The 256206-nt window shown below is 36.3% G+C and overlaps 1 protein-coding gene and 2 long non-coding RNA genes across 5 annotated transcripts; 1 reads left to right on the plus strand and 2 right to left on the minus strand.

The window, feature by feature from the left end:
- Nucleotides 1-22314: 22314 nt before the first annotated feature.
- On the minus strand, nucleotides 22315-223295 carry LOC128984083 (spermine oxidase-like). 2 transcript variants are annotated; one of them, XM_054403372.1, is made up of 18 exons: nucleotides 223142-223295; nucleotides 214349-214494; nucleotides 204635-204890; nucleotides 201682-201898; nucleotides 200047-200262; nucleotides 183693-183812; nucleotides 183069-183265; nucleotides 163741-163861; nucleotides 142798-142910; nucleotides 110988-111100; nucleotides 105106-105270; nucleotides 92866-93094; nucleotides 83668-83884; nucleotides 67959-68081; nucleotides 49013-49144; nucleotides 41770-41960; nucleotides 31079-31217; nucleotides 22315-26666 (listed from the first exon to the last, which is right to left on the minus strand). In XM_054403372.1, exons 2-18 carry the CDS (start codon nucleotides 214491-214493, stop codon nucleotides 26535-26537), a joined length of 2826 nt encoding a protein of 941 aa, XP_054259347.1. In that variant the 5' UTR covers nucleotide 214494; nucleotides 223142-223295; the 3' UTR covers nucleotides 22315-26534. The 2 variants fall into 2 exon arrangements, with proteins under 2 accessions (XP_054259347.1, XP_054259343.1); XM_054403368.1 differs by lacking the exon at nucleotides 223142-223295 and adding an exon at nucleotides 217944-218148.
- On the plus strand, nucleotides 52753-56094 carry LOC128984095 (uncharacterized). The gene is made up of 3 exons (XR_008489978.1): nucleotides 52753-53321; nucleotides 54240-54350; nucleotides 56005-56094. It is a non-coding gene; the product is annotated as an uncharacterized LOC128984095 (long non-coding RNA).
- An 8322-nt stretch (nucleotides 223296-231617) lies between the features above and the next one.
- Nucleotides 231618-236014, minus strand: LOC128983353 (uncharacterized). 2 transcript variants are annotated; one of them, XR_008489833.1, is made up of 3 exons: nucleotides 235925-236014; nucleotides 233171-233315; nucleotides 231618-231767 (listed from the first exon to the last, which is right to left on the minus strand). It is a non-coding gene; the product is annotated as an uncharacterized LOC128983353 (long non-coding RNA). The 2 variants fall into 2 exon arrangements; XR_008489832.1 differs by lacking the exon at nucleotides 235925-236014 and adding an exon at nucleotides 235845-235883.
- Nucleotides 236015-256206: the final 20192 nt, after the last annotated feature.

Raw genomic sequence — 256206 nt, forward strand, 5'->3', positions numbered from 1 at the left:
CAATAATAAGTATGACGATTGTGTTCCCTAAAAAACGTGATTTTTGAATTCGTTTAACACAATATTTCCTACCTTTTTATCGGCTTTAGGTTGCCCAAAAGGTTTTTTAGGAGTCTTATAATTGTTTGTTCATGAGTTGTTTCATGTCAAAGCCACTTTCACTATATGGGAGAAGGAGTTCATATAATTCTATAAGTCTATCATGTTACGGAAAGAGTCAATATTACTAACAACTAATTCCATCTGCTTTAGGAAAATCATTCAGATTGTATCCGGATTTATAAGTGAATCTTCATCTTTGGTCATAGAAATACAGAATTTTATCAGCATATTAAATTATTTTTGTTTTTGTATTTGATAAAAATATCTGATTCTCCAGAAAGCAGTAACATTCTTACTTCGATCTAAGCAATTTTAATTCCTTCTCTTGCCACATCGACCCATGTATTCAATCATCCTGTTCTTACTTGATAATTCGTTAACTTATGAAGTAGTTTTGCCTTGGCCATATCGATCACATAAAGCTGTGCATGTATTTCGTGGATGGAATGAACCATAATTGTAGGAAATTTGATCACAAACCTTGAACATTTGCGAAACCTATTCTAGCCTTAGTAACAAATTATGCAAATGCGATGAGATGTGATGACTCTGTTTGTGTTTCCGAATGTTTTGTATGTAGTGAGGTTTAGATGCGTTGTTCGACCTAGCTACATGTGTACATCAAAGTAAAAACCCTGTACACATTTTTTTAAATACCTGAATTGACATTAGTTCAACTACTTCACCAAAACCATAGATGAAACATACTCCGTGGTTAGTCTATTCCAAAACTTGAACAAAGCTCTCATACTCAACGTACTCATCTATGACACAATTTTCAACCCGATTATCGAAAACTTTTATACCAATAAATGAATTTCTGGTGTTCTTTCTTGAATTAAAAAATAAATGGTGATTGAAAGTAGGCAAAAAAGGCAATTGCCAACCTTACAATATATATAAGCAAACCCGATAAGGAATAATTATATATTCCTTCGAAATTGATTAAAAATTTCTAAGATCAATAAAGCATAGATTTTTGAACAAAACATTTAAAACGTATAATAAATTCATCATTTTGTTGAAACTATAAAAAATTTGCCATGCAGTGGAGAAACAAATTAAAATCATAAATAATAATGTAAACATTTAATTTTGACAGTTTCAGTAGACCTGAAAAAATAAGAAACAACGATGATATTATTTTATATTCTGCTTATCATGCTCCACGGTACAAGTTTTCAAAAACGTACATTGAAAACCTCTTTTCAGATAATACTCTTACTATTTTACTAGGCGATCTAAACTGTAAGCATGAAGCTTGGGGATGCCTGAAGACAAATCCAAATGGAAGACTACTCTTAGCCGCTGCTACTGCCTACGGAGTATCAATTGTTGCCCCAAATGAACCTACTCATTACTCATTTAACCACAATGTCAGGCCAGACATTTTAGACATTGGATTGTTTAGAAATATGCCTCGCCCAACACACATGACACCACTAATTGACCTTGATTCCGATCATCTACCAGTCATTCTTTCATTTCACAAACCACCTGAAATAGAACTTCCAAACGAAAAACTTATTAAAGGAGTAATCGACTGGAAAAAGTTTAAAGAATGCTTTCATGAAAATTTTCTCCTTCCTCGCCAACTAAAAGATAAAACCCAAATTGATGAGGCTATCGATTTGTTTGTCACTTCCATTTGTCTCTCAGTAGAACAAGCAACGGTTCGTCAGTTTAAACCTAACAAATTGTTTTCCTCGATTCCTCGATACATCCTGTCCCTTATTAATTTGAAGAATAGACATAGAAGGCAACGCTACAGAACTCCTTCTTTTCGCAGAAGATATAATCAGCTCATTAGACGAGTCAAATGGAAATTAGACCGATTCAGATACGAATCTTATAACAAATGTGTATCAAATCTGTCCTCTGATGACAACAACTCCTTATGGCTCACAACTAAACGAATATTGAAAGAACGCACCCCAATACCCAGTTTAATAAACAATGGTCAGGTATATGAAAGCAAAACGGACAAAGTTAATGTTTTAGCCGATTACTATCAGTGTTCATTTCGTCCGAATGATGAATTTCAAGACCCTGAATTTTCAGCTCATGTTGCCACAGTTAATTCCTGCCCACTTATCACGGTGGAACAGCCAATTAAATATACTTCTCCATCTGAAACCTCTAACTTCATCAAGTCGCTAAGAATCAAGAAAACTCCTGGACACATCGGAATACCTAACATTATTTTACATAATCTACCACGAAAAGGACTTGCTTTCTTTGCTTCTCTGTTCAATGCCTGTCTCACAAAATCATACTTCCCGCGAATGTGGAAACATTCTCTAATAATTGTCATCCATAAGCCTGGAAAACCTGCATCGCAAGTAAATAGTTATCGTCCGATTAGCCTCCTCCCCACATTGTCTAAATTGTTTGAAAAAATCATTAAACAACGCCTAGACTCCTACCTAGATAGTGCTTCCTTAATACCTCCACATCAGTTTGGTTTTCGCTCCCACCATTCCACGACACATCAACTTTTAAGAGTTTCTGAAGACATCATTAAAGGATTTGAAAGAAAATGTCATACTGCTGCAGTTTTTCTTTGTGTAAGTTCCTTTGACCGTGTTTGGCACGATGGTTTGTTGTTTAAACTAAGAAAGTTCGGAGTCCCCTCCTACCTACAGAGAATTATTGAAAGCTTCCTTGAAGATAGAACGTTTTCAGTTAATATTGATGGCTCCCTATCGACTGCCAGACCAATTCAAGCCGGAGTCCCACAGGGCGCAATTCTTTCACCTCTATTATATATAACATTTACACTTCTGATTTGCCATTGTCAAACCATGTCCAAACAGCCGTGTTTGCTGATGACACCCTACTCTACTCTACACACCATGACATCAATGTTGTGGCCAATAACATTCAAGTTTCCTTAAACGATTTGATGGAATGGTTCACAAAATGGAGAATAGCCATAAATCCAATGAAGAGTGAAGCGAAGATTTTTACCCTCCGAAAACCGTTAGATCCTCCAAATTTAGAAATTCTAGGTGAACAGATTGCATGGAACCCTCCTGACCAAGCAATAAAATATTTAGGTGTATACTTCGACCGAAAGTTAAATTGGAAATTTCATATTAATAAAAAATTAAATTTGGGTTATGGCAGATTATCAAAATTGTTTCCTTTAATCAACAAAAATTCATGTATGTCTACTAAGAAGGAACCCTTCTATACAAAACACTTCTACGTCCACTATTGTTATACGCCTGCCCAGTATGGGAAACTGCTTCATCAAGCTCGATTCGTAAACTGCAAACATTTCAAAATAAAGTTTTAAGGATAATTCTAAAATGTCCCTGGTATGTTTGAACCCGTCAAATACATTTAGAACTGGGAATGGAGTATGTTTTATCTATGATAAAACCTAAAGAAGATTTCATCAAGAAAATTACATCAAAATTATTTACAAAACTTCCATTAACCAGCAGCATTGGATTTTATAACACAGGCCAACCTTCTGAAATTCAGAGACTCCGACTAAAACCCAGATTGCCTCAGAAGGGTTGAAACCTGTCCAAACTAATCATATATATTAAAACGTAAATGGGTTTTTGTTTCGCGATTCTGAATCAACCAGTCAACGGATTTTCATGATCCGCAAAACCAACTGTTAACTAACAGCTGGTTAAATGTAATATTATTCTATAGAACTACTAGCTGACCCGGCGAACTTCGTATCGCCTAAGTTATAGGTTTCCCCTAAGACATACCGATGGAAAGAAAGTACCGTTACGTTTAATTTTCAAGATGATCTCGTTCGCATCGCTCAATCACGTCCTGGTTGAAGTTCGTTCGCTACGCTCACTCACCTTTGGCTCACCATTAGTGCATGTTTTGCTCGAATTCTAGTTACTGCAAACAGGTGTTACTTCAAAACGAATAACTTTAATAAATGCCGATGACTTTAAAAGAGTCCACTCAAAGTTAATGTAACTAATGGAAATACTCACGAGGTACATAACAGTTCGACATAAGCAACGTTTCTTGCAAATTGTTTGTTATTGTTGTTCTACAAATGTTTCCGGACTTAGCCTACTCGTAACCGTTTAAGGTTGGGGACGATGTCGAAGTTGGACAACGTTAAACGTGGACTACGTTGAAAGCAGACACCGCCTCAATCAGACAACGATAAAAGCAGACAACGACGAACATGGACACATTCAAATGTGTCCAAGCTTAACGTTGCACGCAAATGACGAACCTGGACACATTTACAAGTTGTCCAGGGGTGGCGTTGCACGACACGACGAATCTGGACACATTCAAATGTGTCCAAGTTTAACGTTGCATGCAAACGACGAACCTGGACAAGTTTTTAAGTTGTCCAGGGGTGGCGTTGCACGACACGACGAAACTGGACACATTCAAATGTGTCCAAGTTTAACATTGCATGCAAACGACGAACCTGGACAAGTTTTTAAGTTGTCCAGGGGTGGCGTTGCACGACACGACGAAACTGGACACATTCAAAAGTGTCCAAGGGTATCGTTGCACGCAAACGACGAACCTGGACACTCTTAGTTTTTGAACAGACTGTACACCCGGCTCATCAAATTCTCAGTCCCGCTCGGTTGGTAAACTCTGAATGAGCTTCCTAAAACAGAAATGCCGTGAATACGCCTTATTGTTACAAGGCTTCTTTCTAACACACTGTTACTAATACACTGTGTTGTAGTGACTCATAGTCCACGAAACACATTGTACATTATAAATTCGGAAATTTAATTGCATGTTTATTAGGTCGTTGTAAATGTTTGCTGGATATTAATAAAAAATTAAAACCTATGGGACCTGGATACACCGTGTCCCAAATGGATGGTTCAAATCTACAGCTTTTGTTCAATATACGTATTACTAAGTGTCGTATAAAAGTTAATTAAGGCTCATTTTAAAACTGCCATATTTAAGTGATTTTTAGTACCCTTCAATAGTAATTAGCTGTCCATTGTTTTTGGCACATTTGAATCTTCAAAACATACACATTTGCAATATGGAGCTGCGGCTGAAATAAAAATTTGTTAATGGTTTACAGAAACGAAATATGTGGAGTGTTTTTGTCTGGGGGTTTGTCCTTGGTTTTTCAATGAATGGACGTATCAGTCGTCAACCTCTAACATGGATAAACTAACAAAATGAAGCAAACAGATGCCTTAGATTTTAACGTTTTCGTGACGAAACAACTGCAATAGAGCAGTCAAATGTTAATGGATTATTTAATTACGGTATGTGTAAATGGATCCTGCCACAGAAAACGTACTAGTAGTACGTTTTCTGTGATCCTGCTCGACTAAACCTGTTTCACAATGTGCAGTCTATCGTATCCTACGATCACATATCGTACCTACATAGGTTGAAATAATAAAACTCATTCGTGTGAGGATTATTTGAACAAAGCAGCAAAATAGCGGTGATACACAATGACAACATATCAGGCGTGTATTTGAGATCGTTAGTGAATCCACTACGGGTAATACTTTGCAAAACCGTTACGTAACTATAACTACCCCCGCCACAACGAACCTGCAGACTAAAAGCTACTTTACTTTAGGCTGACTGTGTTGTCAATAAAATATCTCCTTAAAAATGAAATATTTATTCCCTATTACTATAACATTAGTTTAACGGGTTTTTTTGTATGCTGCTACAGGGAAGGCTGTAAGGTGTTTTTATAGTTCAATGTTGACAGTATAGTATAAATAAATACATTTTCCAAATTTGATCAAATTTTGTTTATAAACAAGCAAACAACAACAGTTCACTTATTCTCCATAAGAGTACTCTCCTAGGGCTCTGCCCTGCCTGCCTTTAACGTTTCTACGTTATTCTTATGAATACGCTTAGTATTGGAATTTTCAAATGTATAACGTAATTTATTTCATTATATCGTATAAATTTATACGAAAAGTAATTTGAAAAGGATCAGGCTGCTGATCTATCGAAATTGTGTTTATTTATTCATTGTTTCTTTTCATCCAGTATATCTATGGAACATAATAATTATTCTCTCTCGTTGCGAACCACGGATTGTGTATTCATTGCCACGGATATAGCACGGACGTAGGGGGTGGTGAAGGAAGTAATAAAGGTGAGCAGTGTTGAGTGTGGGAATTGATTAATGTATCTGCAATGCTAAAATGCTATGGGAAGAGACTGTAGACTGTAGGTTAAGATGGTTACGAAGCACGAATCGATACATATTTTTGATGTATACAATTGTTTACAATAGAAATTTACAACTGAGTTGACGTAAATCTCATCTAAATGTACCAGTACAATCGGTAGATATCTAACTCATGTCACAGACTCGCGGGTAAAAATAACTCGTTAAGGGTCAAAGAATCCGAATCAGAGTGCATTATTAGTCAGTCAGTCTTAACAATGTAATATATTTTGATGATTCTGGTCAATAAACAATAACCTGATAATCTATATAAAGTGAACCGATAATATTAGGATGAAATTATTATTTTGTATACCGGTACAGGATCATGTAAACCAGAGGTTTACTAGTTCGATTCTAATAACTGAGCGGAGCGAAGCAAAGCTCTTTGGGATCGGCTTCAATGTAAAACTTTGTAACACTATCACACTCAATAACGGCTAAACATATTTTTGCCAAACTTACCAAGCTTTTCCGTCAAATGTTTGGAAAGTTTTGAACGAAACAATCTCAATTACTAATAATGTCTATATAATGTAAAAGTAACTCAAAGTTTTTAAATTGTAACATTGACCTTGTGGGTAGCCATGATGGTTACAAAATGACGTAAAAGTAAATAAAACTATTAATCATACCATACCTTTACAATCGAGCCAATATCTATATAAATAAAATTAGAGTTTTGTCTGTACATTGCTCAGAATCATACATTTTTAGGTTATTTTTACGTTTTATACATTAAAGAAGCCGAAACAAGTCTCATCTAAATTTCTGTCTGTCTGTCTGTCTGACACACTCAAGATGGCATTTTACGCAATCTTCTCCAGGAAAACGAGAGTACCCAAGTCATTTTAATGTATTCACTGGATTGGCGAGAGTGTCTTTAGCCATTAAAATATGGTCTCACTACTTTGTAATTAAAATTACGGCCGTTCAAAAATGCAGTTTTGTGCGATTTTTGTCAAGTTTTCTTCCAATTTGTATCACATAATCATCTATGAAACAACGAACAGCTGTTCGGATCAAGATTATTTTTTCTAGCTGTCACTGAAATGTTTACAAATGTTGTTTACAAACACCACAACCATTTCCGATCACGTTTTGAAGGCAAATCCCATCCAAGTGAGATTAAAAAAGTTTTTATTACATAAAGGATTTGATTAATCGCAAGTGGAATAATATAGTGTAACCGTAAATTAAATAACTAGGCATCATCCAGGTCAGGAACCAGAAATATGTGTATAAAATTGTTTTGGAGTTTTGATAACCAGAAAGAAGACATTGAATCAAGATTGAATCAGTGTTGTATACGGCTGGGAAACTTAAATTTACTAACGACCGTCGCCAATAGCTTAGAAACAATGTTCCACTCATTGACGGCTCTTCAATGGCGGTTGTGTAAAGTGTAAAGCAAAAAATTACAACTGCAGTGGGTGATTGTAACAGAGGTTTACGGATGATGCTGAACTCGATTTTCCAATGTGTCACTTTCTGTTCCTACCATTGACTATATAAAGTCAATAGTTCCTACTCACCGTGTGATGCAATCGCTGGACCATACAGCCAATAGGCCCATAGCCCTTCTCTTGGGTACGTGTGGTACGTATGCTTACCCAATTATTTATAACAACCCTTTCGACAACGATCCTTGATACCGGTACTTTTCCATAGAATACACGGCCTACCTAGGTACTTAAGAAATAAAATTATAAACGTCCAAAAACCCAACGTTGTGTGATTTTTGTCACATTTCCTTATAATGTTAATAGGCCTATACTGTATATACCAGCAACCATTGTTTAGAGAATACGTAATCTATTAAATAACAGAAAGTTATGTTGTATAAGGTTTTTTTTCAAACTGACACCGATAAGTTTACATTAAGAGTTGTGTACAAATAAAGCAATTAATGGGAAATAACTTTTCCTACAGTCACCCGACAAAGTTGGCTTCCTTGTACTGTTTATAGTACAGAAAGCTGCTAATTGCTGCATATTTATACTTTGCCGTACGGTTTATACTTTGCCGTACGGTTTATACTTTGCCGCACATCAGGATTCCAACGAAACAACACAAAACAGCGTGGTTCTATTATGCACGTAATCCGTGTATGCTCGGAAATAGGTTGGCAACACTTAAAGATAATAATACTATGAGCAGCTGATTGACTATTATAACTACGATTTAACCTGTCATTTCGTGTTTATAGTTTCGGTATTTCTGAACTTCCTGGACTTTTCTTTTAAACGTTTTTAAAACATTCCTACGATCTTAATAAACAAAAAAATACATTTAAAGCATTTTTTTAGGCGCGGAAACCACTTTAAATTACAAAAACATACGGAACTATATTCTTAAAACGCGGAGCACATTTCTTGCCGAGGAAAAATAGCGGAGTGATACGGACCGCGGGTACTACTTTCTCTAAGGGCACCATTTGTGTTGCCAGCTGAATCTAAAAACGTGTTGTATAGTGTTTGAAAGACTAATTGTTTAAATGATTTATAGTGACTGTAGGTAAAATATAATGTGTAACACGAGTGAAAAAGGCCTTTGCTGCACTCGAGATCATTCCGCACGAGCCGCAGGCGAGTGCGCAAACATTGCTCTCGTGTGCAGCAAAGTGCCACTTTCACCACTAGTTACACAAATAACTATTGATTGCCGATAACTTTTTACTAGAAAATCCAAAACCAAGAGATCAATAACCTTGATTAACGCATATAATTGGTCGGCTGTACTACAGTTCTTAACTGTAAACGTTGGTTTTTGGTACGGTACTGGTTCTTTTCCTTTTAACCTTTAGTAGCAGCAAGAATCATTTTTACGTACCAACACATCACAGTAATTTACAAATTAGTTATCGGTGTTGCACCTTATTTATTACAGGCGTAGGCTTATTCAATTTAATTGATGTCTTAACTGTATAATTTTTGCTTTTTCTGTCTGGATTCCAAAATGTTATGCTAAGAAAACTATAACGCATTTTAGTAAAACATTTATTCAGCAAACCACCATGAATTGTTCAAACACTTTGAACGTTGTTTATGTATCAATAGTTCGTGGCCTATTTTGGTAATTTTTATTACAAATTACCAATCTAAATCGTCTATAGTAGGCCTACTGTACTTCATTTCATATAGCAAACCGATTCAGATAGCATTTCGACAGAATTTTGAGTCATCTCCGGTCCAAGCAAATATAAATTGTTATGATCAAATTTTATGGCATTAACAAAGATTTCAAGTACTAATTTATATGTACCTTTTTATGCTTAAAGCGTAGCAGATTCCCTAATTAAGTTCGGTATTTTTGTGTGTATGTATGATGGTAACGCATTAATGTCCTTGTTTCTCAATGTTTCACGGAAAGGACAAGAGCGCCTTGATAATGAAAATGTCAACCCGAATAAAGTATTAAATTAAGAGGTTGAGGTAGTACCTTAAATACTTTTAACCATTATGTTATAGTCCTTTAAATTCTGAACAAAATTGTACAAATCCCATTTCCGTATATTTACTCTCACCGCTTACACATGATAAAGGTTGTTGACAAACTTATGGGAGAAAGTATGTGTCAGAATGCTGATACCGTTTATTTAGTTTAATCATTGGATATAACATATGGACCAACAAGATCCGGGTGACATTTAATTGCGAAGCATTAGTTTTGGCTTGAAACTGTCAGTGATACTGTATTTGCGAAGGAATGGTTTTGTCAGCATATCTGATGCAAACCAACTGCTGTGCTTTATATAAGAAGGTTTTAACTGACTATGATAAGATCCCCGTGCGTAGAACGGGCACACAGCTAGTACTAAATAAACATAGTAGAGAGGACAGACATTCGTCTGATGATCACAGATCAAATAATACTGACAACTATATAAATAAAATTAGGTATAGTTTTCTCTGAATTATATATTTTTTTGGTTACTTTTACGTGTTATACATTAATGTAGCCGAAACAAGTCTTATCTCAATTTTTGTCTGTCTGTCACGGCCCAGAAGGCATTTTACGCGGCCATCTCCGGAAAAACTAGAGTACATAAAATCAAGATTCAAATCATTTTAATGTATTCACAGGATTGGCGTGAGTGTCTTTAACCACTAAAATATAGCCTCACTACTTTGTAAATATAGCTGTCACTGATATGTTTACATTATGTTATTTACGTTCCTGATTTTTGATAACCGGGAAAAACCTTGAATCAGTGTTGTTTAGGGCTGGGAAACTTACATTTTTTTAAATCATTGTCGTCACTAGCTTACACAAATTAGGCTACACACATTGACGGCGCTTACTGATTTTATATGTACTTTGCTATGGTTAAACCGTAGAAAATTCCCTAACTAATTAAATTCTGCATTTTCGTGTGTATGTCTGTTTGTGACGCATTAATGTCTTTATTACTCAGTGTTTCACGAAAAAGTCAAGAGCACTTTTGCTAATGAAAATGTCAAATTGGATAAAGTGTTCAATGTCAATGGTGAGGACTACACTATCGCCGTGCGTAGAACGGGTACTTAGCTAGTTTTAAATAAACTTGATTTACACGTAAAACAAGGTATATGTTTTATAGGTTAACTAGAGTTCCAGATTAATAGTTTAGTTTACCTTAAACATGATTGTTTTATTTTCGTTAGACATATTTTTAATGAGATTCAGTAAGAAAACTAACCTCTTAACACTTGTATAAATATGCTCCAGACTCAGGTCCGTGAAGTTGGCGTACCCATATTAGCGTATCCACTTTTGATCATACCAATCGTTAGTTCATCGATCGTTGCATTGTCAGCAAACGTGAAAAGCCTTGGAAAATCATTTACCATGGTTTTACACGGGTATACTTCCATATCTGTTGGCACAAACAACCGAATGAGTAAGTTAATATTGATTAATTGATTGTTCAATTCGATATAACAGGTCCGTGAAGTTGGCGTACCCATATTAGCGTATCCACTTTTGATCATACCAATCGTTAGTTCATCGTTAGTTCCCAAATTTTTTCGTTAGTTCTCAAAAAATAAAAAAGTTATAGCCGATTATAAGTGGGTACGCTAACTTCACACTTCCGGGTTCTAGCACGGGCCGTATTCTGAGGAGAAATGTTTACATCTATATACCAATCGTTAGTTCTTCGTTAGTCCTCAATAGTTCCCAAATTTTTTCGTTAGTTCTCAAAAAATAAAAAAGTTATGAGGCATACAAAGTGGGTACGCTAACTTCACAATTGTACAATTTCCAGCGGGAACAGTTTTTTTACTATAAATGCCTATATCTATATACCAATCGTTAGTTCTTCGTTAGTTCTCGATAGTTCTCAAAAATAAAAAAGTTACGAGGCATACAAAGTGCGTACGCTAACTTCACAACTATACAATTTCCAGCGGGCACCGTTTTCTGACTATAAATGCTTATATCTATACACCAATCGTTAGTTCTTCGTTAGTTCTCGATAGTTCTCCAATATTTACGTTAGTTCTCAAAAAAACAAAAAGTTACGAGGCATACAAAGTGGGAACGCTAACTTCACAATTATACAATTTCCAGCGGGCACCGTTTTCTGACTATAAATGCCTATATCTATATACCAATCGTTAGTTCTTCGTTAGTTCTCGATAGTTCTCAAATATTTACGTTAGTTCTCAAAAAATAAAAAAGCTACGAGGCATACAAAGTGGGTACGCTAACTTCACAACTATACAATTTCCAGCGGGCACCGTTTTATGAATATAAATGCTTATATCTATATACCAATCGTTAGTTCTTCGTTAGTTCTCGATAGTTCTCCAATATTTGCGTTAGTTCTCAAAAAATAAAAAAGTTACGAAGCATAAAAAGTGGGTACGCCAACTTCACAATCATAGAATTTCCAGCGGGCACATTTTTCTAAATAAAAATGCTTATATTTATATACCAATCGTTAGTTCTTTGTTAGTTCTCGATATTTCTCAAATATTTACGTTAGTTCTCAAAAAATAAAAAAGTTACGAGGCATACAAAGTGGGTACGCTAACTTCACAATTATACAATTTCCAGCGGGCACCGTTTTCTGACTATAAATGCCTATATCTATATACCAATCGTTAGTTCTTCGTTAGTTCTCGATAGTTTTCCAATATTTACGTTAGTTCTCAAAAAATAAACAAGCTACGAGGCATACAAAGTGGGTACGCTAACTTCACAACTAAACAATTTCCAGCGGGCACCGTTTTCTGATTATAAATGCTTATACCTATATACCAATCGTTAGTTCTTCGTTAGTTCTCGATAGTTCTCCAATATTTGCGTTAGTTCTCAAAAAATGAAAAAGTTACGAAGCATAAAAAGTGGGTACGCCAACTTCACAATCATAGAATTACCAGCGGGCACAGTTTTCTAAATAAAAATGCTTATATTTATATACCAATCGTTAGTTCTTCGTTAGTTCTCGATAGTTCTCAAATATTTACGTTAGTTCTCAAAAAATAAAAAAGTTACGAGGCATACAAAGTGGGTACGCTAACTTCACAACTATACAATTTCCAGCGGGCACCGTTTTATGAATATAAATGCTTATATCTATATACCAATCGTTAGTTCTTCGTTAGTTCTCGATAGTTCTCCAATATTTGCGTTAGTTCTCAAAAAATGAAAAAGTTACGAAGCATAAAAAGTGGGTACGTCAACTTCACAATTATAGAATTTCCAGCGGGCACATTTTTCTAAATAAAAATGCTTATATTTATATACCAATCGTTAGTTCTTCGTTACTTATCGATAGTTCTCAAATATTTACGTTAGTTGTAAAAAAAAAAATACGAGGCATACACGATAAAATTATCGTGGGTTTGCTAACTTCACGATTATACAATTTCCATCGGGCACCGATTTCTGACTATAAAATGATTATATCTATATACCAATCGTTAGTTCTTTGTTAGTTCTCGTTAGTTCTCCAATATTTACGTTAGTTCTAAAAAAAATATTAAAAAGTTACGAGGCATACAAAGTGAGTACGCTGACTTCAAAATTATAAAATTTCCAGCGGGCACCGTTTTCCGACTAAAAACGCTTATATCTATAAACCAATTTTTAGTTCCATGCACTGTAATTTGATTCATCTTCATACAATGAAAATCAAAGTAACACTGACATTAGAATAACTATCACATTATGATTCTCTCGAAGAGAAAGGATTGCTTATCAGTTCCAGGATAGCGCTTATCTGTGATCCGCAATAGTAGTTGCAGGTGTCACTCGGTTAGATTATTTTTTAGGAGTGATAATTATTTTGATTACGGTATCAAAATGATTAACAGTTGAATATGTTCAGTTAATTAGAACATCCAAACAAGACAACGCTTCCAAAAATTGGTTTTAGATAAGCAATGAAATCATATTTATACCTACTTAGTTGTGTGAAAAAGTGCATTTTATAAAAAGTCCATCATGGAAACAAGATAAACTATCCATCAAAATGAAAACCAGAGTCTGCTAAGTAAAATTGTATAAAGTAATTTATAAGCAGTGATTATTTGAATTGGACTAAGCAGATAAAATATGTACGATCAAAGAACTTCTGTTTGGTTAATTGAACTAATCGTTTGTATTGTTTGTATTTGTTTGTGTTCGGTATTAGTATTATAAAATTACATCATTAAACGTAACACGTAACGAGTGACAGTTGCACGGATCAAAACTGGAAGGTCATACGGACTTGAACAAACTGGAGACTGGAGTGGTGGATGGAATAAATGTGTACAACACATTACTAGCATGGCGTATTGGGTATGGCGGGGTCGAGACAATATTTATTTAGTTGAATAGTAGTATACTGTAAGCATTTTTCGTTGAATGAAGGTGCGCGCTGGAAATCAGAAGTATTAAATAAGTTTATCTATTCATTACTGGCTATACGTCTATTTATTTTTTTTTTTTTAGAACTAACAAAAAGTCGGTGAGCTATCAAGATCTTACGATTAATATTAGGATATAGGCACTTTTAGTCAGACAAGGGTGCACGCTAGGAATGATTTGGGTGTGAGGTTGGCATTATTTTTTAAGAACTAGTAATAATATTGGGGAACTAACAAGTAATAACGAAAAACTAAAAATTGGCAAATAGATATAAGCGTTTTTAGTCAGAAAACGGTGCCCGCTGGAAATTTTATAATTTTGAAGTCAGCGTACTCACTTTGTACGCCTCGTAACTTTTTTTATTGTTTTGAGAACTAAAGTAAATATTACAGAACTATCGAGAACTAATGAAGAACTAACGATTGGTATATAGATATAAGCATTTATAGTCAGAAAACTGTGCCCACTGGAAATTCTACAATTGAGAAGTTGGCGTACCCACTTTTTTATGCTTCGTAACTTTTTTATTTTTTGAGAACTAACGCAAATATTGGAGAACTATCGAGAACTAACGAAGAACTAACAATTGGTGTATAGATATAAGCATTTATAGTCAGAAAACGGTGCCCGAAAGAAATCGTATAGTTGTGAAGTTAGCGTACCCACTTTGTATGCCTCGTAACTTTTTTATTTTTTGAGAACTAACGTAAATATTGGAGAACTATCGAGAACTAACGAAGAACTAACGATTGGTATATAGATATAGGTATTTATAGTAAAAAAACTGTGCCCGCTGGAAATTCTATAATTGTGAAGTTAGCGTACCCACTTTGTATGCCTCATAACTTTTTTATTTTTTGAGAACTAACGTAAATATTGGGGAACTGTCGAGAACTAACGAAGAACTAACGATTGGTATATAGATATAGGCATTAATAGTCAGAAAACGGTGCCCGCTGGAAATCGTATAGTTGTGAAGTTAGCGTACCCACTTTGTATGCCTCGTAACTTTTTTATTTTTTGAGAACTAACGTAAATATTGGAGAACTATCGAGAACTAACGAAGAACTAACGATTGGTATATAGATATAGGTATTTATACTAAAAAAACTGTGCCCGCTGGAAATTCTATAATTGTGAAGTTGGCGTACCCACTTTATTTGCCTCTTATCTTTTTTATTTTTTGAGAACTAACGTAAATATTGGAGAACTATCGAGAACTAACGAAGAACTAACGATTGGTATATAGATATAGGCATTTATAGTAAAAAAACTGTTCCCGCTGGAAATTGTTTAATTGTGAAGTTAGCGTACCCACTTTGTATGTCTCATAACTTTTTTATTTTTTGAGAACTAACGAAAAAATTTGGGAACTATTGAGGACTAACGAAGAACTAACGATTGGTATATAGATGTAAACATTTCTCCTCAGAATACGGCCCGTGCTAGAACCCGGAGGTGTGAAGTTAGCGTACCCACTTATAATCGGCTATAACCTTTTTTTTTTTTTGAGCACTAACGAAAAAATTTGGGAACTATCGAGAACTAACGATGAACTAACGATTGGTATGATCAAAAGTGGATACGCTAATATGGGTACGCCAACTTCACGGACCTTCCAGACTCAAGAGCATAAAGTAAAGACCATGAAATTTTTTTGCAAGTCCTTAAAATCAGCATTAGAAAATACATTATACAGCAGAAAATCACATCTTAGAGTCTTCGGAGTGTTTATTTGCAGTTTTATGTATACAAAAATACTTATTTCTTACAGTAGATCTATTATCAGTGAGTGGAATTCATTAGTTTTGAATGAACGTAACCTTTTTTGGCCTAACACAAAACTATGATGCGTCTAATTGGTAGAGGAAATCCGATGTTAAATATAGGCCAATAAACTATATAATATGTGATTAACCGTTATAACATCTAGTCTTAGGCCTATAATATGGTGCAGAAAAAATGATAATACTGTAATGATACCATTTTTAAATGCAGAATTTTTATGTTGGTAATTTTTACTGTGTCAATAACGCGAATTTATTTAGGCCTACAATGGTTTTCAATTACTTGAAATGAACGAAATACGATGAATGACTCGTTTTTATGCAGTCACACAAAATGTGTGAAAATGTGCAAATAGCACCAATACTTTTTAAATAAACCTGAACTACTATTTATTTTTTATTAAGTCACGTTTGAAGATAGAAGCTACGTTTCATATTAGTTATGTATGGACAACATGTACAATATTTACATGCTAATAAATAGAACGTCTGGTCTTAATACACACATTCCAATCAAAAATAATTTTATGTGAAATGAAGAGGCTTGAAAACCAAACAGATATTTTGAAATAGTCGCCCGAAACTATATTACGATTGGCAACGTTAGACGTATATGTAATCTTATTAATACTGCCATGATTATTTCATTCATATTTAATCCATAATATCCGGAAAATTAAAAATAATACTAAGCTATGAAAACAGAAAAAGTATAGTTCAACTGATCTGAAAGATTGGCGACGAACATGGACAACACAAAACAAAAGCCTGAGGGATGCATTTTCTTTATCCTAAAGGCGGTTCCAGAAATGCGCCAGTCACCAAGCACGAAATATTAACGTTCAGCGATTTAGTTGTCTTGCTATTCACCGATTAAAAAGTAGACTTATACTACACACATGTGTTGTTTTCCGAGCAAATGTTAGTTTTTCCGTCCGTAGGGAATAGAAAATATTCGTTTACTTTTATGTATGCAAAAATACCGACTATGTGCAACACTACGTCACAGTGGTTGATAGTTGTACGAAAATGTAACCGTAAAATCTGAAAACAGCCAGCTTTATTACCTAAAACATATGGGATATTGCAGTGAATCTATCCACTAGTGTGACGTCATGAACCTTCAGCATGGCGTGTTTTTCTAGTGGGGCCTTGGTCGAAATCCCAAACAATGGACTTTGACAGGTAGAAAGTACAGTCAGGTCCCAAAACAAGAGACTTAAGAAGAATGTCTATATTCGTCGTTGCACGACACGACGAGACTGGACACATTCAAATGTGTCCAAGCTTAACGTTGCACGCAAACGACGAACCTGGACACATTTATAAGTTGTCCAGGGGTGGCGTTGCACGACACGACGAATATGGACACATTAAAATGTGTCCAAGTTTAACGTTGCATGCAAACGACGAACCTGGACAGGTTTTTAAGTTGTCCAGGGGTGGCGCTGCACGACACGACAAAACTGGACACATTCAAATGTGTCCAAGTTTAATGTTGCATGCAAACAACGAACATGGACAAGTTTTTAAGTTGTCCAGGGGTGGCGTTGCACGACACGACGAATCTGGACACATTCAAAAGTGTCCAAGGGTAACGTTGCACGCAAACGACAACCCTGGAAACTTAATCTGTCCAACTTTAACGTTGTCCGCGTGTGTCGTTGTCCAAGTTCGGCGCGGTCCCTTAAGGTTGTCCATGTTTGTCATTGATAATGTAGCCATGGTACACCCGTTGTCACGAGTATGTTTATAAATGTTCTTTCTATTGTTAAATAGCGGTAAAATTTGTTAACATTACTGTTAAGAACCACATGATTTCGTGCATGCTTCGGCTAACATCCTCGTTCGTCGTTCGTAGGTAACTTTCTACTGTCGGTGTTCTTCATTATACAGGGCAATCAACTCATCGGGGCTTGTTGAAAAATTCAACTAAAATGAATTGGGAATGAAAAAAAGTACGCTTTATTTAAATTGGACATTCAATTACCAATGTATCATTTACTTAACAATGTGTTATCATATTAATTCTATTTTGAATCCATGATTCGAATTTAAGAATCTTTTCATTCGTATTATTGTTAAGAACAAACAGAACAGCGCTTGAGCGGGTCTAAATTTCCTGCTAGGCTGTGCCCGAAACAAGTCGAAGAGAAAATTATGCGCCTCTTACACCTTCTTTTTCTGACGCCGGTTAGTTGAACCCCTTTGCACTATGAATCATAGCTTTGGCACGTACGCTCAAACTTGGCCAATGGCCATTGTCATTGTCCAGTAGTGCCAGCCAGTGTCCTACCGTCAATGGATTTTTGCTGTGCGAAAGCTTGTGGGAGCGTTTTATGAAGTAGTGTAGTAATGTTCATGGCTAAGCAAGTAATTTTAGAACTTCAGTAAGTCGAATGGTTAGGGCCTTGTGAATCACTCGGCACATGGCAGTAGAATGATTAGTTATTGTCATTCCTTTATTAGTTGTATGTACAGTATAACCATTAGTAAATGCTCAGTTCTACTCATAAACCTGTATTATTATACAGGTTTATGAGTACCTGTAGGTTATGAGAACATAGCTGAGATCTAACTACAGTTATAAGTGATAATTAGTGGCACGCCATGGTACCTCGAAGTGGAAAACTATATAAATATTAAATACATTTATAAAAAACCATAATGGCCACCATTTTTAAATTTTTAGTTGAATCAAGATGATTTTTTTTCTAACACTGAACTTGTTTACCTTAACCTACGTACCAAATTTCTTAAAGATCGGTTGGAAAAGTCTAAGGATAAATATTTGTATATAAAAAATACAAAATGGCGGATATCTGGTTAACAAAGCAATTTTGGAAAAAATGTTATTCTTGATTTTCTGTTTATTTTGACCCAAGGAATCACTCGGTAAAATATGTCCCCATCTTTTTTGAACACCCTGTATATGATGTATTCTTATTAATTTAAGTGAAAAATTTAAGCTGGTAATACAGGAAGATGTTTTATAAATTCTGTAATATGAATGTACTGGTGATTTGTATATTCATCTTTTTCTTGTCCTTAGAACTGTAAAGTATAAGTCCACTCAGCAGGCGCATCGTACGATATAGTTTCTTTCCATGCATTGCGATATGCTAAATTTTCCTTCCTCTTCAACCCAAGTTATCTATTGAACCACTGATTGTAAAAAATAAAAAAAGAATATTTTACGTATCACACTTTTGGCTACAACTTTGCCACAGACAAAACCTCTCTAACCAAAAAATAAAAAAATTCTCGTATGCTAACTTTTTCATATTACAAATCACGATTTAAAACAATTTCAATATACACATCAATTTTTATTAATTAGATCGGTAAATAGTTTTAAGTTCCAACAAAAGAGTCATCAAGTAGGATTAACCAAAAAGCTCTGTGCCAATTTTCAAAATTTTAGCACAATTTTAAGTACACCAAAATACAAAATTATTGAAGTTATGCGTCGAGAGGACTATCATTGTTTTTAACAGAATATACTTTTGACCTTCCGGCACTGTTGACTCAGCGAAACAGAACTTGTGTATTTGATCGTATTTTGTTATATTAAAACTGCTGTTGCATTATGTCAAATTCCCAATGACTCAATCGCTTTATTTGCCTTCAGGTTAGCTCGTTCGCTACGCTAACTCGCCTTCAGGTTGAAGTTACAGACACTGCAAACATTGTAGTTTTTGACTTATCGGTACAAGTATAAATTATTTGACCTTCCGGCACTGTTGACTTTCTGCAACGCGTCCCTTATTCCCAGGGGAAATTCGCTAAAAAAAGACCTATGTTAGGCAAATGAGGATTAACTCTAGGCCTACTGCATTGTTTTGCCATCGATATGGGGTTTTCAACCGTGCTACAACTGCGATTAGCCTCTAGTGTTTTGCACGATGTTGGAAAAGTCACTAGGCCGAATACAAAGAACATCGAAACATAAACTTAATTTGTGTGAATTCTTCTCACGGTATTCAAAGTTTTTACTTAGATCCTTACAAAACTTTACATAGACGATGTTTACCAAAAACCTGTGCCTCTCTGCGATTATATTAAGAATAAACATTATGTTAATGTATTAATTAAAATAATAATTTCCCTTCAAGTATGTAAATTACAATTGTACATTATTTTAAATAAAAGCGTTTCAGTTCAAATAATGCCATACAAAGTACGGTGTTTTCTAAATACATTTATAATTATTGATAGCTAGAAAATAAAATGAGAAACTGTGCCCAAATTGATAAATTTATGTATCAGACAAAGTCAAAATGTAAATCACGTGACATAAATAAACACCTACATAATTATTAGGCGTTAAATAAAGGTACAAACCCCTAAAACAACAGTTAGCTATGGCTTAAAAGTAAATAGTCTAAGTAACAAATCTAGGGGGACAAGAGTGAGAAAATGCTTTATACAGGCGTAAAATGATTCAAACCCCTGAGCATTTAAAAATAAGTAAACACACTACAATAACTAATAAAATTGTAAATATACAACACAACCATTGAAGGTTACATTAACATTGGTTATAAAACTCGGGTAGAATATTCCAAGGTCACAGTCGATTATTTAACCTTTACCACGGTCCGTGAACAAATACTTCACTTGCTCCAAATGTAATGACACACTCGCCATCGCCTTATTTAACAATTATCTTACTTGCAAATTGTCAGAAAAGTGACTATGCCAACATCATGTAAAACAATTGGGGCTATTGCAGTTGTAGCACGATCGGAACGGTCGCTAACCAAAACAGTATAGTTAAGGTTCATCCTCATTTGCTTACCATAGTTCTTTTTTTTAAGTTTAGGTAAAGATCCTTGGTTGCTGTCACTAGAATCGTAAATTTAGTTTGTCAGCACAGAGATACATTATCATCTCCATCCTGTAGTTCAATTTTGGAATCTTAAAAAACTTCGGAATCACATGGCATCGCTCGGGTCACTGACCCAAAAGTGCCACGCTAAAGTGAATTTGTATTGCTATGCGCGACCAAAAGATCAATTCTGACTTCATCTGTTGTTTTTGTTAGGTTACTATCTGAATGTGTACAAACAGATTTTCGGTATTACATTTTGATATTGATTGTTATATTTTAAAGAAAACTATTAGAAAATTACGTTTTTTCTAGATTTTTAGCAATATTTGCAGCCGATGCGCGATTGGAAGATATTAACATACAATACTATTATTTAAATATCAATTTCTTATTGTCTTGTAGATGGTATTTGAAACCATTACATGTAAAAATTCTAAAATTTTAAAAATTTCTGAAAAATATGAGTTTTTCATTTTTTGTTCAAACTTTAGAGCACATGCGCGACTGGAAGATAACAACCAATATTTATTTATTATATTTTTACACTGTTTTGGTATTACAGTTTAGCAACTTTTCCAAGGTATTACAACTCGAAAAAAAATTATTAATTTTTTTCGACCCACCCTAATATATACATATATAAAAATTTGAACGAATGATGTTTTTGGCCTCTGGGGGCATAAAAATGAAAAAGTAAATCAGTCCCAGGCCTAGGTCTTACCGTGCCACGGTAATAGCTACTTCCCTATAGGGAAATTCGCTAGAACACCGCCTTATACAATATAAGCGTTACCTTATATAAATAAGGTAATGAAATTATCTGTCAATGTAAATATAATTAAAAATAACATTTTTACATCCTTCAATTGGACTGGTATAAGAAAATTTTGTGTTGCAATTAAACTAAAGTGTGCAATTTACAATGGTATATAAATTTATGTTCACGACCATAACACACTACAATTGATTAGGCTATTTTGGTCGTGAAAAAACCTGTGATGGTCGTGATACCCTGGTCGTGAAATCACATATTATTTGGCTCCGTTCTGGTGGAAGCCTTACCCCTCAAGTTTGAGGAGGCAAAGTGGATTTCTAGGTTAACGTAGCAGGGTTTTTTATTTGCAACTTGCAACGATTCAAGTATGTAAAAGCACAGTCAATAGACCAAAAGTCAATAAATGTCAACCTTGACCTATTCGGTACAGAATTTTTTCTAGATCTGGCGCTGGTTGATTATCGACTAAGACGACATGGGTCGGGATTCTCTATCATTAAAATATGAAAACAAATTTAAGAGAAACCACAGTATTGCATTAATTTATTTGTGTTTGTTTTTAATAGTAAAGAAAATTGCTTGCTGCTATTGGGCTTCCAAGTCCCCACAAGTGTATTAAACTTAAGTAGCAGTAATGATGGATACTGTAATAATCAACCACCCGTAGAGCGGCGATGATTTATTTTTAGTAGGCCTACTGTTTACAGGTATGGCAATGTGATAATTTCCATAGTGATAGGTAAAGATATTTAATCTACACTAAAAGGTAAGGTAAAATAAACAATAAACATTACACTGTGATTGACATAAAACTGTATTAAATCAGCAAGCATCATTACAGTAAGTAGATAAACAATTTCAAGGCCTACATGATTTGGTAAAAACAGTATACATACAGTATTACCTAAGATTAAAATTACAATTTGATTTATTCTTTAAAGAATTAATTATTCGTCTTATTTACACAACCTTAAACATCACAGATTTTTGGAGGTTTTTGCTTAGGTCAGTGCAGAGTGATAGATCATAATTAATTATAGTTTTACAAAAAATGTATCTAAAAATGAGAAAACTCACTAAAATTCCCTAACATTACTCTCTTAATTATGGTATGAAACTTGAATCTTATTCTTTTTAAATTTGCTTGCATTAAACCTAATTATAGTAAACTGGAAAATAGTATTTTCACAAGTCAATACTGTGAATAACCATTATTTTGATCTAAGTCAAGTCAATATAGTTTTAAGTTTTGTAAATAAACGGTTTCGGCAATCTGACACATACTTTCTCCCATTAGCTTGTCAACAACCTTTAGCATAGGTAAGCGGTGGGAGTAACTAACTATGATATTAACACGTTTTATTAGCTCGCTTACTTGTCTGTTAGGCACAAATTTTGCAGATTTTAAACTAACTTCCCGATGAGCTAGAGACTTAAAACATAACAAAATTTGTTCATATGGGGTTGCAAGACACCCTGTATATGATTTGGTTAGTTTTATGTCTTAACCATTTAGAGAAGATAACTGTACACCTTTGATAGTTTTGACGTTCTTCTTTTCATTGTTTAGTTGGAATATTTTAACCATCTAACTTGCATTGTTTTAAATAGTTCTCTTTGAATCAGAGCTATACTCAATTCCATGTTCACCGTGCAGTACAGGTCTTATGGAAGATAGCCTTGCTACTACAATTACTGTAAACTTCGTGTTTTCTGTCATGCGGGATGCGCCAACAGTCCTCGCGACGCTCGAGAAGGCGCTCAAGTTCATTTTTCTAATTTCTGTGTTTTTATGGTATTTATCAACATAGGTTGGTAATTTGACTTGGAATATTAAAAATATATGGTTTTCGTTTAAAAATAAAGGTTTATTTCAGTTGAATGTTTAACCACATTCAGTATCGTACATTGGATTTAAGTTTTGAACTCTATTAAAATATACAATTTGAGCATTGACTGTGAATTAATTGGAATACGTTACCGATTTAGTTCATAACGTATTTAAAATAGTTATTGGGTTAAATTAGTAGTAAGGTAAATTCAAGTAGAACTATTTTCTTTCAATAATTAGTCTCCGTCCAAAAAAATACAAAATTTTACATGTTTCAAAAATATAGAATTATGTTATGGATAAATAAGTGTAGTTTTTATTAAAATGTCTTGTCTAAAAAAAAATGTATATGTCATTGTGCAACGCCTCAGTTAACAGGCTACGTACATCCGTTGATGATTCCAGTGACAATTACTTACTTTTTATGACCAATAAAACGCTTGCCCTATATCAATAAAATAATACATCTGCTAATTTTATATAGGTACTTAAAGCTGGATAAAATCAGTTTGATGGAAGAAGTGTGTCTATTTGGGCGTGTAGTTCTGTTGCAATGAATCACAGAAGGCAATTAAGGTGAGTTAATTTGACCAAAAAAGAATAATAAATCCAATCATCAAAATAAATATAAAGTATGGTATTGTGTAAATACTCCCACCGCAGCAAACCTGCAGACTAAGCGAATTTCCATTTGCCTGATTGGACTTACACTAAAATGTTGTTGTTAAAATATTAAATTTATTCCCTATTAAAATATAATTATTTTAACGAGTACTTAGGTTTGCTGCAACAGGGAGAGTAAAAAAGTTTTTTTTGTCAGATGTTAATAGTTTAGTAAGAAAAGAATGCATTTTCCGAATTTGATCAAAATATGTTCATAAACAAACTACAACAGTTTACTTATCTTATCTTACTTCTTACTATAATCTTACTAATATTCTTATCTCAAAAATCCTTTCGAGCTCCGCCCCAGTGGCTCTGGAGTTTCCCATGTTAACCTTATGAGTACTCATATTGAAATGGAATTAAAAAGAATTTAGCCAGCTGTTTCAACTAAAAAGGTCGTTTCTATGATATGCAAAAGCATTAAAAGTTATACCAACTGCAGCACTATTATTTTTTGTTCATTTATGAAAACAGCTAATTTGAACTAAGCAGCAACAAAAAACTGTGATACGCGGTGAGAAATGTCTGTTTACAGTTATGTTTATGTTTTTAATTTCACGAATAATTTGTGATATTTTGTGAATCTTTAATAATTTATTTTTTCTTTTGTTTGGGTGAGGCAGTAGAACATTATGGCTGTGGTAGATGTGTAATACTATAGTATACCGTAAATTTGAAGAAGCAAATTTTATTATACCGTGTCCTCCCCCATTGCAAACGCAAAGCTTGAGTATAACTGTACTAAGCATTTTATACTTATATGCCAATCCCGTACGAAGGACGGGTACTTTCACATTTATAACATTGTTCATTGTTCTCTAGCTAGTAATATTATAAATGTGAAAGTTTGTGTGTTTGTTTGTTTGTTTGATGTTCAATCATGCATTAACTACTGGACGGATTGGGCTGAAACTTGGCATGATGATAGCTCACATTCACGATTAACATATAGGCATATTATTATCTCAAAAATCCTTTAGGGCTCCACCCCAGTGGCTCTGTGGTTCCTCATGTTAACCTTATGAGTATTCATATTTGAAGGGAATAAAAGAATTTAGTCAGCTGTTTCAACTTAAAAAGTTGGTTGGAGAACTGTCAAAGTAGGATTGTTTACAGTTACTTTTATGTTTTTAATTTCATTAATCATTTGTGATATTTTGCGAATCTTTAACAATTTTTTTTTTTATTGATTAGGTGAAGTGGTAGAATATTATGGCTATGGTAGATGAGTCATACTATAGTATACCGTAAATTTAAAGAAGCACATTTTATCAAATGGTGTCCTCCCCCATTGCAAACGCAAAGCTTGAGTATAACTGGAATAAGCATTTTATACGTATATGCCAAACCCGTACGAAGGACGGGTACTCTGCTAGTTCTCCATAAGAATAACATGAGAATTTTAAATTTACAATTTTTTTTTTATTTTCTCCGTAAACATTAGGCGCATAATGCTTCAATATACTAAATTATTTGTTTTTTAAGCTCTACAAAATGGTTTAAGCTCTGAACGGATGGTGCTTTGGCCTCTAGGGACCTCAAAACAAAAAAGTAAATCTGTCCCGGGTCCAGGTCTTACCATGAGGACTTCGATAATAGCTCCCTTGTATGGAAAATTCGCTAAAATAATCAAAATATAATGGTAGTAGTATGAATTTTTTTCAAAAATGTTTTCTAAGATGTTTTGATTAGTGTATAAATTATTATAGTCATTTTTTAGTTATAAGAAAATGGTTCTTTAAATTTCATTGTTAAATATTTTTAGTTAAATGAGTAGATAGGTATTTAAGTGATAAATAACTCAATTCTCACTCAAATAAAATCCTTAACGAAATTAAAAGGGTTTATGCATTGGTAGGAAGTAGCGCAGTAGAGGTTCTTGGGTGTTGATGTTGTGAGGACGGCTAGTAGCGCGGAAACTCCCATTTGAAATACATGGCATACGGGCGCTCCGTACTGCACGGTGAACGTGGAATTGAGTATAGTTTAGGTTTTTATGGTGGGTTTTAATGTGCTAGCAGGTACAAACAAGAAGTTTTTTTAACAAGAATTTCAAATTTAAAGCCTCAAAAATTTTGAGTTGATCTCAAATTTCTTTTTGATGTGATACTGGATACCCTGACAAAAATTCTCAAGGCATCAGGCTCGTGGTCTATTTGTGTCAGTCGTGGCTATTTTTTGGACATTGTTAGTTTGGACAAAGAGACACTCTAATAGTCTTGGGAGTTATGTATGAGATTTGATTTAAAAACAAATTATTTAATTTGGGTCTAAGATACAAAGGACAATAAGACTTCTGATATAAATTTTTTACATTGCTAGAGAAGTTATGGTCTAGAGTTTATGAAGTAAAGCTATTTCATCACCAGAGCATTAAGTGACTCTTTCCAACACAAGCTTAAGTTTAAGCACCCAATGTCAAAAAGACCAAATAGTACAACTTATGACACTGATTCCATGGTACGTTTCAATTACAAATAAATTTGTACAAGGAAAAGATTATTGTAAAAAAATTATACTAATCTATCTTTAGTGGCATAATCAATAATCACTTGGGCCTGTTGAGCCCCTGACAAGTAAGCTCCATGAGTTGTAGAGAAATACTTGCAATGCAATGCTTCCCCTGCTATCAGTAATACAGGATGCTGGAACATCAGAGATCACAAACTGTAAAGTACAAGTGATGTAATCAAATTAGGGCTGTTGAGCCCATGACACATAAGCTCCACGAGTTGTAGAGAAATAATTGAAATGCAGTGCTTCCCCTGCTATCAGTAATACAGGATGCTGGAACATCAGAGATCGCAAACTGTAAAGTACAAGTGATGTAATCAAATTAGGGCTGTTGAGCCCATGACACGTAAGCTCCACGAGTTGTAGAGAAATAATTGAAATGCAGTGCTTCCCCTGCTATCAGTAATACAGGATGCTGGAACATCAGAGATCACAAACTGTAAAGTACAAGTGATGTAATCAAATTAGGGCTGTTGAGCCCATGACACATAAGCTCCACGAGTTGTAGAGAAATAATTGAAATGCAGTGCTTCCCCTGCCATCAGTAATACAGGATGCTGGAACATCAGAGATCACAAACTGTAAAGTACAAGTGATGTAATCAAATTAGGGCTGTTGAGCCCATGACACGTAAGCTCCACGAGTTGTAGAGAAATAATTGAAATGCAGTGCTTCCCCTGCCATCAGTAATACAGGATGCTGGAACATCAGAGATCACAAACTGTAAAGTACAAGTGATGTAATCAAATTAGGGCTGTTGAGCCCATGACACGTAAGCTCCACGAGTTGTAGAGAAATAATTGAAATGCAGTGCTTCCCCTGCTATCAGTAATACAGGATGCTGGAACATCAGAGATCACAAACTGTAAAGTACAAGTGATGTAATCAAATTAGGGCTGTTGAGCCCATGACACATAAGCTCCACGAGTTGTAGAGAAATAATTGAAATGCAGTGCTTCCCCTGCCATCAGTAATACAGGATGCTGGAACATCAGAGATCACAAACTGTAAAGTACAAGTGATGTAATCAAATTAGGGCTGTTGAGCCCATGACACGTAAGCTCCACGAGTTGTAGAGAAATAATTGAAATGCAGTGCTTCCCCTGCCATCAGTAATACAGGATGCTGGAACATCAGAGATCACAAACTGTAAAGTACAAGTGATGTAATCAAATTAGGGCTGTTGAGCCCATGACACATAAGCTCCACGAGTTGTAGAGAAATAATTGAAATGCAGTGCTTCCCCTGCCATCAGTAATACAGGATGCTGGAACATCAGAGATCACAAACTGTAAAGTACAAGTGATGTAATCAAATTAGGGCTGTTGAGCCCATGACACATAAGCTCCACGAGTTGTAGAGAAATAATTGAAATGCAGTGCTTCCCCTGCCATCAGTAATACAGGATGCTGGAACATCAGAGATCACAAACTGTAAAGTACAAGTGATGTAATCAAATTAGGGCTGTTGAGCCCATGACACGTAAGCTCCACGAGTTGTAGAGAAATAATTGAAATGCAGTGCTTCCCCTGCTATCAGTAATACAGGATGCTGGAACATCAGAGATCACAAACTGTAAAGTACAAGTGATGTAATCAAATTAGGGCTGTTGAGCCCATGACACATAAGCTCCACGAGTTGTAGAGAAATAATTGAAATGCAGTGCTTCCCCTGCTATCAGTAATACAGGATGCTGGAACATCAGAGGTCACAAACTGTAAAGTACAAGTGATGTAATCAAATTAGGGCTGTTGAGCACATGACACATAAGCTCCACGAGTTGTAGAGAAATAATTGAAATGCAGTGCTTCCCCTGCCATCAGTAATACAGGATGCTGGAACATCAGAGATCACAAACTGTAAAGTACAAGTGATGTAATCAAATTAGGGCTGTTGAGCCCATGACACATAAGCTCCACGAGTTGTAGAGAAATAATTGAAATGCAGTGCTTCCCCTGCCATCAGTAATACAGGATGCTGGAACATCAGAGATCACAAACTGTAAAGTACAAGTGATGTAATCAAATTAGGGCTGTTGAGCCCATGACACATAAGCTCCATGAGTTGTAGAGAAATAATTGAAATGCAGTGCTTCCCCTGCTATCAGTAATACAGGATGCTGGAACATCAGAGATCACAAACTGTAAAGTACAAGTGATGTAATCAAATTAGGGCTGTTGAGCCCATGACACATAAGCTCCACGAGTTGTAGAGAAATAATTGAAATGCAGTGCTTCCCCTGCTATCAGTAATACAGGATGCTGGAACATCAGAGATCACAAACTGTAAAGTACAAGTGATGTAATCAAATTAGGGCTGTTGAGCCCATGACACATAAGCTCCATGAGTTGTAGAGAAATAATTGAAATGCAGTGCATCCGCTGCCATCAGTACCTCACAATGCTGGAACATCAAACAGAGATCATAAACTGTAGAGTACAGGTATAACTAATGTACTCAACTTGGGCCTGTTTATCCCCTGACAAGTAGGCTCTATGAGTTGTAGAGAAATACTTGCAATACAGTGCTTCCCCTGCCATCAGTACTACACAATGCTGGAACATCAATCAGAGATCATAAACTGTAGAGTACAGGTATAACTAATGTACTCAACTTGGGCCTGTTTATCCCCTGACAAGTAGGCTCTATGAGTTGTAGAGAAATACTTGCAATACAGTGCTTCCCCTGCCATCAGTACTACACAATGCTGGAACATCAATCAGAGATCATAAACTGTAGAGTACAGGTATAACTAATGTACTCAACTTGGGCCTGTTTATCCCCTGACAAGTAGGCTCTATGAGTTGTAGAAAAATACTTGCAATACAGTACTTCCCCTGCTATCAGCACTACTTGCTGTAACATCAGTGATTACAAACTCTACAGTACAACTAATGTAATCAATAACCATTTGGGCTAGTTGAGCCCCTGACAAGTAGGCTCCATGAGTGGTAGAGATATACAGGGTGAGTCAGTAAAACATATGATTTTATGATATCTTAGGTGAGAGGTTGGGAGGGGGAGGGGGGGACCCTATGTTCTCCACTTCCGGAACAAACCACAGTGTGGTCACAGTCAATGCATTTAATACAATTATATACAGCTAAATGTAATAAATGTGTAATAAAAACAGCAATAGTTTTGTGCGTAAACTGCGGGCCTCCCGCATTAATTTCGTTCTGCCCCCTTGTGAGGAGTTCTATTGAGACATGTGATTCCCACCTGGATAAAGAACTTGGAAGAAACGGGACAAACCATGAAAAGAAGAGGCGTGAATACCTACCAGAACTGTGCGGACAGACCCTGTGTTAAAACATTGAAGCAGTGAGAGAAGAGAAGGGATTGGCAGAATTCCCTGTCGATCTGCCTGACAGCATAGCATGGCACTTGGACTTTCTACGCCAACAGTGAGAATAATTTGAGATAAAAAACTGAATCGATACAAAATTCAGGTTGTGCATGCCTTGAATCAGATTGTTTTTCGTTTTCAGTCTCTTTTTTGAGAGCAGATTACTTACGGAAGATAACCCTGAGCTAATTCACAACTTGTGGATGAGCTACGAAGCTCATTTCCACTTATCAGGATATGTAAATAAGTAAAATTCTGTAAATAAGCCAAATTTTAGGTATTTGCTGGCCAAGAGCCCACAAACACTTCACGGCCGCACTTCACTTTAACAAAGTGACAGTAAGGGGTGCCGTATCTTCCTGTGGCATATTAAAGGCCCCTACTTCTTTGAAAACAAAACTGAAAATGCTGTCACAGTCAATGCTCAACGCTACATACCCATGTTAGAAAACTTTTTACTGCCTCAATTTCAACGTTTTCAAGTGAATGCTGACTCTTATTTCCAACAAGATGTAGCAACAGATCACACTACTGCAAGAGTGTCCACCTGTCCATAAATTTTCTCTCAACGATCTTCCCGAATCACCTCATCTCAAGAAATGGGGACATTGCCTGGCCCCCTTGATCCCCCCGATCACCTCCTGTGACTTTTTTGTGGGGGTATTTATAGGTACTTAAAAGTTTTTGGAACACCTCTTGCTACTATTGAAACACTACAACAACAAATTCAAGCAATCCCACTTGCAACATTACGAGTAGTTTCTGAGGATTTCCGGTCCAGACTCCAGCAATGCATCCAGGTTGAAGGCCGCATTCTTTCCAATGTTATTTTTAAGACTTGACGCTTTTTTTCTTGTTTTTACAGAAACTTCCACTCATTTTATCTGTATTTTAATCAATAAATTTATGTTATAATGTTTGAGCTTTCTTTTGTACCTTCTGAAAAACTGTTCTTTTTACTGACTCACCCTACTTGCAATGCAGTGCTTTCCATGCCATCAATACAGGATGCTGGAACATCATAGATCACAAATGATTGAGTACAAATAATGTAATAAAAAATGACTTGGGCCTGTTGAGGCCCTGACAAGTAGGCTTCTGGGTTGTACATAAGAAGTATTTACATGTTTAAAAGTTTTCTCAACATTTACATCATTTAACAAAATACACTAAAGTAATTTATAGCTAAGTTACCTTTGCGTTTTCATCTGAATTATATTTTTTCACATATACTGGCTTGGCTAGTTCCCCAGGACTTATGTTATTCTTGTCAAATTTATTTGTAGTGTGGCTGTATCCTCCTCGTATGAACCTATTGCTGTGCCATTTAGATCTGAAAGGAAAAACAAAACAAAAGTGGTGTTTTGAGTACAAATATTTTGGTTGATAGAAATGTTAAATATTGGATGCACTTCTATTATAAGCGTTCAGTATTTTTTCTTTTAGCGAATTTCCTATATAGGGAATATAACCGTTGGTCTTGTAACATGTCTATTTTGAGGTGGGGGGGGGGGGGGGGGGTAAACCAGCCTTTTGATTTGTCTGGTGTAACCATAGGTATAGCCTACAAGGCCTAACTAAGGTTATTATAACTTCACTAGTTATGGCATAATACACTGTTGTGTTTGATAATAAACAAATGTAGAACGAGAGTTATCAATTCTGTATTAGCGTTCCTAGTATGATTCTGTGAAACCTTATTCAGCATTTTATAGCTTACCAACATTTCTTGGGAACCTACCCTTGGAATGAATGGACATCTGGAAAAATTTGACAAAATCCAAAACCAATTAACAATATACGGTAAGCCTATTAATGAAGACGATTTGTGTGCTCGACTCCTTCAAACTCTACCAAAGGAATATGATCACATATATGTGACTTGGCACGACTCACCAAGGGAGGTGAAGACATGGGACATTCTACAGAAGAAATGTCTCAACTTTGAGTTGCGTCTAAAGGACAGAGACAAGATGGATGTAGCAGTAGTCGTGGTATCCAAAATAAAAGTAAGTTCTAAACAGTCAAAATATGGGAGCCAAAAATGCCAAAAAAGGGAGACTTACAAAAATTAGGAGCGATAAAATGTTTTTTATGTGGCAAAAATGGTCATCTATCTAAAAACTGTCGAACAGGTGTAATTTGTTTTAAGTGTCACACAAAAGGACATAAATCAAATGAATGTACCCATGAAATACAAAATGCTGCAATGATGACTCGATCAAATCTAGAGGTAGGCCTAATTGATAAGTCATTTTTCAGTGAATGTGACAACTGGCTTGTTGACAGTGGTGCTTCTCACCATGTGACACACCGCAGGGAGTGGTTTGCCACTTACACACCATTTGATACTCCTAAAAAGATGGACAGTGCTCGCCAAGGTGTTCATATTCAGGCCCTGGGGTCAGGAAAAATAGACGTTATGGTTTTTGATGGTAGACAGTGGACTTACAGGTATTTTGATGATGTTTGGTACTGTCCTGAAGTTGCCTGTAACTTATTCTCTGTGAGGAAAGCAGGCGAAAAAGGCATTCACCAGACTGTGAAAAACAATGGTAAGTCATGGGTGTTTTCTCAAAACGGAGCAACCATTGCTTTGGCTATATCTAATACAGCTAATCAACTGTATAATATGGTTGTTAAGGTCATTCCGCAAAAGAATCATGTTTTATTTTGAAGAAAATAAATAATAACGCTGATAAACAATATTTTAACATTGAAGAGAGTAGCAGTGATATCGAGAATGATCCCCTTGACAATAGGCAATCAATTCAAAATAATGAGACCAGAAATCAGTGTTTTGACAGTAATCAGGACAATATATTCCACGAAGATGAGCAAGATATTGTGTATATGATGTAATTTACAAATTATTTGCCTTCTATTTTGATCAGGCTTTTCCAAAATTACTGGTTACTAAAAGAAAGAAGAAATGTACCTGGATATCTAAAGAGCTGAAGGATAAACAAAAGCAGATAATAGAAACAACTAAGGAGTATCGGAGTAAAAAGAGTAGGGGTTTAAAATGTTATCTAGACAAAGAAAACAAATTATATAAAACCGAACTAAATCAAGCAAAACATAATTATTTTCAGAAAAAGATTAAAAATTCCACTAATATTCAAAGAACAGTTTGGTCTATAATTAACTCTGAAGTTGGTCAAAATGAGAGACAATCACAAAATATAACTTTAAAGCAAGATTCTGGTATTGTGTCTGATCCAAATATAATTGCAAACATGTTCAATGAGCATTTCAGTAATATTGTAACTGATCTGACTGGTAATAATAATTCTGTGAATTGTCATGTACCCACATATAGTTTTAGCGACGACTTGTACATTAAGCAAAAATTTGAACTTAAACCAATAAGTGAGAGGGATGTGGAAGGAATCATAAATTCGTTAAATACCCCCGCCGCAGCAAACCTGCAGACTAAGCGAATTTCCATTTGACTGATTTGATTTACACTGGAATGTCTACATACAAATATAACATTTATTCCCGATTTAAATAGAATTAGTTTAACAAGTACTTAGGTTTGCTGCATCAGGGAGGGTAAAACTGTTTTTTTTTTTTAATGTTAATAGTTAGTAAGAAATAAAAACATTTTCCAAATTTGATCAAAATATGTTCATAAACAAGCAAACTACAACAGTTTACTTATTCTCCATAAGAATAACATGGGAATTTTAAATTAACAATTTTTTCAATTTTCTCTGTAACCATTAGGCACATAATAACGCTTCAATATACTAAATTATTTGTTTTTTAAGCTCTACAAAATGGTTTGGAAAGAAATTGCTAAATTTTATGTTTTTTGGGTCAAAAATGGGAAAAACCTATTTTTACCCCATAAAACCCCCCGTAAACCCACGTTCTCATGGTCCGATCATGCTGGATCGCGAACTCGTTCGAATAAACGTAGGTTTACACGTTTGTACCAAATTTCATCAAAATCTGATCATCTTTGCTCGAGTTATCGTGCTAACGGACACACATATATATATATAAATATATATATATGAATTTGAATGGATGGTGTTTTTGGCCTATAGGGACCTCAAAACGAAATAAAAAATCGGTCCCGCGTCCAGGTCTTACCATGAGTACTACGGTAATAGCTTATTCCCTATATGGGAAATTCGCTAAAAACAAGTATTCTTGTGGCCATGACGAAATCCCAGTCACAGTGATTAAGGGTGTTAAAAATAACATTAATAAAATTCTGTGCCATTTGATAAATTCTTCATTTGTATCAGGAATATTCCCAGAAAAATTAAAGCAAGCAAAATTAATTCCATTACATAAAAAGAACGACACATCAAATGTATCAAATTATCGACCGTTATCTATACTTCCGTCCATTTCAAAAATATATGAAAAAGCTGTGTATCTACAATTTTATGAATATTTGGAGAGTTTTAGAATGCTGGATGAAAATCAACATGGCTTCCGAAGGGGGAGATCTGTTGTCAGTGCAGCTGTATCTTTGGTTGAAACCGTGATCAACTCAGTTGACCACGGTAAGTTTACAACAGGTATATTCATGGACCTTTCAAAAGCTTTTGATAGTGTCAAACACTCTAAACTTCTAGAAAAGCTTAAAATTCTGGGAGTATCAAGAAGATCTCTTGATTGGTTCACTTCATATTTAACAAATAGGTCTCAATATGTAGAAATATCTCATCTAACGGATAAAAATAAAGGAATTAAATCAAACTCAGCTTATAGACCAGCCAAATTTGGGGTGCCTCAAGGTTCTATTCTTGGGCCTTTGCTCTTTTTGTGTTACTTGAGGGGCATGGAAAATATGATAATTCATAAACAAAATTCAAAATTATGTCTCTACGCTGATGACTCAAATTTAATTTTATCAGCTGACTCATTGGAGGAGATACAAATTTTTTCTTCTAATGAACTTAATAACATTGGAGACTACTTACATGATCATAACCTTATTTTAAATTCTGAAAAAACTAAGTTCATAACGTTTAAAACACAACAAAACCGAAAATCTTCAGATCCAACACTAGAATATAAATCACGAAACATCAACAGGGAAAGTAGTATAAATTTTCTAGGCTTAACGATAGATGAGCACCTAAATTGGGATGAGCATGTTAAAAAGATCCTGCTAAAGATTAATTCTGGAGTTTATGCTCTATCAAAAATGTCTTTTTATTGCAATATAAACACTTTAAAGAATATATATTTTGCTCATGTACATTCCCATATCCAATTCGGCATAGCATTATACGGTTCAACAAAACAAAGAAATATGGACTCTATTTTAAAACAGCAAAAAAAAGCTATCAGGATAATGCTCAAGCTTAAGGGGGATGATTCATGCAAACAACACTTTACACATCTAAAAATTTTACAGTTTATGAACAATATATATATGAAGTTATTCTTATTGCTAGAAAACAAGATTTGAGTGAAAAACCGATTACAAGCCACAACTATAAGCTTAGGGAAAAAAGTGGGGTTGTTGAACCTCATAGGCTCAAGTTTTATGAAAAAAACCGTCCAATGCAGGCCAAAGATTTTTAAAATTTATCCCCAAAAATATAAAAAAAGAAACAGATTTTAATAAGTTTAAAAAATTACTCAAAGATTATATATTAAATTTAGCTATTTATCTATGGAAGAGTTCTCCACCTCCCTGGCATAGGTAGCATTAAGTTATTTTAATTTTGTATTTCATTCTTGACTAGCTACAGACTTGTTATTATTTTACTTGTTAATATTTACTAATATCATTGTAATTGTATTTATTTTTATTGACGCTATTCATTGTACCACCTTTGTACAAAAAATATGAATAAAGAATATGAATATGAAAAAAATATATATCCAGGTACCAATGATACTGATGAGCAAGACATTTTGTTCCCTAGTGAAGATAACGCTATTCCAAGTGATGTATTACAAGAGGAGATTTATAACCTGAGAAAACGTGATGGAATAAAAATACTTATGAGATACAGAGATGATTCTGTCATGTGTGTCAATGACAGAGATAATAATGAGCTTATAGCTTCTGCATAGGGATGGTCAAGTCTCGAAATTTCGGGAAATTTTCGGGAAATTTTAAATCTCGTTACACGAGACGAGATTTCTTTTTGGCCGAGATTTTTATCGAGACGAGAATAAAAAAAAAGATTAAAAACGCCTGCAGAAAGTCAATGCAATACCCGCAATACAGGAGCGTGTTGTAGTTGCGTTTCCTTTGCGAAGGCGTTCTTATTTAATTAATTCTTTAAATGTAAATATTACTTTAATTATTTTAATAATATTACTTTAATAACATTTGAGAAGTTTTGTTAAGTGTAAGCAGTGTGAGGAATGTTTTATTACTATAAAAAGTCAAAACAAGTACCTAACTATTTTATAAAAATTAATATTGCTTTTATGATTTATTTTATTTTAGGATAAGTTGAACTCTATCCTAACTGATATCACTATGTTTCCTAATCGTAGGCATTTTTAATAAGTTAGGCGTGATTAATAAAAAAATGTTATGCTGATTTTTTAAAATAAAATATTGTAAATATTCTTGCCTATTATCATTATTTTTGTATTTAAACAGTCATCTAACAATGTTACAAAATCAGTTAAAAATTTTGAACGTGCATTTCCCGTTGTGTATGAGAAGGGAAATCCCGTCTCGATCTCGTCTCGAAATTTTATGAGAAATAAAAAATCTCGTCACTGAAATTTGCACTGAAAACAAATCCAGAGAACGAGATCATTTGTAACAAGGCGCGTTTGGTCACAAAAGGATTTACTCAGCATCCTGGTATTGATTTTGGTGACACTTTCAGCCCTGTAGCTCGGTTTGAGACGATGCGAACTTTGTTAGGCTATTCAGTTCAGTACAATCTTACTATCAAGCAGTTTGATGTTAAAACAGCATTTTTGAATGGCAATCTTGAAGAGACTATTTGGAAGAGTAAGATTCAATGGTGTGTTTCCCAATCTTCAATGGAAGCAGAATATGCTGCCGCTAGTGAGACCTGTAAATCCCTTGTATGGTTAGATTGTCTTGTGAAAGAGGTTGGCGCAATTGAAGAAAAGTCTATTCCTATACTACATGTGGACAATCAAAGTGCGATTAAACTTATGACCAATCCAATGTTCCACGATCGCTCTAAACATATTGAGACGAGATACCATTATGTTCGACAGTTGGTCTCTGGGAAACAGATCACTGTCAGATACATTCCAACAGAAGAACAAACCGCTGATATTTTAACAAAGGGCTTATCATCATTGAAACTTGTTAAAATGAAAACTTTCATTATGATGGTGACCTCTTAACTAAAACTTACTTTTCTAAAATGTGTTATGGACATTACGGGGGTGTGTTAAAGATATTCATATTATGATGTCCATAATAGTTATGTTAGAAAAGAACATATGATGTTTCCTTGGTAACAGAGTTTAGTTGTTTGTTATATTTTGATGAAGTAAGATGTATACACAAATCTAAGTTTTTCATTCTATCTGTTTAACTATTAAATTAACTTAATTTTTGATCCACAAGACGAGTTGTTATTTTAGACGATATTTCCAACATTGCCGATGCGGTAAACCTCAGCCAAGGCAACGGCACGGTTGAGTGTTGTTGAGATAAAAAATTATTTACTCAGTCCTGTAACAGCTGTATATGGAATTCTTATTATTGTAATGTTTGTTTGTTTAAGTTGTTATGAAAACAAATTATTAGTCTATTAAATGGTTCTCTAACAGTTCTTACATTTCTTTTATCCTACTAATAAAATCAGTTTATTACAACAGGTTATGGTGGCCCAGACTCGCAAATAACTGTGTTTATGGATTTGTTAGTAGGATATATGTGAAAGAACCTGTGATTGGTTGTTGTTTGTCTTTTTGAAAAATCTTGTTCAGTTGTCTTCAAGTGTTTTGTCTACCATGGAAATTTCTAAAGTTTATGTAGTTGATAAACTGGAGGGTCAATCCAATTGGATAGATTGGAAATTTCAAGTAGTCATACAGTTTCGAGTTCATGGTATAATGGAAGCTGTTGAAGGAAAGCTTGTATACCCTGTGAAACCAGGTGAAGATGAAGATGCTTCAAAGATGGACAAATATCAGAAACAGGTTGCTGTACTTGAAAAGAAAGAATTTTCGGCACAGAATATCATTGTTTCATCTGTTAGCAGTCAAGTAAGACAGCTTATAAATATGTGTTCAACTGCACAGGAAATGTGGGGGAAACTTTTGAGTATTTTTGAACAGAGAACTGAACAGAGACAAGACCGTCTGTTTAATGAATTCTTTGGAATTAAGGAAAAGGACTCACATGACAGTGTAGCAAAACACATAGCAAAGCTGGAAAAACTTTGGGTTGAGCTACAGGACGAAACTTGGAAAGAAGATAAAGTTAAGCTTCCTGATTCATTATTCCTAAATAGGGTGTTGAATACGTTGCCCTGTGAATATAGTGAATTCATTAACGCTTGGGAGTCTGTACCGAAGGATCAGAGGACACTGTCATTATTGAGAGAGAGACTGTGTACGGTTGAAATGAGGATGAAGTAGCGAGAAGGTGGAAGTGTAAAGGAGTCTAATGCTGCATTTTATACTGGTTCAAAACATAAAACTTTCTCACAACCTAACTCTAACCGTGTGAAATCAACATCAAGCATAATTACCGTCAGTGATGTTGGAGCTGAAAATAAGAAAAAGAAATGGAGACCTAAATGCTTTTCATGTAACCAGCTTGGTCACATGAAGAGGGATTGTCCTAATGTCAAACAGTCACTAAAACCTGGAAGTGCTTTTGTTGGACATTGTGGTCGCTCACAAGTATGTACCGAAGAATGTAATTGGATTGTAGATTCTGGAGCTACGAAGCACATGACAATGAACAGATCATGGTTTGTGACGTACGAGGCATTTTCAACAGTTAAGCATGTTGGAGTTGGAAATGGTCAAACCATGGAAGCACTCGGCAAGGGAAACATAATTGTAGAGATGATTGTGGGAGGAAAATGCCAGAGAAATCATTTGGAAGATGTTTGGTATGTTCCTGAAGTAGGCAAGAACTTATTTTCAATTTCCTCTACGTTGGACAAAGGTATATTTTCTACTTTCAGCAAGGACAAATGTAATTTTTTCAAGAATGGTGTTTTGGTTGCTCAATCACATAGAAAGAATGGATTTTTCATTATGAATATGAAAGTTATTCCTATTAAAGATGCTGAAGCTCAAGTTGCTTTGAGAGATGATTTACAACTGTGGCATGAGAGATTAGGGCATCAAAATAAGCGTTATGTTTTGACCAACCTAAAGAAAAATGGTATTGAATTCTCAAATTCAGGTACTAAGTCTGAGATATGTGATGCTTGTATTGTTGGCAAAATGCATCGGTTGAGTTTTGGTACTCGCAAAGAACTTGTTAATCAACCTGGTGATCGCATAAATGCTGATGTTTGTGGCTCAATGCCTGTGTTATCAGTTGGTGGCAATCGATATTTTGTTGACTTCAGGGAGCCTGTGGAACAAAACAACAAGTTTTCTACAACTGAAACCAACTCTTCAACAACTGCAAGTTTACCAGACGAAGAAGGACAGAGGTACAGTTTCAGAGACAGATCAAAATTGAAGCCTCCTGTGAAACTTGCTGATTGTGCCCTTCTGACATGTGTTGCAGAACCTACTAAGTGCAAGGAAGCGGTGACATGCAAGGATTCTCATCATTGGGTCAAGGAGATGGATGAGGAAATAAAGGTGCTTAGTCCAGTGTTCTGACACCAGAAATGTAAACATCAGAAATGTGTAGCTTTGTCAACTACAGAATTTGAGTTGATTGCTGCAGATTGCTGCAAGTTTGGCTGTACTGTAGGGGAAGCAGTGTGGCTCAAGAGAATACTTCAAGATGTAAGGATACATGAGCAGCAGTTTTCTTGTCTGAGTAAAGTGTCATTTTTTAGGGGAAGTGTTGAGATAAAAAATTATTTACTCAGTCCTGTAACAGCTGTATATGGAATTCTTATTATTGTAATGTTTGTTTGTTTAAGTTGTTATGAAAACAAACTATTAGTCTATTAAATGGTTCTCTAACAGTTCTTACATTTCTTTTATCTTACTAATAAAATCAGTTTATTACAACAAGTGTGAATTGAAAATCTATTCACGAACCCTTGAAGGCCAACCCAAATCTCTGAACTGAGGCCTATCTGGAAACTAAGTGCTGTATAGTGTGTGGTACTTGAACCTTGCATATTAAACTGGTGTTTTATGTTACAGTGTGGAAAAGTATGTCACAGTCTTATGGTAAGACCTGGACCCCTGGCCGATATGTGTTAGGCCAGGGCAAACGCACATACACTCGATAATCCCTTGGAATCATAAACGTTACTTAATTGGTTTTTTCTTTTTCAGTTAAGACTATTCGTTCGTATTGAGTATTAAGATACGGGGTGGAACAACCCTGGGAGTAGGATTCCATGATTAAATTTAATGCTAGACCTTAGTCCAGGGCGGAATAGCCTTTGGACCCAAAAAATTATAAATTTGGTTCTTTCAGTAAAGACCATTTTGTTTTGAGTGTTTTATGCAGGGTGAATCTAGTCCGATCTGCCGATCTAGTCCGTTTAAATCGATGTGGTGATAAAAATTGTCCGGTTAAAGAGATGTCATTTCCCCCGAGTGTAGTCCGGTTAACCCTCCGAGCGTCACTCGTCGAAAAATCGACTCACGACACACTTTGTGTAGTGTCACGTGTCGATTTTTCGACACACGAACATCGTTTACGGCGAAGGCTCTATGACTGACTGAATCAGATTGAACTGGATCGAGTTAGGTATCGTTCTTTTCGTTATATTCTAAGCTTTCTCCAGAGGTCTGTCTCTAAGCGCTTTATGTTCTCCGAGCCGATCGTAATTGTAGCAGACAGCTGACGTGCGTATTTGTAAACAGCTAGGTTACCCTCGGACCGATGACTGATGTGTTTTATTACGTTTATCATTGTTTTAGTGTTAAAAATCAAAAGTAGTGATATACGTTGTGCATTATAAGAAGATTTAAGTGATTTTGAAGGGCTGGTTGATGATCCTGAAGAAGTAGGTAGTGATATTGATGTAAATTATCAGCCAGATTCCTAGCTATGGTTAGGCTATGCATTCTTAGCTAAACGCTATGTACTGAAATCTGTTTTTTGCCCATAACTTATTTATTTGCAAATCTACTTCCTTATATTATTATATATTTGTAATCCTCATAAAATTTAGAACAAAGTGGCTATTTTCAAATATTTATAGGCCTATAATTTATACAATTTTATTGAGCGCGAACTTATTTTTTTTTTGAAAATTTTCCAAAATATTTTTTTTACCTAAAAATTTTTTTGAAACAAATGTTCCTTATGTTTTATGTATAATATTGAAGCCCATGATTTTCCAAACAAAATGGTATATAGAACAGTAGAATTAACATTGTTTTAAGCTTCTCAGATCCGTTTGAATAAAACCTTGCAAATGCGCCAAAAATAGGCGGACATTAAGGCCTAAACTATGGACACTCGGAGGGTTAAACCGATGTCCGGTTAAAAAGTGTCCAGCTAAGAGGGAGTCTACTGTAGGTTTTTGTTGGACACACATATTGAGGATGATTAAAAACACAGCAACTTAATGCCAGGCAAGAGATACAACTCTCAAGGAATTCACCCGAACCACTCCCCTTGTGTTTGCGTTTTCTATTCCCTATGTTTTACTTTTGTGGATGACATTAGAAGGTAAAGAAAACAAATTTATTAAAAAGAGCAGTGAGGGGATGCAGTTTCTTCACAAAGAACTTCTATCAATCCCAACAAAAACCAAATTATATTATGGAATAAATGCATTTAAATACACCTAAATATGTGAGCAGGAGCAGGAATGTCTTGTTGGTTCATGAACTTTCTGATGACTGATGTGCAGAGTTGGGCAATGTCTTGATCTGATTGAGTCTCCATCTGCATTGCGGCCTCTCCGCCAACCCAACCCAACAACACACCTTGTAGAGTGGTAACCACGTCAAACCCAGATACATGTCTCAACCAAGACTGAAACACACAGGTCACATTGTCCTATAAACCAGCTTAGTAAGTAACTAACAGTGATGATAACTAAGTATAGAAACAAATTATAATGTCTTGTGCCAAGAAAGGTTTGATACAAGATACAAGATTCTTTATTTCGTCAGTTGAACAATAATACAGTTATAGACCATGTCAGATTGTTAAGTTAAGTTAGGCTACATGACTACATTGAACTACATTGAGTTTTTACAGATATTTGTGTCTTTGTTGTATTTTTTTGTTATTAACACGTTGGGTGCTGATGACGGGAATTCCCGCCATTGCTTAACATTGAAATAAATGCAATTTTCATGTTCAAACATGTCAACGGCACTTTAAGTGTTAATCACTCAAGAGACAATTAAGGACTCTTAAAACTGCATGCTATTTAAACTGACAAAACTGTATGGAACAATTATAATAAGAAACAATATTTTTAGTGCAGACAAACCATTTGTGGTTTTTGTACTTTTGTAATCTATGTATTGGTAATTATTGTGTAAATAAATTTCTTGATTGATTTCGATTGATGAAATATTGCATACAGTAAGAGGTACATAGTAAATAGACATTTTTGGTTTACTAGATTTAAGTAGAAACATTTAAGCTGCAAATACTATACACATTATACCCCCGCCATAGCAAACCTGCTGACTAAGAGAATTTCTATTTGTCTGAATTAATTTAAAAAAAATATTTTAATTATTTATTATTAATTTTTTTAATCTATTAAAAAAAAAATAGGTTTAATGAGTACCTAGGTTTGCTGCTACAAAGCAACTAATTAGGTGTATTTTTTTTTATATTAATAACATAATATAAACAAGCAAACTACAACATTTTACAATATTCTCCATAAAAATAACATGGGAATTTGAAATTTACAATTTTTTGAACTTTCTCCGTTACCAATAACCGTACAAAACCACTTTGATATACTAAATTATTGGTTTTTTAAGCTCTTTAAAAAGGTTTAGAGAGAAATTAGGAAATTTTGTGTTTTGAGGGTCAACAATTAGAAAAACAATTTTTTACCCCCTAAAACCCCCAAAAACCCTGTTCCCATGGTACGATCATGCTAGTTCGCAAACTCATTTAAGTTTATTCCGCCTTACACCTGTAAACCAAATTTCATCAAAATAAAAAACAAAATACTGAAGTTATTGCGTTCACGGACGTGTATATATATATAAACTATATATACTTATACAAGGTGTTAGCCCGTCCTACGTACGGGAATTCAGTAGTCAGTTAAAACCGTGTACAATTCAGATCAGCTAGTTTACACATAGCCTATAAAGACAAAGTTTCTTGCAGTTTTAATGTGAAAAATCATCTTGTAAACAAATGTTGTGTGACCAAATATGTTTTTATTCCATCATAGGCCTATAAGATATGCATTTTAAATCCGATAATTTTACAATAAAACAGCAATTCTGCAATTTTTACGATGTGAAAAGCGTTGAAGTGAGATTTGCAGCCGATTCGCACAGACGCACACTGATTATAAGTAGCCTACAGTAGATAGAGTAATAGTCAATTGAGAAGTGTATAGACCTAGTCAACGATACCACCTTCTATAGCATACCTGCCTCTTCCATGATTATTATCACCACAATACAACTACTATACACAATTTCCAGTAGGTCTGAATAGAAACGACCTAAAATAAAACGATAATATCCAATAAAATTCACAGGACACATAATTTAACTTTTGTGTCCTAACATCAAAACTAATTGTCACACCTATGTTTATATCAATTTCACTGCATTAATTGCTAAATAAATAAGTGTAAACAAAGAAAAGTAAAAACAATAACAGTTTGTTTTGAAACAGCTGTTTGGTTCAAATAACATTCATTTGAAAAAAAGAACTGGTCACATATGGCAGGAATATAAAAAGTAAACACGCTAGTAAAGCTGTTTTGTCGTAATTGTCAATGTTTATTATCCATACCGTTATCAGTTTTATCCTTGATAATTACCCACCCTCATTGAATAAATGTACATCGTAATTTCCCATATTAGTTAATTTAAACTACAATATATTCATAGTTGAAATTAAAGTGATATTTTCACGTTTGGGGGCGCTGATATAGGTACCCCCAAATGTAACCACAACTGAAAACGATATCATAAAAGGATGGTTTGTCTAATTGCAGTATCCTAGGTCAATGTTGACGTTGTGTTCAATCTATGTCATCCATCTGCTTATCTTTGTATAAAACCCGGCTGAGGTTGTGGTGGTAATTTAAAATCGTGATTCCTGATTATTCTTGATCTTCTTTTTATGACATCAATATTTCCGGGCCTAATCCAAACAAAGTTAAAGCAGACAAACTTTAATTGTAAACAAAAAGCTACCATGAAGAATTAAAACATGTACACATTGTTATTTTTCTATTCTTTCCTTGAAAGGTGGAGAAGTAAAATAATTTGCATTTATCCTTTTTTATTAAGATTCGTGTACAGAGCCTCAATTTGTACTGTGGTTTAATTAATTTTGGTCTAAACTACGGTATTTTAAACTGTGGTCTAACTATCTCTACTAATCTTACTTATTTGCTATAATCAATGACAAAATAAGAGTAAATAAAATAACCTCATAGTTCCATAGTTTATATTTAACCAGCTGTTAGTTAAAACAAATTATATTGCTCTAAAACAAATCGAAGTTTACAAAGATTGCTTTAAAAAAATAATTTGAACATCCTAGTATTTTACTATGTATATTTAATTAATCTGTCATCCTCTTACAGAAGAATTGAACGTATCAATGATTAGCATTACACATAGTATAAATAAGTCAGCCCTAAGTATGTCTTTACATTTTTATTCAAATGCTGAATTTGTGACACAAAAGCTGAATGTTTACAGCTGTTATGTTAAGCAAATTATTTTATGCGAAAAGCTAGTTTAGAATCTTAGCGTCGGCTGCTAGACTTAAAAAAAATTCAAACTTAATTTCTAAAAAACTGGGGCCCTAAACTAAAATTATGGCTTTGACATTCCCTAGTTCTCAAAATTATCTTTCTTTCAACACAAAAATCATGAAAATCCGTCGAGTGGTTGATTCAGAATCGTGAAATAAAAAAACACTGTTTCGTTTTAATATTATAGATAAAAATTTGAACGAATGGTGTTTTTGGCCTCTGGGGACAGCAAAATGAAAAAGTAAATCGATCCCGGGTCTAGGTCTTACCTTGCCACCTACGGTAATAAACTACTTCCCTATAGGGAAATTCGCTAAAGACACGAACGATAAACATGTGAAAAGCTATAGCCTATAGTATTTTAACAGAAAACAGTTTTTAGTTAAGATGAAATGAAATATGAAAGAGTTAAACTTAGTGTCAGATTTGGCCACCGTTTATCCTTGGGTAACATCCATATAAACATGAGACCGACGTATTAAAACACATGGAATGGGTGAAGCTCTTGTAAGACGACAGTTGGGTTTGTTTAAAGATCTCATATCAGAATGCGGCCTTAAGGTGAGGATGGATCTCGTTACATCGCAATTTAACAAAGCAGATCGCCTGAAAAGAGTTCCTAAAAAGGGGTTTGCAAGAGAGGAGGAAAAGACCAGTATTGCAATGATGGGTGAAGAAGAGAATGGAGATAAACAAAAGTTGGTCTAAAGAATCCATGGTCTGCATCGCTTTGGTGTTAATCAGACTCTTTTCACAGTCAGACATTGTTACCCGGACGTTGAGTTTAGCAAACAGGACGTTGACTGCGTAGTGAAATCATACAAGGAATGTTTATCTGTTGATCCTTCCCCCCTCAAATGGAAGCTGGGGCACTTGGAATGCGACAAGAATTGGCACAGGCTTGTGATTGATGTGACTCACTATGGGTCATATAGATTTCTTACAATCATAGATTGAGGTCCGAGTCTTTTTTATTTATTTATTTTTTTTTTTAACAGAGGGCCAGGCTTACAATTGACCATGGGTTTGCATCGCAGCTAAAACAGCTTATTGTACACCCTCATTCACAGGTCCTCATTCTCCGTCAAATCCCAGGTCCTTAGTGACCCGTTAGAACCTTTTGACTATGGTAACCTGTTCTTCCCTTTGATCTCCCGTCAATAGGCCAAGGGATCTCATACGCAGACCTTGTAGGGCTGGGTACATAAATATACCTTCACAGGTTTCACAAGGTCTCTGGCTGGGGCAAGCTGTAGCGAGATTTTCCTGAAAGGACTCAGCTCCTGAACTTGCTTGACCAGCCAACCCTTTGTGGTTGCGTTAGCACAACCAACTACCAAGGCTCAGCCTTCAAGATGGCAGCTGCTTATCCTGACGTCTTTGCCACGAATGACCCACTGGACAGCTCCCCCTTGATTTTATTGGCTTTAGCCTCCGTCCGTTTCCTGTCCGGGTGTACAGATTTGGCGATAGCCATCTTCTCCACAGACAGTGTCTCCGAATAGGTGGGTTCTGGTGCTCTCTGTGAAACACCCGAGCCCTCTCCCTCTTCCGTCCTCGTCTTCTTTTTCTCGCCCCAGACATCCTCATGTGTCAGGTACGCTCGCCCCCTCTTTCCACCTTTCTTCCTGGAGGCTTCATTAGAGTTAGCTTTGGGGGTGCCGCACTTGCCCTGCTTTTTTTCCCAGCCTCCTGGTTCCCAGAGGAACTGGCTTGGCAGGGAGCAGATTTAGGGTGCTTGGCAGCCCACACCAGCCTCCTCTCACTTCTGGATGGCACCTTTTGGCCTTTGGCTAAAGCATCCGCTATCGTCCGTCTTCGCAATTCGCCCCTGGAAAGTTGTTTTTTTTTTCTCGTTCCTTTCCGGTTTCTGCGAGCTTGTCGTCATCGTCAGATTTCAGTAGACCTTCCTCCTCCATTGGGGTCAGATCGTCTATGTTGTTCCCACGAATTCCGGGTATCTAAGGTCCAGCCTCCCCAGTGACCCGATTAGAGAGGTAAGGGGTGCATACGACTAGGTTCCCCCTGGTTCCCAGAAGGCTCCGTTAAGACACTGAATATTAGGCCCCAAGTGCCACTAGACTCTTGGCACGGATCGCATTACACCTTAGTCTAGGGCCCCTCTCACTTGGTTCTGTAGGTGGACCAACACCCAGTGGCAGAAGGTAGCTCTCTGTAGCTAACAAGTGAGAGTTGGGGTTTAGGTGTGGCCAATCTGCCGAACCAACCCCGCATGCAGGGTTTGGCTGGAACGGCGCGAAAGTTTCTCCCACTCACTAAACCCCCATACCTTCCTAGTTTGAGTCGGTTTTGCATTTGGCGACGGATCCCAAGTTAGACTAAAGAACTGGTAGTAAGAGTCTTACTTTAGTTGTTTTGAGAACGAGGTCCACCCCAAGACTATTAATGGACAATAGCGCAACATTCAGATGTGAACAGTGTGAGGAATGGAGGGTTATCCGTCGTTTTAGGTGTGTGAACCATCCGACCGGCAATGGAATCGTTGAAAGAAACCAAGAAACCGACACCAAAAGAAGATATGTATGAAGAGTCGGCACCAAGCTTAAATTGTTCTGCTACTGGTGGAGGTGTAAGGGCGAACCTGTAAATTGTGATAAGCAACTAAGGACTGAGTTTTCACCTGATGAATCTCTGTTTGTCAAGCCTAAAAACTCTCTCTGTACCACGAGATGGAAGCCTGGTGTGGTCTCACGGCAGCTCTCACAAACAAGCGTAGCCTACTTACTTACTTTCCGTGTCCGGAAATCATACTTCGCTTCTCCAAAAATTAGCTACCGATATGGCTTTGTCATTCGCTTGTAAAAGATCATCTAATGTGCAAGACTGGTCTAGGCGTGGGCAGATCAGCAGATGGCCAGGATCCTGAACAGCACCACACGCGCACAAGATGTTTTCTTCGTCTGGTAAGAGACCCCATTTCTGCATGTTTGACTTGCATTTTGGTACCTCAACCCTGATTCGATTTAGGGTCTTCCACACCGTGTAATGAAGGCCTCCACCAGGAGCCAGTTCCTCCCTGGCTAGTATGGGAGGGTTAATCAACGTGGCCTCCCACTTTGCCACCCGACTGCTTGAGAGTGATCCATCCAGGACTCGTGTCTGTGATAAAAAGCTCTTTCTGGACCGAAGCCGTCGCTCTGCAGGTTGGTGGCCGTGTAATGGGTGACGAGGGTCGGTCTCTTGCTTAGTCCTTTCTGCTTCGGCAGCGACATCACGTCGGATTGATGGAGGGGCAATCCCTGTGATAGGATAGAGTTTGTGTACTGGTGTTGGTTTCAAACACCCAGTTACAATCCGAGCCATGTCATTGACTGCAATGTCAACCTTTTTTGCATGAAACAAGCGTAGAGGTTGATGGTATGCCACACCATATTGCTGATGTCCGTCATGCTGGTGTTGACACCACGGGGGTGTGTGCTTGTAATATAAATTAGTTATCACCTGTTTGAAATTTTAAACATTTTTATTTGTTTAAATTTGGATGATTTGTATTGATTCTTGTTGTCATGGAGAGAATAATATTTACTAGATTTTTATTTGTTCTGATGTGAAGGAATGTTACTGTGTTAGGGCATTAAACATCTTTTATTATTTCGTCTTCAATTTGCAGGTTGAACTAATTACAGGTACCTCACAAAATTCTTTCATTTTATAAAATGGCCTAGATAGCCTACTAAAAACCTGTAAAGAGTGCTTTTTATGCTAAAACACATTTGTCGAGCATTTTCTGGTAGCCTATTAAACATTTTTACACTTATATTGTCTAGTCTAACCAACAATGTATTGGTCTAACCAACAATGGGTCAAGCTTAGCCTATTAAAGGATTTTTTAAATGAAAAATTACCTCAGACATTAAAACATGAAAATAAAAATATTTTTATAACCAATAGAAACAAGATAGGCTAACGAATGATTGGTTCACTATACATTTCTGAATTACAGTAGCAATAGAAAATAATGTATATTAAATACATAAGCAATAATAATCTATATTGGACTCATCTAACAAACCATAGAGGATACGGGCACTGACAATGTAATTAGTTATTTATACCTAAGAACTGTAGGTTAGTTTTTTACCTGATATCCTTGATCTTCTTTCTCTTCACTGTCCCAAATCAACTGTATCCCTTTAAAGTGGCTTGGCCACCATTGTGTGTCATACACAAGGAATATTTTGTTTATTGTATCATACCCCATATCTTGTATAACCTAAAACATGGTTAGAATTCATGTTGTAATTATGAATGTAGGGAATTAAATATGATTAATCACATATTATTTATTTTTGTATTACTGCTATCTTTATTTATTTTTTTTATTATCCTACTGTTATCACTGTATGTTGTGGTAGAAAAGTCCTGGAACGGCTTAATGTATTTTTACCAATATAGATACAGTAATGAGACTTGGTATATCAATAAAAGCTATAAATGTCTACTCTTTTAAGCTATTATCACTTTTTTAACGGTTAAAGGGGACGGCCCACAAACAAGGAGTCAGACAAAATTCTTAAATAGCGGAATAGGTCGAGTTTGCCATCACATTAAAGGTCTTAGTTAGTAGAACACATGCCGCAAAAGGACAACTGAGTCTATTGAGGTACGTACCTGGATCAACTAAATGATTTAAATCTAAAAAGAGTTTCATGTTAACGACAACACTTAATCTTAAATATATACAATCATTAAGTGCAAGTGCCATTAAAAATGGCAAACAAGAATTACAAACTAAATAAACAATTTATCACATGTTTGAAACTGATTTCAGAGTTTGACTTTATGTTTGATACTTTTTGAGTGAGCCAGGATCAGAGCATTTTCCTACACAACCATCACTAGTCAAATGCCCTGGCATCTGGCACTACTATCAATGACTAGACTACTAAAACCTATAAGACGTGACATGGGGTAGGGAAATAGTCTTTGCTCTTCAGGCGCACCAAATATCCAGTTCGCATGTAGTTTGGCGAACGTCCGCAAGAAAGCACAATGTTAGCGGAGCTTTAAGGTTTTTTCTTTTCCTCAGCAAATTTTACTGAAAACTTCACATTTTTTTCAAAAATCAGTTCAGGTCTACAAAACAATCATTTTGGTGTTCAAATTGTGATTCTATGTCCAGCCGTTCCAGAGATATTTTAAGTGCTAAATACCGTACGTTGTGCAATGTTATCCTTAGGGATGGTCAAGTCTCGAAATTTCGGGAAATTTTAAATCTCGTTACACAAGACGAGATTTCTTTTTGGCCAAGATTTTTATTGAGACGAGAATAAAAAAAAAAATAATAAAAAATAAAACGCCTGCAGAAAGTCAATGCAATAGCCACAATACAGGAGCGTGTTGTAGTTGCGTTTCCTTTGCGAAGGCGTTCTTATTTAATTAATTCTTCAAATGTAAATATTACTTTAATTATTTTAATAACATTTGAGAAGTTTTGTTAAGTGTTAGCAGTGTGAGGAATGTTTTACAGTTGAACCTCTATAAGACGAATTTCAAGGTGTACGGGAAAAATTTGTACTATAGAGGTATTCTTAATAAAGAGGTTCGTTTTATCGAGGTTTAATGCTGCTGTTATTCTTTTTATAGAGGTTTCTCCTCGCTCCAAGGTTTCTCCAAACAATGACTGAGGAAGGAGGAGGGATGGGTGGGGGTTTAATGTTGAGACAAGCTTCTGTTTGTTTTGAAAACTACGTACTATGGAGGATACCCACATAGCACAGAATATTTATTTGATATCAAATAAACGTTCAATATATCAAACTATGTCAAATCAAAAATTTGATATTTATTTGATATTCATTTAATGTTCAAAATGTCAAAGTCAAACAATGTCAAACTTTGAATATTTATTGTGTCTTCAAAATATCAAAGTCAAATAACATCAAATTTAGAATATTATCTAAATATTCTTAATGTTAAAAATTTGATTTTCTCTTTGAAAATTTCCAAATATACTAGTTTAAAAAAATTTAAGATTTAACTTTTTAAATTTTTTAGAGTAAAGAATTAGTCTCCAGCCTACAGGGGCCCATTTCATAATAAACTACAAGTTACAAGTTACAACTTGTAACTTGTTATTTCCATTAGATTTGCATTGGGCAATCAGCTGATTTACTAATAATATTAGTTTGTACTTTATTATAAAATGGGCCCCAGTTTGTAACATGGAGGTCGGAGGTCAATTATCTCAAAATAATTAATAATAGGAAGGAACACTGAACACTGTAATTTTTAATTAATTGATGATGGATTTTGACTTTTCGCGGGGGGGGGGAGTTGTCGGAACATCTGATATTTTTCTGAATCTAGGCTTACTACACATTTCAAGAAGAGTGAATAGGAAACACAGCTTTTTTAAATGTTTTGTTTATTAATAAAAAAGTCAAACTCTTAACGATTGGCCTTATCATTTTATTTTTACTAGTAAATTAAACCAAACGTAAATTTAAATTTTTTTAAGTGTAATACAACTCTAAAAATATGTTAAGTATCTAGTTTGAGCTTGACTTGGCCCATTCGTATGAAAGGAAGAGAGGAAGACTGAAGACAAAACACCAACTGACCAACTTAATTCTAACCTAACTCAGCAAACAAAACAAAACATTACAATACAAAACAAATTACAAAATCCGTCACGCGACCAGTGGTGGCCAGTTTACTCACGGTGTGGATTTATTTATTTATTAACCAACAAATTGCCCATTTTGAGGGAAAGTACACGATTTATGTAAAATGTACCTATGACAACTAACTTGTTGAGTAGGCTACACAAGTAGTGAAAATAAACTATGGAAGCAACAAGAGTATCAAGATTCAAGAACAAGACATAACCTCAAATCAGTTAACTTAAGTGTGCTGATATTTTGTTTAGTGTGTGTCACTGTTAGTTTAGAGTTGTTATTTTTGTGACTGGGTATTGTCATAACCTACACCGAACATCTTTTCACGTTTTGATCCTTGGAGTATGTAAGTATAAGTCACTATACCTAGTAACATAGACGTATTTTAGGCCTTGGCCTTACCTAGACCTAAGTTAAGCTACTGTACAAATTAAATTGGCCAACTTATCATTCCTAATGCCTTAACTTAAGTATAAATAGATAAATCTGAAACCTCAAAATAGGCAATCTGTTTTAGAGGAAGTATTTTTCTGCATACTAATTAGGCCTAGGCGTAAGCAATTAAGTTAGGCGGCTTGCTTAGTTCTTACTGAACCAGTAGTTTATTTAGCTTCAAAGGGCAACTTCTGGATGAAAATAGTGTTCAATATATAGGCTAGTAAGTAGGGCTGCACTTTACTTAACGTCCTACACTCATTCGATTGGTTTTTTCGATTCGATATTTCATTCGATTCTTTCATTCGATATATCGTTTGGTTAGTTAGGTTAGGTTAACCTTACCTAACTAACCAAACGATATATCGAATGAAGCAATCGATTAATCGATATATCGATCGATATTTTCATTCGAATGAGTGTAGGACGTCAAGTAAAGTGCAGCCGTAAGTAGGACTAACTTACTGGTTTACAAGGCAAATGGAATACCATACTGTGTTGTAATACCTTGTTAGGCTAATTTTGAAATATTACTAAGTTATGTGGGTTATATTTTACGTCAGTCACTAAAGCTGGGTTTTCCTAGACGCGGAGTCGGCCAGCGGAGAGCGGACAACGGAGAGCGGAATTGAAATTAACATGGCATTCCGCTCCGCTGCTAGGAAAACAGTAACATTAAATTACCTAAGACAAGCTGAGTCCGCTCTCCGTTGTCCGCTCTCCGCTGGCCGACTCCGCGTCTAGGAAAACCCAGCTTAACTTAAGTTTATGTAAATTCACCATCAAGAATAAGTTAACTTAATTTAGGCTAGCCTAGGCCTAACATATTCTACCTCAACCAGGTTACAATTTACCGGTATTATAAAAGAAATAGCCTAGCCTATTTGAAATCCATTTTCCTTTTAAACTGAATTGGGGTACACTTCCGTATCTGTTGTCAAAAACAACTGAATGAACATAGGCTATAACGATCGATATTTTCATTCGGTTGTTTTTGACAACAGATACGAAAGTCTACCCCTGTATTGTCTCTTAGTCTTTTGTATTTTAGTTGTTGTCTGCTTCCTTTACCAACCAATGATTAGGCCTAACTAATCTTGATACATATTTAGGCCAGAGAAAGGTATGCATGAATTTAACTAAAAGTAGTTTTCTCTCCATTGTTTCAGTTGATAACTCTGCAGCTTTGGTGGAAGTTATTATTTGGTAGCAGTGAATAATTTGCCTATGGTACCAATTCTCCCGAGTGACAAAGTGGCTGTCTAGCAGCCTGTAGGCTGGGAAGGAGGAATAAATTTTTCTTTTGCAATCTGCATCTGAAGCCAGCTATCTTGCGTAAGTTTTTCTTTTTATTTACAATCAGACATTAATAATAGGTAGACATACATATATTTCAATTAGGTTTTCTCAAAGTTAAAATAAGTTAAAATAAAGTTTCAATCTTAGGTGTTTTTATTTCTTCAATTTTTCTGTTTGATTCGCCATGACTGTGTATGTCTTTTTTGCCATAACGGGTACAGTTCCGCAGAGAACCTGCGATATATTATCGGATAAATAACATTATATATCAATAATTATCCGATTCAATACATCGTTCCCTATGTTTTTTCACTATGTAAACATCAAATTGAGTTATGATTTGCAGATTTGGTGAATTGGTTTTGCAATATTAATATCAAATCAGATATATATACCGTCCGATAATATATCGCAGGTTCTCTTAGGAACTGTAGATAAGTTAGGCTCTACCACCAAAACACAAACTAATTCATGATAGGTACCTATTGGGTAATAACGTAGCCTAAGGTTCATCACACAGTTAAGAGAGTTTCTCTTTTTTGTGACCCACTTATATAGGAAGTCTTTGATTTACACTATATAAATATTCCGGCAGTGCTAACTTGTGTAAAAGAAAACTGTATTAGTTGATTTTTTTTAAACGCACACATAGGCCTATACACACACCAAACTACATCCGACCGTTGCACTCATTTCAGTCAGTGCTCACCCCAATATTTGTCCGTTCAAGTGACTGAGGATTACTTTTACCACTACCTAGGTCAAAATTTTCAATTTTCAGATTTAGATTTAGCTTTAACAAGGCTACTCAAAAGAAGCAAATGCCATCAAAATATAAAATAGATTTCACTAACAATTTAATATGTGTACCTAGTTGTAGGCTATCCTGGGTGTTGATCAGGAAAATTAAAATATATACAAATTCTAGTGCTAATACTAATCTCTTTTATACAGAGGCAGAACCGGTACGCAAGAACACTAGGATCGTGGTGTAATGGAAATATATGTTGTTGCTACTATAATCAAGAATTGGCTTCGCCCAGCAAAGTTTAGGATTGATGCAAGGTAAATTTATTGTGTTATTTATAATTTAGGTTAAAGAAAAGATTGCTTATCTAATTACCTAATAGGCTATAGAACTTAAATTTTATTATAATTAACAGATTAGGCCGACATCTAACTACTGTGATGTTTTCTTTTCAAATTGTGAATTTTCAGTGACAGGCTATGCAAATGAGCAAAACTTAATCTGCGGTTTTATCCATCTCTTTTTTTCTTTATTGTCAAGAACTCAATGCCTTATCGACAAATTTAATTATAAAGTACAGGTATAGTAAAAAAATAGGTCTTAAAAATGCCTAACGAAGGGGTCTCCAACCTACAGCCTGTGGGCTACATCCGGCCCTCGTGCAGTTTTATTCCAGCCAGCAGAAAGCCAGCATACGTTTTTGAAAATTATTATTTTTTATAGCAAACACCAATTATATTCTCCCACGATTGCGTAAACACGTGTGGTCAGGTGGTCTCAGCTATATCGTGATCATCTCCCGTGATCTCGCCAAGACTCACGAGCATATTATACTGCAGTCTTGACGGTGCCGTGATTGTCTTTTGCAATCCCAGCAACACCCTTCATTGTTGACCGTGATTTCCTTGAGGTGTAAAAAGAGAACTTTGTCAATGAATGCAGGCTCAGCCATGGGATATTTATTTACCTCGCGGCTCATACCATAATTAAGAGCAATTAACTGTCTCTTCCCCATTCAACAAAATTTGTGTACAATACCCTGTCTCCAAGTTGGCAGGTTAACGTATTTAAATAGGAACATAGTAAATGTCTCTCACTTGCTAATTTTTTCTCAATAGGCCTAGGGGAATATTAGTAGTAGTCAAGTAGCGGCAGATTAATTTAAATATATATATTTTTAATTGATCCTAATTGGCAGAACTACAAATTGAAATCTTAAACTAGCTGACATTTTAAGTGTCAAATTTTATAGCCTATTCTCACTAAAAAATCATTGAACTTTTTGTCAAAGATTTAGCTTAGAATGTGATTACTTCTTAATTGCACATCTTTCGTTAGAATTAGAGGCATTTATAATTTTATTTTATGAACAGAACTATATTTTAGATTATTAAAAAAGGAAACTATGTAGTTTATTTGTTTATGGATAGATTTTGATAAAATTTGGCAAACTTATTTACTTTATCCTATACTATTGACGTATGCTCAAAAAAACTTTTTACCTTCTCCATGGCTGCAAACCTAACCTTGTTAAATCTAATCTTCATTCAATTTTTATCTTGTATATTTTTTTATATTATCAGCAAGTTAGGTTAGCTTATGACAGTTTAATTTTATAATAGAATGCTCTCATTTTGTCCGTAGTAAACCTTAATTCAATTTTTTCACAATCAGCAAGTTTGGTTAATTTGGTTAGGTTACGACATTTTAATTTTATAATAGAATGCTCTCATTTCGTCCGTATCACAAAAAGCCTTTACCTTGTGACAAACGACAACTACAATCCCATTGATAGTAGATGATGTTGTGATTCGATAGAGTAGCGAACAATTAACGTTAGTCGCTAAATCGGTGGCGTTTTTAGACAAAAAAGTGCTCACCGAGGAAAAAGGGTTGGAGACCCCTTGTCTAACATATTATATTTTATCTATAGCTGTCTTAGAAAATAACTCTGTTGAACCTCTTTTACAGGAACAATAGAAAACTCAAGAAGGCCATGGGAGATGAAGAAGACCAGAATTATTTTTTTTTGTAAATTGTACATATCTTTTTTATATTTGAGTTTAAATAATTTTTAATTAAACTTATTTTATCATACAAACAAAGTTTTTTCTTTAAAATGTTTTCCTTGAATGCAATTTTGTTTTAAACAAATATGTTTTGTGATACTTTTGTTAATGTTTTGTCAAATAAGAAATATATATATATATTTACATTTTTGGGTCACCCAAGAACTTTAACAAACTACCTATAACTTCAGAATAATAAGTCAAATCAAGGTAAGAACAGTAAAGAAGTCTGAACTGATATTATTTTAATCGCCATGAAATTTGAAATGTGAAAAAAAGCAAACTTATTCTTCTAAACATATTTTACCAATAAATGTATGAGACATATATTTGATATTCAATTTAATATTTATTTAATGTCAAATTAAGTGAGGTTGAACCTAAATTGACCATTTATTTGATATCAAATGAATGTTCGCGAATATTAATTTAATATTCAAACGTCAAAAATGTTATATCAATATTTATCACCATCATATTTAAAATGTGAATGTAAATTCAATCATATTCTCTTTATTATATTTTACCAATAAATTTATGAATGTCAAATTTGATATAAATTTTATATTCAATTTGAATATTTATTTGATGTAAAATTGAGTGACGTTTGAACCTAAATTGAACGTTTATTTGATATCAAACAAATGTTCGTGAATATCAATTTGATATTCAAATGTCAAAAATTTGATAGCTATTTGATATCAAATAAATATTCGGTGCTATGTGGGTAAGATTATGATAAATTCGTCTTATAGAGGTCACGTTCGTCTTGTAGAGGTTTTGTGCTAAGAATATTCGTTGTATAGAGGTTAATCAGTCCTAGCCCATGTCACAAACAAATTCGTCTCATGGAGGTTTTTAACTTAATTACTACCTTGTATAGAGGTGTTTTTAGCATTGACCTATAAAGTGTCAAGGGGATTAAAAAAAAATTCGTCTTATTGAGGTATTCGTTTTATCGAGGTTCGTACAAACGAGGTTCAACTGTATTACTATAAAAAAAGTCAAAACAAGTAACTATTTTATAATTTATTTTATTTTAGGATAAGTTGAACTCTATCCTAACTGATCTCACTATGTTTCCTAATCGTAGGCATTTTTAATAAGTTAGGTGTGATGAAAAAAAAAATGTTATGCTGATGTTTTTTAATAATAGATTGTAAATATTTTTGCCTATTATCATTATTTTTGTATTTAAATAGTCATCTAACAATGTTACAAAATCAGGTAAAAATTCCGAACGTGCATTTTCCGTTGTGTATGAGAAGGGAAATCCCGTCTCGATCTTGTCTCGAAATTTTATGAGAAATAAAAAATCTTGTCTCGTCTCGTCTCAAACTAAAAATCCAATCTCGTCCATCCCTATTAGTACAGTAAAAATATGTTTTGACCCCAAAAAAATTTGCACAACCGGGGAATTTGGTACAGATGTTGGGTGTACCTTCCTTTTGAACCTACTAAAAGTCCCCTAAAATTGAAGCTGTGCTACGGCCGCCATATTGGAAAATGGCGGCATATTTCTGTATTTTTCGCTATAGTGACTTTATTATTAGAGATACAGGAAAAAAGTAAATATACAGAATGTAGGTCATCTAAAAATACACATTTTTTGTATTTACCATCTTTCTCTAAACCCAACGGTTTTTGAGTTATTTGTTATTAAGTATATTTAGTTTTTTCTATTTATCAAAAAATATGTGATACACATGGAAATTGACCGTTACTTTCAAGGATTATGATAATTTATCCTATTTACTTAAATAGTGTGATACTATAAAATCTAAAAATTTAAGCTTATTTTATGAGTAAAACAACTCTGCCACAGCAAACCTGCAGACTCAGCAAATTTCCATTTGATTGGATGTTTTATTAAAAAATGTATATAAATAAAATTAGGTTCAACAGGTACCTAGGTTTGCTGCTACAGGTAGGTTATTATAGTGTGTTTTTTTTTAAGTAAAATATCAATAACTTACTATAAAATAACTAATTTTCCAGGTTTGATCAAAATATATCTATAAACAAGCAAACTGCAACATTTACCGTAACTAATTCATATGAATAGCATGGGAGTTTTAAATTTACAATAAACGAATTTGAATATACAAATTTTGGTTGTGTTTACTAAAAAGATGGCGATTATTCGTCACGATTAGAATATTAACCAAATGGGTTTTCAAAAGGAGACGGAGCCTGTTATTTAAGAAATATTTATTCGTACCAAGCACCGAAAATAGTGTATGCAGTAAGGTAATCTACCATATTTTGTAAAGTATGCAACAGTCATATTAATATTTTATCTTCATTTTTTACCCATTTAATAGTTAACATTTTAGAACTTTGATGGCACCACCACACTAACTATACTTGACATCCCATTGTAAATTTGGAAGGGTGTTTTTCGTGTCTAGTTCATGTTGGTGACTAATTAAGTATGGTATAGTATAGTTAGTTTTATTTATCAAAAAACGGTGAAACCCATCGCAATCGACGGTTACTTTCAAGGTTTACGACAATTATTCATCCCACTTAGTTGATATCAGAGTGATAGTGGTAGTGCCATCAAAATATTAAATGTTAATTTATTAAATGGGTAAAAATGAGTATAAAATATTAATATGACTATTGCGTAGTTCACAAAATATGGTTGATTTCCTCACTGCATACAATATTTCCGATACTTGGTACGAGTAAATATTACAGTACTTAAATTACTTGCTTCATCTCCTTTTGAAAACCCCTTCAATTAGTATTCAAATCGTGACGAATAATCGCCAAATTTTTTGTAAACACAACCAAAATTTGTATATTTAAATTTGTAAATTGTAAATCTTAAGCTACCATGCTATCTATATATTAATACGCAAGCAGTTTTCTTTTCACAGTCATAACTCGATAACGGTTTGACGGATTTTAACGTTTGAGGTGTCAAATTAAAGGTTTTTGGTAGATGTGCAAATACGTCTCAGAATATTTAGAAAGGGCACCACTTAAGTACACTTAAGGGCTAAAGTTTGGAAGGCGGCGCTATCTGTTGACATTTGATCAAACTCATTCCCTTTGTTTACAAATAACATATGGACGTAGTTTGAAATAGTTTTTAAGGTTAACCACAGACTGCAGGACCTAAAACTAACTAAGTCTGGTTCATAATGAAGAGTTTCCTATCAATACTAGACGACAAAGTGTTTAAAAATAAATATTTAATAAATATTTAATTCTTTTTGTCTATGGTTAAATTGATTTACCTTACATCGTATTTTACTGATTATCATGTAGTTACAGTTCGAGTTCGATGTGATGAAGTGAATGTTTAAAAGGGATTATTCATAGGGCAGTTATCCGTTACATTACCATATTATCATGTAATTTACAATGTGTATCAAAATTCCAATTCCTTTATAGTGTTTTCTGTTGTTTTGTTAACTTTCTTATTTCATTTCAATTTAAAATCAAATGCCGCCAGTACGACGAAGAACTGTGAGTGGCTGGAGGGAACGCGAACATGACCGCTTGCATCAACCTCTCAATTGAACATTTGATGGGTACATAGTGGTAGTACCACCGTTGTGATAGTCCAATCTCAGACAAATGAACGTTAAATGTTTACATTGTAGTGGCTTACATATTTTTAAGCAAGAAAAGACTGGCCGAGACAGTTAAGTTTGTACTCTTTTTTGCCATAAATGAAAGGTTCGTTTACCTCATTTGTGCAATTCACTACAATAAACTTCGGGTTCTTATTGGAAACTCCCAATCTGAAAATAGGACTGTGAGAGACTTATATCCAGAAATTATTTGGATAAAGTTCGTCAAATCAGTTCTGCCTTTACCATGGTCAGCTCCAAAGCTCATTAAGATTAGAAAGTTCCACAGGGGATCTACAATTTTAAGATCCGTGACACGTTTTACCACCGAGTGGGTCCTCTAATTCAATTCCTCAAGAAGGTGATGATCCTGAATACGCACAGATATATAAGTAAGTACGACGATGTCACTAGAGCCCAAAGGAGAACTAAGCACAATTAAAAAAATGCAATGAAAAAATATGCGGGAAATAGGGTCACAATGCCAACCCATGTGCAAATCTTTGAAGACTGTGGCAGACATTATGTAGGGACGAGAGCTCCGAGGAGTCAAGTGAGATTCTTATGTACATAATAAGAGACAGAAGAAGTGTCTTCCCTAGCTAAAATGGCACTGTCTGTGTAGATTTCCCAGCAATTTTTAAAGCTGAAAACAAAGCACCACCTGGCCAAATAAATCGTATAGTTTTTCCAACACTAATAATGTTAAACGCGTATCCATTATAGATCTGTCGTTAGATCCAATTGCTTACCCTCTTATGTTCCCAACCGGAGACTTGGGTTGGGGCCCCTAATTTAAATACGCCTAAAACAGAACACATCAAAGAAATAATTTAACAATGCTAGAATAAGAGTAGCGATGTTTGGCGTCAAGAGAGGAATTGAGCTACATTAGGTCAAAAGCTCACTTTACAGTGTGTGGTTGACATCTACGTGCTCATAGAGTGCACCCGCCTACTATAAGAGATAACCAAAGCAGAGTGAATGTATGAGAGTGAATGTAAATTTAAATATGGTAGATTGCTTTTATATTTTTTTACATCATAATATTTTTATATTTCTATAATCAGTCATGTAAATTATTTTAAGAGTGATTCTTTGATTAAGGTCTTGCTGTTTATGTTTTATGTTTATTTTTTTATACAAGTTTCAGTTTTGCTCGATTTCGAGCAACAGGTTATCTAGTTATTATGAATTAGGTAACTGTTGCAGTTTGTTTGTTTATAGATTTATTATGATCAAACTTGGAAAATTAATTATTTTATACTAAGTTATTGATATTTTACTAAAAAAAACACACTATAATAACCTACCTGTAGCAGCAAACCTAGGTACCTGTTGAATCTAATTTTATTTAAATACAATTAATAAAACATCCAATCAAATGGAAATTTGCTGAGTCTGCAGGTTTGCTGTGGCAGAGTTTTTTTACTCATAAAATAAGCTTAAATTTTAAGATTTTATAGTATCACACTATTTAAGTAAATAGGATAAATTATCATAATCCTTGAAAGTAACGGTCAATTTCCATGTGTTACCTATTTTTCATAAATAGAAAAAACTAAATATACTTAATAACAAATAACTCAAAAACCGTTGGGTTTAGAGAAAGATGGTAAATACAAAAAATGTGTATTTTTAGATGACCTACATTCTGTATATTTACTTTTTTCCTGTATCTCTAATAATAAAGTCACTATAGCGAAAAATACAGAAATATGCCGCCATTTTCCAATATGGCGGCCGTAGCACAGTTTCAATTTTTGGGGACTTTTAGTATGTTCAAAAGGAAGGTACACCCAACATCTGTACCAAATTCTCCGGATGTGCTAATTTTTTTTAGGTTTATGGAATTTTTCTCTTATTTTTCTTGCACTATATATCCTTATAGAAAATAATTGAGATTTGATATCTTGATTAGGCTACTTAAGAAAGTACTAGTGTCGCTGTTTGCTTGAATTCGAGCAATTGCTAAGTATTACAGGCATTATTTAAAAACGAATAACAGTCATAATTTCTGATAACTTTAAAAGATTCGACTCAAAGATTATGAAATGAAATATTCATGATGTACATAACAGATCGATATAATCACAATTTCTTGTAAATATCTTATCATTTTTCAAAAGCTGATCATGTTTTTTAGTGTTTTCTACAAATAGCATTACTCATAGGCGCATTAGGCTGTCCATAATAATGATTATAAATAAAAATAAAAAAAACATTATTTCTATTTCTTCTCCTTGGTGGTGTTCTATGACTTTCCTATGTTTCCATAGTTTGCAAATTGGCTCTTCCAATGATTACTAAGAAATGCAGCACAGTGTTAATTCAGTTTTATTTTTAGTATATTAATTTATTTATCCAGACTCTCTCACTTTTTTTCATTGTAATATTTACGTCAACCCATATTCGAAAAGTAAATATTTTATTTCAACCTAAAAGCTGGGTTTTCCTAGGCGCGGAAGCGTAGAGCGGAGAGCGGAAAAGAGATTAACATGGTGTTCCGCTCCGCTCCGTTCCGCTCTAGGAAAACAGTAACATTAAATTCCCTAAGACAAGTGGAGTCCACTCTCCACGTTCCTCTCTCCGCTCTCCACTTCCGCGCCTAGGAAAACCCGGCTTAAGTCAGTAAATGTTTGTAGCAAACTGTTAAATTAACAAACTTATTGGTTGTTTACAATTAACATATGTTCTTCTTCTCACTTTTAATTTCTAACAGCTGGAGTTTCATAACAATTTTTGTTTTCCATGTTAATGTTATGGAGAAATACGGAAGTGTAAAGGGCCCTAGGGCCTCACTCTCTAATTATTTCCCTAAAAAGAAAGTTTCCTGCACAACTTCCGTAGCAGCAACCTGCATACTCCGCCACAACTGGTTTTTCTAGGAGGAGCACCCACCTGCACTCTGACGGGCGGTTGCTCAACTCACTCAAACAGCGTAGACACTTTTAACACTGCTATGTCGCGTCTTATAGGTTTTAGTAGTCTTTCCTAACATCACATAACAAGCTCTAGATGTGGGTGTGTGGCTGGGTCAATAGCCCAACTTATCTTACCACAGTCTGCAGGTCAGCTACATAAACTAAGGTGGCCTTCCAGGGACGTATTTAAGTATCTGCCGTCTATAGGCAACAAAGTTTAACGGGCAACCATGGGAAAGGGGTTTAACGTGGGGGGGGGGTGGTTTTATGGGGTAAAAATGGGGGTTTCTCATTTTTTACCCTTGACACACAAGATTTCTCAATTTTTCTCCGGACCTTTTTAAAGAGCTTAACCCTAGCAGTGGCCGATCGTCATCTGGTGACGATCTGACGTTGATGCTTAGAATGGCCAAAGTCGTCTGGTGACGATCTGGGCCGAAATTTTTTTTGCGGTAAAAAAAACACTTACAATCAACTCAGATGAGAATGATATATATACCATTCGAAAGATCACATTCTGAACTTTCATTTTATTACATAAACAAACCCTGTAGCAGGTATATAACAATGTCACGACGATTAGAAATCAAATGAATTTTTGGCGCGGCACGACTTTTGCAGCCGACACTTGGGAACTGGCAAAACACGTCTTGTTTGGCATTACCCTGCTCGGATAATTTTCGTCGTAGGATGTTGCAGGTGGTACCACTGGATAGCCATTGATTTTATCTTCATTGTGGTAGTAATATTTAGAACGAAATATTGATTGCACAACCGGTACGATTTTATGAAAACAGCTGTTTTTGAAATTTTTAACAAATGGCCAATGGTTGTCAGATGACGATGTGGAAAATACGAATTACATACAGTGTAATTTATTATTACTAGTCATATAGTATGTCATTTTGAAGAGGAAGAAATATAGATTCAGAGAGTGGCAGCCCTGCACTCAGGGTTATTTCTGTATGCTCGCATGAAGACGACAGAAGTGAGTCATTACTGCTACAGTCTGTCAGCTGTCTTGTATTCGCCATTGTTTGTTTGTGTTGTTGCCAGTAAGTGTTCGTTCTCGTGTTATCCGCGATTTATTACTAAATACGTTATTAGTTCGTAGTGTTAGTGTTAGTGAAGTTTGTGTGTGTGTATAACAGTAGTCTTCATGCATTTTATTATGCATAAATATTACTGAATTGTGTAAAATAGTGTTCATAAAAGGTTGTATTTTGTTAGCATCATGTCCAAAATTGACGGTTCTGACATTCAGAGATTGTTGTAGGCCTACGAGACGGACCTTAGTTCGCCGTACTATATATGCTATATAATGATATACCCAAGGTGTTATACATTTTTATAAAGGTAAATGAATGCACTACAGCATGTTTATATTGGTTTGGGGGTAAAAAATTTGGTAAAAAAGTTATATACTAAATACTGTACACTCCATTTTCTCAAAATGCGCAAAAAGTTCAAAACATTCTTAAATTGGCACATAATCATAGGTGAAGATAACTTTTTACCATTATACTTATGACTTTTTTGGATTCCTTACTTCATTAGCTTTAGAAATATGTACATATCATCATTAGTTTATACATATATTACATGATGTTTCACAACAAAAACAAACACTGTATAGTTTACACTGTTTTGCGGATTTGCGGTTATTGGATTATTATGTCCCTGTTACGCAAAAAAAAAAAAAATTCTAACATGTTATACATTTTTATGTAGGTAATTGAATACACTACAAGATTATTATGTTGGTTTGAAGTAAAAAAATTTGCTACAAAAGTTGTATACCAAATACTGTGAATTTTCTTTTCTCACGAAACCGCTAAAATATAAAAACATTATTTTATATACATATGTTTATAGATAAAAAAATATTTTTACCATAAACTTTATGACTTTTTTTGATTCCTTCTTACTTCATTAGCTTTACAAACATGTATATTTCATTATTAGTATACACATATATTATATAACTTTATACAACATAAACTAACACTATACAGTTTTCGCCCCAAAAACTTATAGGTAAACAAAAAAATATTTTCCTAACATGTTATATATTTCTATGTAGGAAATTAGATTGTCTACAAAATGTATATAATGAATTTCCCATATAAATCCGTAGGAAAAAAAATACCGAGGCCGCTTTTGAAATTTCACAAAAAAAAAAAAAAAATTTTATTTTTTTCACTTTACCAATAAAATACACTGTCTAAATCATTATGATATTACTATTTCTAGATTCTCCTGTTCTTTCCGAACAAAATGAATGCGAGATTGGTTAGGTTTACTTGTACGGTTGAATTTTTACGAATTTTCAAAAAAAGGTCTGCAAAATCGCCAAAATGGGTTGGCCATTCCCCACTTCTAACATTGGCCACTGCTATTGTAAAAAAAAAAAATAATTTAGTAAATCAAAGTGTTTTTGTACAATGATTGGTTACGGAGAAAATTTAAAAAATTGGTAATTTAAAATTCCCATGTTATTTTCATGGAGAATATTGTAAAATGTTGTAGTTGGCTTGTTTATGGATATTGTTATAAAATGTAATATTGTTGTTATATAATTCAATATTATCCTCTTTGTAAAGATATGATTTGTATTTCAGATATATAAACAGATGTTTAATTATGATAATTAAAAAGAAACATGAATGAAAACAGTGTGTTAAAAAAGAAATAGTAAATCTTTCCAACTAACTTGAGACTGATTTTATTTAACTTTATTAAGAGAATTGGTTCATATTTGAAGTTAGTTTACATTTTTGGCGACCCTGCCAGGATTATTAGGTGAATAAATAATTTTGAAGTATTAATTATTGTATAAAACCTGAAGGTCAATTAATAAAAAAATGGCAGATGACCTAATACGTTTAAACAGGAAGAGAAGACAGCTTTGGCGACAATTTTTGAAAGCACATAATAATTTTGAAAATGCTTTAAACGAAGATTTGCCAAAAGAAGAACTCCTGGTAGCCATTGAAACACAATATTTAAGTATGGAGGCGACATGTGACAATCTCTTCACTATGGATGAACAGATACAAGACGTGATGCTAGGCGAGAACACTTCTGACGCTGACCTGGACGCAGAGTACAACGCCACGTTAGAGTTTCGAGACAAGTGGTTCAACATGAAGGCCCAATACAAAAACCTGGTAAAAACCTCTCCCTGCAGCGATCGAGGTGAGTTGAACCCCTCTAAACATGAAACCAAAATTCGTTTACCAAAAATTGAACTAAAAAAATTTGACGGGCAGTTAAAAAATTGGATTGGATTTTGGTCACAGTTTTCGAAAATCCATAATGTTCAGAGTCTGCGTTATGAGGATAAATTTGAATATTTAATTCAATCAATGACACCAGGTTCCGCGGCTCTAAAACTGATCGAGGGTTTTCCTTTGTCTCAGGAAAACTATTATAAAGCAATCGAGCTCTTGAAATCTCGATTTGGCAAAGACGAATTACTAATCGAGTATTATGTAAGGGAGCTGTTGACCTTAGTGTTAAGTAAAAGTAGCCAGGTGTCCGTCACTAACCTCTATGATGGACTTGAAGTGCAGCTGCGGGCTCTTGAAACTTTGGGCGTCATTAAGGAAAAATATGCCGCTATGTTATTCCCTCTTGTTAAAACTTCAATACCAGAGAATATTTTTAAAGTTTGGGAAAGGTATCGAGTAGGCAAAAATGTGACCACAATGGAGCCTGGTAATTGCTTACGAGAGCTATAGTTGTTCCTAAAGACGGAATTCGAGGCAGAGGAGAGATTTAAGTTGAGAGAAGGATGTTGTGGGGTAGTTAGTAGTGAAAATAACAAGGTAAATGAAGATTCACAGAAACAACAACGAACTAGTAAGCCTAAGACACCTTCAGCAGCAGTTCTTGTATCGTCTGATGGGCATCAGGATCCTAAAATGAGCACAGGTATGTACCCTAATAAGAATCTTTGCGCATTTTGTGGAAAATCAACTCACAATTCATCTGATTGTTTTTCCATCTTTGATAAGACAACCTCAGAAAGAACCGAGATTGCAGAGAAAAAGGGGTTGTGTCTTAAATGTTTGAAGAAGGGACACTTAGCAAGTAAGTGCAGGATTCAGGTAAAATGTCTCATCTGTATAGGTAAACATCTGGCAATCTTATGTCAAAAGATCCCTACCACTAATGAATCCAAGCCGAGTGGTGAGGACAAGTCAAAACAAACTCCGGTTCAAAGTACTAGTTCATTTTCGACTTTGAACAACAAAAGTAAAACTACCTTACAAACTTTGTAAGCCTTTGTTAATGTAAATGGGGAAGCGAAAAGGGTTAGAATCTTATTTGACTCAGGTTCACAGAAAAGCTTCATTTCTAGTCTATGTGTATCTAAATTGAGTCTCCCAAGCAATGGCAAGGTTCTGATCCAGCAAGAAGTCTTTGGAGGTAAACAAACCGGTCCTAAACACCTATGAATTAAATTTGAGCTCAATAAATGAGAACTTTCGGACAAGTGTCAACGTTGTAGAACAACATGTTATCTGTAACCATGTTCCTAAGTTTTGTAATTACAGCTTGATCACTCGTTTAGATAAAGAAAACATATTTCTGACTGATGTTTCTTCTTGTGACAGGGACGACTTCACTGGTATTGATGTCTTATTAGGAGCTGACGTTTGGACACAGATCATCACTCCTGAGTTTCATAAGGTAAATGAGCAACTTGTAGCTGTAATAACTCGATTGGGCTGGACAACTGTTGGCACATCTGACGAGGAATCTTCTTTTGTCTCCTCCATGTTTGTGGCTTTCCAATCTTCACAAGATATTAGGCAATTTTGGGAACTAGAGACAATGGGTATATAATGGATCCGAGTGTCAAGCAACAGAAGGAGGAGAGAGATAGAGATGTTTTAGCGTTCTTCAAAGACACTGTCGATGTGGATGGACGCTACGAGGTAAAACTACCTTGGATTGAAGACCATCCCCCTCTGGATACGAACCGTGAAGTAGCCAAAAAACGTCTGTTGTCAACAGATATATGTGTATCAAACTTGGCGGATTTATTTATTTCATACTAAGCTATTGATATTTTAATAAAAAACACACTTTATTAGTTTCCCTGTAGCAGCTGACCTAGGTACTCGTTAAACATAAACGTTAATTTAATAGATTAATTGAAAATCAATCCAGGCAAATGGAAATTTGCTTAGTCGGCAGGTTTGCTGCAGCGGGGGTATTTTTATTTTTTAACCCTCAAAATTTTGCCGCCCCTAAAATTTGCCTAGTCCGCCTATTCGGAAATATGTCCCTATGGCATTCTGTTGTACAAATGCAATACGTGTGTTTACCATTACCTGTATCTTCTCTGGAGAAAGTGGAGGACAAAATAAAGAATGGACGTTCTCCTTGAGAAACCCCAGGGAGCTTGTGACAATCACATGGTCTGCCACATATTCTTCTCCGTTTTCACAAAATACCTAAAAATAAACCATTCAATTGAAAAGAATTTTTAAAAGTAACATTGATCTATATATTATAGGCCTGAAGCTAATAAGGATAACAAACTTTTGAGAAAACCGTAAGCAGCATATATATCAAACGTATACTTGAACGATAGGTGTCAATGAGAATTCAGTTTTAGTATCAGTTTTTTTTTTATAAACCCTCTCCTAAGGGCATAAATCTCAATTAAAGGGTTGTATTTATTCACATCTATAGATACGAGGGCTATCTATAAAGTAGCAGACGTTTTGAAATAAACCATATATACAAAATGAAAAAGCTAATTTTTACAATATACATTTTGTTTTGAAGCTTAACTTTCAGGCTATTTTTTGACATAACCTCCATTTAAATTAAGACATTTATCATAGCGTAATACAAGCTTTTCAATGCCCTCTTTAAAGAAAGAGCCTGTCAGTTCAAATACTGGTTTACACCAGCATGGAATTCAGCGCTAGTGTCAAAGCGTTGTGTAGCAAGCCACATCTTCATCGCTGGGAACAGATGATGGTCGCTCTGTGCCAAATCTGGGCTGTACGGCAGATGATTGAATACTTTCCATCCAAAACCATCCAATAGCTCTCGGGTACGATTGGCCGTGTGTGGACTGGCGTTGTCATGAAAAACAAAAGTTTTCGCCAAGTTTTCCACGACGCTAGTTTTTGATCCCATGTCTTAATTTTCTGAGTGTTTAGCATACCTCTCTGAGTTTATTGATTGGCCACGTTCAAGAAAGTTTACCAAAATCACTCCCAGAGTGTCCCAAAACACAGTAGCCATGATTTTTCTTGCCGATGGTGTCTGCCAACACTTTATCGGTTTCTTGGAGGAATGTGTGTGACCCCATTCCATTGACTGCCTTTTTGTTTGACAGAATGTTAAATTGGGCTAAAAATAAAGTTTTAAATAGCCCTCATAACTTTAGAACGAATCAAGATTTTTTGTAACAGTTTGTGGCATTGTAATCAGGGTAAAAATCTAGTTCAAAATAATGGGTCACAACCCCACCTTTACATTTGAAAAAAAATATTTTGCATCCAATATGGCGGATCCAAGATGGCGGCCAGAAATGACCACCTTGTCAAAATGGAGTACTTACTACCCAAGAATGTTTGGAAGTGGTCTGGGATTAATATTTGAAAAAATGTAGAAAAAGGTTGGGGGGGAGGGGACATTTAAAACTCGCCCTGTATGTTGTACTGGGATATCTATCCTGACACATAGATAATTTGATTCTGAGTTTGTTACAATAATTTCTTTTCCATTTGAGCTTTTTGGGGACTTATGTCCCTACAAGCCACTAGTCTATATATATATAAATATATAAAAATTTGAAAAAATGGTGTTTTTGGCCTCTGGGGACATCAAAATGAAAAAGTAAATCGGTCCCGGGCCTAGGTCTTACCATGCCACCTACGGTTATAAAAATTAAAAGAAATGTAACAGAAAATATTTATGATTCTATAGATTAGAAATTCTATCACTTTTGTAATTCAATTATTGGATTTTAATTGTATAGAAAAAAATCTAGAAGATAGGTTAGTTAAGCTTAGACAGGAAATGGCTGAATCGGGGAGCTTCACACCTGCGTCATCGGCTAGCACTGGCGAACTTCAGCAGGATAACGCCCTAGAAACGATCTCCAAGCCAGTGCCCACCATTACTGCCGTTGCCCCTCAGAACATCGTTCCTCACTTCGATGGTAAAACTCCCTGGGAGGACTACATGCACTACGGGGTGATGCGTTAGCTGTTCTGCATGCTATGCCAATGGCGGAGAGGAAGAATTTCACAGAATTAGTGAGAAGATTGGACATGCGGTTTGGGAATCGACATATGGACCAGCTCTACCGATCACAGTTGCGGAACCGGATCCAGAAGCCCAGTGAGTCACTCCAGGAGTTTGAAGCCGACATTGCTCGCCTGGTGAGAAACGCCTATCCATCGGTCACGGATGATGTCTACGAGAGTTTGGCGGTGGATAAATTCCTAGACGGTCTACGTGAACCTGAGACTCAACAGGCAGTGAAGCTCGCCAGACCAAAGACCCTGAGTGACGCACTGACACAGGCACTGGAGTTCGAGGCTGTACGACAGTCGGTGAGGGGCCAGGCTCGAGTCCTCGTGGCAGACGCAGAACCTACAACTCCACTGGACATCGAGGAGCTAGTAAAGAGAGTGCTGGAGGCACTAAAAACTCGTCGCCGGCAGATACGCTGTTGGAGCTGCGGACAGATGGGACATCCCCGGAGTAAATGTCCTTCGACCACATCAGAACTGAAGCAGGAAAACTAAGGAGGGTTGATGGAAAGGGGCAACCGTCAGCCCGCGATTGGAAAGCCCCGAGGAAAAGTGTTAAAGTTGCTTCACTGGGAAGTCAGTCGAGCATTTTCTACGTCGACGGAAAGGTGAACGGGCGTCTCCAAAGCTGTCTTCTGGACACTGGGGCGACTATGACCATCCTGAATCCAAACACTGTGTCGACGGAAGATATTTCACCAACATCATGGTCTCTACGTACAGCTACAGGTCAGCTGGCTCAGGTCTATGGACAGACGGTTGCTACCTTCCACATCGGCGGCTGCGTGTTTCAACACTGCGCACTTGTTGTCGACATAGACGAGGACGTGATTTTGGGAACCGATATAATGGTGAAGTACGGACTGAAGTTGGACATGTCAAGAGGACTAGTGACTCTCGGAGACGAAGATGTCATACTTCGGCGTGGAAAAGATATCTCTGCGCGCGTACTTCTACTGGAAGACACAACGCTACCAGCGCGCAGCCAGGTCATTGTTCAAGCCACAGTCGAAGGAGATTGGACTAGTGGGCAAAGTGTTCTGCTGGAGCCAGCAAGTGACAGTGAATCCCAGCTTGGACGTGGTGTCTTTGTCGCCAGATCCTTATTTAACTTAGGACATGAAAATCCGGTGCAACTGATGAACTTGAATGGTTTTCCTGTTACGATAAAAAGAGGAGTAATGATCGGAACGTGCGTGGCTGTTAATTCGGTGGTACGTCAACTAAAATAATGCCCGCCATCTCCAAATGGATTACCAAAGGAGCTAGAAGATTTCGTGGAGAGCACCTGTCAGGAGCTGACGCATCAACAAAGTGCAAAAATAAAGGACTTTATTACTAGATGGCAAGATGTCTTTGAGTACGGAAGTGGTCAGAATTTGTCCTTAAGCTGAGACAGAACATCCAGACATTATGCCAGGCAAGCAAACCAACAACTGTACCACTGACACTCTGCTCATCTCAATCGTCTTCGCAGCAACTACAACCACTATCTAGTTCTCCACAGCATCACTCACAACCAACTTCAACACAACTTCCTGCTGTTGGTCTTATCAGCCCCCGGTTGGTTCCAGGCGGTCTCAGCTATAACGAAGTTGTTAAATCAAAACCATCGAGTGTTGTGAAAAAGCAGAGCAAATGTGTGGTGTCAAGTGTTGAGGGTGATCCATCAGTGTTAGAGTTAGATTCCTGTTTAGATGATAGTTCTCCTTTAATTTTAAACTGATTCATTCTGACAATGACCTTGTACCTGCTAAATTAAGTAACTTAGATAATTCTTTGCACAAAACAAATTCACTGGCTCAAAATAACGAACTAAAAGGTTTATGTAATCAATCTTTTTATTCAACTAACTGTGATTTAATAATGCATTACAATTGTCAAGGTTTAAATTTAACAAAAATTTCAGCTCTCAATTTATTTTTATCTGAGGCCAATTTGAATATTAAAGCTATATCTTTTAATGAACATTGGTTAGATCATAATTCAGCCTCTCTGTTAAATACAATCAATAATTTTAAATTGGCTAGTTCTTATATAAGAGAAAGTGGCTGTAGGGGCGGATCTTGCATATTAGTGGATAAGAACTGTAAATATGTAACAATAACACAGTTTTCCAATTTAAATGAAGACTTTATTTTTGAATGTTCTGCTATTGAACTTGTGGATTTTAATTCAATTTTAATTTCTATTTATACAGTACCAAATTTCAACATAAGTAAACAGTTTTTAGATAGACTTGAAATTCTATTTTTGATAATACAGAAAAAATTTAAAAAAAATACTGTTTTTGTAACTGGAGATTTTAACATAGACATTTTAACGAATGACACATTCACAAGTAGATTTAAAGAAATTGTCGAATGTAATGGTTTTTGTTTTCAATTTGAGGAGCCAACTAGAATAACAAATACTTCATTTACTTGTTTGGATAATTTTATCACACCCAAAACGTTTAGTTGCCATTACAGGTTAAACACTGAGTTAGGTCTTTCTGATCACAATGCTATATTTATAAACCTCCCTAAGCTAGCCAAGTGTAAAACCATCAAGAATACTTCTAGTTCTTTTAAGAAAAGAATCATCTCTGATAGAAATACAGATGAATTTTGCAAATATCTACAGAGCACTAATAATAATTTTGTATTTAACCCCGCTTTAAACCCCAATGAAAATTACAATAGTTTTTTGAGAAGTTTTTTATTATCTTTCAATCATATATTTCCTGTTAAATCACTAAAAAAGAATGCTAAAACTAATAAATCTACTCTGAATTGGGTGACCCAAGGTATAAGAATTTCCAGTAAGAGGAAACGAGAATTGCACTTGGAAGCCAAGTTTAGTAGAAACCAAGAGTTTTTATCCTATGTAAAGCAATACAAAAAAATATTTAATAAAGTTGTAAAAAATTCAAAAATTCTCTCAAATAATAACCTAATTAGAAAATCTGAAAACAAGTCTAAGGCAGCTTGGCAAATTGTTAACAATGAACTGGGTTTAAACCGTACTCAAAGATACAAAATTATTTTAAAAGATGATACAAACCAAACCACTGTTGATAATCCTGATGATGTAGCTAAGCTTTTTAACAGTTTTTTCTGTAATACAGTTATTAATCTGAATGTAAAAAAGGCTTCTGTCAATGGTGTTCATTCGTCTGTAAAATCATACTGCAGTGATGGTGGGGTTACATTGTGCAATCTTAGCCCCACTAATAAAGATGAAATAAAAAAGATCATCCTTTCTCTAAAGAACAAAATTTCAGTAGGCTGGGACGAAATCCCAATTAAATTGATCAAATCTGCTGCTGACATTATCTCCGAACCCTTATCTCTTATTATAAATCAGTGTTTAAAGAATGGTATTTTTCCGGATCAACTCAAGTACTCCCAAATTTCTCCCGTTTTTAAGAAAGGTTCAAAATCAGATATTAATAACTACTATTCCAGTATCAGTATTAAGTAATTTTTCTAAAATATTTGAAAAAGTAATAAGCTATAGACTAGTTAATTATTTTGAAAGTAATAATTTATTTTACAATAAACAATTTGGTTTCCGAAAAAACTTAAGCACAGTTTCTGCTCTTACTCAGTTTGTTAATGAGATTGCAGAGGCCTTGGACAGGTCTCAGGCCACAGCAGGTGTTTTCTGTGACCTGTCTAAGGCTTTTGATTGTGTGGATCACTCACTCCTGTTGCTAAAACTTATTGATTATGGGATTGGGGGAAGTTGCTTTTCTTTAATACAATCTTACCTTTCTGAAAGAAAACAAAGAACTTTAATTTTAGAAGATAACAACAAACATTATTCACCATGGGAAATTATATCCACAGGTGTTCCCCAAGGCTCAGTATTGGGCCCACTTTTTTTTCTTATTTACATTAATGATCTTCCAAAAGCTATTAATAAAGAACTAATTCTTTTTGCCGATGACACTACTGCTTTGATCAAAAATAATAATACAGCTGAAATGTTTTCTTCTCTGCAAAGTGTGGTAAAGGACATGGAGCAATGGTTTTTAGAAAATGGGTTAAAACTTAATGTTGAAAAAACAAATATTATTAAATTTTCTACTAGACACAAAAATATGGAAAACTGTTCCTTTAATTTAGTTGAAGCTCATAAATTCCTAGGGGTTTACGTAGATGACGCAGTTAAATGGGATTCACATTTGAATTATTTACGTAACAAAATTAGGTCGATATCATCTTTATTCATACATTTAAGGGACTGTGTTTCTATTGAGACACTTAAAGTAGTTTATCATGCTTATGTGGAGTCAGTGTTAAGATATGGCATAATTTTATGGGGCCAAGCTACTGGTATTAAAACTTTATTCAGGTTACAAAAACGTATTATTCGTATTATTACCAACTCTCATCCACGCAGTTCTTGTAAGAAACATTTTCAAAATTTAAAAATTCATACATTAACGGGGTTGTATATTCTAGAATTATTAAATTACATACATTCAGTTAAAAATGAGCTACCAGAAACAATACATTTTAATCACAGGTATGAAACCCGAAATGAAAATATATTTAGACTCCCCAGACACCGTTTGACCCTATATGAAAAATCTCCATTGTACGCTGGGCTGAGATTGTACAATGTGCTTCCGCCATGCTATAAGTCATTAAGCAAAACCAAATTTAAAGATACAATAGATAATTTTCTTATTGACAAGGCTTTTTACTTAATTGAAGATTTTTACAGAACTACAACTTAGAATTTTTTTTTTTAGTGTTTAATTTTAAGTTAAAAGTTTTAATGTTAAATATTTTATGTATGGATTTAATTTTGACAATGCACCTATTCTAAATGTTATGACATGTATGGAATGTTTTGTGCAAATAAAGTCTATGTCTATGTCTATGTCTATGCCCTAGAGGAAGGACGAATATTGTACAACACAAGATAGACACCGGAGATGCAAAACCCATACGTCAGGCCCCTAGACGACTCCCACTGGCAAAACGTGACGAAGCCGAGAGAATCATAAAGGAGATGGAAGCGGATGGTGTCATCGAGCCTTCTAGCAGCCCTTGGGTGTCACCTGTGGTACTAGTGAAAAAGAAAGACGGCTCAACAAGATTTTGCGTAGACTACCGCCTTCTCAACAAAGTCACCAAGAAAGACAGCTACCCTCTACCCAGGATTGATGACACACTCGACACTCTGGGAGGATGTCAGATATTCTCAACCTTAGACCTCAGAAGTGGCTACTGGCAGGTCGGGCTCGCTCCTGAGGACAAGGAGAAGACAGCGTTCTCTATTGGGACAGGACTTTGGCAATTCACTGTGCTGCCTTTTGGACTTTGCAATGCCCCTGCTACTTTTGAAAGGCTCATGGAGAACGTCCTCAGGGAATTGTCATGGGAAACATGCCTGGTATACTTGGATGACATTATCGTCCTAGGCAAATCCTTCGAAGACCACATGAAGAACCTGGAGAATGTCTTCATGCGACTGCGGATGGCTAATCTCAAGTTGAACCCCAAGAAGTGCAACTTGTTCCGCAAACAGGTTAATTACCTCGGCCATGTTGTATCAGACAAAGGAGTATCTGTGGATCCGGAGAAGATCAGAGCTATCACTGATTGGCCAATACCTCAGGATAAACACCAAGTTAGGAGCTTCCTTGGGCTGTGCGCTTACTACAGAAGATTTGTGAAAGGATTTGCTAATACTGCCAAACCACTAACTAAATTGACCGAAGACAAGAGAACCTTTGTTTGGGACAACGACTGCGAGAAATCTTTTGAAGAGCTGAAGGCCAAATTATGCAGCGCACCCATATTGAGCTATCCACGACCAGATGGAAAATTCGTACTAGACACGGATGCCAGCAATACCGCCATTGGAGGAGTCCTTTCTCAACTTCAGGCTGGAGAAGAACATGTGATCGGATACTTCAGTAAGGTACTGTCAGCACCTGAGCGAAATTACTGTGTCACCAGGAGGGAGCTTCTGGCAGTGGTGAAGTCCATAGAACACTTTCACATTTGTATGGAAGAAGGTTTCTCTTGAGAACAGACCATGCCGCACTGATATGGCTTCTAAGATTTAAGTCTCCAGAAGGGCAGGTTGCTAGATGGTTGGAAAGGTTACAGGAGTATGACTTTGAATCAGTCCATCGTGCGGGACCGAGCCACAGGAATGCGGATGCACTTTCAAGAAGACCATGTGGAGACACCTGCATGCACTGCACACGCAAGGAAGACAAAAGTGCATCGGTTCATCGCGTGACCGCCATTGACGATGAATGGGACAAGAAGAAGCTGTCAGAGGACCAGAAGGAAGACCAAGAAAAGGAAGACCATCGTCGCAGGATGTTGCTCCATTGTCTAAGAACGTCAAGACCTACTGGGCGCAGTGGAACTCGATTTTAATGGAAGAAGGAGTCTTGAAGCGAGTCGTCGAATCAGAGGAAGGGGGGCACCGAAAACTCCAAATAATAATTCCAAGGAAGAGGGTTCCTGAAGTGCTAAGGGAAGTGCACGATGGAATTTCAGGAGGCCATCTAGGGGTACATCGTACACTGGTGAAAGTAAGGGAGCGCTTCTACTGGGCTAATCAGAAAGATGACGTCATAGACTGGTGCAGAAGATGTGTGACCTGCGCAGCATCAAATGGCCCTGTCAACAAACGAAATGCCCCAATGAGGAAATACAACGTAGGTGCCCCGTTCGAGCGCATTGCCATTGACGTTGCAGGACCGTTCCCCATGATAGATAGATAGATAGATAGATTTATTTTGGTTGCAATGGATTACTTCAGCAAATGGGTAGAGGCCTATGCATTGCCTAACCAGGAAGCGGTAACAGTTGCAGATATATTAATCAAAGAACTGGTTAGCCGATTTGGCGTCCCGCTCGAAATTCATTCTGACCAAGGAAGAAATTTTGAGTCAGCGGTATTCTCTAGAATGTGTGAAGTTCTTGGTATCCGGAAGACTCGAACAACACCTCTTCATCCACAGTCAGATGGCATGGTAGAACGCATGAACAGGACGATGGGAAGATATCTGTCAAAGGTTGTCTCCGAACATCAGCGGGACTGGGACCAATACCTGCACCTGTTCCTACTTGCTTATAGGAGTTCTGTCAACGAAACCACCGGCCAGACTCCAGCTAACGTAGTTTTCGGGCGAGAGCTACGTCTTCCATGCGATCTGCAGTATGGATTGAAGCCGGATGAATGTGTGGTTGGCGAGGACTACGTATCGGATCTGCGGAAGAGGATGGACGAGATACATGAGAAAGTTCGTCGCAACATTTCTGGAGCAAGTGACAGGATGAAGGAGAGGTACGACGTGAAGGCCGAGAAAGGAGGGTTCACACCTGGTGATCTCGTGTGGCTACATAATCCCCGAAGGCGTCGTGGTTATTCACCTAAACTTCAGAACTCATGGGAAGGACCCTATGAAGTTATTTCCCGTTTAAATGACGTCATCTACAGGATTAAGAAACAACCAAATGGCAAACCAAAAATAGTTCATTTTAACAGGCTTGCACCCTACAAAGGAGATCACGGCCAACAAGTTCGGAACCTCTCAACCAAGCCAAGAGACGTCGTGCCTGAGAGACATGGAAATGAGGGACTGAGGTTGTTATACAAGGACCTCTTCACCTTGCCAGTGGAATATGCCTTGGCACACTGCGTAGCAGAAGACCTGAGAGCGTCGCGAGATATAGCCACAGTCTTCAGGAAAAAGTTTGGAGGGACCGAAGATCTTGAGCGTCAGAGCCCCGCCATTGGCACAACCCTTCACCTGAAGCGCAATGGACAGCATCTGTTCTACCTCGTTACGAAGGAAACATCTAACAAGAAGCCGTCCTACGAATCTTTGAAGAAAAGCCTGCAAGACCTGCGAGACAAGCTCCTTCGGATTGGAATCAAAAAGCTGGCAATTCCAAGGCCCCTGGGATGTGGTTATGACGGATTGGAATGGAAGATTGTAAGAAATATTGTGCAGGAGCTTTTTAAGGACACTGGCATCGAAATTGTGGTCTGCGTATACAACCCATGGGGAACCGGAGACATTATTGTTCCAGAAGATCGCCAGCTTCGAGAGAAATCTGTTCTGGGGCAGAACAGTCTTAAGGAGGGGGTAGTGTTACAAGTCAGGAGCCCCGTGCAACAATAGCCAGGCGCCGTCTCAAAAGGGTTGTTTGTCTAACGGGATTCTCCGAACTCACCAGTGATAGACAATAGACCCATGTCAACGGACTACCTCAATAGGGGCCCTAGAACCTTCTACACTTCTACGCCGGTTTGTAAACAACGGATACTCGAACTCTCCACTCTAGAATGTTCTACGGCAAGCTTATATAAGGGACCGTCTTCCGGTACACGCCAGTTGAGTTGAGTTGAGCCTTCCGAGAATCCGCGCAGCAACCACCCGTCGGTGTTTGTGACCAGTGCTAGTGCTAGTGGCAGTGACAGAGTAGTGACTGTGTAGAGACAGTGTAGTGACAGTAGTGACAGTGTAGTGACAGTGCTGTAACAGAAGTAGTGATAAATCCTGTAGAGGCTAGCTGTAAGTAGAAACATTGTAAATTAGAATAGGCATTAGCTAGGTTTAGATAGGGTTAGTTAGGTGTTAGGTAATTCTAATATTTGTAAATAGATAATAATTAGTGTAAATAAATAGTTACTATAAAATCGCCAAGTTTTATTGTATGGAACCTGTTAAGCCCGCAACAATAATATATCAAATTTCAAAATGGCGGATCCAAGATGGCGGCCGAAAAAAATACATCAGTCATAACAAAGAGAAAATATGTTGACAATGACTGGTAGTGTATACAAATCTTTATCTAGCACTATTTTGAGATTATGGTCTTAGTTTGTAAATGCACAATGTTAAATGAAAATAAAGTTTTAAAAAGCCCTCATAACTTTTGAATGAATCAAGATTTTAAAAAACGGTTTATGGCATTGTAATCAGTGTAAAAAGCTAATTTGAAATAATGGGTCACAACCCCACCTTTACATTTGAAAAAAATAATTTTACATCCAATATGGCGGATCCAAGATGGCGGCCGGAAATGACCACCTTGTCAAAATGAAGTACTTACTACCCAACAATGTTTGGAAGTGGTCTGGGATCGATATTTTAAAAAATGTAGAAAGAAGTTGCGGGTGGGGACAATTAAAACTCACCCTGTATATCTTTTGTGTAAAAAAAGTCTTTGGTTGCTTTTGTAGATGTTATTTTCAATAAAGAATTTGAATGATTCCAGAGGTTTAACTGCTAAAGGCAGCAAACATGTTTATGAATAAATATTGGTTTATTAAGGTAGCTTTGGTTATTTGGTTAATGCTGATAAAAAGGCTTCCCCGATTGAAATACAGTGTTGGAAATTGTCTTCGTCAAATAAGAAAAGGCAAAAAATGGTGTGTTGAGATAAACTTAGTTCTTGGTCAAAACCGCTAAATTAGCATCCTTACCCTACCCAGCTATTATTTCTAAGTCTATGCTCATTTTGTAAAGGTTTAACAAAATTAGTCTTAACAAAATTAGTAAAGGCATCCCATTGACAGAACATAACCCAAAATTTGTTTCTGATCAACATTAAGAAACCCCTATTAGCCTAGTGTAAGTATATGTGGTGGTAATCCTCCTAAAGGCAGGGCCTCGCGTGGGTGGGGCGGCCAGGGCGACCGCCCTGGGCGCCGCGGTCAGGGGGGCGCCGCGGCAAAAGTAATGCAACAAATTTAAAAAAGTTAGATGCACATAACGTATTTTGGAAAGTTATGGATAACCACGAATACTAGTTCTATTATTCGTGTGTGTAACTGAATGTTAAATATTACGTTGTATGCCTTTATTGAACAAATACATATTATTTGATACCAATCACCCAATCACTTTATAATTTGCAATGTTTTCCAAATTAAATATCAATATGGTATTGAATTAAATTTAGTAATAATAGCCTAAACAATCAACTCCACTGTGGAGTTGAAAGCTCTGTCCCAACTTAATTATCTTAATATATTGCAATGTCTTAATTATCTTCATATTGCAAAGTCGCGGTGTTGCTCTGTACACGTAGCTGCCGTATTCTATTTTTAATACGCCCGACCGGCCGACGGTCGACCTTGGGAACCACCCCTACCCCGATCACTCCTTTCTCCTACGGCAGTCTCAGCTGAGCTGCCAGCTTAGTTTTATGAGAGTTATTTACACTTAATGTTTAGGATCTCATATCTAAATGTGATAACGTGGGTTTCTTTTATTCTGTATAAAAATTCTATTCAGAGTAGGTTTGGATTGAGGTTTTGCATCCATTGCATTAATTTCAATTTGCTCTGTATTAATTAATAACATATTCAGTATAGTACTTTTTATACATTTTAACATTTTCTCACATTAGTTGGGATTTGGTTAACATCAATTAAAACAGATTTTCATTCAAAATTTAAGTAATTTATCCCTAATAATCAATCCCAGATTCCTGACTCTAGTATTTTTGTTAGGTGATTCAATCCCTTTAGGTGTCTGTTTTTGGGGATTAAAAAAAATATAGCGACATCATCACTCATTCTGTGTTGGGGGGGGGGGGGGGCTGGCAACATCCCGCCCCGGGCGCCAAAAAACCATGCAACGGCCCTGCCTAAAGATGCGATTGATTTACAACGTCTAATTACTAACTATTAACTGGTTAATAGTTGGTGGTGACTGGTTAGGGTTCCATTACCCAGTTATCGAAACTAATCACGACATAAATATTTTTGGTTAGTTTTAAGAAACGGAAATTACCTCTATGTTCTACTGTTATAATAGGTGCTCCCTTTACTACTGTGCATGGTAGGCTATATTATTTTAACCTTTTTTGCTTGGAGCAACAAAGTACTTAATGAACAAATACCTGTACGAACCTACTTCATCTTTATTCCCAAATTTTTTTCTACTGTTGGAGAAAAAAGTTTAGACACTCGAGTTTGGAGCTCTACAGAAAAGTAACCAACTGACTTAGAAAAACACGTAGTATATATAAATTTTCGTTGTTTTATTCTACGTATCCCTGTGAAAACAAAAAGTTTTTAGCTTGTTTAGGAATTTTTTTATGACAGTCGGAAGGTAAAAACTGCCTGTTTTTAGAGTACCAAAAACCATCTTATGACTTATGAAAATTGGTTTAACCATCTTATGAAAATTCGCACAATGTAAACTAAACGGCAGAACTTTATCAAACTTTAATACAATATAGACACATATATAATGAATTAATTTGTGTAGTTTCAGAATTTTTACTCTACCCAAAAAGTTTTTGTTGTAACTTTTGTAAATCAACTTTTTCTCAAAAACGGCAAACGCTAGAAAAAAAATTAAAAGCTTCTTTCGAAGGTGATTGATTTTGTATTGAAATATTGATACTGCTCAACCAAATTGTTACGCATGTTATTTACATAAGTTAACAAAAAACTGGATGATCTCGCGCCTGCAAGGGGTGCAAACGCCATCGCCCGCTCAGGAATCCAGTGCAGTGTTGCCACGAGGGACCTTGACCGAGCGTAAGGTTATTGACGCAGTGTGTGTCACTGACTGACTCACAGGAAATATCATGTTTTGCATTCTTCCAAAGGGTCGAAAGTATTACCACCCCAAATATAGATGCTAAATCTAAATTTTCAGATTCGGAATATGCAATGATTGTCAGTGCTATATGCTTTTTTTAGAAGTGTGGGAGTGACGTTGGAGGTCCAAAGCCCTTATTAGAAAAGGTGATGGAAAATGGTTAATAAATAATAATAACTGCTGTTCAGTTTTGACTCAACAGTTCGCAGCCCATAGTTGCTCAATGTCCAGGTGTTCAATTTGGCAACACTGTACGGGGTATGCGCCCAGTTAGAGCCGGCGGCGGTCTGGAAGTGCCGTATTCGGCCTCTGCACTATCCAAATTAAATGTTAACTTATATAAATAATATGCGTAAAAATTTGGTTGAGCAGTATCAATATTTCAAATACAAAACCAATCACCTCCAAAAAAAGCTTTTACATTTTTTTCTAGTGTTTGCCGTTTTTGAGAAAAAGTTAATTTACAAAAGTTACAACAAAAACTTTTTGGGTAGAGTAAAAATTCTGAAACTACACAAATTAATTCATTATATATGTGTCTATATTGTATAAAAGTTTGATAAAGTTCTGACGTTTAGTTTACATTGTGCAAATTTTCAAAGTCATAAGATGGTTTTTGATACTCTAAAAACAGGGAGTTTTTACCTTCCGACTGTCATAAAAAATTCCCTAAAAAACGAGCTAAAAATTTTTTGTTTTCACAGGAATACGTAGAATAAAACAACAAAAATTTATATATACTACGTGTTTTTCTAAGTTAGTTTGGTCACTTTTCTGTAGAGCTCCAAACTCGAGTGTCTAAACTTTTCCCCCCGACAGTAAGAGTAACCGTTGAGGTTATTCCACTTCATACAAAATATTGATTAAACACTACCATAAATCTCAAATATAAATGTTAGTAAATTTACAAAAAAGTGTGGAATAAATCTTTAACATATGTTTTGAAATCAAAACAAAGAAGATCTTAATTTAATCTTGAATCGTTTCTTTAATCTTGAAAACAATTTATTTTAACTTTGACATAACTAAAAAGTCTTGATTATTATGGGTAACGTTATCCCTTTTTATAGTTGGTTTTATATAGTATACATTACATTGCAGAATTAACTGGTAAATGAGTAATCCAAATGTAATATTGCTTACTTGCTTAATGATAAATCACGATCAGCTGTATTGAAGTAAACAAAAATCAGCAGTAAAATGCCTTCTAATGCTATTCTTATGGAGAACATTTTACGTTATATCTAATTTTGTGTTAAGATTTTTGGAATTTCACTATTTTTCCCGCCGTCACTGGATCGAGACCTTTAATTTGAGCCCTCTCCCGTCATTCTACGACTTCCCAGTCACCCACAATTTTGACGCAAAAAATCGGCTTACGTAATTAATATATAGATTTATATATATATATATATATATATATATATATATATATATATGTCCGTGAACGCGATAACTTGAGTAATTTTAGTCCGATTTTGATGAAATTTGGTTTAATGGTGTAAAGCGGGATAAACTTGAATGAGTTCGCTGACCAGCATGATCGGACTATGGGAACGGGGGTTTATGGGGGGTTTTATGGGGTAAAAATAGGTTTTTCCAATTTTTGCCCCTAAAAATCCAAAATTTCACAGTTTATTTCCAAACCATTTTGTAGAGCTTAAAAAAAAAAATTTAGTATATTGAAGCGTTGTTATGCGCCTAATGAATACGGAGAAAATTAAAAAAAAATTTTATTTTAAAATTCCCATGTTATTCTTACGGAGAATAAGTCAACTGTTGTAGTTTGCTTGTTTATGAACATATTTTGATCAAATTTGTAAAATACATTAATTTCTTACCAAACTACAGTACCTATTAACATAAAAAGAAACTTTTTACCCTCCCTGTTGCAGCAAACCTAAGTACTCAAACTAATTCTATTTAAATACGGAATAAATGTGATATTTTTAAGGAGACATTTTAGTGTAAATCCAATCAAGCAAATGGAAATTCGCTAAGTCTGCAGGGTTGCTGCGGCGGGGGTATTATATTATTACAACATGTGGTATGATATTTGCTTGAAATGTAATGAAATATAATGATAACTGTTTAGGTACATACAATTTAATATAACAAGGGTCACAAATATATTTATCTACCGTACTCAATTTTCTTTTTTTAAATACTCACCGTAGCATATGGCACATCCGAGGAGTATTTAACAAGTTTAACAACACAGTTGGTTTTTATTGAGTGAGAAGGTAGATTATCAACCAAATGCTGCACTACAGATGAATAACCTTGTTTCAAATTATTGTAATCTGCTCCTCCACAAAACTCATATAACCCCCAGGCTTTGGCTGACAGTGTGTTGAGATGATTACAGGAATTATCTATCACCTGAAACCTATCATAAAATACTATGTATTGATGAAACGATAATAATCATACCGCTAATAATAATAGTAATCATTATCATTACATCAGTGTTTACAGTTAGTTTTTTTCAGATACAGTTAGTTGAGAAACAACTAAATTTCTATTCTAATATAACTACAAGACAGATACTTGTAAACTACAATGTAAAACAAGTAATAAATACACTTGAATCTGAAAATTTTTTGTCGTTTAGTTCGGTTGTTTAAGTAAATATACAACATATATACTTTCAAATCAACAAAACTCTGTGACCTAAGTATAATTCAGAAATCTTGTTAAGAGTATATGTAAAAAATAAAAAAAAATTTTGTTCACATTCACATAATTATATACAGTGTTTTTATACATTTATACACATATAAAGTACATGGTTTTCGTTACAAATGTTTTCACTAATTTATTATAAAACTATTTATACACTGCATGTATTGTATACACAGTGTGCCTGTTTTAATGATTGCTCTAGTCTTTGCACGATTTAAAAACCTATAGTATTTTATTTTTAAGATTACAGTGATACTTTGCATGTAGCAAAAAGTAACGTTCAAAACACGAGTGAAAGAGGGTCGATACACATTCTCCACCATCTCAAATATGTAATGGCTCACTTTCTACTCTTGTTATTAATATACTTTTAATATTTTAAATAAGTTACATATACTTATTCCCTATCTCCCAATTCTGAACTAAAAAGTTGTATGACAGCTGGTTGTTTATGTCGTCTCCTAACCTCAAAACTTCACTTAAAAACACCTAATCACTGCAGTGGCAGTAACATCATCACCATGTCAACAAAACAGTGGATACTGTACCTAATATTGCTCACATCAGTAACTTGCGAGAAAATGAGTCATCACGCCACTTCGCTGTCCGCTGACTCAAACGAGTCCATATGGCTGTTTTCGGTGATGTTAGTAGAGTTTACCCTCACTTCTTAGTACTTTATTTCAGCTAAATATATTTTTGAAATTTCAAACTAAAAAAAACATTCTTAAAAAAATCCAAAAAATCGCTGCCCTGAGCTGCAGCCCCTTTAGCCCACCCCCTCCCCCACTAAATCCGCCACTGAACAGGGTACAGCACTATTACTTTTTAGCGAATTTCCCTATAGGGAAGTAGCTATTACCGTAGGTCTCATGGTAAGACTTAGGCCCGGGACCGATTTACTTTTTCATTTTGATGTCCCCAGAGGCCAAAAACACCATTCGTTAAAATTTTTATATATGTTCAGATTCATATATATATATGTGTCCGTGAACACGATAACTTGAGTAATTTTTGTCTGATTTTGATGAAATTTGGTTTGAAGGTGTAAGGCGGGATAAACTTGAATGAGTTCGCGAACCAGCATGATCGGACCATGGGAACAGGGTTTTACGGGGGAATGGGGTAAAAATAGGTTTTTTCTAATTTTTTACCCTCTAAACACAAAATTTCTCAATTTCTCTCCGGACCTTTTTACAGAGCTTAAAAAAAGAAATAATTTAGTATATCAAAGTGTTTTTGTACAATTATTGGCTACGGAGAAAATTCAAAAAAATGTTATTTTAAAATTCCCAAGTTATTCTTATGGAGAATATTGTAAAATGTTGTAGTTTGCTTGTTTATGGATATATTTTGATCAAACTTGGTAAATTTATTTATTTTATACAAAGTTATTCATATTTTACTAAAAACACACTTTTTTACCCTCCCTGTAGCACCAAGCCTAGGTACTCATAAAACCTAATGTTAATTAAATACATTCAATTGAAAATCAATTCAGGCAAATGGAAATTCGCTTAGTCGGCAGGTTTGCTGCAGCGGGCAGGGGTGGGGGGTTTGATGTCGCAAAATGCGACATCAGAATTTTATTTGGGGGGGATTTTATGATTTTGGGGGGGATTCAAGCCAGTGGTTGGTTAAACGCACATAAAAGATTAATCAGATAATTTTTACGACCTCCTTAATTTATTACTGGGGTAATTATGCAATGAAAATCCCGTTTGACATTTTATCTTGATTAATAAATCATTTTATAATTGCTATAAAATATATAGATACTTTTATGTGGATTTCCACTTTCTGACTCGTATCATGTTTGACAGTGAGAACAACTCCATGTCAACTGCTGTCAAAGGATTATGGTTGCTTATTAAATTGTATCTGCAATTTGAGTTTGCAGATATCACCAGTATTATGATAATGATAATCATTTTGCTATTTTTACAACATGAACAACAACATGAAAGCTTGTGATAATATTTTGGCTCTCCCAAATAATTATGCCTGAGTCATTTATTCATTGGAAGAAATTGACATACAGTACTGTGACAATTTAATTAAGGTTTTTGATAGGCTATGTGTTTATGTTAACTTCAAGAACTGAAACACAAGATTCTGGATTAATTAAATTGAATTTTTTATTGTCTTTTCTTGAATCTAGAAAGAGCTTCAAACATATTTTACTAGTCTTAGAATAGATATATAGCCTACTGTAATTATTTTTTTACGCCACACTACACTATTTTGACGAACTTCCCATGCAAGGATTTAGTCCAGAAAACAGCTGTTTGTCCTTAATCAAATGGGGTTTCATACAGTACTACTGTACTGTAATGAGTTTTGCCGGACACCAATCAGCTGATTATACTGTATTTGGGTGGCAATGAGTGGTTATAACAAAAACATAACCTCTCTTAGAGGTTATGACTAGTGATTTTTAGTACTTTAGTTTGTGGTAATATAGGGATTTGAACGGATTTAGTAGTATGGCGTAAACTATCATACATCACTCGTCCAAAATGTGTTGGCCGGACTCGTATAAAAAAAACCACTACTCGACTTCGTCTCGCACGGGATTCAGGACTAGTAACGTAATATACTATTTTAACACACTATGATGTTTTTAACTGTTTTACATATAGGTACATTAATTGGTGGCTGAAAGTTACGTTTTGCAGGCCATGCCAGCTGTCATCGTCATTTGGGGATCGAGCAGGTTTTTACATCCCTAGGGCCGCAAAATCAGCTGCCCGTTTTAAATACACAATCAGTATCCATAGCATTGCAATAGAGTTGTTTTATTGTCACCGCTGCCTAGCAACTATTTATTATTATTTTTGCTGATTCCACAAATTATTTATCCACATGACCTTAAAGTTGTAGTTGTGATGAGGTGAATTAGTGGTAATAGGGTATAGTGTGGGGTGGTGAATAATAGCGTTCGTACCACGGACTGAAATGGTTTTGCAGTTCTCGATCGTTTTAAGTCCTCGACCTCGTATCGAACTTAAAAACTACCTCGAACCAGCAAAACCTCATTTTGGCCCTAGGCACGAAACCCTAGTATTATTTTTCAGACTGAATATTTTACACTTATTTCAAAAGGACCAAACTCAGAAGTGGATTAAAGGGCAATTTAGAAAATATCTCAAACTTTTTGACATAACTTCAAGTACTTTCTCCCCTACAATTTAATATGGTAAAAGAATTGTTTATGTAAAAACCCTGATCCCAAAAAAGTGGTTTTCGAAGTGATGTGTGTGTCTGTCTGTATGTGTGTATGTATGGTACAGAGCTACAGACCACGCCTGTGGTCCGAGTCCGATTTTGATGAAATTTGGTATTTTAAGTACCAATCCATGGTCTCTCCAGATGTTTTTTTTTTCATTTTGGATTTTTAATAGTGATATTCCATAAAACCCTATAAAATAATGGATGAATAACATTTTCTCAGAATTGGCCCGAGCGATTTTGATTAAAAATTAACATGTTATACTCTTTGACTATGACAAAAATTGTATAAACCCTCTATGCCGTAAAAATTATGGTTCAAAAGTTATTGCAAATTTTGTGATTTTTTCCTTTTAAAACCTATTAACTCATGGAAAATCGGATTTAAAAAAACTACATTGTGTGCATGTTAAAAATCCAACTCATTTAAATTAAAACTAAACTAACAAATAGTTTAACTAGAGTTTTAAAGGAAAATTGTCCATTTAAATTGGGTTAAAAGTTTGATTCAAACGCTTAAATTCCCATAAATTTAAAGAAGTATCGGGGGCACCCCTTCCCTCCCCGCATTATAAACATAACTATGGGTTATGTTTAGGCCTATGTGTTTAATTTAATGAATAATTTGTAATATTGTGCGAATGTTTGATAATTTATTTTTTTCTACTGTTTAGGTGCAGTGGTAGAGCCATTGGTAGATGTGTTATACTATAGCATATCGTAAATTAAAAGAACCACCCCTTACGAAGGACGGGTACTCTACTAGTTAGATATAAGTATTTATCATTAGTAAAAAAAAACTGCTTTTTATTATTAAATGCGGCTTCCACCATCTCCATAGCCACCCTACGTCTCCTTTTTATAAATACAAAACCAAAAAAACAACAAATTTTAAATACTTACAACTCTAAACAAAACCAAAATTTGTAATAAAAATTAAATAGAGACTGTAGATTTTTCAGAACTGGGTATAGTAATCCTAGCAGCAAGTATCTCATTCATTTCAACATAACTAATTCTAATCAAAAAAAAATTAACGTGATCTATTAAAATTTTTGGTAAATTTCATAGACTTAACATTACTTTTTTTAAACTTTCCCTGACCTTCCCTGACCCTATAAAAAAGATACCTTACTAAAATAATTGAAAAGAATAACTTAAATAATTTTTTTAAATAATTAATTTAGAACAGATTGTTTGTATTAATAATGTAGATACAGTTTTAAGTATCTTTATGTATATGTAGAAAATCATATTATTTATGCTTCTAGTAAGTATTAAGTAGGTATCTTTGTAACTATACAATTAATATTAAAGAGTAAGGTTGCATTTTTGGAAGTGATTGAACATGAAAAAGTATCAAGAACAAGTATTCAGTGCTCCAGTATACTTTAATATTTGAAAGAATTAGAAAACGTTATTCTTTAGTGCATAACGTGGTCAAGAAATGTTTGGTAAAGCATTTAGTTTTTATAAAAAATTAAATTTAGAAAATGTTTATAGATTAAAACAAATATTCAAAGTTAAACCATTGACTTAAACTTTACCTTCATATTTCTGTGGACAAATCACATGGTTTTCACTGCACCATTTTAACTATACTACTCACTTAATAAATAAGTACCTGGTGACAGAGTTTTGCTCTGGGAACTTCATCCCTATACTCTGAGAGTATTCTTTGGTCAATGAAAATCTATCCCAAAAATATTATTTTGTGGTCTATCTTTTCTTGACATCTATTTAACTTCTATTAAAATAATAATATCATAGTTTACTGAAATGGAGAGAATGAAGAGTTTTTAACAATTTGTTTGGTTTCCCCTAAACGGCCCAAACTATAGAAAATACCCAGTATTTTTCACACTGACTTCGAAAAAGGCTATCAGCAGTAAGAAAACCTTCTCACCTTCCTTCCTTTGAAGTATTAGTCACTGTAAGAACTTGGGCTCGCTCCGAAACTACAACCGGAACCTTTAATTTACCCTTAATTTTTAAAATGTAAAAAGTTAAAATATTTCGAAAACTCAGGACTCTTTCCGACTGAAAACGATTACATTTTTGATTTAGCAAGAAAAACTCAGTAAGGAGACACATTATAATCAAATTTTTATTAGGTTTGTTAATATTAAACTTTTTCTATAAACAACATTTAAAAGCAAATGTTGGTTAAGTTAGGTGTTGGCTATTTTAAGACCAAAATTAATCTCTTGAAATTTTATAAATCATCATCTAATGTAGGCCTACGTATGTACAATGCTGAAGTATATTGATGGATTAGCCTCTAAAGCAAGTGTAGGCATTGGCATTTGTTGGTTTGCAACATTTGTCGACAGGCGACTTGCTACGGACGCATGCTGATCCAACCTTTAACCAACTAACCTATCAAATGAATTTACCACACTTAGCTTATGGTGTATCTAAAGCATATATCATTGTACATAAGCTTGATAAAGCCATGAATAGGCTTAGTATGGTAAAAAAATAAGGTTTCTGTGTGAACCGCAGTTAAAATCTGCGAAATTCAAACCCAATGATAATATGTAAAAAAACTACTCTCTATTAAATAGTCAATGTATAAGCCTAAAAAAATAAATAATAATTTAAGCTTTAACCCTTAGAGTGCCAGACGAGAAATAAAAGTAACGCTCAAAATTGCCGATGATTTTTCCCGAAGGTCGCGCTAAAAATGCCGAGCGCGATCTGGCGATTTTTAGGTTAAAATTTTGTAAAAATCGAATTTTCGATATTTCGACCAACGAAAATCGATGTATCGCATCTAGTAACTTTCGACTCAATGTTAATATATGGGTTAAAAGAATCCGAGTATCCATTCGGTTGTTATGACAACTGTTCGATCATTACGAAACGTCCGGTAAGCCGGACGTTGGCACTTTTGGCTCGTTCTAAAAACGTCCGGTCGGCCGGACGTCGGCACTTTTGGCTCGTTTTAAAAACGTCCGGTTCCCCAGACGTTGGCACTCAAAGGGTTAATTTAAAATACCTTATGTTACACGCTTTCATAAAACAAATTTTCCTAATAACAACACTGTTATGGTGCATGGCATATTTAATGAAAATATTGATTGAAATCAAATCAAGAGTTAAGTATTTACTTTATTTATACAAAAGATACTTTAGGGTTGGATAATGAGTAGTTTTAATCTTGAAGAGTCTTTTGCGGCCCTTGATTGGGGTTTACATTTAAAACTATTACCTGTATATTTTGTTTTTGTTTTGACTTGGTTTAGTTGTATTACTTAACTAAAATGAAATTTTACCTTTGTCATCCAGCTCCTGATTTATTATCAACTTGTTACGGCCGTTTCAGCATCACTGTGCCATCGTCGGACTGTTCAGCCAAAAGGCGTCGTTAAAACACAAAAACATATACACGAAACACACACATATTTGTATTGTGTAGTTTCAGTTTTACATTTTTGTATTGTATGGCTAATGACGATGGCACAGTGATGCTGAAACGGCCGTAACAAGTTGATAATAAATCAGGAGCTGGATGACAAAGGTAAAATTTCATTTTAGTTATAGAACCAGCTCAGGGGCTAGAAAATATGGATTATAATTCATCGGCCAGTCAGGCCTCATTAGCCATACAATACAAAAATGTAAAACTGAAACTACACAATACAAATATGTGTGTGTTTCGTGTATATGTTTTTGTGTTTTAACGACGCCTTTTGGCTGAACAGTCCGACGATGGCACAGTGATGCTGAAACGGCCGTAACAAGTTGATAATAAATCAGGAGCTGGATGACAAAGGTAAAATTTCATTTTAGTTATAGAACCAGCTCAGGGGCTAGAAAATATGGATTATAATTGTATTACTTATTCACACAAAAATGTAGGTAGCCTAGCCTAGTTTAGGAGAAAAACCCTTGACACTTTTCAAAATCATCACACTCTTGTGTACGGATAATATAGGCTAAAATAATGCTTAAAGATAAGCTTTGACATACACCGTTTTGCGACATTTGTCGAATGGCGACACGCTGTAACACCAACATTGTAAGACTGTGCTGGTAAGTAGTTTAGGAGAAAAGCCCTTAGACAATTTTTTAAATCATCACGCTCCATTGTACGGATAATATAGGCTACTAGGTGAAACCCGTCGAAATCGACGGTTACTTTCAAGTCCTTTGTCACATCGGTCATCATAGCGTTTTACTGTGCCAATGAATAGCATAGTTTAAAAAAATAGGGGTTACTGTTAAAGCTGGAATTCCTAGACATTTGGTAGTCAGTTGTCTCAGCCTTATCAATTACATAAATTTGTCAATATAATCTGTCTATTCCTTTGTACAAGAAAGGTCAATGGCAATAAAACTCTTGATTCTTGATTGCAAATCATGGTACCACTTCACATTCGGGAGGTCTGGATATTCTGAGCCAAAACTGGGAATACTACAAAAATATTTATATTTCCATGTTCAAAACAATATTGCTGAAATTTTCCAATATATCCTTATTAGGAAAAATAAATTTACATTTGATCATATAAATAAAAATTGTTATTTTTCAAAGTAGATTTTTTTACGTTACCTATAACTAAAAGGACTATCCTTACAAAAATACATAGTTAAGTACATAGGTAAGTAAAATGTTCCCTGTTTAATGCTGATTCAGAATGTATGTACAGTATGTGATTTCAGAATGTGTTTAATGCTGACCTTTATGCATATTCCGTGTATAAAGGTATAGTTATTGGGAGTTTTATGAGGCCACTACAGAAGTTGGCTAAAACCTCTGCCATCTCACACGTAGCCAGCTAGCAGACGACGCCGTCAGATAGGGTTTAATGATTGAAACGCAATGCCAGGTTATAGTAAAAACAGTTGATTTTATCTTTATCATGCATATTATTTATATTTATCGACAGTTTACTATTAGCTAGTACAAAAAATTGTGTAACAATCCATTTGCTAGATCTAACCATGTCTGCCTCAACACTCGCAAATATAATTATCAATGTAGCAAGATTTCATAGTAGCAATGCCAAGGTAAATAATTTTGTTAACAATATTCTATTAATATAAAGCTGGTGCCAAAGTGCCATGTACAACTTTTACTGAACAGATAATTACACATTATTACATTTTATTTTATTACACATTGCCATGTTGTCTATTTTCAAACTGACCCAAGATTGTCATCTTGTAATGTAGGTACAGTAGACATCTCATCCGGACACCTTTTAACTGGACATCGGTTTAACCGGACTACACTTGGCGGAAATGACATCTCTTTAACCGGACAATTTTTAAGTCAAATACTGTATACAGTAGACATTTAAACGGTCCGTTTTAACGAGTTTTTGGGGACGTTAGTTTAACCGGAAAACCCGCAATCCGGACTGGCCTTGGTCCCGAGGGAGGGGTCCGGATAAGAGGGAGTCTACTGTATGTCATAAATAATAACACATAGAAAAATGTACTAACCTTATATGCCAGTCAAAAATGTCAAGTTTATCTTTTCGAATCTCAGGAGGATCATTACATGACTCAAGATGTTCATTAAACTTGGTTGTGAGAAAGTGTCCCAGGGATTCCGGGACATCCGGTTCATCTACAAACTGACAACAGTCCTCTAGGATGTTTCCTACAACACCTGCCACCTCCTGTACCACAGACAGTGGTACTTGCTCCCCGGTAGGCTTCAGGTACATACCTGAAAACAATCAGGTGTTAACATAAGACACAAACTGCAAGAAATGTTCTGATCAAAACCTAAGATTGCACTTAAATAACCAAGCATTATTATTTCATTTCCAAACTGGAAACAGCATTAGAAAAACAAAAATACTTAACATTTTGTCTGGGCAGATCCCAGAACACGATTATTTACTCTGGCAAGTTGAGCCAACTCCCTAAGGCTGCGACGACATTTTTAAACCCCATTTACAAATATCCCAGATCCCTTTATAAGATTTTTGCCAGAACGTGTTTCTTAAGCTTTCTTTGGACAGAAAGAGTCTGACACATGTAACCCCATGTAAAATCGTATGTAAGGTTTGTCCAGTGGTGTAAAGGTGGGTACAGTGTTCCCACTCAGCTACGTAGTCGCCATATCCGTGCTTCACAACGGGAAGAGAACACTAAAAAAAATAATTATGTTCTATAGAACTGATCTAAAAAAAGTTATTATCTCATAAGTAAATGTCCAAAAACATGACTAAGTTATGTCTATTTCGCCTGTGGTATATTGGCTCTATATTGGTCAAGTAGTTTTTACGTTATTGACATGCTCCAAACTTTCACATCCATAACGTTCCTTCAATCCAAGTCATTGACTTGATCAGTAATCCACTAAAAGTATTAACAGGCTACTCCGTTTCCCAGACAAAATATTGGGCAAAAGAAGCATACAAACACAATGCATTTTTCTAAATGTTTTGAAAAAAAAACAACAAATAAGTTTATGAATTAAAAACTACAATTCACACAATATTACAAACTATAGTTTGATTTTTACCGGAGTGCGGCTGGAGCTCAGCCCTACCTGCGAGGGACCCGACTCACGCACGCACACTCACCACCGTCCTAATTGCCTGAAAGCCCCGATCCCCTATTCACTAAGTAGAAATATAACATCTGTTGTATGATACTTCAAAATTGCAATTCATTTGATGTGAGATACACAGTAAAATGGTTAGTGTTAATACATTTGTTGTTTAATTCAATGAAAAATGAGTCCAAACACGAAATGATTATGACAAGTAGCTAGCTAATCAAAGCTAAGTAGCTTTTACACTTTGTAAGCAAAATATATATTGTTTGGTATCATTTTACTAAGCATTTTGAGCTGAAGTCAAAAGCGTTACCAGATTTTATAACAAACGTAAAATTAAAAAATTAATAGTTTAATTTCCGTGAGCCAGCGATGACTCGCGCGGTAGGTCAATGGTCCGTCCCACGTACGTCCTAATCCCTTGCGTCTGTGTGTGTGAGGCCTGCGTGTGTGTGAGTAGGGTCGACCCTTCAGCCAGCCGCTTTCCGTCAACAATCACACTATAGGTGAAACCCGTCGAAATCGACGGTTACTTTCAAGGCTTACGTTAATTCATCTAACTGCGATAAATTGGGTGATATATACATATTTTGAGCATTGTTTAAAGAGTAATAAGTGTAAAAACGATAATTGTATTAATTGCGTTAGTTGCCAAATTTGGTTGATCATTCAATGATTAAAATATTTTCTATACTGTACGTCATCGGAGTTATTATTAGTACAGTATGTTATATGGTATCTCTTCCTTTGGAAGAACCTTTAAATAGTATTAAAATCGTATTGGTGGATCTTTTGTAGTTAAACACTTCCGTGATTTCATCAGTGTAATATGATTTTATTTGAAAAGAAAATATTTTTTGGGAAGACATATTCTAACTTCAAAGGGAGTTATATCCGTTACAGTGTAAGTTTGATTTTTCCTTCGTCACGTCGTGTCAGTTCATATCGTACTTCTGTGCCAATGAATGAACCCTCTAGTATAGTTTTTAGAAATTGATTGTGGGGTTACTGTTGAAGGTGGAATTCCTTGACATGGGGGATGTCAGTTACTTGCCTCAGCCTTATCAATAACATAAAGTTGTCAATATAATCTCTCTACAGAATGTTAGGTGTAGTGGAATACTTGAAGTGAAGTTGACTTTTATTCTTGAACTGTTAGGGGCCTCCTAGTTCATATGGTCTTGGCGGCTTCATTGGCAACAAATAATGCAAATGACATAGCAATGGGACATTTCCAAAAAGCAAAAATACTGTAAATTGGCTGTTACGTATACAGTAGAACCCCTCATATCCGGCCACCACGGGACCAAGTCCCTGACCGGATAACGATTTGGCCGGATAAACCAACCTACTATGAAAATGACAATTCATACCTAATAATAATAGGTAATCAATATATGCAATCAAAAGTATAATTTAATTCTGTTCTGGGATCATTTTTAGAAAAATAAACATGTCTGTAAAAAGAAAAAAAATATTTGTAGGTTAAAGTCATTAAGTAATAAATGTACAAATATTATGATTCCAGGTAACAAAACCTATTAAATGGAGGTAAAAATGACAATAAATTGTACTTAAAGATCATTAGGACTTAAATGGTACATGCATTTCTACTCAACATTCTTAACCATTTTGTGAAATACAAAAATTAATGTACTCGTACTGTACTGTACTAACCCCACTTTGGAAATAATCAATCAACAGATAAGAGGTTAGGCCTACTAGCTCAACTGAGTATAGTGACTCAGCAAATAAATGTATAAACAAACAGATAAATAATGAGAACAATTTATTTTATGACTTGAACAGTCACAAAGACTAGTGTTTGTATCTAAACGTCTGTAAGCTGAGAGAAAAAAAAATTGATATTGGCTTCCTGGAAGGGGCCGGATAAACAGAGGACCGGTAAAACCAAGGCCAGATATGAGGGGTTCTACTGTATATTGACGTGCATTTTGGTACCTCGACCCTGATTCGATTTAGGGTCTTCCACACTGTGTAATGTAGGTCTCCACCAGGAGCCACTTCCTCCCTGGCTGGTATTGGAGGGTTAGTCAACGTGGCCTCCCACCTTGCCACACGATTGCTTGAGAGTGATCCATCCAGGACTCGTGTCTGTGATAAAAAGCTCTTTCTGGACCGAAGCCGTCGCTCTGCAGGTTGGTGCCCGTGACATCAGTCGGCAGTGACATCACGTCGGATTGATGAAGGAGCAATCCCTATGATAGGATTAAGTTTGTGTACTGGGATTGGTTTCAATCACCCATTTACAATCGGAGCCCTGTCATTGACTGCAATGTCAACCTTTTTTGCATATGACAATGAATTCCATACTGGTGCAGCATACTCCGCAGGCGACACACTGAGCTCTACAGTTGAGGTTCTAAGGACATTAGGGTTAGCACCCCAGCATCTGCTGGTGAGCTTCCTGATGATATTATTCCTCGCTGAGACCTTACCCCTTGTCACAATACAGTGCGCTTTAAATGTCAGTGTGCGGTCTAGTATGACACCAAGATATTTGGGTGTAGGACAATGCTCAAGACGGTCTCCCCACCACGTCACTTTCAACTCACGGCCTGATTCTCTATTGTTTAGGTGAAAGGCGCAAACTTGGGTCTTAGCAGGGATCGGCTTGAGGTGATTTGCGTCATAGTACTAGGAAAGTTCATTTAGAGTCGTAGTCAGCTTCTGTTCCACCTCTTCAAAACTCCTACCTTGTGCCGCCACCGCCGTATCATCGGCTTATACATACTGACGTGTAGCGTTTGGCAACGGTTGGTCGTTAGTATATATGTTATAAAGAGCTAGGGCTAAGACACTATCCTGAGACAATCCATTTCATTGATTCCTCCATCTACTTTTCTTGCCTTGAAGGGACACGAAAACCCGCCTGTTTTGAAGAAAGCATTACCAAAGACTATCAGCTGACTTCGATGATAGGCATCATGGAAGTCAGCTGATAGTCTTTGGTAATGCTGTACACTTTTCCCAATAGTCTTCCTTTGATGCTTTCTCTCAAACCCATCCTTAATGTGTTGGGTCAGGTTTAAAATTTGGCCACGACAAGACTTACCTGATCGAAAGCCTGCCTGTTATGGAAAGATCTTTTGTTCCAGAAAATCGCCGAATCGATTGAGTATCAGACGTTCTAAGATTTTATATGTGTGGCATAAGAGAGAAACAGGTCGAAAGTTCTTAGGATCGTTTGGATCTTTCCCAGGTTTGAGCAGTGCAGCCACAAGGGCTTTTCGCCATGCTCTTGGTATATGCATTTGGCTTACGCACATGTTCATGAGGCTCAACAACCATCGTATGGCATTTTTACCTAGGTTCTTTAGTTGTCCGACTCTGATCTCGTCAATACCTGGAGCTCTATTAGTCTTTAAGCTGGTAATGACTGCAGTTAGCTCGGACATGGTGAATGGTTCTTCCAGGAAGCGATTCTCTCTTGCCACATTACGCACAGCAGGCTCCCGGTATTTCCTTCTATAGGTTTTGCCATTTAAAAGAAGGTTGGTAGCAACTTGATCGGCAGTAACTGTTGTAAAGTTGTCTTTTGGTTTGGTCATATCTCCATTTATGTTCTTGAGGAACTTCCAGGCCCGTCTGCTGTTCACCTGCATATCTAAACTCTCCACAAGATCACACCACTTAGTTTTGTGATTTTCGGCAATGACTGACATTAGCTCTTCACCTGCTAGAAGTGTGTCCTCAGCAAAGGGATCATTGTCAAAGAGACCTTGGTAATGTTCTAGCAGTGGCTTTGCCTCTTCAGCGAGTCCTGCGATGTAATGGGTTCAACAGCCTCTACGTATCATTTTTCTCTAAACCTGCTGGACAAGCTTGACGAAGGAGTCATACATATCAGGTTGTGGAGGGATATTGGTGATTTCTCTATCAATGATCTCCCTAAAACCCGTCTATAGTATATCAACCAAATGTTTAATAATTATTCGTTCTATGTTGGCAATAAGTAAATATCTATCATATGTTATTATTAATTAGAGTGTTAAATAAGTCATCAACAACATTACACATTTGTATCAATCAATTATCTATTGTAAAATAAATCTTTACAAATGAAGCTACATTTTTCAATTATCAAAGTCAACAAAATATGCGTGCACACACAAGGCCATGACAAGTTGATTGGCGATGAGTAAACCTCAAGAGAATGATTTCTACTGATGAACATTACCTGTAAGTAATGTAGGCTAGGACTATCAACCAATTTTTTTCATCTGCATTTTCAATTATCAATTAGAAACATTTAAACTATAATCTCATCAACATGAATCAAGCAATTCTTGGAAATGCAACAAGCCATGATAACAACATTGGTTAGTCAACTTTCTACACAATGTTTTAACATAAAGCCAAATGATACTGAACAATCTGAAACAAACTTAACTCATTCTTATGTGCCCAACTTTGAAATTTTTGACAGTAAAAAGGAATCTTTCTCAAATTATTATCAACGCTTTGAAAACTACATTCAGATGAAAAATATTGCATCTAACAAAGATTACTGTGCTAAATTGCTCTTGAACTCAATAATTGGACCAAGCAATTTTAAAATAGTTTCATCCTTATCTGCACCAAATAATCCTAACAAATTAACTTACGATGACCTGATCAAAATCCTAAGAGAACATCTAGAACCTAAAAGAAATGTACTTGTTTCACAGCACCAGTTTCTATCAATCTATCAAACCAATAATCAACCAATTTCAGAGTTTGTAAGTAACCTTAGGGATAAAGCAACCAGCTGTGAATTTATCTCACCCTGCGAATGTAAATCATCCATAGCAAATATCATCCTTCGCACCCAGTTCATTCGCGGCCTCAAGGACAACTCTATTCGTGAACATCTTTTACAATCTGATATTACCGAGTTCAAGGAAATCGTATCTAAGGCAATGGCTTTAGAAGCTTCCAGGCTTGACTCTTAACTAATTTCCCTGAAACATCTTCCTACATCGACATCAGACCAGCCAGATATCAATAAGGTTTTTACATACATCTAGACAGCATGACCGTTCCCCTTCTCAAAACAATGTTTCCAGCAGACCCAAATCAAAAAACCCAAACACAATCCAAAGTCTCGAATCAACTTTGATGAATTGGGAATCAACGGGTTATGTTTGCGATACGGCAAATCCAATCATTTATCTAAAGAATGTCGAACGGACAAAAGCAAACTAAAATGTTCTGAATGCTCAAGACTAGGACATGTAGGTAAAGTTTGCATCAGTACACTTATGAACAATAAGTCCAAGAATATCACACACTCAACTAAACAGATAAACGAAACAAGTGACCACCAGTATGAAATAAACATAGTAGACATATTTCAAGCCGAAGCCTCACCACGGTTTCTTACATTTGTTAATATTGAAAACAAACCAGTACAATTTGAAGTAGACTCCGGTTTAGGCTATACTTAACTTCCCCGAGACAAATTCAATCAATTAGATCTCAATCTTTCAATCCAACCAACTAACTTACTTTTTAGATCTTACACAAAAGATGTATTCAAATCCTATGGAAAAGTAGAGGTCAATATAAAATACAAATCTAACATCTCCAAAGGTGAAATCTACATTGTACCAGACAACCACCCACCTATCTTAGGACGGCAGTGGATTCGCAATCTACAAATCAAGCTATCTGAAATAGACAACCCTCAATCCTCACCACCCCCATACTCATACACACCAACACAAGGCAGTACAAAGTTAGAGACCAAGTACAAGCACAGTACCACTCTAACAACAAATATCTGTGGAAACCAGGAACTATCATTAAGAAGTATGGACTCTCTCACTACCTAATTCGACTCGACAATGGATATGTGTTTAAAAGACACATCGACCAACTACAACTCACTGACATTCTACAACAAAGACTCAAAGACTGTCAACTTTGCTCCCTTGGTGCAAGAAGCCACTTATTTGGATGAACCAAGACCATACCATCCATTTGAAGACCTCATCACCATCCCTACTGAACAACCACCGCCACAAACCAATGAACAACCTCAACGACAACATGAGACAGGAAATGAAAGTCCAGTGCTGCGCAGATCCAACAGAACACATCGCCAGCCTGAATATTTGAAAGACTTTGTTACGTCTTAATTTTGTTGTTCTTCAATATTGCCAGTTTCAAAACAAATTATCTTTTCTAATAAGCGTCAGGGACGGATTTCCCACTAGGCACACTAGGCCAGTGCCTAGGGGCGGCACCCGTCAGGGGCAGCAGAACCTTGACCAGTGCCGCCGCTTACGTGTGCCGCCCCTAACGTTTTTCTCGCCGCTTACAAGTGCCGCCCCTAACGTTTTTCTCGCCGCTTACAAGTGCCGTCCCTAACGTTTTTCCCGCCGCTTACGAGTGCTGCCACTTACGCTTAGGAGTGCTGCAACTTACGTTTGCCGCCACTTACGTTTGTCGCCGCTTACGAGTACCGCCCCAAATGTTTTTCCGCCGCTTACGAGTGGTGTCACTTACGTTTGCCGCCGCTTACGTGTGCCGCCGCTTACGTGCCGCCCCTAACGGTTTTCCCGCCGCTTACGGGTGCCGCTGCTTATAGCTGCCGCCACGCCGCTTAAGGGGCGCCGCCGCTGCCACAGACCGACTGTAGGCGCGACCGCGACGGCACGGTGGTGACGGAAAACGACGGTCAAAGGGCAATGATGAGATAGATGAGTTTGCAATGGTTAAAAGTAGGAGGAACCATTGTAAGGACACAGAATGAAGACTTTACAAAGATATTTATGTAAAAAGATATAAATTTTATAAAGTCGGGTATTTCTTACATTCAACTCAAGTACTGTAATTCAATATTAAGTATTTTAAAGTTTGTGGGATGGCAGACCTTTTCAATTGTAATTAAAATAATAAAAAAACTTGCAGTGTTTTTTTATTAACACTCTAAATGGGTTAGACTTAGTTTATATTTTAAAAAAATAATTACTTTTTCACCACACTAAGTTGTTTTTAGCCGTTTTACAAAACGTTAATTGGAGGCCGAAAGCTATGTAATTGCTGTCCAGGACCGAAATGGCAGCTGTCATTGTCATTGGGGACCGATTTGGTTTTTACGGCCCTAGGGTCACAGAACCAGCTGTTCGCTTACTTACTTAAAACATCAATGTATATTTTAAAAAATAAGCAATATCCATACGCATTTTATATCATCGCTGCCTAGCAACTATTTATTATAGTATTTTTGCTGGTTCCTCTAGATTATTTCTTCACATAACCTTAAAGTTGTAATTGTGTTAACTGTTAATGTGCATTTATTGCGTGAAAAATGACAACTTAAAACCCTCATTCTTTGTATAGTGTGGTGTAAAATGGCGTTCCTACCACGGGCCGAAAGGGTTTTGCAGCTCTTGACTTGGTCCTGAACTTTACAAGTTACAAGCCGGCAAAACGAAACGGTCCTAGGTACGAAATATACTATAAAGGGGGGCGGCACCCTAGAACAGTGCCTAGGGGGGAAATATGAATAAATCCGTCTCTGATAAGCGTGGGAGAATTATAGTATATCAACCACATGTTTAATAATTATTCGTTCTATGTTGGCAATAAGTAAATATCTATCATATGTTATTATTAATTAGAGTGTTAAATAAGTCATCAACAACATTACACATATGTATCAATCAATTATCTATTGTAAAATAAATCTTTACAAATGAAGCTACATTTTTCAATTATCAAAGTCAACAAAATACACGTGCACACACAAGGCCACGACACCGTCTAGTTGGCCTTTTTGAAATTAACAGGAAAAGGATTCCTTCTTAGAGGAACAGCTTCAGGATTAACAACAGCACTAACGGTGCATGCTATAGGTCTGTGGTGAGTTCGGGAATCGGATCACCTACAGATTTTTCACACTGTGAGGCAATCCTGCTGCTCACAAAGATGTTGTCAGGGTTATAACCTCTCTTCCATCTACCACTGTTAAAGGAGCAAGGGATCTTAGGATCGTGTATGAGCTGCAGGTCTTCCCCTGGAAAATGTCTGAAAATATGGTGTTTTAAAACATATTTTTACGCTATTTAATAACTCAGAGACGCTACCAAATAAAATTGTATATTGTGCATCAAGGAGGGTAAGTCATAGTTTTTTTATGCCAATGTTAAACATTAATAAGTTATTTCGTACATGTTATACTGCACAAGCACTCAACCATCTAACTAATTTGTTTCCTATGATTGTGTGCTTGTTGTGCTTTTAACACATCAGAGCTTGCAGAGAGTGGTGCAAAAAAAAAATGTTTAACTATATTTAGAAGTTTAAATCAAATGTGAACAAAAATAATTAACGTATTTTCAAAATTATTTTGTAAATACTTAATGAAACAATTAAGATGTTTCAGTTCAGCCAGTGCATTGTTTGAATCTTTCTTTCTGAATATTTTACAGTTTATTTCAACTTGATAAACAGTTTAATAACTCGACCCTCTTAACATATACAATCATAATAAAGTAATGATCAGCTGATATAACAATATCATTCTAGGAGCCCAAAAGCAAGTCATCGGTACCAAAGTAAATCTGTATCACTTCTTATTCCTTGGTGTGCACCGCACCTTGAAAAAGTAGTTCCGTATACTTTTGCAATTTATGGTGCTTTCCGCGCGTTAAAATTATTTTAAAAGGTACCTAGTTTATTTTAGGATCCTAGGAATGGTTTAGGAAGGCTTAAAAGAAAAGTCCAGATTTACCCTACCCTTTTTTTGAAATTACCATTATGAAACTTGCTTTTATATATTTCTATAATACTAATGATTACAGAACATTTCAGGTATTTGTTTCCTAAAGGAAATTTAAAAGGAAAATTAAAAGTAAAATTAAAGGAAATTTATTTTCTATTAATTCACAGAGGAGGGTACAAATGTGGGCGCGCATGGCTGCACCCTGTTGGTAAACCTCGTAACTTGTTAATGCTATTGAACACCATAGAACAAACTTGTTTAGTTCAAACAGATGTTAATTCTTTTAAATATGAATACTCATAGGCGGTATATATCTTATTTTTTACACCGATAAGGTTAACATGGGAAATTCCAGGGCCACTGGGGCGGAACTCGAAAGAATGTTGGAGATAAGAATAGGCCTATATGTTAATCGGGAATGTGAGATATCATCATACCAAATTTCTGCCTAATGTATCATGCATTAAGTAGTTAATACGTGATTGAACCCCAAACAAACAAACACACAAACTTTCACATTGACCTATAATATTAGTATGATATAATACTAACCGGCCACCCAGGTTTTTTGCGAGTCATATCTGAACAATGTGCGAATGAGTTTGAACAATTTCAAATATCATTCAAATAAGTTATATATCTTATGATTGCGGTGAAATTGTCAAAATATTTGGCAGTTGCGCCAAAATCGTAAGTGACACACACGGTCACGAGGAAATTGTCAACGTCTCCTAAGGTTGTGGTAAACCTGTGAATGTCTCATCCTGCGGTCTTGGTGGAAGTATGAACGTCTTCTGCAATCACGGTGAAATTGTGCACATCTCCGATGTTAGCTAGTTTTGAAAGGATGTTGTTGAGTTTCCACCCTAAAAAAATATACGACTACACCAATGGATTTTTCCCAGGCACATGCTCCGTTTTTTCTCGGGACTTTTTAAAATTTGCCTTTAGACGAACAATATAAAATACTAGAGAACCCGTGCGGCTCAATGAGCCGCATAATATAAAACATAACGCCGAGGAATACTTTATGTTTAAATTTTAGTAATTCTAGTTACAACTTAGAGTTGTAAACACTTATTAGAAACTAATTTTAAATATCTATTTGCGTCATCAAGGTTCACCTACATTATTTCTGCTCTCAGTTTTAACTGATAATTTCTAATGAATGCTAAACGATCTGCTTCAATTTGAGATAACATGTTGCAACAAAGTTTTTACAGCATTGAGAATTGAAGAAAACTGTTGCCTAGACATCCCCCTAATCAAACGAATTTTCTCCGTAGAGAATCCTGAAAACGGAGTGATATCAACCATTTAATGTATGCTCAATATTTTACCCACAAACTCAGGGTTATCAATTGGAAACCTATAATCTGCTTTGAATATGCTAAATCAGCAACACCATTGATAGTTTGCTAACGTATTTTAACGTGTTGTCTGTCAGTCACAGTATATGAACCGCATCAGAACTTTCTCACGTTGTTCAGTGGGGTTTCTCTTAATACCTGTCCGAAAAAATGGATTCATTTGTCGAAATAGGTTGAATAACTCTTGTAGCTATAAGATTTGGATGGCAATTTTAATTTTCTCTTTTTGACTATATTATTTGCCTCTCCTGAATCATAAAAATAAACTTGACTGTAACTACTCGATCGTTGAATACATAAACACTAATTTCTTCACTTATGTCTAATATTTCCACTAAAATTTTCAATAGCAAATTACTTTTTGGAACTTCTTATTTTTGACTTGAAATGTCTGGATTGTGTTGGTGAATTCAGTCAAAAACTTTGTACAAGTTTGTCCGAGGAACTGGTAACATAACCAAGTAGTAAACAATCCATTTGTGTTTTTCCTCAATTAAAGTAGAACGAGTAATACAAAAGTTTACAATACAAACGTAAGATACGCCAAGATTTGGTATAATCTTACTACTTGAACGCATTAATATTGTTTATACTAAATGTTTCGAAGTATCTCGATCTGTCAGTGTCATAAGTAACAATTTATTGCGTACACTCATTTGATCTGACCTAATTATAATTAGTTGTCTTCTCCTCCCGTTTACAATATTTTTTCTTTGAACTTCAGGCATTTTCCGTTCTTCCAACAAAACTGATTAACTGTTTAAGTTGGTAATATTACAACCATTAACATTTACCCGCAAAAAGCTAATGAGTTTCTTTTTATAAACAGCTGTTTTTTGTTTTTTAATTTGTTCTATGTATTTCTTATGGGGAAAACCCAACCTTTGAGAGGGTCTCACGCCCTTAGGAGTAGAAATTTCGAAGTTCTAAAACCTTATTGCAAAACTACATATTGAGACGAATCTTTTGACACCTTAAACGTTGAAATTGGTCCACAAATAAGGGAGGAGTTGTGTTAACAAAATACGGCTTCACGTATTATATATATAGATAGATAGATAGATTACCTTGGCCTTCATCAGAGGTAACGCTGGACAGTAAGTCTGCTTGCTTGGCTAGTTGAAACACTGGGTTGTTCTCGCCATGGATCCACTGAGCCCCTAGTTCTATATAGTTTTGACCGGTGTTATCTACAGCCACTGAGCTCACTCTCCCCCCTGCTCTGTCTTGGGCTATGTCAACAATAGACCAGTTAACTAAGAGCAAAGCCCGGTTTATCAACATTATAATCATCAGTAACAAGTACTTTAAATACAGGTAAAAGTCATGGATTCATTAGATTAGGTATACAAAATTATTTTGTGTTTATGAAACCAGTGAATTTGTAAAAGATATTTTAAAAGAGAATAGTTTCTATATTATGTTTCAGCTCCTGTTTAAAAAAGTAATTTTAAGGCACGATAGAATTAAGGTTTTTCTATTTTACCTCTTTTAAGTATGGATTACAATACAATGTAATACATTTACAATTGCAACAGGATATTTTAGCACTAAAATTAGAATACAGCATGAGTGTTAAGGCTCGTTACCAAATTATTTTGACCCTTAAAACAGTTTAATTATTTTTGGCAAACTTCCCTTTAGGGAAGTAGCTATTACTGTAGGTGGCACAGTAAGACCTAGGCCCGGGACCGATTTACTTTTCCATTTTGATGTCCCTAGAGGCCAAAAACACTTTTTGTTTAAAATTCTAATATATAGAGGTATATAAGTGTCCGTGAACGTGATAACTCAGTAATTTTTGTCTGATTTTGATGAAATTTGGCTTAAGGTGTATGGCAGGGTAAACTTGAATGAGTTTGCGAACCAGCAAGTTCGGACTATGGTAACAGGGTTTAATGGAGGGTTTTATGGGGTAAGAATGGGTTTTTCCCATCTTTGACCATAAAAACATAAAATTTCTCAATTTCTTTCCAAGCCATTTAGTAGAGCTTAAAAAAATTAATAATTTAGTATATTGAAGTGTTTTTGTAAAATTGTTGGTTACGAAGAAAATAAAAATAAAACTGTAAATTTAAAATTCCTATGTTATGTTATAAAATACTATTGTTACAAGTTAAATAGAATGAAATGAAAAGAATACTTTACTGGAAGAAACTTTTATGATGTACTAAATTGGTCAAACTTATTTACTGAATAATTAATGAAGAACAGAAAACCATATGTAAAACAAAAACATTTGAATTCTCATAAGGAAGTCAAAGAGTACTAAATATAATAAACATAGTCCAATAGTTATTATATGCAACACTCCCCCTACTCAAGGCTTCCTTAGAGACTTCATGGGAACGTTAAGCCAGTCCAATTTTCTGTCTTAAAACCTTCAACCTTGGTCCAAGAAGAGGTTTTGTAATCAAATCAGCTAGTTGTTCACTTGTGTCAATTTTCTTCACTTCCAGGTTTCCTGCTGTCACTTGTTCTCGAATGAAAAAGTGTTTTATTTCAATGTGTTTGGTTCTTCTGTGATGCTCTGGATTCTGTGCTAGACATATAGCAGCTTCATTGTCTACGAAGATCACAGGTGTACTTTTAAGTTCAGTTAATGAGCTTAGTAATCGCTTTAACCAAATTGCATCCCTGGCCGCCTCACTCGCAGCTACTATCTCTGCTCCCGTAGTGGAAAGTTGAACAGAAGCCTGTCGTTGGCTGATCCATGATATCGCTCCACCTGCGTACATAGTCAGTAGTCCTGTTGTCGATCTCCTGGTTTCATGGTCACCACCAAAGTCTGGATCACTGTAGCAATTAAGAACGCCACTTCCATTGTGCTTCTTGTACACGATTCCACAATCTTTAGTACCCTGAAGATATCTGAGTATTCTCTTCACTCGACACCAATCATTTATTGTAGGATTTTCTAGGCTTCTGGAGACGACACTCACTGCGTACGCTATGTCCGGTCTGGTACTAACCATGAGGTACATAAGAGCTCCAACAGCTTCTCGATACGGGAAAGACGTCTCATCTGTTCTTTTGTCTTCCTGTTCAGATTTTACTATAGGTGTTGGTGCTGATCTGCAGTTTTCCATGTTGAATCTTTCCAAAATTCTTGAAACATATCCTCCTTGACTTAATTTGATATTTTCACCAGATTTGGAAATCTCCAATCCTAAAAAATAATCTGCTGGTTTTGACTTGATTTTAAATTCTTTTTTTCAATTCTACTAGGAATGAATTTAAGTCTTCATCATGAGTTGAAGCAATGAGTCCATCATCAACATATAGAACAACGATTAACTTATGTCCATTGTTGTTACGGATAAAAAGACATGGATCATCATCACTCTTTTTCAGTCCCAGTTTTGTTAGGACCATTCCAACTCTCTCGTTCCAGCATCTTGGTGCTTGTTTCAAACCATACAAACTTCTATTAAGCTTGCAGACGTGATTACTGTTATCACTGAATCCTTCTGGTTGATGCATATAAATTTCTTCATTTATTTTGCCGTACAAAAAGGCAGTAGACACATCAAATTGTGTGAGTTTCATTCCTTCATTAGCAGCTACTGCGATAACACTTCTGATTGTTGGCATTTTTGCTACTGGACTGAAGGTTTGATTATAATCAATTCCTTTCTTCTGTGCAAATCCTTTCACTACTAGACGGGCTTTGTATCTCTCTATGGATCCATCCGCATTTGTTTTTACTTTGTATACCCATTTACAAGGTATGGCTTTGTGACCTTTGGGTAGTTCAGTAAGTGTCCACACTTCATTCATGTGAAGTGAGTTAATCTCGTCTTCCATTGCTTTTTGCCATTGGAGATGATCTTCACAGTTCGATGCCTCCATGTATGTATTAGGTTCATAGTGTGTGTTCCCCATAACAGCACTCATCACAAAATCTTCAAAACGAATGGGCTGCCTTACCATAGCTCTATCTCGGAGTTGGCGAGTTTGCACAACGTTTTCTTCATGTTGTTCTGCTTCCTCGTCTGTCAATTTATCTTCTTCCGATTCATCTTCAGGAAAGAGAATGGGGACATTTTCTACTACAGGGGCTGAACAGTTCTCATCTTTTGCTTCATCGGGGACTTTTTCTTCTGAAGATATAGGCCTATTTACTATGGATTCACTAATAGGCTCTTTCAAAAATTTTACATCCCTGGACCGAATGACAGTACATTTCCATGAATTCCAGAGACGATATCCATCATTACCATCATATCCAATAAGTTTGCATTTCATCGCTTTCTTGTCAAACTTACGTCTTCTCTGCTTTGGAATATGGACAAAACAATCTGTCCCGATAACCCGTAAATGTTTTATCGTAGGTCTTTTTCCAAACCATGATTCATATGGAGTCTTTCTGGCAACTGATGACTTAGCAGTTCTGTTCAAAATATAGGCTGCAGTGTTTATCAATTCAGCCCACAAGCCTTGAGGCAGATCACCGTGAGCATGCATCATTGACCTTGCACATTCAACTATGGTCCGATTTTCTCTCTCTGCAGATCCATTCTGTTGTGGTGTGTATGGCATTGTGATCAACTGTTGTATTCCATTCACTTGAAGGACTCGTCTAATACTTTCATTGTCGAATTCACCTCCTCCATCACATCTCAACTTACATATTACATGGCCTGTGACTTTGACTTCTGCAAGAAACTGCTTCAGCTTCTCTACAACTTGAGATTTTGTCTTCATAAAATAAACACTGCGGTAGCGAGTAAAGTCATCCTTGAACAATACAAAGTACTTTGAACCTCCAATCGACTCAAAGAAAGGTCCACAAACATCAGAGTGAACGATTTCACCAGGTACTGAAGCTCTGTGTTCATCTCTGCTTCTGAATTGTGTCCTGTGCATTTTCCCATAAGCACATCCTTCACATACCTCATTGTCAAGCTTGAGATTAAGGTTCAGTTCTCTTCTTGCAAACTCTTGTACATGAGTTTTGCTTTGATGTCCTAGTCGTTCATGAAGTAACTGCAACTGATCAACAGCTGGAACTCCTTCCATAACAGCCATGAGGTCTACTGATTTTCTTACTGCTAATTTAAACAAGCCTCCGCCTTGACTTCGATGTCCTTTGATGAGTGGTTTACCATTTCTATCAAACAAAGTGCAATCCTTGGATGTCGATACAAATTTACTATTTACATTTAAATCTTGAGCAGCGGTTACTGAAAATAGGTTTGCGAAGATACCAGGTACATACCATACATTGGTTAGTTTTACTGAATTCCAAATACCATCCAAATTTGCTTCCATGCAAATTGTTCCTCTACCAATAGCACTTGTCTGTTGTCCATTTGCCATTGTAACTGCATGAGGTAACACAAATTGTTCAAAGTCAGTAAACATTTCCCTACAATGTGTAACATGGTTGGTAGCACCACTGTCCACGTACCAATCATGTGATGCGGTAGTATTCTGGGTTTGAAAACACAATTACTTAATATGGTTAGTGCTGCTTGTTTGGATTCTTTTTCCAAGCTTGTCTTTTCATGTTTTCTTTCAGGTTTTCCATCCGCTATCCATTTCTGACACTCTTGCAACCAATGCCCTTTCTTGTGACAATAGTGGCATGGAAACTTTTTCTTTTTATCATTGTTTTTGCTGTTTTTCTGTACACCTACTAAATTACCTTTGGCTTCTTTAGATCTATTGACCGCCATTAAAGCTGTATCTTCTTTCTCATTTTCCTTTGAAGTCAGCTTTCTTGCTTCTGTACACAGCCAATTTGTAAGATTGTCAAGGTTTCTCGCTTTATCCTTGTGAACCATTAACCAAGTTGTCTGAAAGTTGGAATATTCTGCTGGTAGGATTTCAAAAATCTTGCAAATCAACAATATCTGAGGTAAACTATCTTCTTTCTTGTCTTGAATTTTCTTAATTTCTTCTTGAAGCTTTACCCATAAAGACTTGATTGCAGATAGGTTCCCAGCCATATCCAAGTGTTGATCCCATTTGTAGGTGAAGAACAGAGAGCATATATCATAGGCTTTATTTTCCTCTATTTCCGCGAATAGATTATGCAGCTCCTTCCAAACCTCATCTGGTTTTTCTAGGTTTCTTACCTGAGCTCTTACTTCCTTACTTAATGAAGATGCTAACATAAACATTACCTCTGACTGTGTTTTGTTATACTTATCCATCTTCATTTTATATTCTTTCATTTCTGCAGCTTGTGTTTCATCTTTAGGTTTCTCTGGCAATTCCATTTTACCAGAAATGGCTTCGTATGCATCTGGGATTCCTTTAAGCCTAATTTGCATGAGATATTTCAAATCATCCCAGTTGTCCTTTCCATGCAGCAATTCCATTTTTTGCATAACAAATTCCATACTAAAGATTTTATCTCAAGCAATAAATTATTCTATTTAAAACCTGTAACACACAATATAAGGGTGTCTGGGCCCATAACCTGTTATAAAATACTATTGTTACAAGTTAAATAGAATGAAATGAAAAGAATACTTTACTGGAAGAAACTTTTATGATGTACTAAATTGGTCAAACTTATTTACTGAATAATTAATGAAGAACAGAAAACCATATGTAAAACAAAAACATTTGAATTCTCATAAGGAAGTCAAAGAGTACTAAATATAATAAACATAGTCCAATAGTTATTATATGCAACATGCTATTCTTACGGAGAACGGAGAATAAGTAAACTGTTGTAGTTTGCTCTTTTATGGATATATTTTGATCAAACTTGGCATATTTATTTATTTTACACTAAGCTATTATATTTTAATAAAAACACACTTTTTACCCTCCCTGTAGCAGCAAACCTAGGTACTCATTAAACCTAATGTGATTTAAATATATTTACGTGAAAATCAAATCAGGCAATAGGAAATTCGCTTAGTCTGCAGGTTTGCTGCGGCGGGGGGTTTTTAAGTAATAGATCAAATGAGTATAGCTTTGTGTCTGGTACCTTCAAGAATAACAAAGCTGCCAACGCCTGCTGATGCCAAAGTTGTGGCAGCTCCAAGACCAGCCATGCCTGCCCCCACGATAACCACAGAGTACTTGTGTGGTGGTCTAGAACTAACAGCAGTAAACAGTTGTAGCATACAATTTTGTTTATTTATTTGTGATTAGGCCTATCTTTTTTGTTGTTGCTTGTAGTCCTTGAGTAGGTGAAATGTTTGAGTCACCCTATGTATTTTGCCAGCTTGTGTCAGGGGTCTTCTTAAGTTATCTTCTCATCAATAACACTAAAGTCTATACTGTATTTACATAAAATATTTATTATATATTCTTTATTTTAAAATATTTATTACCAACTTAACAGAGTTTGAAGCACCCGTCCGACCATAAACAGGAAAGTCCAAACTAACATCAACTGTCGAACGGTACAAATACCATAACTCCCATTTCAAGAAATGAAACGAAGGAAGAAAGATCTCCTGTCGTGACTCCACCGAAAGTCCTTCATCGCGTTGTCCGATCGATCCAACCATCATACTAGTGACTGCGCTTGTGTAAATATTTTTGTAAATCCAGTAAGCTATAGACTATAGTGTTAGCGATAAGAAGATAACTTAAGAAGACAACTGAAGATGCCACAGAAGCTAGGTGATACAAACCTCTTACCCAGTGGCGGCTAGCCCATAAGGACTCTCGGACTCCGCCCTCCCGCCAATAAATAAATAAATTACATTTCAATATTATTCAGTTAAATTTAATTAAAATTACTTTAACGAGTACTTAAAACAATATAAAAAACAAATATATCAAATAATCGGATAATTTAATTCAGTAAAGACTTATTTTCGATCGTAGCTTGCTTAGTAAGGACAGCGTGGACGGCGGCCAGATGGTCCCAATCCCAACACATGTAGTCTTATGGAAGAACAACCGAACAGCGCTGAGGTTGCCATGACGTCATTCCAATGCTTTAGTATAGGAGCTTTGGGGCAGAGTCCAAAGCTGTGACAAGCTACTGATATGATGGGTAGAACGGTAGAACTGATGTAGGCGCACCTGTCTGTCATAACTCAAACCATCTAATTTCTAAAACTAGAAAACAACTGAGCTAACCTCAAAATGTTATTTTGGTTTGGTGTTGTTGTTTAGCAATTCATGAATAGTGATGTAGGAGTGTACTGTTCGTGCGTGTATTTAAGTAAGATACTAACTGTATACTTTATTAAATTGATTTCACATCCAGTTTAGTTAACGGTGCACCCTGCATTTCTGGTTGATTAATATTATTGAAGTACAATAGGTTTTTAGGTTACCGGTACAAGTTTAAATGCAATTAGTTTTTGTAAGCTGTTTTACTTATTTGGCTTTCTATTCCTTATTACCTTAGATATTTAGTGGAATACTAGCAGAATACCCGTCCTTCATACGGGGTTGGCATATAAGTTTAAATTGCTTATTGCAGTTATACTCAAGTTTTGCGTTTGCAATGGGAGAGGACAAAGTTTGATAAAATTTGCTTCTTTAAATTGACGGTATACTATGGTACTACACATCTACCATAGCCATAATGTTCAACCTCTTCACCTAAACAATAAAGAAAAATAAAGTATTACAGTACTTACAAATTTAAAAAATCACAAATTATTCATGACATTAAAAACATAAACATAACTGTAAACAATCCTACTTTGACAGTTCTCATTGCATATCACAGTTGTTTGTTGCTGCTTAGTTCAAATTAGCTGTTTACATAAATGCAAAAAAAATATAGTGCTGCACCCTGTTGGTAAATCTTATAACTTTTTAATGCTTTTGTAATCAATTATAATCAATAATCAATCGTTGAGATGGGGACGCCACCTAGGTGCGTATTTTAACCCAAATATGAGTGAAGGATGAGTGTAGAATGGTAGGACGCGTTGCAGAAAGTCAACAGTCCCGGAAGGTCAAATAATTTATACCTGTGCCGCTAGGTCAAAAACTACAATGTTTGCAGTGTCTGTAGATCAAAAATCCCAGTAAGTCAAATAGTACAGTCCGAGCTAAAAACGTGGTCTATGTTAAAGCAATTGACTTATTGGGAATTTGACCTAATGCAACAGCAGTTTTAATATAACGAAATAAGATAAAATATAAGTTCAGTTTCGCTGAGTCAACAGTGCCAGAAGGTCAAAAGTATAGTCTGTTAAAAACAACGATAGTCCTCTCGACGCATGACTTCAATAACTTCGTGTTTTGGTGTACTTAAAGTTGTGCTAAAATTTTGAAAATTGGCACAGAGCTTCTTGGTTAGTCCTACTCGATGTCTCTTTTGTTGGAACTTTAAACTATTTACCGATCTAATTAATAAAAATTTATATGTATGGTGAAATAGTTTTAAATCGTGATTTCTAACATGAAAAAGTTAGCATGCGAGATTTTTTTTGTTTTTGGGTTAGACAGGTTTTGTCTGTGGCAAAGTTGTGGCCAAAAGTGTGATGCGTAAAATATATTTTTTTGAATTTTTTACAATCAGTGGTTCAATAGATAACTTGGGTTGAAGAGGACGGCAAATTTAGCATTTCGCAACGCATGGAAAGAACTGCAACGTACGATGCGACTGTTGAGTGGACTTTTAATTTACAGTTCTAAGAACAAGAAAAGGATGAATATACAGATCACCAGTACATTCATATTATTTATAAAACATCTTTCTGTATTACCAGCTTACATTTTTCACTCATAAGAATACATCATAAACAGGGTGTTAAAAATAAGCGGGGAGATGCTTTACCTAGTAATTCCGGGTCAAAATAAACAGAAAATCAAGGATAACATTTTTTCCGAAATCGTTTCGTTAACCAGATATCCACCATTTTGTATTTTTTACATACAAATATTTATCTTTGCACTTTTCCAACCGTGGTTTATGAAACTTGGTATGTATGTTAAGGTAGGAGAGACCCATGTTATAAAAAAAGATTCATCTCGATTCACCCTAAAATTTCAAAATTTAACACTTAAATACAATATAATACACAAGATGAAAATATAATATACTTTACTACACCACAATATTTACGTATCACCATAAATCTTTAACAAAATAAAACGTTAAAATTTTTAAAATCCAAAGTAAATCAATATAATCTTTCTTTTTTTGAAAAAAGGCGATGGTAAAATAACGACAGGCGAGTTTCGATCTGGGTGTTTCAGGTTTGAATCTAGGAGGATTTAACATTAATTAGGTAACATTAATGTTTAATCCTCCTAGGTTTGAACTGATTGAGAGGAATACATGAAACCGAAGGGGGGAGGTAGCAACAAGTGCACTAGTATTTACAAGTGTCCAATTACAATTTGATGGATTTAACCAAAACCTTTTCTATTTCACTTATTTTTAGCTGTTAAATTTCAAACGATACGTTTTAGCGACATCATTAACGTTATTATCATCATCATCGTTTGAGTTTGGGTTTGCGGCAATGTATTTTTATGAATAAAACCTTTAATTTTATACCAAACTTGACCTCTGCTGCTATTAATTGACTGTATGCACTATTAATTAACAGCTGTGTCTAAGGATTATGTCGGCCTTAGTCACAAACAGGACAACAAGATCGCTCCACTCATCCCACACTCATCTCCATTCATACTTGGCTTAAAATGCATACATTTGTATGGTCGCCATTTCAAAGCAACATGGCTACATTATCAATGACAAACGTGGAAAACCTTATACGAGTGTGAGTAAGTCCGAAAACAGAGTAAGTCCGAAAACAACTCTAAAAAACAATAAGCAATAAATTGCAAGAACCGTAGCTTATATCATTGGGTATACACGTATGTACTGACGTGTATACTCAATGCTTATATCGAACGAATGTACATCGTGAGAATTTCCATTAGTTGTTCCATTTAGTTGTGTGTCCATTAGTTTAGTATAATATTTTAGTTGACTCTTATAAAGTCAGCGGAAATTGTGACTGTTATTACCCTTGAAATAATGTTTGTGTAGTACTTTGCAATCCTACCATTTTTTAGAGTGGTGACTACTGTATCTTTTTGGTTTGCTTGTAAAACAGGATCAACTTAGATTCTCCATCGACTTAAACAATACGATACTCTCAAATTGTTCATTGCAATAATAACAAAATATCACACAGTTTGATGAATATTTGTGTGTAAACCACATACCCAGTACACCTGTATTCAATCTATTTTACCTTTTATTTTTCCAAGACTTTATAGAAAATCACGCATTACGTGATCAGTGAAAAAAGGCTGTATCCCATGTGTTTTATAGGCAAAGAAGACAAGGGCGGTCCTAGACATATATTTTGGGGGGTCACCGGGGGCCTGGGGGGTATGGAATACCCCCAAAAAAGGAGGGGGTCCTGGGGTTTTCCCCGGGAAAAACATATAAATAAATAAATATAGGCTATACAGGGTGATAAACTCAAGGAGGCCACCATTGGGATATCAGAAACGGTAAGAATTAGAGAAAACTTAAAATGGAGGACATTCCTTTATTTTTTGTGGCAGTTAAAAATATGATTTAAGTTTTTTCCGAAATGGCGGCCAAATTTGAAATTTCTTATGGAACACCCTATATTTGATCATGTTTTCGGATAGAATAGGCAATTTAAAAACTTTTTTAGCCTTGACATTTTTTCGATAAACCCACTCGTTCAGGAGTTACAGCCTATGGAAAAATGACTTCCGGTGTACATTTTACATCATGTAGCTCCTAAACAAGTAAGTTTATAGCAAAAATGCGAAGAGTAAAAAAGTCTTACAATTGCATCCACATTCCCCATAAAATTCATTAAAAATATGAATTATATTATTTAAAAAATGGCGGCAAACTTGAAAAGTGGAAAACTTATTTTATAGTCTTTAAGGAATGTAGATGCAATTCTAAGAGTAATTTACTTTTTGCAATTTTGCTCTAAACTTACTCGTTTAGGAGCTACATGATGTAAAATGTACAACGGAAGTAATTTTTCCATAGGCTGTACTCCTAAACGAGTGGGTTTATCGAAAAAATGTCAAGGTTAAAAAAGTTTTTAAATTGCATATTCTATCCGAAAACATGATAAAAAAAACTAAAATCATATTTTTAACTGCCACAAAAAATAATGGAATGTCCCCCATTTAAAGTTTTCTCTAATTCTTACCGTTTCCGATTTCCCAATGGTGGCCTCCTTGAGCTGATCACCCTGTATATATGAATTTGAACGGATGGTGTTTTTGGCCTCTAGGGACCTCACAACGAAAAATTAAATCGGTCCCGGGTCCAGGTGTTACCATAAGTACTACGGTAATAGCTTATTCCCTATATGGGAAATTCTCCAAAAACCTAATAGTTATATAGAACAATATTACATTCAACCAGCTGTTAGTTAAAACAAATTATATGGGACTAAAACAAAACGATCATTACAAAGATTCCTTTAAAAAATAATTTGAACATCCTACTATTTTACTATGCATATTTAATTAATCTGCCATCCTCATACCTAAATTGAATGTATCAATGGTCAGCATTACACATAGTATAAATAAGGCAACTCTAAATATGTCTTTAAATTTGTTTCCAAATGCTGAATTTGTGTCACAAATGCTGAATGTTTACAGCTGTTATGTTAAGCAAATTATATTGTACTAAAAGCCAGCTTAGAAGGTTAGCGTCGGCTGCTAGACTTTTTAAAAATTAAAACTTAATTTCTAAAAAACTGGGACCCTTAATTATAATTATGGCTATGACATTCCCTAGTTCTCAAAATTATCTTTCTTTCAACACAAAAATAATGAAAATCCGTCGACTGGTTGATTCAGAATGTGAAAAAACCCCATTTACGTTTTAATAATGTATATGTTAGTTTGGACAGGGTTTCAACCCTTCCGAGGCGTAATACATTTACACAGTTTATATGTAGACTACATTATAACTCATAAAATAGTTCTACAATTAAATGGATCTCCTTTTACAAACGTATATAATAACCAGAAATTTTCAGATCGTCCTTGCGTGTATTTCATGCCACAAATTTTTACGAAAGGCTTTTCATTACATAAACTATACCTATTTACAGTGTTGACCAAACAATTGGCAAGATGCATTAATAGATAAGCTATGCACCAAATATGATAATTTTAGCTCTATTCTAATTATGACAAAACACGAAGTAACTAAAAGCGAGTTTTGTTGGTGTAGAAAGCGTTGCAGGAGGTCTACTTTACACTGAATCGACGTTCACTTTTATTGCTTTTGATCTTCCGGCACTGTTGACTCAGCGAAACTGAACTTGTATTTTACCGTATTTCGTTATATTAAAACTGCTGTTGCATTAGGTCAAATTCCCAATAAGTCAATTGCTTTAACATAGACCACGTTTTTAGCTCGGACTGTATTATTTGACTTACTGGGACTTTTGATCTACAGACACTGCAAACATTGTAGTTTTTGACTTAGCGGCACAGGTATAAATTATTTGATCTTCCGGGACTGTTGACTTCCAGCAACATTCCCGAATGGTATATCATAGAACTAACTTTTTTAGTTGAAACAGCTGACTAAATTCTTTAATTCCCTTTAAATATGAATACTCATAAGGTTAACATGGGGAACTACAGAGCCACTGGGGCGGAGCCCAAAGGGATTTTTGAGATAAGAATATGCCTATATGTTAATCGGGAATGTGAGCTATCATCATGCCAAATTTCAGCCCAATCCATCCAGTGGTTCATGCGTGATTGACCTTCAAACAAACAAACACACAAACTTTCACATTTATAATATTAGTAAGATTATCATTATTTTGTTAATGTTATTTTCAGGACAGACCCATTTGCAGACACTGTTATTAAGTTAAATACAATAGCACAAAAAAAAACAAAAAAAAACAAGGCACCACAAAATAAGAAGTATTATAGCAAATGCCTTCCAAAAAAGGTATAATACATGGGAAGTGTATGAAGAAATACACTGTCTTTCTTCTAACGGAAGCACTAGAAGAGTAGATATTTTATTGATCAATCAAACAAATAAAGGGATGATTCTCGACCCAACAATTTGATTTGAAATAAATCTAAATCAACCTAATGAAGTAAATGAGGAAAAGAAAAAAATTATGAATCTACCTTTGAATATTTCAAGCAAAATTTCAAAAATGGAGGTGATTGGATTGTTTATTGGTTCTAGAGGAACATAATCAAATTTTGTTGTGAACTTTTGGATACAATATGATTTGGACAGATCCTTTTTGAAAATTATTATCCATGAAACATTAAGAGGTTCATTGACTATAATGAGAAATCATTTATATGGCAAACATCAAAATTAATCAGCCTTATAGCTGTTATAATCCTTTTATTCCTATTATTTATTTGTTGTTTATTGTAATGTCTCCTTATCTTGGCATTATTTCAGTGTGTGCTAGATATTAGAGACACATGTTCTCACAAACAGTCAAGGCCTCAACTGGCGACCTGTGTAGATTAAGAGTGTTGATTGCTCTAGATGTGCTATTTCTGGACCTTAGTTGCACGTGAACTCACTATGTTACATGTCTTATTGTTTTGTTAGGCCCCTTTTATGCACAGCAGCAGAGGATTGCCAGGTCTTACTGAAAAAAAGAGAAGAACAGCTGCAAAATTCTCACACCATTATTGACAGGAAACCCTGTATGAACTGAGATGACATACAACTTCTGATGTCGCTTGTATCTTATCGACCAGAATGTTTTGTTTCTATATATCTTATGGTCTGAAATGTTTTAGTCATTGTTCCCATTCTGAAATATTTTCATTAGAGATGGACAGGTCTTGAATTTTTTTTTATTTGCGAGATTTAAAAAATCTTGCTTGATCGAGCGGGATTAACTTTGCCTAGACGAGATAAAAAACCCCCCTTCAGAAAGTCTATGCAATACCCGGAGTACAGGAGCGTGTTGTTGTTGCGTTTCCTTTGCAAAGGCGTTCTTATTTATGTAATTTTAATAATAATAATAATAACACGTCTTTTATTTCAAGCGGTTTTCAGTACCAATACTGTTTTTCAAAACAACTCAAGTCAATACAAAAGAAATATTACCATAACAATAATTGACTTATTAACTAACAATACCTTAACTTATAGTTCAGTCGAAAAGCTTTATAGCCCAAGCAAAATATAAAAAATAGAGGAACAAATCCATGTATTCCCAATTTTTTCAGAAATGTGTTGGGGAAGGTCCCCTAATGAATATATGATAGGTTAGAATAAAATCACCCTGCCGCTTTGGGTGGGGGGATATGGGGGGGCTGGTGGGAGGGGTAAATGCCCCAATTTGCGGTTTTTTGCTCATAACTTGAAAACGGTCTGTCATAGCTTACATTGTTAAATATACAAGTTAAAGCTTATTAAATATGCAACAACTTTGGTGAAATACACTATCAGTGAAAAACGCATAGTTTCAGAGATATCCGCGCTCAAAAAGATATAATGTTCAAAAAAAGATTTTTGCTTCATAATTTTCCTTAAAATCTTACTTTTTCTCCTTCCTTGTTATATTTTCAGAAATATTGACTGAAAGAAAGTTGTAGAGAATTAAATTTACTTCAATAATATATACACATATGTAAATATATATGATGTAGGTCAAAAGTTACAGCGTTTTTAAGATTAAAGAAAATAATCGTGATTTACACAAATAATTGCAGTCTTGTTTTTTTTATTATTGCATGATTTGTATGGTTTCTTATGATTGTTTAGGCTTAACATAAGTATATTTAAGGTATAAATTGGTATAATAAGTAATGTAAACCCCCCAACCCTCTGCCAAAAAAAGGGAGGGCTTCATTTTAAAGGTTTTGACTTTACACTTTATTAAAAGACGATTAATCCATATGTTTGAGCAATCATCTGTTTAAAGACCATATGTAATTATTGTTTACCATTTAAATAGTAATTGACATTGTTTGTTTACATGTTATGTTTACATTTTGTGGTTATTGTTTTATTATGTGTTTCACAAAAAACACAATGCCCGCCACAACGACTATTTAAACTCTCTTTCTTTGCCTTTTTCAATGCCAGAAAAGTAGAGATTATCCTATTTTAGAATGCATGACATTTGTTTAGTTTGTGACGAATTGGCCAGGCGTGGTAGTAGTGGCGTGTGTTGCGTTACCGAAAAGGGGATGAAAACATTGTTAAGCGCCAGCCTCACAAGAAGAGATGGAAAAGACTTTAATTTCAGAAGAAGAAAAACTGGTGTTGTTCATCTGGCCTGCAGAAAAAGGTATACAAAAATTGTTGTAGGTAAGCCACGTTCATATACCTCATGTTCTAATTTGCGTTCTAAATCCCAATTCAATTTCCAAACTAAATGTTTTTTGTGCACAGAAACTATTGATGATGTATTTCATAAGCAGCAGAAAAAATTGAAAGTGGAAAAACGCCGAAAAGTGTTCCATGTAAGAACACTGGGTTTTGATCAAACCATATTAACCCATGCCCATGTTCAAAATGATGAATGGGGGAGATCAGTTTTGGGGTGCATCAGTAGTATCTATGATTTGCATGCTGTTGGTGCTGTGTATCATGAGGACTGTTACAGAAAATTCTTCTTGGTGAAACCACCTACTGAGCAAAAAGCAGGTAGGCCAGATGAAGAGTATGTTTCTAAAGCCATGGAAGAGATATTCCATTACCTAGATGAACATTGTGATGATCAGCATTCTATGGACGAGTTGATGGATCAAATAAGTGGACGGAAGCCAGGAATAAAGTGGGTGAAGGTTAAACTGAAAGAGAAGTATGGTGAAAGGATAATTTTCAGTAAGTTACGTACCCATCAAACAGTTGTTTGCTTCCGTGATGTTGGTGAAACAATTTTGAACACTGCTTGGTACGCCTCTCGATATGATAATGATGAGGAAGAATGTTTAAGAGTCGTTGAAACAGCTGCTGCTATTATCAAGAAACAGATTTAATCTCAAGCCTACGAAACTAAGAGTTACCCTCCAAACGATGATTTTTTAAACGGAGCGGAAGATATGGTGCCTCCTTTACTGTTGGCTTTCATGAATGCTCTTATTCCAAAAAAAAAGAAGAAATGAAGAAGAAATTACCAGGAAGAGCTTGTCGATTGCCCACGCCATTATTACTATCGTTCGTCCACGTTCGTTTCTTTCCCCAGTCCTCATAAGCATTGCAATGTTCTTTCAACAACCAAAAAACGCCAGTTTTGGGTGAAGCCATTTGTCCAATTGTAACTAAAAAGTCTCATAAAGACACTGTCTTGTTTGTAATAGTTCCAAATGGGCATCAATCAATATTAGGAAGAGTATCATGTGAAACCCTAGGGTTCGTAAAACGGATTGCTGGTATAATTGATCAGTCTATAAGTGGATTATATGATGGAATAGGGTGTTTAAAGTCATTTGAGTATGATATTGATCTTGTGGAAAATCCTAGTTTCAAAATACACCCACCCAGGCGAATACCCCATCCAATACGTGACGCAGTGAAAGCAGAACTAGACCAGATGGTAAAAGACAAGATTATTACTCCGGTAAGTGAGCCTACTCCTTGTGTGTCTCCTATGGTCATAGTCCAACAAAGAGACAAAATATGTCTATGTATTGACCCAACTGATCTTAACAAAAATGTAAAGCGTAGACATTACCCATTGGCTACATTAGAGGACATCTCAGCTAGATTGAATGGTTCTACTTTATTCACCATCCTTGACTGTAAAAAAGGATTCTGGCAGATAAAAGTTACGAAGAGAACATCCAAACTAACTTTTTCAACACCTTGGGGGCGCTACTCTTGTTTACGCATGCCCTTTGGTTTGGTATCTGCCCCTGAAGTGTTCCAGTATATTATGTCAGACTTGCTCAAAGGAATTAAGAATGTAGAGTGTTCAATGGATGATATACTCATTCACAGTAACAATGAAAAAGACTTGCAAAAGATCACGAATGAAGTAATGACAAAGCTGAGTGAATCAGGACTTACACTACACACTTAACAAAGAAAAGTGTATATTTGCCAAACCGTTGGTGAAATTTCTTGGTCACATAGTTTCAGACCAAGGGTTACAAGCTGATCCTGACAAAGTAACAGCCATTTCAAGAATGAAGGAACCCACATGTTTGTCTGAGCTTCAGAGATTTTCAGGTTGTATAACATACTTGTCAAAGTTTATACCAGATGTTTTGGTTGATACTCAACCTCTTAGAGTTCTCACTGAGAAAAATGTGGCCTGGTTCTGGGATACGCCACAACGAGAAGCATTTAACAAGTTAAAGCAAAAACTGCAAAGAACTCCCGTGCTTCGTTACTATGACCCCAACTCTTTTGTGACTCTCTCTGTGGATTCAAGCAGTTATGCAGTAGGTGCTGTTATGTTACAATCTGGGCAGCCCGTAGCTTATAATTCCAAAGCATTGACTCAATCACAACAGAACTACAGTCAACTTGAAAAAGAGACATTCGCAAAACTGACTGCTTGCAAAATGTTTCATGAGTATGTATGGGGATGCAAGGAGTTGATAATTGAGTCAGATCATAAGCCTTTAGAGGCTATCTTTAAGAAACCGTTGTCTGATGCTCCTCCCAGAATCCAAAGAATGTGTTTGGAAATCTTACCATATCGACCAAGAGTTGTGTACAAGCGGGGTTGTGAGCTTCATCTGGCTGACACCTTGAGTAGAGATTGCTACAATGACAATCAAGATGATGAACCTCACAGCTTTGATATTCAGTTGATAATTCCTATGTCTTCTGATACAGTTTCTCGAATCAGAACTAGTGTTGGAAAATGCACAGAGCTTTCTAAATTGAAGGAAATAATCTTGAATGGATGGCCCAAAGAAAGAAGCACTGTTGACAAGGAATTGGTAAAATATTTCACTTTCAGAGAAGAACTAAGTTGCTATGATGGCCTTTTGTTTAAAGGAAGCCGATTGATTATACCTGATGAAATGAAACTTGAAGTGTTACAGAATATTCACCGTCCTCACAAATGTGTTCAAAGTTCAATTAATACAGCACGTGACTATGTATATTGGATTAATATGGAAAGAGATATTGAACAATATGTAGCGAGGTGCAATGTATGCAGTAAATATCAACGAGATAAACCTCAAGATGTGATCCTTCAAGAAACAGTACCAGTGAGGCCATGGCAGTTCGTCGGTGCTGATGTTTTTGAATGTGGAGGTTAAGACTTCTTAGTAGTTGCTGATAGTTACTCAGGATATTTTGAGTGTGAAAGTCTAAGGAAAAAAGTAGCATTACTGTTATTACACACCTAAAAAAGTACTTTGCAAAACAAAGCCTTTGAGTCCTTTGCAACTCATGGTATTCCAGATGAACTAAGAACTGACAGAGGACCATGTTTTGCTTCTATAGAATTCACTAAATTCGTATCCGAATGGAAATTTAATCATAGAATTTCAACTCCTCATTTTCCAAGATCCAATGGGCTGGCGGAGAGGTATGTCCAAGAAGGGAAAAACTTAATTGTCAAGTGTCAAGAAGAACAGTCCGATATTTATCTTGCACTTCTTCATCACCGTAACACACCAAGAGGTAACCTAGGTTCCCCAGTTCAGCGGCTGATGAGTAGGAGGTCAAAGACTCTTCTTCCATCTACGACCAACCACCTTATTCCAATGGTCATAAAGAATGTTTCAAAACAGCTAGAAAAAATTAAAAGGCGAGAGAAGCTATACGGTGATATGAGGAAGACAGATCCTGATCAGTTTAAACTCGATGAACCAGTGCTTTTCAGATTTAAACAAAAGTGTTGGCTAAGAGCAAAGATTGTTCAAGTTGGTCCTGAACCACGATCGTACAAAATACAGACTGGTGATGGACGAGAATACCGAAGAAACTCATGGTTCCTAAGAAGAGACAAGTCATTCAGAATCTCCCATGATGTGAATAAAGATCAATCGTCCAGGTCAGAAGAACATAACAATAACTCAGCTCCTGTTATAAGACGAGGGGAAAGGATTAGAAGAAAACCAAATAAATTTGACTTGTGAAGGAGGGATGACAGTAGTAGTTAATATGTAAATAACATATGGTAATTGTTCTACATATGTTTTGTGTTATTGTTTTATATTTAGATTGAGTTTTTGTTAAATTAGAAATAAACAACCTTTCTTGAGTTCAGTACAATTATTTAATAATTAATCTAATGACAGTGGGTACAGTATTTTAACATGGTTACCCTAATGAAAAACTTCATAACAGCACAGCGACGCGGTGATTGGAAGGGGCATCTGTCATGTGCCCAATGTAAACTTGTTTACATTTTATAAAACAATTAGAAAACATGAAAATAACTTATGAAAACAAAACTGTCTTTAAGCAATAATTAAAAACCAGTGTCTCAGCAAAAGCTCTTTTAAACACATATTGAAGTTTTAACCAATGACTTACTAGTCATGTAACATCAATTTTCTTCTACAAAACCTTCAATATGTATTTTGAAACTTTTAAAACTAGGTTTTAAATATGGACCTAGAGTCGTTTCCGCACTTGACCCTCTTATTGGAGGGTTCTCTTGGAATGTATGGTTTTTTTCTTTTTTAGTGTTTTTCTCTTAGAAGGTCTTCCTTTCTTTCTCTGTCAGTCTTCATCACATCCTTTTCCAAATATTACAAATGTTTTCCATAATTCTTTTTCCTTACTCTTCCACTAAACCTTCACCATTACTTCAGACTGGTTGACCTTCTTCAACTTCTGACGATTTCTCAGTTGTAAGTAAAGGTCTTCTCTCTTTTTGGTCTTCCATTCCTTTTCCACCATTTGTTGATAGTGTAACAGACTAGGTGGTCTGTTGCAGTGTTTAGGGGCCATCTTGTCCCCCTGCCTGATCCTCAGTTCTTGCTCCTGCCCTCTCTTTGTATCCTTGGCCTCCTCGAAGTATTCACACGACGTAACATTGAACGCAGGTAGTATCTCGGTGTCCGTTGTGGTTGACGCAACCCTGTAGGAATCGGCCTGATGCAGGCTCCCATTCTCATCTCCCGAGATGGCTGATGACTCCTCGACCATCTCAGTCCGTCGCAGGATCTCTTCTGCATCTCCTTTGATGACCAATGAGTCCTCGACCATCTCTGTCTGTGGCACAATCTCTTCTGCCCCTCCTGTGATGACCAATGAGTCCTCGACCATCTATGTCTGTCGCAGGATCTCTTCTGCACCTCCTCTGATGGCCAATGAGACCTCAACCATCTCTGTCCATCGCAGGATCTCTTCTGCATCTCCTGTGATGGCCAATGAGTCCTCGACCATCTCTGTCTGTGGCACAACCTCTTCTGCCCCTCCTGTGATGACCAATGAGTCCTCGACCATCTATGTCTGTCGCAGGATCTCTTCTGCACCTCCTGTGATGGCCAATGAGACCTCAACCATCTCTGTCCATCGCAGGATCTCTTCTGCATCTCCTGTGATGGCCAATGAGTCCTCGACCATCTCTGTCTGTGGCACAATCTCTTCTGCCCCTCCTGTGATGACCAATGAGTCCTCGACCATCTATGTCTGTCGCAGGATCTCTTCTGCCCCTCCTGTGATGACCAATGAGTCCTCGACCATCTATGTCTGTCGCAGGATCTCTTCTGCACCTCCTGTGATGGCCAATGAGACCTCAACCATCTCTGTCCATCGCAGGATCTCTTCTGCATCTCCTGTGATGGCCAATGAGTCCTCGACCATCTCTGTCTGTGGCACAACCTCTTCTGCATCTCCTGTGATGGCCAATGAGTCCTCGACCATCTCTGTCTGTCGCAGGATCTCTTCTGCACCTCCTGTGATGGCCAATGAGTCCTCAACCATCTCTGTCTGTCGCAGGATCTCTTCTGCACCTTCTGTAATGACCAATGAGTCCTCAATCATCTGTGTCCGTCGCAGGATCTCTCCGGCACCTTCTGTGATTACCTATGAGTACTCGACCATTTCTGTCCTATTCAGGATCTCTTCTGTATCTCCCAAGAAGGCCGATAAGTCCTCAAAAGTCTCTGTCTGACGTAGGATCTCTATACCTCCCGGGATGGCTGATGAGTCCTCGGCTAACTCCAAGATATTTTCCCGGTTGTTGAATTTTATTTAATTGTAAATAGTTTTGATGTCCGATTTGTTTGGTTCATAGGTGTTAGTTTATAATTTTGATTAGTTTTCCGAAATCTTTTTAATAGGAGTGAAGTTACATTTTTGATGTCTGAAAAATGAGTATCCAATAATTGTTTTGATCGACTTTCTAACTGTGCCAAAATCTTTGCTAGTAACATACTCACCGGGTGGTCGTAGCTCTACCGACTGGGTATTTTGTCCTACCTGTGGACGAAACTAGTAGGCTCCGCCTTCCACCCCCTTCTGCTCAACTTCATCCAGACGTTCCCCCAGCATTTCCATTGTCAAATCTTCAACTCCTAATTTTGTAATTTCTTCTCAAAGGTCCTTTCACGGTCGCCAATTGTTCTCGTCACTTAATTGTGATATCACGGACGAAATGAAATTCACAAATGACAAAATATATGATTTAATTCAACACCAAAATGAGCTTGCGTTCTTTACAAATCCAAACAACAAACTAAACTTGTTTACATTTAATAAAACAATTAAAACACATGAAAATAACTTATGAAAACAAAACAGTCTTTAAGCAATAAGTAAAAACCAATCTCTCAGTAAAAGCTCTTTTAAAGATATATTGAAGTTTTAACCCATTCGTGACTGTGTTATTTGTCAAGTATCATGCAGTTAGAACTGAGTAAAAAAAAATGTAAATCTATTTCTTGGTCATATTTATAAATAGTATTCAATTTGTTCCACAAAAAACTTTATTTGTTTTGCTTATATATAAAATCCTTCATTTTATAGCTGTTTTTGTAAAACTAAAAAATAGGCCTAGGCCTAATAAAATTTTTACACCAAAATTTCATGTGTTAGAAGTTAAAGTATTGGGAGTATTGAAATAAATGGAAAATAATATTTTAAGCAATTATATTACTTTTGCAGCTATTACAACATTGGGAAAAATAAGGTAAATCAATAGTAATGCATAATAAGCCTAATAATAACGCATTATAATGCATTATGCGTGAGGACGTGCGCTGCCCATCTTTTGTAACCTGACGCGCTAGGACGGGCGCCGCCCGTCGTTAGGTGGGAATGGGTTAACCAATGACTTACTAGTCATACAGTTACAGTGTGTGTGTGTGTGTGTGTGTCCGTGCACATGATTACTTGAGTAATTTTTGTCCGTTTTTAATGAAATTTGGCTTGAAGGTGTAGGGGGGGATAAACTTGAATGAGTTTGGGAACCAGCATGATTGGATTATGGGAACGGGGTATTTACAGGGGATTTTATGGGGTAAAATTGATTTTTTTTCATTTTTGACCCTTCAAACAAAACAATTCCCAATTTCTCTTAGTACCATTTTTTAGAACTTAAAAAAACAAATAATTTAGTATATTGAGAGGTTTTTACGGTTATTGGTCACGGAAAAAACTCAAAAAATCTTAAATTTAAAATTACCATGCTATTCTTATGGAGAATAAGTAAACTGTTGTAGTTTGCTTGTTTACGGATATATTTTGATCAAACTTGGCAAATTAACTAATTTCATACTAAGATAAAAAACCCACTTTATTACCCTTCCTGTAGCATCAAACCTAGGTACTCGTTAAACATGTAACGATGTATTCCACACCCGTTACAGTTGTATTTTGTTTTGTGTGTTTTTTTTAACGTTGATATTATTCACTATTAAATCGTTACATTCCAGTATCGATTTGTTTTGTGTTGTTTATCATCCATAATTTAATTGTATTAACTCGTTTCCTCCCAGTATCGTTTTGTTGCTGCTGAAGCAACCTGGGAGTATTTTGTTTGGTGTGTTGTTTAACGTTGATATTATTAAATATTAAATCGTTACGTTCCAGTATCGTTTTGTTTTGTGTTGTTTATCATCCATAATTTAATTGTATTAACTCGTTTCCTCCCAGTATCGTTTTGTTGCTGCTGAAGCAACCTGGGAGTATTTTGTTTGGTGTGTTGTTTAACGTTGATATTATTAAATATTAAATCGTTACATTCCAGTATTTTATTGTGTGTTGTTTAACGTTGATATTATTAACTATTAAATCGTTACATTCCAGTATCGTTTTGTTTTGTGTTGTTTAACGTCCATAGTTTTATTTTATTCACTCGTTACATTCCAGTATCGTTTTGTTGCCGCTGAGGCAACCTGGGTGTATTTTATTGTGTGTTAATTAACGTCGATATTTTATTGTTTCATTAACTCGTTTCCTCCCAGTATCGTTTTGTTGCTGCTGAAGCAACCTGGGTGCGTTTTGTTTTGTTTTGTTTACCGTCGATATTTCATTTTATTAACTCGTTCCATCCCAGTATCGTTTTGTTGCCGCTGAGGCAACCTGGGTGTATTTTGTTGTAGGTCGCTTAACGTCGATAGTCGTAACAATTACCTCGTCAAATCCCAGTATCGTTTTGTTGCTGCTGAAGCAACCTGGGTGCGTTTTGTTTTGTTTTGTTTACCGTCGATATTTCATTTTATTAACTCGTTCCATCCCAGTATCGTTTTGTTGCCGCTGAGGCAACCTGGGTGTATTTTGTTGTAGGTCGCTTAACGTCGATAGTCGTAACAATTACCTCGTCAAATCCCAGTATCGTTTTGTTGCTGCTGAAGCAACCTGGGCTTTCTTGTCAATAACGTTTGTATTTAGTGTTTTATGAGTAGGTCCTTTAATACTTAGAATTGTTTTGTTACCTAATGAAAAGCATTGGTCTCTAATTATCCAAATATCGACCACGTATTTTCGTATTTCGACGGGATATAGACAATCCCGTAAATATTCTAAATTCACCCATAGCTGAACCTAAATTTCGTGTACCGAACGTTTTGTAATTAAACACGTCCCTTCCAGTATTTGTGTGTTGCTGTATAAGGCAACCTGGAAGAGTTCAATTGGCAATCTAAAACAGTGACCATGATGATAGTGAGATATTACCGAAATTAGGTATCTTGTCTGAGTCACTCAAAATTATTTTAGTATCTGCGATGACGAATCCTGGCATCCACTGAGCCATCCGAAAACCTTAATTAATATGTTGACTATTTTTCAGTAAACCGGAAAAACACGTCACATATTTGGCGCCCGAACAGGGACTTTAAACTTTCGAATTTCGACTTTCGACTTTCGACTTCGACTTTCGACTTGAGGGACTCGAGTGTACCTCTCTCACGTAATCGTAAAACGTCGTCGAAAAAATTGTTATTATGGCTCCTACCTTGACAGATACAACGACCCCTACAACACACACCACCACGATTTCTGATGTAACAACACCGTCGCTAACTCAAACGCAACAAACGGTCGTGTCCACGGAAAATTTAATAACAATAGCCAGCAGTACTCCCCCAGCATTAACCTGTACGTCGGCTTTTCCACCTTTGTCAACGACATCTGGCACTCTCCAATCGTCTACGGCCGAACGTGATTCTAGAGTAGGCTGGGTGTATCGCCTGTCTAAAGTACAGCTGTTGTCGGAAATGGAGAAAATGGGACTTGACCTACGCGGTAATGTCCAGGAGCTTAGAACGAGTTACGTTAACTTTTTACGTGTGGGAAATGCCAACCAATACGAACCGTCCTTTACGACCACTACGACAGCCTTGCAAGAAGCCGCAGCTTTTCCTGAATTTGGTCTGCCACCTACTACTCTTTCAATTAGCTCACACCTTCATCAGGGGCCAATTATGAGTACACGGGAAAGCGAATCCACAAGGACACAGGAAATGTATTATCTTAGTAATCAGCAACAACAGAATTTTCTAACATCGGCACCGACGTACCAACAGACTTCTTGTCCTGATCCTTCAATAAATTATAGTAGACCATTAAATATAATGTCTGGAATAACCGATAGACATGAAGTCTCAACCGAGAGTCTGTACTCTTCCCACTCCGCACAAATATGTGCAATAGTACGAAAATGGGGTTTAAATTTTGACGGTAAGAAGTATTGCCCAATCTCCTTTCTTGAACGCTTAGATGAACTGACCGAGGCGTACCATATCAAACCCGATGATATGTTAAAGGCCTTGCCGGAAATATTTCGAGGAACTGCTCTTTTATGGTTCCGTAATACGAAGCACTGGTGGACTAACTTAGAAGAGTTTAGAGAATATTTTAAAGCACAGTTCTTTCCTCCTGGCTACGAATTAAGTCTTGACGAAGAAGTGCGACGTCGCACTCAAGGCCTCAAAGAACCATTTAGGGATTTCGTAACCGCCTTAAGCACTTTGATGAGACGACGAGGTCAGATGACGACAACCGAAATGCTCAACCGCATCTATCAAAACATGAGACCCGAATACAAATTAATAATACGAAGAAAGGACTTCCAGAGCCTTCCGAGTTTAATGAGTCAAGCCGAAGAGTATGAGAGCTATTTACGAGCGCAACGGGAGTATCGTCCTCCCCCGAGTCCCGCTCAAGCCTTAATACCCGAGACGGCCTATAATGGGCCGAAAGAAAAGTCAAATACCTGGTTTACTTCTAAAGTAACTCAATTTAATGACCCAAATGCTCAAATACGTACCCCGGATAAGGAACAGATGCGTTCGGCCTCAAAGACGTTCAATCAAGAACCCCCATCGCAAACTAACGAATCATACATTGGTAGAAGCTCTCAACGACCGCAAACCAACAGCCATAAGTATGAAAAGCCAACTCCACAAACCAACCTGATATGTTGGAATTGTTCGAAAACGGGCCATTTATTTCGTGATTGCGAGAAACCAAAAGTTCTCAGATGCTTTTATTGTAAAGCCGAAAACACTCGAACAACCACGTGTAATTGCAGACAGGGAAACGAGAAGCGAGGACAGAGTCCCTGAGGTCGCCTGTTCCTCAGCGAAATAAAAAGACCTCAAAAGATTGGGAACGTTGGTTAGAGTATATTAAAGGATTTGGACTGACTAATGGAAGTGTAAACAACGTGAAAACCGACACTAGACCGTATCTAAACACCGAAGTATTAGGAAGGACGTTTCCTGCCTTAGTCGACACAGGATCAATGGTATCCCTAGTGGGTGATGCGGTGTATGACCATTTAAAACGTATGCATGTGAGTTCTGTTAACGTGAACTTCCAGCTGGCTTTGGCTGATGGAACCAAAGTGCAAGTCAGTACTGCGTTTGAATTTCCATGTAAACTGGCTGGACAGGTACAAACGGCAAAAGTTCTTTATCTACCACAGGCAACCTCGGAATTTATATTAGGCATGGACCTTATTACGTTGTTCGATTTGATCGATATAAAGACACCAGACATTCCCAAGGAGTCTAAGAGTAAAGGCGATTTGCAAACTGATGTTCCTGATGTAGCCGCCTTAAGAGTTCTTACTAATAGCGAAAACACGGAGTTAGAAACTTTTCTGAGATCTGAATTAGAACTGTTCGACAAAGTGGATGGACGAACCGACACTATTGAACATGTAATCCGCTTGAAAACTGATCAACCGATAAAACAACGATATTACCCACGAAACCCAGCAATGCAACGAATAATTGACGAAGAAGTGGAAATTATGCTAAAAGATGGAGTTATCGAACCCTCAGAATCCGGATGGAGCTCACCTGTGGTCCTAATCAAAAAGCCTTCAGGAAAATACAGATTTTGTATAGATTTTCGACGAGTAAATGGTGTCACTGAGCGAGATGCCTACCCCTTACCCCGAATCAATTACATTTTAGAGAAGTTGAAGGACGCAACTTTCATCAGCACCATTGATCTGAAACAAGGATACTGGCAAGTGCCATTGTCTAAAGAAAGCCGACCTATCACTGCCTTTACGATACCCGGACATGGCTTATACATGCAAACTCGTTCGAAAAACTGAAAACATGTCTTTCCAATTCTCCAGTTCTCGCGTGCCCCGATTTTGACATACCATTTGTGTTGGAAGTTGATGCTAGTAATGAAGGTTTAGGAGCATCATTAACACAACGTCACGATAAGACTGTGAATGTTATTGCATACGCCAGCCGCCTTCTAACCGATAGTGAGAGAAAGTTTTCCGTCACCGAGAAGGAATGTCTCGCCTTAGTATGGGCCGTCAAGAAATTTCGTCCATACTTGGAAGGTTATCGTTTTACCGCCATTACTGACCACCAAGCTCTAAAATGGCTTCTCAAGATACCAGAACCCACCGGCAGACTTGGACGTTGGGTACTCGAATTACAGCAGTACGACTTTCAAATACAGTATCGAAAAGGGGCAGAAAATCGAGTTGCTGACTCTCTTTCCCGCTATCCCGCTGACTTGTTACCTTCTAACTCGCTCGAAGTTAATGCAGTAACCCCAACCAATACACTTCCCTTATCTTCTCATCAATGTTGGTACGAACGAAATTTCGATAAAGCAGCTAAACGTCATAATCACCACCCCAACTTTATGATCCGAGATGGAAAGCTTTTTACTAAGCGATCCCATCCTAAAGAACAAGACCCTACTACCGAGTGGAAGCTATGTATAACGGAAGAAGAAATCCCAACCGTACTAAATGAATGCCATGAGCAACCGACTTCAGGGCACCTAGGTTTCTTGAAAACCTGCAAAAGGGTTTGTCTACGCTATTATTGGCCTGGTTGGAGGCGAACCGTCAAAGATTTCGTACGAAGATGTACAACGTGTCAACAATATAAAGTTGAACAAGTCAAACCAATGGGACACATGCATTTTCGCCGACCCAAGGGTCCTTGGACAACCGTTACTGCCGATCTAATTGGACCTCTCCCACGGTCAAAGCGAGGATTCAGATTCGCCTTAGTCATTCAAGACAACTACACTAAATGGGTAGAAGTAGTGCCTTTAAGGACGGCATCAGCCCAGTTAGTAGCGAAGAACTTTCATGATCTCACGGTATTGGTCAGAATAAATTCGCCTGCCTCGTATTTCTTGAAATTTCTACTTAAGTCCAGATTCCCGAACAATTGATAAAAAAAAATATGTCCACTCGACGATTTGATGACCCAATACCCCTTAGGCGGAAGCTTGACATTTCTGCTGAAGTGACGTCCTCACTTTTACCGAAACAAAATGTAAATGATCAAGTCATAAATGCCTATCTCAGGCTCATTGAACGAAGGAATTGGGCATTCAGCACCTTACTCCCGAGAGTGTGGAGCTATGACACCTTGTTGTGGGAAATGTTGGAACAATCCCGAAGCTCAGCATTCGGCCCTAGTAAAATTATAAATCCTTTCGATATGGACCTCCTTCTGTTTCCTCGGAACATACACCACGGAGGCTGTTATCATTGGGTGCTCATAGCTGCTTGGCCCCAACTGAAGCGCATTGTCACTTTTGACTCTTTGGGCTACAGTCACTTCAGGCTACAAGAGGAAGTTCTGCATTTCCTTGCCCGAGAAGCCGAACGTCGAAATCAACCTTTTGAGGAGACGCTCTGGACCCTAATTGCTACTCCAGCCAATTGTCCCCGTCAAGAGGAAAGGGAATGTGGAGTCATGGTTTGTTTGATGGCTGAATATTTGGCCCGTAGAGAAGACGTATCCCAAATTGAAACGGCAGCCCTCAAAAACCGAAAAACCATCATGACTCAACTTCGGCGTGAGCGAATTGCCCAAGAAGTTTTCCAGCCTCATGAATTCACCACCTCGTCCTTTTTGGAGCCGAATGAAAGGGAAAAAGCAAATGGGGATCAAAAGTATCTTCCTGGTCCTTTAGATTCAACCGTGGATCTCCCGCTGTTGCCTAAAAACTCAATCACGCCCCGGGGAGAGACGAATGAAGACGCCAGCTCTACCCAAAGTGAGACATTGAGCATTCATGCGAATGAAGAAGAGTTTGACCTTCTAAGCACAGGAGATTTGAACGATGTATTGACCCCAACTACGGATCCACAAACCGAAGAGCAGAATATCTCCGCCTCGAGGAGTGTTCAACTAGCGAACCACCCCATGTACCCAAACGAACCAACCCGAAGGAAGAAGAACCGAAAGTCAAAACGAAGGAGAGTCTTCATGGAAGATTGTCATGGAAATTTTTCTCTTCAGAGAATCAATGTGAAATATTTACCTGGCTGGTTGTAAAACGAAAAACCCAGGTCCCAAACATTAATTTGTTTACTAAAGTCATTTCAACGGACAAAATTACTATTAAGCGTTGTAAATACTGATTGTAAATGTTCCTATTTTATGTGATAACTATTTCGATAAGACTGAGTATAAAGACTGTTAAATTTAAACGAAGTAATTCCAAAACGGTTGTTTGGATGAAAATATTTTGACAAAGTTACGGATTTTTTTTTCTTTTCTCTTTTTCTTTTTTTGTCATTCGAAGTAACCGGAGAGTGTAACGATGTATTCCACACCCGTTACAGTTTTACGTTTCTGACGGTCGGTACGTCAAATCCGGAACGTATAGTAGTGCCAGACATTCGCGCTCTCTCTCTCTCCTCGGCGCTCTCTCTCTAACACACAACCAAACTCTGTCCTTACCGCCAGAGTAGGGACGACAGGAGAGGTAGGGGATCCGCGCCTGCGCACTGGCCACTGTCTGGACGAGGTCCACTGCACTGGTTTGTATTCTCATTCGACGCAATACCTCCGAACCGTGCAGTCGTCTCGTGCACGGTAACCTCGACTGGCTTAATAACGGAGCCATAAACCATCTCTGATCTCACGGTAGGCCTAATTAACTAGCATTGAGTGTAACTTTTGCTTTCGTTTCCATTCGAAGCTTCGATTCCTAGTAACGTCGTGTTGCTGCTAAAGCAACCTAGGAATACATTAAATTATTTTCGATACGATAACTAATTATCAATTTCACAAATATATTAACTCGTTCCAGCCCAGTATCGTTGTGTTGCCGCTGAGGCAACCTGGGTTTATATTGTTTTGTTTTGTGTTTTTTAACGTCCATAATTTTATTTTATTCACTCGTTACATTCCAGTATCGTTTTGTTGCTGCTGAAGCAACCTGGGAGTATTGTGTTTTGTTGTGTGTTGTTTAACGTTGATATTATTCACTATTAAATCGTTACATTCCAGTATCGATTTGTTTTGTGTTGTTTATCATCCATAATTTAATTGTATTAACTCGTTTCCTCCCAGTATCGTTTTGTTGCTGCTGAAGCAACCTGGGAGTATTTTGTTTGGTGTGTTGTTTAACGTTGATATTATTAAATATTAAATCGTTACGTTCCAGTATCGTTTTGTTTTGTGTTGTTTATCATCCATAATTTAATTGTATTAACTCGTTTCCTCCCAGTATCGTTTTGTTGCTGCTGAAGCAACCTGGGAGTATTTTGTTTGGTGTGTTGTTTAACGTTGATATTATTAAATATTAAATCGTTACATTCCAGTATTTTATTGTGTGTTGTTTAACATTGATATTATTAACTATTAAATCGTTACATTCCAGTATCGTTTTGTTTTGTGTTGTTTAACGTCCATAGTTTTATTTTATTCACTCGTTACATTCCAGTATCGTTTTGTTGCCGCTGAGGCAACCTGGGTGTATTTTATTGTGTGTTAATTAACGTCGATATTTTATTGTTTCATTAACTCGTTTCCTCCCAGTATCGTTTTGTTGCTGCTGAAGCAACCTGGGTGCGTTTTGTTTTGTTTTGTTTACCGTCGATATTTCATTTTATTAACTCGTTCCATCCCAGTATCGTTTTGTTGCCGCTGAGGCAACCTGGGTGTATTTTGTTGTAGGTCGCTTAACGTCGATAGTCGTAACAATTACCTCGTCAAATCCCAGTATCGTTTTGTTGCTGCTGAAGCAACCTGGGTGCGTTTTGTTTTGTTTTGTTTACCGTCGATATTTCATTTTATTAACTCGTTCCATCCCAGTATCGTTTTGTTGCCGCTGAGGCAACCTGGGTGTATTTTGTTGTAGGTCGCTTAACGTCGATAGTCGTAACAATTACCTCGTCAAATCCCAGTATCGTTTTGTTGCTGCTGAAGCAACCTGGGCTTTCTTGTTAATAACGTTTGTATTTAGTGTTTTATGAGTAGGTCCTTTAATACTTAGAATCGTTTTGTTACCTAATGAAAAGCATTGGTCTCTAATTATCCAAATATCGACCACGTATTTTCGTATTTCGACGGGATATAGACAATCCCGTAAATATTCTAAATTCACCCATAGCTGAACCTAAATTTCGTGTACCGAACGTTTTGTAATTAAACACGTCCCTTCCAGTATTTGTGTGTTGCTGTATAAGGCAACCTGGAAGAGTTCAATTGGCAATCTAAAACAGTGACCATGATGATAGTGAGATATTACCGAAATTAGGTATCTTGTCTGAGTCACTCAAAATTATTTTAGTAAATGCGATGACGAATCCTGGCATCCACTGAGCCATCCGAAAACCTTAATTAATATGTTGACTATTTTTCAGTAAACCGGAAAAACACGTCACAAACATAATGTTAATTAAATAGATTTAATTGAAAATCCAATCGGGCAAATGGAAATTCGCTTAGTCTGCAGGTTTGCTGCGGTGGGAATATTTATAGTTGTTATGATAAATGTTTTATGTAAACAGTACAATTTTGAGAATGCACATATCCTTAATGCTATTACATGCATTGAATGATTTATGTGATAAATCATGTCTACGTCTATGTCACAAAGCCATTCAAAGAAAACAAACATCTTACCGTCAATGATACACCATGAATAACTTTACAAAACCTTCATTTTTACAGCTACATACGGTAGATATGCCTAGATCACCAAGAACAGCTAATAAACTGACAGACATTTCAACCCAGGAGACAAACCTGGACAATAGCATTCTTGTTACCAGTTAGTTCCGTTGATCAAAAGGTCTAATCAATAGCCGACTGGTTTAAGGCAATGTCTTTATGGCCAAGAAGGAGCAACAAACATGGATCAAGGTTTAAATGCACCTCAGTTGTTGGTTCTGGTTTGAGGAGTTCACCTGTTTTTGGCTGGGCTGAAGCCCAATTACAATAATCGGTGTACCAATTAAGCGCAAGTTGACAGGATGGGTAAATCATTGAGATTTACACCTTTTATCAGGCAATTCAATACTTTTACCTAGCTTTACTAAATCTGTTCGCCAGAAGCTTGTATTGTAAGATTGATTTTCTTTGAGCTCTCATAATATGTGGAGGAAAATTGATCTGCTGAACACGTTCAAAAATTTTGTTAAGAGGTTGGCGGCCTCTTTTAACCTTGCATTTGCCCATCCACATAGACTAACCACCGTGGATTGTATACAGCAAAGCAAGGAGTGAGCCAGTAACAGTACAAAGGTGATCTATACTGATAAAATGTTTTCGGCAGTGACCAGGATCCAAACCCACGACATCGCTGCCTTGGGCCCGAAGTCCACGACGCTACCGACTCACTTAAACTGCAATATACTGCATTACATCAACAGGTTAAATAGGAGTATAACTAGGGCCAAAATTATACATTTGCTGTTGCACTAGATGATCTCTGTAACTACGTTTGACAATGTGAACATTTGTATCTAATGAAACAGTATAGTTTTAATACGATTAAATACAATTGTTGTTGCATTCAGTCAACAATGTTATTTTATAAAAAATATGCTATATGCTTAAGAAAGCAGTCATTCTACAATGCAAGTTTTAAATCACATCAAGTTTCGGCAAATAATAGTGCTAAAATTACTAAAACTGGTACAAAGCTTGCCAATTTAATGGTCCTTGCTGACTGAGTAAATACCGTACTGTAAATAAATAATATATTTTTTAAATGTATTATAATATTTAATGTTTTGTAAACAATTTTGGTTAAAATTTGCAACCAACATGGTTTGGAACTTTGGAAGGTCACACAGTTGCCAGAACAAGCATATTAAGTTTCTTAATGACTTGACTAACCAAGCTTACTAGAATGTCTCTTGATTTGTGGACCTGTACTACTTGTTTTACTTAACTCATATGTAGCACAGTAACAATAATCAATCAGTTCCAAGATGTCACATAGTAAATTTGCATGCAATTTGCAGCAAAGCAAAAACAATTGGTTAAAAACAGCAACTTTGCGTGCTTCAAACCGGTTGGAGTGGATGCATAAAGTGAATGAAGGAAGGGAGTTCCAGTTCTTAAGAAGCATAAATCACGCTATATGCAATACAAGCGTATGTCTATCGGTTCATGTTAGACTGCTGTAACTTATCTTCCTTGAAATGAAATGCTCAATGAACTATCAAAATTAGTACATCTATATGATAGGTTCATGATCATTTAAAACTGTGTTAAAGACCTATTCAGCCCCACCCGAGACCCCAGTATTTGAGACAAGCTTAATTTCATATTATTTAGCTAACCTAAATTATTCTGAACCATATCAAAATTAATCATCAAAAGTAGGGACTGTTAGGGTAATGCCACACTAGGCTGTTTCTGTCGCGCGATAATAATCGCAACGGGATTAGTTGCTGAGGGGTGCCACACTGATGCGACAGTAATCGCGGTGTCGCGACGGTTTTTGTAGCGCAAAATTTGACCCGGGGTGACACACCTGGGGTAAAAATCGTCGGCTTTGGCAGTTGTCAAGGATCAATTTTTATTTATATTAGTTTAACTAAACAAAAAACCTTTTGTTATAAAAAATACAACGATCTAAAAAATCACAAACCTACATATTATTTTAAAGGAAATTGCAAAACTCAACTGCATTATAAATTGATATTATTGAACACCAGAAAAAATCTTTAAAAATGCCATTACTTATTTATGTAAATGTAAATACTACTAACACTTGACCAAAAGCTAGATGAAAATAACCATATTACTTTCATTATTTGACAGTGTACACAATAAGGGTTTCCAATCAATCAATCAATCAATCAATCATATAATTTATTTGTCTTTTGGATTTTCACAAATCATTGACAAAGTCAACACATCAGCCTATGTCTAGGCCTACGTTATATACATACATACTACACATCTACAATACAATATAGTATAGGATTAAATATCTAGAGGATGTAAAAATGAAAATTATAAATTAACTTAACTTTTTTTCTTTTACGCTATCTATTAATAAAGTATGAAAACATTTAAGAGCTTAGTAAATTTCTTGAAGAAAAAAAAGAAAAAAAACAATGAAATAATATTAATTAGGAATAGTTACATTCCAACAACAGTAATTAACTACAAAAAAATTTGTTCAAGTTTTTTTGTCAAGCAATCAAAGAGGTTAGACAAAGTTGTGTAAATCATTTAAGAAACTAAATTTTAAATAACACTAAAAATCTCATGTAAAATACAATATAATAATATTAAAAGATAATAGTAATAAACATCAATAATAATAATAATAATAAAATAAAAAATAAAATAAAATAAGTGCAAAGATTACATTATGTTAGAATTTGATTTCACCAATTTTTTAAAAGTCATCTAATGTATAAAATGGGTCATCTAGTAACCAATTATAGAGTTTGTTTTTAAATTGATTTATTGAATATTTTCTAATCATAGGCTCAAAGATATTGTAAATTTTTTAAGATATCACCACGGCTAATAAAACATAACATAAATTGGGTTGTAATTTCAGTAGTTTGATGTTTATATTCAGCTAACAACTTATGCTCTTCTGTTATACTGTTTTTTACCATAAACAGATGTTTTAGTATGCAATTAATACAAATTATTATTTGTATAAGTACAATGAAGCGTGGCTGCTGCGGGACTGGCGGGAAAAACAGCCGAGTGTGGCAGGGTTGCCGACGACAATTCCCGACCAGTGTGGCACCCTCCATTTGATCCCTTGAGTTCTATTTCTGGCGCGACAGAAACCACCCAACTTCAGCGACAAAAACAGCCTAGTGTGGCATTACCCTTACAATGATCAGACAGCATAATATATAATGTGACAATGACCTAGAGCAGTGTGACTCAAGACAAAGTAGTTGCCCGCTCCGCTCCCAAACGCTTGAAAACACAAACAAGATTGTTCCAAAGTTAACTGCTCCGCTACCAACAGCTGTTTGTGTGCGCGTTACTACTTGATTGTATGGGTTTCATTTTGTTGCTCTAAATTGTGCCGCTCCGCTCCCAATCGCTGTATGTGTGTTTTTACCCTAATGGTACTAAAAATAAAAATAAATTGGCTTGTTCCGGGCAATACATAGTAGTAAATTTGTCTTCCTCTTTATCCCAAAACATCTCTCAGACCACTGATGGCACTGGTTTTGAAAAATAAATAAAACTAAATTTTAACTTTAAGAAAAGAAGTAAAACGAATGCAAGCTTAATCAAACTATCATCATTGAGAAACACCGATCTAGGTTACTATACTTTCTAAAATCGTCCTCTAATGTTTATTATATTAGATGTTATTAGGATACCAATGTATTTTTCTCACTGAGTAGTTTAACATTGTAGCACAATATTATTTTATTTTGAGCTATTAGTAAAAATGTAAATGGGATTTTCTTCAAACAGAACTTAAATGCTTGTGATAAGTTCGGAACCAGACATGTTTTACAGCCAAATGATTACACAGATACTCATAAAAAGTAATCTTTTTATAGAACAATGCCTTATTCTTGTCTCCAATAAAATATTGTGCCCCCCCCCCCCTTCTCACTAGTTAGCACTGATGTTGAAATGTTGTCTCACGTTGAATGCTCCATGCACGGTAAAAGATGGTGACTTGGCTTACTCATGGCAATGCATTAATTTGATACCAGTGTATGTCAGTTTTTTTAGTTAATTAAGTATTTTTTTTTGGAAACTCACAATATTTTTTTAATCAGCTTAAAATCACAGGCAAAATTATTGTCAAGTTAAAATGTAATTATTTAATTTAGGTTGTTAGGAATTCTTGGTTATTTGAAATAGTTTTAGTTAGGAAAATAAATCAAAACTTTTTTGTTCAAAACCCATTTATTTAAGATTGATATTATGAAAATACATTAGTCATTATTTTTATTGGTCCCTAGGTTACATTATCATTAATTAGATTTTTTCAAATTGGATTTGAGCAACTGATAACCAAATAAAACCCTTAATTTAAAATGTAGGTTATAAGTGAATTCTCGTCCTCAGAGCGAAGCTTTTGGTAACCTAGACAAAAAAAACTCAATGTTAATAATAATCTATTGAATCTGTCTGTATGTACAATAAAACTGATTTATGTTAGAATAGTTTGAATTTCCTTAAGCGAGTGTTACGGTAGTTTAATATATTCTTATCACCTTTCTTAGTGTTGGTAAATTTAATTCTTGGTTTCCTTTTATATACCATCAATATTAAAATTTAAAATCTTTTTGTGAATGATAAACTTTCTATTAATAGGCACATTGTGTATGGCTTGATGACAGAGGGAGAGTGATTTCAGATAAAATGATATAATATGTAGCAAGTCTAATACTTTTACACTAAAGATTATATCAATAAGTGGAGAACAGTGCTTTGATGTACACAAGATTTTATACAAACAGATGATATTTATTAGTGGGTTAGAAGTTGGACAAAAACAACAGCATTATTAATTTATTCTTAAAAACAATTTACTATTTCTACTCGTAAAACATTTCAGCTAAAATAAAATAACTTAAAGAATTTCATGTTCCAATTCCTTGTATCCTTATCGATCCCAAAATATACAGTCAATTCCCAATTTGTGTTTGCTACTTAACAAAAGTACAGTGGAACTTGGATAGTTAAAACAAGAATAGTAATGACTAATGTTGATGATCTAAAAATATGAATTAGATAGGTTTGGCAATAAAGAGTTTGAAAAGAGGAAAGTCACATTTTAAATTGATCAAATGTACTGAAAACACATATATAAGCTTGGGTGTGCTAGCCTAGAGGTTAGCGTCTTGGAGATGGGTTCAATTCTCAGCATATTCACAAAACTTAAATGGGTTTGGATTGCTTTTCCCTACAAGCTATTCAATTGACTTTATTATAAAAATACTGGAAAATGCTTTAATTTACTTGATTATAAAAATGAGTTATACAAATAAAAAGTAAAAAAACAAAACAAAAACATGTATTCAGTAAATATTAGGGTTTATACAGTACTCGGCTATTTGTTACTTTGCTATTTTTTTGGGAGTCAATGATTTGTAAGATAGGTTGACTTTGATGATGACATTATTACTTAAATTTACAAAAACTGAAAACAATGACTAAACATGCCAGAAAAAATTCAAAGCTGAAAAATGAAAACAGAGCATGTATGATGTGTAGAGGATCAGTGATGGACGAAACGAGGGTTGGCTGGGAAAGTGAAGCTGTGAGGGAGTATTGGAGGTGAAGGCAGAGACCTTGACTGGGTTATGTGGTGAGCAGTATCAGGCCATATAGCTACCCTGTGCACTGTTCAGATGCCGACTTTTGCACGTTGATGTTGTTAAACCCCAGTTGTCTTTTATTAATAGTTAAACAATTTTGAATTAGGTATCCACAATTATATTTGAATTGATGTTTTGACCAAGATATTTTGACATTATATCCACATAAATTGATCAAGATCGAATTCAAAAAGTATAGGAACTAAGGAAGTACGAATTAAGCACGTTCCATTGCACTATTAAAATGCACTGTGTAAAGTCTATTTTTTAATTGATATAAAAATAATATCACCATTGTATGGGAAGTAAAAATATAATAATTTAGATAGTTTATTACAATCCTTTGACAGTAAGTCGCAAGTGATAATGGAATAGAAGTAAATGAATGTTTTTTTTTTTTCAATAAACATCTGCTACATACAGAGGCAAAACTCAAACTGATGTACTTGCCTCTTGTGTAGATATGACAGGAGTCTGTCTGCCTCTCTCCAGCCTGTCTCGATGGCACCGTGAACAGTTGAGTAGAAGTGGTTGTGAGTGGCTTCTCCACCAAACATCAACACCTGTAACATCAACACATGTCACTTGCAGCAGTCTGTAGAGTACAGCAGCAAACCCTACAGTACCCAGCCTGTCTCAATGGCACCGTGAACAGTTGAGTAGAAGTGGTTGTGAGTGGCTTCTCCACCAAACATCAACACCTGTAACATCAACACATGTCACTTGCAGCTGTCTGTAGAGTACAGCAGCAAACCCTACAGTACCCAGCCTGTCTCGATGGCACCGTGAACAGTTGAGTAGAAGTGGTTGTGAGTGGCTTCTCCACCAAACATCAACACCTGTAACATCAACACATGTCACTTGCAGCTGTCTGTAGAGTACAGCAGCAAACCCTACAGTACCCAGCCTGTCTCGATGGCACCGTGAACAGTTGAGTAGAAGTGGTTGTGAATGGCTTCTCCACCAAACATCAACACCTGTAACATCAACACATGTCACTTGCAGCTGTCTGTAGAGTACAGCAGCAAACCCTACAGTACCCAGCCTGTCTCGATGGCACCGTGAACAGTTGAGTAGAAGTGGTTGTGAGTGGCTTCTCCACCAAACATCAACACCTGTAACATCAACACATGTTACTTGCAGCTGTCTGTAGAGTACAGCAGCAAACCCTACAGTACCCAGCCTGTCTCGATGGCACCGTGAACAGTTGAGTAGAAGTGGTTGTGAGTGGCTTCTCCACCAAACATCAACACCTGTAACATCAACACATGTCACTTGCAGCAGTCTGTAGAGTACAGCAGCAAACCCTACAGTACCCAGCCTGTCTCGATGGCACCGTGAACAGTTGAGTAGAAATGGTTGTGAGTGGCTTCTCCACCAAACATCAACACCTGTAACATCAACACATGTCACTTGCAGCTGTCTGTAGAGTACAGCAGCAAACCCTACAGTAGCCAGCCTGTCTCGATGGCACCGTGAACAGTTGAGTAGAAGTGGTTGTGAGTGGCTTCTCCACCAAACATCAACACCTGTAACATCAACACATGTCACTTGCAGCAGTCTGTAGAGTACAGCAGCAAACCCTACAGTACCCAGCCTGTCTCGATGGCACCGTGAACAGTTGAGTAGAAGTGGTTGTGAGTGGCTTCTCCACCAAACATCAACACCTGTAACATCAACACATGTCACTTGCAGCTGTCTGTAGAGTACAGCAGCAAACCCTACAGTACCCAGCCTGTCTCGATGGCACCGTGAACAGTTGAGTAGAAGTGGTTGTGAGTGGCTTCTCCACCAAACATCAACACCTGTAACATCAACCCCATGTCACTTGCAGCAGTCTGTAGAGTACAGCAGCAAACCCTACAGTACCCAGCCTGTCTCGATGGCACCGTGAACAGTTGAGTAGAAGTGGTTGTGAGTGGCTTCTCCACCAAACATCAACACCTGTAACATCAACACATGTCACTTGCAGCAGTCTGTAGAGTACAGCAGCAAACCCTACTGTCTCGATGGCACCGTGGACAGTTGAGTAGAAGTGGTTGTGAGTGGCTTCTCCACTGTTACATTTTCAAATAATAACTAAATTAGTTCAGTTGAATCAAACTCATACTTTAATGTAAACAGAAAAAACTAATACAAACAAAACAAATGAAAAATAACAGGTGATCATTAATTCACATACACATATGGTCTTAAGTCAGTACATCAGTTAAACACATCAATTCTCCCCTCTGAAATGTTTTGGTAACGTTATTTCACATTTGAGTAATTGGTCAACATGACGCCTCCAGACAGTTCCATCGTCCATTTGTACTTTATACAGAAGGTTGCTTTCCCTTTCCAATATTCTTCCAAAACTCCACTTGTCTTTTGAGTTTGAATAATTTCTCGCTTGTACTCTGTCTCCCTCCTTAAAATATCGTGTTGCTTGTTTCACATGTTCAGTTTCTTGTTTACGTGTAGGATGTAAAAGAGCTACGTGTGTTCGAATCTTCCTGCCAAACATCAAGGAATATGCATCACAGCCAGATGAATTTGAGGTTTGGCGTAACTGCATAAGCATTCTGAAGAGTTTGACGTCTAGTCTCCCTCCCTCGTCTTCCATTGCTCTTAGGGACTTCTTCACAGTCTGAACATAACGCTCAGCCTGCCCGTTTGACGAAGGGTGGTAAGGAGCAGTTGTTTTGTGTACCACCCCGTTTTCTGATAGGAACTGTTCGAAGACGGTAGACGTAAATTGACTTCCATTGTCAGAAACCAAAATCATGGGAAGACCAAATGTAGCAAATAATTTTCTAAGTTCTCTTGTGCAAAATTCTGTAGAAGTATTCTTAGTTGGTATTACCTCAATCCACTTAGTAAAGGCGTCCACAATAATAAAGTACCACTGTCCTTGCATTGGACCAGCAAAGTCTATATGTAACCTTTCCCATGGTCCCTGGGGAGCTAGCCATGGATGATTTTGTTCCTTTCTTGGTTCATTTTGTTTTAAACGGCATTGTTTGCACAATTTTGCCAATTATTGCTCTATATCTCTGTCAATATTCTTCCATGCACAATAGCTTCTGGCTAGGGATTTCATTTTCTCCATGCCTAAATGCCCGATATGAAGTTCATCAAGAACCTTCCGACGAAGGGATTGTGGTATTAGAACTCGACATCCTTTGAATATACATCCGTCTTGAAGTGTTAGTTCATTGTCATGGTATCCAAAAGCTTCCACTGATTTACCTTCTTCAAGTGCATGTAGTATTGGTTGAAGGTCTTTGTCGTGGGCTGTTGACTTAGAAATTGTAGAACTACTAATTTGAAAAGAATCGAGCTGACTAAGTTGAAAAAGGTCACAGTTGTCCCTGCCTTTAGTTGAAGCATGCTCAGTTGGGAACCGAGATAAAAAATCTACGTTAGCATGATCTGATGTTCTTCTGTATTCAATTTTGTAGTCGAATCCAGATAAAAAGTGTGCATAATTAAATAATCTAGTAGCAGATATTGATGGTAGTGTTTTTGTGGGGCTGAATATGGATACGAGTGGCTTGTGGTCAGTAATCAGAGTAAATTTCCGTCCATAACAGTACGGGAAAAACTTCTTAAGCCCCCAGTAGATGCCAGTGGCTTCCTTGTCAATTTGGCTGTAGTGCTGTTCACATTTTGTCAAACTGCGTGAGGCAAAACTTATCGGTCTCTCACTTCCATCGCTGTAACGATGTGAAAGAATAGCACCAAGACCCACCGGAGAGGCATCCGTTGCTAGTACCAGAGGCAAATCAGGATTATAATGTACAAGGACACGATCACTTGCTAGTTCTGATTTGACCCTTTGAAAACTATTCTCGCATTTCGAGGTCCAATTGTAGTGTGCATCTTTCTTAAGTAGTTGGTTGAGTGGGTGTAGAATTGTTGCTAAATCTTTTATAAATTTGTTGTAGTAGTTGTTAATCCAAGAAATTTGCGAAGTTCTGTTACGTTTTCTGGTCTTTTGCTGTTTAAGATGGAAGAGACCTTTTCCTTTGTTTTATGAATACCTTGAGCATCAATTATATGTCCCAGATATTGCAGACTAGTTTGAAAAAACTTACACTTTTCTCTGTTCAATTTTAAGTTTTTACTTTTTAATCTTTCTAGAACAACCTTTAATCTTTTCAAGAGTTCTTCAGATGTCTTACCTTGTATAATGATGTCATCAAAAAAGCATTGCACTCCGCAAATACCTTGTAAAGTTTTGTCCATAAACTGTTGCCAAAGTGAAGGAGCAACTTTGACACCAAACATTAAACGGTTAACTTTGTACATACCTTTATGTGTACTCAATGTCTGCATGTGTGCGCTGTCCTCATCCATTTTCATGTGAAGATATGCGCTAGAAATTTCTAGCGTGCAAAATACTTTTCCTCCGTTCATTTGAGAGTGGATTTCTTCAATTCTTGGAATAGGGTGGTTCTCATCTTTTATTACTCTGTTCAGTGTTACTTTGTAATCGGCACAAATTCGTACTTGTCCGTTTGGCTTTACCACTGGTACAATGGGAGTTCCCCAGTCAGAATGGTCAATCTTTGTTATAATGTTACAGTCCTCAAGAAGTCTTTTTAATTCATTTTCAACTTTACTTTTAAGGGAAAAGGGTATTTGTCTTGGTTTTACAAATATAGGTGTAGCATCGTCTATAAGTCTATAGTGTCCCAGATACTCAGGTATCTCTCCAATTTTACCATCAAAAACTTCCTCAAACTCGCTGAGGATGGTATCAAGACTTTCAGGTTGTATTGCGTTCACATTTTTTATCTCAGCCCAATCAATTGTCACTTCTCTGAGCCATTCTCTACCAAATATAGCATCTACATTTTGGTCAATAAGGTAGAGTTTTCCAACAAACTTTTGCATCTTGTATGAGCAATGTACAAATGCCATACCCTTGGGTTTGATAGGTTCACCCGTGTACGTTCTAAGTTCGATGTTGGTTTTAAATACTTTTGTACGTACATTCAGTTTTTTAAAATCATCATAGGACATTGTACTAAGGGCTGCACCTGTATCCAATTCCATTGGTACAGTTTTTCCTTCAATCGTTATGTCAAGAATGAATTTACCTTTTTGTCTGTCACTTAGTACATTAATTTCATGTTCATACTCACTGCCTTTCTCCGAGCCATCTTGAGTCTGGTATTGCTTCAAATTTCTGTTAGTCTGGTTCTTTTCCTGTAAGCATACACTTGCTAATTTTAGTACATTTTCTGCACTCAGCATCTATAAATTTACATTTGTTAGAAGCTCGATGAGAAGGTGAACCGCATCTGTAACATTTCCCTTTTAGATTGTCAAATTTTGTGTTGGGTCTCGTGCCGGTTTCTTGAAATGTTTGTCGATACAACATTTTCTTTGGCTTGTTCCTATCACTACTATTGGAATCCACCCTGTTCAAATCAAGGTGTTCCATTGTTTTGCGACATACAGTTTTGCTCTCAGATTTAGCTAGTTCCATTGCCGATGCTTCGTTAACAATGTCTTTGTGCGTGCGTTTCTCTCGTCCTTGAAGAAGTTTGGCTCGAATATCTATGTCATTCAAATCACGAATAAACTGAAGTTTAAGAAACATCTCTGCAACCGACTTTCCACAATCACAATTAAAGTCACAGTTGCTAGTTAATTTCTTAAGTGCTATTGAGAATTCATTTATGGATTCATGTTCTTGTTGAGTACGTGAAATAAACTTGTGTTGTAAAGCCCATTGACTTGGCTGTGGTTCTACAAAATCCTTTAGTATCTGAACCAACTCACTGTAGTCTTTTGTAAGTGGGTTTTCAGGTGCACATAAATCATAAAGTTGTTGGTGTAACTGGGGTGTAAGAGCGTGTAGTAGCATGTAAACTTTAGCATTACCATCTGTACTTAGATTTTTAAGGTGTAGGAATATTTCAAGTCTCTTTATGAAATTTGTAACCGTTTCCTCTGGGTGAAAAGGTGTAAAATTTATACTACCCGACAATGAGGACCCGGGAATTGAACTATGTGTCGCCTCAGATGGATTGCTGATTGGGTGAAGTGGTGTAGACCTAGTGTTGGAACATTCATTCTTAATCAACTCTTGAAGTTTTGTTGTAAGATTTAAATACTTATCCTCGACATTACATCTACATTCTATTTCATGGTGCAAGTTTTCTTCATCAGTTAATGTATCAATTTGGTCCTGAATACTTTTGTAACGTTCCCACTGGTCAGCAATTGCTTTGAGTTTAACACTCACCTCAGTCACTGTAAGACTACCTTGAGACTGGAATCTTTCTGCCTTCTTCAACTGTCCTTTTACTACTGCTCGTGCTTTCTTTAGATTATTTAACTCTTGTCCATCCATTCTTCGTTTTCCTCGTCGCCAATGTTACATTTTCAAATAATAACTAAATTAGTTCAGTTGAATCAAACTCATACTTTAATGTGAACAGAAAAAACTAATACAAACAAAACAAATGAAAAATAACAGGTGATCATTAATTCACATACACATATGGTCTTAAGTCAGTACATCAGTTAAACACATCATCCACCAAACATCAACACCTGTAACATCAACACGTGTCACTTGCAGCAGTCTGTAGAGTACAGCAGCAAACCCTACAGTACCCAGCCTGTCTTGATGGCACCGTGAACAGTTGAGTAGAAGTGGTTGTGAGTGGCTTCTCCACCAAACATCAACACCTGTAACATCAACCCCATGTCACTTGCAGCAGTCTGTAGAGTACAGCAGTAAACCCTACAGTACCCAGCCTGTCTCGATGGCACTGTGAACAGTTGAGTAGAAGTGGTTGTGAGTGGCTTCTCCACCAAACATCAACACCTGTAACATCAACACACGTCACTTGCAGCAGTCTGTAGAGTACAGCAGCAAACCCTACAGTACCCAGCCTGTCTCGATGACACCACGAACAGTTGAGTAGAAGTGGTTGTGAGTGGCTTCTCTACCAAACATTAACACCTGTAACATCAACACATGTCACTTGCAGCTGTCTGTAGAGTACAGCAGCAAACCCTACAGTAGCCAGCCTGTCTCGATGGCACCGTGAACAGTTGAGTAGAAGTGGTTGTGAGTGGCTTCTCCACCAAACATCAACACCTGTAACATCAACACATGTCACTTGCAGCTGTCTGTAGAGTACAGCAGCAAACCCTACAGTAGCCAGCCTGTCTCAATGGCACCGTGAACAGTTGAGTAGAAGTGGTTGTGAGTGGCTTCTCCACCAAACATCAACACCTGTAACATCAACACATGTCACTTGCAGCTGTCTGTAGAGTACAGCAGCAAACCCTACAGTAGCCAGCCTGTCTCGATGGCACCGTGAACAGTTGAGTAGGAGTGGTTGTGAGTGGCTTCTCCACCAAACATCAACACCTGTAACATCAACACATGTCACTTGCAGCAGTCTGTAGAGTACAGCAGCAAACCCTACAGTACCCAGCCTGTCTCAATGGCACCGTGATTAGTTGAGTAGAAGTGGTTGTGAGTGGCTTCTCCACCAAACATCAACACCTGTAACATCAACACATGTCACTTGCAGCTGTCTATAGAGTACAGCAGCAAACCCTACAGTAGCCAGCCTGTCTTGATGGCACCGTGAACAGTTGAGTAGAAGTGGTTGTGAGTGGCTTCTCCACCAAACATCAACACCTGTAACATCAACACATGTCACTTGCAGCAGTCTGTAGAGTACAGCAGCAAACCCTACAGTAGCCAGCCTGTCTCGATGACACCACGAACAGTTAAGTAGAAGTGGTTGTGAGTGGCTTCTCCACCAAACATCAACACCTGTAACATCAACACATGTCACTTGCAGCTGTCTGTAGAGTACAGCAGCAAACCCTACAGTAGCCAGCCTGTCTTGATGGCACCGTGAACAGTTGAGTAGGAGTGGTTGTGAGTGGCTTCTCCACCAAACATCAACACCTGTAACATCAACACATGTCACTTGCAGCAGTCTGTAGAGTACAGCAGCAAACCCTACAGTACCCAGCCTGTCTCAATGGCACCGTGATTAGTTGAGTAGAAGTGGTTGTGAGTGGCTTCTCCACCAAACATCAACACCTGTAACATCAACACATGTCACTTGCAGCTGTCTGTAGAGTACAGCAGCAAACCCTACAGTAGCCAGCCTGTCTCGATGGCACCGTGAACAGTTGAGTAGGAGTGATTGTGAGTGGCTTCTCCACCAAACATCAACACCTGTAACATCAACACATGTCACTTGCAGCAGTCTGTAGAGTACAGCAGCAAACCCTACAGTACCCAGCCTGTCTCAATGGCACCGTGATTAGTTGAGTAGAAGTGGTTGTGAGTGGCTTCTCCACCAAACATCAACACCTGTAACATCAACACATGTCACTTGCAGCTGTCTATAGAGTACAGCAGCAAACCCTACAGTAGCCAGCCTGTCTTGATGGCACCGTGAACAGTTGAGTAGAAGTGGTTGTGAGTGGCTTCTCCACCAAACATCAACACCTGTAACATCAACACATGTCACTTGCAGCAGTCTGTAGAGTACAGCAGCAAACCCTACAGTACCCAGCCTGTCTTGATGGCACCGTGAACAGTTGAGTAGAAGTGGTTGTGAGTGGCTTCTCCACCAAACATCAACACCTGTAACATCAACACATGTCACTTGCAGCAGTCTGTAGAGTACAGCAGCAAACCCTACAGTAGCCAGCCTGTCTCGATGACACCACGAACAGTTAAGTAGAAGTGGTGTGAGTGGCTTCTCCACCAAACATCAACACCTCTAACATCGACACATGTCACTTGCAGCAGTCTGTAGAGTACAGCAGCAAACCCTACAGTACCCAGCCTGTCTCGATGGCACCGTGAACAGTTGAGTAGAAGTGGTTGTGAGTGGCTTCTCCACCAAACATCAACAACTGTAACATCAACACATGTCACTTGCAGCAGTCTGTAGAGTACAGCAGCAAACCCTACAGTAGCCAGCCTGTCTCGATGGCACCGTGAACAGTTGAGTAGAAGTGGTGTGAGTGGCTTCTCCCCCAAACATCAACACCTGTACCATCAACACATGTCACTTGCAGCAGTCTGTAGAGTACAGCACCCTACAGTACCCAGCCTGTCTTGATGGCACCATGAACAGTTGAGTAGAAGTGGTTGTGAGTGGCTTCTCCACCAAACATCAACACCTGTAACATCAACACATGTCACTTGCAGCTGTCTGTAGAGTACAGCAGCAAACCCTACAGTACCCAGCCTGTCTCGATGGCACCGTGAACAGTTGAGTAGAAGTGGTTGTGAGTGGCTTCTCCACCAAACATCAACACCTGTAACATCAACACACGTCACTTGCAGCAGTCTGTAGAGTACAGCTGCAAACCCTACAGTACCCAGCCTGTCTCGATGACACCACGAACAGTTGAGTAGAAGTGGTTGTGAGTGGCTTCTCCACCAAACATCAACACCTGTAACATCAACACATGTCACTTGCAGCAGTCTGTAGAGTACAGCAGCAAACCCTACAGTACCCAGCCTGTCTCGATGGCACCGTGAACAGTTGAGTAGAAGTGGTTGTGAATGGCTTCTCCAACAAACATCAACACCTGTAACATCAACACATGTCACTTGCAGCAGTCTGTAGAGTACAGCAGCAAACCCTACAGTACCCAGCCTGTCTCGATGGCACCGTGAACAGTTGAGTAGAAGTGGTTGTGAATGGCTTCTCCACCAAACATCAACACCTGTAACATCAACCCCATGTCACTTGCAGCAGTCTGTAGAGTACAGCAGCAAACCCTACAGTACCCAGCCTGTCTCGATGGCACCGTGAACAGTTGAGTAGAAGTGGTTGTGAATGGCTTCTCCACCAAACATCAACACCTGTAACATCAACCCCATGTCACTTGCAGCAGTCTGTAGAGTACAGCAGCAAACCCTACAGTACCCAGCCTGTCTCGATGGCACCGTGAACAGTTGAGTAGAAGTGGTTGTGAATGGCTTCTCCAACAAACATCAACACCTGTAACATCAACACATGTCACTTGCAGCAGTCTGTAGAGTACAGCAGCAAACCCTACAGTACCCAGCCTGTCTCGATGGCACCGTGAACAGTTGAGTAGAAGTGGTTGTGAGTGGCTTCTCCACCAAACATCAACACCTGTAACATCAACACATGTCACTTGCAGCAGTCTGTAGAGTACAGCAGCAAACCCTACAGTACCCAGCCTGTCTCGATGGCACCGTGAACAGTTGAGTAGAAGTGGTTGTGAGTGGCTTCTCCACCAAACATCAACACCTGTAACATCAACACATGTCACTTGCAGCTGTCTGTAGAGTACAGCAGCAAACCCTACAGTACCCAGCCTGTCTCGATGGCACCGTGAACAGTTGAGTAGAAGTGGTTGTGAGTGGCTTCTCCACCAAACATCAACACATGTCACTTGCAGCCAGTCACTTGGGTGCCCACCCCCCCCCCCCCAACCAAGCCTTATGCCCCCTCAAAAGCATGACCCCCAGGCCCCCACATCCATATTTTTAATTTATAACATTAGTCAGTTCCTTACGACGCACACCTTTAATCCCACCCTACTTAAGGGTGTTATTAAGTTTTATTTATCATACTTGTATACTAATAACAAAGGATTAGGGAATAAAGAGACATCACCTCAATTTATAAAAGACATATTAATAACATCTTTATTTTCTAGTTTTAATTATAACCGTATTAATAAAATAATCACATATGCTGCTAACAAAAATAATGAAGTACTATTTACAGTATACAGTATAATGATGAAGTGTACATTTTAACTAAATGCAAAAGAAGTAGGAATACTTTGATACTCTTTTATTAAATTTTTGACAAAAGAAGTGTTTTTCGTTGCATGGTTGAAAGTGCAAATCTGTTGATGATCTCTTCATTTGTGATTTGTTTAGCAATGTCTTTCTCACAAGAAAGGATAAGCAAGCTTGAAAGCCAACTATCCCCCATGGTACTCCTCAGCCGGTTCTTGACTATCTTCAAATGACTCATTGTCCTCTCAGCAGAACAACTAGACACCGGTATAGACAGAAGTATCCTATACAAAATGTTAATGTTAGGAAATCCTGACATATTCAGCAAGCATCTGTATGGTCTGATAAATCCTCTTCTCACCCAATCGTGAACAATTTACTTTTTTCCGATCTCATCATTCGCTGTCATACTCTCCGGTTTTGGATCACTATCACCATCACTTCCAGTTCCACTCTTTTGAGATTCCTCAGAACTTCCTGCGTCACGTTTAGGGTTTGCCGTTTGGTCTCTCTTTGGTTTCTTTTCTGTCATGACATCAGAAATATCAATGTTCAGGTAAGCTGCTTTGTACACACCTATGAATATGTTTAATTCTTCTGCGATACGTTCCTGGTCTAGATCGTAGTACTTACTGAGGTCTTCAATTGAAGATGGCTTTAAGTCTAGTCCTTTTTTCTTATCTTCTACCAATTTTAAAATTCCTTCATGTGAAAAGTAAGCCATGTGTGAAATCATAGCCAGCAAACTTTCAGGAAATCTATCTTTCAGCTGGTTGTAGAGGGAGTCTAATACCTTGAAATAAACCTCTACTTTCATTTTCTTGAAAGGTTCTTCTATACTTTCATCAATTGCTAGCTCGTCCATAAATCTTTTTCTTTTTCTTACACGTTGGCTGGTGGGTAATGAAATGTTGTGCTCATCAGCAAAGGTCGTAATTTCACCTTTTATCTTTTCCCACGCTGAATCTTGTCGCAGAGAAGCCAGTTTTCGTGGGTTTCTGCAATTACTTTCGGCACAATACTGTAGTCAATAGTTTTTGACTGTAAGCATATTGTAATAGGAGACAATACTTTAAACACAGTCAATGCTATTAACATTGAGCTAATATTTTCAAAATTAGCCAAATGTTTTAAGAGGCCTGTTGCTTTGGCTTTGGTGCTGTTGTCGGAGTTTTTGTCAGTTGACAAATCTTGCATTGTATGTCTTATGATTTCAAAACAACTCAGAATCGTTTGAAGGGCGTCATTTTTACTCGACCATCGAGTGGTTTGTACTCTTTTTAATCGTCTCTTGCTTCTTTTTTCCCCCTTTTCTAGGTTTTGGAACAAAAGAAAAAGGCTTCTGTGGCTGGAAATAAAAACATAGAGTTCCTCCAAAAATTAAAAAAAATTGCTCATTTGACGGCAGATATCAAGTGACTGTTCAACAACAAGAGCAACACCTATGGGAGCAACACCATACATAAAATGCTCTGGGGTATTCTTTGGTAATTAGTGTTTTCAGCCCCTTAAATTGACCTCTCATGTTACCTGCACCGTCCATACTCTGGCCTACAATACCTTTTGGATCAAGTTTTAATGAAGTTAAGCATTTGTTCAGTTCTTTAAACAAATTTTCTCCGGTTGTATCTCCACATGTAAAAACCTTAACCAAGCGCTCCTCTGGTTTGACATTAGATACTATAGTTTGATTAGTATCTCTATCCATGTGGTCAATGTAGCGAACTATGACAGTTGTGCATTCTTTTTTGCTCACATCCTGGGTAGAATCTAATATTATTGAATAAATATTGGTTGAATCGATATTGCTTACAATTGATTCAATTACCATATCACTCATTATATTTATGAGATCAAAAATGTTCCTGTAGCTTAAGAAATTAGATGTCAGACATACATTTTCAGCCCTTGCTCTGTCAATTTTTTCAATGTAAACCCTTGCATCTAGGCTATATTTTCCAATGAGCCTAAACAATCCCAAAAGCTTCCCTTCTAAAACATCGTTTTTGCGAAATGCAATCATTTCTTCGCTTAGGTACCGACAACAATCAATAATCACTGATAGTACCTCTCGGTTTTGTTCGACCATTTTGTTGGATTGTCGAGCGAGGCTAGAATCAATTCTATTTTGTGAGATCCATTGGATCCTAGCAACCTCTGCCGATATAATATGGTGTTTAGACATCTCGTGGAGCCCATAATCTCTGTCTCCTCTATGCTCTGTTCACCCTCTGTAGCCGGTTGTTCCCCATATAGAACGTTCAGTGGGCAGTGCAAACAGTGTGCAAGGCAAACAAAATACAGCGTCCCTTTTCTTAGAATATACAAGCCACTTCCTAGGTTTTACACTGTTATTTGGTAACATACAATTTTTCCACGATGGATTGAATTTCCTTCCATTTGTTGAAGGAAATGATATTGATGTCAGGGCCTGATTTTCTAATTGGAGAGCCAGGTTTATTTCTTCTGGAGTGAGCTTAATATTAGCGTATGAATCTGGGTCACTGTAGCATTGATTAGTTAAAATATTTAAATCTACATCCACGCCACTTGTTCTTGAATCATGGAGTTCAATGTCCATATGTCCAATTGCTGTTAAATTGCACTGAGAAAGAGATGTATCATCATTAAGTAATCTTAACTCCTCCTCTTGGTTCGGGTGAAATTCGTCTATTAAAAGAAACTAACTTGCTCAATGTCTATTTCCAATCACATGGTTTATAATTAATTAAATCATGTGTATGATTGTTTTATCTTAAAAAAAAAAAACAGTTTCTGTAAACACGGTTAATAATAAAGTTTAACAACTATTAATCAATAATATTTTCTTTCTTTATTTAAAAGGTCATGGTGCCCAGGTACGTTTAATTTGATGTAAACTCTGAAAATTAATCTAAAATGGATGTGAAAGTACAAATATCAAAGCTTGATGGGTCTCAGTCCTGGTGTAGGTGGAAGAGGCAAATGGAATTGATGTTGAAGCATCATGGGGTCCTAGACATTGCAAAGGGCCAAAGAAATTTGCCTAGAATCACTGTAGACAATGTGACTGGTCTAAGCCCTGAGGAAAAATCAAGAAAAGAACAGGCACACAACGAGGCAGTAAGAGCATATGAGAAAGATGATTCTCTAGCCCAGGTCCTCATGGTAAGTGCTGTAGATGATGCTCATGTCAAATTGACAGCATCTTGTGACTCAGCAAAAGAAATTTGGCAAAAATTGTTAAGTGTGTATGAACAGTCCTCAAGTCAAAGGTTGGATAGGACTTTGGAACATTTTTTTTTCTGATAAGTAACCGAGGATGAGCGTTTAGTCAATAAGAGATATTAATTAGTAATATTTTTAGCTATAAGAATTTCTACCAACAAATCAATATTTTGAGTTTTAATATTTTCGTAATGTAATCTAGTTTTATCTGAGTGAGGCAGACAGAGATAGACGAAGCCCAGTCTGAGTCACTTCCGCCAGCAACGGAATTTCCCAGCGCTTGTAGCGTACCTGTATTCACAGGAAAAGCTCAGTTCGGCTCAGTTCTTGTTCTCGTGCACAGCATACTGCTGTGTTCCCTTTTTGTCCACGCTTCTCTTATAGGCGTTTGAATTAATTATCTCTTTGTAACTCTCTCTTATGTATCATTGTTCAGTTTTAAGTAAAGTCCCTTATTACTCTAAATCAAAGTCAGTGTTTTATAGTCCCTTGTGTTGTTTTAAATTACTCTCCCCCTCTGTGCTCTACTCTTCTAAAACTTCTTTGTGCGCGTTCGTGAGCAGTTTCTCAGGACATTTCTACGGGGACGTATCGTTAACGGTCTACCGCGACAGAAGATAACTATTTGAAAGACATTTGTTTTGGCGTGAACGCTCTACTAATTCAAGATCAAGATCCTTCTATCCCTAGTGACTTATCCCTCTGTGCAACACCCGAGCTTGGACACGACACCTTCCCCTAGCCTAACATAACAATGGAAATTGGTGAGTGATTCTCTTTAATTCATTCATTTAATTAAGGTGTTTCCCAGCTCTATGGTTCCCAACCTAATCGGGTGGTCCTTCGAATTTTACTTATTTCTCACTTTCTAATTTGTAATTATCTCACATTTACTCCCCCATTGAACATTCGGCCCACCAGCCGGAGTTTAAAACAATCAATCGAACAATGAGGAATTAGTTCAATACATATCCCGTTTGCAATTAATGTTCAGGGAAATAAATGAGGAGTTGCAAAAGCATAATGCCAATGTATTGCCTGATATTGTACTAATGTCCAGAATTATGAGTACATTGCCAAGTGAATTCTTTGAATTTACTAGGTGGCGTTCGCAGAGGCATCCACAAAATTGAGCGGAGTCATCAAAGATTCATATTATATTGTTTTTGTCATACTGCAGTAAAAACAGTTGTTTTTAATAGTAAGTCTAAAGTAGCATTTGTACTCTTTAGGGAGGAAAAATAGTTTTCAGCCTCTATGGGAGTAAAAAACAGCTGTTGTCAACTCAGTTGTAAATTTCTATTGTCAATGAATGCATGCATCGAAAATGTTTATCGATTCGTGGTTCGTAATCATTTTAATCTACAGTCTACAGTCTCTTCTCATAGCATTTTAACATTGCAGATATATTAATCCATTCCCAAACTCAACACTGCCCACCTTTACTACTTCCTTCGACACCCCCTACATCGTGGACCTGTTTCCCACTCTTCCCATAGCATTTTAGGATTGCAGATACATTAATGTGGACCTGTTTCCCTCCCTTCCCATAGGATTTTAGGAATGCAGATAGGTACCTAAATCTAATCGTCATAAACAGTTTCCACACACCAGACTGCTCACCATCACTACTTCCTTCACCACTTCCTACGTCATGGACCTCAAGCTAGTGTTGTCATTTGATTATATTTATGAACCATACCGTTTCTGTTTTAATATCTGTGGAATAATGCTATCAGCTATTTCTTTATCTACTGCATTCAAAAGTCAACAGCTGATCATATGTCTTTGTGTCAAATACTGCCTCCATAAGGATTACATTGAAACTTTGATACCCAGTGGGGCGGATTCCTGAGAGACTTTTTTAACGCCATATAGATGTTGGCACTCACCGATATGGTCTTTCTTTATCACCATGCAAAATTTGAAAACGATTGATTCAGCCGTCTAGGAGGAGTTTGCGTATTACGAAATGCATAAGAGTCGACGTATAAGAGCTTCGCTCGCTCCGCTCAAAAAACGTGTGGGAAAGCATTCCTGTTGCTGATAGAAGTATAGAACTTTTGATTGAAAGTATCAGACTTATTGAGTCAAGGTTACCTTCTACAAATTCAACAAGTGGAGGGCATGCATTACAAATAAATTAGAAACCCTCATCAACTTGTGTTAAGGAAGTAAAGGCAGATAAAAACTATGCCAGCAGTTCCAAGGTTAACTGTTTTATTTGTAAAAGGGCCGCATTACGCAAGCAAGTGTCCTCAGAATCAGAATTCAAGGAAGCAAGAAACTTACAAAAGAGGTGGGGATTCGTCTAATGAGAACAAGAAGAAATCTGGTCAATTTTTATGCTTTGTAGCTGATGGACATCGTGATGGTACATTTATAGCTGACTCTGGTGCTTCACAACACATGTGTTTCAAGAGGGAATATTTTGATACCTACCACGGTTATTCTAAGCCTGTTTCAGTTACAGTAGCTAATGGAGAAGCTATCTATGCTGAAGGAGAAGGTGGCATTCGATTTCTTGTAAATATTGGTAAGAGTAAAATTGTCCGGATATTGCAAGGAGTATGGTATATTCCAAAACTAGGCAGAAATCTTCTTTCGGTCTCCAGGTTAGTTGAAAAGGACTATACGTTCAAAGCTAATAAAAACAAGTGTGTTTTTATAAAGGACAATAAACCACATTTATTTGGACACAATGCCAATGGCTTATTTGAACTTGAAATGTCAGTTCTACAGAGTAAGTCTTCTGTACAGTTTGTGAGTAGTAAAAATAAAACTCTACAAGAATGGCATGAGTGTTTTGCTCATCAAAACAAGGCTCATGTGTATAAGTTCCTTGGTGATCGGGGCATATCTGTGAAAAAGGATGACTTTTTCTGTGAGGGATGTCTACAAGGGAAAGATCAAAGAGAAACTTATCACACAAGAACAGTGAAACCTGAAAGTCCAGGTGAGATTATAAGTGGTGACTTATGTGGACCAATGGAAAATATTTCTTCATGACTTCAAGACTATGTTTTACTTGCTGAAGCAGGTCCCTCCTACGACGAAGCAGTTAACAGTCCTGATTGGTGGCACTGGCAAGCTGCAATGAATGATGAAATGGCATCAATAAATGAAAATGAAGTGTTTGAGTTAGTTCCACGTCCAAGTAATAAGAGAATTATAGGTCTAAAGTGGGTTCTAACACGAAAACAAAATCCAGAACGCTTCAAGGCAAGGTTGGTAGCAAAAGGATATGCTCAAAAGTATGGAGAGGATTATAATGAGACATTCAGTCCTGTAGCCCGAAGCGATACCATTCGATGTCTTTTGAATGTATAGCTGTTCAAGAAGATCTTTACTTAAAACAGTTTGATGTAAAAACTGCATTTTTGTATTCTAAGTTAGATGAGGATATCTATACTAAAAGAATAGATATTCTTTACAAACTAATGTTCTAACATAACAATGGAAATTGGTCAAACGTCAAAGGTAAACGTCGTTTACCTGAAGGTTATGATGACAAAAGTGGAAGAGTTTGGAAACTGAAACGCAGTTTGTATGGTCTGAAACAAAGTCCAAGGTGTTGGAGTAAGTGTCTAATGCAAAGTATGCTTAAGAAGGGTTTTAGCCAAAGTACTGCAGATCCATGTTTGTTTTTTCGTAACAAGAACGGTTCAAAATTGTATGTAGTAATATTTGTGGATGATGGTCTGATTGCTGGTTCAAATCAACAAGAGATGTCTGATTTTATTGCACAATTGGAACAAGACGTCAAGTTGAAAGTTACCGATCCTGAAACCTACCTTGGAATGGAGATTCATAGAGCAGAGGGCAGGATTTCTTTGAATCAGAAGTCTTACATCAAGAGTGTACTTGAAAGGTACAGGATGTCAGAATGCAATCCAGTTGGTACGCCTTTATGCACGAAGCATGAAGATACAGTAGAGGAAAACAAGCCTTTGAGTAAAGGAGTTCCCTTCCGAGAAGCTGTGGGCAGTCTGATGTACATAACAAATATGAGGCCAGACATAAGTTGTGCAGTGAATATGGTAGCACAAAAGCTGAACAATCCTACTATGCAAGCATGGAGTGATGTCAAGAGAATATTCCGGTATTTGAAGGGGACATTGGATTATTCACTGACTTATTCCAAAAGTGAACCAATTCTCCGTTGCTACAGTGATGCTGACTTTGCAAATGACAAGTCAAGAAATTCACGCACAGGATGTTTGTGTATGTTTGCTAATGGCATTGTAAGTTGGTCTTCAGTGAAGCAACATTGCGTTACATTGTCAACCACAGAAGCAGAGTTCGTTGCTGCGAGTGAGGCTTCTAAGCAAAATAGTATGGTTGAAAACTATGTTGGGCAAGATATATGGTCAAGAAATCAAGGCTCTTCTTTTTGTAGACAACGCTGGAGCTGTTCGACTAGCTAGGAATGCTGGAGAGTTTCATAAGCGGTCAAAACACATTCATGTGAGATACCAGTACGTACGTGAGCAATTTCTTGCAGGTACATTTGATGTACGTCACGTGTCTGGGAATGACCAACTAGCTGATTTCCTGACGAAAGGCCTACCAGTGTCCAGATTGAAAACCCTGTTGGAGCGTGTGAGTTTGAGGGCATATTGAAAGAAACTAACTTGCTCAATGTCTATTTCCAATCACATGGTTTATAATTAATTAAATCATGTGTATGATTGTTTTATCTTAAAAAAAAAAGTTAATAATACAGTTTAACAACTATTAATCAATAATATTTTCTTTCTTTATTTAAAATCGTCAATATCTATATTCAATGGGATTGAAGGCACCCCAGTAGCACTACATTGCTGTTCTGGCACAATATTTTCTTGACTTGATCTAAAAATAAAACTATATTTAAGTTTTAACAGATTTAAAATTACTAGGCATATACATACTTACACGTTTTATAATAGGCTTAGGCTACCGCTTAATATTATACTTTATTTAAAAAGATAAATAGTTTTACATACAAGAAACTTTTCATTCTCTAAAAATCCATGTTCAATATTTCCACTTATTTGTAGGTACGTCTAGTAAACAAAATGTAAAATAAACGGCATAAGTTATCTGACAGGGTGTCCACCAGGCCAACCAGAAAAAATTCATGAGTAATACATGAGTAAAAAAATTCCAGGCCGTACTTTTCATAATAAAATTTCCAACGTGTTTTGTGCCAACTCCCGCAATGCTGTTTAAGCACCATCACAGTTTGCTATTTTAGTTATTGGAAAGGGCATTCTCAGATAATGAAAATTATATTACTGATTAAATAATTGGAAAATTTAAAAACTAATCCTTAAACCTGCAATTTATTATAAATAACTTCTTAAAATTAGTGATATGTCGATACCAAAATTTATCGAATCTCCAAACAGACACCTGAAAAATGGATTCTTAATACTGATAATTTTAAGTTTACCAAATTTTCTGTAAGGATTACTGCACCGACCCCTGTCTTTATGTAGTTTCATATAGTAGCCTATGTAATTTTGGAGTTATGGGTTGTTTTTCAAGTGGCCTACAGAAATAATTACCTAATGCAGAAATCACAAATATTTCACTAGTTTTAGTTTTAAACCCTTCTAAACACATTAAATCAATACCACAATACCAAAGGTAAATGAAGATATTACAAAAAATATAAAAATAAAACTTTCTAGAAGTGTGCCATTTTGAAATTTTTCAAAGCCAAACTCGTGGTTATATCGTGATCATCTAACAAGGAAACGTCATTGTCGTCTCCCCGGACACAGAATCGTCATCTCCTGCGGTCACGATCGCGGCAAAGTCATTAACATATCCCGCGGCCGTTTGAACATCATCATCGTCTCACGCGGTCACGAAAACGTCATCATCGTCTCCCGCGATCGCGGAAACAACATAGTCGTCTCCCGCGGTCACGGAAACGTCATCAACGTCTCCCGCGGTCACGGAAACGTTATCGTCGTCTCCCGCGGTCACGGAAACGTCATCGTTTGCATGCGCGATCGCGGCAAAGTGACTAACATATCCCGCAGCCGTTTGGACATCATCATGGTCTCACGCGGTCACGAAAACGTCATCATCGTCTCCCGCGGTCACGAAAACGTCGTCGTCGTCTCCCGCAGTCACGAAAACGTCATCGTCGTCTCCCGCGGTCACGGAAACATCATCAACGTCTCCCGCGGTCACGGAAACGTCATCGTCTTCTCCCGCGGTCACGGAAACGTCATCGTCGTCTCCCGCGGTCACGGAAACGTCATCGTTCGCATGCGCGATCGCGGCAAAGTCACTAACATATCCCGCGGCCGTTTGGACATCCTCATCGTCTCAGGCGGTCACGAAAACGTCGTCGTCGTCTCCCGCGGTCACGGAAACGTCATCGTCGTCTCCCGCGGTCACAGAAACGTCATCGTTCGCATGCGCGATCGCGGCAAAGTCACTAACATATCCCGCGGCCGTTTGGACATCCTCATCGTCTCAGGCGGTCACGAAAACGTCATCGTCGTCTCCCGCGAACACGGAAACGTCATCGTCGTCTCCCGCGGTCACAGAAACTACATCGTCATTTCCCGCAGTCACGGAAACGTCATCTTTATCCGCGATCGCGGCAAATTGAAAATTCCCTGTAAAATACAAAATTCACGCATAATTCCCGGTCGGTGGTTATAGTCTGACACCTACAATTTCTCCTGCCTTGTCTTCTGCTGCTCGTGATTCTTCCCATTTTATCTTAGCTATCTTTAATATATCTATTAGCCGTATAGACTACGTGCAAGTGCGGTTGCCCGTGATTTTTTTAAATGTATTTATTATTTTCTAGAGTGACATATCAACATTTATACACTGTAAATAAGAAATACGGGCGATGAAAGTTCTGCGTGGTAATATTTATTTACTTAGAAAACGAAAACATTGCGCAGTGTAACACTGGTAAGGCCAGTTTAAAACATTTAAGTACTCAACAAGGGGACTTCTCGCTCATTTCAAATGGCTAAAAAGTTAAAAAATCATAATACTATAAAATCCCGGGATTGATTGAAGGCCGGGATTGAGACCCCTATGCGGAACAAAACTCTGCACGCGCCCTCTCCCGTAACACCCACAGTGATTCCTTTATACTAGAAAATTTCACAATATGTTTATTTGCATATTACTAATATTAAGTTAAAAGAATAATGTTATTAACAAAGAAATTAGGTTTCTCATTAGGTTATTCAACATTTACATACAATATTTTGTTATGAATAGTAAAATGGGTAAAATTTATGCTATTTAGTGTTGCGGAATAAAACTCCCCATGCGCCCGGTCCTGTTTTACTGGTGCGCCTCTTCGAGGGTTAAAACAACTTCAACAATAAGAGTAACATTTTTTACTAAAAATTAAAAAAACATCAGAGGTAAAACATACTTACTGGTTTGTCGGGCTGGGGTAAAGGAGAGGAGAGGTCTGAAGCCCAGGCGTTTGTTTTATCAGATAAAACAGTTCGATGGCTGTAAGATCCTCGGAAATTTGGATTAATATGCCATTTTGACCTGAAAATAAAACATCTTTATTTCATTTTAGAAGCTAGCCTCCGGATTACGTTGAATATATTAAATTGGTGTAAATACCTGCTTCGTAGTAATCCTATTGTTGCTAGTGTCGCAACTAGTTTCGACTTTCTACAAAGTAATCTCATCACTTCAAGAGGAGGATAACAACAGTTTGAATTTTTTAGATCTAACCATAACAAAACAGAACGCAGCATTCACCTTCAAAATTTACCGTAAACCAACTATTACAGACCAAACCATCCACGCAGACTCTCATCATCCCCATTCACAAAAAATTGCTGCCTACAATAGCTTTGTACATAGATTGCTATCAGTGCCAATGAGTCCATCTGACTACACCGATGAAATAAACATTCTTAAACACATTGTAAGGGTTATTTTTCCCTTACAGTTTATTTTGTTTATTAGAAGAGATATTTATTATTTTGTAAAGAAGTATTATTATTTTGTGAAAGAATACACGTTTTATATTGTTTCTTGTATTTAAATTATTCCTACAGCCATAAACCCAATTGTTTAGTTAGAAATATGATTATTAAAATTATTCTGGTACATAACTATAAACAATGGAAGTGTAGTTGAATAGTCTGAATGAAAATAGTGTCAGGATTAGAGAGAGATAGATATATATAGTTAGAAGTAAACATTGAGGTAGCGGCCGAGCTTATCAGCTGTTAGGGCAAAGGTCAAGCGGCAACACAACTGGACTGCCGAGCTTACCTCCTCTACCTTACCCCTACACCCCCTGCCACTGGAAGGTCCTATATAAGCAGGTGCATTTGGGGCACTAGTCAGTTGGAGTTGATGTTGGACGTCGGACAGCTCACAAGGTAAGTACCGTCGTGGTAGAATATACCTCAGCTATAGCCATAAGCGTGACTTAATAGGTCGTGCTTATAGTAAGTCAGTCTTAGGCCCGAGGTGGATAGTGTCGGTAAGTATAAGCTCGGGATTGTTAGGCATACTACGCAACCCCATATTAGTATAGTTCTACCCAAGCGTTATAACTTGGGCAGAACACTCGACGGGTCGGCTTAGAAGGTAGGTATTGTACCGTGAGGGAATACCTCGCGGCGAAGCTCGGCTGCTTGGAGGGGACTTACCCTCCCCAGCAACGAGCAGGTAGGTATTGTACCGTGAGGGAATACCTCGTGGCGAAGTTAGCTGATTGGAGGGGTTATACCCTGCCACAGTGAAGTGTGTTCGAGCGGATTTGGACTACGGGACGAGGTAAGTGCCAGCTCGTGACCGAATAAGTCGCGACACACAAGGTAGGGTAACGGATAGTTACCTTAACCTACAAATAGGTCGGTAGGGTGACGGTTGACATTAGTTACCGCGAAAATTCGATAGTAAAGACCATTTGGTCAAAGTCCAAATTCGATATCTCGAGGTGGGCGATGATGAGTCCATTGTAGGCGTACTTGGTTGCCGCGGACTGAGTTTAAACCTCGAGATATATAGGGAAATTCGAGATTTAGGCTAACTTTAGACCCCTGGATAGTTAGACACCCATACCCTGAACTATCTGTGGAATTTGTCGAAATCAAAATTTATCGTTAAGGGTAAAAATCCCTCACAACATTGCTGTCGCTAACGGTTATCAGAGCAATATTATTGATAAATTGATTCTCAAACACCAAAGAAAAACATCAAAAACAAAAGATAAAAAAACTTATGTTTCAACGGAATACGGCTCATCTCTAAGTACAAAATTCAATAATATCATGGCCAAAAACAACGTCACTGTGTCGTTTAAAACAGTAAACAAACTTGGGTATTTATTGAAAGAACGGCCTCAAACGACAACTCCAATTTTCGATAAGACTGGTGTTTACAAGATAAATTGTGACGATTGCTCTAAATACTATATTGGCCAGACAGCTCGTTCCTTCAAAAAAAGATTCAGAGAACATTTACCAAGAAAAACAACAGCCGCCCAAACCTCAACTTTTGCCGAACACTTAGTCTCAGATAACCATAATTATACAAATATCGACAACAACATGACAGTACTACATCTATCTAACAACCATTTTAATAGAAACACACTAGAAGAATTTGAAATATACCGAGCAGTAAAATTTGACAGACAAAATATCTTAAACGACAAGCTTTCCTTTCAATCGAATTATATTTATGATACGGCTATCAAAGTACTAGAGAAAGAGTCAGGAATAAATGAGACCTACACCAGCTGACTGATAACAAGACAAAAGGAGTGACGTCATCGCACCGACCGACCACGTTGACCGGTAGTATAGACCTTGCATCCATCCTGGTTGTGTCACATCATTCCTTAACAGTTACCGTTGTTTCTTTAATCGTATTAAATGTGCCGTTTTTACGTGTTAATGTCCGTGTTCGAGTTTTTATGTACTTTATGTGTAATGACGACCTTCATATGAAGTGACCACCCTTTGACATCCTTGACGCCTTCGCCTGAAGATGACCTTGTAGAAAGTCAAAACTAGTTGCGACACTAGCAACAATAGGATTACCACGAAGCAGGTATTTACACCAATTTAAAACATCTTTATTCATTAAGAAACGAAACATCCAACAATAAAATTGATACTCCTATAAAAAAAATTTCAAAATAGGCCTAGCCCTGCCGCAGCAAAACTGCAGACTAAGCGAATTTCCATTTACCTGGTTGGATTTTGGTGATGCGGAATACTATCCCCCGGAAAACCAACCCCCTGGGTGAAACGTGACGTCACAAAATCTGCCAACTAACCAATATGGAAGCCGTGTCCGCGACTGTAATACTACCCCCCTAGACAAATCATGCTATGTAAATTGTAATCTAATTTGAGTAATTCCGTTGGATAATAGAAAAGGCATGTGGGGAATATAAAACAGATGAACTTCAAAACGTTACAGCAAGTTTGGTTGGTTAGGTTAGGATAGTTTAGAATTGTTTGACAACTAAACTTGAGTGTCTGTGACTGGAAAACTTGTAACCCGCTTCCGGGTGTGTTTCGTTAATTTATCGGGTCGGGGCGTTACGCGTCCCTGATAGCCTAGCCGAGCTGGGTTATTCCGGGGGTCAATTTTGGTCGGGTTTCCCGCTTTTGTATCCTAAAGTCGTTTTCCTGGCTCAGGCGGGAATATTTTGCCTCTTGGCTTTATTCGTGCCTCATCATTGCCAGGAAACGAGTGAATAAAAGAGGGAGGGCGAGATTTTGTTTCGAAGTTATAGCTTCGTGCGCGACTCTGTTCACAACCTCCTCGGTGGAGTGTTAATTATTTATTTAATTTAATACCCTACGTCCATGCGCCACGGACCGAGCAGAATTAGTTTAGATGCGTCTTTATTATTTAAAATAATACAATGCGTTTCGGGCGAGTGGACTAGTTCGAAGCCCCGTGAGAGAGTAGGAATGGAAAGGTGCAAACGAACATACAGAGTAGGGCGGAGAAGGGTCGTTATAGAAAGAGTAACATACGAGACACACACACACACACACACAGACAGGTTGAGCACACAAAGACTTATTTCAAATAGATTAAGCCTAACTAAAAACTAACTTATTCCCAGATTTTCCGGGATAGCTTAGGTCTAACTTATAAATAACTTATTTCCGGTGTGCCCGAAGTAATTAAAGCTAACTTATAAATACCTTATTTCCGGGTTTTCCGGAATAGGTTAAATCTAGCTAATAACTAACTTATTTCCGGGTTTTCCGGAATAGGTTAAAGCTAGCTAATAACTAACTTATTTCCGGGTTTTCCGGAATAGGTTAAAGCTAACTTAGAACTAACTTATTTCCGGTGTGCCCGAAGTAATAGAGAAAGAAGGAAGAAAAGTTTGTGGCAAGCAACAAACATTCATAGTCATAAAGTGACAGAGTAGGAGACTTATAGCTAAGAGCTTAAGTGCTAATTAAATCTAACTTATTTCCGGTGTGCCCGAAGTAATAGAGAAAGAAGAAAAGCTACTTAGCAAACTACAGCTAACCAAAGCAGTTAGCTGCACACACACAACACATACGATACACAGATCACTCAATTAGCAACAGTCCAGGAATCAAGGAAATGGTAAAGAATGGAAAGAGAAGTTGGGGCTTAACTGTCTAACGTCACGGCGAATTAAAATTCCCAAAGCCAATACGAATCCCCAAAGCCTTAGTTAAGCATTGATAGTCAAAGGTTAAGCAAGGTTAAGCGTTATGCTAAGATTTGAAGCAATTTCTAAGGTTAGTGTGTTAGTAGCGGAGTCGTATCATGAGTTAGAATATTTAAATGCATATTGTTCAACACATCAATAATTAGTGGAAGGCTAAATGAATAATTAATAATGAAGTGGCAAATATAGTAAAGCAACTACATAGAACATTAACACTTAATAGCGGCTAAGCAACGACATAGAACATAACTACTGTGCACTGGTTCTAGTATAAAAGATAATGAATAGCTACAATGGTTAGTATAGTTCTGAAATATGTACAAGCAAATTAAAGCGTGTTAGTTAGTAAAGAAGCCAACAAAGTATTAAAATCACTCTAATAAATCCACTATTAATTAACTCTTATTCCCATAGATAAAATACCTCACAGCTGAAGTGCTGCTACAGTAATTACGAACAACATTGACTACAAACTAAACACCACACATTATATTTAGGTACCGGTAACACCGTGTTCTCACGGACCTACGCGATAAACAAAGCAAACAAAAAAAACACACGAATATGAAAAGCCACCTTGCGTGACCGAAACCGATCGAACTTGAATAGATTTAAACAATACAAATAAAACAACACAATTAAAACAGAAAGGAATTATAACCGGGCGGATCTCGTTCTGACCGTTACTTCTTTGAACTCACGGTCTATAAATTATGTATTGAACGAAATTAAGATATTCCAAAAATCAAAGCTGATCGTTATATATTTACAGAGTTATTTTAACAAAACAGATAACACTCTATGTTATAGTAAAACGATAAAGATATTCACCGGTTTAAATAAATCGATCTCTGTTTATAATTCAATTAAATTTAAGACGAAACTTCCCGCGGACGTTTGACTTAAATAGCGTAATTAATTAACAGGAAATAAACGATAGCGAGTGAGGTCGAGTTATCCTAGGCGCCCTAGGATATTAACAACGGCGAATGGCGTCCACTTACTTGGCGTGTAGAGTCGGGCGTCCGTCTTCTGCCTAATTGCTCAGGCCACTGCTCCTGCTTCCTGCTGACTGTCGACTCTCGCCGACCCCGACTCACTGTCTCTCCGAGCGCCGCGCACATCCAGCGCTGTGGCTGGGGTTCCTGCGCAGGCGCGGGCGACTGATGCGCGGCCCGGTGGTATGGCGGTGAATCACAAGATCAGCTGTTGCTGAACTTGTGTCATCTGCTAATTTGTTTTGTTTACATTTTTGAACTTCGGCGAATTGGCGAGGTGATTCTGCTAGTAAGGGTTTAGTTTTATTATAAATATTGACGAATTTTATGAACCCTTACAAACTGCCCCCCCCACTAAGTCTCTGACGTCAATATGACGTAGGAACCTGCTTGGGGGGGTAGTTGTCCGGGGGGCAGTCTTCCGGTGACCCTGGATTTTCACAAAAATATTCCCTTAAGATAGTCATATTTATTTCATATTTAAATGAAAGTACCTGGGAACCGAGCTTTGCTCGGGAAACTTTATCACTACACTATACTCTGAGAGTATTCTTTGGTCAATGTAATTTTATCCCAAAAGCTACTAACCCAGTTGTTCAGTCTAGGCTAAACTGAGACCTAAAAAAGCATCCATCTCAAAACGGCCAAAACTTAAGAACAGATCCTAGGGTTTGATTTATTTTAAACTTTATTTTTCTTAAATAGATAGGTAGCTAAACTGTCCAGTGCAATCATCCCACACTGCCAATAGCAACACAGTTTGAATTATTTTACAAAATTATTCTTCTCTTTCACTTTCAAAAATATAATTAAAACTAGCTGTAACCCGCGGGCTTTGCCCCGTTTAACTTCTTAATTTTCAAGATTGTCTTGTTCGCATGGCTCAATCACGTCCCGGTTGAAGTTTGTTCGCTACGCTCACTCACCTTTAGGTTGGAGATCGTTCGCTACGCTCACTCACCTTTAGGTTGGAGATCGTTCGCTACGCTCACTCACCTTTAGGTTGGAGCTCGTTCGCTGCGCTCACTTGCCTTCAGGTTAGCTCGTTCGCTACGCTAACTCGCCTCCAGGTTGAAGTTCGTTCGCTACGCTCACTCACCTTTTGGTTGTAAATTAGATGTTGTCATAAATGTAAAAGAAATAATAGTGCTGCACCCTGTTGGTAATCCTTGTAACTTTAATGCTATTGAACATCATAGAACAGAACCAACTTGTTACTTGTTTAATTGAAACAGCTGTTAAGATTCAATAATTCCATTTCTCATAAGGTTAACATGGGAAACTCTAGAGCCACTGGGGCGGAGCCCGAAAGGATTTTTGAAATAAGAATATGCCTATATGTTAATCGGGAATGTGAGCTATCATCATGCCAAATTTCAGCCCAATCCGACCAGTATTTTTCGCGTTCACTTGTCACAAACATACATCCAAACTTTCTCATTTATAATATTAGTAGGATACTCTTGATATAATACCAACCAATCATAAAAGTAAAAGTGAATAGTGACATCAAGAAGCCAGTGATAACCAATTGTTGCAACAGAGGTATGAAATTAAACATCAAGATGGAATTGCATAGTAAGTGATGAAGAAGCAAGGAAGGAATCTGATTTGAAAAGTTTAATTGGTGATTTAACTTAACAGTATTTATTTAAACCTCAAGATTTATCTCAATTACTTAATACCTATAATTTCTATATCAAGAAATATTTGTGGTGAAGACTGTATAAACTTTTGGTTGAGATCAAACTGAACTTGACTTAGGCCTACTTTCCTAAAATACTCACATTGCAAAATTTCTATTAACTTCTGCCGTTTTTGAACTTTAACCTAAATCATCATTTTACTAACTTCAAAATTTGAACTTTCATCTTTTCAAAAGTGTATAGCCTACATAATTGAACTGTAACTTTTGATGAACATTAGGCTTATGCCTATCCAAAATCGCATAAGCCTACTTTGAGCCGGCACGGTACTCCTAGAACCCTGAGATAAGAATTTCATCTACAGGAAAGATTATAATTCCAGAGGAAGAGGAAACTACAACTCCCAGCGACCAAACTACAACACTAACTCACCACACCGTGAAGAACGTCAGTACCCGTCTCAAGAACAGTCCCAAGTATGTTCTGCAATTATAGACAAAACCAGCTACTAGACACCGAACAGAAAAGTCAACTCGTCAACTTACTCCTCAAATATCAAGATACATTTTCGGACGCTCCAGGATTATGTAACAAATACCAGCATCACCTTGAAGTAAAGGAACCAACTACATTCAAATGTCAATCTTATCCTGTGCCACTCGCACATCAAGACGCTGTCATGCAGGAAATAAACCGTATGGAAACTTTAGGAATAATTGAAAGAAGCAACAGTACATACATAAATCCTATAATACCAATCATAAAGAAATCTGGAGAAATACGTTTATGTCTGGATGCTCGTAAAATAAATCAAATCCTAGTGCCTGATTATGAATGTAATAGAAGCGTGAATGAACTTCTAGCAAAAGCCTGTAATGCTAAATGGTTAACTAGTATCGACTTAACCGCTTCTTACTGGCAGATACCTTTAGATATTGAATCTCGACCTTATACCGGATTTCAATTCCGCGGTAACACTTATCACTATAAAGTAGTCCCCTTTGGTGTATCAACTTCACAAGCCGCTCTTGTACATGCATTATACAGAGTTTTTTGCTAATGAAATCGAAGACTTTACTCTTATTTATGTGGATGATATCTGCATCATCAGTTCTGACTTTTCCGATCATTTAATTCATATTGAAACTATCCTCAAGAAATTAACTGAGGCTAATATGACAGTGAAATTCTCCAAGTCTACTTTCTGTCAAAGTTCCATGCCTTTCCTAGGCTACACTCTAACCGAATCTGGCCTACAAATGGATCAAAGCAAAGTCCAACCTATACTTGATTTTCCTACTCCAACTAGTCGGAAACAGCTAAAATCATTTTTAGGCTGTATCAACTATTATAATAAATTTATTGATCACTACTCTGAAACTATTAAACCATTATTTCGGCTTACTTCAAAGAAAAGTAAATTTATTTGGACTCCTGAAGATGATAACACTTTTAACAAAATTAAATCGCTTTTCCTTCAAACTAACATACTTCATCACCCTGATATCACTAAAACTTTCATCCTACAAACCGATGCGAGTGACTACGCAATCGGAGGCCATCTCTATCAATTAAAGGATGATGGAAGTAAAGCAGCTATTGTATTTTTATCACGTGTGTTACAACCAGCTGAACAGCGCTTTACTACCACGGAGAAAGAACTTTTAGCAATTGTTTAATGCCTACAAAAAACCCGCTATTTAATATTAGGCTCCAAATTGAAGATCTTAACTGATGACCATGCCCTCACATTCTTGAAAACTTGCAGACTGTTAAACAACCGACTCACCAGATGGATTTTGGCTATTCAAGAATACAACTTCAAGATCAAACACTGCAAAGGAACGGACAACCAGACCGCTGACACCTTGAGCCGGATCATCCATCCATCAACCTCCGATTCTCAACCTCATTCCTCACCTGAGCTCATCGTCTCTTACATTAAGAGAATCATCAACCCTCAGCTGCGTAATGACTTTTTGAATTTGCCCAGACTTCAAGCAGAAGATCCCATCCTCAGGATACCATATGCTACTCTTAGACTTGGACCTGATTCACCCTTGTATGAACAGATATCCCGGACCTATAAATTGGACCAAGAAGTATTTTACCGGAAGCATCGAGACAACTGGCTGATAGCTACACCAGAGAACATCATCAACAAACTCATTTGGGAATGTCACCACCACTACCTTCATTGCGGGGCGAAAAAGTGTCTTGCCATCCTGCAAGAGTGCTTTATATTCAAAAATATGGGGAGACGAATCAGAACCACATTAGCGACCTGCGACTCATGCCAACGTTGCAAAGTAAACCCACATTCACACCATGGATTAGCCAAAGGAATTCACTGCACTGCAAAAAATGATCATCTTGCCATAGACTTAATTGGACCGCTACCCACCAGTGTAGGCAACACTAAATTCATCCTTATAACAATTGATATATTCACTAAATTTATAAAACTTTATCCAATCAGAAGCGCTAACACCAAGACCATCATAAATAAACTCTTCGGTACACATTTCATACAATTCGGAAAACCCAGAAAGAAAAAAGCGATAATGGCTCTCAATTCAAAAGCCGAGCTTGGATGAGAAAACTTGAGGAGAATAACATCATTCCTATCTTTAGCCCTGTATATCACCCTTGTTACAATATGGCTGAACGACCTATTAAAGAGGTTAAAAGATGCTTAAGAACCTATTGCTCCCATCAACACAGAAACTGGGCACGCTTTATTCCTGACATTAACAAGTTTTTAAATGAAGTACACCATGAGACGACCGGATTCACTCCGAACAAGCTACACTTAGGCCGAAGAGATCCACGCTTCTGGGAGAGGTACATCACTAACCCTTTCATTACAGATATACCAATGGAAAGAAAAGTCTTTCTAGCTTCTCAGCGAATTAGAGAAAAGAGAAGGAAGAGAGCAGCAAAATTCAATAGACATCATAAAGCCACCACCTTTCAACCTTAGTTTTGATAAAAGCACATCCTCTATCACATGCTATATTAGGAGAGACTGCAAAATTATTCTATGTGTATGAAGGACCGTTCAGGATTCACCGAGCACTAGGAGATTCAACGTACATAGTTTGTCTTCCAAATGAAGAACAAGAACTTGGACCATACCATGTTTCTGCACTCAAGCATTACCTACCTCCGATCAATGAAGAGATCTAATTACCAAAAACCTGTCAAGTTTACTCATGACCTAATTGTAAATATTGTACATATCATTCTTTTCACATTGATCTATTCAAGTGAGTTTGTATACCTCATTAATCTCCCAAGAATTTATAAACTTGTATTTGTTTCACCTTGTTCATTACTATGTTTTCTCTTATTCAGATTATATAACTTGTTAATTTTATGTATTCTCCTGTTCAAATATTAATGTTTTCTATGATAATTTTGTTCACATTATCCAAAATCTAGTATTGGATACTCAAATACTAGATTTCTGAGGGGATATTTGAGATGTTCCAAAATTATCCTCATTGTTTACTTTTGAATTTGTATATAAGTTGTTTATAAACCATGTGTTATGTATCCAAACACCTAGGCCTACTATTAGCTAAATTAATACCTCTAAATTATCACATGTTTACATGCAGTAAAAGGTTTTGTCCCCGAGGGTATACCCGTTCCTGACTGATTCCGGGCCGCTCCTTGCCGCACGATGCGCTGGAATAAACACGATGGCTTTAAATAAAACCCCTCATAATACATTTTTGATTAAGAGCTCAAATGAGCCAGAAAAGACGTTGGAAGTGGAGCGGAACGCTTTTGTCCGTAGCTCCAAGGTGCAGCGGTTGCCACCACCGAAAAACGTGAGGACATCTCCCCCACCAATAACCTTCAAATGCACTAAGGAGTTCCCCCATTTAGGAGCTCCTTCGGTAAGTGGAGCTGGGAACGGTGCGGAAAACGTCGGAGATGCAGGTGTCGGCTGGTGTTGCCAGCAACTCTCCCCCACTCTGCCAGTTCTGCTGTAGGGATGCCGGAGGAGCCATTCAAAGCACCGTTGAGGTCGGAAGGCTCTGAGATGGTGCTTCTGCGTCAGGAATATCTTGACGCAGAGAGTGACATTGAAACCCGGCTCCAGGACATGGAAGCTACGATCAAGGCTATGCTGGACACCTTCCGGACCCAGAAAGCCGTAAATCAAGTGGTCAAAAACGGCATGGCCAAACCTTGGCTTCGTTTTTGCCTGCCGGGTGGTGAGTAAGGCAGCCATGGAGAAGATTGCCGAGAAGGTTGTGTCTCTGTCTGACGAAAGAACACTGCCTTCTAAGAAACGTAAAAGGCCATCCACATCGGACAGTCCTCAAAAAAGAGAAGAAGGCGTCCAAACCAAAAGGACCACGGTAAAGGCCAAGGCGACTCAGACTGACCTATTGTCTGCTGTGCCCAGATCCTTTTCGGACATAGCTGCAGCTCCTGTAAAGAACCAACAACCACAGCTACCTACGACCCCCTTCAGGGAAATTCCAGAAAGGGGTCAGTCGTAGAGACACCTGGGGCTGCGTGGGAAAAAGTCGTTCCCGAAAGGAGAAGAGGCAGTTGAGGCGGGCGGAGGTCGCCTCTATAAAGAATGTATAAGGCAAAAGTAGTAGGCAAAAGGTTTCACCTATTGTAAATTTTCATATTTCACATTCTCATTCTCATCAAACACTATCTTTTATTATTTAATAAGCTGAAATTTATAATCACTGGAAGTTATTTATACAGTTTGAATTATTTTACAAAATTATTCTTCTCTTTCACTTTCAAAAATATAAATAAAATACTCTAAATAAAATTTCTATTAACTTCTGCAGTTTTTTAACTTTAACCTAAATTATCATTTTACAAAATCAAAATTTGAACTTTCATCTTTTCAAAAGTGTATAGCCTACATAATTGAACTGTAACTTTTGATGAACATTAGGCTTATGCCTATCCAAAATCACATTTAAGCCTACTTTGAGCCGGCACGGTACTCCTAGAACCCTGAGATAAGAATTTCATCTAAATTTATAACCATATTTGTACAATTAGATAAATAAAAGGTTTATATGTGTTCACTATTGTAAACCCTGGACATTATTTATTTACTGACACCCATAGACTAATAAAGAACTTTACAGTTGACAATGTCCGCGAGTCCCCCTCCCTATTCCAATGCAGGATCAAGTAACTTCGACGTGTCTCTTTGTTCTTATACTTGCATTGAAATCACGTGATTCACCGTTAGATAAGCCTAAAAGGCCGAAAAGAACTAAGGAAACTGTTACAACTTATAATAATTGTTCCCACAGATACACAATGTGCTGACCACCGAGTAATCTAAACGGCATTGCCTAGATTCTTCCATCACTTAAGATTCTTCTACTAAACTAAATAAAAAAGGATACCTAACCAAGATGAATTACTTATGAAATATTAAATAGAACTTGAATAATGTAATGAAACCTCAGCAGCAGTTATAACACTATCATTGTATCCTAACCTCTCATTCAATATTTATATAATACAACATAAACATAGCTTTTGAAAGTTGATCTAACGGAATCCACACGAAAAAAACACAAGCAGGGCAGCCAACCAAAACAAATGGACGCTTAAACTAAACCTTTTACCTGTCCGCATGGAGAAAACGGACAAAGGCTTAAGCTCAAGCTTAATTTCAAACTAGCTCAAGTTAAGCGTAATTTTGGGAAAGCAGCCCTTAGGGACTTATGTTCCTACAAGCCACTAGTATAATTTAAAAGCAGATGTTTACTTTCACCAACTGTTTTGTAGGTTTGTTTGAATGATCACAATATTCTGTATTAGTCATGATTTGAAATAGTGCCACAATGTTTCCACAGAGTGCAGCAAAGAAAACTATTTTACTATTGAATAAGTCCAAGTATATTAAACCCCAATTGCAGCACACCTGTGCACTCAACAACGTTTAAATTCTCCAATGTTAAATATGTAAACATAAAAACCTTTATCAATGTATTATAAACAATAAAAGGGATCACAATGCCTTAATATTTGTATCTTGTGTTCTATACCCACACAATCTAACATAAATTATAAAGTGAATTATAAATCAAGCGTGCTATCTCGGGTATTCAAATGCCTCTCAATTTCCCATTAACCTACCACATTACTGTCATTAAAAGAAGGAACTCAAATAATACTAATGCTAAACTTAAACTCAACTAAACTTAACCGAAGCTGTGCAAAGTTAGCAGACTGACGATTAAAAAAATGATACCAAAATTGATTGAAGCAAAAATTATCAGTGGTAAGTTTTAAGTTTAAAGGAGAAATAGTCTTAATCCCAAGAATCAAGAATACTGATGATTTCATCCAAATTACCCTCTGAATTTAAGCAACTACAATTTCCTTTGTGTCTTGCTTTCACAATCACCATTATAAGGCACTAGGGCAATCCCTGACTCGTCGGTTTAAATTTCAAAAATGCATGCTTTTCACATGGACAGCTGTATGTTGCGTGCTCATGTGGTGGTAGATGCGCCTAAAAACTTATATATTTATGCACCTAATGAAAAAACAAAATACATTGTTTATCCACTGGCAATTAAGTAAAATATTCTATTTTTATTTTTGGTATACACTTTTATTATTCATTGTAAAGAACAAATTACCATTTAAAATAATAGTTGTTAAGCGCCGACAACTGCTAGTAAAATAATAAAGAGAAAGAATTAGCGATTTTTTATGTCATGGTATCTTTATATAATTTTACGACTGTTATTATTATCGTTAAGTACTGAGGTTCTATACTCTTTTATGAGTTAAGTTATCTAATGTTTTTATCAACATTACGAGTTTCTTCAATAAGTTTTCAATAATGTTGTTGTTTGAGTAAAAGTTTCAATAAGCTGTGATTTTAAACATTACAGTTTTTATTACAAGGTTAATAACTTGAAATATCATGATTGTGCAATAGCCTACTAATTGTATTTTGATGATGTAATAAAATGCAAATTATCACATTAACGGCCATTTATATAGTTTTAGGGTTTTTTATGTCATGTTGGATTAACATCCGTGGTCTCCCCCCCCCCCCCTATTACCCTGGATAATTGAGTTTCTACTGTAGTACTTTGGTTTGCTGCTACAGGGACGGTAAGGTTTGTATTAAAAAAATGTTGATAGCTTTTTTTGAAAAGGTCCCTTGGGCTCTGCTCCAGTGGCTGTTAAAGTTCCCATGTTTTCCTTATGAAGAATATAATTGTTTACATTTTGATCAGCTGTTTAATTTAATTGCTGTTATTTATTTTTCAATTCAAAGTATTTTAAACTCATCGGAAATTATGATGACTTTTAAATAAATAGCCTGCTTTACTTCTTTGCTATTGCTCGATTTCGAGCAACCTGTTTACTAGTTTTTATACTTCCACCTCAGTGCACTAGTACCAAATGGTTTGGAAAGAAATGATTTAAGGGTCAAAAATGGGAATAAGGCATTTTTACCCTTACCCTGTTCCCATAGTTAGATCATCTTGGTTCCCGAACTCGTTCTAGAATAAATGTAGGTTGTACCAAATTTCATCAAATTCGGACGATTTTTACTGGTGTTATCTAGAGTTATCTATCTGGAGTTTACCTAAAGGACACACATACAGTATAGGCCTATATATGAATTTGAACGGATGATGTTTTTGGCTTCTGGGGACATCAAAACAAAATGTAAAATAGTCCAGGGTCTAGGCCTTACCATGAGACCTACAGTACCTAATAGCTTATCCCGGGGAATTCCTTAAAATCACAGTTTGTAGGATTACAAAAATAAATGCATGTACAGTAAAGCTTTCTATAGGTATATTTATTAATTTACAAAATTCCTTTGGCTATTAATTTTGCCCACATTGACCTCTAAGTTATTTCTTAATAAAGATCATTCCTAACTTGTGTTTTATTTATGTCTGATGAGGTAAGTCTTATCTTTAATCTTATAATAGATGAATTACTTTAAGAATAAATAGGTTTAGTAAGTTACAATATGAGATTTATTAGCGAATTACAAATATAAGATACTGGTTGAATTCTATGGGGTCTAACAATGGTAATTTACAAAATGGCGGGGCTTCCAAAGTGGATGAAAAAATTCTAGGCTATAATAGTTACATATTGGGTTTGTTTCTTCAATAAGTGTATAACATATAAATATATAAGCTCTTTGATCTCAGGGAGGTATGGTCATGCCGGTTCAAATGGTAAATTAGGCTTTAACTTTAAAATACAGATAGTTTAATTGTTGCTCTAAAATAGGCTAGGTTTATTATGCTATTGTAATATGTCAATGTCCAAAGAAAGATGCCAATATACGAAACATGTAGGTTGTTAACCTCAATCAACATTTGGATTACTTGACGAGGTATTGTACCATTATTATAGTAAAATACCTACTTTGTATGGTCGTCATTTCATTGAACAGTATCAACATGTGTAGAATATTATGTGTCCGTTAGCATGATAACTCAAGCAAAAATGATCCGATTTTGATGAAATTTGGTACAAATGTGTAAATCTACATTTATTCAAACAAGTTTGCGAACCAGCATGATCGGACTATGGGAACGGTGGTTTGGTTTTATGAGGTAAAAATAGGTTTTCCCATTTTTTTCCCTAAAAACATAAAATTTTGCAATTTCTTTCCAAACCATTTTGTAGAGATCAAAAAAACAAATAATTTAGTATATTGGAGCGTTGATCCCAAGTAGCACACATTGTTGGCCCAACGTTGGGAAATGGTTGGCGGAAATTTTAATGCCTTGCCAACATTGGCCCAACGGAAACTTGTATTCGTTGGCCCTACAAAGGAAAGAATCGCTGGGCCTTTGTTGGATTTAAGTATGAAACATTCTAAAACACATTTGAACAAATAGATTTTTTTATAAGAACATAAATGTCATAAAAGCCGAATATAAGACGATTTTGGAGAAAACTAGATCTATAATAAATGTAGTCAGATGATTTTGTGATAGTTGTTTTACTAGATACAGTGGTGGAACACCTGCTTAACATATAATAATTATAATAATGTAAATAATTTTTTTAAATAAACATTCTCTATCTTCTTACTTGAGACAATTTTTAATAGTAGAACGATTTAAGGGGAAATATTAATTAATCATATAGCAATCAATTATAATAACACTAGAGGACCCATGCTGCTCTGCAGCGTTAAAATTAATATAATATCCGAGAAATTATTGAATTTATGATTTTTGATTGAGTAATACAGTATCTTGAGCTTAACTGATTCAAACGATCAATAGCTCAAATTAAAGCCTATAATTTACTGATTATTTTGAGTCTATAGGACCCGTGCTGCTCTTCATCGTTAAAACAAATATAATATCCAAGAAATAATCAAATTTATGAGAAAAAAAATCATATAGAAAAACATTACCAATACTGGAGCTATTAATTTTTAATCATATAAAAACTTTATGAAAAATAATTTTTATGTTGGTTTTTCACCTAGCGTTTGCTTGAAAGTTGTACGATTTTAATAAATAATAGCTTAGATGAAAGCCAGTATTTCACTGAAGGTTCTTATTAGACTAAAATTTATAGGATTATAAAATTATAACTGGTGAAGGCACATCTTAAATTAAAGTAAGAAATAGAAAATAGATTAATTATGTGTTTTGGTCGAGTAATACAGTAGGTAAATAATTGCCGATGATTTATGAGAAAACTTGTCGTGCATGCCTTCAATTTGAGACCTCAATCATAAAAATCAGTCGGGTAGAAGAGCCAAACAAACTCGGAAAAAAACCAAATTAAACTCATACAAGAAATACATGAGAAGCTAATTTTGTTAACGTGTAATCCAAGTGGGATAATAGATAAATATATGCTGATGCTTGATGGCAAATCTGTGCGTGCATACCTTCAATTTGAGACCTCAATCATGAAAATCGGTCGGGTAAAAGAGCCAAACGAAATCAGAAAAGAGAAACCAAATTTAACTCCCATAAGAAATACATGGGAACAAATTTTGTTTACGTATATGCCGAGAGGGATTATAGATAAATACATTCCGATGCTTAATGGCAAATCAGTGCGTGCATAGCTTCAATTTGAGACATCAATCATGTTAATCGGTCGGGTAGTAGAGCCAAACGATCTCGGCAAAGAAAAACCAAATTTAACTCCCATAAGAAATACATAGGGAGCATATTTCGTTTACGTATATACCGAGTGGGATTATGGATAAATATATGCCGATGCTTGATGGCTAATCTGTGGGTGCATACCTTCAATTTGAGACTTCAATCATGAAAATCGGTCGGGTAGAAGAGCCAAACGTAGTCGGAAAGGAAAAATCAAGTTTTTAAAATATATAAGATTACTAATCTAATGGTAATTAAATCATCTATATTCAAATACCAATATCCTCTCCAACTCTCAGAAAAACAATTGAACTACTTGATGTATCAAAAATATTTTAAGTATTGCGACCATTGCAACTATCGACTACTCTTTAACCACTTGAAAACTCATTATATCAACAATCACAGATAGCTCAGAGGTCGTAGGCTCATGAGTCAAAGGTTTCAGGTTTGAGACCCATCGCGCCCAGGAAATTTTGTTTTTTTTACTATTTAATCAATTTACTCAACTGATAATTATGCTTTTCGTACTAAATCCTTATATATAATAGGTGAAGGCGACACACTACTAACAAAACACTACTCCTCCGTTAATGGGGAGCGAGCTGGCATAGTGGTTAGAGCGCGGAACTTCAGTCCCTGAGGTCCCGGGTTCGATCCCCGCCAAGTCACCAATGGATTTTATCTAAAGTGATAATGCCGCAACCCCTAGGTCTAGCCTGAAGTAATGTGAAAAACAATCCCAGGCTCGTGCCTATCGTCCTTAGGACAAAAAAAAAAAAAAAACTCCTCCGTTAATAATGGATGGATTTTTGCAAACGATGTGTCAAAATTTGGTATTTTTTGTGTAGACGCCCCCTTTCACCAATCCTGTAATAAAAGCCCTCTGGCTTTGCCCCACTGGCCATCATAGTCCCAATGTATTTCTTATAAAGAAAATACAATAAAAATTAATATTTATTGATTAACTAACTAAGTACACGACTTAAAACGAGGTAAAATACGAGGTAAAACTAAGTATTAACTAGCATTGTGAATTAGGTGATATGTCTAAATATGTTTTTGTTTACTTAAACAGACGAATACTTTGTTTTAATTACAGCAGTTCATAGTAAATATGTGATACACACAAGAGCGTTTGTTTTCAGTTTCGATAACTGGAGTGGAGTGATTGATTACATTATCTTTGAGTTGACTCTTTTAAGTTATCGGAAATTATGACTGTTATTTGTTTTGAAATAACACCTGGAATACTTTGCAATTGCTCGAATTCGAGCAACAGGTGCACTAGTCTTTATTATTTTGTGTTTTTATGTTTGGGCCCCATGGGATGGTTGGCCCTACGTTAAAAATTGGTTGGTTGGCCAAGCGTAAGACTTAGTGCCAAAAACATACTGATGGCCTACCATCGAAAGAAACTATTTGCCAAAAATTTCTGCTACTTGGGTTATGCGCCTAATAGTTACGGAGAAAATAACAAAATATTGTAAATTTAAAGTTCCCATGTTATTCTTATCGAGAAGAACTAAACTGCTGTAGTTTGGTTGTTTATGAACATAATATGTAATACATATTATGTATATCAAATTTGGAAAATACATTTATTTCATACTAAACTATTAACATAAAAAAAAAAAATTCTACCCTCCCTGTTGTAGCAAACCTAAGAACGGAACTTGTTAAACTAATTATCAATTATCAATTATTTATGGGGACGCCACTATGTGCGTATTACCCAAATATGAGTGAAGGATGAGTGTAGGATGAGTGGCGCGATCACTGACGCGTAGTCTTGTTAGTGACTAAGGCCGAAATGTTCCTTAGAAATAGCTGTTAATTAATAGCCCATACAGCTAATGGCAACTAAGGGACCTACAGTTTATTGTGGAATCCGAACCACATTATTTCCTCGTAATTAACGAATTGGTCTAATTATTAGGATAGTACTGCGGATAGTCGTAGTACTCACTAGTGCGGACGTTAATCCACACCAGGGAGCATCGCATCCACAGTGTACCAATATAATTATCCACAATTCGTGACCTCCTAGTGGCTAATGCTATTTAAATAGGGGATAAATGTGATATAAGTAGATATTATATTGTAAATCCAATCAGGCAAATGGAAATTTGCTTAGTCTGTAGGTTTGCTACGGCGGGGTATTAGTATGTATTAGTATGTTATTCACTATAATTAACAATAAAACACTAAAACTGGGATATTCGCTCAAAGAAATCATAAGCCCTAATTATGTATAACTATATCTGTTTATACCTTAGGATATACTGGGGAGGTGGAATATCATAATGAGCGCCTAAAAACTTCTTCAGCAGTTGGTAGCAGCTGTCTCGTACTTGGTCATCAGAACATTGCTCCATGTGTCTGGCAGCAGAGCCTACTACCCAGCCACACATAACCAACGGGTTGTCATCTACACTGTAGAAACCAAACACCTCTCCCATCCAACCTCCCTGTACATAAAAGAATCACACATCAGAACATTGCTCCATGTGTCTGGCAGCAGAGCCTACTACCCAGCCACACATAAACAATGGGTTGTCATCTACACTGTAGAAACCAAACACCTCTCCCATCCAACCTCCCTGTACATAAAAGAATCACACATCAGAACATTGCTCCATGTGTCTGGCAGCAGAGCCTACTACCCAGCCACACATAAACAATGGGTTGTCATCTACACTGTAGAAACCAAACACCTCTCCCATCCAACCTCCCTGTACATAAAAGAATCACACATCAGAACATTGCTCCATGTGTCTGGCAGCAGAGCCTACTACCCAGCCACACATCACCAACAGGTTGATGTAGAAACCTAAATGTACTGTATCATCTTTTAAAAAGCTTTAGCCCAACTAGATGTGAAAAAGGATAACGTACCTGATCTTCATGCAATATATCATTTTTTCTCCACAGAAGACTGAATCCTGGGCAATCTAAAGGCCACCAGCGGTAAGGAAATTTAATGAATATTTTATCCACTGTTCCGATTGCCAGTCCCTAAAATGCACAATCATTTTAGACACAGAATTATACAAGGGTCGTTTTATGTAAGTTGGGGGGGGGGGGGTTGTGTATATAGCTTCTTAGTTTGCATGTAAACTGCAATGAGGTAGCTCAGCACTTACTGGTATCATTTGTGAACAAAACGGCTCTGTAGCTGACGTAAAGTGGCTGTGTGTCTAGAACATTGTTTAAATTATTTAATCTTCTGCCACATGCAACATAAGGTGATATGTTCTTTGACTGCAAGAAACATCGGATGTAGACATACATCACCACATGACTGAATGTTATGTTCTTTAATGCAATGAGTTGTGAGGGTTAAGTGCAGTAATGCACTTAACTCTCTTGTTTAGATAAACACAATTAGGAGTAATAGCATTGTTTAAATAGAGAAAAGGTGTCATGTATTTGGAAAAGAAGACATTTCTCTGTTGTTATTTATCCATTCCTTACAAATAAGGTATTCTTTGTTTGAAGTTCATTGTTGATGATGGTGAGTAAATGTTGTTCAAAGGTTTATTGCGGACATTTTCCATCACAATGGTAAAAAACAATACACAACGTTTGGGGATCTGGAATCTGATCCCGTCCTCAGGTGAAAAAACTTAACTAACACATTACAACTAACAATACACATTCCATTGTGTTGTTCCATTGTGTGAGCTTTTTACAATACACCTATTATAGATTATAGTGTTTTGTGATTGGTTATTATTTGCATGTTGTATCATGACTTGACTGCTATACAGTGCATATTTTTTTACTTGTACCCTCTGTAGTGTATTCCAACTTAGGTTGGGCGTTTGTGTATTGTTAGTTGTAATGTGTTAGTTAAGTTTTTTCACCTGAGGACGGGATCAGATTCCAGATCCCGAAACGTTGTGTATTGTTTTTTACCATTGTGATGGAAAATGTCCGCAATGAACCTTTGAACAAAATAAGGTATCATTGAAAACTACATAAAATTTACTACCTTTTTTGTCTCTTGCAATTTTTTTGTTAAGTTAACGGTTTTTGTGAAATTTGGCATCAAATATTTTTATGTGCTGCCATTTTGAAACGGTTGATGATTTATTAGTACAATTTTAAACAAAGATAAGTCTTATTAAGATAAACAGTTTTGCAAAATCTCAACGCTGTATCCCAACCCGTTTAGGAGTTATTAATGTTTTTGTAAAAAACACATAAATACAGTCGGAAAACTAGGCACCACAGACCCATGTTGCTATGGTGAAATGTGTTCGTCTTGACCTAAGCAATAACACTATATACATGTGTCCAGAGAGTTGCGGGACACCCTGTATATTCACTCACACATAAGTTTTGGATTGTGTCTTTTTGGAGCAACACAGAAAATAAATTTGGACAGTATCTTAAAAGAACAAAATAGAGCCATACAAATTATTTTTAGACTAAATTATGATCAATCAGCCAAAGAGGAACACTTTGTAAATTTTAAAATCCCCACAGTTTATGGACAATACATCTATGACTGCATAGGCTACAAATTTCTAAAAATGAGGCAGTAAGTTCTAAATCTTCCATATGCCACAACTACAGTACAAGACATAAAAATGAAATAATCCCAAATCATCATAGATTAAAATTTTACGAGAAAAAACCAACATATTCGGGAAAGAAATTCTTCGAGTATTTACCAAAAAATATTAAGTCTGAAAAGAATATTGAAAAATTTAAGAAGTAACTCAAAGAATTCATAATAAACAACCCGATTTATTCTTTAGATGAGTTTTCCACCTTTGTTCACAAAATATTTCAGAACAAATTGTGTTAAATAGTTAAGGTTCAGAGACTGATGAATTTTTAATGTAATTGTTTGACACTATTTATGTGTACCTATGTGCATGAAATAACAAATTTTTTATTTGATTTGATTTGAATATCTATATATTTAATGCCCTAGGCATATTTTTGTCATAATTGTTTTGAAGCTGCTATGCATCCGTTTACCAAGTTTGAGGTGTCGTTGGATAGGGTGTGGCACGTAGATCTTTGAAATTCCATCAGGGCTCTGCCCCAGTGGCCTTCAAAGTTCCCATGTTATCCTTATAGAGAAAATGTTTGTTTACATTTTAACAGATGAATACTTTGAAATTTACACTAATACTAGCTGTAACCCGCGGGCTTTGCCCCGTTTAACTTCTTAATTTTCAAGATGATCTCGTTCGCATGGCTCAATCACGTCCTGGTTGAATTCGTTCGCTACGCTCACTCACCTTTAGGTTGGAGCTCGTTCGCTACGCTCACTCACCTTTAGGTTGGAGCTCGTTCGCTATGCTCACTCACCTTTTGGTTGCAAATTAGCTGTTGTCATAAATGTAAAAGAAATAATAGTGCTGCACCCTGTTGGTAATCCTTGTAACTTTAATGCTATTGAACATCATAGAACAGAACCAACTTGTTTAATTGAAACAGCTGTTAATAAGATTCATTAGTTCCATTTCTCATAAGGTTAACATGGGAAACTCCAGAGCCACTGGGGCGGAGCCGATTGGACGGATCACGAAATTGATGGTGTATAAACCTATTCCATGAAATTCTACACGTATGTACCAAGTTTCATGGCAATCGGTTCAGCGGTGTCTGAGTTTATCACTGCCAAATCTAAATATATAAAAGGCAAAGCCCTCACTAACTGACTGACTCACTCATCACTAATTCTCCCACTTCCCATTTACCTAGGAGGCTGAAATTCGGTACACCGATTCTTTGGGCATTAAATAGGAAAACTAAGTAGTTTTTATTCTGATCGGGCTTTCGGGCTCCGCCCCAGTGGCTCTGGAGTTTCCCATGTTAACCTTATGATTTTTCATATTTAAAAGGAATTTCTTAACAGCTGTTTCAATTAAACAAGTTGGTTCTGTTCTATGATGTTCAATAGCATTAAAGTTACAAGGATTACCAACAGGGTGCAGCACTATTATTTTTTTTTATTGATGACTACAGCCAATTTGCAACCAAAAGGTGAGTGAGCGTAGCGAACGAACTTCAACCTGGAAGCGAGTTAGCGTAGCGAACGAGCTAACCTGAAGGCAATTGAGTGGAGCGAACGAGCTCCAACCTAAAGGTGAGTGAGCGTAGCGAACGAACTTCAACCAGGACGTGATTGAGCCATGCGAACGAGCTCACTTGTGAAGTTAAACGGGGCAAAGCCCGCGGGTACAGCTGGTATATATATATATATATATATATATATATATATATATATATATATATATATATATATACAAACATCCTCTTTTATACTTATAGATTTGAAACATCTGGTTATATTCAAATTGAAATTATTGGAAACATGACAATTATTTTGAAGAGATAAAAATGTACACAGTTTTATTTTTTTTTTTTTAACAATAATTGGTGTTTCACTGCAAAACACCAATTATTAGGGTTCAGTGAATTTTAAAGTGAACTGACAGTACAGCAGTTACACTTTATTGTTGTGACTTTTAAGATCTTTGTTTTACCGAAACTGAATAAAAGGATTATATTTAATGAGTGGAGAATATCAATATCCAAGGAACACTATATTTTATGTAATTTTTACTTTCTCCCCCTATACCATAGTATATGGAGAAAGTATTGTTTCCGTCAAAATTTTTGAGTTTGAGTTTTGAGTGGATATATTCGTTTTGGGTCCCCCTGGACCCAAAAAAGTGGTTATCAAAGTGATGTCTGTGTGTCTGGATGTGTACAGAGCTAGAGACTACACCTGTGGTCAGATTTCGATGAAATTTGGTATGTAGGTTCTAATCCATGGTATCTCCAGGTGGTTTTTCATTTTTTGAAATTTTGATTTTTAATGGGGATTTTCCCATAAAAAACCATAGAACAGAACCAACTTGTTTAATTGAAACAGCTGTTAAGATTCAATAATTCCATTTCTCATAAGGTTAACATGGGAAACTCAAGAGCCACTGAGGCGGAGCCCGAAAGGATTTTTGAAATAAGAATATGCCTATATGTTAATCGGGAATGTGAGCTATCATCATGCCAAATTTCAGCCCAATCCGACCAGTATTTTTCGCGTTCACTTGTCACAAACATACATCCAAACTTTCTCATTTATAATATTAGTAGGATACAGTACATTGTTCTGTATTTATGATAAGTGTACAAGAATAATGATCTGAAGTAGGGATGGACGGGTCCCGAAATTTCGGGAATTTTTCGGGAAAAAAATATTCCCGATTATCGGGACAGGATTACATTTGACTCGGGAATTTTTCGGGACGGGATTTGGTCCGATCGTCGGCGATTTTTCGCTTCGCGAGTGCCGATAACGCCGTTATTGCGAGCGATAGGTCCGCGAACGCAGAAGACGAAGTCATACCGACGATCGCGCCGTGACCGCGGAGTCCTACCGACGATCGCGCCGTGACCGCGAGTCATACCGACGATCGCGCCGTGACCGCGAGTCATGTGATCGCGCCGTGACCGCGGAGTCATGCTGACGATCGAGCCGTGATCGCGAGTCATACCGACGATCGCGCCGTGACCGCAAGTCATACCGACGACCATGCCGTGACCGCGAGTCATGACGACGATCGCGCCGTGACCGCGGAGTCATACTGACGATCGAGCCGTGATCGCGAGTCATACCGACGATCGCGCCGTGACCGCGAGTCATACCGACGATAACCCCGTGACCGCGGAGTCATACCGACGTTCGCGCCGTGACCGCGAGTCATACCGACGATAGCGCTGTGACCGCGAGTCATACCGACGATCGCGCCGTGACCGCGAGTCATGGCGACGAAAGCGCCGTGACCGCGGAGTCATGCTGACGATCGAGCCGTGTTCGCGAGTCATACCGACGATCATGCCGTGACCGCGAGTCATACCGACGATAACCCCGTGACCGCGGAGTCATACCGACGATCGCGCCGTGACCGCGGAGTCCTACCGACGATCGCGCCGTGACCGCGAGTCATGACGACGATCGCGTCGTGACCGCGAGTCATACCGACGATCGCGCCGTGATCGCGAGTCATGACGACGATCTCGCCGTGACCGTGAGTCATACAGACGATCACCCCGTGACCCGCGAGTCACAAGTTACTATAGGTACCTGTAAATTGTTACCCATTTTTTGGTTTTTATAGATCAGTGCCACAAATGGTAAAAATTGATTTCGTATGTGTTTTTTGGTAACTGCAATACAGTACTTTCTTTTTATGCACAGAAAAAAATCCCGTCCCGTCCCGTCCCGAAAATTGGGAAGGAAATAAAAATCCCGTCCCGTCCCGTCCCGAACTAAAAATTCAATCCCGTCCATCCCTAATCTGAAGTTATTGATATTAGTTATAAACATGTTTTTCACCTCCAAAAAGAATATTTGATTATATCGGAAGTTAGGAAGAGTGCGTCCCAAAGATTCTGGAAAACACCATTATTGTGTTAAACAGGAATCTTGATATGTCGTCAGGCTTGATTAAGGAAGGTAAAGAAATAACTTTTAAAAACTTGTGGAGGAAATGTAAAAAAAAATTAAAGGAGTCTTCCTGAAATTATCAGGACATGCCAGAGAAAATAGAAGCATAACTGGGAAGCATTTGATGACGCTGTACAAAGGGTGTTAAGCCATTAATGCTTTACGGATGCAAGTTCTAGGGAAGGATGTTAGGATTGAAAGATTTTAAACTAAACATTTGAGTACGCAAAGAAGAGTTTTCACGGCAAATAAGTCCCAGACTTCAACCAGAGGTGGTGGTGAAAACAAGGGGGTTCCTAGAAAGAAAGAAGATTTATCACGGGACCTGGCAAATAAGTCCCAGACTTCAACCAGAGGTGGTGGTGAAAACAAGGGGGTTCCTAGAAAGAAAAAAGATTTATCACGGGACCTGGCAAATAAGTCCCAGACTTCAACCAGAGGTGGTGGTGAAAACAAGGGGGTTCCTAGAAAGAAAGAAGATTTATCACGGGACCTGGCAAATAAGTCCCAGACTTCAACCAGAGGTGGTGGTGAAAACAAGGGGGTTCCTAGAAAGAAAGAAGATTTATCACGGGATCTGACAAATAAGTCCCAGACTTCAGCCAGAGGTGGTGGTGAAAACAAGGGGGTTCCTAGAAAGAAAGAAGATTTATCACGGGACCTGGCAAATAAGTCCCAGACTTCAACCAGAGGTGGTGGTGAAAACAAGGGGGTTCCTAGAAAGAAAGAAGATTTATCACGGGATCTGACAAATAAGTCCCAGACTTCAACCAGAGGTGGTGGTGAAAACAAGGGGGTTCCTAGAAAGAAAGAAGATTTATCACGGGACCTGGCAAATAAGTCCCAGACTTCAGCCAAAGGTGTTGGTGGGAACAAGAGGGTTTGGTTTATCATTTAGGTTATCATCAAAAGAGAATATTTTTCTGACTTCCACAAAAGAAACTGCAAAAACGGCAGGTAAACTGTGAACCCAATTAGGCCTTTTACCATCACCAGCTTTAGCAACAAAACCAAGAAACGAGAAAACACCAAATAAAAAAAATCAATACAAATCCTTCTTCTCCTTTGTCTAAATTGCGCACGATTTCATGCGCCAGGTTCTCTAGTTTTACAATATTCTCCGTAAGAAAAACATGAAAATTTTTTTATATCCAATTTTGTTAATTTTTTCAGTAGTCAATAACCATTTAAAACCCCTTTGATTTACTAAATTATTTGTTTTTTTTTTAGCCCTTTAAAAAGGTCTAGAGAGAAATTGGGAAATTTTGTGTTTTGAGGGTCAAAAATGAGAAAGACCATTTTTTTACCTCATAAAAGGTCCCGTAAACCCCGTTCAGATGGGCTTTATCACTTTTTTTTTCTGATCATGCTAGTTCAATAACTCATTCTAGTTTATCTCGCCTTACACCTTCAAACCAAATTTCATAAAAATCGGATAAAAATTACTCAAGTTATCGCGTTCACGGACATATAAAAATTTGAACGAATGGTTTTTTGGCCTCTGGGGACATCAAAATGAAAAAGTAAATTGGTCCTGGGCCTAGGTCTTACTGTGCCACCTACGGTAATAGTTACTTCCCTATAGGGAAATTTGCTAAAATAAAAGGTTCTACATAATGTTTGAAATTTGTATAACAGTAAAAGTTAATACTGAGAGCAGTTTTAAAGAGGCTTCTTATCAAATCTGTACTGATTAATGAATACATTACACCATTTATCTTAATACCAACCTAAATTAACTATCAGAGTATTATCGTATTATGAATGATTAAACTTATCAGAAAAACTATTTTGGTGTTATCAACACATTTTGGTGTTATCAACACATTTTGGTGTTATCAGTAAATACTTTTTTTTACTGAACTTCAAACAATAAAACTATGACCAAGGGAATAATGTTTGCATAGCTAAACACAGTTATTTAACTCTTTAAAATATCAATTGATCAATTCTTAAGTTACTTTAGATTAATATAGAATTTAATAAAGAATGTGAGACTAACAATATTGCTTAATGCTTACAATTAGTTTCAATCATATATACCAAAAACAGAGCTCAATGATGTAGAAATATCACATTCCTACAAAAACATTACAACAAGAATAACATCAAAACTTAAAAAAATCTAAAAGATGCACCTCAAGGGTCAATTTTGGGTCCATTACTGTTCATAATCTACATCAACGGTTTGAACCAAACTCTAGTACAGTAGAGTCCCGATAGTCCGAAATGGTTGGGACCGGACCCATTTCGGATTACCGAATATTTCGGATTAAGCGAAATTTTTACTAAAATGCACGTAACTATGAAATACAACGTTTAAGTTGGCCCACTGGCCTACTAACAACGAGTCTATCTCGCCCAGCTGCTCGGATATTACATAATACTTTGACGAAGTGCAACTAAGTGTCGTAACACAACAGTGCTAGCAGTTTCGGCTTTTTCCGATAGGTGACAGCACGTACTGGGTCACTTTATGTGTCTGCATTAATGGCGTTACACGATGGTGCTAGGGTAGTTCCAACTTTCCCCGATAGGTGGCAGCACGTACTGGGTCACTTTTCGTGTCTGCATTACTGACGTTACGCGATGGTGCTAGTACAGTACAGTAGTTTCAGCTTTCCCCAATAGGTGGCAGCGCGTACATTTATGTACACTTTGTAACGTTATCTTTTGAGGTTGTGAGTGTGGTGAAGAAATGGCTTCAAAACGTAAACATACTTTGGTTACATTGCAAGACAAACTTGAAGTGTTAAAACGATTGGACAATGGTGAAAGTGCGTCAAAATTGGCTGTTGAGTTTGGTGTGGGGAATGCTACGATCACCGACTGGAAGAAAAACCGTTTGAAAATAGAACAGTTTTGTATTGCTTCCACAAGTAAGTGTACAAAATCCCGCCATACAGCGAAAACAACACCACGGGAGAACCTCGACAGTGCTTTGTTTGTTTGGTTTTCTCAAGAGACAGAAAAAGGTACCCCGATTAGTGGACCCTTGATAAAAGAAAAAGCTCTACAGCTAAATGAATCATTGAACGGAGACACATCTTTTTCTGCTAGCACAGGTTGGCTTGATCGTTTTAAGAAGCGTCACGGCATACGACAATTAGCCATTACGGGTGAACGTCTATCGTCAAATGAGGCTGCTGCAACCGAATACGTTTCAGATACATTTGCTGAACTGATTGCTGAAGGAAACTATTCACCGCAGCAAATTTACAATGCTGATGAAACTGGGCTTAATTTTAAGGCATTGCCTAAAAAAAGTCTGGCTTCTAAAGAAGAAATAAGTGCACCTGGTTTAAAAATAAGCAAGGAAAGATTGACAGTTTTGGCCTGTAGTAATGCTGCAGGAAATCATAAACTCCCTTTAATGGTTATCGGCAAAGCAGCAAAACCAAGGGCATTTAAAAACCTAAATATAAATGCATTGCCTGTCGTCTACAAAAACTCCAAAAATGCTTGGATGGCCTCAGCACTATTTAAGGGATGGTTTAACGACCACTTTGTTCCCGAAGTCACTCGATTTTGTAACGAAAATGGCTTACCGGTTCGAGCATTACTTTTTCTCGACAATGCAACCTCTCACCCGTCAGACGACGAATTAATAAGTGGAGATATAAGGGCCGTGTTTTTACCACCGAATGTGACCCCTTTGAACCAGCCAATGGATCAACATGTACTACAGCATGTGAAGCTCTCATATAGGAAAAAGTTGTTGAGAAGAATACTGGAAGATCAGGACGAAACGCTCTCGTTGCTTCAAAAGCTCAAGATGGTAAACATTAAAGACGTCATTTATTGGGTAGCAGAAGCATGGGAATCTACAAGTGAACAACTGTTGAAAAAATCTTGGAGTAAACTGTGGCCAAGCCTAACTTTTCAGGACAACTTGAATCAACATGAAGAAAGAAACAATGTTGTGCAGGTGCAGGAGCTGTTACAAAACATTCCTGGGTGTGAGGACACTAATGCAAATGACGTGAATGAGTGGTTACAAGCTGACGACAATGATCATGAAGTTTTAAGCGATCATCAGATCGTTGAAAGGGTTTTGAGGGAACCAGAAAACATCTCAGACGAGAGTGAAGGCAAAGCTGACGACGGCAGCGAGCAGAGAGTATCCCACTCGGACGCGGCGGCTGCCTTTGATCTAGCGCTACGTTACGTTGAACAACAGTCCGTCTCGACCCCAGCCGATACATTGTTTCTAAGGCGTTGGCGCCATTATGCTTCTAAAGAGAGATCCTCTAATCTTCGTCAAAAAATTGTAACAGACTTTTTTAAACCAACTTAAGACCTTCAGTTCAACACTATATGTAAGTTTCAAACACTGTCTTTACTGTACTATACATTTGAAAAGTAGGCTACTGTACTTGTGTAATTTGTACTTGCCATTCTATTATTCACTGTTTTTTCTATTAATAAAGCATAACCGTTTTTCACTTTTTCACAGTTTTTTGGAATATCCTTTTTACAAAAAAAAAAAAAAAAAACACGTTTTCGGATTAAGCGGACTTTCGGATTACCGAAGTTCGGATTATCGGGACTCTACTGTAAATAAAAGGGAGAGCAAAATAATTCTTTATGCAGTTGATTCAAACTTATAGATACCAGGAAAAAAATTGGAGGTTATAGAATCAGTGGAAAAACTCAGAACTTATTAATATCCAAAGGCTTTTAATTTAGCATAATTTATTTTTTAATGTTTCAAAACTAATTATTATTAACTTTTCCACCAAAAACAAAACAAAAATTGCTGTCCCTAAAATAAAAATTGATAATACATCTTTGGAACCAGTTAAACAAACAACCTTTTTAGGCCTAACTATAGACAGCTTGGAACTCTCACGTGAAAAAAGTAGGCTACAATGAATTCAGATCTGTCTGCTCTCAGGACATTAATAAATGTATGTGATCTGACAACATGGTATGATTCATTCTTATTTAGCCCACCACTACTAATACTAATAATCTGAAGGGGACAATAAAACAACACAAAAATCTATCGTAATAATGCTCAATATGGATCAAATTGACCATGTCATAACATACTTTTAAGAATGAAGACTTATGACAGTATTTAGTACTTACGTATGAAAATATTGTTTACTTAAAACAAAATCAAGAGCCATTTGAGATTGACCAGTTGATTCACCATTACAATACAAGAAACAGTAACAATTTATGGTTGCAAAGTCACCGATTAAAAAGGTTTGAGAAAAAACCAAATTATATATCTGATTCAAATTTTTAGACAAAACTTCTCCAATAATAGACATAAACCAACAGTTGTCAAAATAAAAAAAAAAAATTGAAAGAGCATCTAGTCAGCTAAATGTTCTTTTAATTTTCTCAAGAGAGCATTATGCTCACTAGATGAGTTTTTAAATAACTAGTAGCCTAAAATCGAACATTTTCCAATAGAAATTGTAGTGTGTTTAACATTATAAAAACCACTGACAAATCAGAAATTGTATTTAGTTATAAAGGATTAGTTTTAAGAAATGTATGACACCTTCAATGTACTAATCATATATATTAAAACGTGACACGGTTTTTTTTTAATTTCACGATTCTGAATCAACCACTTGACGGATTTTCACGATTCTTATGTTGAAAGAAAGATAATTTTGAGAACTAAAAAATGTCGAAGCCATAATTTTTGTTTAGGGTTTCAGTTTTTTAGAAATTAAGTTTTAAATTTTTTAAAGTCTAGCAGCGTAAACATTCAGTGTTTTCAAACGAAATTCAGCATTTGGATAAAAATGAAATTACATACGTAGGATTGACTTATTTATACTATGTGTAATGCTATAATCATTAATACGTTCATTTATTCGGAAAGAGGATGATAAATAATCTTTAAATATACATAATAAAATATGTTCTAATTTATTTTTTTGAGCAGTCTTTAAAATCTTTAGTTTGTTTTAGTGCAATATAATTTTTTATAACTAACAGCTGGTTGAATATAAAAATATTCCAAACTAGCTGTAACCCGCGGGCTTTGCCCCGTTTAACTTCTTAATTTTCAAGATTATCTCGTTCGCATGGCTCAATCACGTCCTGGGTTTGTTCGCTACGCTCACTCACCTTTAGGTTGGAGCTCGTTCGCTACGCTCACTCACCTTTAGGTTGGAGCTCGTTCGCTGCGCTCACTTGCCTTCAGGTTAGCTCGTTCGCTACGCTAACTCGCCTCCAGGTTGAAGTTCGTTTGCTACGCTCTGATCAAAAGAAAGCTTATGAAAATATTTTTTTGCTACTTCAATTTTTGAGAAAAGGTTGGGAAATAACAATGATCAAATGTTTTAATTCATCTTGGCAGCTTTTTCTTTACACTAAATTTTGAACTGCTTAAACCATGCTTGAATTAGGAACAGAAATATTGATATAACTATATACAGTTTTAATAGACTACTCGATTCCCGTACTTAGGGCGGGCCAACAGCTCGTGTTATGTAAAAACAATGTAAGAGGGGTGTTTAATAAAGACTGACAGTAGAATACATATCATATAAACAAAGTACAATAATTTGTTTTTTTTCAAGTTGGTATGAAACATTGAAGTATGAGCAACAACCAAATCAGCTGTTTACATTATAGTATACTTATTGTTGCCATGGCAACCGATTAATAAGCAGATGCAAAGTTTTGCCTCTAAAGTTTACTAACAAAGGTATGCAATAATGTTTTGTGTAAAACCAAGGCCACACTAAAAAAACAGGCCGTAATGCTCGTCAAGCATGACGTCACGATAGAAGACTGCAAAGACGTAATGTTTGCCGTTTGTGGTCAGCTGCTTGTTTTAATCTTTCCTTCAGGGTGTCTAGTTTATTTCCATTATAAAATTCAAGACTAATTCCAGACTTTTCAAGACTAATTCCAGATTTTTCAAGACTAGTTTTTACAACAATTAGTGGGTGATGATACCAAAATGTATTGATTCTCGATTCTTGATACCGATAGCAATTTTTATAGCTTAACCAAATTTTCTGAATAATACTACACCAACCCCTGTCTTTGTCATAAAGTAGTTTATGATAATGTGGTGTTTTCAAGTAAAGAAATAATGCAGCAATAAAAAATTCTAACTAGCAAATTTGGTTTTTTTTATCATGAAATCTTCCGCGTACCGTACGATTAGACATCATCATTGACTGCAGCGGTTACAGAAACGTGATCGTCGTCGTCCGCGATCACGGCAAAACCATTAACATTTCCCGCGGCCTTGTAGATATCAATGACATCATCGTCGTCTCCCGCAGTCTCAGAAACGTCATCGTCATTGTCCGCGATCGCGGCAAAATCATGAACATTTCCCGCGGCCGTGTAGACATCATCGTCGTCTCCCGCGGTCACGGAAACGTTATCATCATCTCCCGCGGTCACAGAAACGTCATCGTCGTCGTCCGCGATCGCGACAAAATCATTAACATTTCCCGCGGCCGAGCAGATATCATCGTCGTCTCCCGCGGTCACGAAAACGTCATCATCGTTGTCCGCGATCGCGGCAAAATCATGAACATTTCCTGCGGCTGATTAGACATCACCGTCATCTACCGCGGTCACGGAAACGTTATCGTCGTCGTCCGCGATCACGGAAAAATCATGAAAATTCATTGTCGTCTGCCGCGGTCACGGAAACGTCCTCGTCATCTCCCGCGGTCACGGAAACGTCATCATCGTGGTCCGCGATCGCTGCAAAATCATGAACATTTCCCGCGGCCGAGCTGATATCATCGTCGTCTCACGCGGTCATCGTCGTCGTCCGCGATCGTGGCAAAATCATGAACATTTTCCGCGGCTGATTAGACATCACCGTCATCTACCGCGGTCACAGAAACGTTATCGTCGTCGTCCGCGATCACGGAAAAATCATGAACATTTCCCGCGGCCGTGTAGACATCATTGTCGTCTGCCGCGATCACGGAAACGTCATCAACGTCGTCCGCGATAGCGACAAAATAACTTAAATTTCTTGCGGCCGTGTAGACATCATCATTGACTCCCACGGTCATGGAAACGTCATTGTCGTCCTCCGCGATCATGGCAAAATCATGAGAACATTTCCCTCGCCCGTGTAAACATCAACGTAATCATGAGAACATTTCCCTTGCCCGTGTAAACATCATCGTCATCTCCTGCGGTCACGGAAACGTCATCGTCGTCTCCCGCGGCCACGGAAACGTCATCGTCGTCTCCCGCGGCCACGGAAACGTAATCGTTGTCTCCCGCTGTCACAGAAACGTCATCTTCGTCTCTCGTGGTCACGGAAACGTTATCGTCGTCTCCCGCGGTCACGGTTACGTCATCGTCGTCTCCCGCTGTCACAGAAACGTCATTGTCGTCTCTCGTGGTTTCGGAAACGTCATCGTCGTCGTCCACTTTTGCGGCAAAATCGTGAACATTTCCCGAGGCCGTGTAGACATCATCATCATTGGCTTTCGCGGTTACGTAAACGCAAGACGACGATCGCGGCAAAATCATGGAAATTCCCGACTTTGAAATAAAATTTAAGACTAAATCCCGACTTTTCAAGACCATTTTAAAATTCAATACTAATTCCCGACTTTCCCGATTTTTCCGACTACTAGACACCCTGTTTCCTTGGAAAATAAATAAATAAATACCTACGTCATTGCCCTCTTCTATCGTGACGTCATGCTTGACGAGCATTACGGCCTGTTTTTTTTAGTGTAGCCCTGGTAAAACTGAGGAAAAGTGCTACGGATTCTTCCTTATAGACCTAGTGACTTGAAAAAAAGCTTTTGGTAATAATAAAGTGAGTGAAAGAACCTGTTTCAAGAGGCATAAAGACTTTAAAATGGACAGGAATCGTGTGAGTTGGAAGGTGGACCGACACCAAAAAGCAATGGTGATTACATTCTTTGATTATCGTCTTAGATTTTCCCGGCTAAAATGTACGCAATTCCCGACGACTAATATAGGCTACTTATAAGAAAAGCCCAATAAAAGGTGTAAAAACAAATTAAAATAACAGATATTGGAAAATAATTAAAAACCCACATACGTTTATTACCCCTTAAAGCAAATTAACTCTTAATATTAACCCAACAAACACTGCAATTTAAGGTTAAAAATTAACATTATGAGTTTAACATTTTGCAGAATAAACTTGTACTCCTGAGCTAGGCCTACTGAAGCAGTTTCGAACTGCTGAACGTTACGATTTTTGCGTTTTATTTGCCGATAGTAACTTATAAAATCTTATGGTTATCTGTAAACCGGTAAAAAACCAATAATTATTACAATTAAAACTTATGTATTTTCCAAAATTAACATAAATGTAGTAGCCCTACTTCGCGGTAGAAAAAATTAAAAATAAACAAAATTCGTGGTTGAAAATGGTTTTTTTAGGCCTACTGAAGCAGTTTTTACCGTTACGTTTTTTGCGTAACATTCTCCATAGTTAGGGCCTACTTATGATTAACTGTAAACCGGTAAAAAACCAATAATTATTACAATTAAAATTATGTATTTTCCAAAATTAACTAAACTTAAAGTCAAAGCTAAAACATCAATTCAATCCACAGTAGAGTGTCGATTGGGAATTGTATTGTCATCACTTAAATCGTCGTGTCTGTCTAGTGTCTACACTCGCACGCCATTGCTTGCTACACGAACGCTGACAAATACTTATTACAGTCAAAGTTCACTACAAACAATAGAACCATAAGTATGTTTTATCTATGATAGAACTCTCTGTGGTATCACTGAATGCGAGAATTGAGAGACGTTGGTTGATGCACTAGGGGAATAGTACTTTGGGTTTGGAACTGTACTAGGGGATTGTGGGATTGCCAATAGCTGGTTGATTCTTCTAGTGGTACCAACATAACAACATTTTACAGTGTCTCGATTTTCTAGCAGAGTTGCTATGTCAGTGCAACCTCCATTTAGATGTTTCCAGTCTACGACTATTTTGTTTCGTAAAAAGCAAGAGCGGTTCCCTGATTACGTTTACTTATCAGACTTGGATACGATACATAACTGAGATCGCAGGATAATTTTGAGCTGGCATGAGCTAAGTCGGTTGTCTGGATGTCTGATTCAGAATTCAAACAGAGATGATACAAACAACAAAACATTGACCATACAACTTCCTTAAAAATATTTGTTTTTACATGGAATCAGTATCAAGAATCTTGAGTAATATTTCAGAACTGGTATACAATCGAGTAATTCTGTTACCGGCCTATCCCTATTTAAAATACAATTAATATTCTACTAGGACGTAATTCAAGCCATGACCTTGAGTTTTGAGACCGAGTTTGGCTTTGTTCCAGCTATGCGACAACGCTGCTACCCTGCTAGTGCTACACGCATCACGTTATTATAGAGCTGGCGGAAAGTCGGCGTATTCTGTCGGCGAACCCGAGATTTGATTCTTGAATCTGGTTAATTTCTAATCTGAATCTTCCGTAAATTTACATTCACTATACAACTTTTAGGATAAACAGGCCTGTTAAATTCAATGTTTGTATTTTCGTTAAATGTAGTTAGTCTGTGTCCGTATTATGTGTTTCAACTCTGACTGCTTTAGCTGAATCTTCTGTCTGATGATAGAATTATAATGCCGAAACGGCCTTAACGCAAGCTACAACAGATTGAACTGTAGACAAAGGTAAATACTTATTTTTAAATTGTACGACAGCTCAGGCATAAAAACATGGATTTTAATAAGTTTAAACTATAAACTAAAAAATAATGATGGTTAGCAAAAGAGTAGGGTTAAAATATGATCAATACCTGGATTGCATTAACCTTTTGCATTGGCAGTGGAGGACTAAACATATCAAAATGGGTTTCTTTCAGCACTCCCAAAGACACAGTCACTAACACATGATCAGCAGTTAGCTTCTGTCCATCTGTACATATTACTTCTGCTTGTTGTTGGTTCCAGACTATACTTTTGACTTTCTTATTGTATATTATTTGTTTTTTTAACTGTTCTTCATTATTTCCCTGAAAGGTCAAATTGTACAACACAATTAATCAGGAATTTTCCAAGTCAATACCTCTAAATACAAGCTAATTTTACTTTCCCAGCATAAAAAGAAATTTAACTACCAAAAGTAAATTTATTTAGGTGCATAAGAATTCATTAAGGACGCTGATAAGTACAAAACTTTAGTTTAAAATTGAACGGGTGTCTTACAAGGGAGGAAAATACTGTTGAGCTGAAGGAAGGTCAGGTGTATTAAAGAAATCTTAGCTAGATGGATATTGGGCAAAGAGCCTTGCTGTTACACTTTTAAATACTTGTCCTTGTATTAAAACAATAAATTTGCCGCAGAGGGAATCAAACAGTAGGGATTTCCATTACATACATTTTAATGAACACATTAATCTTAGAATATCAAGGATATTGATCCAGGCCTGACTGAACAGAGTAAAATACAAGAGTGAATACTATAAATATACAAGTGAGTGATATAAAAGAAAATATTCACATGACAGGACCACCAAATTTGATGAGCTACCCTCAAAGAAATAAGAGATGAAAACAAAGCACGATGAAGTGAACCTGCAAGTAAAAAAATGTCAACTGATTTAAACAAAATTCCAGAAGATCAGCAAATATGTCCTCTCGACAAAGCACTATATGGTATCAAACAAGCTGGAAGACAATGGCTTTTCAAGCTGGATGCTACACTTCAAGACTTGGGTTTCAAAGCTTCACTTTCTGATCTATTTATGTATCTGAATCAAAAGATGAATTGATAGCAGTATACATTGATGACCTCATCATTGCATCAAAGAATGAAGAAGTATTGCAAAAACTAAGAAACACACTGATGAAGTCATTTTAAATGTGAGATCTATGTAAATTGAACCATTGCTTAGAAATTAAATTTGAACAAAAAGAAGGAAAACTGATAGCAAATTGAAAAAAATACATCGATGATGTCTTAAAGAAATTGTATACTGCATGACTGATTGTAAGTCAATTGGAACTCCCAAGGATTGTAAAGTGAAACTAAATGAACCAACACTAAATGAAACAGTCAACAAGCGTTATCAAAGTCTTACAGGAAGTCTGATGTTTTTAGCAGTTGCACCGAGACCCGACATAGCATATAAGTTAGTGTCAGTTGTTTGAGTCAGTTTAACAATAGCTATTCTCAAGAGCACTGCAAAGCGTCAAACATTCCTTTTATATTTGAATTTAATTTGATATTCATAAGTTTTAGAGATCATTCAAAATTTTAAATGCTTATCCTTTAAATATAGTGTGAAATTCTTGGTACTTCAACATACCCAATAGTCAAATTACTTATTTCTCTTCTATTCATTTCCAACGTAGCAACGTTCGCTGTTTCAATATAATTAACACTTACAGTTTTAAAAAAGGTGTTAATAAAATAACACTTTTAAACTCACCATTAAAATCTTGAATATATTCTTGTAGCCCCCTGTTTTCCAACGAGTGAGAGAATTCCCTTCGCACTCTCTGTATTGTTGAAGGCCTGCTGCTGATGTTTCAAACCATGAGTCAGAACCATCGATTGAGTTCTGAAAACGTTCGTACCATGCTAAGAACCCCTCAGCAGAAGTAGTTTTGTAATCTATCCCTTTATTACTCAATTTTTCTTTTATACTGTGGACAAAAAATACTAGCTCTTAAAGATGTTTGGTAATACATAAACAATAATACTCACATAAACAGTTAAAAATATAAATTGTTAATACACAATCTATATCTATAAAAGAGGAACTATGTATGTATGTATGTACCTTATGGACTTTGAAACCGCTCGACAGATCGTAATGAAACTTTCAGGCATCATTAAGCATTATTCAAGGATGGTTCGTGTGCAGTTTGGTGCAGATCCGTCAAAAGGGTTCCGACCCAAATGGTTTTAAGTGGGCCAATGTCAGACTTTTTGAACTACAATGTTTACAAATAAATATACTAGCTGTTACCCGGCAACTGTTTTGTAGGTTTGAACAGTCACAACATGCTGTATTAATCATGATTTGAAATAGTGCCACAATGTTTACATAGAGTGCAGCACAGAAAACTATTTTACTGTTGAATACGTCCAAATAAATTAAACCCCAAACGCAGCACACCTGTGCACCCAACAACGTTTGAATTCCCAAATATTAAAAATCTAAACATAAAAACCTTTATCAAAGTATTATAAACAATAAAAGGGATGGCAATGCCTTAATATTTTTATCTTTTGTTCTATACCTACACAATCTAACAAAAGTTATTAATACAGGGTGTTTTTTTTAAAACTTGCATCTTTATTTATGTAAAAACCGCAATAGATAGAAATATGCAGTTTGCGGGAATCATCTATTGACGTAGGGGGCCCAATTGTTTTGGATTCAACGTTACATTCACATTCCCCCCTGCCCCCAACTTAATTTTTTTAAATACCAAGGTACCCCTTGTGACATATCAAATGAAAGAGCATGAAAAAAGAAAATGTTTGGTGACATTTATTTTTCATTTGATATGTCACAAGGGCGGGTACCTTGCTATTAAAAAACAAGTTATGGGTAGGGGAAAAGGGGGTGACTATCTCACAAATTCATGAGCCGATTTAAAACTTTTTTCACAAAAAATTTTCTTTTTCCATGCTCTTTTATTTGATGTCACAAGGGGTACCTTGCTATTAAAAAAAAAATTAAGTTCCGGGGGGGAGGGGGGGGAATATCTCACAAATTTATGAACCAATTTTCAATTTTTTTTCATCATACATTTTCTTTTTTCATCCTCTTTTATTTGATATGTCACAAGGGGTACCTTGCTATTTAAAAAAATTAAGTTGGGGGCAGGGGGAAAAGGGGGGGAATGTGAATGTAACGTTGAATTCAAAACAATTGGGCCCCCTACGTCAATAGACTGCATATTTCTATCTATTGCGGTTTTTACATAAATAAAGATGCAAGTTTTAAAAAAAACACCCTGTATTAAAAGAATCCCTGTCTATTTCACGATTCTGAATCAACCACTTGACGGATTGTCATGATTTTTGTGTTGAAAGAAAGATTATTTTGAGAACTTGGGAATGTCGAAGCCATAATTTTAGTTGAGAGTTTCAGTTTTTTTCGAAAATAAGATTAAAATTTTAAAAAGTCTAGCAGCCGAGACGCTAACATTCTAAACTAGCTTTTCGTATAATACAATTTGCTTAACGTAACAGCTGTAAACATTAAGCGTGTGTGACACAAATTCAGCATTTGGATAATAATGGCATACATAGAGTTGACTTATTAATACTATGTGTAATGCTATACTCATTGAAACGTTCATTTAATCGGTAAGAGGATGAAAGATTATTTAAATATACATGGTAAAATGTTCTAATTTATTTTATTATTCTGTGATTTTGCCATTGATTATAGGAAATAAATAGGATTCTATAACCACTGTTGTATACAAATTGAGGCTCTGCCCCCGAGTCTTCAGAGGAAAGTTTATGCAAATTATTTTTCTGTTCGACTTTTTGAGGAAAGAATAGGAAAATAACAATGTTTACATGTTTTAATTCATCGTGGCAGCTTTTTGTTTACAATGAATGTTTAACCGCTTAGACTCTGCTTGGATTAGAAAGGGAAATATTGACATAACTTCAGTTTTAGTTGACTACTCAATTCCTGTACGTAGGACGGGCCAACAGCTCGTAAGTTATTAAGTGAATAATAATCGTGCGTGCTATCTCAGGTATTCAAATGTGTCTCAATTTGTCATTAACCCACCACATTAATGTCATAAAAAGAAGGAACTAAAATAATACTAATGTGAAACTTAAATCCACCGAAGCTGTGCAACGTTACCAGACTGGCGAATAAAAAAATGACACCAAAACTGATTTAAGCAAAAGTTATCAGTGGTAAGTTTAAAGGAGAAGTAGTCTTAATCCCAAGAATACTGATGATTTCATCCAAACTACCCTCTGAATATACCCCTTAAAGAGATAAGGAACTACAATTTCCTTTGTGTCTTGCTTTCGTAATCACCATTATAAGGCACTAGGGCAAACCCTGACTATTGTCTGTTTAATTTTAGAAAATGCATGTTTTTCACACGGACAGCTGTATATGTTGCGTGCTGACGTGGTGGTAGGTACGCCTGAAAACTTGTATATTTATAACCTAATGAAAAAACCAAAAAACATTGTTTATTCACTGGTAATTAAATAAAATATTCTATTTTTATCTTTGGTCTACACTTTTATTATTTATCGTAAAGAACAAATTATTACCATTAAAAATAATAGTTGTTAAGCGCAGCAACGCGCGCCGGGTAACAGCTAGTTACATATAAAAACAATAAATTAATAGGCTATTATAAAAATTAAATACTTAAAAAACTAACCTTTCATTAAAGTACTTTCCAAAACTTCCCGGACTGTTGCAAAGTTTATGTTCATCATGAGCTACTTCGATGCATGATGTAAAAAGATCAGCTGCATCATCAGGATTTAACATTTTTCCATCAGATAAAACATAATGAGCAGTTGTTATATCGTATGAATCATCACCCAACAATTGGGCTGAATTTCCTAATGAGTGAGCAACATTGTTGTCTTCTCCATGTACCCACTGAGCTCCCAGCTCTACAACACCATCCCCTGCAACACAAACAACAGTTAAGCAAAAGTTTTAAATTACTTCATCTTGACCTTTTAGCTAGACCTCGGAGAGTAAAAAATAAAAAATAAATTTAATGGGTGACGGAAGGAATCAAAGCTACAAGTAGAAACAAACAACGTCTACACAGAGAGGCAAAGGAAAGTGGAAGTGCTGAAGCACAAAGTTATTACAGAACTTACAGACAGTTATTTAAAAAAGTTGTTAGAGCAGCAAAGCGAAGGGCAAATGATCAATATATCAAACAAGCAAAGTGCAAAAGTCAAGCATCTTGGAAAGTGATGAATACAAAGAAAACTACGACTTTAAAGAATTACTAATTAATAGATCCATGGTTAAAGACCCCAAAGTAATTCCAGATTATTTCAATGATCATCATCTCAACATAACAAGAAAACTGAATATTTAAAGTTCACCAGAAAAAAGCTGTTAACTGTTATAAAACAGGCATAGACTCAGAAAGTTTGTTCTTTGAGTTCAGAGAAGTACATGTTAATAAAATGTTAAAGATCATACAATCATTACCAAATAAGAAAGCTACTGGTTGGGACGAGATCCCTCATCCCTGTCACCTTAATTAAAGAGTGTAAAGATTATTTTGCTACGCCAATCTGCACATTAATAAATCAGTCAATGTTTACAGGCGATTTTCCAAAACTTAAATATCAATATTGTTAGGCCGATTTACAAAAAAGGTGACAATTGAAAATACTCAAAATGTTAACAATTTGAAAACTCCACCACTGGGACCACTGACCCACTGGGGCAGAGCCCGAAAGGATTTTTGAGATAAGAATATGATTATTTGGTAATCGGGAATGTGAGCTATCATCATACCAAATTTAAACCTAATCCGACCAGTAGTTAATGTGTGATTGAAATTCAAACAAATAAACAAACAAACATAAAAACAAACACACAAACTTTCACTTTTATAATATTAGTAGATTTGATACGAGAGTCACAAGCTGTTTTCTTTATAGAAGAGGCCAGTAAAAGTTCCATATATTTAAAATACCCCCGCCGCAGCAAACCTGCAGACTAAGCGAATTTCCATTTGCCTGGTTGGATTTACACTAAAATGTCTACTTAAAAATATAACATTTACAAGCAGAATACCTGTCCTTTGTACGGGCTTGGCATATAAGTATAAAATGCTTATTGCACTTGGTATGTTATACTCAAGCTTTGCCCTTGCAATGGGTGAGGACACAGTTTGATCAAATGTTGTTCTTTAAATTTACAGTAAGCTATAGTAAAAAACATCTACCATAGTCATAATGTTGATCGACTGCAACTAAACAATAGAAAAAACTAATTATCAAACATTTGCACAGTATCAAAAATTATTCATTTAATTAAAAGTACATAAACATCTACATAAATAAAATTAGTTTTGTCTGTACATTGCTTAGAATCATGCAGTTTTTGGTTATTTTTACGTTTCATAGCCTAAGAAAGCCGAAACGAGTCTTATCTCAATTTCTGTCTGTATGTCCGTCTGTTTGTCTGTTTGTCCATTCTGTGGTTCCGTCTGTAACGCCAAAATGTCATTTTACGCGGCCTACTCCTAGAAAACTAGAGTACCGATCAAGGTTCTAATCATTTTTCTGTATTTACTGGAATGGTGAGAGTGTCTTTGGCTATAAAAACATGGCCTTGCTTCTTTGAAAACAAAAAAACGAACCATCAAAAACCCAATTTTGTTAGATTTTTGTCAAATTTTATCCCAAAGTTTACTATTACTTTTATGAAATAACGATCAGCTGTTTGGAATAGTTGTCACTTCTAGCTGTCACTGATATGTTTACATTAAAAGTTGTTTACAAATACCGCAACCATTTCCGATCAAGTTTTGTTAGCACATCCAAACCAAGTGAGATTAAAAACATTGTGCCTTACTTAACCGGTTTAATTAATCGCAAGTGCAACGATTGTTCTTGAGTTTTGATAACCGGGGAAAATACCGTGAATCAGTAATGTATTAGTGCTGGGAAACTTACATTTTTTTAATCATCGTCACCAATAGCTTACAAAAAAGGTTTCCACTCATTGACGGCGCTTCAAGGACAGTTGTGTAAAGTGCTAAGTAAAAAATCACAACTGCAGTGGGTGATTGTGGATGTTGCTGCGATCTTGGAAGATCTTTCTGATTTCGCTGTGATCGTAACAGAGGTTTAACTTACAGATGTAGTTAAACTCGCTTTTCCAATGTGTCACTTTTTGGTTTCTACTTACATTTTGACAACGATATCGGTACTTTTCCTACTTAAGAAGTAAAACTACAAACGTCCAAAACCCCAGATTTGTGCGTTTTTGTCACATTTCCTCCGAATATTTGCGAGATATATGTATCGATTATCGTTTAGAGATTACGTAATCTTTTAAATAAGAAACCTTTGTTTGGATAAAGGTGGTTTCTTCAAACTGTCATTAATTTGTTAACATTAAAAGTTGCTTACAAATAATGCTATTAATGGGAAATAACTTTGATTTTCGAAAACTAAAAAAAAAAAACCAAGGGATATTAATAACTTTGGTACTGCACCACATTAAGTGAAAGTTTTTTTGAGCAAACCATAGTGAGTGTTTAAAGCTTTACATTGTTAACGTTACATGTTACATGTTTTGTGGCCTGTGTATTTATTTATTTGCCAACGGATTAACACCTATAATGCAGTTTGATTAGAAGGACAGTTTAAATTGGTTTTAAGTACTATGGTTCTTTTCTTAAATGTAAACGTTGGTTTTTGGTACTGCTACTTTTCCTTAGAACCGGTGGTAGCATTAAGAATCATTTTTACGTACAAATAAATTACTATTTACAACTATAGTTACTGTTAGTGCTGCACCTTATTTCTTATTAAATTTAATTGATGTCTTACTGTATAATTTTTGCATTTTTTGTCTGGACTCCAAAATGTTAGTTTATGCTATGAAAATGATAAAACATTAGCGTAAGATTTTTTTTTTGCAAACCATCATGAATTTTTTAAGCTTGGCGTTGATAACGTATCAATGTTTTGTGGACTGTGTATTTATTTACTTATTTGTATATTTGCCAACAGATTTACACACCAATTTTACAGTTTGATTAGGGTTAAAGACGATTATCATAAAATTTGATGACACTATCAAAACTTTCAAATAATTATTTTGTTTGTCATTTGCTTTGGTTAAAGCGTAGCAAATCCCCTAATTCAATTTTGTATTTGTGTGTGTATGTCTGTTGGTAACGCATTGATGTCCTTATTTCTCAGTGTTTCGTGGAAAAGACAAGAGCGCCTTTGTTAATGAAAATTTCAACCCTAATAAAGTGAATTAGTGAGTCGGTGTCGGTCGTTCGTCGGTCCGGTGGCTCAGTCGGTAGCGTCGCGGACTTCGGGCCCAAGGCCGGTTTCACACGAGCCACAAAACGCCCGACAATCGCAAAATGCTGCTTCTGATTGTTGTGGTGCGCTTGTCGCGCGAGAATCGCAACCTGACGCAGAAAAGAAGAGCCCCATTCTCTTAACATTGAAACGTTAGAAGAGGTGTGCCTTTCACACGAAGTGGCGTCTTTTTGCGTTTGACGCTAGAACGCGCTGCAATCGCATGGAGTGGCTCTGTTCTCGACAATTTTGGTGTTTTTAGCTGGTTATTGCCACTCAGACAGTCAAAACAACCAGTCACCCTGTTTTGTTACGATTTTTTTTTTTTTTTTACTTTTATAAAATTAAGTTATATCTGACTTTGACACAGACCGTTTTATCGTAGAAGTAGGGTGTAGGCCAGTGTTGTGGGACCAAGAATGTAAAGATTACTCAAATAATTATTCTATGACGTCGTACCGCACGAAGAAGCATTATAAAAAATAAGTCTTCTTCATCGTCCATTGTAGCACTGAACTGCACTCGTAGTCTTTCCAAGCGGACTGGTGTTTTGGTTTATTTCAGGGAGGTGCGGTATGAAATGGCGATAAACTGATGGAAATCGCGGAATCATGCTTTTGCCATCTGAAAGGTCCCACGCGATTGAACGCTGCCAGTGGCGCGTTTCTGCCGACGATTGTGGCACACGTTTGTGGCTTGTGTGAAACCGGCCCAAGGCAGCGAAGTCGTGGGTTCGGATCCTGGTCACTGCCACTCAAATTTATCAGTACAGTTCACCTTTGTACTGTACCGCCTTGCTTTGCTGTAAACGTTCCACGCACAGGCGGTTAGTCTATGTGGACGGGCAAATGCAAGGTTAAAAGAGGCCGCCAACCTCTTTTTTAAAAGTAAAGTAGTAAAGTAAAGTGTGCAGTAGTGAGGTTGAGGTAGTATTTTAACTACTTTTAACCAGTGTCAAAAGTAACTTTCAATTACAGGCCTACCTTAGGGCTATGCCTCATAGATCTATAAAGCAATTCCTTTTATCATTAGATATAAAATATGGACTAACACGATCGAGTGACATTTAATTGTGAAGCATTCGTTTTGGCTTTGAAACTTTCAGATATTGTATCTTCGAAGGTTTATATGTATTCCTAAACAGTAATAGTTTTGCCAGCATATCTGGAAAAATTCACAATAAATATGCAAACCAACTCCTGTTCTGAGGTTTCAACTTACTACAAGATTCCCGTACGTAGAATGGGCAAACAGCTAGTAACTGTATACAATCCTACTTTGACAGTTCTCATTGTATATTACAGCTTTTTGTTGCTGCTAGTTCAAATTAGCTGTTGTCATAAATGGAAAAAATAATAATGCTGCACCCTGTTGGTAAACCTTATAACTTTTAATGCTATTTAATATCATAGAACCAACTTGTGCAGTTGAAACAGCTGACAAAATTATTTTATTCCTTTTATACTCATAAGGTTAACATGGGGAACTACAAGAGCCAATGGGGCGGAGCCCAAAAGGATTTCTGAGATAAGAATATACCTATATGTTAATTGGGAATGTGAGCTATCATCATGCCAAATTTCAGCCCAATCCGTCCAGTAGTTGATGCGTCATTGAACTTCAAACAAACAAACAAACTTTCACATTTATAATATTAGTAAGATTCCCTATTTGTATAGAATTAGTTTAACAAGTACTTGGGTTTGCTGCATCAGGGAGGGTAAAACTGTTTTGTTTTTTGTAAAATGTTAATACTTAGTAAGAAATAAAAACATTTTCCAAGTTTGATCAAAATCTATATTTTATAAAAGAGGAAGTTTGTATATATATTTTAACGTTATGGACTCCGAAACCGCTCGACAGATTGTAATGAAACTTTCAGGTATTATTAAGCATTATTCAAGTGAAGTTATTATTATTATAAGTTTGTATATGATAATCGGGAATGTGAGCTATCATCATGCCAAATTTCAGCCCAATCCGACCAGTATTTTTCGAGTTTACTTTTCCCATACACACATACACACATACAGCAACCACCTCTTTTTTATAATAGTATAGATATATAAAAGGCAAAGCCCTCACTGACTGACTGACTGACTCACTCATCACTAATTCTCCCACTTCCCACTTACCTACGAGGCTGAAATTTGGTACACTGACTCTTTAGGCATTAAATAGGAAAACTAAGTGGTTTTTATTCTGATCGGACTCTCGGGCTCCGCCCCAGTGGCTCTGGAGTTTCCCATGTTAACCTAATGAGTACTCATATTTAAATGGAATTAATGAATCATAACAGCTGTTTCAATTCAACAAGTTGGTTCTGTTCTGTGATGTTCAATAGCATTAAAGTTACAAGGATTACCAACAGAGTGCAGCACTATTATTTTTTTTATTTATGACAACAGCTAATTTGCAACCAAAAGGTGAGTGAGCGTAGCGAACGAGCTAACTTGAAGGCAAGTGAGCGCAGCGAACGAGCTCCAACCGTAAAGGTGAGTGAGCGTAGCGAACGAACTTCAACCAGGACGTGTGAGAGCAGCGAACGAGCTTCAACCTAAAGGTGAGTGAGCGTAGCGAACGAACTTCAACCAGGACGTGATTGAGCCATGCGAACGAGCTCACATATGAAGCTAAACGGGGCAAAGCCCGCGGGTACAGCTAGTATATATATATATATATATATATAAATGAATTTGAACGGATGGTGTTTTTTGCCTCTAGGGGCCTCAAAACGAAAGAAAAATCGGTCCCGTGTCCAGGTCTTACTATGAGTACTACGGTAAAAGCTTATTCCCTATACTGTATATGGGAAATTCGCTAAAATAGGCCTAAGTCATAATTTGAAAAATATTCCCTAGGAAAGTGGGGGGGGGGGGGGGGGCAACCGCCGTTACCTTTGGTTAAAATGGTAAGTATTCAGTACGGTAACATTAGAATGAAGGGACCTACGACAATTTATTTAAGTTTTCCGACTTTTTACAGCCAAACTGGTTAGGTAAAGATTGTTTATATATGGATTTTTGGAAAGCTTGAGTCCATTAACATTGGGTGTTACAACAACAAAACCGGATTTTGGCGATTTTAACCCTCCCAGAATTACTTGACGAAAATTCGACAAGCAGCACACTTTGTGTAGTGTTACTTGTCGATTTTTCGACAAGCAGACATCGTTTACGGCGAAGGCTCTATGACTGACTGAATCGGATTGAACTGGATCGAGTTAGGTATCGTTCTTTCCGTAATATTCTAAGCTTTCTCCAGAGGTCTGTCTCAGCGCTGTACGTTCTCTGAGCCGATCGTAATTGTAGCAGACAGCTGACGTGCGTGTATTTGTAAACAGCCAGGTTACTCGGACCGATGACTGATGTGTTTTATTACGTTTATCATTGTTTTAGTGTTAAAAATCAAAAGTAGTGATATACGTGTTGCATTATAAGAAGATTTAAGTGGTTTTGAAGTGCTGGTTGATGATCCTGAAGAAGTAGGTAGTGATATTGATGTAAATTATCAGCCAGATTCCTAGCTATGGTTAGGCTATGCATTCTTAGCTAAACGCTATGTACTGAAATCTGTTTTTGCCCATAACTTATTTATTTGCAAATCTACTTCCTTATATTATTATATATTTGTAATCCTCATAAAATTTAGAACAAAGTGGCTATTTTCAAATATTTATAGGCCTATAATTTATACAATTTCATTGAGCGCGAACTTATTTTTTTTTTGAAAATTTTCGAAATTATATTTTTTTTTACCTAAAAATTTTTTTTTTGAAAAAATGTTCCTTATGTTTTATATATAATATTGAAGCCCATGATTTTCCAAACAAAATGGTATATAGAACATTAGAATTAACATTGTTTTAAGCTTCTCAGATCCGTTTTAATAAAACCTTGCAAATGCGCCAAAAATAGGTGGACATTAAGGCCTAAACTATGGACACTTGGAGGGTTAAAAAATATTTCTATATTATTATATTATATACAATTTATGGGACAATGATAAAAGGGCTTGTTCCTTTTCTCTTAAAATAATTTAAAGAAATTCTGGCTCGTTCTGACATTAAGCCAAATTATTGTTTTATTATAGAAGCAATGATGCAACAATTTGATATTCAACATAGCCCCGATTTCATTAATTCTTCACTCAATATTTTGTTAGTAAAAAAACAAATTTCTAAGATTTTTTGAGTTAATAATTTTGATTTGAAATTACAGTATAAAAGTTCATGATCTTCTTGTAAATTATTATAACAATTGTATAAAATGTATAATTATTATACATTATAAAAAGTACAACTTAGCTATGTTAATTAATTGTAAACTTTCTCAACCATATTGCCTTTTCTGAACAAACACTAATGGCCTCTATTTCAGGCAAATATAACTTGCTGGTAGACTTTTCCTTACTATGTAGCACTTAAAGCTAATGGCCTTATTTCCCTGCTTACTCCTTCCCCTCCGGTGGCCTCCTTCCCCTGATATTTATCCTGGGTGCCTTTTGGTGTTTTGAGTGATATATAACACATTTTTTTTATTAAGTGTGACGTTTGAAGTTGACATATATAGAAGCGGGAACATCTATGGAAGGCATTTCTGCAATCACATTTTCACACTTTTGAGGTTATATCCTACGAATATAGGTGGGGGTCCCCCTGGCCGCTTCTCCAGGCTCATATAGAATGACCGCCTTTCCCTTCAGGACTGGGAATATACATAGAAAACGGAAAAATAATTTAGTTACGACCAGGTAAGGTTGGATTATGTTAGGTTGGGTTAGGTTAGATTAGGTTGGGTTGGATTAGGTTACTAACAATACAGTAGAGTCACGCAAACTTGGCGTAATATGGACTGGAAGGGTGCCGAGTTTGTGAAATGCCGGGTTATCGGGAACTAGGGTTAAAAATAAGAACAATACAGTTTTTTAAGCTTTTTAATCGCCTTTTTTATTTATATTTATATTAGAGGTCAGTATTAAGTCATCAGATATAGTACAACAAATCCTTAGTACCAGTTGCGAATAATTTGACTTAAGCTGGCTTGAGTCCATGATTAACTCGGACTAAAAAAAACACTAACTTTCTGAGCTAGGTGATGGCCGAGTTATCCATACTGCCGTGTTATCGAGTGCCGAGTTTGCAGGACTCTACTGTACCAATGTTATTGATAACCTAACCTAACCTAACCCTAACCTAACCAACACTTTTCCACTCGTAGCTTAAGGGTCCAATTCCTATCCTGCGACTGTTACGACTCGAGCCGCGCGTCTAGAGCCGTACGGCTCGAGTCGCTTGTCTCAATTCCTATGCCGCGACTCCTGCGACTCCCAAGACTAGTGACTAGTGCAATTGCACTCTTGACCGTCATGGAATAAGTAGAGTTGGCAGCGAATATATTACTTGGAGAAGAGGAGGAAAAGTAAATATTAATGTGCATGGTAAAAAACAATGAACAACCTAATCCATTGTTCAAGGTACGGCGAAAAGAGATTTAAAAGTATTCTCATTCAGAGACATCTTCTTAAAGTATTGGGGGTTCTTGGGGTTGAAAAAGTATGGGTGGTAACGAACCAGTTCCATCATCTATGAAGGTACACACCTCAAACTCCGTATGTTAAAACTATAAATTCGTTACAGTCACGCGGCTCCAGTCGCTCCAGTCGCGCGGCTGTAGACGCTCAATAGGAATCGGGTGCATTTGATTTGCATTAAAGCAGTCATTTATTTCAGCCGCGCGGCTGGAGCTGCGCGACTAGAGTCGTAACAGTCGCAGGATAGGAATTGGACCTTAACATAGTTATTTTTCCGTTTTTGACGCTTTTGCGTATCTCCGTTAATATCCATTGGATCTTGGATCTTGGAGCTCTCTCTACCGGTTAATTTGAGTACATGACCTTTTTCCGCGGAAATGTAGTTTTTTTTTTGTTTTTCCGCTTTTTCGTGTTCTTACGACGTTTTGCGCAGAAAAAGGCTTTTAATCGGGGCGTTTTTTTTCTACATTTTGAAAAAAGAAAATTAAAATTTTCCAAGGGTGCACTGAGAAGGTAAGAATTACAGAAAAACTCACCAAAAGAAGAAGTGTAGATACGTCCACCAATTCGACTCTCTGCTTCTAGTATTGTAACATTACAGACATTGTTTGCAACAAGCCTAGAGGCTGCAGCAATGCCAGCTGCTCCGGCTCCCACTATTACAACCTTTGGTGTGAACATTCTAAAAAAATACAGCTTTACAATACATATATAGTAATAGTACCTAGATACAATAGGCCTACCCCAGCGATAAAGTAGTAGACTCTCAACTATATTTTAGAGGGTACTTTCGTATTATACGGAGGCGGCTTATTTTAGAGGGATTTTTTTTACCGAAGACCAAAAATAACTGCATAATTGGAAAGAACCTACTTTAATTGACTTACTGTCAAAAATTTTACATGATTACGATTAGCGACCTTTGAGTTCCGCCTCCCAGAAGGCAGCTATGTCGGCAAGGATTGAGTTGAATGCGTCGCCACCGCAAGCTGCCACATGTACTCTGCCAAGTAGGTATGGACAGCGCGCTGCGGCGGTTATGTTAGGTTGGGTTGTCATAAATATGTTTGTAGGACTTTCCTCAGGTTTTGTTATGAATCAAACGATACCAGATGAGTCATCACTCAGGACACTGACCCAGATCACAGATGGACAGGCGGTGACAGGTGATGGGCACCCTCCAAAAATAACTAGGTATGGTAAAATAACTAGTCAACGACCTGATCTTGGAGGGGTTGTGACGGGTGAAAGTATGACTAATCTGGTATCCAGGGTGTCTACTACATTCTGGATAAAAAATTCATGGACAATTCCCGTACATTTAAGGACACTTTGCCGTAACCTTTGTCGGTGTCATTAGGCCTACCGAATAATTTTCCTGATTTGTCAAACTGTATTAATCTTGTTATTCACTGTAGTTGTACCAGAGAGAAAAGTAAATAATAATAGATAAGAGTTAAAAATTACAAAATGGAAATATATTGAAAGTAAACAAACATAGGCCTACCTATACTTTAGGTAAAGCTTGTATAGTGTAACAGAGAAACGCAATCATTGTCTCCTGCGATAGCGACAAATATCTCCATCGGTCACGTAAACTTCATAACATAGCTTATCCGATCCAGGCCGATTAATTTGGCATGATTTGCCCTGGCACAACATTAGGTTCTTGACTACTTTTGAAAAAACATCTTTAATGCATATTGTTACTCAATTCTTAGTACAAAATCAAGGTATGGATTATTGTATTTTCATTTGCAAAGTTAATATCGACACATAGCAATCATTAGTTGTTTATCTTAGGCTCAATTACATTTTCTTAATATATTTTACAGCTCTTTCAAGAATCAAAATACCCAGGCCTAGACCTAATTATTTAGGAGGGCCTATATAAACTGAGTAACAAACAATGAGGTTATAATAGCAGCAAAGTCACTATCATCATTCTAGTTCATAAGATTTAGATTGCTTAAAGCATACAACTCAATAAATAAATATATGGGAAACAAAAAACATTGAAACCTGAATAGCCAACAATATAAGACAAAGATACAGAAAATGCAATGACATAATTTGAAACCAAGCAGGCTTACATAGTGATAAAACATTAATGCAAACAACAATGCTCGTGGTTTTGTAAATTGAAAGATAAAATGTCCATAAAAAAGGGGTTAACTTACAAAATAAGACTGTAGATTATTTACATGTTTAATATGAAACCATAAACAGTTTTATGGCACTAGGCACTGGCCGTGGCAAATTGAATTGCCGAAAGTACAAGTAAGAAGTGAAATTTAACAGCCATTATAAAGCTATTATTTTCACGATAAAATAGGTTTGGGATCTAATAATAATTACCCTAGTAATAAAAAAAGAAGTTGTAAAGGAATAAAAGTGACACAACTTTTATGAGCTAGCTGCTGAGTCAACAGTTCTTGGAAGTACTTGACTTGACACTTGATTGTCGTGATAAAATATTAATGGGTTTGAGATTGTTATTGCATTTTTGTTATTGGATTTTCATTGCATAATTACTCTAGTAATAAATTATGAAAATGTAAACAAACATCTGATAAACCTTTTATGTGCTCCTAACCAACTAGCGATCAATAAAATTATGGCCCATTAAAAATTTAAGGACATAGTCTGGCATTTAAGGACAATTCCTACATTTCATGGCCAGTAAAAATTTAAGTACAATTCCCGGTTTTCCCGGTTGGTAGACACCCTGGGTATCGTTCGATTTATAACGAAACGAAGAAAGTCCTACAAACATATTTATGATAACAAAACCTAGCATAGCCGCCGCAGCACGCTGTATAAGGGTGGTCTCCATATAATACGATATGAGCCCCAAAGGCTTATCCTAAAGTTATTAGGACTAAAAAAGGCTGCAGTTCCGTATATGGCCTACAATATATTATTAGCCTATCGGATGAATTCCGATATACCTATATCTAAATATATACATTTTTTATCTGGTCCGTAAGTTAATGATTTTATTTGTACCATAGGCCTATGATATAAATAAACAACATTATTAACATTGACGGATCTTTTTATTCATTTTATCCCTTGTTTCCACTTAAATATTTAATACTAAAACTGGAAGGAACTGTGAATTTCAGATATTTAAGTTCTTACCATCAACACTATTGGAAATTGTGTTGAATTTCTTTAAAAAAAGTTTGATTCCAAAACAAGCTAAACGCAAAATATGTGGAGATGAGTTGAAATGAAGACCAGAATTAAAGGCAAGGTAATATTTTGATGCAAAAAATCCTCAAAATCAAACAAGCATCAGAATAACGTTAGTTTAGTTTAACTTATATTTCTTAATACTTTTATCGTTATTTTACATTTTGGTTATTGTGTTTTGATAATTTTCATATGATAAATTGTGTTTTTGTTTTTATATGTATAACTAGCTGCTGTACCCGTGCTTCGAAACGGGAAGATGTACTATTCCGCCTAATCCAAACACTTGTTAAGAAGATTGAATTTATAAACCAAAAGCCACCAAATTTTTACAAAAAAGTAGAACAAAGGCCTACATTGTTATTGTCCTTCTGTTTACCGGTACATTAAAATATATCGATAACATAATTTTCATAACTTACTGTTATAGAATTTTTCTTTATTTCCATAATCAATAACATAAATAAACCTACCACATATTTATGTAAAACTAGTGGTCGTCCTGTGGTCGAAACTCGACCAAAAATAATTAATGTACAGACTTCTCTATTTTCTCCCCACACTGTAAATAAAACATGTGATTGGGATTTCTTCCATTTGTTTTGATTTTCTGTTTACATTTTGTTGTTATTTCGTCACCATCATGGCAACCCAGTTGGTCCATGTTAATTTTTAGAAGTTTTCAAATTCGTTTTTTGTGCTTATATTTTAGCCTATTTTAATTTTTAAAGGGATTCTGCACATCTACAGGCAAATATCTTTCTAACAGTATGCGTAGATTTCCCCTGCGATGCACACGAGCTGAGAAAAAAGGTTTTAAAGAAACATGCTTGCCTATTAATATATAGATAGATATTTTATTTTATTTGTTAGGATCAGCTGTCAATTGTGAAATAAGCAGACTGTTTAGGTACTGAATACTTGAATACTTACTTGAATACTTGTCTTCTACATCGTTGACCGACATGTCGGGTAGATTGCGTCATGTTTTACTATTTACATATTACTAAGCACTATAAAACTATTAAAAATATCTACATATACTTTTCGTGGCGGACGTGTCACGTTACAAAAAGGGGTTTGTTTTCCAACTCATGCAAGGCGTACAATGGCCTATTCAGCAGTCCATCGCGAATCGCACTCTTAAAGTCTGGCAGGTCCATGTCACGCACTCGCTTAGGCAAGGTGTTGAAGACCCTAATTGCTGAACGCGGGTAACTCCTCATCGTCTGTGCAAGTCGGCACCGAGGCATGTCGAGGTCTAGGGCTCTGCAAGTATTGTGGGTGTGGACCTCCTCCCTCCTGCCAAAGAGTCCCACCTTGTCTTTGAGAAGTACAAGGATGTCGAGGATATACTGGCTGAATACAGTGAGCACCCTATGCCGGATGAATATAGGGCGGCAGTGCTGCTTGTAGCCAGCAGATGACACGATCCTCATGGCTTTCTTCTGGAGCAGTAGGATGTCATGGGCTGCTGCAGAATGGCCCCATAGGACAAGGCCATACGACACATGGCTGTGGAAGAGGGCGTTATAGACCATCAGCAGAGAGGGTTGACTTAATGTAGGGCGAAGTCTTCTTAGTAGGTAAGTAACTCTAGATAGTCTGACACATACCTTGTCTATGTGATGCCTCCAATTTAACCTGGGGTCGAGCCAGAAGCCCAGGAGTTTTACAGCCTCATCTTCCACAGCAGGTTTGAGGGTACACACGATGGTCTGTGTCTTGTCCTCATTCACCTTGAGCCTATTGGCGGCAAACCAGCTCTTCGCTTCTTCCAGTAGAACAGTAGCTTCTCCACGGAGATCCTCTAGGTCTTTCCCTCTAGAGAACAGAGTAGTATCATCAGCAAACAGCAGAGTACGGTTGTTAAGTGAGAGGTCATTGATCATGATAGTGAAGAGCACCGGCCCCAGCACCAAACCCTGCGGCACGCCGTGAGGTATGCTGCCAACGCTGGAAGAGGCACCTCTCAGAGTGACATACTGTTTGCGGTCACTGAGGTATTCAGTCATTGAGCCAAGGACTGCGCCACCCACCCCATACCTACTCAGTTTTGCAAGAAGGATTTTGTGATTTACGACATCGAATGGCTTGCTCAAGTCACACAAACTTAGCAGGACAGACTCACCCTCCTCAAAAGCACTGGAAATAACGTCAACAAGGCTTAAAAGTGCAGAAGTGGTCGAGTGTTTACCTCTGAATCCGTGTTGGGCTTCCGTCAGAATGGCATTACCTTCCAAGTAGGCTATTAGTTGTTTCTTCATAATGGTCTCTATCACCTTGGAGAAAGATGGGAGGATAGATATCGGTCTGAAGATGGAAGGGAGTGAAGGGTCCCCTTTCTTGTAGATGGGTATCGTCCGGGCTATTTTTAAATTACCAGGAAACATACCCTTATCTAGGCAAAGATTGATCAGATCTGTAAGGGGTGGTGCAATTAAGTCTATTACAGATTTTAAGCACTTGTTTAGTTGACACTCCATTTACATCTTGACTTGCCGAGGCTTTGAATTTCTTAACGGTAGAGATAATTTCATTCACACTCACCTTCGTCCAGCAGTTAAAGTTGTGTGTTTTTTTTAACACATGTTTTTTTAAGTTGTGTGTTTTTCGTACTGAAATGTCAAAGCAAAGGTAAACAAAGATTGTGAATTTTCTTATATGATTCCATGGAGACCAATTATTTTTATTTAGGCTTTTGAAAACCTCACCTCAAATCTTTGGACAGCCTAGAGGAGGAAGTGGATAGTCCTATGACATTCCTAGGTATGTGGACAATCTTTGTACTTAATTTGGGCTGTATCGGTTTAGTAAGTTATTTTAGCAGACAGACAGACACAACACCAATTTTATAATAGTAATAGATTAGAAGATAGATAAATTATGTATTTTAAATATTAATAAAACGGAAACAGAACGATTTTGAAATCAATGTTTAGACTAGAATAGAAAAAAATATATTTCGCTAACTTATATCGACCCAATCAAATTTCAATATATATATCGTTATTCACCTGATAATATATCATAGGCCCTATACGGAACTGCAGCCTGTAAAAGTATCCGCTACCTTCATCATTTAGTAAAATGTATTACTTTTCTCTCAGGAGGAAAACAAAAGTATCTGTAGGCTATTCGTTTAGTTTCTTTTGTAAGGGTGAATAAAAAACAACAGGCCTTATCTAACTTGGCCTGCAATATGAAAAAACGCTAGGTGTTAAGGAACTCTTCTGTTAAAATGTCTTAAAATTATTACTTTTTTAAAGTTTAACAATAACATTTGGAAATAAGTTACATAGTTAGATTGTAGCCTTGTTGTTACCCCTAACAAGTTAAAGTTAACATTAAAAGGAGTTTACAAAAATTCTAAGTTAACCTATGTATAAACAATGCTAATTTCCCTTACCTTACCTACACTAAGTAAAAATAATGTAAGTACCTTGAGATGGGGTTACTTTGATACAACAATTTTGAATTTTTTTTAACTTCAAAACTATAAGTAGGCCTACATACAAAAGATTTAATTATTGCAATATATTATGTGGATGGATGTTATCCATAACTTGTGCATGTTAAACAAAATTTAGATGTTATAGATTTTAAAATATATATATATTTTTGTGACTGTTCAAAGTAGCCCCGTGGATGGGGCTTCTATGAAAATAAACTTTAACCTCTTATATCTCTAGCACTGTTTGAACCTAGGTGCTTCTTTCTTTGATATACCTACCATAAAAAAGCTGGAGTTTCAATGAACAAATACAAAAAATATGGAAAATATTAAATATTAAAATTTTTACTAAGTAAAAACTGAAACGACTCAACAAAAATTTGTGATTTACTCTTCAATTAAAAATAGTTTAGGTAATTTTTTTCTAGTTTTTCCAGAGGCCTGGTAATGGTTACACTTCTTCTTAATTAAGTTATTAGTGAATATAAGAGTCAAAAAATAATTGTTCAATCAGTTTTTTTTCTTCTGCTCCAAAGTCTCTTTAAAAACATCGCAAAAACAGACGCCAAAAGAGTGTCTAAACTTTGCTAGAAACAACCAATATATTTAGGTACCGTACAATATTTATAGTTTTTTCTTGCTTTTTCTCTCATTTACATGATACTGTAGTTGCTGAGGTCAGCATTGAAGGTAAATACACCTGATCTTCACACTACACAGCACGTCGCCAGAACTGCAACAGCAACAGCACGGCAATGGCAGGGGTCTTTACACACTTGACAGCAACGACACGTTAAAAGCACAACATTTTTACTGCAGTTAGCTTTCAGATTTGGTGAACGCAACCTGGCTGACTTTAATGGAAGATTATAGGTATTTATTATATTTGTTGTACTTACGACGTAAGCGTCGGTCAGAAAGAAAGTGGTGAGTTCACCCGTATTGAAAGTGCGGTATGTTGATGGTGCTTACTACAATTTATTTGAGAAGTTAATTTGTGATCCTAAGAAACTTTTCAATTTCTTTCGTAAGAGTAAACCAACATTAGATTAGGCAACTTACTGAAAAACATGACTGAACACATCAAAAGAGAACATTCTTCTTTTAGAATGGCTATTCCACCAGAAGAAATGTTGGTAGTTACACTACAGTAAGGAAAAAAGCATTTTTATTCTCTAGAGAGCATTTAATATATCAATACAACAAAATACACAAATTTTGAAGGAACACAGTAAATGAATTATTTAATAAGAGTTGAGTTGTAAGAATACATCGGACTGTGATCAGCATGCACCTTGTACTCAGGCCAGGGATGTGATGTATTACTGACCTGAGACTACTGACAGACGGTGACTGCACGGCAACAGCGACGACGGGGGGCCAGCACCTCGCCAGTATGTCCCGTCACGTCGCCAGCACGTCACCGTCACAGCAACAGTGTGTACGCTCCCATATGATAACATTACCAACGTTGACGGGCCAGCGCTCCGCTGAACCGGCGGCGACGTGCTGTGTAGTGTGAAAACGCCCATCCTCGTAAAGATATCATAGACGGTTCGGAGATAACTTGTACCATATCACTGTAAGCCTATGCTATGTTGACATAATCTTCCTGAGGGGGCCAGATGAACTTATTTCTTCCTTGGTTCCTTAGGAATTTGACCTCAGCTCCCTTCTCATAATAACTTATGAACTAATGATTTGCCCTATGAAATAGTGATAAATCTCTTTTTAGAGGCATAAGTTATTTCACCACTACCCAAGAGCCAGATGGTGGCGGATCGGAACCTTTCTCTCCTACCAAATTTTTTTTGTCAACATGAATAATAAGACAAAATTTTTAATTTTAATTAATTTAGGAGACATGAACCCTAATGTGACATGAACCCTAACCCATGAAGCTAAGGTAGGCATATCATAATAAAAAATACATAGAAGGCTTTTGTAATTTTTTGTGCACCTACACAAAAGAGTTTGGGTGGGTTCGTTTTATAGGGAAAAAACGTGGTCTCAGTTAGCCCGGCTGCACTTTACTTGACGTCCTACACTCATTTGAATGAAAATATCGATCGATATATCGATTAATCGATTGCTTCATTCGATATATCGTTTGGTTAGTTAGGTAAGGTTAACCTAACCTAACTAACCAAACGATATATCGAATGAAACAATCGAATGAAAATATCGAATCGAAAAAAACAATCGAATGAGTGTAGGACGTCAAGTAAAGTGCAGCCGTTAGCCCTAATATATTTTTTTTAATTTTTTAAAAACAATATTGCACTATACTTCATAATCTTCAATTAAATAAACAAGGAATTAAAAAATGTGTAGGCCTAGGCCTATTAAGTTAGATGCAGGGTAGGCCTATGACATACCTATGTAATGTGTGTTACATACTCATTTTTTACATTTGTTTACTTTTCGGTCATAGTAGTCCCACAGTTCAAAGTAGCCCCATCTGACAACCTTTACTGGCCTGGCCTTTGGATAACTTATTTAAAAACTAAGTAGGCTACCTACTTAATTTCAAAACAAAGCCTAACTTAACCTTTATAAGATTGGACTAGGCCTAGGCGCTAGGCAAATGCAAATTGTGCTTGGGCATGATTTGATGACCCTAGGCCTAAAACTAGCCTAACTCTAAACCTAAACCTAAACTTAAACTATAACCAACCGTATGTAGGCCTATGTGCTATAAGTTTTTTTTCAATAATTTTAACCTGTTACTGGCACTTAAATAAATAGGATTAAGATAAGACGAGACGACACAACCACTAATATGAAAAAAACTAAAGTAAAAATAGGCCTACTACTAAACGAACTAGAGATGGTCGTTCTCGTTATTTAACGTAATAGGATAAGTAACCATATTACTGAAATGTAACTGTTACGTCCGTAATAGGTTACCTCAGACTCCCTATTATTTTTGGAACTTGTAACGTAACGTGCTCGGGCCACTGAGCTATGGCTCGGGCACTCTAAACTTGCTCGGAACGTGCACTGCAGTTACAAAAATACGTTACTGTCACTGTGTACTCTGTAACTCTATGCTGGTTCGGAACGGGCACCGCAGTTACTGTGAAGTGACACTGGCTGTCTGAGTTACAGCATTGAGTATACACCTGTTACAGTAACGCCACTGTATAACTTCGTTACCGTTGAACGCCAGAATGGAGTGACCGAGTACGTTACAGAACTGACTAATACAGGCAGGATGTATTAGTATGGTATGACCTATGACATTACAATTTTCGTGTTCCGAAATTGATATGCTACATTATACCACTATTCATTATTGTATAGTATTCAAAAAGTATCTTTGGTTTTTTATCTGAACACTTTATAATATGTTATACTAATCAGTTTTCAAATAATAAGACATTTTTAACTACATTTTTTTTATTCCTTAAAAAGGTTAACTCCTATAAACTAACAATACTTTAATTACTGAGATTTTCAGTATTCCCATAATAGTTAGTTGTCCTAATACCTAAAAATAAAATGGTGTTTTTATTGTATTTTGTTGTTTAATCAATCGAGAAACAAGACTAATTTTAAAGTATACAATTAATTATAAACTTGCATCTGTTACTGCTGTTACTATGTTGCAGCGCATTGAACTTCCACTTTAAATAATTTAGAATAACTCACATTACTTTATCACCGCGTAGAGATGGAAATTACGGCTACTTTTCGATAACGCCACCGTTCCGTGACTGACTGTTGACATTACTAAATGGATTTGGAGGGAATGTATGTAACGGTAACGAATGCGGTAACTGAAGCCATGAAGTGACATGGTATTAGGTGACAGAAGTAACAGGTTACTGTCACCTAATACCAGTCACGGAACGGTGGAACGCGTTATCGAAAAGTAGCCGTAATTTCCATCTCTACAACGGGATCCCTTCAAGTAGGTAACATTTCAAACTGGTGAAGGGACCTACCTGCCCGATATTGAAATCGGTCAGGTTGGTTACTTTTCAATTTGGTGAGGTAATGAACGCCCTCTTGCTCTTGTGGTGGGGGCATCGACTGCTCTCATTGGCTGCAAGGTTTCTGGGGGAGGGAGTAGTTGTTATGGGGTGAACAGTGCTACCAACCCAAAAGTCTGGAGCAATAAACATTCCCATACAAGGGTAATGTGGGTAATTCCGATATTTACGGCTACAATGTAGGCAGTATAAATGCCGAAGGAAATTATATGTATAAAATATCTAGTTAGAACTTTTCATAGGTGAAATACTGTAAATAACAAAATACGATATTAAGTCCATCATCTTGCGAACCTGTTTCTCTCCATGCCCCTGGGTCACTGCTAGGCTACTTTCTCTTGTAACTAAATCTACTGTATTAATGGGTCAGATTTTATTAATTAACTAGCTGTTGCCGTTGACATCGCCCGACATAGGCCTACTTTTTCGTCTTTTATTCTTTACTATAAGCCTGCTGAAGTAGTCACTGACTGCGCTACGGAACGGAACTACCCTCTCTGGAACAACTGAATGATGTTTTTACCAAAAATACTAAAGTATTCATATCTCCTTTCATTCATAATCATACTCCAAGCCAAATTTTCCAATGGTACAGTTAGTATTCTCTAACTTTATTGAAAAGTATTTCAGATAGTCTAAAGTAGGATTAAAAGTAACACAAAAACATTATTTTATTTAGTGATATACTGTATATATGATGTTCCCCGTTACTGTCTCGGCATGCTTTTGATTTGATATTATTCTTGAATTTTGTTGTCCCTTCTGTACATTTAATAATTACTAGAGGGCCCATGCTACTCTACAACGTTGAAATGAAAATCATATTCGAGCAATAATCAAATTTATAAATTTTTATTGAGTATCTTGATCTTAACTGATTCAAACGATAAATAGCTCAAATTAAAACCTTTAATTAACTTACTATTTTGCGTCAAAAACATGAAAAAAACATAAACAATAGTGGACCTATTGATTTTTAATCATAGAAAATCCTTATAAAAAATAATGTATATGTTGGGTGTTCACATTGCAATTGCTTGTAGTCCGTCCGATTTGGATAACTAATTAATAGCTTAAATGAAAGCCGGCATTTCACTGAAGGTTCTTAGACCAAAATATGTAGGATTATATAATTATAACTGATGAAATGCATCTTAAATTGAAGTAAGAGTTCGAAAAAGTCAAATATATGTTTTTTGGACGAGTAATACAGTAGATCAATATATATGCCGATGCTTGGAGTGAAATCTGTGCACACCTTCAATTTGAGACCTCAATCATGAAAATCGGTTAAATTTATTTTTAAATATAAGAAGATTGACTCTATTAACGTTTAACGAAAACTATCACCGTTTTACAACAAATTGTGTAGCAGTTCCGGTTAATGATAACAACCCATACTGAATTGAAGCTTTAGAATAGAAGATTTCAAATGTTTACGGGAGCAAGCTCCTAAAATGTAATAATGTCGGTAGCTATAATTGCGATAGTACACTTGATAGGTTTTTAACAGCTTTTATTGATTTATGCATTATTATTATATAATAAATAATGCTATTTGATAAAATAAAAGATTGGTAATCACATGGTTAAACGTACGGACACTGACTAGTTTTTAGGTGGCGGAACAAGCAAATTTTCACAGTTTTGAATGTAAGCCTATTTTACTCGAAATATGTTTGAGATAGAAAAACACTCTTGAAATACAAAAGTTGTGGATAATTTAATTCTACACTACCGATCTTCCATAAGATTTAAGATCCAAGCATTGTAGCTTATAAGTTACAGACCAAAATATAATATCTTGCATACTCGAATTTCTTCTGAAATAGATTTAATCCCCTAAACCACCCTTGAATTTAGAACTTTGAAAAACCCCCAACTTTGTACATCTACACTATATACATGGATTGTCGTTCCAATGCAAAATTTTATTATTCTAGGTCTTATATATGTTTTGAGATACATTATAGTGATCATTTGTCAGTGATATGCCAATCAATATAAAGGTAGGTCAATGGAAAGCATTTATCTACGTGGTGATCGGATGCATAGCAGCTTCAAAACGGATACGTCACAAAATTCGTGTTTGCCTATTAAATATATTGTGTATCTATATTTAATATATAGATACCCAATATGCCTATAAACATTCAAACTTATGGGTCAATTTGCTGCACACAAAATCCAACAAAGTCTTTTAATAATATAGATACTTATAAGGTTAAGGAAGCTCCAGAACCACTTGGGTGGAACCCAAAAGTCAGATCAGGATAAAAACTACTTAGTTTTCCTATTTAATGCCTGAAGAATCAGTACACCAAATTTCAACGTTCTAGCTAGTCTGGAAGTTGGATTAGTAATGAATCATTGAGTGAGGGCTTTTACTTTTATATGTTTAGATTATTAGCTAAATATAACACATGAAAGGTACAAAATAAAATCCATAAGTTAAATACAGTAGTAGAATATATAAAAACGGAGCTCCAGACAAAGCTGTCTTTAAAATTTGAAATAGGTGTTGCTGCAGACTTTTAATTTTATTCAGCGAGATTACGCCCCTGAATTTAGTGTTACTCCCTCAATATGACAACACTGTTGGATAAATCTAGCTCAGTGGGATAAATGCTGGGATGCAGCAGGCACTTGTAGAGCGAAATTTCCCACAATTTCCATGTAACCGTTTGACTGGTTTTCAGGTTATGTGACGAAATCCAAAACACAATTGAACATAGGATGCACAATAAATCGGATGTGTTTACTTTTGGGCTATTGACTTAATTATTACATCAAACAATTAAATGTATTCTGAACTTGTGTACCCGTTGCGAAAACGTCCATGTCACTGGCCCGGCCATGACGGAATTAGTACATAAGAATTATGCTAATATTTAGTACCTATTTCGTACTATTTAGTACCAACAAACAAAAAATTAGTACCCCACTCGGTACCGGATAACTAATTAATTTAGGATTCCGGGCCAGTGACATGCTGGCCCGGCCATTTTCGAATTTGATCCTAATATGCATACCATCATTTAGTACCTATTTCGTACTATTTTGTACCTCCATTAATATAATTTGTACCTCAAAGAAAACCAAGCTACGGGCCCGTTAACTGTACAGGTCAATGACCTCTCAGCCCGGCCATATCGTAACCTATGGTTATAAAATATACTACTATTTAGTACTTATTTCGTACTATTTTGTACCTCCATTAATATAATTTGTAACTCAAAGAAAACCAAGCTACGGGCCCGTTACCTGTACAGGTCAATGACCCCTCAGCCCGGCCATATCGGAACCTATGGTTATAAGCTATACTACTATTTAGTACTTATTTTGTACTATTTTGTACCTCCATTAATATAATTTGTACTTCTAAAAAACTACTAAAAAAACTACTAAAAAACTGAAAGACAAATAATTTTGAAAACTAGGGAATGTTGAAGCCATAATTGTAGTTTAGGGTTTCAGTTTTTTAGAAGATAAGTTTAAAATTGTAAAAAGTCTAGCAGCCGACGCTAACATTCTACATTCTAGAAATATTGATATTACTTCAGTTTTAGTTGACTACTAAATTCCCGTACGTAGGACGGGCCAACAGCTCGTTAAGTTTTACAACATAAATTAACTAAGAAAAAAGAAAGAACAAATTAACAAAGTTGTGAACTTAATGTTGAATGAAATAAAAAAATCACCACAGTACCCTCGCACCAAAATAGCCTAAACCTCGACACATTGATTACTTGGGTTGTATGAGTAGTACATATTGTTTAATATGAAGAACTAAATAGTTGGAGATAACCACCAAATAACTGCATCACTTGTTAATTATTGAGTACTAAATAATAGCATACCTTATAACTAGAAACTGTGACATGGCCGGGCTGAGGGGTAATTAACCACTAACAATAACATGATTACACATACAATATGTAACATAAGTAGTTTGTTTATCTTTAAGGTAATTTTTTTACCTCGAAAGGTACAAAAAAGTACGAACAAGGTACTAAATAGTAGCATAGCTTATAACTACAGGTTCCGATATGGCCGGGCTGAGGGGTCATTGACCTGTACAGTTAACGGGCCCGTAGCTTGGTTATCTTTGAAGTACAAATTATATTAATGGAGGTACAAAATAGTACGAAATAAGTACTAAATAGTAGTATAGCTTATAACCATAGGTTCTGATATGGCCGGGCTGAGGGGTCATTGACCTGTACAGTTAACGGGCCCGTAGCTTGGTTTTCTTTGAGGTACAAATTATATTAATGGAGGTACAAAATAGTACGAAATAAGTACTAAATAGTAGTATAGCTTATAACCATAGGTTCCGATATGGCCGGGCTGAGGGGTCATTGACCTGTACAGTTAACGGGCCCGTAGCTTGGTTTTCTTTGAGGTACAAATTATATTAATGGAGGTACAAAATAGTACGAAATAGGTACTAAATGATGGTTTACATATTAGGATCAAATTCGAAAATGGCCGGGCCAGCATATCACTGGCCCGGAATCCTAAATTAATTAGTTATCCGGTACCGAGTGGGGTACTAATTTTTTGTTTGTTGGTACTAAATAGTACGAAATAGGTACTAAATATTAGCATAATTCTTATGTACTAATTCCGTCATGGCCGGGCCAGTGACATGGACGTGTTGCGAAATAGAGCGTACTATGGCTAGCCGCCATACCCGTGCTTCGCTAAAGGAGCGCTAAAGAGAATAATTAATTTATTGTTATGTTCCATAGATCTGTTGTATGAAAAGTTAAATAACTCATAAAATAAATGCCTAACATTTGCATTTAAAGCATCAATCGAATTATTTTCAAAAACGTGTTTTATATCAACTAGACAGCTAGCTGTTTTCCACGGGCTTCACCCCGTTCCGTTTGACTTCATAAGTATTAATAACACTATTGATTGGATAAGTTAAGTTAACTGATAATCATTTAGCGTTGAACTTACTAAACAACATCACAGATGCAATTTACGGACTTGAGAGGCCATCAATTCTGGACCTGCCCTTCAGATTTTTGTAAAGAGTTTTATCGAAAAATTTGTTGTTAACAGCTATTTTTAATGTTCAAAAGTTACTTTGTTGTATTGCATTGCATATTTATCATGAAAACATCAAAAGAAATTTACAGATATTTTTAGTTGTACATAATACCTACTTTAATTTGAAATGGCAACTATACAAAGTAGGTATTTTAAGCCAAGTACCAGTATGCATGGAGATGAGTGTAGGATGGATGAGTGGCACGATTTTGTATTCTTGTTAGTGACTAAGGCTGACATATTCCTTAGACACAGCTGCCAATTAATAGCCCATACTTTGGGCTAATTGATACTATAGGGACCTACAGTTTATAGTAGAATCCGAACCACATTTTTCCTTGGTATGAAAAAATTGGTCTAATTATCAGGATAGTCGTAGTAAGGGCGTTAATTCAAACCACGAAGTATCACATCCACAGTACATGCCTATAAATATCCACAACTCGTGACCTCCTAGTAGTTGAATTACAGGATGACACCACCGTCTCAGTCTCTTAATGATGTCTTAGCTAAGACTTGACCAAAGATAATGGTTGATTCCACCAAGAATAAGTTAAAAATTGTTGGCATTAACAAAATTCTCTGGATATTGACTATTTCCCAGATTCTTATTGACTCGCCATGTGCGTTTGGGCTTTGGGCCAGACATTCAGCACATCTGTGCCAAGACTTCTGGCATTCTCAAAATGATCTGCTGTGCAAGACACTGTTTGAGCATCCATGATTTTTGTATCCATACCTGCTATATATCCAGTATAATTTTTATGTGCGGCAACAACTAGGGTCTTCGGTCTTACTGTGTATTCTGGTCGCTTTTACCAGCACAGCCTTTTTCAATGTCTTAGGCCCCCAATACAGGAAGAATGAGCGTACGCCTAGTATAAATTGTCCTTAAAGTAGTTCTCGTATGTCAAGAAGTTTACAACATAGATTTACATTGTAAGAAAGGGGATTAACCCCGTACCCACGGTGCTCATCTAAGCAGATACTCTGTTTACATTACACTTATAGTCCTCGCCACCCTAAGTTGAGGCAGCCCAAGGCCGCTTGGTGTATATCTAGTGCGGCCTTTGGCTGCCTCAACTTAGGGTGGCGAGGACTATAGTCGACCAGTTTATGGTGTGAAGAGAGTTGAACAGTAGCATGAGTATCGATTTACAAATTCCTTTCCCAGCTGACGTGAGCTAGGCGATGGCCGGTAGGGCTGACTTCCAAGAAACATTGTTAACCTATAAGTCAAACACCCAATCAGCCAATGAGAAGGGCTAATGAAGAAAATGGAGGGGTGAGGAGTCTCGGAGCTAGAGGACCTGAAGAAACAAATCGAGGAGTTCACCACGGGCCACTGGACCAAGATCGAGAGTTTCGGAGTGTGTGTATCGGTGCGTGTCCTTCTGGGACAATAAACAGTATGTAAAAAGAATAAAATATATAACTAAAGTTTTGTAAAACAAACAAGTTATATAGTTTGTCAGTAACTCATTCTTTTAAATTTTTAATTGATTTTCTTTTCTTGTAAATTATAACGTTGTAAATTTATTTATCTTATTATTGTTGATCTTTGCCTTTTCAAAGTTTTCTTTTGCTTTGCTTTTGTTGTTTTTCTTAATTTAATTTTGTTCATTACACGTTGAGCAACACCCTTAAGCAGTCTTATGTCTCATTAACCTAACACCTCTAGACTATGAAGTTCAAACCTTTATTCAGAGGAAAATTCTTGAGTGATTTTATTGGGTTGGCTAAATAGAGTTTTTGTTTCAACTTTTGAATTACTTATTTCATTTTTACAGTACACTCATTAGTCATTAAACACCAACATTATTTTATTTTACTAGCTATATATTAACTTTGCTTCTTAAGATTGGCACTCGCATATATAATATAAATATAAATATCATTTTATCTTTATGTATAAGTTATCTGAGACATGTACGAACAAGAACAATAAAAAAATATATCTAAAAAAAGAATATTTTATCTACAAAACTGTCAAAATAGTTAGAAGATCAAAATAAAATATATAATCATTTTTACATGTTTTCTTTACAAATTACAGAGAAGTTTACTGGTAAGAATTTTAACAAAATTAACTGCTCTAGATAAATATAAGGTTTATTGGTAAAGTATAAAAACAGTACATAACAATAAAAGGCAACATATAATAATAACTATAGCTGCCCTGTACAGCGGCCAACCTTCTCCATAATATTTTTGTCCAGAGCTGGGGCTACATCTTTCTTCCTGAAACAAACATTTTAATCTTGGTAAAGAAAGTCACAATTTTAAAATACTAAGGGGTACCAAATTATGGGGGGTGGTGTAGTTGGTAGTTTCAAATAAAAAGGTCGTATTTTACAATAAATTACCATAGGTACCCTTAACTAAAAGTTTTTAACTGGTTTATTCCGCCTACAAACGTGCGACACAAACTCGATCTTTGAGGGGCTTTCATTGCTTGTTAAAGACACATGTTAACCTCTTGCCACATTACCAAGAGTTATTCTTCTTGCTAGAAGAATAACTCTTGTTAATGTGGCTGTGGCAAGAGGTAGATATCTTCCTGAGGAGGATCTAATTGGGAAGCTACAGGCTTTTATCGGACGCCTGAACTTGTAACTTCAAGAAAACAACTGTATGGGGTGCGCAATAATTTTATTTTTGGATGAAGTGCTTTATGGTCTTGGCCTGCCCCTGTTAACAGTTTTAACAGGATCAGCAACAGGTAAATTAAACCTTTTATATTTTGTCTAGGCCTATATTTCCCTGATCAAGTTAGTGCAAAGAAGTTTTTGTTGAATAATAGTTGTAAAGGCTTTAATTTCCTGAATTGAAATAAGTACCTGGGGACCGAGCCATGGCGTAGTTTATTTTGATTGTAAAAGCAATATACAGGAATGGATGCTTTAGAAGAATTTGAAATTTATAAAACAATCAAAATTCAAGCTAACACATTAGTAAACGACAAAATCAGTTTACAGTCTAACGCTCTGTATGATACTCTAATAAAAAAACAAGAACAGCTGATGAACAAGGAGCCGAACTGTACAAAGTCCACTGCCCAACCATCTTCCGCATCGCAGTCATGACCCTCATCTGCAACTGTGCGCACGAGGTTGGGGTTGGACATTGTAAGTTTTTGTCAGTAAGCCTACTTGTTTTGTTCATAAAACGTCTATGACTGTAAATAGTATATGTCCGTGTTTCGCATTTAAACTCTTGATGACCCTATCGATGTTACAGTGTTAAATGTTCTTGTACAAGATCTCATGATGAGGACTTAAGTCCTTAAAACCCGTAATCCATAAGGACTAAACAGGATCAATCTGGCAGTACTGAGGTAATTTTATACCTTTTATAGTTGGTTCATTGATCTTGAGACAAAACAACTCAAATATGAAAATGAATATTATGTTATTGATATGTTTTAACGTAAACAGTAGGGCAATTACAATGTTGGTCATAATTGTTTTTATACAGTAGGCCAACATTTGGTGGCTTTTGTTCATAAATTCGGACTACCTAACAACTGTTTGGATTAGGCGGTATAGTTCATCTTCCCGTTGTGAAGCACGGGCACAGAAGCTAGTAAATTATTAAGTGATTTAATAAATAACTCTATATATAATATTTACAACAAACTATACCTTCAAAAACCTGGCTGTTTAACGGATGATATGGCAGACATACACTTATCTCACTAGGTGCTCTTCCTTAAGTTCTTTTACGGAGTACAGCGGCCTATAATTAGTATTCCTTTCAGCGCCTTCTGAAGGAGGGTGCATCCATCTCCTGCAAATGAGCAGGCAGTTATGAGTTGTAGTTAATAGTAGAACGAGGATAGCTATTCTAGGTACATTTGAGACGACAGCAGGAAAAGTCTATATTTTGTGCTCTTCTGCTATAGTACTCCTGCACCCTAGTGGCGGATCCAGAGGGGGGGCAGTCGCAGTTTGGAAATATATGTCATATATTTTTGACTGCATGTAATACAGTAGTGCATACAAATTGCGTAAAATAATTTGTCACACTAACTTAGGACAAAGAAATGGTATAAAACTGCCATTTTTGAAGACTTAGTTTAAACAAATATTTGGGGAGGGAGGGGGTACCCCCGAACCTCTCAGACACCCCGGTCCCCCCCCCCTTGTGACTGTTCTAGATCCACCACTGCCTGCACGTCATATTTTCTAGGGTCAGGATATCAAGCACTACGCCGTGAGTACCCTTAAGCTACATTTCCATTCCTACAAGTCGCAGGCACAAGTCGAGGCACATGTCGAAACCATGACGAGGCACATTTCGCACGTAGTTTGTCATGCCGTTTCCATTCCAGGCACAAGTCCCGCGACTACAACTGGCAGACAAGGCAGTGTTCTCTATTATTGTGATGTGGTGAGGTTCGGTGGCTGATTTTGATTATATTGTGTTCTACAAATCACCATGGATGACATAACAGCCTCTACTTTATTATTTATGGCTGGTGCATACAATGAACTTAGAAGAAAACTACCTAGATAGTGGATAAGAAGTTTTTTGGCTAAAAGAGCATTGGAAGGTGCATTTAATCAATTGATGAGAGATTTGCGCGTACAAAGTGGCTTCAAAAATTTCCTCCAACAGACTCAACGAAATTTGAGGTTATGATTACCTGTCATTTATGAGCATGCGGTAGTTTGGAGGACCTGCGCATGCGCGAGTTGCAGGCACATGTGCCCGCAGCCCGGGCACATGTTTTGTCGCGCAGTCGGCGAGCACAAATTTGTGCCGCGACTTGAGCCAGGATGTTTCCATTCCTACAAATTTGGAGGAATGGAAACGTAGCTTAAGATCCTTTAAGATTGGCCGGCAATGATCCAAATGCCGAACAACTGTAATAATCCTAAAGGTTCTGGACAGCATCGCTGTATCATCTGCAAATAATAATGTTTTCCCATTCAGATTAAGGCAGGATTTTGTATAGGTTAGGCCTAACTTATACCCTTAACCTCATTGACGGGTAGGGCAGTCAAAATCGAAGCAAAAATTAAAAGCCGAGTAGGCTAAGTTTATGGGAAGATTTCATTAGCTTAGTGTAGCCTAATGTTTTTAATATCATAAAATAAAAATTTCTTAAAATATTATTAGACTAGCCCAGGCTATTCATGGGTTTACAGCTCTTTTGCTTGATGCATTGAAATGGATTTGATGAAGTAGAACTAAATATTACAACAAGTTCTATTACCCCTGATCTAACTTATTTAACTACACAACTATACTTATTATTTATTTTAACGTCTGTGATAGAGCCTATATATTTGATAGGCTATGCATAAAAAATGTGACTGTGATAATAGGCCTATATTGCTATTTAAGGTGCTTTATAAGGTTTATTATCACACATAAAAATGTTTTGATGGCCGTTGCCCTGGCGGAAGGTTAGTTGCGCATTTGCTACCTACAAAATCCGGGCCCTGTAGGGTGGGTTATAGTGCGGTAGAATGGCGATAAACTTAGGTTAGTTGCCCATTGACGCCTTGAACAATAGATCTCTTGAAATTGTAAAGAGCAATGAAGCGTAGGCCTACAAAAAAGCCAGTCTACCGAAATAGGCAAATCATTATGAATTTAATGTGTACCATGTAACCTTGTAAGTTATAGCCATCCACCTCCACCTGTCACGTAAAGCCAAAATAATCAAAGAAAAAATCACACTACTCCAGCTGCTGAGAGTATCAAATACGTATAGGCTATGCTATAAAATGCTAAAAACTCAAATGGTAAACTAAAACTGTCATACGAAAAACTTTACTTATACTTTGTCAGCATCTTATAAAAAATAAAAATATAAAACAAACTAAGTTAGTGCACTTGTTGCTCGAAATCGATCAATAGTCTAGTACCGGAAGTTATATTAAAACTAGGTAGTCATAATTTTCTATGAGTTTAAAAATCCAACTAAAAGCGCAGTATGCAACTAATGGATGGACTAGGCCTATTTGAAGTAGGCCTAGCCTATCGATTTATTCGGTTAGCTAAGTTAGGTTAGGTTAACTTTACTAACCAAACTTGATATATTGAATGAAATAATCGATTTATCGATCGATATATTTATTCGAATTATAGTGTAGGACGTAAGGCATAAAGTGCAGTTTAATTTTAAAATAGATATATTTTAAATATTGATTATTAATCAATATTTTCAATTTGATAGTTCCAATCGATATTAGCGAAGCCCAGGAAACTGTACCCCCAATTTATTTTATAGGCTACCAGAAACTAATTTGAATTTGCTTGAAACGTTAATATTCTAATTACCATGTCCATGTCAATAAGTTACACCTTTCAATTTTGTGATGACAAAAATGGTTCTTTAAACTGTAGTAGTTGTTGTAACTTAGGCCTAAATTAAAAATACACACCTAAAATACAAATTTGTATGACAATTTGACAATTGAAATTGACAAACAATAAATTCTCCAAAATCCAACCTCAAACTTACTAGAGCTAGAGCAGGAGGGGGACAGCTCACTTACTCTACAGATCATAGACTATACGAGCTTTTTAAATAATATTGAAGGTTCACTTGCACTACAGGCTCGTATACTATACGAGCCTATCGAAAATAAAAAATAAATGAAGAGGGTTCACTTACTCTACGAATCATTGTGCCTATGAGCCTCGTGTATTATATTTAAAAATACAGTAGGAAGGTTCGCTTACTCTACAGATCATAGTGACTATGAGCCAAGCTTACGAATTATTTGATAATTCAGGAATCGGCTCGTATAGTATACGAGCCAAAATAATGAATAATATAAATTATAGGAATAGGCTCGTATACTATACGAGCCTGCAGAAAAATATTAGATGGCTCACTTACTCTACAGTTCATTGGCACTATGATCCGTAGAGTAAGTGAACCCTCTTCAAAATATTAGATGGCTCACTTACTCTACGGCTCATTTAGCTACTCGTTGCGCGGTTTGCGTTCGTGAAACTTTAGGCGCTATGCCCGGATTCGACTGCTGCGACTGCCTACATAAGTGTATTGCATCACCTCAATTATTTATTAAAACGAAATAAATATGTATGCACAAGTAAATTTATTACATTTTTGGACTGAGTACTTTAAAAATGGAGGGAGCATGACTTTTATGTTTAATTAAATTAAACGTTATAGAATAAAACATATTTTGACTAATATCAGGTTATATAATACACACTTGTATGATCCAGATACAGAGCTACAGACAAAACCTGTGGTCCGATTTAGATTAAATTCTGTATCTGGATTTATCCACGAGTCACTAATTTTTTAAGCACGGGTTGAGAAATAATGGCAAAAATTTATAAAAACAGTTCACCAGTTTAGAATATTTCTCAGTTACTGTGAGTTGCAAAAAAAGTGTATACAGAAGCATTTGTGTACATAGAAAATATGGAGGACTAGATGTATACGCACACAACTATCAACGTTTACATATGTAAAATTAATGAATTTGTTGTATTGAGTATTTTTAACATTATGACGAAGCCTTAACAAAACATATTTTTTTAAGGAGTTCTAGGGTGTTAAACTATATTGTATTTATCTTTTGTGGAAGATTCTGTCCACGATTTATGATTGCTAACAATTTAATACAAAGATTTAAGTCTCTGTACGTGAAGACTAAAAACACGAAACAAACTTTAAAGTGATAGAAAAGATTTGATCAGGAGCTGGCGTTTGATACCTTTTGGGAATAAATATAGCCTCTACTTCAAAGGTATACATGGTGAGGTAGCCTCTGGAGGACCATCTTCAGGTTAACAAAAACGTCAATAGGTCATCTAACCAATTTGGTTAGATGACCTATTGACGTTTTCTGAAGATGGACTTATTTTCAAGTCCGAAACTATAGTAGTGTAATACTGATGAAGGATCACTTGACGAAGCCAGGTAACTTAAACCATTTAGCTTAAAGTTATACAAGTTGGTTTCACACCAACATTTCATGCACATATGAAATCTATATAATTAATACGCGAACACGAAGTTTGTCGGTTGAATCCTCCACCATTTCTTAACCGATTTTATCCACTGACGTCTCATTGGAAAGAACGTGTTGCGTAGATTTGCAAACTGGCCTACAATTTTTGAAAAAGTCCCTTGGCCTCTGCCACAGTGGCATTTTAAGTTCCCATGTTATCCTTACGAAGAACATAATATTGTTTACATCAGCTGTTTAATTTAATTGTGTTCTTTGTTTTTCAATTCAACGAAACGCATTGGTTACATTAACTGATTTTGTCGAAATTAAATATCTATCTATCTATCTATCTATATATTAATAGGCAAGCATGTTTCTTTAAAACCTTTTTTCTCAGCTCGTGTGCATCGTAGGGAAAATCTACGCATACCGTTGGAAAGCTATTTTCCTGTAGTCGTGCAGAATCCCTTTATAAATTTAAATAGGCTCAAAGATAAGCACAAAAAATAAGTTTAAAAGTTGTAAAAAATTAACATGGATCTTATGCGTTGCTATGCTGGTTACGAAATAACAACGAAATATAAACAGAAAATCAAAACAAATGGAGGAAACTCCAATCACATGTTTTATTTACAGTGTGGGGTGAAAATAGTTAAGTGAGTACATTACATATTTTTGGTCGAGTTTCGACCACTGGACGACCTCTCGTATATATAATTCTTTAAGACCTAATTTTTACCAGAAAATTGTGGACGTCTGGTAAGTCGCAGAAAAGTGGGAGGGGTCTTAAATTAAAGGTATTGACCCCAGGGACTCGGGAAAAATAGCAGAATTCCCATAAAGCTACCAGAAAACGAGATATAACGTAAAATATCCACCATAAGAAATGCATGGGGACTGAAAAACGTCTGCATTCTATCAGCTGTTACTTATTTATTTGCAATTTATTCCGAAAGACAATGTTGGTAAATAATGTTTCAAAAAGGATTGTGTTTAATTTTTTTGTTTTCCGTTTTTATAATGAGTGAAGTAACTAGACAGGGTAGGGGAAGACCTGCAAGACGTGGAAGAGTGTCCAGGAATTCAACAGACTTAAGAAATGCAAAAGAGAACGTCATGTAGGGCCTAATTGTGAAAGAAATCCAGAAGCCGTTTTAGAAAAACGCTGGAAAATTAGTTGATTGTTGTTTCTCACAATATAGGTCCTCTTAAAGCACTTGCATGCATTGTGGCGCATTTCATTTTGCAGAGGAGGCCACAAATGGATATTTCAACGCATGTTGCCACAATGGACATGCCACAACCACAAGCAAATGACGAACTAAAAGAACTGTTTTTACATGATTCGAACTTCATTTCAATTTGTGTATTTGTATGTAAACTAGCCAAGCGCATGCAATTTAGTAGAATCGTGGGAGATGGTTAAAATCAAAGTAAATGGAAGTAGAATGGCTGAAACATTTAATTAAGCTTTGGTTTTTTTAAACATATGTTCACGAAGTTTACAAAATTATTTTACTTTGATTACATTTCTTCACATTTGTAGGTTATTGTTGTGCTGAAGGAATGTTTAACATGAAATAGCCCCGTTGACTAAATAATCAACGATGCAAGATTAGTTAGAAAACTTCTGTTTTGTTTTTATTTCAAAACATATGTTGAAAATTTATTCAAAACTTTTGTTTTAAATTTCATAACATTTAATTTGACACGTAATTGTAGTGTTTAATCTATACTTTGTATCGAGTGGAACAACCTTAACAGTTACTCTAGAGAATAACCTGGGAATAAAATTTGAAATAGGTTTGTACAGGCAATACATATATTGCTTTTATTAATTACTATAATACATTCCAATGGGCGGAAAAATTAAATTGTTTGGAGTAGATTTTAACCAGGTATCTACTGTCTGTTGCTCCAAGGAAAAAAAGGTTAAAATAATATAGCCCAACATGCATTGTATATATATACAATCTATGTAGATAGTAAAGAGAGAATCTATAACAGTAAACCCTAGAGGTAGTTTCCTATTCTTTATGTTTCACTAACCAAAAATATGTACCTTTATCAATGCTGATGAATTTGTTTTCTTGATTGGTTTCATTAACATGATAATGGAACCCTAACCAGTGGCAAAAGAGTTAGTAATCAGTCGATGATTAGCTTTTTTAACTGTAGGCTAAATAAATAATATAACCGGTAAAATGTTTTCAAACAAAATTTACATCCATTGAATGAAAAATAATCTACTATTAACATGACTATAGCTGACATGGCTTAGCTGTCGGCTGTCTGTACATTGCGTCATAACAGCAGACAGCGCTATGTTATTAATTTAAAAATTATAACGGATTAGCAAATAAATACTTTACTATGGTCTTAACAAACTATGAACCCACTGAACGTTTAAATTGGCCTATTTTAAAGAGTGTATAAAATCAATCACAGCTTTAGGAGGAATACCACCACATAAGCTGACACAGAGAGTAGTTTATATTTTATGTTGATCAGAAACGAAACTAGGGCAGCCTTTACACTAATTCAGTTGTGCCTTTACAAAAGGAGTAGAGCTATAATATTAGAAATAATAACTGGGCCAGGGTACTAATATGAGTACATGTAGTATTGTAGCACTGTATCGATTCTGACACATAGATAATTTTATTCTGAGTTTTTTTAAATATTACAATAGTTTGTTTTACATTTGAGCTTTTTAGGGACTTATGTCCCTACAAGCCACTAGTTGATCAATATAAAGCCCAAAGTACACATGAACTTTTGTGAAAACTACAAGTCACACCCCCATAAACCATATACTTAAAATGTTCGTCATGACGAGAAAACTAGCGCAAAACTATCCATTATTTCATAAACTGCCCTTAAAGGTCGTAATTGCTTTCCAAGGAAACATAGGAAAGTCATAGAACGCCACCAAGTAGCAGAAGTCGAGACTTTTTAAAAATATTATCGTTATCATCCTATATAAAAGAAGAACGCCTACAATATGAAGATTCCCACAAACAATGAACAAGGATGTTATCGGAAGTGCTACTATTTTGTAGGAAACACGGACTTAACTTTATGATGATTTGCAAAGGAAACCCCTCCAAGGCCGAATTAATCCGGTACGGCAAGGACATTATATATGTTTTCATAAAAGTCAAGTGATTTTAAAATAATATGACTACATCCAAGAAACCTTAATAAAACTTGCATTGCAGGATTCGCATTATTCACATTCAAGGGAAACAAAAACCCATCTGAACAACATTAGGCCTTACAATTCTGCATATTTTCAGGTAAATATAATTTACGTTATAACAGTAACTAGCCAAATTAATGCCAATTGAGGCAAATAAAATTGTGACAGAGAGGTTATGCAGAAAATCAGGCAGTTCTTAAGTACCTATTGTAAACAAAATTGTATCTCTATAAAAAATTACTGAAATTTGTAAACGTACTGGTGACAATGGGTAGTACTATGCTGACTACGTTATCATTGACGAAGATCAACATGGACTACCTAATGTGGCTATAAGTGGGAAATATTTGTAGAATACACTAAAAACCAGATCAGCTTTTGAAAAATGGTAAAATATTTACAAGAAATGTTTAGGCCATTATATGGAAATGTTAGGTACGTTCCATCTATGAGTTTAGTCTTTTAAACTCATCGGAAATTATTACTTTTATTCGTTTTAAATAAGTTAATAACTGTTTTTAAATAACTACTTTACTTCTTTGCAATTGCTCGATTTAGAGCAACATGTACACTAGTCGTTAACTATACTACTAGTGACTATACTAGTACTATATACTAGTGTGTATACTAGCACATTTTTGACGTGAGATAATAGCACGTTTGAAAAACAATGCTAATGACATCAATACACACAGTAGGAATTTATTCGATAAGAAAACTCCTTAACGATCTATTTTTAGCCTTTAAATACTACCCTGTGTACGCCACTATCTGCCCTGTATTTTGCTCATTTTCTTTACGCTGCCTCTACCCTAATCACTAATTCAACTGAACAAAGTAAAAATATGTGTGTTATAACATTTTGGATCTATGGTATTGCGTTTTAAACCATAATAAAAGCTAAAATACAATTTAAGAGTGTTACTGAGAGAAAGTCACGCGACCCTGTAATTTTTCTACCTTTTTTCTATCCCACCAACACATCTTACGCTAGTTCTAGCCCGTAACAGTTGAACAAAATATTTCAGGCAAGTCCGATCGTACTAAGAAATAATGTACAGACAAAACTCTAATTTTATTCATATAGAAGATGTCTCGTGTTCACATAATCTCTCAGTGAACTGATAATTTGTCACTTAGTAATGCTATCATACTTCATTTAAATATTGATATCAGTAAACCAAACTATGAACATCGGTTTTTATATGAAATTGTTTTGGCAGAGCTTTGGTACTGCTAAAAAAAAGAAGTTTCCCTACTTCTATTTATTTCAAACTAATTAATAAAACAAATAATAAATAAACACTAGGGGAAACCCGTCGAAATCGACGGTTACTTTCAAGGCTTACGTTAATTCATCTAACTGCGATAAATTGGGTGAAATATACATATTTTGAGCATTTAGCATTGTTTAAAGGGTAGTAAGTGTGAAAACAATAATGATTTTAATTGCGTTAGTTGCCAAATTTGGTTGATCATTCAATGATCAAAATATTTCCCATACCGTACGTCATTTGACTCATCGGAGTTATTATTAATATGTTATATGATATCTCTTCCTTTGGAAGAACCTTTAAATAGTATTAAAATCGTATTGGTGGGTCTTTTGTAGTTAAACACTTCTGTGATTTCATCAGTGTAATATGATTTTATTTGAAAAGAAAATATTTTTTGGGAAGAAATGTTCTAACTTCGAAGGGAGGTATATCCGTTACAGCGTAAGTTTGATTTTTCCTTCGTCACGTCGCGTCCGTTCATATCGTACTTCTGTGCCATGAATGAACCCTCTAGCATAGTTATGAGAAATTTATTGTGGGGTTACTGTTAAAGCTGGAATTCCTTGACATGGGGGATGTCAGTTAGTTGTCTCAGCCTTATCAATAACATAAAGTTGTCAATATAATCTCTCTACGGAATGATAGGTGTAGTGGAATACTTGAAGTGAAGTTGGCTTTTATTCTTAAACTGTTAGGGACCTCCTAGTTTATATGGTCTTGCGGCTTCATTGGCAACAAATAATGCAAATGACATAGCAATGGGACATTTCCAAAAAGAAAAAATACTGTAAATTGGCTGTTGCGTATATATTGACGTTTACATATTGTAAATCAACGTATCTTATAAAGGATTATGAGGTATAGTTTAAAAGGAATATGACCTTTCTGTCATGACAGTAGCTGCTAAAATAGTATTTTCTCTTTGTACAATATTTTACAGCCAAAATGTCGTGTTATTTTCAATAATGTTACCAACCCAGTGCGCCAAAGTCCGTAATATAGGCAGGTGCAAATAATTTGTCAAGATGGGTACCATTTTAGGCAATGTTTCTATGTTTGGATTTTATTAGACACGATAAGAGCAGATATTTCTACATGAATATTTGATATGTGTAGAATAATATGATAAAATTTAGGCAAAAGTGGTGAAAAAGGCAGACACCAACCCGTACAATAGATATAAGATAGTTCAATAAGAAATAATTTAAGAATTTCTGTTATCAAAGGATTTTCCACTGATTTCGTAATAGAACGTTATATTGCAAAACATGACATGATAAAGAGGAAATTTAATTTTAAAATCAGAAAATAACATTACAAATACTTATTTGGTACAATTCAGTAACCCAACAAATATGTGTGGTTTGAAATACAATTTAAAAATGAACAGCTGTTTTATTAAAAAGTATTATTCACATGGCCAAAATGTAAACAACTCTGTGGAGGGATCTTTAAAGGCTTCTGGGGCAGAGCCCTAAGGGATTTTGCTTAGTTTTTCTTTTGATATCTCATCTACAGACCAAGACCTTTCTTTGGACACCTCTACCAAGTTTCTACGCCCAGCCGTTCTCTAAAATTAGTGGGGACAAAGTTTCCAATTAAATATTTAAACTAGTGTACCTGTTGCTCGAATTCGAGCAATTGCGAAGCATTACAGGCGACTCAAAGATTATGGAAATACTCACGATCTACACAACAGTTAGATATAATCAAAATCTTTTGTAAATATCTTATCTTTTTCCAAAAAGCTTATCTTTTTTTAGCGTTTTTAGTGTGAAAAAAACATTATTTCTATTTCTTCTACTTGGTTGTGTTCTATGACTTTTTCTATGTTTCCATTGTTTGCAAATCGGTTATTTCAATGATTGCTCAAGAAATGTAGCACAGTGTTAATTCAGTTTAATTTTTAGCCTATATCAAATTGTCCAGGATTTCTCGCTCTTTTCCATTGTAATAATTACACCAACCCAAGTTTCGTCTACAGATGCAATATGCCAAAGAATATCACCTACGTACAATCTCCAAGAAGTGGTAAAAAAGGCAGAAACCAACTTATACAATAGATATAAGTTAACTCCATAAGAAATAATTTTGAAAGTAACTGTGATATTAGGATTGTCCACTGATTTGGTAATAGAACATTATATTGCAAAACATGACACGATGCAGAAGAAAATCAATTTTAAAATCAGAAAAATACATTGCAAATACTGTACTTCAGTTTGACAAATTCAATAAATCATAATTTAAATATTAACAGCTGTTGCATTAAAAATACCCCCGCCGCAGCAAACCTGCAGACTAAGCGAATTTCCATTTGACTGATTGGATTTACACTGAAATGTCTACTTAAAAATATAACATTTATTCCTGATTAAATAGAATTAGTTTAACAAGTACTTAGGTTTGCTGCATCAGGGAGGGTAAAGCTGTTTTTCTTTTTTTTTTGTAAAATGGTAATAGTTAGTGAGAAATTAAAACATTTTCCAAATTTGATCAAAATATGTTCATAAACAAGCAAACTACAACAGTTTACTTATTCTCCATAAGAATAACATGGGAATTTTAAATTTACAATTTTTTTGAATTTTCTCCATAACCATTAGGCGCATAATAACGCTTCAATATACTAAATTATTTGTTTTTTTAAGCTCTACAAAATGGTTTGGAAATAAATTGCTAAATTTTACGTTTTTTGGGTCAACAATGGGAAAACCCTATTTTTACCCCATAAAACCCCCCGTAAACACCTGTTCCCATCGTCCGATCATGCTGGATCGCGAACTCGTTCGAATAAACGTAGGTTTACACGTTTGTACCAAATTTCATCAAAATCGGATCATTTTTGCTCGAGTTATCGTGCTGATGGACACATATATATATATATATATATATATATATATATATATATGTATATAAATATATATATATATATATATATGAATTTGAACGGATGGTGTTTTTGGCCTCTAGGGACCTCAAAACGAAAAAAAAATCGGTCCCACGTCCAGGTCTTACCATGAGTACTACGGTAATAGCTTATTCCCTATATGGGAAATTCGCTAAAAGTAGTGTAGAATTATGCATATGGTCGTAATGTAAACAAATCTGAAGAGACAACTTTAAAGGCTTCTGGGGTAGAGCCCCAATGGAATTTACCTCTTTCCTCTTTTGATGGCTCATCTACAGACCAAGACCTTTCTTTAGAGACCCCTACCAAGTTTCTACGCCCAGCCGTTCTCGCAAATTAGCTGTGACAAAAACCTCGTTTTCCTCCATAAGAATAACATGGGATGGGAATTTAAAGGACACGGGGGCAAAGCCCCAAGGGAATTCACCATGTTTCTCTTTTGATGGTTCATCTACAGACCAAGACCTTTCTTTAGACACCTCTACCGAGTTTCTACGCCCAGCCGTTCTCTCAAAATAGCTGTGACAAAGAAAAACAGTTTCAAATTAATATATAGATTCCCCCATGTTAATCTTATGGGAGAAAATCCAACTTTGATGGCCTGTGGGGCAAAGCCCGAGGATTTTTATTACATGAATTGGTGAAAGGGGGCGTCTACACAAAAAATACTTTATTTTGACACGTCGTTTGTAAAAATCCGTCCATTATTAACGGAGGAGTAGTGTTTTCAAGAAATCGCCTTCACGTATTATATATAAGGATGCCTTTATTTATCAAGCCGTTCTCTCAAATTAGTTGAGACAAAGTTTGACATTAAACATTTCGAATCCTCCATGTTAAACTTGGTGTGTAATAATATCAAATGTTAATAAAAATATCTTATGGTACTCCTTATATATAATACGTGAAGGTGATTTCTACGAAACACTACTCCTCCGTTAATAATGGATGGATTTTTAAAAACGATGTGTCAAAATGAATCGACATCATTCAGTTAGTCTATATAATTTTAAGTACTCGGACTCCTTTTACCATCGGCACAGAAAACATACTACTATCTGATTGAACCGTTAATACCCTCTAACATTGAACCAAAGTATGCCCAACTTTATGTATACGACGTAAACACAGCTGTTACTTATACAGAATGGGCCACAATCCGTGAAATGCGAACAACTGCAGATGCTTGATCTAAGTGAATATATATTAATAGGCAAGCAGAAATCTATATATAAAGCCAAAAGTACCCATGAACTTTTGAGAAAACTACAAGTCACACCCTCATAAACCATAAACTTAAAATGTTCGTCATGGCGAGAAAAACCTTGCGCAAAACTATCCATTATTTCATAAATCACCCTTTAAGGTCGTAATTGCTTTCCAAAGGGAACTTTCCTTATACATAATGTTAAAATACCCCCGTCGCAGCAAACCTGCATACTAAGCGAATTTCCATTTACCCGGATTGATTTCTACTAAAATATTCCCTATAAATTTTCAGATTTATTTCCTATTTAAATAACATTAATTTTAGTGAGTAGTTAGGTTTGCTGCTACGGGGAAGATGTTGAGGTGTGTTTTTTCAATTGAAATATTGATAGCTTAGTATGAAATAAACCAAATTGCCAAATTTGATTAAAATATATCCATAAACAAGCAAACTAGAACAGTTTATTTATTCTCCATAAGAATAACATGGGAATTTTAAATTTACAATTTTTTTAATTTTCTCCGTAGTCAATGAACATTCAAAAACACTCCAATATACTAAATTATTTGTTTTTTTAAGCTCTTCAAAATGGTCTAGAGAGAAATTTAGAAATTTTAAGTTTTTAGGGTTAAAAATGAGAAAACCCCATTTTTACCCCATAAAACCCCCCATAAACCCCTGATCCCATGGTCCGATTATCTGGTTCGCGAACTCGTTCGAATAAACGTAGGTTTACACGTTTGTACCAAATTTCATCAAAATCGGATCAATTTTGCTCGAGTTATCGCGCTAACGGACACATATATAAATATATATATATATATGAATTTGAACGGATGGTGTTTTTGGCCTCTGGGGACCTCAAAATGAAAAAGTAAATCGGTCCCGGGTCTAGGTCTTACCATGAGACCTACGGTAATAGCTTATTCCCTATATGGGAAATTCGCTAAAAAACCTCAGCTGTCCTCATTTGTATGTTATTCTTTCAATGTATTTCCTTATTAAAATCAGGTGTAATTATTTGTTTGTATTCTGTTTTGTTTATTCAAGTTTAACTTAACCAATCAATAATTTTATTAATCTATATATTAATTTGAAACTGTTTTTCTTTGTCATAGCTATTTTGAGAGAACGGCTGGTCGTAGAAACTTGGTAGGGGTGTCTAAAGAAAGGTCTTGGTCTGTAGATGAGCCATCAAAAGAGAAACGTGGTAAATTCCCTTGGGGCTCTGCCCCAGTGGCCTTTAAAGTCCCATCCCATGTTATTCTTATGGAGGAAAACGGGGTTTTTGTCACAGCTAATTTGAGAGAACGGCTGGGTGTAGAAACTTGGTAGGAGTGTCTAAAGAAAGGTATTGGTCTGTAGGTGAGCCCTCAAAAGAGAAACGAGGTAAATTTCCTTGGGGCTCTGCCCCACAGGCCTTTAAACATCACTCAGCAATTGTATTTACATTATGACCATATGGATAATTTTACACTACCAGCTATTAATGAACCAGCTGTTAATATTAAAATTGTATTCAAAGGTCTACTGAAACTGTCAAAATTAAATGTTTACATTATTATTTATGATTTTAAATTGATTCTCCACTGCATGGCAAGTTTTTTATAGTTTCTACAAAATGATGAATTTATGATTAGTTTTAAATGTTTTGTTCAAAAATCTATGCTTTATTGCTCTTAGAAAATTTTAAATTATGAAAAAAGTGTAACATATCATTTTCAAAGGAACATATAATTATTCCTTATCGGGTTATCTTATATATATTGTAAGGTTGAAATTCAAGAAAGAACACCAGAAATTCATTTATTGGTATGAAAGTTTTTGATAATCGGGTTGAAAATTGTGTCATAGATGAGTAACTTACGTTGAGGATGAGAGCTGTGTTCAAGTTTTGGAATAGACTAACTACGGAGTATGTTTCATCTATGGTTTTGGTGAAGCAGGTGAACTAATGTCAATTCAGGTATTAAAAAAAAGTGTAGGCCTACAGGGTTTTTACTTTGATGTACACATGTAGCTAGGCCGAACAATGCATCTAAACCTCACTACATACCTACACAACATTCGGAAACACAACAGTATCATCACATCTCATCGCATTTGCATGATTTGTTATCAAGGCTGGACTAGGTTATGGATTTGGTTCCGCAAATGTTCAAGATTTGTGATCAAATTTCCTACAATTATGGTTCATTCCATCCACGAAAAACATGCACAGCTTTATGTGGTCGATATGGCCAGGTAAAACTATCCCATAAGTTAATGAATTATCAAGTAAGAACAGGATGATTAAATACATGGGTCGATGTGGCAAGAGAAGGAATTAAAATTGCTTAGATCGAAGTAATAAGAATGTTACTGCTATCTGGAGAATCAGATATTTTTATCAAATACAAAAAAAACTTATTTAAATGCTGATAAAATTCTGTATTTTTATGACCAAAGATGAAGATTTTACTTATAAATCTGGATACAATCTGAATGATTTTTCTAAAGCAGATGGAATTAGTTGTTAGTAATAAATATTGACTCTTTCCGTAACATGATAGACTAATTATATGAACTCATTCTCCCATATAGTGAAAGTGGCTTTGACATGAAACAAACTCATGAACAAACAATTATAAAGACTCCTAAAAAACCTTTTGGGCAACCTAAAGCCGATAAAAAGGTAGGAAATATTGTGTTAAACAAATTCAACAATCACGTTTTTTAGGGAACACAATCGTCATACTTATTATTATGCTTATCCTCCCTTCATTTAACTAAGATTTTAATGACTTCACTCTATCTATCGCAGTTAGCTGAATTTACATAAAACCTCAAGATTAACCGTCGATTTCGACGGGGTTCCACTAGTACTTATGAATTAAAACGGGGTGAAACCCGTGGGTAACAGCTAGTATGCTTTAAAACCTGTTTTCTCAGCTTATGTGCATCGCAGGGAAAATCTACGCATACTGTTAGAAAGATAGTTTCCTGTGGATGTGCATAATGCCTTTATAAATTAAAATACATATAGGCTCAAAAATAAGCACAAAATTATAAGTGCTTCGCTCAATAATATAAATGGGGTATTTGCATTTTTGTGACGCTTAACAACACGCACACTGCGCCTCTGTGATGAAATCAAGCAGTAGTGAGTAGACACAGCAAAAAACCGCCAACCGGGCGCTCGAAGGCTTGTACAATAGGAAACAATGCCATTGTTTGCGCTTCCGTTGGTAACGCAAATGTTTAGAGCTCGATATACTAGGAGCAGCACACTACTAAAGCAGGGTTTATTGAAATCGTATTGGTGGATCTTTTGCAGTTTAATACTTTACCTGCTCTGGTTTAAAAAAAATGCTAAATTTGTATAATTTTTTAGTAGTGATTTCTATATGTCCGCTATTTTACCAGTGTAAAGCAGATTAATCTATGATTTTATATAAGAAAAAATATCTGTTTGTTGAGAAGACACGTTCTAACTTCAAAGGGATATATATCCGTTTTTGATTTTTCCTTCGTCTTGTCGCGTCATTTCATATCGTACATATGTACTTCTGTGCCAATGAATAACCCTCTATCATAGTTTTGAGAAATTTGTTGTGGGGTTACTGTTAAAGCTAAAATTCATTGACATGGGGGATGTCATTTAGTTGTCTCAGCCTTATACATAGGCTACATAAAGTTGTCAATTAATCTCTCTACGTAATGTTAGGGGCTTACTCGTTTATATGGTCATGTGGCTTCTTTTGCAACAAATGATGCAAATAAAATAGCAATGTGGCATTTCCAAAAAGCAAAATAAATACTGTTAATTGTCTGTTACGTAAATATTAATTTGTCTGTATACGTAACTAGCCAAATTAATGCCAATCTATCTATCAAATATGACAATATGTATAATTTTACACTACTTTTTAATGAAACAGTATGTATTTCTTGTAATTTCAAGAAATACATAATGGTAATTTGTAGGAAATTTTATTCTCTTTCAGAATATCACGCTCCACTTTGGTCGATTTCCTCGCCATTTCAAAGTTATTTGCAAAAACGTTAAGCAACCTCCAAATGTATAGTAGTGAGAAAATACTGAATTAAAGATGTTGTTCTTAAGCTTTGTACAATTAAATCTACAGTTCTACTGAACCGATTTTATTAATTAATAGGTCATTGGATAGCCTAATTTGTGAATACACTGTATTTGCACTGTAATATGTCTATCACTAAGACTCTAGTTAACATTTGTCTATTAGGCAAACTGAAACTTGCTTAGTGTGCAGGATTGATGCGGCGGGGTTGTTAAATTTACTATCAAATTGTCTTTACCCTACTCTCCTGGGTCTCTTGAAAAATGTTGGTAAAAATTTATTTCACGTGTGAATTAAGCGACTTTCTCGCTTTGGATAAAATTGCCGTACTCCACTACACGATGCCCAATAACAGTTTGACTCAAACGAGAAATACCCACATGACAGTGCTTTATACATAAAAGTCCTCACATAGTTATGAAGTACTCATTTTAACAGTATTTTGTGTGTGTACTCACTTGGATGATCAAAAACAATAGTCCTCAGATAGTCAGTAATTATTCAACTAACGGTCATTTTGTATGTGTCCTCAGTGCGTTGGACTATTTTCATGGTCCTCACAAAGTATGGTCCGTAAATATATGTAGAATTGATGTATGTAGAAATTGATACATTTGCGGATGATACTGCAATTTTGTCTGTTCATCGTGATCCAGTTCAAGCTTCTCTAAATTTACAGCAAAATCTGAACATAATTACTGATTGGTTTAAAACATGGAGATTCAAAATTTAATGAAACTAAATCTGTCCACATTCCTTTGACTCTAAATCAAAATTCTTGTCCACCTGTCACAATAAACAACACCCAACTTCCTGAAGTAACTGAGGTTAAATACTTAGGTATCCATTTACATAGGAAATTAACTTGGAAAACACACATTTGGAGAAAACCGCAACAACTAAATTTAAAATCTAATCAGTTAAATTGGCTCATCAGAAGAAAATCAAAACTTAGTCTAGAAAATAAATTATTGCTATATAAAACGATATTGAAACCAATATGGACATACGGAGTGCAACTATGGGGTTTGGCGAGTACTTCAAATATAGAAATTATCCAAAGATACCAATCAAAAATACTGAGAAAGATAAAGAAGATAATAAACTAAAATTATGCCTTCGACATTCCTTAGTTCTCAAAATTTTCTTTCTTTCAACACAAAAATCGTGAAAATCCGTCAAGTGGTTGATTCAGAGTCGTGAAATAAAAAACCCTGTCACGTTTTAATATTATAGATAGACTAGGTGAAACCCGTCGAAATCGACGGTTACTTCCAAGGTTTACGCTAATTCATCTAACTGCGATAAATTGAGTGAATAGCATTGTTTAAAGAGTAATAAATGTAAAAACAATAATGATATTAATTGACTTAGTTACAAAAATGGTTGATCATTCAATGATTAAAATATTTCCCTTGCCGTACGTCATCGGAGTTATTATTAGTATGTTAACTGGTATCTCTTCTTTTGGAAGAACCTTTAAATAGTATTAAAATCATATTGGTGGATCTTTTGTAGTTAAACACTTCCGCGATTTCATCAGTGTAATGCAGATTAATCTATGATTTTATTTGAGAAAAAATATCTGCTTGTTGAGAAGACACGTTCTAACTTCAAAGGGAGTTTTCCTTCGTCACAACGCGTCAGTTCTTATCGTACTTCTGTTCAACAAATAACCCTCCAGCATAGTTTTGAAAAATTGGTTGTGGGGTTACTGTTAAAGCTGGAATTGCGTGACATGGGGGATGGCAGTTAGCTGTCTCAGCATTATCATTTTCATAAAGTTGTCAATATAATCTCTCTACGGAATGTTAGGTGTAGTGGAATGTACTTGAAGTGAAGTTGGCTTTTATTCTTGAACTTTTAGGGACCTCCTTGTTTAAATGGTCGCGCAGCTTCATTGGCAACAAATAATGCAAATAACATAGCAATTTAACATTTCCAAAAATAAAAATAAATACTGTAAATTGGCTAATATTGACGTTTACATGCATTGTTAATCAACGTATCTTATTAAGGATGATGTGATCTAAATTAAAAGGAATATGACTTTTACGTCACGACAGTAGCTGCTTAAATAGTACTTACTCTTTATGCTATTGTTTACAGCCAAAATGGCCACGGTCCGTAATATAGGCCGCTGCAAATAATTCAAGATAGGTATACCATTTTAGGCAAGGTTTCTGTGTTGAATGAATACATCAAAGTAACCTCTCTGAAAAGTCTGCAGTAAATTGAAGTTTTCCAGCTTAATGACTTTCTAAATCATACACATATTTCTACATAAATATTGTAAAATGTTTTATCCAGTTGCTCTAAACTATTATTAATTTAACAAAATATGGACACGGCTCATATGGGCAACGTGTCCTTTTGCACTTGTATTATTGTGTATTGTATTACACAATCGAAGATTTTTCCAACGTTTGAAAACATGTATGACAATAATTTCATAAACCTATGATGATCTGTCTAGAATAATATCATTCATAGTCAAAGATAATATGATAAAATATAGACAAAAGTGGTGAAAAAGGCAGACAGCAACCCGTACAATAGATATAAGATAGTTCAATAAGAAATAATTGAAAGAGTTACTGTGATAAAAGGATTTTTAACTGATTTCGTAATGAAACGTTATATTGAAAAACATGACATGATACAGAAGAAAATTAATTTTACCTAACCCGCCATGTTAAACTTCCCTATCCCAAGCGTGATGTATACAACTTCCTTACTTCTCGAGTGATGTAAAGTATCAAAAACTCACTCGGTGATGTAATGAAACCCATTTAAATAACATTGAGTGATTAACTTAAAAAATATACCTCTATGGAGCCAACGACGTTCAACGCTAGAAATCAGCTGTGCTCTTGAATTTTATTGTTATGTTTTGAAGAATTTTCCTAACCTAGCTTTCGTTTGTAAATGAACGTTACTGTTAGAAGATGAGTGAAATGGATAATGATTAATATTGTTCGTAACCTCCTGTATATTGTCGGGTCAGGTAAAATCTTGTACGTTAGCGTGTTTATACATCACTTAAGTAAATTATGCAACTCGCTTCCACTCGTTGCACAACCTTCACCTGCGTGATGTAAAAACGCTCTTACTACACTTGTAAAGTAAATAGCTATTACCTAACCCGCCATGTTAAACTTCCCTATCCCAAGCGTGATGTATACAACTTCCTTACTTCTCGAGTGATGTAAAGTATCAAAAACTCACTCGGTGATGTAATGAAACCCATTTAAATAACATTGAGTGATTAACTTAAAAAATATACCTCTATGGAGCCAACGACGTTCAACGCTAGAAATCAGCTGTGCTCTTGAATTTTATTGTTATGTTTTGACGAATTTTCCTAACCTAGCTTTCGTTTGTAAATGAACGTTACTGTTAGAAGATGAGTGAAATGGATAATGATTAATATTGTATTAATATTAATATCTTATTCCTACTTTAAACTTTTATGTAAACAAGTTTACGCCACACTACATTATTTTGATGAACTTTCCACGCAAGGATTTAGTCCAGAAAACAGCTGTTTGCCGCCAGCTTATTCAAATGGGGTTTCATTGCGTAATACTGTTCTGCAATGAGTTTTACCGGGCACCAATCAGCTGATTATCCTGTATTTTCGTGGCAATTAGTGGTTATAAACAAAAACATAACCTCTCTCAGAGGTTATGACTAGTGATTATTAGTCCATTAGTTGGTGGAAATATATAAGGATTTGTACGGATTAAGTAGTATGGCGTAAACTATCGTACGTAACTCGTCCAAAATGTGTGTACCGGACTCGTATGGTAATCCCGTACTCGACTTCGTCTCGCACGGGAACGACCACACTCGTCCGGTAAACACTTACTTTCAGGACTAGTAACGTAATATACTATTACAAACAGAAAATAACATTGAAAATACTTCTTTTGGACAGTTCAGTAACTCCTAATGAATGTGTGTTGTTTAAAATACAGTTTAAAAATTAACAGCTGTTTCATTAAAAAGTATTATCCACATTACCAAAATGTAAACAAATCTGTGGAGGGATCTTTAAAGGCTTCTGGGGCAGAGCCCTAAGGGAATTTACTTAGTTTTTCTTTTGATAACTCATCTACAGACCAAGCCCTTTATTTGGACACCTCTACCAAGTTTCTACGCCTAGCCGTTCTCTCGAATTAGTGGACACAAAGTTTTCAATTAAATATTTAGATTCCTCCATGTTAATCTTATGGGAGAAAACCAAACTTTGATGAATAATCCTGCCCAAACTAATAAGGATTTCAAAAATTTAAAAACACTTTTCAAAACTACAGATCAGGCCAATTTTTTTTACACTTTAATCATTAAAATCGGTCCAAAAATTAGAGAGGAGTTCTGTTTACAAAAATCGGCTTAGCGTATTATATATATAGATGATGATGATGATGATGTTTTGCAATATAACGATCAATTACGAAATCTTTGGAAAATTTGAATACTACAATAACTCTTAAAATGATTTTTTATCGAATTATCTTATATCTATTGTACGTGTTGGTACAATAGATATAATTGTACTGAGATATAATTACCAGGATTACTATATATTTAGCTAAGTAAATTCCCTCATCTCATCACATCAGTAAGCCTCTCTATGAGTGATTTTGATCTTTTTAAACCATGGATCTTTCATATAACGTAACACACTAAAGAAATTTACACAGTTAGTTCTTGAGGGTGTAAAACTCTCTAGCCTCTACTCCTCTGTAGGGGCTTGCCTTTACTGGGCACATGCGGCAACTGAAACACCGTGGCTGGGCACATCCTTTATCTTTTGCAGGGAGGGTCTGCCTCCCTCGGTTCCAGGAATAACTCACGTAGCCAGTGAACTAAAGGTAACTAATGAACGTAAGACTAATAAAATAAATAAATGCATTTCTCCTATGTGCAGGTTTTATATCGCATCTTTATTTTTTATTTCTATGAGGGGTCAGCGAACGTTTTGTATTGTTCATGAGTTTGTAAAGAAAATGATTTAATAATTTAAATTTTTAATTTCCATATGTTTATAAGGGCATTTAACAACTGCGCAATTAATAAGTACTGTAAACCATATTACTGTAAAAGGCCGGTCTTTATAAATTATATAGTTCTAAAAGAAATTTCTATTTGACCTCTTTGTCACAAAAACATACTTCTTTGTATAATGATTGTTATGTAAATGCAGTTGTCATCGTAATTTACAATTTTTTTTTTTTTTTTACTTTATTTAATTTACAATCTGTTCAAGTTGAACAATAAGCAAATGATATAAATAGTAATACAAAAATAACTTGAAGAACATGAGCTAGAGATTGACCACCGTCAACACTAGCTAACAAAGAGAATTTTGATAACACTTAGCCGAATCTGAATGGTAGGTCCAATATCGTATGTCGCTTCGTCTATGTGTTATTTTTTCAATAAATGTAAATATCTCTATGTTCTATGTTTGGTAAACAAAGGATGTAATTGAATCTGTAAGTTAAGACAAGTATGCGAAAACTGCAGTTTTCCATTAGCTCAAGCCTAAATTATATTGTATGTAATGTAGCTTGTTATATTTCGTTATTTTGTCACGTAAAAACATTTAAATTCTGTATGATGTATAAATATAAAAAAATTTAACAACAAATCCATTTGAAAGTAAAGTTTAAACATTGGTACGGTCGACATTGGTACATTATCATTGGCGAAAATGCACATGCACATTAACATTAATGCGGCTATGTGTATAAGTTGAGACACGTTTGTAGAAAACACTAAAAAGGCAATCTTCTAAACAATTTTAAAATATTTACAACTTTAATTATATAGAAATGTTCATAACACAGTAAGTAATTCCATTAGTTGCATAAGCTTTTACGTGAGTCTTTTTAATTAATTGAAAATTAAGTCTGTAATAACTCTTAAAATAGCTCCTGTAATACCGGTACTTGATAATTGCTTGATTTCTAGCAACGAGTACACAAGTTAAAAATTCAACAATGCATTAACATAACAAGCTCTCTTTCACGCTGCAAGACTA

The sequence above is a fragment of the Macrosteles quadrilineatus genome, unplaced genomic scaffold (genome assembly GCF_028750875.1).
Source record: "Macrosteles quadrilineatus isolate MER2022 unplaced genomic scaffold, UCM_ALF_1.0 Scaffold_1__1_contigs__length_201487025, whole genome shotgun sequence".
Lineage (NCBI taxonomy): Eukaryota > Metazoa > Arthropoda > Insecta > Hemiptera > Cicadellidae > Macrosteles > Macrosteles quadrilineatus.

Bases quoted from the DNA above. Each gene is read 5' to 3' on its own strand.
- LOC128984083 (XM_054403368.1), bottom strand. From the start codon at position 217,996: ATGACGCAATCTACCCGACATGTCGGTCAACGATGTAGAAGACAAGTA. The intron at 111,101-142,797 runs GCAAGTACATCA...TACTGCTGTTAG, and splicing joins CTGTCATATCTACACAAGAG to TTCTAGACCACCACACAAGT. The intron at 41,961-49,012 runs GTAAAAAACTAA...TGTGTGTTTCAG, and splicing joins AAGAAGATCAAGGATATCAG to TCTTGGTTGAGACATGTATC.